The 288,358-nt window shown below is 38.9% G+C and overlaps 1 protein-coding gene across 2 annotated transcripts; it reads left to right on the top strand.

Moving 5' to 3' along the window:
- PLA2G4A (phospholipase A2 group IVA) lies at positions 78,864 to 242,638 on the top strand. Of its 2 annotated transcripts, XM_005690990.2 has the most exons (18): positions 78,864 to 78,971; positions 106,927 to 107,029; positions 122,087 to 122,168; positions 149,493 to 149,641; positions 150,417 to 150,530; positions 162,609 to 162,646; positions 164,969 to 165,110; positions 181,908 to 182,044; positions 190,686 to 190,908; positions 191,818 to 191,932; positions 199,658 to 199,795; positions 199,884 to 199,976; positions 204,271 to 204,342; positions 209,088 to 209,330; positions 216,616 to 216,800; positions 229,790 to 229,985; positions 231,869 to 232,026; positions 242,034 to 242,638. In XM_005690990.2, the coding sequence occupies exons 2-18, from the start codon at positions 106,997 to 106,999 to the stop codon at positions 242,163 to 242,165; spliced, it is 2,250 nt and encodes a 749-aa protein (XP_005691047.1). In that variant the 5' UTR covers positions 78,864 to 78,971; positions 106,927 to 106,996; the 3' UTR covers positions 242,166 to 242,638. The 2 variants fall into 2 exon arrangements, with proteins under 2 accessions (XP_005691047.1, XP_017916221.1); XM_018060732.1 differs by lacking the exons at positions 78,864 to 78,971; positions 106,927 to 107,029 and adding an exon at positions 121,859 to 121,958 and having other exon boundaries at positions 242,034 to 242,165.

The following is a 288,358-nucleotide window of genomic DNA, read 5'->3' on the forward strand; positions in this document are numbered from 1 at the left end:
GTGGTCAGTAATTTAAATGGACATATTGCTATTATTAGCTAGGAAATTTATCTGAATCCTCTTCTGCCCTCTGCAGCACTTGATACTATGAATAACATCCCTCCTTCTTGATTTTGGCCCTTAAAGTGGTAAAGGGCAATGTATCTGGATTCAGGCCCATCAGAAATGGCAGGACAAACAGTTGCTGATAAAATACCTCAACTGGATGGAGGACTGCAGTGCCATCGGTCCTGGTGCATCCAAGCCATCCCTCTCACTCTCCAGCTGATCTCATGTTCCTGAAGGATAGAACATGGAAAAGAGAAAAGAGACCCTGGCAGAGGGAAAGGAATCGAGAAACTGTCCGTGTGTGATTTATGAGATTATTTTCTCTTCTATTTATTTATGGGTTTCCCTGGTGGCTCAGATGGTAAAGAATCCACCTGCAATGTAGGAGACCTGGTTTCAGTCCCTGGGTTGGGAAGACCCTCTGGAGAAGGGAATAGCTATCCACTCTGGTGTTTTTGCCTGGAGAATTCCATGGACAGCAAAGCCTGGTGGGCTACAGTCCATGGGGTCACAAAGAGTGGGACATGACTGAGCAATTAACACTTTCACTTTTCACTTTGTATTTTATTTGTTAGACTAGCCTGAGCCAAGGGTACACTCAGTTGCCGGCAGTAGAATGGCCAGGGCCACGACAGATGCTTCTACGGCCCCCATCGCAAAATCATGGAATCTATGTAAAAGTATACTACCTATGACCAAAGACATTGGATTAATCTTCTTTAGTAAATTTACTGCCACTGCAAAAGACCGCCTTCTGTCCAAGAATCTCATATGATTTATTCAAGCCTGTGTCATTTTTGACACCTCACTTAAATATTTCTTGTAAATTGAAGGGCTTGACTTTACATTTGAAGCTGACAATGATTGCAACCTATTTCTCCCAGTACTTTCACATACTCCTTTTTTTTTTCAATTGGAGAAAAATTGCTTTAAGATGTGCTTATTTCTGCTGTACAACAACATGAATCAGTCATTATTATATATATATAAATATATATATATATATATAGACTCCCTCTTGAGCCTCCCTTCCCTTCCCTCATCCTACCACTATTCTTTCTAACTTTTCCTTAAAGTGTTAGTTGCTCACTCATATCTGACTCTTTGCACCCCCATGAACTATAGCCCAGCAGGCTCCTCTGTCCATGGAATTCTCCAGGCAAGAATACTGGAGTGGGCAGCCATTCCCTTCTCCAAGGGATCTTCCTGACCCTGAGGTTGAGCCTGGGTCTCCTGCATTGCCGGTGGATTTTTATCATCTGAGCTATCTGAGGGGAGCCTAACTTTTCCTTAATCATCCTTTATTTTTCTACTCATTAAATATTAGTGTTTTTCTCAAAGTTCCTATTATTTTCATCTTCTCTTTTTCTTTCTTTGTATCATCAATCCAGGTAAACTCATTGTTTTTATTCTGATTTTATGGATCCATCCCAGATCTGTCTTTAAAACTTCAGACCCAGATAGCTCATTAAATATTAAACATATCCACTGTATGTCCAATGGAGCCCTCAAGTAAACATAACCAAATAGATATCCTGTATTTTTGTCTCTGATAACACAGCAGTCTGAGTTAGTAGGAAACCCTTTTAATTAAAAAAAAAAAGTATGGTATAGAATATAAAAACTACATCATCATACTGTATACACGACTGCTCAAAACAAATAAAAAGAAAATCCAAGAAATGAAAAGAGCATTCACCGTCAGTAATAACAGGCTCACGCCTTTTCCACTATGTCCTTAGAAGATCTTGAATCTGAACATTTGCTTAATGTCTAACTAGCTGTGATTTTAATGTCTATGAAGAAAGCAGAGGATTCCTGGCAGTCCAGCAGTTAGAACTCTGTGCTTCCACTGCAAGGGGCCTGGGATTGATCCCTGGTCTGGGCACTAAGATCCTGCATGCCCAATGGTATAGCCAAAAGAAAAAAGAAACGAAGAAAGAAAGAATGAAGGCAGATAAAGCCTTGAACCTGCATGAGGCAAGCAAACAGTTGAAAATGAGATGTCTGCCTAAAAGCAGGACACTGGAAAGAGTACCGCCTCGATGAGCAAGGGGACAGAGCAGAAAAACACAGACGCACGTGGGCATTGTGAACCTGCCACGTGGAGCACAGATGGTGCAACAGTATCTCAGCTGAGCAGTAGTAAAAACTGGTTCCAGAGCAGCAAAATAAGGAAAATATTGCAACATTTCAAAAACTAGGGGTACCTTGGATTCCATAGAAAACAATTCCTACTAAAGACAATTTCACTATAAAAGTAACAAATCACAAACTGGTGACTCAGGGATTCAAGATTCATCTATCTGGAAATACCACCATCGTAAGAGTCTTTTCTTTTGACTGGATGGACAAAAACGAGAGTGGAGAAAGTATTTGTTGTGGTTGTTTAGTTGCTAAGTCACGTCCAACTCTTTTGCAACCCCAGGGACTACAGCCTGCCAGGCTCCTCTTCTCATGAGAATTTCCCAGGCAAGAAAAATGGCGGGAGTTGCCATTTCCTTCTCCAGGGGATCTTCCCAACACAGAGATCAAACCCACAACTCCTGCATTGGCATGCGGATTTTTTACCTCTGATCCTTTTTTAAATTACCTTGGACTAGACTGACACGTAACTTTTACTTATATTCCACAGTGAGAATTCATCATACTACACCACCTCGATACTTGTACCAATGTTTAGCAGTGTGCCCAGAAGAACATAATGGTTTTGTAAACATATAGCAATTATCTCAGCAGTGGCCACAGGAATGGAAAAGGTCAGTTTTCATTCCAATTCCAAAGAAAGGCAAGGCCAAAGAATGCTCAAACTACCACACAATTGCATTCATCTCACACGCTAGTAAAGTAATGCTCAAAATTCTCCAAGCCAGGCTTCAGCAATACGTGAACTGTGAACTCCCTGATGTTCAAGCTGGTTTTAGAAAAGGAAGAGGAACCAGAGATCAAATTGCCAACGTCCAATGGATCATCGAAAAAGCAAGAGAGTTCCAGAAAAACATCTATTTCTGCTTTATTAACTATGCCAAAGCCTTTGACTGTGTGGATCACAATAAACTGTGGAAAATTCTGAGAAAGATGGGAATACCAGACCACCTGACCTGCCTCTTGAGAAACCTATATGCAGGTCAGGAAGCAACAGTTAGAACTGGACATGGACGACAGACTGGTTCCAAATAGGAAAAAAAGTATGTCAAGGCTGCATATTGTCACCTTGCTTATTTAACTTATATGCAGAGTACATCATGAGAAACACTGGGCTGGAAGAAGCACAAGCTGGAATCAAGATTGCCAGGAGAAATCTCAATAACCTCAGATATGCAGATGACACCACCCTTATGGCAGAAAGTGAAGAGGAACTAAAAAGCCTCTTGATCAAAGTGAAAGAGGAAAGTGAAAAAATTGGCTTAAAGCTCAACATTCGGAAAATGAAGATCATGGCATCCGGTCCCATCACCTCATGGGAAATAGATGGGGAAACAGTGGAAACTGTTAGACTTTATTTTTCTGGGCTCCAAAATCACTGCAGATGGTGATTGCAGCCATGAAATTAAAAGACGTTTACTCCTTGGAAGGAAAGTTATGACCAACCTAGATAGTATATTGGAAAGCAGAGACAATACTTTGCCAACAAAGGTCCGTCTAGTCAAGGCTATGGTTTTTCCAGTGGTCATGTATGGATGTGAGAGTTGGACTGTGAAGAAAGCTGAGGGCCAAAGAATTGATGGTTTTGAACTGTGGTGTTGGAGAAGACTCTTGAGAGTTCCTTGGACTGCAAGGAGACCCAACCAGTTCATCCTAAAGGAGACCAGTCCTCGGTGTTCATTGGAAAGACTGATGCTGAGGCTGAAACTCCAATACTTTGCCCACCTCATGTGAAGAGTTGACTCATTGGAAAAGACCCTGATGCTGGGAGAGACTGGGGGCAGGAGAAGGGGACGACCCAGGATGAGATGGCTGGATGGCATCACTGACTCGATGGACATGAGTTTGGGTGAACTCCGGGAGTTGGTGATGGACAGGGAGGCCTGGCGTGCTGTGGATCATGGGGTCGCAAAGAGTTGAACACGACTGAGTCACTGAACTGAACTGTACTGAACTAAGCAATTATCTTTGCCACATTGTCCAATCAAATAGATCAGCAAGAGTTATTGTCTGCCTTGGATATCAGTAACTGATCCATTTTCTTTTCCTTCTCAGTGTTTTCAAGCTTGTTTAGGCTGTCATCCTCTTTCACTTGGAATACTGCAATAACCTCCTGACTTGTTCTATGACCTGTTTTTCCCTATCACTGTTAGAATACTGTGGCTGTAAATAATACTAGCTTTAGGTAACTTTGGAAAAATTGGGAACTTATTATACAGGGCTCTTTGTTTAATCTTATAGACTCTGAAGGAATAATAAAGCTAGGTCTAGGAAAGTTCTGGGAAAAGAAATTGAAAGGGCGTCAGGATTGCAACCAATAGTCAGGTATTTCCTGTCAGCCTTTATTTTATTTGGCCTCTCTTTAAGAGAAAATTTTCTCCCAATTCACAGTGGGGTTTCCTATCTTTCTGGGGGGCTACACCACAAGGTATGTGGGATCACTATTTATTTCCTGACCAGGGATCAAACCTGTACCCTCTGTTGGAAACACAGACCCTTAACCACTGGAATAGCAGGAAAGTCTGTCTTAACATTGCAGAAACATATTCAGTGTCTTTGCCATCCTCCCTTATGGCTTAGCTGGTAAAGAATCTGCCTGCAATGCTGGAGACCTGGGTTCCATCCCTGGGTTGGGAAGATCCCCTGGAGAAGGGAAAGGCTCCCCATTCCAGTATTCTGGCCTGGAGAAGACTGTGTAGTCCATGGGGTCACAAAGAGTGGGACACAGCTGAGCAACTTTCACTCTCATTTTTCCTTCCATATGCTACCATTCATAGACAGCTTTGGAGTGAAGGTATTTTTTTTACGTCTGTCTTCTGTCTGCTAGGGCTAGGACCAATCAAAGTCATCTACTTCTTTTTATCGCCCATAGATCTGACCCTGGTGTTTTATACAATCCAGGCAGAGTGATTGTTCAACAAATATTCAACAAATCAGTGAATGACCAACAACATTATTTTATTTTATTCTACTCAACATATTGTTAGCCACCTGTAATCTAAGAATTCTTCTTCTGATTCAGTCAAAGTTTTCATCCCTCAAGAAAAATTTGTCATGATGACTAAGCCTCAAAAGAAGGACAATTGCGCCTTTATTTTCTTGATTTTATGCTTCAGGACTTGTCTTATCTGGCTGTGGCATCATAAATTGTCTCCGTCTTGTCCTGTGTTCAACTTCACAGACAGGTTCTGTGTTTTGTCCTTCTTGTAGATCTCTGCTAACTTGGAGCTTACTAAATACTTTTGCTCCACATGCGCATATTAATTATTCTGATTTTCAAATTTTTCTTGTTAAAAAAAAGGTAAAATATGAATAAAATTCAGCTTATAGATGATTGTATGGTGTCTTAGGAACTATTTTATTTGCATCAATAACATGCATTTGTTCTCTGTTTGTTTTGGTTTTACAAAACAGCCCCATAAATAACTAAGGATGGAACTTTTTCCCCAAAGCATTTTCTCATTAGTATTATCTCAAAGCCCAAATCTGATTTTGTTGCCAAATCCCACATGATTTTGTTATCAGATCCCCCAGGAGATGATTGTCTCACGTAGAATTCAGTGAGACAGTTCTCTTGGAAGCAAAAACAAACATCGTCAAGAGACAAATGGTCTGCAGGCAGATCCCTGGTCATTGAAAAGTGGCAACTGCTGTGCAGCTGAGGCCATTTTAAAGGACACCCTGGGAAAAAGAAAGTGTCACGGCGTCTAAGGGCGAGGATTTGAGCTGAACTTTTCAGTGCCCTTGCTGATAAAGGGGAACCCTGACCGTCATTGTCTCATGAAAACCTTTTCATTAATGAGTCAATTCGGGAGTATTCAGAATTCAATATGAGTATATGAGTCTCTCTCAGGAGATTCTGGTCAACCTGTGGTTCAGTTGGACAGTTTCTCGTGTGTGAACTAAGTGATTTTGAAGAATCAAAGGATAATACAATACTTCTTTTATATCGAATTTTAGCTCATTTCTTGTATGAAACTAGGGATAATATCTGAAATACACTTCTAAAAGGGTCTTCAGTTACCAAATGCAAATTTTGGCAGACAATTTAGTGGAAGAAAGCAAATGGTCCCTCCACTAGGGGCTGAACCCAAACCCTCACAGTGGAGGTGCAAAGTCCTGATCAATGGACTGCCAGGGAATTCCCAGAAGGAATCTAAACCTTGACTGTTGTAATAAGCTTTTAAGAAACATAAAAAACAACAACAAAAGAAAAATGGATTGTAAATAAATCATATGCCAGTTTTTATAAAAAGGAAAAAAATGGAGCATGGTTTACAGGCAACATCAGCTGGTGGTAACAATTCTGAGGCTAAAACCAGACTGGTTAATCTATTTATAAAAATGGCTATAATAATAGTACCTACTTCAGAGTTTCACAGTTTGTTAAGAGGATTAAATTAGGTAATGGATGAACAGTATTTGGTAACGTGTTTAAGTTCACAGTAAACACTTACGCCCACTGGAAAGGCTGAATGGGTATTGGTATAGAGCCCAACTCTGGACCCATAACACTAGAGTTCAAATCCCAGCTCTACCTTTTACTGTCTATGCCACCTTCTGCAACTTCCTTAAATTCTCTGTGCTTGAGTTTTCTCATCTATTAGGGATCACAATAGTATCTACCTCATAGAAGTGTTGTATAGAATAAATGAATTAATGCCTGTAAAATGCTCGGTAAAGTTATTATAACTGAAAATTGCTTCTTGTTTGGGGAGATGCTCAAGATATTTTCCAGGGTTGAGTACTCATTACAGGTAAGCCTGACCAGTTTTATTGCTGTTTTCTTTGCAGTTGGCAAGTTGCTATGTGTGTATTTAAATAAACTCCAATGTTTTCAAATAAATTTATCATTTTTATTGTTGACATTTATTAAACTCCAATTAAAGTTATTATTGACCTTACTCTAAGCAAAAAGAAGCTACAGAAAGGAAGCATCAATGACTAAACTAGCATTCCATATAGAGCTACTCACCTACCTACTCAGTAGGAGTGGCTTTTGTTACTAGAAACCAACATTTTCCTATTCTTGAAACTAATATTTTGGTCTGGGGTATCAGACAGGTGCAGGTTGCTGCAACCCAGATTCACTCAAACCACTCCGGACCTGGTGTTTCTGTCCTTTTATCACCTTTTATCAGTGTGCTGGGTAGGTGGACAGATGTTTGTTGCCCTGGGGGATTAAATATAAATAGATAGATGGACAGATTTTCAGCTCTGCTATTTTATTTTAATTTTTGCATATGCCGGTTCTTCTCTGCGGCGTGCAGTCTTTCTCTAGTTGCGGTGAGTGGGGCCTACTCCCTTGCTGTGGTGCGCGAGTTTCTCATTGCAGTGGCTGCTCTTGCTGTAGAGCACCAGCTCTAGGTGAACAAGGCTTCAGTAGTTGCAGCTCAGGGGGTCTAGAGCCAGGCTCAGTAGTTGTGGCACATGGACTTACCAGCCACGCAGCCTGTGCAATCTTCCTGGACCAAGGATAGAACCTGTGTCTCCTGTATCGCCATGCAGATTCTTATCCACTGTACCACCAGAGTCCTTCAGCTCTGTTACTGAACAAAGCTACTTATGCCAGTTAAATGCATGTCCTCCTTTCCCAAATAGTTTTCCAATCGAAAATATAAATGCAAAATTTTGATTTGAATCTATGTTACACATTTATCGAAATATTGTAGTACAGGTCCATTTACAAACAAGTGCTGCTTTGGGGGAAGTAATCCTTCCAGAGATTCAGGTTAATGTAAATTAAGTTTGCAGTTACATAAATCATTTTTGAGATAAGGTCTTTCCTTCTATTGCTCTTCCTCTCTTTCCCCCTTTCTTTTTCCCTGTTTCCTTCCTTCAATCTCCACTCAAGTCACAATAACCTCTTTCCTCTTCCTGGAGCACACTAGACATGCCCACTTAGTTATCTATTTGGTTAACTCCCTCACAACTAAGACCCAGCACATCCAAAGAAATAAATAAAATAAATAAATGTTTTTCAAAATGTATTCTTTTCTTTTCTCTCTTTGCATAATCAAAAATAAGGCAGAGACTAGGCAATAAAATTCCCTTTAATGAAAAAGGAGTCCTTGCTAACAAATGCAGTTCCTGACTTGGAAAGATAGTGGGAAGTTGGTTGTTTCTTGCTGCTTATGTAAGACTTAAAACTCAGCATTCAAAAAACTGAGATCGTGGCATCTGGTCTCATCACTTCATGGCAAGTAGATGGGGAAAAACTGGAAGCAGTGATAGATTTTATTTTCTAGGGCTCCAAAAGCACTGTGGAATGTGACTACAGCCATGAAATTAAAAGACACTGTTTCTTAGAAGGAAAGCTATGACAAAGCTAGACAGCATATTAAAAGGCAGAGACATCACTTTGCTGACAAAGGTCTGTATGGTTAAAGATATGGTTTTTCCAGTTGTCATGTATGGATGTGAGGGTTGGACCATAAAAAAGGCTAACACTGAAAAATGGATACTTTTGAACTGTGGTGCTGGATAAAAGCCTCTTGAGAGTCCTTGGAGTGCAAGGAGATCAAACCAGTCAATCCCAAAGGAAATCAATCTTGAATATTCATTGGAAGGACTGAAGCTGAAACTGAAGTTCCAATACTGTGGCCACCTGATGTGAAGAGTCAACTCACTGCAAAAGACCCCAATGCTGGGAATAAGTGAAGGCAGGAGGAAGAGTTGGACATGACTTAGCAACTGAACAACAACAACAATAGGCTGATTGCAGCCAGACTCTGAGCTGAAGGACTGTATCTTTTCCTACCTTGCTCTCTGGGCTCCGTAGGCAAGCCATTTATCCTGAGGGATCTTAAGAACCACATAAAATAATGAAAACCAGTCAGGACTTTCAGCACAGAGCAAGTACCGTGAGATCTTGCACTCTGAAGCTTGAAAGGAATCTTAGAGTAATTTAGTGAAAGTCTCCATTTTTCTGATAAGGAAACTGAGATCCAGAGAAGGTAATGAGTTGCCCTCGGCCACATGGAAAGTATGTGGGCTGACATGAGCCTAGAGGCCAGTTTTCTTCTCTGGAAGTTAGTCTTCTCCTCGTTTGCCATTTTCGTTTACTCATCTTTTGTAAGGATCTATTGGCTGGTTCCATAATTGTGGAAGACTGAGCTCTGAGATCAGCAATCATCCTTGTATCTATTGGAAATTCAGATCTTTAGCCAGGCTGGCAGAGTGGAAACTATGGATTCTAGGGTGAAATTCTAGTGCTTCTGCTTGCTAGCCGTGTGAGTTAGGGTAAATAACTTTCTCTCTTTAGGTGCAGTTTCATCATATGTAAAATATAAGCATCAGAGTTATCGTTTCCATCAATCCTGAATATTCAGTGTGATTTGGTTCCTTCCCTTGCTTTGTTCAGAGAAGGCAATGGCACCCCACTCCAGTACTCTTGCCTGGAAAATCCCGTGGACAGAGGAACCTGGTGGGCTGCAGTCCATGGGGTCGCTGAGAGTTGGACACGACTCAGTGACTTCACTTTCACTTTTCACTCTCATGCATTGGAGAAGGAAATGGCAACCCACTCCAGCGTTCTTGCTTGGAGAATCCCAGGGATGGGGGAGCCTGGTGGGCTGCTGTCTATGGGGTCGCACAGAGTCGGACACAACTGAACCAACTTAGCAGCAGCAGCAGCAGCAGCAGCAGCGACTTAGCAGCAGCAGCAGCGACTTAGCAGCAGCAGCAGCAGCAGCGACTTAGCAGCAGCAGCAGCGACTTAGCAGCAGCAGCAGCAGCAGCGACTTAGCGGCAGCAGCTGCTTGCTTTGTTTCCCTCCATGAAGTTCCATGTCTTTTGTCACAATTTCTTGAAACAAAACAAGTTAATGTTATGAATATGCTACTTTAAATGGCTGCCCTTGGGTGTAAATCTAAGGGGAACTATACTTATAAATAATCATTTAATAATTTATGCACATTTTCCTTTTAGACAAGGCAAAAAGAAAACATCCTTGCTCTATTTTTCGTTTGAGTCTGTAGTATTGGTGACCCCAAGTCTAGTTATAAAAGGCAACTGGAATGGTTTAATGATTCAGGTATAAATGCAAGACATTGTCTGCTGCTGCTGCTGCTAAGTCGCTTCAGTCGTGTCTGACTCTGTGCGACCCCAGAGACAGCAGCCCACCAGGCTCCCCCGTCCCTGGGGTTCTCCAGGCAAGAACACTGGAGTGGGTTGCCATTTCCTTCTCCAATGCATGAAAGTGAAAAGTGAAAGTGAAGTCGCTTAGTCATGTCCGACTCTTAGCGACCCCATGGACTGCAGCCCACCAGGCTCCTCAGTCCACGGGATTTTCCAGGCAAGAGTACTGGAGTGGGGTGCCATTGCCTTCTCCAAGACGTAGTCTAGATTTTTCTAATTCCTTTAATAGGCTGCTATGTGTTAGGAATTTGTGTTATTTTTTTCAGAAAAAAATGCCAACATTAAGCAAGTTGAAACTTCAGGCATACCTTTTTTTTTATTACACTTCACTTTATTGCATTTTAAAAAAAAATAAATCAAAGGTTTCTAGCAACCCAGAGTTCAGGATGTCTATCAGTACCATTTTTCCCACAGCATTTATTCATTTCATGTCATGTCTCTGTCATATTATGGTAATTTTCAAACTATTTCAAACTTTTAAATTATTGCTATATTTGTTATGGTGATTTATGGTTAGTGATATTTAATGTTAATGTCATCAAAGGGATATCACATACTACACCCAATTAGTATTGGGTGCTCTACCCAATTAACTATTCTCCCATCTCTCTCCCTCTCCTCAGGCCTCCCTAGTCTCTGAGACACAACAATATTGAAATTAGGCCCGTTAATAACCCTATGATAGCGTCTAAGTGTTTAAGTGAAGGCAGAAGTCGTATGTCTTCCACTTTAAATCAAAAGCTTTCTAGCTTAGTGAAGAAGCTGTGTCAAAAGCCTAGCTGGCTGAAAGCTAGGCCTCTTGGGCCAAACAGGCAGCCAGGTTTTAAATGCAAAGGAAAAGTTCTTTAAAGGAGATTGAATATGCTGCTCTAGTGAACTCTTGGATGATAAGAAAATGAAATCATCTTATTGCTGCTATGGAGAAAGTTTCAGCGGTCTGGATGGAAGATCAAACCAGTCACAACATTCCCTTAGGACAAAGCGTAATTCCAAGCAAGGCCTTAAATCTCTTCAATTCTGCAAAGACAGAGAGAGGTGGGAAAGCTGCAGAAGGAAGGTTTGAAGGTGGCAGAGACTGGTTTATGAGGTTTCAAGGAAGAAGCCAATTTCATGACATAAAAGTATGAGGTGAAGCAGCAAGTCCTATTGCAGAAGCTGCAACAAATTATCCAGAAGATCTGACAAAGATCCTTATTGAAGAGGGTACACTGAACAGATTTTTCCATGTAGATAGAACAGCTTTACTTGGAAGAACATGTTGTCTAGGACTTTCATAGCTAAAGAGGAGAAGTCAGTGCTTGGCTTCAAAAAGTTTCGAAAAATAGGCTGACTCTTGGTTGGGGTGAATCCACTCGGTGACTTGAAGTTAAAGTCAGTCCTCATTTACCATTCTGAAAACCCTAGGGCCCTTAAGAATTATGCTAAATCTACTCTCCTATGCTCTATAAATCTAACAACAAAGCCTGGATGACAGCATACATGTTTACAACATGACTTACTATTTTAAGCCCACTGTTGAGACCTACTACTCAGAAAAAAAGAGGTTCTTATCAAAATACTTCTCATTGACAAGGCACCTGATTACCCAAGAACTCTGACAGAGATGTACAATGAGATTAACGTTGTTTTCATGTCTGCTGACACAAAGTCCATTCTGTAACCCAAGACCAAAGAGTTATTTCAATATTCAGGTCTTTTGATTAAAGAAATACACTTTATTAGGCTATCGCTGCCATAGATGGTGATTTCTCTGATGGATCTGGGCAAGTTCAGGGGAAAACCTTCTGGAAAGGATTCACCACTTTAGATGCCACGAAGATCATTTGTGATTCATGGGAAAAGGTCACAATATCAACACTGACAGACGTTTATAAGAAGCTGATTCCAACCCTCTTGGATTGGGCTCAAGATTTGAAAGGTTTAAGTTTTCAGCGGAGGAAGTAACTGTAAATGCGGTAGAAATGACAGGAGATCTGGTGGGCTGCAGTCCATGGGGTCACTAAGAGTTGGACACAACTGAGCGACTTCACTTTCACTTTTCACTTTCATGCGTTGGAGAAGGAAATGGCAACCCACTCCAGTGTTCTTGCCTGGAGAATCCCAGGGACGGGGGAGCCTGGTGGGCTGCTGTCTCTGGGGTCGCACAGAGTCAGACACGACTGAAGTGACTTAGCAGCAGCAGCAGACTTAGAAGTACAGCCTGAGGATGTGACTGAATTGCTGCAATCTCATGATAAAATTTGAATGGATGAGAAGCTCTTCCTTATGGATGAGCAAAGAAAGCAGTTTCTTGAGGTAGAATTTACTCCTGGCAAAGGTGCTATGAAGATTTTTGAAATGATAACAAAAGATTTAGAACATTACATACACTTAAAGCAGAAGCAGTAGTTTGAGAGGCTTGACTCCTATTTTGAAAGAAGTTCTACTGTGGGTAAAATGATCTCAAACAGCATTGCGTGCTAAAGAGGTATTGCTCATGAAAGAGTCAATCAATGTGGTAAACTTCATTGTTGTCTAATTTTAAGAAACTGTAACAGCCACCCCAACCTTTAGCAAACACCACTCTGATCAGTCAGCAGCTGCCAACATTAAAGCAACACCTTCCACTAGGCAAAAGATTATGACTTGCTAAAAGCTCAGACGATGGTTAGTTTTTTTTTTAATAAAATATATTTTAATTAGGTATGTACATTGTATTTTAGATGTAATGCTATTGCATACTTAATAGACTACAATGCAGTTAAACATAAACTTTTACGTGCACGGGAACACTGAAGAGTTCACGTGATTTGCTTCATTGCAGTAACCATTTTAGTGCTCTGACACTGAACCCACAATATCCCCAAGGGATGCCTGAAGGTCTTGCATGCCTCTTTGATTGTAAACATTGGGTACTGATTTATTGTTTCTTGATTTGAAAGGAATGTACAGAATGCAATCCTTACCTGTTTCCACTCAGTTTCTGTTTCTTAAAAGATACTGTCACTTATGTCTTAAGGCTTTCCTCTGTCTGGCTCCATCAGCTGGCCTTTATGTTTTCATCTTCTTTCTTCCCCTTTGCCAAGGAACAGGTTAACTGTTCTTTTAATCTAAGCAAAAATAAAATTAAGCCTTCTTTTTTCTTTCACACACCATTCATCCTTTTCATGTCCTTCCCTTGTTTTTCCTACTCTGAAGTCCATTAATACTCTAACCTCAGCCTCAAACCCTCCACTAAACTCTGCTTGTCAGGTATTAAAGACATTGCTATTGGCAATGAGTCTCTCCAGTCCAGTTACAGGTTGGTTTCTCCTTGTTCGTTTGACACTCTTCCCTTTCTCTTAATTCTTTTTTTAGAAAGTTTTTCTTTACAACAAAACCCCAAATCTCATTTTAGAAAATATAAAGAAGCAAAAAGAAACAAAGATCACTAACATTCCATTACCTAGGACAAACTACCCAAAGCAGTTCACTATGAGCAAACACACGCAGACACACACACCCCACCTCGTACATTCTCCTCCTCCACCCGTGAGAATATGCTATTTATTATATTTGGTATTGTTTTTTTCATTAAGGTATTGCAAACTTTGTTCCATGTCAAAAGACCTAATTATAATGTTATCAAAGGCTTAGAAGTTATTTTAAACTTTTGTTTATTTGTTTAGTTTTGGCTGTGCTGAGTCTTCATTGCTGCTCGAAGGCTTTCTCTAGCTGCGGCAATCAATCAGGTGCTCGGGCTTTTAGTGAACTTTTTGTAAATACTTTATGTAGTTGCGGTATGTGGGCTCGGTTATTACAGCTCTGGGCTATGGAGCACAGGCTCAGTAGTTGTGACGCACACACAGGCTTAGTTGCCCTGTGGTATGTGGGATCTTCCAGATTCGTGATTGAACCCATGTCTCCTGCATTGGCAGGTGGATTCTTTATCACTGAACCATCAGGGAGGCCTCTAGAAGTTACTTTAAAATGAACCAAATAAATCTAATGAGTAGTTTCTTACACATTTTTTAGCTGATTGCATACAATTATATGCAAACGGCAACACAATAAAACAAATATAGCTATATTATTACATCAGATAAAATTCTATGATAAAATAATACTAGAGATTAAAGTTCATTTTATGATTAGAATTAATTTCTTGATTTAATCCATCAGAAAAATGTATTGATATTTAATTTTCATGCTAAGCAAACCGTAACCTCAACAACAGAAAAAGCAAAGTCAAAACTACAAAGAGACAGAAAAATCCACAACCACAGTAAGACATTTTAACACATTTCTCACAGTATTTTGTAAAACAAACAAGCACATACAAAAAATCAGTATGGAGATAAAAGATTTGAATAATAAAAGTTAAAAATTACCTACTGAACAAATATGGAACACTGCACACAAGTGCAGAATAATGTATGTTTTGTCAGTACACATAAAGTACAAAAAGTTCACTATATTCTAGGTCATAGAAGAATCTCAAAATTTCAAATACTAAAATATATCCTCTGACCTCATATTAAGTTATTGATATAGTTAATAATAACTATTTTGTAATCCCCACATGTTTGGAAATTAACTTATAAATCAAGCATGAGTCAAAGGCAACTGCAAAATAATCACAGTAAGCCTGCTGCTGCAGCTGTTCAATGTCGCTTCAGTCGTGTCCGACTCTGTGCAACCCCATAGACAGCAGCCCACCAGGCTCCCCCATCCCTGGGATTCTCCAGGCAAGAGTACTGGAGTGGGTTGCCATTTCCTTCTCCAATGCATGAGAGTGAAAAGTGAAAGTGAAGTCGCTCAGTCGTGTCCGACTCTCAGCGACCCCATGGACTGCAGCCCACCAGCCTCCTCCTTTATCACTAGACTTCCCAGGTGGCGCTAGCGGTAATGCAGGGGCCCAAGAGATACGGGTTCCATCCCTGGGTCAGGAAGATCCCCTGGAGGAGATCACGGTAACAAGCTCCAGTATTCTTTCCTGGACAGAGGAACCTGGTGGGCTACAGTCCGTAGGGTCGGGTGGCAAAGAGTTGGAGAATTGAAGAAACTTGGCATGCGCAAACACTCATCATCAAGTGTGAGTGAGTGCTAGTCACTCAGTCGTGTCTGACTCTTTGCGACCCTGTGGACTGTAGTCCTCCAGGTTCCTCTGTACGTGGAATTCTCCAGGCAAGGATACGGTTACAATTTTTCTTTTCTCTTGTGATAAAGACTTTTAAGATTTATTCTCCTAGCAACTTTCAAATATGCTGAACAGTATTATTAACTCTGGTCACCATCCCCCTCACCATAAAAATGGGAAGAGGAGGAGGAGGAGGGGGGGCGGAAGAAGGGGTAGGGGAGGAGAAAAGCGGACTGACAAGATGATTTGATTTCCTAGAGTTTCCCAGGCTGGCTCTCCTATTGGACTTCTCAGCTCTATAACTCAGTAAATCCCCTTTTAAAATGAATCCAGTATTTCTTTTGTTTTCATTTTCATTCATTTCTGTGCATATTTTGATTTCTTGTAAAGTAATTAGCCTCCAATTAAAATAAATAAATTTTAATTAAAAAAATAAAAAAATAAAATGAAGCCAGTTGAGCCAGGTTTCTGTCACTTGCAAACAAAAAGAGCCTTGACCCACTCAAGTGTTTAAGGCACAAAGCAGGAAGTGAATAAGAACTCTCTGCTTTCCAGCCTCATGTCTTATGTCTCTCTTCTGTTTCCTGCATTGGCAGGTGGATTCCCACCACTAGAGCCACATGGGAAGCTGTATTATTTTTAAAGTGATTATTGCAAAAATAAACAAAGCTTGATATACATAGATATGGCAGTGTACAAAAGATCCAGTGTCTCAAAGCAACAAAAAGAGCATAGATTCTCTCTTGTCTTTCCAGTCTGATAGAGGGAGGGAAAATGATTCCACACCCATGACATTTATTTTAGAATCGCATGATAACTTAATCTTTTTGAAGAACTTATGAAAAAAATTCCTATTAATACCTTTTACCCATAGTTTTATTGAGTGCTTGTCTTTATTATTAAATGAATTCTTTATATATTCAGTATTAAAGATAATCTTTTATATTGCATGTTGTAAATATTTTAATTGTCATTGATACTTTTGATGTATAATGTTAACTCGTTTGTGTGGATTTCTGCAGTGTTGTGACAACGCAGCATTTTAGAAGTAGGTTAAAAATATTAAGCAAATATGCCAAAGTTTAGATTGAGATTGGGTATGAAAAGACAGAATTATGTAATAGATAAAGTGCTCTGCCAGTTGAGTGCTTTAGGCATTCCATCAATGATTCTAAATAGGGAGATACTGCATGTGTAAGAGCATTGAATTTAGAGTCAGAACTGAGTCTCAGGTCTGCAATATGCTTGCTGTGTAACTTAGCTTGGTCAGTGCCTCTGCCCACTGCCTTGAAAACTGCTACTTACATACAGTTTAGGGGCTTCCCTGGGGCTCCAGTGGTTAAGACTTTGCCTTCCATCCTTGGTGGGGAATCTAACATCCCACATGCCTCCTGGCCTAAAACAGACAAAAAAATCAGAAGCAATATTGTTACAAATTGAATAAAAGACTTTAGAAACAGTCCACTTTTTAAAAAAAAACCTTAAAAAAATATAACTAAAGTCTCTAGTTTATGTGGTCTTTTACCTCTTTAGAAAATAATCTCACCTGAGATTCAATCTGCAGAAAACTTAGAAATGTCAATATTACCAGTTGCAATGCAATCTTAATTTCTCACCTGTGTAAACAATAACTGTCTGGAGCATTCCTTTCACTAGACGGCAAATTTTTCCTGTATAACTTATCTTTCCCTCAGTATCTACACAACTTACTTTTCAAGAAGAAGATAGCTAAAGCTAAAACAATAGCTATTACACCAGCAGAAGTAAGGCATTTCAAAAATTATGGTCTTAATTTATTAATATCTGTCTGCATGTACGTGTGTTCTGGTGCACACACACATGTGCATTGTTACTTTTATTTTTTAGATAAAATTAACTTTGTTTCTTTCTTTACTTTTGGCAACTAGACAGGAACTTGAAGCCTGGGCCCTCAAATTAAAAGGCTGGTGCACTACCTGCTGGAGCTAGCCAGGCTATCCTACTCATTTTAGATGTGTGGAAGGATTTAGAATTTCACCTAAATGCGAAACACAGACACACACACACATCTGTCAAATAATAGAGGTTTAAAGAGTTTAAAGAGTCTTTTTAAAAAATGTATACATGCAAGACGTGTTTTCTCTTACAACTCAAAGACCTAACTGCCATAAACCAGAGCTAGAGCTAGAGTTCTTAGGTGTAAAGTTTGAGGGTTTTTTGTGAAGTACTAACTAAAAACAGGAAAGGAAAAAAATACAGAGAAAATAAGAAAAAATATTACTAATATTACACGAACTCTTTCAGATAATAAAAGATAATAGGGCAGTATTTCCTAGCTAATTTTGTGAACTCTGTGTAATTCTGATACCAAAAGTATTGAAGACATTACAAGAAAAGAAAAATTATTAACATTTCTTATAAATATACAAACAATTCTTAACAGAGTATAAGCAAATCAAATATAGTGACAGAGAAAATGCAAAATACATTGCTGGTTTAACATAAAATTTCAAAAATGTTATTTTAAATATTAATTAAGAAGAAAAGTTATATAATACAACAGATGAAGAAAAAACATTTGTCAAATTTCAGCTCTAAATTATGATAAAAACTCTCTGCAAAATAAGAATAGATAAAATTCTCAGAAAGGCATATATAAAAATTTCTAACATCATTCTTACTGATTAGATACTGGATGCTCTTCCTCAAACACAGGGAAAAGGCATGGGTAGCCACATTTTTTTAAAAATAAGGTAGTTTTAGGCTTACAGAAAAATTGAGGAAGATACAGAGACACATATACCCCTGGTGCTGACTTATGCACAGCCTCCCCTATTATCAATACCTCCCTCCAGAAAGGTATATCTGTTACAATCCACAGACCTACAATGACACATGATATCATCCAAAGCCCATGCTGTACATCAGAGTTCACTCTTGGTGTTGTACATTCTATAGATTTTGATAAAAGTATAATCACATGTATCCGTCACTGTAGCACTGTACAGAATAGTTTCATTGCTAAATATCCTCTGTACTCTGCCTATGCATCCTTCCTCCTTTCTTAAACGCCTGGCAACAACTGGTCCTTTTAATGTTTTGATAGTCTTCCTCTTTCCAGAATGTAATATAGTCTGAAGCATATACTATGTAGCCCTTTCAGATTGTCTTCTTTCGTTTACCAATATGCATTTTAGATTCCTCTATGTATTTTCATAGCTTGAGCATATTTCTTATTTGCACTGAATAATATTCAATTGCACAACAATATTCAACTGTGATTCAATGTATCACAGTTTATTTATACACTCATCTACTGAAGGACAGGGCATCTTGGTTTCTTCCAAGTTTTGGCAATTATGAATTAAACTACTATAAACATTCTTGTGCAGGTTTTCATGTGGACATAATTCTCAGCTCATTTTGGTGAATGCCTCGGAGTGCAATTACTGGATCATATTAGTTTTGTAAGAAACTGCCAAACTGTCTTCCAAAGTGACTGTACCACTTTGTATTCCCTCCCACCAGCAGTGAATGTGAGTTCCCATGGTTGCACATCCTCAGCAGCATTTGGATTGTCAGTATTTTGGGTTCTAGTAGGTATAATAGGTTATAATAACTATAATATATATAGGCATATTATAGGCATATAATATACCTATAGGTCTAATTGTTATAATTTGCAATTCCCTAACGCCATTCGATGTTAAGTTCATGTGCTTATTTTTCATCCATATATCTTCTTTGGTGAGGTGTCAGTTGAGGTTTTCTGTTTATTGTTAAGTGAGGTTTTCTTTTCTTTATTGTTGAGTTTCATGATTTCTTTGTATATTTTGAGTAATAGTCCTTTATCACATACATCTTTTTCAAAATTTTCTCCCAGTCTGTAATCTGCCTTCTTAGTCTCTTGCAGGATGTCCACTGTTACGACTTTTATTTAAAGTTGTAATAGAGGTCCTATCTAGTACAAGAAAAAGAGATAAAAGACATACAGATACAAAAGGAAACAATAAAGCTGTCTCTCTGGGTGACATGATTGAACTTGTAGAAATTCCTATGTAATCTATACAAAGTCTACTAGAACTTATAGGTAAATTTAGCAATATTTTAGTATCAAAGCCAATTTGCAAAACTAAATTCTATTTTTATGTTTCTAACACTGAAGAGTAAAATTTAAGATAGCATTCATAATAACTCAAAATTATAAATACTTAGGAATAATGAATTGTAAGACTCAACATGATTAAACGTACCTCTGAGCCACCAGGGAAGGTGATTAAATGTATAGTTATCCTCAAATTGTTCTATCGATTTTTTTTTTGCTGTATCAATTTATTTTTTAATATAAATTTATTTATTTTAATTGGAGGCTAATTCCTTTATTATATTGTGTTGGTTTTGCCACACATCAGCATGAGTTTTTTTTTGACAAGCACACACTGCGTTATTTCTCTGTGGTTGCACCGGGTCTTTGTTGCTGCAGTGGGGTTTCTCCAGCGGTGAGAAGGGGTTGCTCTCTAGCTGCAGTGCACGGGCCTCTCATTGCGGTGGCTCCTTTGGTTGTGGTGCATGGGCTCTAGAGCACAGGCTCCGAGGTTGTGGCACACAGGCTCAGCTGCTCTGTGGCATGTAGAGTCTTCCAGACCAGGAATCGAACCCGTGTCCCCTGCATTGGCAGGCAGATTCTTATGCACTGTACCACTGGGAAAATCTGGTCTATTGATCTTTGTAATCACATTCTTAGCAGACTTTTTTAAAGTAGCAGTTGAGAAGATAATCGTAAAAATTTGTATAAGTAATTCAAAGAACCTAACAGAAGCAAAAAGTATTTTTAAAATAAATGGTGCTAAAACCAGTGGGTATCCATGTGGGGGGAAAAACAAGAACTTGACCTTTACCTCAAGCCATACGCAAACATTAATTTGAAATGAATGATAGTCCTAAATGCAAAAGCCAAAACTATGACACTCCAAGAAGAAAAAAGGGGAGTATATTTGCAAGTTTGTATTGAGTAAGTATTTTCAGAAATGACACAGAAATAAAGCTAAATTTAAAAGAAATAATGATAAATTGAATGTTAACATTCAAAATTTCTGTTCAGCAGGAGACATCACTAAGGAGACATCATTCATTCATCAAGAAAATGAATATACACACCATAGACTTCCCTGGTGGTTCAGAGGTTAAAGCGTCTGCCTCCAGTGCGGGAGATCTGGGTTCGATCCCTGGGTCGGGAAGATCCCCTGGAGAAGGAAATGGCAACCCACTCCAGTATTCTTGCCTGGAGAATCCCATGGACGGAGAAGCCTAGTAGGTTACAGTTCACGGGGTCGCAAAGAGTCGGACACGACTGAGTGACTTCACCTTAGGCAAGGAGAAAAATACTTGCAACACATATATTTGAGAAAAGGACTGGTATTCAGAATATAGAAAGTTAGCTACATTTCAATAATACAAAAATAACCAGCTCAGTATAAAAATGACTAGCAGACTTGCAGATACTTCACAAAGAAGGTATACAAATGATTAATAGGCACATGAAAATATGTTCAGCATCTTTAATCATTAGAAAAATGCCAATTAAAACTATCATGTGAAATAATTACATGTAGCCACTAGAAAGGCTGGGCTTCCCTGGTGGTTCAGACAGTAAAGAATGTGCCTGCAATGCGGTAGACCCAGGTTCGATCCCTGGGTCGGGAAGATCCCCTGGAGAAGGGAATGGCCACCCATTCCAGTATTCTTGCCTGGAGAATTCCATGCACAGAGGAGCCTGGTGGGCTACAGTCCATGGGGTCGCAAAGAGTCAGACTAACACTCACTCACTCAGTCACTAGAAAAGCTAAAATGAAAAGACATAATCAAATGTTGATGAATGTATAAAGCAAATAATAGAATATTGTTGGTGGAAGTGTAAAAGGAGGTATCTATTTTGGAAACCTGGTAGTTTTTGAAACACTTAAACATACTTCTGCCCTATAATCCAGCAAGTCCAGTTTTATTCAAGAGAAAGAATAATATGTCTAAGAAAACTTGTACAACAATATTCACAGTAGTTTTGTTTCTAATAGGTCAAACCAGGAAACAGACTAGATTTCCATTAATGGAAGAATGGATAGACAAATATACAATGGGACACCACTCAGCTATACAAAGGAATAAATTACAGATGCACACAGCAGTATTATACAGAAGGAAAGAATCCTGACATAAAGAAATATATATTTGCATAAACTGGTAGTACAAAAATATTTTTTGATGGTGATGAAAAATCTGACCAAAGCTATTCCTGCCAAGAAGCAATTGACTAGAAAGAGTCATAAGCAGAATTTTCCAGACCCATAAAAATGTTCTATATTTTGATAGGGTGTAAATTACATGAGCTTATCCATTTGTCAAAACTGTATCTTTGAAGTCTATCTACTTCGCTACAGTAAAATAAATCTCAATAAAAAAGGTTTAACAGCACAAACCGAATACTAGTGGCAAACTAACGTTCACAATACAAGATAAGTTTTTCTGTAGATATTCTACTAGGCAGGAAAGCTGTCATAAAGAACTTTCCTTGAACTTCCCTAGGTGGCTCAGTGGTAAAGAATCCGCCTGCCTATGCAGGAGATGCCAGTTCAATCCCTGGTTTGGGAATATCCCCTGGAGGAGGAAATGGCAGCCCACTCCAGTATTCTTGCCTGGAGAATCCCATGGACAGAAGAGCCTGGCAGGCTACAGCCCATGGGTTCGAAAAGAGTTGGATACGACTGAGCACCCTGCAAAAATGCTTGACTTTCCCCATTCCAAACTTTTCAGGATTTGTTTTCCTCTCTTCTTGTCCAGTATGAGACCTATGCAGAACAGAGTACAGCTGACATCCCCACTGGAGGTCAAGATATAGTCAACTTTAGTGAGTCAGTGGAAATGTGAGGATTACATCATTTGTTCATATTGTTTTCTGATTCTACTAGTCTATCATTACAGGCTAACTTCAACTCTGACTCAGCACACTTCTATTATATTACAAAGTATAGTTTCCCAATATGAGCCAGGGATTGTTCACTGACTCTGCTAAGACACATTTCTTCCTGGTCCATAGATTCCTATTCTTTCATGATCACAGTGGTCTTTTGACATGACATTTCTTTTGCTGGAAACTTTAAGGTCACAAAACATATAATTTGTGATGCAGGTTTTTGTTATTAATAGAACAACTTGTTCTTGTTACTTTGATCCAGCGGTATGCAAGGAGAAATGAACGGCAAGCTTTTCATTTCCTGGATTACAATAAAAATTTGACTTTAGTACACTTTCACATTTTTTTATTACATTTTTCATGTTATTATTTACTCATTGTGTGAGATTGATGGAACAGTGCTAACAAGTAGCCAATAGCACCATAAAAACTGTGCCCTAGGTTAGTGGTATATATGAACTCTGGCTTGGACAGTTTAAAAGGTTTTTTTTTTTTCCATTTTGCACAGATTTAGTCTATAGAGAGAAGATTAGGAATTTGATTGCTGTAATTTCTGAGCATATGCATTGATAAAAGAGACCACATTTCCTACTGGATAAGTTTGACTATGGTACCAAAATACTTATTATTACAGCAGTTTCCAGGAGGCATTTCTTGTCTTTAGCGCGCGACTTAATATTGTTTAGGTTTTCAGTATGTGAGCAAACATTTGGAGACCTGAATTGTTTTGGTTACACAGTTAACAGCCAGATAAATGAAGTGAGTTTTAAAGACTACTTATTCAACTTCCTGTGGGAATGAAATGTTTGAGAGGTTCTTGTCTCCTAGCAATTCTTGTATGTATGAGTCTTTGAAGAGAGAGAGAGAAAAAAAAAAAAATCACTGAATAAACTCAGGTGTAGCTGACCTGCTGTGATGACCTCTATTAGAGATCTAGCTGGGGAAATTAGATTTGCCCGAAGCTTAACCTCCTGGGAATTATATGCTTGAAAGTTCTGGAACATATTTTCCATTCGACACTAAACACTATGGTTATTATTTTTTTTAAAAAATATTTATGTGTCTGGGCAGCCAAAGCCTGATGAAACTGACTCCCAAGGTGTCAACAGATAAGGTTGGGTGAAAGACGAGTAATATATTATTAGATTTCCACTAGCTAATATGTTGTATTTATTTTTATAACAGTTTTTAGATATAATTCATATACCATAAAATTCATTCCTTTAGTGCACACGCATGGTGGTTTTTCATACATTCTGAGAGATGTGCAACAATTACTAGCACCTAACTTTCAAACATTTTAAGCATCCCCCAAAGAAACCCCATTACCCATTAAGCAGTCACTCTCCATGTTCCTCTTCCCCTCCAGCCTCTAGAACTACTAATCTAATTTTCGTCTCTATGTATTTGTCTATTCTGGACATTTCATCTAAATGGAATCATATAGTATTTGGTCCTTTGTAATTGATTTCTTTCACTTAATATATTTCTAAGACACATCCATGTCGTAGCATGTATCACTTCATTCACGTTCACTGTTGAATAATATTTCATTGTATACCACATTCTGTTTATCCATTTATCAGGTTGATGGGCATTTGGGCTGTTTCCATGTTCTGACTGTAACGAATAAAACTAAATATGTATGAATTTTATGAATGAATACGTATGGATATTCATGTACAAGTCTTTTGTGAACATCTTAAAAAACTTTCTCTTGGTAGATAGCTATGAGTGAAATTGCTAGGTAATATGAGAACTCCGTGTTTAACATTTTCAGAAACTATCACATTGTTCTAAAAAGGGACTGCTTCATTTTACATTTCAGCCAGCATTATATGACAGTTCTGATTTCTCCACACCCTTGTCAACACATGCTGTCATATTCAGAATCGGAAAGAAGCCATAAGTTTGAACGAGGACTGTGAGGAAGAAAATAGCAGTTAAGAAGGCTAGAGCTGCGGTGATCTGGACTTTGGTCATTCAGAACTTCCTAGAACATGTCAAGGAGTCTTCTCTTTATTCGAAAAGAAATGTATTACTTTTGAAGAGTTTGCCAGAGTGAGATAATGTGATGAGATTTATATTTTAATGAGCCCCTACAGATGGCTGGATCAACGGGAAGAGACATCTTACTACTCCCCATCTCCATCTTGCCACCTCCCCGCAGATGAGGGGATCAATGGTAAGAAACAGAAACAATATGGAAAACCAGATTAGGTGGCTACTTTGGGAGACCTTGCTTGAGTTACAGGTGGTGACAATGGAAAGCAAGAGAGGTGTACACGGATTTAAGGGATATTTTTGAAGTTATATCAGCAGACCTGATGATGGAGGATCAATGGTGACGATTGTCAAGGATGACAATCGAATGCATATGTCATTCACTGAGAAAGCCATCACTAATCAGGTATGAGACAACAGTTGTGGTTTAAAGTGTTGTCACACTGAGTTTGAGGTACCTTTGAGAGATCTAAGAGATGTCAAGTAAAGCAGGATGCATAGGTCCAACTATGTATCTAAAATTGAATTTTAGATAGCTTGAAAGGTAACCTGGGGGAAAGAATTTTAGTCTATAAAATGTTATAAAGAGAAGAAAAAACACCCTGCTTATTACAAAGAGTATCTTATAAAAATTAAGTACAAGACTATAGTCATTTACAAAGTTATAACAAATTTTCTAGGCTTTCATGTGAGGATGTAAGAATAAAAGAAGACTATTACAAATTAATACCTAACTCCTTCAGAGAGCTTGGTCAAACTTTTAGACCAAGTTTGGCTCACTTTCTTTTTTTTTTAACTTTTAAATTTGTATTGGAGTATAGCTGATTAACTATATTGTGATAGCTTCAGGTGGGCAACAAAGGGACTCAGCCTCATGTATACGTGTATCTATTCTCCCCCAAACTCCCCTCTATCCAGGTTTTGGCTTCATCACTTTAATCACCCCTGTAGACAATTCTGGCAACTTCTCTTCCCAACCTGCTAATCTTTTCCTTGTCTGATGGTCAAGGATTTTTGTGATGCATTCCAGAGCTGTGGGTATTTATGAGTTTGTGCTTGGGTCATGTGTGTTTCTGTTTGTGTTTTTCACACTTTTTCCTTCTATTATAAACTGGGGTTTAGAGTAGCAAAAGTTTTTATTTACTAAAGAAATTATGTAATCATAAATAAGCAAAAGACCCCTGAGCAAAAAAAATTAGAATTTCTTGAAGTAAAACAGGTAAACAGATAATCCAACAGGTTGTGTATCTCAAGAATCTTTATAGTCGTATTACTATTGTACTTAGACTCTCTGCTCACTCACTGAACTCAGTTAGCTTTCTGGTTTCCAAAACATCAGTAAACCCTTACTTACCTTATTCTTTGTTAGGTCCTAAATTCCTTGGGAGGAACAATCCCTTTCAAAAGATTCCTTATCAGCTCAGAGCCTCTGTGGGAGTTTGAATAGGAAGTCATAACTCATTTTAAATTATGTCACTTGGATTTATGAATGGAACTCTTGACAGGGTTCAAGAATAGGAAATTTCACAGGAAGCCAGCATTTTAATTCAGCCACGAGATGCGAATAGAGTGTTCTGTTAAACTTCAATATTTGCTAATATTGCTGCACACAATAACTCAATTTCTATACTTTAAAAATAAAACAGCTAAAAGGAAGTTGCTGTGGAAATGAAGTAACAAGTAAGTTCGTCTGAATCATTCAGATAGGGTGAGAAAATCTAGAACTATATGTCAGATCTTCATTCTTGATCTAAAGCTCTTTCCATAATGCCAGACAGTTTCAAGAATTAGTAAGACTGTGGTATAAAGACTAGGGGCTGTGTATAAATGTGTTAGATACATCCCTACACGGTGCATCAGAAGCTACCATTTTGTATTTTTGCCACTGCTTCTACCAGTCCCCAAGCCCTTTCACCCAAACTACGTTTGAAATGTCATTCTATTTCATTTCTTTATACTCAAGTTTGTATTTTTTAAAGGAACCTTCCTACACTGTTGATAAGAATGTCAGCTGAAACAGCCACTATGGAGAACAGTGTGGAGGTTCCTTAAAAAACTAAAAATCGAACTATGATGTGATCATAGTTCACCTGATTCCACTCCTGGGCATATATCCAGAAAATAATTATTATTTAAAAAGATATATGCACCCCAATGTTCACTGCAGCGCTATTTACAATAGCCAAGACATGGAAGCAACCTAAATGTCCATCAACAGATGAATGGATAAAAAAAAATATGATATATTTGTATGATGTAGTATTACACAGCCATGAAAAGAATGAAATAATGCAATTTACAACAACATGGATGGATCTAGAGATTATTATACTAAGTGAAGGAAACCAGACAGAGAAAGACAAATACCATACAATGTCACTCCTAGGTGGAATCATATATGTGTATATGTGTGTATATACATATATGCACACAAATGAACTTATTTACAAAAGAGAAATAGACCCACAGATGGTTACCAAAAGGAAATGATAGTGGGGAGGAATAAATTAGGAGGTTAGAAGTGACATATATACAACATTACCACATATAAAATAGATAACCAGCAAGAACTTACTGTATCACACAGGGAGCTATACTCAGTATTCTGTAATAACCTATAATGGAAAATAATCTGGAAAAAAATGAGCATATATCTATATCTATATATATATATTGTGGAGGGGACTGCAATGGGTCTTCGTTTGTGCTCTAATTGATGTGTATGGGCTTCGTTGCCCTGGTGGATGTGGGATCTTAGTTCCCCAATCAGGGCTCAAACCCACAGTCCCTGCATTGCAAAGCAGATTCTTAACCACTGGTCAACAGGGAAGTCCCCAAAAGTATATATTTCTTGATGCAAATACTTTCAGGAATGGTAATCATGGCTTGGTAGTCAAAAATCCACCTGCAGTGCAGGAGATACAGGAGACACGGGTACAGTCTCTGGGTTGGGAAGTTCCCTGAAGGAGAAAATGGCCTGAAAAATCCCATGGAAAGAGGAGCCTGGCGGCTACAATCCAAAGTCTCAAAGAGTCAGACACGACTGAGCGACTGAGCTCACGCAATCCTTCAAATACTTTTATGTGACTCTATGCGCGCCAGAGAACTGATGCGTGTGAACTGTGGGGCTGGAGAAGGCTCCTGAGAGTCCCTTGGACTGCAAGGAGATCCAACCAGTCCATTCTGAAGGAGATCAGCCCTGGGATTTCTTTGGAAGGAATGATGCTGAAGCTGAAACTCCAGTACTTTGGCCACCTCATGCGAAGACTTGACTCATTGGAAAAGACTCTGATGCTGGGAGGGATTGGGGGCAGGAGGAGAAGGGGATGACAGAAGTTGAGATGGCTGGATGGCATCACTGACTCGATGGACGTGAGTCTGAGTGAACTCCGGGAGTTGGTGATGGACAGGGAGGCCTGGCATGCTGCGATTCATGGGGTCGCAAAGAGTCAGGCACGACTGAGCGACTGAACTGAACCTGAACCTGAATAAATGAGATAATATCCTCATGGAGTTGTTTGGCCACTAGACGGTAAAAGAAAAAAGTGTCTACTGGGGTGGTGAGGAAGCCAGATCAGAGAAAGAGGCACCATGAATGAGGAAAAGTGTAGAGGGGATCAGGCGACTGGAGACAGGCTTCCTAGTAATCTTGCCTGAAACCAAGGCTTTTCTTTTCTTATACAGCACATTCCTCACAAATCTTTTAATCTTTTATGGATTTCCATATTCCAGGACCTCCAGTTAAGAGCTGTCTCACAGACAACTCAATTCATAAAAAAAAATACAGATAAGCTCTATGCAAATATCTCTCACTATGATCTCATATATCATGTCAGATGAAACATCCTTCCATTTAAGAAATATAGGACATTTTTAGCAGATATTATGAGAGGAAATCACAGAGAACCAGAGGTCTTACCCTTTGTTTCTGTTCCCATAACAGATTTGGTAATGATGGAAATGTCTTTTAAGCAAATGAGATTTTATACATTCAGACTAATTCTCCAAGCCAGGCTTCAACAGCACGTGAACCGTGAACTTCCAGGCATTCAAGGTGGATTTAGAAAAGGCAGAGGAATCAGAGATGAAATTGCCAACATTCGTTGGATCATCGAAAAAACAAGAGAGTTCCAGAAAAATATCTACTTCTGCTTTATTGACTATGCCAAAGCCTTGGACCATGTTGACCACAACAAACTATGGAAAATTCTTCAAGAGATGGGAATACCAGACCACCTGACTTGCCTCTTGAGAAATTTGCATGCAGGTCAGGAAGCAACAGTTAGAACTGGACATGGAACAACAGACTGGTTCCAAATTGGGAAAGGAGTACATCAAGGCTGTATATTGTCACCCTGCTTGTTTAACTTATATGCAGAGTACATCATGAGAACTGCTGGGCTGGATGAAGCACAAGCTGGAAACAAGATTGCCAGGAGAAATATCAATAACCTCAGATATGCAGATGATACCACTCTTATGGCAGAAAGCAAAGGAGAACTAAAGGGCCTCTTGATGAAAGTGAAAGAGGAGAGTGAAAAAGTTGTCTTAAAACTCTATATTCAGAAAACTAAGATCATGGCATCTGGTCCCATCACTTCATGGCAAATAGACAACAGTGAGAGACTATTTTGGGGGCTCCAAAATCACTACAGATGGTGACTGCAGCCATGAAATTAAAAGACACTTGCTCCTTGGAAGAAAAGTCATGACCAACCTAGACAGCATATTAAAAAGTAGAGACATTACTTTGCCAACAAAGGTCCATCTAGTCAAAGCTATGGTTTTTCCAGTAGTCACGTATGGACGTGAGAGTTGGATTATGAAGAAATCTGGGCACTGAAGAATTGATGCTTTTGAACTGTGGTGTTGGAGAAGACTCTTGAGAGTTCCTTGGACTGCAAGGAGATCCAACCAGTCCATCCTAAAGGAAATCAGTCCTGAATATTCATTGGAAGGACTGATACTAAAGCTGAAACTCCAATACTTTGGCCACCTGATATGAAGAACTGACTCATTTAAAAAGACCCTGATGCTGGGAAAGATTGAAGGCAAGAGGAGAAGGGGATGACAGAGGATAAGATGGTTACATGACATCACTGACTCAAGGGACATGAGTTTGAGTAAACTTCGGAAGTTGGTGATGGACAGGGAGGCCTGGCATGCTGCCGTCCACAGGGTCACAAAAAGTCAGGCATGACTGAGCGACTGAACTGTGCTGAACTGATCTGATGATTTAACTCTGCATCACTGACATGTGAAACATGTTCAACTATTTGAAGGATGAAATTAAAGAGAAAGCGGAGTAGGTAAAAAATATTCATCTCTCTAAAAAGAAATAATACAAATTAACTTACAAAACAGAAACAGACTCACAGACTTAGAGAAGGAACTTATGGCTGCCAGGGGGAAGGATGGAGGGAAGGGATAGTCAGGGAGTTTGGGGTGGACATGTACACACTGCAATATTTAAAATGGATAACCAACTAGGCCCTATGGTATAGCACATGTAATTCTACTCAGCGTTATGTGGCAGTCTGGATGGGAGGGGAGTTTGGGAGAGAATGGATACATGCATATGTACGGCTGAGTCCCTTTGCTGTTCACCTAGAACTATCACAACATTGTTAATTTGCTATATCTCAACACAAAATAAAAAGAAAAAAATTTATTCATCTGGAGTCACTGATGGCATTATTGTTAAGTAATTTTTTATTTGTTTATTTTTAAAATTTTTTTGGAGTACAGTTGATTTACAATGTTGTGTTAATTTCATGGTACAGCAAAGTGAATCAGTTATGCACATAGTATATCATCTCTTTTTCAGATTTGTTTCCCATATAGGCCATTACAGAGTACTGAGTAGAGTTCCCTGTGCTAAATGGTAAGTTCTAATTAGTTATCTATTTCATATATAGCAGTGTGTATGTGTCAGTCGCAATCTCCCAATTTATCCCTCTCCTCTTCTCCCCACGGTAACCACAAGTTTACTGTTAAATAATTTGAAAATAATCCCAAATGATCAGTAATTACTGAGCTGGAATATTCAGGAGTTGCCTAGTGTCTTTTCACATCTCAAAGTTGACCATAGCCATTGAGTAAATAATACATTAATAATACATTTTTACTTACTCATAGTATTATAAGGTCAATAATAGTATACTTTATAGTATTATGAAGTTTCTGCCTTATTTTTTAAAAAGATTCCTGTTGATTGTTTCTGAATTGTCTTATTGCTCTTTTCCTTCCTCCTCTTCCCTTTCTTCTCCTTCCAATTTACTCCCTCTCCATTTCTCCTCCTCTTTTATCTTGAACTGATTTACTCTTACAATCACACTATGTCAAGTTATTTGTCTATTCATAGATACTTGTTTATTTTTTCCCCTTCTTGTGTGTAGAAAATATTCTATGTGAAAGATAGTAAAATAAGAAAACATCTTTTATTTTTATTACAGCTTTATAAAAAATCATGAATATTCTTATTTCATGAGTCTTCATGTTACAATGCAAGCAAGGGTATTATTGTCTAATGAGTTTGTAATACTTTAGCACAATCCATAGATATATATTCTACAAATAGTACGTGATAGATCAAGACAATTTTAATTGCAATGTTATATAATTATTGCATGATATTCAAAGCATAGAAATGTAGATCATAATGCTGGACTTTGGTCAAAGTGAAAGTGAAAGTGAAGTCGCTCAGTCATGTCCGACTCTTTGCGACCCGTGGACTGTAGCCCACCAAGCTCCTCCGTCCATGGGATTCTCCAGGCAAGAATACTGGAGTGGGTTGCCATTTCCTTCTCCAGGGGATCTTCCCAACCCAGGGATCGAACCCAGGTCTCCCACATTGCAGGCAGATGCTTTAACCTCTGCACCACCAGGGAAGCCCAACACACTTGCAAATATTGTTGCATATCAAAGAGTGACAAAGACTAGTTCATTCCAGTCAATTTAACTTGTCACCAGGTTATTGTTTTAAGGACAATTAGACTGAAGGAAATGTGTAGAGATTTATCATGCATATAAGATGTTATTGCTCTGTTCAATTTTATTCATATTCTCCAGCTCTTCTCCACATTATCTTTAGGACTGTAGATATCCATATCCCCAGATTCACACCAAAGACTCCAAGCTGGCCAGTGTAACTAAAGATGCTATCACGTTTACTGAGTTCAATTAAAAAATATTTTAAGACAATATCTTTCATGCTGTTTTTGTGCTTGCCAGGTAAGATTTTATCTGCTTGATGACATTCAATTTGTACAATTTGAACTGATTATATTTTTGGGAAATCTCTAGACACAGATATAATGTGATAAAATTCCAAGAATTCTCAACTTCCTCTACATTTCAAATCCCTTTTCTCCTTAACCTTGGTTTATAGCAGACATCATTTCAAGAATATTAGAAACTCTTGAGTCTGTACTCCTAAGAGTCCTATTACGTTGAGTATTATCTTTTAGAGACTTAGAAGGATATTTGATTCTTGAATAGTTACCTAATACTCCAGACCTTGAAGATTATCAACTCAATGTTATTTAATTAGTCTTTTCAAGTATATTAGTTTTGTAAAATGTAGGCGATTTTACTAAACTATACAAAATTACAAATATTTAAATATTACAGTGTATAATAAGCCTTTCAGCCTCCTCTGTCCATGGAATTCTCCAGGCAAGAATACTGGAGTGGGTGGCAACTCCATTCTCCAGGGAATCTTCCTGACTCAGGGATTGAACCCTGGTCTCCTGCATTGCAGGTAAATTTTTTTACTGTCTGAGCCACCAGGGAAGGCCACATAAATATAAGCATATATATTATGTATGTATTTTACATATGTATATAATAAATATATACATAATAAATGTATACATATTTCCAGTTTTATTGAGATATCCTCAAAGATGATGCTGTTAAAGTGCTGAACTCAATACGCCAGCAAATTTGGAAAACTCAGCAGTGGCCACAGGACTAGAAAAGGTCAGTTTTCATTCCAATCCCAAAGAAAGGCAATGCCAAAGAAAGTTCAAAGTACTGCACAATGGCACTTTTCTCACATGCTAGCAAAGTAATGCTCAAAATTCTCCCAAGCTAGGTTTCAATACTGTGTAAATCGAGAACTTCCAGATGTTCAAGCTGGATTTAGAAAAGGCAGAGGAACCAGAGATCAAATCGTCAATATTCGTTGGATCATAGAAAAAGCAAGAGAATTCCAGAAAAACATCTATTTCTGCTTCATTGACTACACTAAAGCCTTTGACTGTGTGGATCACAACAAACTGTGGAAAATTGTTCAAGAGATAGAATACCAGACCACCTGACCCACCTCCTGAGAAATCTGTATGCAGGTCAAGAAACAAGAGTGAGAACTCTACATGGCACAACAGTCTGATTCCAAGTAGTGAAAGGAGTACGTCAAAGCTATATATTGTCACCCTACTTATTTAATTTATATGCAGAGTACTTCATGCAAAATGCCAGGCTGGATGAAACACAAGCTGGAATCAGGAATGCAGGGAGAAACATCAATAACCTCAGATATGCAGATGACACCATCTTTATGGCAGAAAGCAAACAAGAAACTAAAGAACCTCTTGATGAAAGTGAAAGAGGAGAGTGAAAAAGTTGGCTTAAAACTCAGCATTTAGAAAACTAAGATCATGGCATCTGGTCCCATCACTTCATGCCAAATAGATGGGGAAACAATGGAAACACTGAGAGACTTTATTTTTGGGGGCTTCAAAATCACTACAGATGCTGACTGCAGCCATGAAATTAAAAGATGCTTGCTCCTTGGAAAAAAATCTATGACCAACCTAGAGAGCATATTAAAAAGCTGAGACATTACTTTGCCAACAAAGGTACGTCTAGTCAAAGCTATGGTTTTTCCAGTAGTCATGTACAGATGTGAGAGCTGGACTATAAAGAATGCTGAGTGCCAAAGAATTGATGCTTTTGAACTGTGGTGTTGAAGACTCTTGAGGGTCCCTTGGACTGCAAGGAGATCCAACCAGTCCATCCTAAAGGAAATCAGTCCTGAATATTCATTGGAAGGACTGATGCTGAAACTGAAACTCCAATATTTTGGCCACTTGATGCGCAGCACTGACTCATTTGAAAAGACCCTGATGCTGGGAAAGATTGAAGGCAGGAGGAGAAGGGGACGACAGAGGATGAGATGGTTGGATGGCATCACTGACTCAATGGATGTGAGTTTGAGTAGGATCCGGGTGTTGATCGTGGACAGGGAAGCCTGGCGTGATGCAGTCTATGGGGTCACAAAGATTAGGACACGACTGAGCCACTGAAGTGAACTACACTGAACTGAAATCACTGCAGGTGGTGACTGCAGCCATGAAATTAAAAGATGCTTGCTTCTTGGAAGTCAAGCAATGACAAACCTAGACAGCTTATTAAAAAGCAGAGACATTACTTTGCTAATAAAGATCCAGATAGTCAAAGCTGTGTTTTTTCCCAGTACTTCTGTATGGATATGAGAGTTGGACCATAAAGAAAGCTGAGCGTTGAAGAATTGCTGCTTTTGAACTGTGTTGTTGGAGAAGATTCCTGGGAATCCCTTGGACTGCAAGGAGATCAAACCAGTCAATCCTAAAGGGAATCACTTCTGAATAGTCATTAGAAGGACTGATTCTGGAGCTAAATCTCCAATACTTTGGTGACCTGATGCGAAGAACTGACTCACTTGAAAAGACTCTGATGCTGGGTAAGATTGAAGGCAGGAGGAGAAGGGGATGGCAAAGGATGAAGGGGATGGCAAAGGATGAAATGGTTGGATGGCATCACCCACTCGATGGACATGAGTTTGAGTAAGCTCTGGGAGTTGGTGATGGATAGGGAAACCTGGTGTACTGCAGTCCCTGGGGTCACAGAGAGTCAAACACGACTGAGTGACTGAACTAATAGTTTTAAGCTGTACAACATGGTAATTTGGTTACATACATCATGAAATGATTACCACAATAGGTTTAGGGAGCACTCATCATCTCACATAGAAACAACATCAAAGAAATTAGAAAACAAAGTTCCCTATGATGAAAATTTTTAGGATTTATTATGTTTTAATATAAAATAAATGTACCATGCAACATTAAAATTATTTATTAAAAATTGTTCTTTGATTGCCTTCTGGAGTCTAAACAAGCCCACACAGTTGAACAGTGGAATAAAATAAAAAGGAATATAAATAAATGAGAAGAAATTATGAAACATGGCTGGTACATCAAAAGAAGAAGAATTAAATTTAATTAGTTAAAAACATATTGGAACTTTCCTGATGGTCTAGTGGTTCAGTTCAGTTCAGTTCAGTCACTCAGTCATGTCCGACTCTTTGCTACCCCATGAATCACAGCACGCCAGGCCTCCCTGTCCATCACCAACTCCCAGAGTTCACTCAAACTCAGGTCCATCAAGTTGGTGATGCCATCCAGCCATCTAATCCTCTGTCATCCCCTTTTCCTCCTGCTCCCAATCCCTCCCAGCATCAGAATCTTTTCCAATGAGTCAACTCTTCGCATGAGGTGGCCAAAGTACTGCAGTTTTAGCTTTAGCATCATTCCTTCCAATGAACACCCAGGGCTGATCTCCTTCAGAATGGACTGGTTGGATCTCCTTGCAGTCCAAGGGACTCTCAAGAGTCTTCTCCAACACCACAGTTCAAAAGCATCAATTCTTCAGCGCTCAGCTTTCTTCACAGTCCAACTCTCACATCCATACATGACCACAGGAAAAACCATAGCTTTGACTAGACGGACTTTTGTTGGCAAAGTAATGTCTCTGCTTTTGATTATGCTATCTAGGTTGGTCATAACTTTTCTTCCAAGGAGTAAGCATCTTTTAATTTCATGGCTGCAATCACCATCTGCAGTGATTTTGAGTCTAGTGGTTAAGATTCCAAATTTCCCCTGTACCTGGCATGGTTTTGATCCCTGGTCAGAGAACTGAGTTATCCCTCATGCCTCATGGCATGGTTTTAAAAAAAAAAAGAAAGAAAGAACAAAAATCAGTGATCACTGACTAATTAGGTTGGAGTCACCACATAGTCCATCAGTTTGTTTTCTTCACTTTATTACACTATTAATATAACAACAAAACTTAAATGGAGAGGAAGTTATTATAAGTTATTATAAAACATAGAAACACATACACAAGAAATGCCCCAATAAAGTGCCTACCTGACCTAGATTGAAAAATGCTGGAAGATACTGATGATGTAGTCTCTTTATATTCCTCACTTGCCCTGCAGACCAAAAGAATATTTCACCTGGGATATATCCTAAATCTCCTTTTTGATGGCATATTTGAGGAATGTCAGGAGAGACTCTCTTATCTTTATTGAACTCAAAGAGAATACATTTTGTGTTTTTTTTCAAGATATCAAAATATTAAGAACTCTAAGAAAAAGGTATCAGGCAAAAATAGTTTTTACCATTGTTTCTGGTATATTTTATTCAAGATAAAATTAAGAACAATTGTCAAACATCACTCCTACTTCTTCTTTAGCTCTCTGACTATGAGGTTGCTTTCCTTATTGGAAAGATTTTTTGTTTTTCTTCCAACCAGTTATAAATTTTCTTTCTCATTTGGGATTCTGAGAGGCAGGCCTCTTCTTTTCTCCCATAGAAATATTAGATCAACCAGTGACATCTTGCTGCTCTCCTCTTCTTCCATGTGAAAGAAGAAACTTGTATAGAAAATGGCCAAGACCATTGCTATAGATGCACTCGATGGAATTTTCTTAGGGTCTTCTGGAATATCTCCCAATGCAGAGATGTGGAGACCAGGCATTCCTGAGTAGCAATGTTGTGAAATAACTTGTTCACGTCCAGCCACTGCTCACATTGCCTTGATCTGTCCTCCATGAGGGAAGTTTTATTCATTCATCCATTCATTTATTATTTATTTTTAATTTTCACTGAAGCATAGTTGATTTACAATGTTGGGTTAGTTTCTGTTGTATAGCAAAGTGAATTTGTTATGTATATACATATATCTACTCTTTAAAATTTTTTATATTTTTATTTTACTCTTTTTCAAATTCTTTTCCCATTTGGGTTGTTACACAATATTGAGCAGAGTTCTTTATGCTCTACAGTAGATCCTTGTTGGTTATCCATTTTAAATATAGCAGTATGTACGTGACAACCCCAAACTTCCTTCCCCCATCCCTTCCCCCAATAACCATAAGTTTGTTCTCTAAATCTGTGTATCCACTCTTTTTTTATTGTTTTCCCATGTAGATCATTACAGAGTATTGAGAGTTCCCTGTGCTATACAGTAGATACTTAGTCAGTGTCTGTTTTATGTATTATTATAGTGTGAATATGTCAGTCTTAATTGAAGTTTTGAAAATAACATTTCTGTCCCTTTGTACTAACCCTTTGGGACAAGATGCTCTTCTGAGTGTCTGACATACATCAGTTGGGCACCTGCAACATTTTTTCAGTCATGGGATCATACTGTTAAAGGCAGGTATCTCGTGTGGCTATGTCTTTATTCCTACTGTTACCACCTGGTCCAGCCCCTTATTTCTCAGATGGAATACTTTAACATTCTATAAATGAAAAAGTATGAGTACTCAAGGACACACAGATCAGGGAGTGTTTTGAAATGAGAGCAGATTTTGGATTCCTTCAGCCTAAAGTCCTTAGGGCAGAAGAAATAGCGGGGTTGAATGGAGAAGAGGGAGGCACTGGCATAGATGAAACTTAAAAAATAAAACTATCTATTCGGCTGCGCCAGATCAAAATCTTTAGTCGTGGCATTGGAACTCGTAGTTGCAGCATGTGGGATCTAGTCCTCTGACCAGGGATCAAATCTTGGCCCCTTGCAGTGGGAGCTCAGAGTCTTAGCTACTGGAAAACGAGGGAAGTCCCAGCCCAGGTGAAACTTGTGTGTAGTCATTAACATCTTTCATTCTAATTCCTTTGCATTCTACTTTTTATTGCCTACAATGACTTTTCAAAGAAGGGGCCATCTGTGGATTACATTGGTTACTCGTAAAAGTGAAGAGATTGATGAGAATGAGTACGTGTTCTTCTTTACTTATCGTCAGGTTTACTCCTCTTTCCTTAATGAGAGATGAGATTAAACTGTGTGGTCCTAGTGGGTATCTGAAAGAATAAATACTGCTTAAGTTGAAGGGGATAATAATGAATAGGAGTTTGGAGAGCCTTGAAAACAAACATCTAAGCTTCTCACTTGAAAATTTTGTTCATTGCTGTTTGTTGTTAACTTTTGGAGGTAAAAGTAATTTTGTCTGGCTCTTCTGAGACAGTATCGTTGAAACCATGGTGTGAACTACGAGTATCCGAACTCACTGATGTGAGTATCATAAAATGTGCTGGAAATGAATAAGCCACATTTTTTCCAAAATAGTCTATAAATTAAAGTATTTACGAAAGTGCTCTAGAGACCCCATTCAGAACAAGGGAGCCGCCTGCACAATTATTCTGAGTGAGGTTTTCCTACTCAGTATGTTGTCAGAGGCCTGGGTCCTCGTAACAGGATTTTGCAATTTGGTAATTCCCTTGGGAAAAAGGAAATAATAATGTTGTTACTCTTTAACCATGGGCAAGTTTTGAAATGATTGAATAGAGCATTCAGAAACATAATCAACTATGCTGTTTCAAGGCTGGACACGGTTATTACGCAGTCATTTTCTGAAGGGCATACAAGGTTATTCACATCATTGCCTCTTGATTACCTACTCTCCCTAGCCCCTGGTTGTTGTATTTTAACCAATATCCACATTGGACACAAATAAGAGTGGAAATTTTTAGTGCGATATCAGTGCTTTGAAATAACTAGTTTCCAGCAACGTGAACATAAATCAGCCAGGATGTGAACTGTCTTTCAAACATATAATGAATCAATTTGTCATTATAATATCACCAGGCTTAAAACAATTTTGTGCCACGCTTATAGATTCCTTTTCTTTGGAAATATTCACCTTTGTTCTGTAGAGAAGCAAATTTGCCACCCCAAAATACCTTTTCAGTATGGATAACTTTTGACCTGAAAATAATCAAGGCCAAAAAACAGAAAGAAACTTTGATCTCCCCCCTAACTGCTTAGAAGAATTTAGAAAGATGGCCTATGCCTCAAATAGAGGTACCACCAGACATATTTGCAAAGAGTTGGGTTAAATGGGCTTCCCTGTGGGCTCAGTGGTAAAGAATCTGCCTGCCAATGCAGGAGATGCAGGTTCCATCCCTGGGTCGGGAAAATCTCCTGCAGAAAGAAATAGCAACTCACTCCAGTATTCTTGCCAGGGAAATCCCATGGACAGAGGAGCATGGTGGGCTAGAGTCTATGGGGTTGCAAAAGAGTTGGATGTGACTTAGTGAACAAGCACCACCACCACCAACACGGACTAAATACGGTGGGGGGAACTTTAGGCAGGGCCTGGAGATCAGAGGCCACTCTGTGTCTCATTGTCTCCCATGGCTCAGCAAGCATTTGTTTACCAAACATTTGTTTGTCCACCTCCATGTAAATTACCTTCCTCCTACTTGAGGTTCCAAACCACTACTCTCAACCTCCTCTTTTGTATTTAGCTGAAGGTAGTATTTAAGTGACTTGCTTAGCCGTTTTAGTAACTTGCTCAGTCTTGGGGTATCTTTCCCATAAATACATCTTATTAAACTTCTGTTAGTTAATCTGTCTCATGTCTTTAAAAAAATAATTTTATAGATTGATTTTATTTTTGGCTGTGCTGGGTCTTCATTGCTTTGTGCAGGCTTTTTCTGCTTGCGGTGTAAGGGTTTCTCATTGTGGTGACTTCTCTTGTTGCAGAGCATGGGCCAAGTTGCTCCAAGGCATGTGGGATATGTCCTGGGTCAGGGATCAAACCCGTGTTCCCTGCATTGGTAGGCAGATTCTTACCCACTGTACCACCAGGGAAGTCCCTATTGCATGTCATTTTAATTTTTAGACCTGTCAAAAGAACCTAGAAAGAGAAGAATTTCTCCCTTCCTGATTATTTAAAAGTTCATGAATTATACCTATCCACCCCTGGATCCAGATTGCCTGGCCCACTTGAGGAAGAAAATAACCAAGTCGACGAAAACCGCTTCCGCAAAGTACATCATGAGAGGGTCAGAGCTGTGTTTATCTATTAACACAAAAGACATTAAGTAATTAACTTACTTTCTACATTCTCTTAAACACATGAGTTGCTAAAGTTGATTGAGTTGCAGTCATCTGGGGGAATCAGTAGTTAGTGAGGACAATTGTCCAGATTCTAGCTGTGACAACAGAGAAAGCAGCCCAATGTCCTGGTTTCCATTGATGCACAAAGTGAATAGGAAGCTGCTGCTGCTGCTGCTGCTAAGTTGCTTCAGTCGTGTCTGACTCTGTGCGACCCCATAGACGGCAGCCCACCAGGCTCCCCCGTCCCTGAGATTCTCCAGGCAAGAACGCTGGAGTGGGCCGCCATTTCCTTCTCCAATGCATGAAAGGGAAAAGTGAAAGTGAAGTCGCTCAGTCATGTCCGACTCTTAGGACCCCATGGACTGCAGCCTACCAGGCTCCTCCGTCCATGGGATTTTCCAGGCAAGAGTACTGGAGTGGGGTGCCATTGCCTTCTCCCGTGAATAGGAAGAGAGCAGGCTTTTCCCTTACTAGCTCCTTCAGATAGCTTTTCCCCCATGAATTTTTTTAAGACTTAAAAGAATTTCAGGGTTGGGAAGAAAGCTGAGTGCTGAAGAATTGATGCTTTTGAACTGTGATGCTGGAGAATACTCTTGAGAGTCCCTTGGACTACAAGGAGACCCAACCAGTCCATTCTAAAGGAGATTGGTCCTGGGTGTTCTTTGGAAGGAATGATGCTGAAGCTGAAACTCCAGTACTTTGGCCACCTCATGAGAAGAGTTGACTCATTGGAAAAGACTCTGATGCTGGGAGGGATTGGGGGCAGGAGGGAAAGGGGAGGACAGAGGACGAGATGGCTGGATAGCATCACCGTCTCGATGGACATGAGTCTGAGTGAACTCCAGGAGTTGGTGATGGACAGGGAGGCCCGGAGTGTTGCACTGTGGATAACTGAATCACTTTGCTGTACAGCAGAAATGAATACCACACTATACATCAACTATACTTTAATAATATTTTAAAAATAAATTTTAAAATAAAGTTGAAAAAAATTGTAAGCTGTTTTATATTTGGCTGTAAATTAGCATTTAAAATTTCTTTTTTTTTAAACAATTAAAGATGGCAAAATCTCCTAAATCCATCTGTTCCCTACTCACTCCTTACCAGACATGATACCCTTGCCCTGACTGTGAATCTTTACCAGCTTCCCATATGATATGTTGTGCCAAGATGCAACTCTATAGCATGAATTGTGTCTCTTAATACTTGACTTAAATTTTATTGAGGAAAACTTTGCTTATTTGTCCAACAACCACTATTCTAAAGTTCTTCTATAGTTACAGTCTATAATGCTCCATATCACTTGAGGAATTCTATAGTTTTTCCTGGGCTGACTCTGATTTTTTTCTGCTTTTCAAAAAATTTATTTTAAAGAATGAGAAATTTGCTTTAATTCTGTTTCAAAATGAGTTGACTTTTGTGACAGTGATTAAAAAATAAGGACATGTTTGTAAAATATAAGCTGAGAATTTTAAATAATTTTGTTGCAATATTGTGATTTATAAGAAATATTTATATTTGGTTATATATGTGTGTGAGTGCTGTGTACTCAGTCACTTCAGTCATGTCTGACTCTGTGATCCCATGGACTGTAGCTCGCCAGGGTCCTCTGTCCATGGGATTCTCCAGGCAAGAATATTGGAATAGATTGCCATTCCCTTCTCCAGGGGCTCTTCCTGACACAGGGATCAAACTCTGGTCACATATATATATATACACATATATTTGGTTAAATATATTTCTCATATATATTTTGTTTTCATCTATAGTTTCTGACTCATAGTTCTCAAAACCTTTGAAATTTCCTGAAAAATAAGAGTATCTTTGGGAGTATCTTTGTTATAATAATTGCTGTCTTATGCTCAGTTTCTGAAAATGCTTCTTTGATGCAAAGGTGAAATGGGTGAAATGGGTGTCTTGCTATTCGCAACAGGCTCTAAAGAAGCATTTTAAATTTGTGGGGTTTTTTTAACAATTAAAATTAAAAAAATCTCTGAAAGCCATCTCTTCCTCACTCATTCCTTATCCAGTCATAACAAGTTCTTATAAGAACACTTCCATGTACCACTGTGTCAGGCCCCATGCTCCGCAAGGACAATGCCTCCTTGTGAGGCACCCCCTCCCCACCTCCTTACCACTCTATGTTTCCCTTTGTCTGGCTAGCTCATATCCTTTGTAATTAATCAGTGATTGAGTGAGTGAATGGACTTTCTTGAATCCTGTGAGCCATTCTAACAAGCTAATGAAACCCAAGGATGGGGTCATAGGAACCTTTGATTTATTACCAATTGGTCAGAAGCCCAGGTAACTAGTTGGACCTGAAACTGACATCTGAAGTGGAGTGGGGTACGGTGGAACTGAGCTCTTTTCCAGTGGAATCTGACTCAATCTCCAGTTAGATAGGGCCAGAAATGGATTGAGTTCTTGGACACCTTGCTGGCATCTGAGAATTGCTCACTAGTTTGGGAGAGCCCCCCACACCCCACCCTGCCCACACACAGGAACTGAGTCCAGGAACAAAATTTATTTATGCAGCAATATAATTTTTAATTTATTTTATTTTAAATTTATTTATGCTGCAATATAATTTTTAATGCAGCAATATAATATATTAATTTTCTACAGAAGTCTAGAAAGATAGTTCTGAAAACCATAAGGAAACAGGAGATCAATGCTGCTGCTTGCTGCTGCTGCTAAGTCGCTTCAGTCGTGTCCGATTCTGTGCGACCCCATAGATGGCAGCCCACCAGGCTTCTCTGTCCCTGAGATTCTCCAGGCAAGAACACTGGAGTGGGTTGGCATGTCCTTCTCCTATGTATGCACGCATGCTAAGTCGCTTCAGTCGTGTTCGACTCAGTGCGACCCTATAGACCACAAAGCTTTCCAATGAAATTCATCCAGGACAGCTGTGACTCTTCTCATTTTATTCCCTTCTAAAATGACAACCCACTCCAGTATTCTTGCCTAGAGAATCCCTTGGACAGAGGCAAGAATCCCGTGGCAAGAATACTGGAGTGGGTTGTCATTTTAGAAGGGAATAAAATGAGAAGAGTCACAGCTGTCCTGGATGAATTTCATTGGAACGCTTTGTTCATTCAAAGATCTCTTCTCCAACTGCAGGAGCTTACAGGACAACAAGAAGGCTGGTGAAGTGACACCCCCTGCTGACCTGTGAGAGAATGCTATGTCATTTCCCTACGTTTCGTCTGACAGGCCTTTTTCCTGAATATGATGATGATGGAGGACACATTATGTTCCATCCTCCCAGGTTAGAATGAAACTCAGTAATTGCAGGAAAGTTTAGAGGTTGCTTTGGGATTTTTGATCCTTTATTCTGATATTTAGAGTCTATGACACCAAAACTGTCCTATAATTTGACTCGTTATAGCCAGGAATGTGCTGTCTTGGAATTCTACTGTACTGACAGCTCTCAGTTCAGTTCAGTTCAGTTCAGTTGCTCAGTCGCGTCCGACTCTTTGCGACCCCATGAATCACAGCACGCCAGGCCTCCCTGTCCATCACCAACTCCGGAGTTCACTCAAACTCACGTCCATTGACAGTGATGCCATTCAGCCATCTCATCCTCTGTTGTCCCCTTCTCCTCCTGCCCCCAATCCCTCCCAGCATCAGAGTCTTTTCCAATGAGTCAACTCTTCGCATGAGGTGGCCAAAGTACTAGAGTTTCAGCTTTAGCATCATTCCTTCCAAAGAACATTCAGGGCTGATCTCCTTTAGGATGGACTGGTTGGATCTCCTTGCAGTCCAAGGGACTCTCAAGAGTCTTCTCCAACACCACAGTTCAAAAGCATCAATTCTTCGGCGCTCAGCTTTCTTCACAGTCCAACTTTCACATCCATACATGACCATTGGAAAAACCATAGCCTTGACTAGATGGACCTTTGTTGGCAAGTAATGTCTCTGCTTTTGAATATGCTATCTAGGTTGGTCTTAACTTTTCTTCCAAGGAGTAAGCATCTTTTAATCTCATGGCTGCAATCACCATCTGCAGTGATTCTGAAGCCCAAAACATAAAGGCAGCCACTGTTTCCACTGTTTCCCCATCTATTTCCCATGAAGTGATGGGACCAGATGCCATGATCTTAGTTTTCTGAATGTTGAGCTTTAAGCCAACTTTTTCACTCTCCTCTTTCACTTTCATCAAGAGGCTTTTTTGCTCCTCTTCACTTTCTGCCATAAAGGTGGTGTCATCTGCATATCTGAGGTTATTGATATTTCTCCCGGCAATCTTGATTCCAGTTTGTGCTTCTTTCATCCCAGCGTTTCTCATGATGTACTCTGCATATAAGTTAAATAAGCAGGGTGACAATATACAGCCTTGACATACTCCTTTTCCTATTTGGAACCAGTCTGTTGGTCCATGTCCAATTCTAACTGTTGCTTCCTGACCTGCATATAGATTTCTCAAGAGGCAGGTCAGGTGGTCTGGTATTCCCATCTCTCTCAGAATTTTCCACAGTTGATTGTGATCTACACAGTCAAAGGCTTTGGCGTAGTTAATTAAAGCAGAAATAGATGTTTTTCTGGAACTCTCTTGCTTTTTCCATGATCCAGCGGATATTGGCAATTTGATCTCTGGCTCCTCTGCCTTTGCTAAAACCAGCTTGAACATCAGGAGATTCACGGTTCATGTATTGCTGAAGCCTGGCTTGGAGAATTTTGAGCATGACTTTACTAGCATGTGAGATGAATGCAATTGTGTAGTAGTTTGAGCATTCTTTGGCATTGCCTTTCTTTGGAATTGGAATGAAAACTGACCTTTTCCAGTCCTGTGGCCACTACTGAGTTTTCCAAATTTGCTGGCATATTGAATGCAGCACTTTCACAGTATCATCTTTCAGGATTTGAAATAGCTCAACTGGAATTCCATCACCTCCACTAGCTTTGTTCATAGTGATGCTTTCTAAGGCCCACTTGACTTCACATTACAGGATGTCTGGTTCTAGGTGAGTGATCATACCATCGTGATTATCTTGGTCATGAAGATCTTTTTTTAACAGTTCTTCTGTGTATTCTTGCCACCTCTTCTTAATATCTTCTGTCTCTGTTAGGTCCAGACCATTTCTGTCCTTTATCGAGCCCATCTTTGCATGCAATATTCCCTTGGTATCTCTAATTTTCTTAAAGAGATCTCTAGTCTTTCCCATTCTGTTGTTTTCCTCTATTTCTTTGCATTGATCGCTGAGGAAGGCTTTCTTATCTCTCCTTGCTATTTTTCGGAACTCTGCATTCAGGTGCTTATATCTTTCCTTTCCTCCTTTGCTTTTTGCTTCTCTTTTTTTCACAGCTATTTGTAAGGCCTCCCCAGACAGCCATTTTGCTTTTTTACATTTCTTTTCCATGGGGATGGTCTTGATCCCTGTCTCCTGTACAATGTCACGAACCTCATTTCATAGTTCATCAGGCATTCCGTCTATCAGATCTAGGCCCTTAAATCTATTTCTCACTTCCACTGTATAATCATAAGGGATTTGATTTAGGTCATACCTGAATGGTCTAGTGGTTTTCCCTACTTTCTTCAATTTCAGTCTGAATTTGGCAATATGGAGCTCATGATCTGAGCCACAGTCAGCTCCTGGTCTTGTTTTTGTTGACTGTATAGAGTTTCTCCATCTTTGGCTGCAAAGAATATAATCAATCTGATTTCGGTGTTGACCATCTGGTGATGTCCATGTGTAGAGTCTTCTCTTGTGTTGTTGGAAGAGGGTGTTTGCTATGACCAGTGCGTTCTCTTGGCAGAACTCTATTAGCCTTTGCCCTGCTTCATTCTGCATTCCAAGGCCAAATTTGCCTGTTACTCCAGGTGTTTCTTGACTTCCTACTTTTGCATTCCAGTCCCGTATAATGAAAAAGACATCTTTTTTGGGTGTTGGTTCTAAAAGGTCTTGTAGGTCTTCATAGAACCATTCAACTTCAGCTTCTTCAGTATTCTGGGTTGGGGCATAGGCTTGGATTACCGTGATATCCAATGGTTTGCCTTGGAAATGAACAGAGATCATTCTGTCATTTTTGAGATTGCATCCAAGTACTGCATTGCAGATTTTTTGTTGACCATGATGGCTACTCCATTTCTTCTGAGGGATTCCTGCCCACAGTAGTAGATATAATGGTCATCTGAGTTAAATTCACCCATTCCAGTCCATTTTAGTTCGCTGATTCCTAGAATGTGGACGTTCACTCTTGCCAACTCCTGTTTGACCATTTCCAATTTGCCTTGATTCATGGACCTAACATTCCTGGTTCCTATGCAATATTGCTCTTTACAGCATCGGACCTTGCTTCTATCACCAGTCAAATCCACAACTGGATATTGTTTTTGTTTGGCTCCATCCCTTCATTCTTGTGGAGTTATTTCTCCACTGATCTCCAGTAGCATACTGGGCACCTACTTACCTGGGGAGTTCCTCTTTCAGTATCCTATCACTTTGCCTTTTCATACTGTTCATGGGGTTCTCAAGGCAAGAATACTGAAGTGGTTTGCCATTCCCTTATCCAGTGGACCACATTCTGTCAGATCACTCCACCATGACCTGCCCGTCTTGGGTGGCCCCAGATGGCATGGCTTAGTTTCATTGAGTTAGACAAGGCGGCTGTGGTCTGTGTGTTCAGATTGACTAGTTTTCTGTGAGTATGGTTTCAGTGTGTCTGCCCTCTGATGCCCTCTTGCAACACCTACTGTCTTACTTGGGTTTCTCTTACCTTGGGCGTGGGGTATCTCTTCACGGCTGCTCCAGCAAAGTGCAGCTGCTGCTCCTTACCTTGGACGAGGGGTATCTCCTCACAGCCGCCCCTGCTGACCTTGAATGTGGAGTAGCTCCTCTAGGCCCTCCTGCGCCTGCGCAGCCACCGCTCCTTGGAAGTAGGGTTGCTCCTCTCGGCCGCCTCCTAAATCATTTAGGCCAGTATTATTAGATCAGTTTTACAGAACAAGAAACTAACTTTTAGCAAACAAGATAGATAAAATGGTATAGTGTCAAGTCTAGAGAAACGAGTTTTCCATTTGTTGTTTTTTCTTTATTACTTAGACTATCTAGATTAGTGTGGTTGTTATTCACTGATGTCTCCATAAGACCTAAAAATCTTCTATTTTCCAATGGCTAAATGCCTTTTTTCCAAATGCTGTCTTACTAGCCACTTCCAAAGGAGAATGTCTGCTGAACAATCCTTCTTAATAACTCTTGCCTTAGAATTTGAGCAGGCTTTGGGTTTTCTTTTAATGGTTTTACATACTTTAAAATTCTTCCTTTAATACTCCAGCACCCCAAAAGTTAGTGATTTGTATTATGCACCACAAAATAGCACACCTTGGACTAGAGTCTAATTCTGAGCTTAAATAAATTTCTTAAGGATAGGAACTGGGTCTTCCTAAAATTGCTGTAACACCAAGTAGGCATAATTCTCTTTAAAATCCTCTGTTAATTGTTTTGCCAATGGGAGAAATTGGTGCTAAGAACTGGGGAAATTTCATTCTACTTACAGTCCCACAAAAATGTTGATTTATTACAGTTTACCAGTGTGTATCATTTAAAAGTATATACTTTAGATCTGAAGTTACTGAGAGCAATATGACAAAGCTATAGTAATCAAAATAGCATGGTACTGGCACAGAAACAGACATACAGATTAATGGAACAGAATGGAGAGGCAGAAATAAACCCACACAGACCAAGCCAGTTAATCCCCAACAAAGGAAGCAAGAATATAAAGTGGAGAAAAGAAAACCTCTTCAGCAATCAGTGTTGAGAAAATTGTACAGCAAAATGCAAAAGAATCAAATAAGATCGCTTTCTTATTCCATGCATAAAAATAAACTCAAACTGGACCTAAATGTAAGATCGAAAACCATAAAGCTCCTGGAAGAAAACATTGGCAGCACATTATTTGGTGCTGATCTTAGCAATAGTTTTTTGGATATATATTCTCAGGCAAGGGAGATAAAAGCGAAAATTTTAAAAAAACTAAAAAGCTTTCATACAGTGAAGGAAACTATCAACAAAACAAAAAGGCTACTTATTGCATGAGAGATTTTTGCAAATGATATATGCAATAAGGGGTTCATATCCAAAATATACAGGAAACTCATATAATTCAACATCAAAATAACAAATAACCTGATTAAATAATGGGTAAAAGGAATGAATAGACATTTTTCCAAAGAAGACACACAGATGGCCAACAGGTACATGAAAAGATGGTCAGCATCACTAATCATCAAGGAAATGCAAATCAAAACCACAATGAGATATCACCTTACACCTGTCATAATGATTATTATCAAAAAGATAACAAATCACAAGTATTGACAAAGATGTGGAGCAAAGAAAACTCTTGTACGCTGTTGGTGGGAATATTGGTGCAGCCACTATGGAAAACAGTAGGAAAGTTCCTAAAAAAATTAGTTTTCTGTAGTCCCATTTGTTTATTTTTGCTTTTGTTTCCCTTGCCTGGGGAGATATATCCAAAAAAGTATTGCTAAGACTAATGCCAGAGAATCAGTCCAGCCAGTTGATTCCTGGATATTTATACAAAGGGGAAAAAGTTCATTCTAAATGATACATGCCCCGCTAGGTTCACTGCAGCTTTATTTACAGTAGCCAAGATATGGAAAGTAACTAAGTGGCCATCAATAGACAGATGGATGAAGAAGATGCAGATTGTATAGTTTCAGCCAGGAAAAAAAAGAGTCTTGCCATTTGTGAAAACATGATAGGTAGATCTAGAAGGTATTATCCTAAGTGAAATAAGTTTAACAGAGAAAGACAGATACCGCATGATCTCACACGTGGAATCTAAAAAACAAGATAAATGAAAAAACATAATTAAACAGAAACAGAATCATAGGTACCAAGACCAAGCCAGTGGTTGCCAGATGGAAGAGGGTGGGGAGACGAGAGAAATAGGTAAGGGAGATTAAGAGGTACAAACTTCCAGTTACAAAATGAATGATGAGACAGCAAAAGAGACACAGATGTATAGAACGGACTTTTGGACTCTGAGGGAGAGGGAGAGGGTGGGATGATTTAGAAGAATGGCATTGAAACATGTATACTATCATGTAAGAAACGAAGTGCCAGTCTATGTTCGATACAGGATACAGGATGCTTGGGGCTGGTGCATGGGGATGATCCAGAGAGATGATATGGGGTGGGAGGTGGGAGGGGGATTCAGGATTGGGAGCTCGTATACACCCGTGGTGGATTCATGTCAATGTATGGCAAAACCAATACAGTATTGTAAAGTAAAATAAAGTTAAAAAAAAAAAAAAAACCAACAATGTACATTATGGGAAATATAGCCAATACTTATACAATATCTTTGTATAGTGACAGATGCTAACTAGACTTAACATGGTGACCATTTTGAAATGTACAGAAATATTGAATCACTATGTTACATACTAGGATCAAATATAGTGTTGTAGGTCAATCGTAAGGCAAAAACAAACAAAACTCATAGATAAATAGATCAGATATATGCCTGTTGATGCAGCAGATACAGAAGACATGGGCTTAATCCCTGGGTCAGGAAGAACCCTTGGAGGAGGAAATGGAAACCCACTCTAGTATTCTTGTCTGGGAAATCCTGTGGACAGAGGAGCCTGGTGGGCTGCAGTCCATGGGGTTGCAAAGAGTTGGACACAACTAAAGATGGGCACACATAGTTACCAAAGGTTGGGGGTAGGAGGTGGGAGAATTGGGTGAAAGTGGTCAAAATGTATAAACTTCCAGTTATAAGATAAACAAGTACTATGGGTGTAATGTACAACATGATAAATATTATTAACAGTACTGTATGTTATATGACATTTAAGGGAGCAAATCCTAAGAATTCTCATCACAAGGGGAAAAAAAATCTGTATTCTTTCTATTTCCTAAATTTTGAATCCACATGAGATGATGAATATTCTCTACGCTTTTCGTGATAATCATTTTAGGATATATGTGAGTCAAAACACTATGCCATACACTTCAAACTTACACAGTGCTATATGTCCATTTTCTCAAGGAAACTGTATGGGAAAAAGAGTTACTGAGAGCATTTCCTGGATGTGTTTTGTTAAAAAGTATTATATCCTTCCACTTTGACACATTTAAAATTCTCATTGAAGTAAAAATGACGTCACATCCAGATTTAAAATAACTCAGTGCTTAGAATAGGTCCTGGCAAATAGGAAAAGTCTATAAACATCAGCTATTATCAGATGTTCTAAAGCAACAGTATTTAGGGGTCGCCCAAATCCCATTAAGAAGTCTATAAGGAGAAACATTTTCATAACAACGCTAGGGTAGTAATTGCCCATTATTCATTTAACCGTTGTGTTTAGTCACTAAGTTGGGCCTGACTCTTGCAGTCCCCTGGACTGAAACCTGCCAGGCTCCTCTGTCCATGGGATTTCTCGGGCAAGAAGCCTGAAGTGGGTTGCCATTTCCTTCTCCAGGGGATCTTCCTGACCCAGGGATCTAACCAGCATCTAGTGCATGGCTGGTGGATTCTCTACTGCTGAGCCACCAAGGAAGCCCTGTTTAACCATTTTTAGAAGTCACTGTACTCTTCACTGCTAGTACTGCTGCTGCTGAGTCGCTTCAGTCGTGTCCGACTCTGTGCGACCCCATAGACGGCAGCCCACCAGGCTCCCTCGTCCCTGGGGTTCTCCAGGCAAGAACACTGGAGTGGGTTGCCATTTCCTTCTCCAATGTGTGAAAGTGAAAAGTGAAAGTGAAGTTGCTCAGTCATGTCCGGCTCTTCGTGACCCCAGTGGACTGCAGCCTACCAGGCTCCTCCGTCCATGGAATTTTCCAGGCAAGACTGTTGGAGTGGGTTGCCATTTCCTTCTCCAACGCATGAAAGTGAAAAGTGAAAGTGAAGTCGCTCAGTCATGTCTGACTCTTAGGACCCCATGGACTGCAGCCTACCAGGCTCCTCTGTCCAAGGGATTTTCCAGGCAAGAGTACTGGAGTGGGGCGCCGCTGCTAGTACTAGTACTCATTATAGTCACGGGATCCTTGACTACCATACAATCTCAGTAAAAAAAAAAAAAAGCCAGCATTACTTAAAAATGCCCTTTAAGAAGTAGTAAAATATAGTAATTTTGTTATTAATAAACCTCAACTTTTGAGTATATTCCTTTTTAATATTCTGTGTGATACAAACAGAATACATAAAACCATTCTATTTCCTGAATATGACGGTGTCTCAAGGAAAAAGCTTGCATACAGTTGTCTGAGCTTTGAGCTAAAATAGTCACATTTTTAAGGAACTACCATTTTTAATTGAAAGGCCCACTGGTTGACAGATTATGGTTATTTCGGCTTTAATTTTTGGCATTCGCTCTCTCAAAAATGAATGAAGTGAGGCTGTCACTTCAAGGAAAACAGTTCACAGTGTTTGTTGACAATAACATTTGAAGTTTCATATGAAAATCAGAATTTTGGAAAGCTTATATCCAGCACTGTGAGCTTAACAGTTTCCAAATACCTAAACACTTTTTGATGAGATAGGTAGTAATATTAACAAATGTGACCTTTCGTTTTCTATAATGAAGTGTGCCAGTGTTTTAAAGAGTGTGTGACTCAATCAACCAATATTTCCCAAAGACAAACACATTCGCCACAAAATCATGCATGAGTAAAAAAATCTATTCAAGCGTAAGACAAGCCAATGAATTTGAACATAAAAAAAAGTACAAAAAGTTTATTGATACTTGGTTTCAGAGTCCACATTTCAACTCACATTTAAGAATATTATAGCGTGGTGTGGAAGCAAAGGTAATTGTTTAATTTCATTTATTTATGTGTTTTTGGCTGTGCTGGGTCTTTGCTGCTGCACATGACATTTCTCTAGTTATGCTGAGCAGGGCTATTCTCTAGTCGCAGTGCGCGGGCTTGGGCTTCTCATTGTGGTGGATTCTCGCAAGAGCATGTGCCCTCGAGAGTGGGTTCAGTAGTTGTAGCAGAAGGGCTTAGATGCTCCATGGCCTGTGGAATCTTTCCAGAGCAGGGATCGACCCCATATCCCCTGCATTGGCAAGTGGATTCTTAATCACTGCACCACAAGTAAAAAGTGAAAGCGAAGTCGCTCAGTCGTGTCCGACCCTCAGCGACCCCATGGACTGCAGCCTTCCAGGCTCCTCCGTCCATGGGATTCTCCAGGCAGGAGTACTGGAGTGGGGTGCCATTGCCTTCCCCGATCTTAATCTTACTGCCACCTTATTCTTCAGTTTCACCTTAGAGACAGTTGACTACATCCTGAATTAATCCTTTCAGCACAGAATTTTTCAATAGTCTCAAATGTGTGAGGGATTTACAAAAGTGATTAGTAGTAATAGTAGCCAGAATCATAATGCCCATCACTAAACCATGGCTGTTCTAATAAAAGCCATATATATAAAATACTTCCTTGTCAAGAACACATATCTGTGATTTTATTTTATTTGTAACACCCTGTAGGATAGGCTGTTTTTAGCACATAAGCAAAGTACTAGGTTTATACTGTTCTGTAACCTAAACCGGGTCTTCTTCTTGCCAACCCGGCCCAGAGAGAGAGATTTGCTTCAGGAAAAGGAAACAAACAGCAACTAACATTCATGTGATTACTAACAAAACTAGAAGAAAGGTCTCTTCACAATGATGCGCACAAGATATGCACAAGGAAAAGTGACGTTCAGTGTCATTTAAGCTAATCTCTATTCAAACCTCAGAGATAAAACCATTTGAGCAGTAATTTAGGACTGAATTAACTTGTTTTTTCCCTCCCTATCTTTGAAGCTTTAAGTATTTCTGCAAGAAGCAAGGTCCTCTTCTGTTCAGAAGCTGATGGTGTGTAGTAACCCCTGCACAGCTCAGCTTATCCCAGGCTGATAATCAACAAACAGCCAAATACATACCACATCTGACATATAACCTTTTTTCCCAAGACTGTCCCCGAATACTCCATGATAATCAAGTGTTCGTATCACTGAATTCTGTGCTACAAAGCCTTCCAGTAGCAAAAACTGAACTCTGCAGAGGCCGTATACCAGTCGAGGGAAAAAAAAAATTAGAAAAGAACCGTGGCAGATATTCATATCAGATAAAAGCTTTGCAAAGAATCCTTCAGATAACAAGTTTAGCAGTTAGACTGAGAAAGATTTCATTTTTTTAAGCCAGTAACAATTCAACCTGGATGTAATCAACTAAAATGTGATCAGCCTTGATAGAGGGAGAAGCCTGTGTTTAGAAAGGCAGTGCTGCTCCCAAAGTCAACGCTAATGTTAGCTGATACAGACCTGGGCTTCCCTGGTAGCTCAGTTGGTAAAGAATCCGCCTGCAATGCAGGAGACCCCGGTTCAATTTCTGAGTTGGGAAGATCCCTTGGAGAAGGGGTAGGCTACCCACTCCAGTATTTTTGGGTTTCTCTGGTGACTCAGCTGGTAAAGAATTTGCATGTAATGAGGGGCACCTGGGTTCAATCCTTGGCTTGGGAAGATCCCCTGGAGAAAGTAACTGCTACCCACTCCAGTATTCTGGCCTGGAGAATACCATGGACTGTATAGTCCATGAGGCTGCAAAGACCTGGGTTTCAGTGCACTTCCTTCTGGCTCCCTGGGGTAGGAACTTCTTATTAACTGACACAGAACCAAAAGCATGAGCACCAGTTGCTCCTCTAAGGCTGCATCTTTTGGAATCTTCAGGAGGCTGATCTCATGTGGGCCAAGTCAGCAGTTCCCAGACGAAGCCCCCTGACTCTGACTCTTCCAAAGTCTTCAGCTCCTCAAGGCTTAACATTTTGCCCAAAAACCTTAACTTAGCCAGCTTATAATTTGTTAGTTCAATTATACTGTTTTCAAGCTATAGTAAATGTCCATATTCCAACACGCACTGCCAAACAGGCATAATACGCTTTCAGCATTCTAAGGTTTAAATTTTTCATTAAAATATTGGTGATAATATCTACACACTGTGGCTTACTGGAACGAAATAGAGTCATGTCTACACCTGTAAAGCAGAAAAAGAAACGTCTGTGTCGGCATACATTTTAGATAAGCACATATTAGTTAAACTGGAAGATGCAAAGGAAAGAGATTTATTCTCAAGGTGGGCAAGGGGATTCAGCCGTCCTACAATTATAATCCAAAAGAGTTAAGAGAAAAACTGAACAGAGAGCAGATTTGTACAAAGGCAACCAGCTGAAGGCTGATCAGTGGAACCACTTTCTTCCTCACTTTCACTGGAGAATCACCAGTCTTCCAGTCTCATCAGGACTGGGCTGAAAAGTAATAAAAAACGAGGGCAGTTAGAGGAGTGAAAGAGCAATTGAGGAAGGAACAACCTAAAGACAAAACAGTGTGGATTCTGAATCTGGTGCGAGGAGCAAGGATGTGAGATTAGGCTTGCTGCTAGGGCACTGTCATGATCCTGTCCAGGAAAAAATTACAGCTGCGGTTGCTGGGTTTAAGTCGTGTACAACTCTTTTGCAATCCTGTGGACTGTAGCCCGCCAGGCTCCTCTGCCCATGCGATTTCCCAGGCAAGAATACTGGAGTAGATTGCCATTTCCTTCTCCAGGGATCTTCCCGACCCAGGGGTTGAATCCATGCCTCCTGATTCTTAACCACTGAGCCACCAGGGAACCCCACAGCTGTGGAAGGTGGACTTAAATTCTGACTCACAGAGGCTAGGAGTAGGGAAATCAGTAGGGAGTTTCTGCTAGTAAAACATGGTTTGGAGAGGACGTTGAGGTGTCCCGAAAATATAGTAGAGAAATAATCAGCCCTGTTTTATCCCATATTGTTTCTGTCCAAGGGTGAAAGCTAAGGAAGAGAAAAAGAAGACTCCAAATTTCAGGGACTTGGAGACCAGGATGACCAAAGGTAATTGTTAAAGAGCTATTAAAATATTTCTCTTTTCCCAGTGGCATATCTGAGTGAAGCTGGATTTTCTTTGTACACTCTAACTGAAGCAATATATTGCAATGGACAGACCAGGGACAGTATATAGACATCCTCTCTTCAGCGAGACAGTACAAAAATTTGCAAAAATGTCCAATAATGCTACTCTTCCCACTAATTTTTTTTTTTTGCTGGAGAATCTTATTTGTCCCTAAAATATATTTATGTTCTTATTAATGAAGCTATTATTCTTATTTTTAGATGAATATATAGATAATTGTCTTAAATGTTTCTGTTTTAGTGGCAAAGGCTTTGGTTTCCTCATATGTAAAATAGGCAGGGTAATATCATCCATTTCACAGGATTATTGTAGGATCAAATAAGAGAATGTTCCCTAACAATGGTAAATCTCCATAAGAATGTTATTGCTATTGTTATTATTATTCTCATACCTATTATTGTCATTACTTTTTTAATGCATATATGTATTTTTATAGCCCCAATTAGATTACAAGCTTTTGGAAGGAAAATATTGAGTCATTCTTTACTTCAATGTTCCTCCTTGGTTACTGGTATGTAATAAAGGTTTGAATAAGGCGTATTGAATGCATGAATAAATTTTTACAGAAAGGGAATTAAGAGGGCTGTGGCAATCCCCAAATACATTTTTGTTTTGTTAAGAGAGAAAATATAGGGTGGCAGCCTAGCAAAGTGACGTTTACGCTGCTTTCACTGAGAGATTGCCTCATAGTAATGAAAATAGTCTTACTACTGAAATCTTTTGAGCCACAAGAATTTTTAAAAGATTCCAAGATAAATAATTTATAGCTCCTCAAGGGAGACTGAGGTCAAAATTCTGCAGGAAAAGAATGAACCCCAAAAGAAGAGACTTGAGTATGAATCAATATGAAAAATAGAAGTATAACAGAAAATGGTGGTTCTGGATTACTTGCTAAGTCATCTTTGACTCTTGCGATCCCATGGACTATAGCCTGCTAGTCTCTGCTGTCATGGGATCTCCAGGCAAGAATACTGGAGTCCTGGAGCCAGGAATCAAACCCAAGTCTCCTGCATTGCAGGCAGATTCTTTACCGAGTGAACTATAAGAGAAGCCCATGATACAAAATAAGTTTAGCTAAATTCCGGGCCAGTAGTTCACCTCTTACACAAAATAATGGAAAAGAAATGAAAGTCATCTATATCAGTGGTGCCCAGCCCTCTAGGCACCAGGGATTGGTTTCACAGAAGACAATTTTTCTACCGACTGGAGAAGGAGGGCAGTGCTCTTGGGATGATTTTCATGTGGAGCATGCATCCTAGATCCCTCACAGGCGCAGTTCACAGCAGGTTCAAGCTCCTGTGAGTAGTCTCTTCTGCACTGGCTGCTGGATTCTTTCCCACTAGTGCCACCTGGGAAGCCTGCTCTATATAGTTAAGCTCTTAATAGTCAATCAACTGAATGATTGGCAGGTTATATGAAGAAAAGCTATGACCAACCTAGACAGCATATTAAAAAGCAGAGACATTACTTTGCCAACAAAGGTCTGTCTAGTCAAAGCTATGGTTTTTCCGGTAGTCATGTATGGATGTGAGAGTTGGACCATAAAGAAAGCTGAGAGCTGAAGAACTGATGCTTTTGAAATAAGCTGTTGGAGAAGACTCCTGAGAGTCCCTTGGACTGCAAGGAGAGCACACAGTTCATCCTGGAGGAAATCATCCCTGAATATTCATTGGAAGGACTGTTGCTGAAGCTGAAGCTCCAATACTTTGGCCATCTGATGCAATGAACCAACTCATTAGAAAAGACCCTGATGCTGGGAAAGACTGAAGGTAGAAGGAGAAGGGGACGGCAGAGGATGAAATGGTTGGATGGCATGAGTTTGAGCAAGCCCTGGGAGATGGTGAAGGATAGGGAAGCCTGGCATGCTACAGTCCATGGGGTTGCGAAGAGTCGGACACAACTGAGCAGCTGAACAACAGCAACAACAATGAAGGATTATGGTTCTATAAGGAAACCGATGTTAGATGAATAAACTTTCAGTGCTTTCAGAATTACAAGAAATTCTCTTAAATTTCTAATAAGAAAATACCATCTTGAGTTAATATAACTAAAATTAAATTCTGATCCAATGAGAATATTCAAGGTTAATATCAGGCTTATAAGAAAAAGAGTACAGCATCATACATGTGTATGTAAGTGGGAATAGAGAAGGGCAAATGGACCTCATAAACACAGGGATCAAATGAGTATGATCCAATCAGAGGATGCACCCAAGAGGATAATATCTTGCCTGTCTCCTTCTCATTTCCTTTTTCCAAACTTTATAGCTGGGCTTTTTTGACACCTACGGGCACTGCTTGGCTCTGCTTCAGACTCTGGAACCAAATCAAGGAAAACATAATAAGCACTAAAATAATAGTTTGTTAGCTCAGCCTCCAGCAAAAAATGTTGCTAATCTGTCTCTAACTTTGAGACCTACCTAGTTCTCATCTTCTGCCTCTTACTATGATTGAAGTGACCCCTCCTTTTTTTCTCTATAGCTAAGCCCTGGCTGAGTTGGGGTCTTATACAGTAACATGTTACTCTTCACCACTTATCTGTCACAAACATATCACTGATTCTTCTAAATCTGGGGTCTTTTTGCCTTCTACACAATATGGGAAAATAAATTACAGAATGGTAAACAAGATACATTGAAAAAGCACCTAAAATATTACAAATTTGCTTTTCTGCCTATTGAGGAAAGAATGGAGTTTCTGTAATAACAAGTAAGAGAAAGCTAAGAACAGTGGGCCTTTGATGTTTTGGTGCTAAAGCAATGAGACCCACAAGCACAGCCATCTGGGTCAATTCCACTGAGCAAGCACAGTCCAACTCTGTGACAATTCCATGGACGCCAAAGCAGTGGATCCAGCACTCCGGTGTCACAGCCTAAGCTGTTGGTGGAGTGAAAGAGCCAAGCTGTGCTCCACAACAACCTTTGGAAACATGATTAATTTATTTTGGTCTTCAGTGACATTGAAAATAAATTCATATTCTAAAGCTAAGATAGTGACTTGCGTTAAGGGACAAGGATAAACATTAGTAAGTTTGGCTGAATGATGACGACTAAATGTTGTTGGCTAAAGTAGAGGGGTCAACTTGCTGATTTAATAAAGTATGAGTTAAGGATTGAGATGGGTAAAATAATGGATGATCTTCATTATCCATTATGTGGATCTAGGGACTTGTATGGCAACCAGTGGGGTAGATCGTAAGAGAAAACCAGAAGTTAACTGAAAGCAAAGGAATCTTACCGGCCTTGAGAATCTGGAGAGCAGGAATTTATGGTCAGCTGATAGAGATACTCATTCATCCATTCATTAATCTTATATTTACTGATAATTTACTATGTTCCAAAAAATGGTCTGGGCAGTAAGGGTAGGAGGAGAAGGGGACTACAGAGGATGAGATGGCTGGATGGCATCACCAACTCAATGGACATGGGTTTGGGTAGACTCTGGCAGCTGGTGATGGACAGGGAGGCCTGGTGTGCTGTGGTTCATGGGGTCGCAAAGAGTCAGATGTGACTGAGCGACTGAACTGAACTGAACTGAACTGTGGATGCAGCAGGGAGTAAAACAGACGTGGCTTTAAACCTCATGGAACCTACATCTTAGTGGAAAGAGTCAGAAACACATAGTAAACACATGGGAAAAAAATACCAGATAACAATTGCTATGCAGAAATTAAAGTGAATACTATGAAAGAGACTGAGTTTGAGGTTTTCTTAAATCTGGAAATGGGGAAGGGAGGTGAGTACGGGAGGGCCCTTTGAAGATGTGATATTTAAGCAAAGACCTGATGTCAAGAAGGAGCCACACACATACACTGAGGGATGTGTGGCTGAAATGAACTCAGTCTGGTGGAAAAATTTCAGCAGACAGACTAATTCCAAAACCCTGGGAGGCCAACGTGGCCAAGAAGGAACAGACAAGAAACAAATGGCTAGGCAAGCACGGTAAAGGACCCTGTGAGGAAGGATCTCAGGAACTTAAACCACGATTCTGAATTATACAGAAGCAGAGAAGCAGTTCAGAGAGAACGTGTCCAGAGCTGGGTACGGGGGTAGGTGTGGGATTCAGTCACAGACAAACGGCAAAGTATTCAGTACAGTTTGCTGGAAGTAAGGAGGCAGAAGTTAACTTGGATCTGAGGCAGTGCTTTCTGGTGGAGATCTTTATAATAGTAATAACCACACTGACAACCACATTGTCACAGTAATTGACCCATATACCTCTGACAGCCTTTTGTTCTCTCTTTGCCTTCATAACATTAACTCATTTTTGCCTATTGATTGAAATCAGGTGTCCCATTCTCTTGACCCAAATTTCAAAGTCTTAAGCATGTATTTATTTATTCATTTGGCTGCATCGTGTCTTAGTCATGGCACACAGGATCTTTTGTTGCGATGCGTGGGCACTAATTGTGTCTCATGGGCTTCAGAGCACACAGGCTCAGTAGTACTGGCATTTGGGCTTAGTTGCTCTGGGTATGTGTGATACGAGTGATCTTAGTTCCCTGACCTGAGGGATCAAGCCTGAGTCCCTGAATTGCAAGGTGAATTCTTAACCACTGCACCACCAGGAAAGACCCTCAACTTTCACATTTTAGCTGAGTTTAAGATTCTACCCTCAGGGATCCACCAATGCACAGTGAACTACTATCCTCACACAGGCGCATTGCTTTATATTTATATTTTTACATTTTGATACTACGTGAGTTTTTCCAGAGTGAGGGATTACATTTTATTCTTTATATTACAAATAACTGACATAATGTCTGACACAAGGAAGTGTTCAATATATTTGGTTAAATACATGAATTTAAAAATGAGTAGATGACGGCTTATTTAAATCCTTTGTGAAATCAGGCAGGGCAGATATATAAGACAGTAGCTATTAAAAGCGGAGAAGGCAATGGCACCACACTCCAGTACTCTTGCCTGGAAAATCACATGGACGGAGGAGCCTGGTAGGCTGCAATCCATGGGGTCGCTAAGAGTCAGACATGACTGAGCGACTTCACTTTTACTTTTTACTTTCATGCGCTGGAGAAGGAAATGGCAACCCACTCCAGTATTCTTGCCTGGAGAATCCCAGGGATGGGGGAGCCTGGTGCGCTGCCGTCTATGGGGTCGCACAGAGCTGGACACGACTGAAGCAATTTAGCAGCAGCAGCAGCAGCTATTAAAAGTGTGAGTGTGTTAAATACATGCCACGTGCTATACCTGCGTTGTTGTTCACATGCGACTCTTTGCGACCCCATGAGCTGCAGGTTTCCCCGTCCTTCACTATCTCCTAAAGTTTGCTAGAACTAATGTCCATTGATTCAGTGATGCCATCCAAAAATCTCATACTTTCATAATATCTGTTAATTCTCACAGCAAGTCAGTGTGGTGGAGAGTGAAATCATTTACAAACTGCAGCTCAGAGCGAATGAAAAGCAGCAGCAAGGTCATACACCTGATGATGGGCAAGGCTGGGAAATGATGTCTGGGTTCTTTCCACTGCTGTGCTTATCTTATCCAGTTAGCCCAAGATCCCAGCAAGGATGGTGTTGAACTCACGGACAAGTGTGCAAGAAGGGGAATTTTCTGTCCAGGTGCAGATGGCTCCTGATTGCTATGAATGTTTTCATTTTACTAGGCAGTGGAGAACTATTTAAGATTTTAAGTGATACAATAACATGTAATATGCTATGATGGAAATGATCTTTTAGATAATCATTTTCATTGCTCTGGCTACTTTGTACAGGCTGACTCAACAGAGAGATCAGTTAGTGCTTATCACAGATCTTCCACATGAGGAATTATGGAGAATTAGAACTGAAGCTGTAGAACAAGAAAAGAAAAGAATAATATAGGAGATATTGAGTAGGGAAAAAAAATGACAGAATCTCATTAAATGTAGGATAACATGGAGAGAGTTCTTACAAATTTAACTCTAGGAATATGAGCCTATGGCTCTTAAGAGCACTAGGGAATTTGGAATAGAATCCAATTTAAGGAATGTGCTAAGGGCTGCTTAAAATTCATTACATTTTTAAGGTATCCTAAGGGTTCACTCGGGCTTCCCCAGCGGCTCAGTGGTAAAGAATTTGCCTGCAATGCAGGAGATGCAGGTTTGATCCCTGAGTCAGGAAGATCTCCTGGAGAAGGAAATGGCAACCAGCTCCAATATTCTTGCCTGGAAAATCCCATGGACAGAAGAGCCTGGGTGGGGGTGGGGAGGCTATAGTCCACAGGGTCACACAAGTGCTGGATATGACTTAGTGACTAAACAACAAAATGATCCCTTTAAATATCACGGACTGGGTGAATGTAAATTAGAGCAATTCATATCTCAGTTCCTCATATTTGAATTGACGAGAATTTTCTTAGGTGGTTTTGAAGGTCATTGTCCCCTAAATTTGTAAGTTTCTTGTGAATTGAGGCAGTTTCCTTCTTTTACATTCCCCTCCCCTTCCTTCCCTCTTTTTATTTCAAAATGATGGTCCTGAAAGTGACCATTATCTGAATGAACAAATATGTTTAAAAATAAGTATATAATCCGAAATCTTTCCCAGGTTCTACACACAATAGTGAATTTTTTTAGTTTTCAAGGCCTGAAAATGTTTGCGATTGCTTCTTCTCTTCAGTAAGCATTGTTTCACACAACTGCCTACCATTTTTTCTTTTTTAAAATTTAAACAACATTTAAAATTTTAAAATTTATTAATATTTAAATTTAAATGACAACTTAATCCATAGTTATGAGATGGTCTTCTATTGTGGTTTCCTTTTCCTCCACAGTAATTATTTGACAAAATGCTTTTTCTGTTTACTTTCAACCATTTCACCATATCACACCCTCAGAAATGACAAAGAAGCCCTACTGCCGTCAATCATCCAGTTGAGGTATGTTGCAGAGTCTTAAGACTTCACTCTAGAACCTTAATATGAGAAATAGAAGCATACTAGCTTGTGTTATTACTGGTCCTGTATTCATTGCAGCTTATCTTTAAAAAATTAAACCAGAATCTGGGAAGCATAATACAGAATTTGGTAACACAAAGAAGAAATGTTACAGGAAACATGTTACTATCATATATTAAATGCAGAGCAAATGAAGATCATGACATCTGGTCCTATCACTTCATGGGAAATAGATGGGGAAACAGTGGAAACAGTGGCTGCATTTATTTTGGGGGGTTCCAGAATCACTGCAGATGGTGATGGCAGCCATGAAATTAAAAGACGCTTACTCCTTGGAAGGAAAGTTATGGCCAACCTAGATAGCATATTGAAAAGCAGAGACATTACTTTGCCAACAAAGGTCCATCTAGTCAAGGCTATGGTTTTTCCTGTGGTCATGTATGGATATGAGAGTTGGACTGTGAAGAAAGCTGAGTGCCAAAGAATTGATGCTTTTGAACTGTGGTGTTGGAGAAGACTCTTGAGAGTCCCTTGGACTGCAAGGAGATCCAACCAGTCCATCCTAAAGGAGATCAGCCCTGGGGTTTCTTTGGAAGGAATGATGCTAAAGCTGAAACTGCAGTACTTTGGCCACCTCATGTGAAGAGTTGACTCATTGGAAAAGACTCTGATACTGGGAGGGATTGGGGGCAGGAGGAGAAGGGGACGACTGAGGATGAGATGGCTGGATGGCATCACGGACTTGATGGACGTGAGTCTGAGTGAACTCCAGGAGTTGGTGATGGACAGGGAGGCCTGGTATGCTGCGATTCATGGGGTCGCAAAGAGTCAGACATGACTGAGCGACTGAACTGAACTGAACTGAGTAAAACCTTGGAAAGTGGGATACTGATTTATCACATTGTCTCTTGAATGAATTAAGATCAGTTATTGAAACTAATAGAATAGAAAATAATCTGACAAAAGAGCTTAGAAAGCTAAGCAGAGAGAATTCATTTATTGAAAATATTTATAGTTATTTAATAAATTATTGAGTTAACTTAATAAATAAGTTAATATCAACTTATTTAGGTATCAGGCTTTACATTGGTTCTATCAGTCAGTTCAGTCACTTAGTTGTGTCCAACTCTTAGCAACCCCATGGACTGTAGCACGCCAGGCCTCCCTGTCCATCACCAACTCCCGGAGTATACCCAAACTCATGTCCATTGAGTCGGTGATGCCATCCAACCATCTCATCCTCTGTTGCCTTCTCCTCCTGCCTTCAATCTTTCCCAGCATCAGGATCTTTTCAAATGAGTCAATTCTTCACATCAGGTGGCCAAAGTATTGGAGTTTCAGCTTCAGCAACAGTCTTTCCAATGAATATTCAGGACTGATTTCCTTTAGGATGGACTGGTTGGATATCCTTGCAGTCCAAGGACTCTCAAGAGTCTTCTCTAACACCACAGTTCAAAAGCATCTATTCTTTGGTGCTCAGCTTTCTTTATAGTCCAACTCTCACATCCATACATGACTACTAGAAAAACCATATCCTTGACTAGACAGACATTTGTTGGCAAAGTAATGTCTCTGCTTTTTAATATTGCTGTCTAGGTTGGTCATAACTTTTCTTCCAAGGATCCAAGTATCTTTTAATTTCATGGCTGCAGTCACCATCCACAGTGATTTTGGATTCCCCCAAAATAAAGTATGACACTGTTTCCACTGTTTCCCCATCTATTTGCTGTGAGGTGATGGGACCAGATGCCATGATCTTAGTTTTCTGAATGTTGAGCTTTAAGACAATTTTTTACTCTATTCTTTCAGTTTCATCAAGAGGCTCTTTAGTTCTTCTTCACTTTCTGCAATAATGGTGGTGTCATCTGCAAAGCTGAGGTTATTGATATTTCTTCTGGCAATCTTGATTACAGCTTGTGCTTCATCCACCGAGCGCTTCTCATGATGTACTCTGCATATAAGTTAAATAAACAGGGTGACAATATACAGCCTTAACGTACTCCTTTCCCTATTTGGAACCATTCTAACTGTTGCTTCCTGACCTGCATACAGATTTCTCAAGAGGCAGGTCAGGTGGTCTGGTATACCCATCTCTTGAAGAATTTTCCAGTTTGTTGTGATCCACACAGTCAAAGACTTTGTCATAGTCAAGAAAGCAAAAGTAGATGTTTTCCTGAAACTCTTGCTTTTTGATGATCTAACAGATGATGTCAATTTGATCTCTGATTCCTCTGCCTTTTCTAAATCCAGCTTGAATATCTGGAAGTTCACGGTTCACATACCGTTGAAGCCTGGCTTGGAGAATTTTGAGCATTACTTTACTAGTGTGTGAGATGAGTGCAATTGTGTGGTAGTTTGAGCATTGTTTGGCATTGCCTTTCTTTGTGATTGGAATGAAAGTTGACCTTTTCATTGGTTTTACAGCAGAGCACAAAATAGACAGTTCCTTTGCTCCGCAAGAGTATAGTCCAGAGCATGAAACTATAGGGAATGTAGGCATTGCGCAATAACGTGAAGTTTTAAGATGGAGACACCCTGGGGAAATAGAAGGAAAAGGGGAGAAGCCTGGTTTGTCTGGGCAGAAGAAGGGAAGTGTTGACCTGGTTAAATCTTTTTGGAAAAAGTAATGTTTAAATTGAACATTGAAGTTAACTAGATGCCAGCATGGCAGAGATGATGAAAAAGACATGGAATATATGGGATGATAATTAGACAGTCAAGAGTATGAGATATTCTTTGAACTGAAAGAAGTCTACATAGCCATGGGACAAACAAACAAAAGAACCTACAAATAGAACTACCGTTATGACTCAGAAATCCCATTACTGGGCATATACCCTGAGAAAACCGCAATTCAGAAAGGCACATGCACCCCAGTGTCCACAGTAGCACTACTTACGATACTCAGGACATAGGAGCAATCTAAGTGCCCGTTGACAGATGCATGGATAAAGAAGAGGTGGTACATATATACAATGGAATACTACTCAGCCATAAAAAGGAATGAACTTGACTGATTTGTAGAGACAGGGTGAAGGCAGAAAGAGGAGAATAAATATCATATATTCATGCAAATATGAGAAACAGATGATGATTATTGGGTCAAGATATTCTGAGATGGTGTCAAAGAGAATGGGTAGCATCTCAAAGGAAGTGGGGAGCCATTGAAGGAAAGTGACAAAAGGTTTTGTACCACAGTGATCATGATCTTATTGGATCCTATTGGAGAAAGCTTTGGAAGGAAAATGAATGCAAGTGGGGAACATATGTGTGTATATCTATATGTGCCTCTGGGAAAATATGTCTACCAGATAATAAGGTAGATTGTATTAACTGCAGAAAAAGCTAAAAGAAGTTTGGTATGATGATTTATCACATGTATGCAGCCTGGGAAGTCTTCTTTCTTGATGACAACACTCATTGTGAGATTGTAAATGTTTGTACTGCTGGAAGCATTTTAAGAAAGCAAGATTTTCTAGTCTTTCTGGAAAGGGTTCAAAATGTTGGTTCTCAGACCTTTGGATATCAGGGATCAAAAATTACTTCCTTCTCCCCTCCAAAAAACGAAACAAAGCAATAGCTCCAATAAAAATTTGGATTGCTATTTTTAATGCTAAAAGTTAAAAAAATTTATTTTATTAATCATTTTTATATTGAATTATTTTTTGCCACACCCCACAGCATGCAAGATTTCAGTTCCCTAACCAGGGACTGAACGCACACCCCATGCAGTGCAAGCGTGGAGTCCTAGACACTGGATGGCCAGGAAAGTCCTTGACACCAAAATTCAAAGAGCATATAATGCCACAGTAGATGGTAAGGCTTTTCATTCCTGTGAAAGGACAGTTAATAACATTTTTGTGTATATGATTTTTCTAGTTATATAGTTCACAAAGCTATAACATTATGTCTTATTCACAGTGGCCCCAAAACTGAATTTGTGTATGCCTCAGCCCTGGGATTTCTTTGGAAGGAATGATGCTAAAGCTGAAACACCAGTACTTTGGCCACCTCATGTGAAGAGTTGACTCATCGGAAAAGACTCTGATACTGGGAGGGATTGGGGGCAGGAGGAGAAGGGGGACCACAGAGGATGAGATGGCTGGATGGCATCACTGACTCGATGGACGTGAGTCTGAGTGAACTCCAGGAGTTGGTGATGGACAGGGAGGCCTGGCGTGCTGCGATTCATGGGGTTGCAAAGAATCGGACACGACTGAGCGACTGAACTGAACTGAACAGCTCTACCTACCAGAGAGACAGGATAAAAACCAGTGTTGCCTTTAATTGTGAATCAAACATACCCTAAGTCACTTAAGGGTTTGACATATACCTTAGGTCCACAGCTGTGTCTTTGGCTTGGGGTTTCCCTGGTGGCTCAGTGATAGAAAAATCTGCCTGCCAATGCAGGGAATGCAGGTCCGGAAGATCCCCTGCAGAAGGAAAAGAAAACGCACTCCAGTATTCTTGTCTGGGAAATCCCACGGACAGAGGGGCCTGGTGGGCTACGGGGTCCCAGACCATGGGGTTGCGAAGAATCAAATATGATTGAGCCACTAACAACATCAACCAGGGGATTAACCTCTCTTACCCAGAAAGCAACATTAGTTGCTTATTCATTGGAAGAGAGCAGATGTTTCTGAGTTTTCCTTTGTTTGATAGCTACTAGATTTGTAAATATTCCCCTGGAAGACACAACACAATTCTGATGAGTCATCATGCTTTCATTCAAGGGTGCTGAAAAGTAACCCCAGAATAGGAACAGAAACTTAAAACCTCTTAAGACTTCCGTGACTTGTGGCATTTTTCTAAGGAAGAGACACCTAAAATAGCTGCATATATATTAATTTATATTGAAAATGTTTAGAAAATAAAGATCCAGTGAGTGAGCATCTCTAAAAATGTTTATCGACATTATATTTTCACTTTCCTTTTATTCTTAACTAAAATAGATCATCTGGGGGAAAAGAGCTTTGGAAACATAAACGTGTAATTTTCGTCTATATATAAAGCAGGCTTAAGAAGGTCTGTGTGTTTAGTCTTCACCTGGAGAGGAACATGCAAGCATGCCTCTACTAGCCCACCAAGAAGAGTATTTCCAGAAATTTGAACTTCCTGCTTCCTTCATCATTTCTTACATATTTTAGAGCAGAATAAATGCTACTATTATTAGCTAAAATCTTGCCTATGTACAGTGTTGGTCAAACTTGTTTTAAGTTATCCACTTTAAAAGAAAGAAAAAAAAAAGCAATTAAAAAAGCCATGGGCTTTGAAATCAGGAAGACTTGAATCTGGATCTCTGCTCTAACACTTACTAACTTAACCTTGGGCAATTTAGGTAAACTGTGCCTTAGTCTTTCATTTATATGGGAATATTATTAATTATTAATTAATGTGGATAATACCTTGTCACAGTGCAGCTGAACATGAATGAAAGAGCATCAATATGTTTTCTGGACCCTCAATAAATGACTTCCCTGGTGGCTCAGACGGTAAAGCCTCTGTCTACAATGCGGGGGATCCAGGTTCGAGCTCTGGGTTGGGAAGATCCCCTGGAGAAGGAAATGGCAATCCACTCCAGTACTATTGCCTGGAAAATCCCATGGACAGAGGAGCCTGGCAGGCTGCAGTCTATGGGGTCGCAAAGAGTCGGACACGACTGAGAGACTTCACTTCACTTCATCCTCTTCTCAGGTTCATTCTTCAGTTCTAGTGTACAGCGCTTCCTTTCCACTTAGATCCCTTTGAATACATAGGATGGTGGACATCCATCTACCTGATCTAGAGTGTTCTCCACAAGCAAACATGCAAATGTTAAATTTCCCATTGCTTCTCAAATCAAAGCTTGTCTCTTTGATTAATTCTTTATTTCAGCTGAGTTTTAGTTACAAAAAATTTATCAAAGCATTGTTTATAACAGTGAAAAGTTGGAAACAGCATATCCTAAAATACTTATCCTTTAAAAAAAATTCTAGTGTACCATATATTGTAATTCTACACAACTGTTAAAAATTGGCATGTTAAATATTTCCAACACGCTATGAATAGGGAGAAATAGAAATAAAACAATGTATACAGTGTAATGTTATGGAAAATCACATGCGTATGCATAGAATAAAAAACCAGAATGATAATACAACAAATGTTACCCATTGTTAACTCTGGGTGTTAGGGTGTATGATTTCTATTTTTTTTCTTCTGTATAACTAGGCTATGACTTCTATAAGCCAGGATGTAAGAAATACCATGTTTCTTCTATTTTTCTAGTCAAAGTTAAGCTATTCCCAGTTGCCATCTGGCTAGGACATTTAATTCCAAATACTGTTGAAACTTATTTCCTCTTAAAATTCTCCAAGTTTGTGCAAATGTCCTGTGGATACTGTAAAGTTCCAAACTTTTATATAGAATCTTCAGCTTTTGGCATATTCTCGTCATTCATGATAAGCCCAGCATGCCTTCAAATCTAAGAATTGTTCTCATGCCTCTGCGCCAAGCTTGAGTCCTGTGAACTCCTGCAGATATAGTCCAACGTTTACCCCGTCATCGTGCATTTTGTAATCCCAGATCTCTTCATGCGTCCTCAAATTGTTTTTCTCAGTTCTGTTTTTGGTGGTGCCACATGGCATCTGACATCTTAGTTCCCAGACCAGGGATTGAACCCATGCCCCCTGCAATGGAAGCCCTGGGAGGGTGGAGTCTTAATTACTGGGCCGCCAGGGAAGTCCTGTTTTTCTCTTGTTCACATGGTAAAAGTGGTTCCCACTAAGAATAAACTGGCTTTTTTGTTTAAGAATTAATTCATGATGTGTGTAAATTTAAAGATGAAATCTAAAAGTACGTGATCAAATGCATGCTATTTATGTATCACTGTGTATTGCTTATGTACTACCATGTAACAATATCTATTACTATGTGTAAGGCGCTAAAGTCCTTAATTCTAAATGGAGTCTCTGAACCAGCAATCCTATACAAATTATCTTCTATCATGTGGCCAGTTAGCCATTCTGCAGAAGTCTTGTTACCTGCTCTTTATCTGAGGCATGGGGTTACCAATTCTCTGTAAATACACTAATCACCTGGATCCCTTCTACCTCGTCTTCATGTTTGTTCCCTTTCAAAATTCCCTACAAGAATTTGTGCTTTTCAGACATAATTGGGAAAAGACATGGAGGAAAGCAGGGAGTCCACAGTAGTAATTCCCATGCTTTATGGTGGTTGCTTTTACTTCTTAAAAGAGTCTTTATTAAGGGGACACAAAAGCATGACTTGGAATAAAAAGAAAAAAAAATACCCACAATCATGAGGGATAAACAAAAAAGGATGGCACATACATTTTTCTAAATGTTCAACAGTGGAATTGTTACCTTTCTAATGTGAATTAAAAAAAAAAAGTTATCAGGAAACCAAGCAAGCATCTGTAGACAAAAACTCAGAAACGTCCCCATTTCCTATTTATTTGGGAGCTTTTTCTTTGACTTCTAAGGCTCAATTAATTTATCTGGGAATTTGTTTTGTTCAGTCTCTAAGTTGTGTCTGACTCTTTTGTGACCCCATGGACTGCAGCATGCCAGGCTGCTCTATCCTCCACCGTCTCCCAGAGTTTGCTCAACTTCATATCCACTGAGTCAGTGATGGGCTATTTAATCAAATGTGAACAAGCAATGGGAAATGGCTATAGATATGTAATTTGAGGTCAAAGTTTTGGTTAAACTTTGATGTTCAATTTTGGGTAAATCTTCTGCTTTACAAGGTTGGGGTAATGCTGCAAAGACCTCCCTTAATCTCAGAGTTTACACTCCATCAGAAGACCTCAGGACACTGGGGTGTTAAAGAAGAGTTTCTTCTTTAAGCAATCATGTCTGCCCCTCTGAGGACTTAAAAGCAGAGGATACATTTTATAATCCTAAATCTCCTTTTCCTCTAAATTGTTTTTCACAGCTTTCAGATGGCAAAACTGATCCCAACTAAGAATAAACTGACTTAACTTGTTCAGACATAAATATATGAAGTAAGAGGCAATTTGGAGATTATATCTTCAGTCGCTCAGTTGTGTCTGACTCATTGCTTAATTCTTAATAAAACACTATTAAATACATACCACGTATAAGTCATTAAGTCTCTAGATTGTGTGTCTGAATCATGCACCTGATACAGATTATCTTCTCATATCAAATAGCCTGGTTTATTCCTGTAGCTGAGTTTTGTCAAATTGCTTCAACCTAGTCTTTCCCATTTTGATAATTCTCCTCCCTTGGGAGTTGACCATTCCTTTTTGACACAGTAATAATTCTGGGTTTCCCTTCCCCACATTACAGTCTCCATTCTTCAATCTCTGCCAGGTTAGTAATGTCATTCCCTCACTAGGCCAAGAAACCAACACCCATCTTGGACAATCAACTACCAAATTCAAAACAAAATAGTGTAACTAACTACTTCCATCATTTTTTCTTTTTTTTGGATTTGCCACATGCATTTATTCTCTTTGCAAAAAATATTTTTTGTTGTTGAAGTATAGTTGATCGACAGCTTCTTGGCTAGTTTCAAGGGTACAGGAAAGTGATTCGGTTATACATGTATATATACTCTTTTTCATATTCTTTTCCCTTATAGATTATTGCAAAATATTAAGTATAGTTCCCTGTGCTATATAGTAGGTGCTTGTTGGTTACCTATTTATATGTGGTAGTATGTACATGTTAATCCCAAACTCCTAAATTATCCCCCTTCTTCCACTTCGGTGATACCAGGGAAGGTTTCTTTCTTACTTTTTTTTTTTTTTAATTAATTCATTTTTGACTGTGCTAGGTCTTCATTACTTTCATGAGGGCTTTCTCTAGTTGTGGCAAGCAGTGGGGTTGGGGGGAGGCTATTCTTCCTTATGGTGCATGGGCTTCTTACTGAGGTGGCTTCTCTTTTGCCGAGCACAGGCTCTAGGGCGCTTGGGCTCAGTGGTCATGGATCGCAGGCCCTCAAGTTAGGGCTTCGTTACTCCTCAGCATGTGGAATTTTCCTGGACCAAGGATCAAAACTTGGTCCCCTGCGTTCCCTGCACTGGAAAGTGGATTCTTATCCACTGCACCAGCTGAGAAGTCCAGGAAGTTTCCTCTTCATCACAGGAAATTGTCTAAATTCCTCCATCTGTTTTTCATGAATTTTTAAAGTCTGACCCTCAGTATACATTTCTGAACTGCTCTCTTCACAAGCTCTCCTCCTTTCTTAGAATTGCCTTTATACTTCCTCTCAATTGTTAATTCCTCCCTTTGCCTTCGCTGCTTAAATTGATCACAGCTACCCACCAAAATCCAATCCTAGTTTCATGGCCCAGTTTGGATTTCCGATTTGACTTGGTGCTTTCTGGTCTTTTCCTTACTGTCGTATTTCCTGTTCAAGACACTCGTAATTGCTTTTGGTCATATATGTCTTTCATGGTTCGTGTGATGATAACAGGTTTCTATGCTTGTACTTGTTGGTTCTGCCTGAAACTTTCCTCTCACATGGTTTCATGGTTGGTTGGCATATCCTCATCTTTTAAGTCAAAATGTATCCTCAGAACAGCCTTTTCTGGACATGTTTTTATTTTTTTTGGTCATTATCATGTTTATCTTGCTCCTTGTCTCCTGCCTGCGCTAGGATGTAACCTCCATGAAAATATGGACATTGCTCGCTCTCTCCAGTGCCTAACCATATGCTAGGCACAGGGTAAGTAGGAAAGACTTCTGGGGACTGGCTGTATGGAGCCCTTGGTAAAGTTGGGTTATGTTGCCAGGAATTCTCAGGCCCAATCTTGGCATAGAGGTAGGGTAAACGAGTCTTATTTTCAAGGGATTAAGTGACTTGGCCACTTCAGTAGTAATTCTGCGCTTACTGAGTTTAATTTTTGCTTCCCCAAGTATATTACAAAATTTGTAAAGGATTTCCTCGCACGGACATTTAAAAACTGTTGTGAATGAGGGACCAAATGAATGAATCATATTAATTGGGTAAACTGATGTTGTTTACTAAACACACATTAAATCCAAAGAGAATGATGTATGAGAGTTGGTGGAACATTCCAAAATAATGACGATATATAACGTAAGTCATGGGTTTATTACAAATAGCAGAATGGCTGTTAAGGAAAGTAAATAGAACCATCTAGAGAGCCAAATGAAAAGGAGAACATTTTTCTAGAACTATTAATTATAGCAAAATAGTTGTACCTTCTTTCTTCTTATTTTAGTGATAAAGGAAAACATTATCTGATATTTCAATGCTTTCTTTAAATTTAGCAGTTTGTAAGTGACAATGGACATACAACTGTTTAGGATATTAGCCTAAAATTTTATTTTTAATTCAATTACTGGACCACTGCTATTTTCAGGAAAGCAAAAATACTTCAGTAGGGTATTAATTAGGGAATTAAATTTAAATTAAGTTTAAATTTGTTGAATCAGCACTGTTTTCTTTAATAGTCCTGTCTATATGTAGAAAACAGTTGGATCATTTTGTTAATTTGGAATGAGTTAGATTAGCAGAAATTTTTTTTATAACTTCTGGATTTTTGTTACTGTGGTTATAAATGATCAAATTTTACTCTATCTGAAAAAATAAACTTGGGACTAACTGGACTTTAAGGCTAAATTATAAATGTAATGAAATTAAAATTTGTTATGTGACTATTTTTGTTATTTGGGCGAAGATCAAGAGTTGTGTTTGTTGTATTTCCAATCAGAGAAGGACTATATATATATATATATATATCCATTCTTTATATCTATGTAAAGAATGAATGAAAACATATTTTTCCAAAGAGAAAATGTTGGTCTTGACAATATATTTAAAAAGTCAAATAGCAAAAGTGCTTTTGAGATGCTTAGTCACTGGTTTTATAAACATAAATATAGAAATGCTATTACCATTCTCTAATGGAAACCCTCTACTGACATCATCAGAGCTCAGTTAATTGAGGAACTCTGGACATTTGCTTAGCAGTAATTCTTCCTAATCAAGATTACCTTCAAAGCAAAAGACACGGATTCAACCTCTTGCATGACTGCCAGTACATTTAAATTCCAAAGGCACAAGAATTTTTAAATCCCTATAAAGTGTCTGCAAGTCAGTTTCTGAGCTGTGTGACTGGGTTTGTGCCCATTCTGACAGAAAGGCTGAAATTAGACATAAGTTTACTTTACCAAATTTAGTGGGATCTTGAAGAGAAGAAAATAGCTTGTACATTATTGCCACAAGAAAGTCAAATGAATTAGGATGACTTGGTTTCGTCAAAAGTTCCTGAACATGTTCTACTGTGTATTAAGTCATATTAATCCCTGAAAATATGACTCCATTTGTACAACATAAATTTGTAAGTCAGGGGTTTCGCTGACTTGGAATAGGCTGAAAACATGGTCAAACAATACTTGCTATAAGAGATGGCATGATACACTGAAATAATTGTCAAACAGACTTGGATTGAAATCCTGGCTTCACTACTGATTAAATAATGCCTAATTTAATACAGTGGTTAATGATACTGCAAGTGTAGTGATGAAACAAAGTACGTGGCCCAGCACCAGCTCTAGATAAGGAGCAACAATGATATGACTGCTGCTTTATCTGGTGGTGTTGTCATTCAGTTGTTAAGTCGTGCCCGACTCTGCAACCACATGGACTGTAACATGTCAAGCTTCCCTGTCCTCCCCCAGCTCCCAGAGTTTGCTCAAACTCATATCTATTGTGTTGGTAATGCAATACTATTATCTGGTATAGTCCTCTGAATATATTTTAAAAAACCATTGAGGAGAAAAAGTTTCATAAAGTAGTAATAATCTCCCTAATGTGTTCAATTAAAAAAATAGTAATTGAGAGGAAAAATCACTTCCATTTTTTAGGTCAAAATATTGATGCAAACATGGGTACAGTAAATGTACATTGAAAATATAGATGATAACCTCTAGTAGGTATTTAGCTATTAAAATAGAGTTCTTATTGTTCATAAATATACTCTCCCTAGATCTGTGCTTTCATCATGACATTTAATTTTTATGTATTTTTTAAAATATTGATTTATTTTGGCTGCACCATGCAAAGTCTCGGTTCCCTGACCAGGGACTGAACCCAGACCACGGTGGTGAAAGCTCAGGATTCTAACCGCTAGGCCACCAGAGAACTCCCATGATATCTAATTTTTAAATTAATTGTAAATATATTTTAAGTAGGGTTCATTTCATCCTTGTCTCTGATTATCTTCATATTTCCAGGAGTTTTATTAGTGTGTGTATATGTGTATGTGTGTGTGTGTGGTGGGTGGGGGGAGGGACATAGGGTTTCCCTGGTGGATCAGCAGTAAAGAATCTGCCTGCCAATATAGGAGACACAGGTTTGATCTCTGGACCAGGAAGATCCCCTGGAGAAGAAAATGGCAACCTATTCCAGTACTCTTGCCTGGAAAGTCCCATGGGCAGAGGAGCCTGGCCAGTTACAGTCTGTGGGGTCACAAAGAATCAGACATGGCTTAGCAACTAAACAACAACGTAGGGGCATTAAAAAAATTAGCATTTTCTTCTTTCATAATGATGAAAATGGCAGTGACAAGTAGGGTGCTAATTGGGTGTTAGGTTTAAGATGTCTTTGAACCTAATACCATCAATAACAAATTCAACAAACATCCTTTGAGCTCCTAATATGTTATAGACTTTGTGTGGAAAAAGGGTTTACTAAAATAAAGGTCTGTTCCTTACCATCATGGAGCCTAAAATATTTTTTCTTAGACAGCCAAGTGTGATACAAATTTATCAGTGCTTTAGTAAGTGTTCATATTGAAAGAATAATTCTGCTGGAAAGGGGAGTGGGTAGAGAAACTTTCAGACAAGGTATAATTGAGGTAAGCCTGGCAGAATAAGTAGGATTATTTTAGCAGAGAAAGTTGTGCTAGGAGATTAGTTTCTGTGGCAGTCTGAATGAAAGATGAGAGTTAATTAGCTGGATGCCAAAAAAATTCACAAGTGAGACTTACTTTCATTTTCTTTGATTGGGGTGTCTTATTAACTTGACTTCGTTAATATATAAAGAGAGGAATGACTCATTAATTATATTCACAGGCAGATAAACAGTGACAATGCCAATTTATTGATTTACTATCACTATTGTTGCATTATGGAGTAGGACACCGAAGTGAAGCAGTATACGAGAGGGACATATTATTATGAATAAATTGGTTCACTGGTGACGATTTAGAACCTTCTCTGTTCTATCTGCAATCTGTATTTAGAGTCCTCTATTCAGGTCTCTCTAAAAGCATCCCGTGTTGGCTAATAATTTTCACTGGATGTATGGATTAAACTATCAAATAGTACCTTATTCCTCAAGTCCAAGGTCATGGGAGACTGATCGTTTTCATGTGCTTAGAATATAGGAAAGGTGAAGTAGAAGTCGTGAAAAAGAGAATAGAAAGCGACTGCACGTAAAGGAAGAAAAATCAGTCATGAAAACATCAGTCTTCTTTTTTGCTTTTAAGCCATGGATTTTGACAAGTAACTACTTTTTTGTAGTTAATTCAGCAAGTTCTTAGGCTGTTCTTTTTGCTTACTTATCTAGTGAATAAATTACCTTATTATCTTCTGTCTAAATTTTTCAAAAATTTCATTACTAATGGTAAAGGATCTGAAACTTAATGACTAGTAATAATGCATAAGGTGGGATTGGACTTAAAGAGGCTGCTACATACAATATTGCTCAGTTTCAGATGGGCCCACCTATATTCCTCCTAACAAATCTTGATGGGCAGGCCCAGTACATAGGATGAATAACAGTCTTCACACCTAATTCATCCTATATATCGAGACAGGCTATGAAAGCAGGGACTGTATTACCTAAGGTGGAGATTCTTGGAACTAGTAGGCTAACGCTGGAAATATTTTTGGAGGAACTAGGACTAAGTGAGGATAGCCAATCTGAATAGGCATCATTCATCAAGAAGTCTATGTAAACAATGAGATCATAGGTAGGGAGCCAAACTGAATAGAATGTGGGCAATGGGAGGTGACCTGACATCCATTCCAGAGAGGAAGAGACATACCTGCAGTAGATTGTTCACTATAAGGATGGAGTTAAGTCCAGTCTGATTTAGTAAGGGTGGAAAGAGGCAAACATCTGCCCATACATTAAAAAAAATTAATTTATGTGTTTTAATTGGAGGCTAATTACTTTATAATATTGTAGTGGTTTTTGCCCTTTGACATGAATCAGCCATGGGTGTACATGTGTTCTCCATCCTGAAACCCCCTCCCATGTCCCTCCCCATCCCATCCCTCAGGGTCATTTCAGTGCACCAGCCCTGAGCACCCTGTCTCATGCATTGAACCTGGACTGGTGATCTATTTCACATATGGTAATATACATGTTTCAGTGCTATTCTCTCAAATCATCCCACCCTCGCCTTCTTCCACAGAGTCCAAAAGTCTGTTCTTTACATCTGTGTCTCCTTTGCTGTCTCACATATAGGGTCATCATTACCATCTTTCTAAATTCCATATATATGCGTTAATATACTGTATTGGTGTTTTTCTTTCTGACTTACTTCACTCTGTATAATAGGCTCTGGTTTCATCTACCTCATTAGAACTGATTCAAATGCATTCTTTTTAATAGCTGAGTAATACTCCATTGTGTATATGTGCCACAGCTTTCTTATCCATTCATCTGCCACTGGACATCTAGGTTGCTTCCATGTCCTGGCTATTGTAAACAGTGTTGCAATGAACAGTGGGGTACACGTGTCTCTTTCAATTCTGGTTCCTTGGTGTGTATGCCCAGCAGTGGGATTGCTGGGTCATATGGCAGTTCTATTTCCAGTTTTCTAAGGAATCTCCACACTGTTCTCCATAGTGACTGTACTAGTTTGCATTCCCACCAACAATGTAAGAGGGTTCCCTTTTCTCCACACCCTCTCCAGCATTTATTGTTTGTAGACTTTTTGATGGCAGCCATTCTGACTGGTGTGAAATGGTACCTCATTGTGGTTTTGATTTGCATTTCTCTGAGAATGAGTGATGTTGAGCATCTTTTCATGTGTTTGTTAGCCATCTGTATGTCTTCTTTGGAGAAATGTCTGTTTAGTTCTTTGATTTTTTGATTGGGTCATTTATTTTTCTGGAATTGAGCTGCATGAGCTGCTTGTTTATTTTTGAGATTAATTCTTTGTCAGCTGCTTCACTTGCCACACATTTTGTTTGCTGTTTTGCCATACTGTGTAGCATGTGGAAGCTCCCCAAGAAGGGATCAAAACCACGCCCTCTGCAGTGGAAGCACAGCATTTCAACCACTGGACCACCAAGGAAGCCCTCCCCATATGTTTTAACCCTAATCATAACATACCCTGAAATTCTCTTTAAAAGCATTTAATCAAAACTTTTTTTGATTAAATGGTTTTAAAGATGTATGGATGTGAGAATTGGACCATAAAGAAGGCTGAGTGCCAAAGAATTGATGCTTTTGAACTGTGGTTGTTGGAGAAGATTCTTGAGAGTCCCTTGGACTGCAAGGAGATCAAAACAGTCCATCCTAAAGGAAACCAGTCCTGAATATTCATTGGAAGGACTGATGCTGAAGCTGAAGCTCTAAAATTTCGGCCACTTGATGCGAAGACCTGGCTCATTAGAAAAGACCCTGATGCTGGGAAAGATTGAAGGCAGGACGAGAAGGGGAAGACAGAAGACAGGATGGTTGGATGGCATCACCACCTCAGTGGACATGAGTTTGAGTGAACTCCGGGAGATGGTAAAGGACAGGGAGGCCTGGCGCACTGGAGTCCATGGGTCGCAAAGAGCCGGCCACGACTGAGCGACTGAACGACAGAATCAAAACTTTTATCTCTAACAGGTTACACACTGTTGGCTATCCCCTCCAAATACTGAGGTACAATTTTTTATTATCAAACTGATCTGAGCAAGTTGAAGCTGTTTTTCAAAGGAGTCTTTCTTCACAAGAGTCTTAGGATGTATGCCATGAAAAACATAGTCATTTTTTTTTTTAACCTTGGGAAAAAGGTAGAAAAAGAAAAAATAGTAGTGTGCTTTCTGTTCCTCTACTTAGCATACTTAACCTTCAGAAATTCAGAATCTTCTTCGGAAAGAAAAAGATCTTCACTTTCTGAGACACCACAGACCTTTTTTTTTAGGAAGGATAGATTGATGATATAGCGGTTTGAATTTATGGGAGAAAATCAAGACAAAAAGAAGTTGGATCTTGGGCTACAGAAAGCAAATAATTTTCCAGAATATTTAATGATGGCATCTACAGAAGTTATATTCTTTGAAAATGTTTTAAAAGAGTGTGCTGAATATGAAAGATAAAACCTAGAGCTTGTTATACTGAGTGAAGTAAGTTAGAGAGAAAAACAAAATTCATATACTAACGCATATATGGAATCTAGAGAAATGATACTGATGAACCTATCTGCGGGGAAGCAGTAGAGACGCAGACATAGAGAACAAGCTTATGGACACAGTGGGGAAGGACAAAGTGCAATGAACTGAGAGAATAGCACTGAAACGTATATACTACCATACGTAAAATAGATAGCTAATGGCAAATTGCTGTATAACAGAGGGATCGCAACGTGGTATTCTGTGACAGCCTCCAGGGGTGGGATGCAATAGCTGGTGGGAGCAAGTTTCAAGAGGGAGGGGACATATGTATACTTATGGCTGATTCACACTATTGTATGGCAGAAACCAACACAACACTGTAAAGCAATTATCCTCCAATTAAAAATAAATTTTAAAAAGACCAAATTAGAAGATCCTGTGTTTGAAAAGCAAGATATACTAAATGAATAGGTCAGTCTTTAAAGAGACTAACTGATTCTTATGGAATTTGGATAAATTTAATCTATATACCTTCTTTGTTACAGTGACATCAGGTATTTGAATTTACTTTGCATATTTTTGATTTAACCTGATTTGATTTTTTTCCCCCTAAATCTCAACATATGTAGTACATTCTTTGGTATGTCTTTAATCTTAAAGTTACAAACACATGGTTATAAACTGGCCTTTGGTGTTTGGGGAGGAAATATTTAAATTGATTTCATTTTTAAAGTGGTCTAATAGTTCATCTCCAAAATGTGTAGCCTATACTTTAGGTTCGTTATAAACTTTGCTTTTGTAAAGAGGAAAAAAAATGCTCTGGGTTATTCATCTTTTCAGTTGAGTTCTTGTTGAGAAAAAAAAAGGAGGAAGCAGTAGCTACTTAAGGACAAGAAGTATTTTCAAACACACATGCATACACAGCATCCATGAAATTTAGAACTGGTTAACTTACATTTCACTTGTGCATGTTGGCTGACTTCAGCCTCCTAGTTCTAAACAGTAAACGTTTACATTTAAGATGTTAACTCCTCCAAGAACAGCGCTTTCCCTGCCTTCCTTTTTAATTCCACCTTAACGCATCTGCAAAGACGAAAGGAAACCAGCCCACATTTTAGCCCCTCCTACCAAGGATAAGACTTGAACTTCTCTGTGGTCCCGGGCTAAGAAAGGATCCCGACTGAAAACTAGAGGCGTAAAGGAGCCCGAAGGATCTCACTGTAACTCTGGGAACTGTAAGCAATCTATTTACTCTCCCCGCACCCCCATCCCCGCTCGCTCCAGGTCTCTCTCCCACTCTCGATAGCTTTTAGTTTCTACCTTGCTTGGAAGGAAGAAGGGACGGAGGGAAGGCTAGGAGGCATCGCTCTCTCGAAAGTCTGCATGCCTTCTGTATTTTGCAATAAGACACAGATCGGGGGACCTTAATTTGCTTCTAACAAATGCCAGTTTGCTTTCCGGGGGCTAGAGGCACTGTGGAGTCCGAGATAAGGCGTTTCCTTCTTTTACAGCCCGGAAAGAAAGCTAACGTTTAGAACCGCAGCGAGGTGACTCTAGCTAGAACTCCACGTGAGGTTGTGGCCAATGCCCATACTCGAGCAACCTGCTGTTTGACAGCCCTGAGGATCTTTAGCGAAGGAATTTATCCACTCATTTAAGGTTTAATTGAAAAACGGTCATTTCGGTTACTTATGCAAAGCATACCTGGGTATTTAATGTGCAGCAGTGTTACGTGAAAAGATGGACAACATTGAAAAACTAATTGTACAATGACTGGCCTTCTGATTCGTCCTTCTAAGTTACTGGACATGCCAAGAGGGCAGAGCTTGAAACTAGATGTGGAAAAGATTTGCTCAAATAAGAAAGTTAAGTTTTGAGTGGGAAACTATTTTAGTAATTTCGTATTGAAAGCATTCGTTAAAAAAAAAAAAAAGCCACTTGGATTTGAAATGATAGTGGTTTAATTTATTTATGTCTCCTATATTGTACTCATTTTAGTCTTAGAAATGACCTCAAAACGTAAAACAAGAAATGGTCTTCAGGTTGGTTGATGACGTAAGCACTTATTCATCTAAGGGAGATGGAGCATACAGGAGGCAGACCATTTGGATGTATGTCAATTTCAACCTATGATATTTGCATGTATAACCTTTTGGATTCAAGGGGAATTTCTGTTTTGTTTTATTTCTGTTTGCTGCACAAATTTGAAATTGTGGCCTAAGAGAGGTTTGCAGGGAAGAATAATGAAACAAATCTTGCTTAAGAGTTTTAAAATTATATTCCAGATATCTCTAAACCTTGCCGATCAAGTTGAATATTGGGATTAAACAACAGATATTTGGTTCTTTCATTGTGCAAAGAAAGAGTTAAATTTTCATTTAAGCAATAATTGTGAAATGCACAGAGAAGTGTTTAATCTGCATTTGCTCAAAACTGCTTCACAAACTTCCTGTAGGGGAAGCACATTTCATGGGACAAGAAACTAAGAAATGTATTTAATAATTTTCCTTTTCTCAATTAAACATGAATGAAAAATATCTCAAAAGTGACTTGCAATGTTAATTTTTTCTTTTTTTTACATTTTACATTTATCAGCTTCTTGCTAACAGTACCTGATAAAGCTCATCCCACAGAGGTAATTTGCCTGTGTTTTTAACCTATCAGTATCATTCCTAGTGTCTGCTTAGAAAGCAAAGTCATAAAAACCAAATTGTTTGCATATTAAAAAAATATGTTCCAGGAATAAAAAAGAGGAAGACAGAATTAGCTGTGGTTCCTTTTCCTCTCTTGTGCCTTTTATTTACCATTAGTTTTTTTCTTCCTCTTGCTTGTAGAGTTAAGCTTTAGTCATTCTCAACTTCTTTTTTATTTTCACAGACCCTTTTACAAACCTTATGAAAGCTGTAGACCCCTTCCCTGAATAATGACATACGCTCCTCAAAAATGCACAAATTTTTAAACACCTTTAGGAATTTCAGATTCTCCAAATGATTCATGTCATGTGAAAACATAGTATTTCTTAGAATTTTGGAGTTTTCTGACAGTATAAAATAATTAGCAAATTATTTCCCTTATAAGTAAAGAACTACCTTATAGTGAATATTGCATTTATTCAGTTAGTGTTTCAGAACTCTAAATAATTTTGTATAATGGAAAAACTACTTGCCTGGAAATCAAATGACCTACATTCTAGACTCCACCCCAATAGTAATTAGCTGTACAATCTTAAGCTTGCCATTTTTCTGTAACATCTGATATTTCTTATTGCCAAATGCAATCAGTAAAACGTAATAGGGAAGTAAGATACATGTTATTCTTTTTATTAGATTGTAGGATGTCTATATTTGCTACTTTTGCTCCAAAATTCTTAATGACATTTCCCAGCATAAGTATGTTTTATCATATTCTTATTTATTACAAAGATAATTCACGCTTATTGGTTAAATCTTGTCAAATATAGAAATTACAAAGAAGAAAAGGAAAACTGTACATATAGTCCCCCTAAGGGGTAACTACTTTTAAAATGTCATTTATTCAATCAGAAATATTTATTGAGTAACTAGCATGCATCAGCATAGAGACAAGGAATTCAAGTATATACATCTCTTTATATTTTTAGACATTTTTCTATAATACATTTATCCATATGTGGATTTCACAAAATTGTGATTGCACTTGTTGATAAACTGAGGCATATTAAAAAATATTCGAGTTTATTTGAGGAAAAAGTGATTGCAATGAGGCAGTGCCCAACCAGAAGTGGTTAGAGGTGCTTCACTGACATTATATGGGGGGAGAGATTTTATAGAGGAAAAGCAGAAGCAGAGTAAGGAATTTATTGATTGGCTACAGCGTAAAGCTTAGTTGGCTGTTTCTGAATGATTGTCCTTAGTTTTCGATTTTGTAGCTTTGAGGCATTTACTGGCTTAAATTTTGGTTTGCTGATGCAGGTTGTGGTGGCATTAGGGTCACCTTAGTCTAATGACCTCCATGTTTAATTAATTTAATACACTGTTCTTGCTGTTTTGTAACATGCTTCTCCTCAATCATGAAATTTTCTCACAAGACATTTTTATAGTCTTTAGTTTTTCTTTGATATTCATTCAGATAGTAAACAAATATTAGTGAGCCCTCCTATGGGTCAGGCACTATGCAAGTGATGGCAGTCTAGCCATGAGCCAGAGAGTATGCTTCTAAGATCTAATTTTTTGTCGGTGGAAATTCTGTATTAGCTGATTATAAATTGCTAGATCTTTACATGGATGAAAATTTTCTGCTGTTATTAATAGTGTTTCACTTAGGACCTCTTAAAACAAATGTTTGTTTGTTACATTTGGATAGATTTTTACAACTTTATTTATTTATTTATTTTCGGTTGCGCTGGGTCTTCATTGCTGTGCGCCAGCTTTCTCTGGTTGCAGCGAGCAGGGGCTACTCTTTGTTGCAGGGTTTGGGCTTCTCATTGGCATGGCTGCTCTTGTGGAGCACAGGCTCTGCAGCACGAGGGCTCAGCAGTTGCTGCACTGGGGCTTCAGCAGTCATGGCGCACCGGCTTAGTTGCTCTGTGGCATGTGGAATCTCCTGGACAGGGATCAAACCAGTCTCCCCTGCGTTGGTAGGTGGATTCTTATCTCCTGTGCCACCAGGGAAGTCCTGGATAGATTCTTAAAATGTATTTTTCAAGTTCTATTAAAAGTTCTCCTAAGTACAGGTGAGATTGTTAAGTCAAATGCTTAATCAAAATGTTCTTTTGTCAACTGTAAAAGGTTAATAATAATATTTATTGAGTATCTAGAGGATTTAAAAAATATTCAGCAAAATATTGTGGAGTGCTAGTTATTATTTTTGCCATTTTTCTGTTGATAAATATTGTATCCATGTATAAATAGAATAAGAGTATAATTTCCCTAAGCCAACATGATGTTAATATTCAAACAGAACAAATAACAGCAAATCAAAAAGCTGAGACAATTGTTATATGAAAATGGTATCTTGTTTAAATTTGCATTTCTTTCAGAAATAAGGTTGAATAGTTTTCATGGCAGCCCCTTCTGTCTTTGTGTTTATGAATTGCCTCTTTTAATGTGATTTTTCAATCTTTTTTTCAGTTTTAATTTCTAACGTGGTAAATATCAGCGGATATAACTTATATAATCAAAGACCCTTGCAGGTCCTCAATAATTCTGAAGAGTGTTAGGGGGTCTTAACATTAAAGGCCAAATTTTGAAATAGAAATAGAAATTCTGTAGACATTGCTTTTTTCGAGTTTAGAGGATTTGTTCATATTGTTTCCTGATAACGTTTCTTAAAAAGTGGGTGAGATGCATAGAAAAATGAAAGCAAGTTTTTTTATTCTCATAGACTGTCATTTTCTACAAAATCAGGGAAGTAGAAGAGGTTTCCGAGAAGAGGGCCTTTTTCGGGAGGGAGATTCTTGTAGAATCTCCCACAGCTTTAGGAACATCCAGACTTGCTTAATACAGAGAAGATGGAGACAGGACTAAGGGTTACAGATAATTCTTGCTAAAGGCTTTGTAAGAAAAATGGTATCCATGTTTGTCAAGAACTAACTTAGAGACAATGAATTTAAGCTTTAGCTATTCTTCTTCTGCTCCTTGGCCACTAGGGCAGTGACAGTTGGGAGAACCAAAGAGTTGGTTCTGGAGTTCTTTCCAAAGAAACCAGTGCAACAGAGCTGATTTTGTGGCTGTCTTTTGATGCCGCCATACACCTGAGAAAAAGAGAGGCACCCAAATTTTGCTACCCTTGCCAGTGTGTGATTCTCACTTTTTTTTTGGATTCTCTTTGATTCCTGGTCCACCCTTAGAACATTCTTTGAAAATATAATTTATTTCTCCATCATACAAATATAAAATAAGCTTAAATAATTCAGTGCCCTCCATAAGCCGATTTATGAAGCTGCACCCCCAGTTTGATTGCCTATTGAATGAGTTGAAATAGCTTTAGTGAAACGCAGCAATCGTCTGTAAGTGATCCCTGTCAGAGTTTAATAACCACTGAGTCAAAGATGAGGGACTGGGACCACGTTGCACTCATTTCCCTTGCTTTCCCTTTTTATAGGGAGGAGAGTGCACTTGTAAATCAACTGCGCCCTTTTCCTTAATATTCCTCAGTTGCTTGACTTCTGAAGTCTGCAGGGAAGTTTATGCATTTTAGGTAATAGTCTGTTTTGAGTTAGAAAACAAATATCCATAATATGTGTGATTTCAGTCTTCCATAATATGAAAAACTCATTTTTGTAGCACTGAGCTTTGTTTTTCATTTTATTTAATTTACAGTCTGTTTTCTGATTACCTAGTTTGAAACAAAATATCAGAGGGACAATAATACCTTTTGTTTAACTAGCATTTTGTGGTTTATAAAGAGACTGCTTAAGAACTTTGTTCACATAATAACCATGTAAGTTAGCAGAGCAGATATTCACATTTTACACATGTGAAAGAGGTGTGGTTGGACAGTTAAATACCATAAGTCCCTTATATACAAACCTTCAAGTTGTAAACTTTCAAAGATGTGAACATATGTCGCAGCCTCTGTATACCAGCGTTATACCATACTACTGTACATTTCAAAGTACTATACTGTAAGATTTAAAATGTTTTCTCTATTTTTTGTGTTGGCTTTTTATGTGACAAATATTATTAATATAAAACCATTACAGTACAGTACTATATAGTCGCTTGTGTTAATTGGGTACCTAGGCTAACTTTGTTGGGACTTATGAATACGCTCTTGGAATAGAACGGGTTCATATGTTGGGGACTTGCTCTCGCTTATTTAGTATCCAAGTCTTATGATTTTCATTTTGATGTATTTTGTGTGCTTCAGTTGACTCATTGATTGGTTTATATTTCCAGTTTTGATGCATGTTATTTAAGACTGTCCACCTCTTCCTGTTTGTGTTAACATCACAAAAATTATAGGGGAAGAACTAGAAGGTACACATCCCAACAGTTCCCCTCCTAACTATTCTGTTCTTATAATGGGATTACTGATTGACATATAGAGGAAGTTGCATAAACATTTAAGAATGATTGAAGAAGTAGTATATGATTTATTTATTTGTTGAATTAGCTCCTTTTTAATGAAAAAAATTTTTTTCTTTTTTTTCCCATTTAATTAATTAATTTGTTTTTGCCTGAGGCACCGCAGGGCGTGTGGAATCTTATTTTCCTTACTAGGTATTGGACTTGCACGTCTGGAAGCACAGAATCTTAACCACTGGGCTGCCAGGGAAGTCTCAAGAAGTATTCTATAGTTTAGAATTTCTTACTTTGTAACTATTCAGCATTGTATAGAGATATATGCTACTTTAAGAAAACAAGGTATATGAAGTTTAATCCAAAAATACAAAATAGACATATTATGAGTTGTACAAAAAACAATAATGCTACTGAAGATTTTACTTTTATTTGGTAATAGAGCATTCTGTTAGGATATCCTGAGTATAACCTGCAGAGCCTATGGTTCCTTTGGCCTCATTCATATTGGTGGTTAGCTTAAAGCATTTATATCGAAATAGTTACTCTGACTTTGGATTTATCATTTGTATGAAGAAAACCTCATCATTATTTTACCTTTCTAAGCAACTCAGTAGCTTACCTAAACTAGATATTGTTTTTTTTCTGGAGTAAAATCAACTTTAGTTATAGAATGGCTTATTACACACACATATGTAAAACTCCATCATAAATAACACACAGTAGGTCATGTTTGACTGCTAGATGAAACTGTGCCCCTTGACACATTAGGTCAGCAGGTAGCTTCTGAATTTCGGTCAGTAAACAGACACACTTCCTATTTGCCCCATACTTTTATGTCCACAGCTTCGACAAGATGAGTGCCGTACCTCAGCAGTAAATTGAGATGTTAGACCCTTTATGTATTCTTGCGAGATTCTTGCATCTGTAATTGTAGAAGAGATAATGTCTGCCTGGGATTGTTTAAGGGGAGATAACTGGTGTCTGTAAGTTTTCTTCAGCCTCTTCTTGGCATGCTGGATATTAATTTCCCAAGCAGGAATCGAACTGATGCCTCCAGCAGTGGAAGCGTGGAGTCTTAACCACTGGAATGCCAGAATTGTCCCCAGGCTCTCATTTTTTATTTCTTGAAACAAAAAGGTAGTCCATTTTGTGATCTTTTTATATGTAGTTGATGCAATATTATGTGAATAGTAAGAAAAGTGCATGTGTGTACACGTTTTCAGTTGCGTCCAACTCTGCAACCCCATGGACTGTAACCTTCCAGGCTCCTCTGTCCATGGAATTTTCCAGGCAAGAATACTGGAGGGAGTTGCCATTTCCTTCTCCAGGGGTTCTTCCCAACCGAGGGATCAAACTCATGTCTCTTGTGTCTCCTGCGTTGGTGGGCAGATTCTTTACCACTAGCACCATCTGTCCAGTAAGGAAAGTAATTTAGAGCAATTAAGTAAGAATTTCTAGAACAGCATCCTGGGAGAAAGTATCTAAAGATGCATATGGCTTTGAGGACATACTAGATTCCTGCATTTGTAATTAAGATTTCTTAGTATCCATCAGTCCCTGTTATTATCTACCTCAAACAGGTATCAACTTCCTTTCCATGCAACTGTCATGAAGAAGTGGCAGATGAGTTTAAAGCTGGTTGAGGTTGTATGAACTTAGATCTCAAAGAGACGATGCTAGGGCATTTCTGTAGTTCATGGAACTAGTTTTCAAAATCATTGCTTTCAGTGTGCAATGGGAATTCATGTTCAAATATGACTTCAGAATATCATTATATTATTGATAAGTGTGCCCTTAACATATTTTAGGATGATTTCTCACAGCAAAAATTCTCATTTATAAAGATTGTTTAATTAAAAATTTAGTTGCAAAATATTAAGATGTGTGGTATTTACTTTTTGAGGCAGTGGCAAGCAGGGGTTTATATTTAAAATATATAAATGTTCACAATGTTTATATGAGATTTTTTTCTTATTTTTACCACTAATGACCCCTCGGTTGTCAGTGAAAAGCAATAAAAGTACCAGTTTTTTGAGACTCATTCAGTGTTTGCAGAAAATTTTACTGTCTGCTTAAATTTATTGTCACAATGAAAAGAGCGCTCTTGTAGAAATTATAATTTTCTGTGAAGAAAAGAATTTCTAGATACTATTCATGAATATGACTTGATCCCCGGGTTGGGAAAATCTCCTGGAGGAGGGCATGACAACCCACTCCAGTATTCTTCCCTGGAGAATTCCAGGGAAGAGCTGGAGCCTGGTGGGCTACAGCCCATGGGGTGGCAAAGAGTCAGACAGGACTGAAGTGACTTAGCACACACACGCATTCATTAATATATGCAACATGCCTAAGAAAAGAGTAGGAAACATATACCTTTTAAAAATTCTTCAAAGAAGAAGAGGTATTAGAGAAAGCATATTAGATAGTCTGTACTCACTTTTGCACTTAAGAATTTTACCTGCTGGGTCAAGGAAATAAAAAGGCAGATGCTAGTATTATCCAGGAATGTTTGATCTCTGGGCTATGCACATGTTTTCCTTCACGAATTCAGTATGTTTTAATTAATACTAACTACATGCTAGGCACAGTGCTATGTTTACAACATACCTGAATAAAGAGTTAATTCCTTCTTGGAGGAGAGAGATAATAATTAAGCAAATAATAAACAAATAATAAGAGGAGCAAATGGACTTTATTACTACAGGCTAACCTGGGGAGGTGAAGGAAAGGTTTCCTGGGGAGGTAAAATTTAAACTGGGATGTGAAGGTTGAGAAGCCAGGCATGAAAGGGGAAGGGATTGAGGGTGGTGAAGCTCAGATGGGAGCTTGAGACAGAGAACAGCATTTGCAAATAAGCCTGCAAAGGAACAACCAAGCAATCTGATGGAAAACCAGTAGTTAGGATAATGTCGTGGAACCAAAAAAGCAAAGTGGTTCCAGAGAAACAGGAAAGTTGACAACCACGTTTGAAAACTTGGAAGTCATTAGTGGCGTTAATAAGAGCAGTTCCAGTGGAGCGGTGGGGATTCGATAACATGGCGGAGGGGATGGGAGGTGAGGACTCTGAGGACATGAATAGATACACTGGGAGCAAATGGCCCTTTCAAGAAATGTGTCCAGGAAACACAACATAAAAATGGAGACATACTCTTGGCAGAACCTTGAGGAGTTCAGTTCAGTTCAGTTCAGTCTCTCAGTCGTGTCCGACTCTTTGCGACCTCATGAATCGCAGCACGCCAGGCCTCCCTGTCCATCACCAACTCCCGGAGTTCACTCAAACCCATGTCCATCGAGTTGGTGATGCCATCCAGCCATCTCATCCTCTGTCGTCCCCTTCTCCTTCTGCCCCCAATCCCTCCCAGCATCAGGGTCTTTTCCAATGAGTCAACTCTTCACATGAGGTGGCCAAAGTGCTGGAGTTTCAGCTTTAGCATCATTCCTTCCAAAGAAACCCCTGGGCTGATCTCCTTCAGAATGGACTGGTTGGATCTCCTTGCAGTCCAAGGGACTCTCAAGAGTCTTCTCCAACACCACAGTTCAAAAGCATCAATTCTTCAGCGCTCAGCCTTCTTCACAGTCCAACTCTCACATCCATACATGACCACTGGAAAAGCCATAGCCTTGACTAAATGGACCTTTGTTGGCAAAGTAATGTCTCTGCTTTTGAATATGCTCTCTAGGTTGGTCATAACTTTCCTTCCAAGGAGTAAGCGTCTTTTAATGCTGGGCATCTTTGGTACTGATGTGTGAGTGTAGAAGTGGGAGTTTGTCTTTTGAGAGACCCCAGACATGTTCACTGATGGAAGAAGGGGGTGGAAAAACACCCCAGGAGAAGGCAGTCTTCAACACCGGAAAACAGGTTGGAAGGGATTTTTTTTTCAGCTTTATTTGGTAATTTACTGATATTTTAATAGTAACCATAATTGTTTTTCTAGTCGTTAAAGCAAGTGGTGTATTCCTACTATTTTTTAAAAAATGGAAACATGAAGGGAAAAGAAATGTGAAGTCAGCGGGAGACTAACACAGTTTGCCAATCAGATAATCTAGTAGAAAGTAAAGTTTGATAACTTAGAAAAGAAAGACATGGCCATTAGAGGGAAGTACCTGAGGAAGATAGAGGGATTTTGTGTCTAGAAGCCACCCATGGGTCGCAACAGGAGGGGGAACTCTGCTTCCTTCATGACAGGGAGAAGGAGAACCCGAGTGCCTGGGCAGAGGAGTTGGCAGAGTCGCTGGTGGGAAGATGGGGAACTTCTGTCCGCTGCCTTCTGTGTTTTCAGAGAAGGGAAATGAGGTCACAGCCAAGAGTGAGGGTGGGGTCAGGTGAGAGACTTGAAGGGGAGAAGAAAGTCTTCCTAGTGTTGGCATACAAGGGCACCAGAACAATTTAGCAAGATGCTGTGTAGTCGTGAGAGCCTCTCTGAGATTTGAGAAAGTGAACCTAAGATTAAAAACCAGTTTGCCAGGTTAGGTGGTTTTTCTCCAGCTATGTTTAAATGCTAGGAGCAAACCTCGGGAAGCCAGAATGGCTTCAGTTTTTCTGGATAGCTTTGTTTTGTTTGGTTTCAGCGGGAGTGAAAGAAATCTAGAAAGAGTGAAATCTTTAAAGAGTGAAAGAAAATCTAGAAATCCTTAAAATAAACCACCAAATACACAAAGCAAACAAAACAAAACACCTAAAATAAAAATACATAGAAATTCATGAGCATGTAGAATACACATCCTTTTTTCTAGGGTAATTATTAACTAGTAGGGAGTAGTCACAAATTAGCTTGATTTCCAGCATCTGATTGGCAAGGATTGAGTCTTTGTTCTTTTACACTCTTGGCCTCTGGGCTTAGCCAACTGGTAGGCCTGGTTCTATACTTCAGTGGCCCTCAGTGCCTTTACCTATTTCCAGGAGCCATTCTGCTGGGCTCCTTTTCCTTCCTAGTTGATAGATTGTTAAGTTCTAAAAGTTTTAACTGTTGCCATGCCTACCTTTCTTGGATGTCTAGCTGGGTTCTAGTGTATAGTTTATATCTTACTCCTCAACTCCTGCTAGCTCCTAAGGCCACCTCAGTGCTCCCTAGAAGACAGTGGTTATAGACTTGGAACCATTACAACTGTGCAATGTAAAGAGAGCTGAAACATTGAGTGATTGTAATCCACCACTGCAAAGAAGGGTCTTCTCATGTACACACTGCCATATTTAGAATGGATAACCAACAAGGATCCGCTGGACAGTACAGGGAGCTCTGGTGAATGTTATGAAGCAGGATGGGATGGGAGTTGGAGGGAGAATGGATACAGGTATATATATGGCTGAGTCCCTCCGCTGTTCACCGTGAACTATCACAACGTTGTTCATCAGCTATACCCCACGATGAAATAAAAAGTTTTATAAAGGTTATTTAAAAAAAGAAATACTGACTCTTGTATTTCCTCAAAGTTAAAAAAAATCTTGTTTTAATAAATTTTTGATTCAATAGCCATTTTTCATAAATATTTTTATTGAAGTGCTCTGGTTTTATACTGTTGATGGCCAGGTGCTTCCATGAACGGAAGCAGTGAATCTGTGTGTGTCAGGCTGGGCAGGGAGGTATGGAGAGGAAGCTCTTTGTGATCAGATGAACTTGAGTGTGCTTCTGGCTTGGATGTTTCTCAGATGCACGGCCTGCCACTCGGGAGATGCCTCTTTGTCCTCCTTTCCTCCCTGTTTCAACGACACATGTCTAACATGTGTTGGAAAGTCATCCTGGACTTTATTCCTGGTGCTGCCCAAATTTCCTTAGGCTGTGGTTTAGTGATCAAACTTCTTCCTGTCCAAAACGAAGAGAAGAGTATAACTTTGCTTTTGGTAATTTTGCATTTTCACAAACCCATTCAGGCATACTATTTCATGGGTGGAAGCTCAACTGAAACATTCTTACAGGTTTTATTAATGTTCTTGTCTCTGTTCTCTGCTGTTGATCAGAGGTTGAGGAAATGTAAATTTCATAATTTGGAGCAAATGAGTATTTCTAGTTCATTTTAACCTGTGCTTATGATGTGTGTGTGTGTGTTAGTTGCTCAGTCACGTCTGACTCTTTGTGATCCCATGGACAGCAGCCCTCCAGTCTCCTCTGTCCATGTGCTTTTTCAAGCAAGAATATTGGAGGGGGTTGCCATTTCTTTCTCCATGTGCTTATTATATGTAACCCCTAAATATTCAGGTTGGGTTTACATGTTTATTACAGTGCTAGCAGAGGGAACAAAAGCCATTTTGTTTTCTATTGTTTCACCCCTTACAGTTCTGTAAGTTCTGTCTTCAAAAATTTTACATTGAACTTTAGAATTATCTGGGTGTATTCCACAGAGGTAGCGAGAGAAAATGCAAGCCTTCAAAGCATACATAAATACCATTTAAGAGGTCTACTACACTGCATAGATTCCATGTATTTCAATATAATTGGTTTCCTTTGTAAACCAGTGTTTTCATTTTAAGAATTTTTCAGTGTCAGACCATATCATGGGGTCTGCAGGCTTCACCAGACTGCCAAATAGATCCAAGACACAAAACATCTTAAGGGCTCCTGAGAATTCCTCCTCATATGCACACTTCCTATGAACAGAGTTCTTAATCCTGCAAACGACTAAATTTCTGGATTATTTCAAAAGCGAATTATCATTCACAGTGTCTAGAAGCCCCTTCTAAAACTTCTTACAACCTGAAAACAGAATGGTGAACTTGAACCCATATTAAATGTTACACAATCCAGGATTTGTAGAACGCTCATGTCATGCTTCGTGGTTTAGCTTCCCAGTAACCCATGAGATGGGTGGGTATACGGAGCCTCTGATCTTCCACAGCTCCTGCTATTTTTTCTTTCATTTTTTTCCACTTCAGGATCATAGTCAGCATCCCACTTTTAATTATGAGATCAACCTCAGTGGCTGCTTTAAATAGTTACAGTGTGAGTTGAAAAGTAAAACTTCTCCAGAATGTTATAACTCATCCAGTAATAAAATGGCTTTCATGAAACACTGAAGCCATCATGACGGTTTTCCTGGGGGGTTTCCCTGGACTGTTTTCTTTAGAAAAAGATATGTCTTTCCCTGCTGTGGCAATCTTGAGTACGTCATAAAAAGAGGCAGCAATTAAAGAGGGAGTGGAGCCCTCAACAAAACACAGATACACTCTAGGGGGACATTATTTGCAAACCGTCTCGTCTGGAGAGAGAAAATTGTAGAAATAAATGCACTTTTCAAAACCCATTCCTTTTCCTGGCATTTTGTGCCATGTTGTTAGGTATAGTTAAGAAGCGTTAATACTGATTCCTCTCCATGATCGGTTTCTTTTAAGTAAAAGGTGGAACATTTTCTGAAAATGAGCGTAATATAGTTTGTTCAGTGTCAGTGAGGCATTAATCCATAGTGGTCTGTGTGGGGAAGAACATTTTTAAAAACTTTTTTTTTCATATTTTATTTTTGGAATATAACTGCTTTACAATATGATACTAGTTTCTGTTGTACATCAAAGTGAATCAGCTGTATGTACACAGGTGTTTCTTCCCTCTTAAGCTTCCTTCTCACCCTCCACCTCCCCTCATCCCACAAGTTAAGATCATTACAGAGCACCGAGTTGAGCTCTCTGTGCTACACAGCAGGTTCCCATCAGCTGTCTGTTTTACCCGCATTAGTGTATATATATGTCAGTGCTACCCTCAGTTCATCCCATCCTCCCCTCCCCTCTCTGTGTCCACACATCCGCTGTCTACTGATCTCTAGGGTTTGCAAATATGTCCCCCTAGAGTGTATCTGTGTTTTGTTGAGGGCTCCACTGCCTCTTTAATTGCTGCCTCCTTTTATGATGTACTCAAGATTGCCACAGCAGGGAAAGCCATCTGAGTCTCTATTCCTCGCCTGAAAATAGATTGATCTGTACAATTTTTCTAGATCCCATATACATATATATTAATATATGATGTTTTTCTCTTTCTGACTTACTTCACTCTGTATGATAGACTCTAGGTCCATTGTGAGAAGAGGAATTTTTAAAAAACCATCCATGTAGGATTTGTAAGTCAGCGTCTAATAACTATGATTCAAATCTAAAAAAGTATAAAAGGTGAAAATGGCTCTTTTCCAGCTTTATTTAACCAATCACGGAGAGAAACTCAGTTATTTCTTTCCTTCAGATACATATCTTAAGCCTGCTTCACACCACCAAAAAATAGCTTAGCAACTTAAAATAGTGGTCAAACTAAGTTGTATACAAATGCTCTTCTAATTTTGGCTCTATTATCTTTTTAGCCTGAGTGTTTCAGGGGAGTGGAGGGAAAGGAGAGGAAGGGATGCTGAAAGGGTGTAAAGAAAGGGCCCCAGCTTGAGAGTGCAAGATGAGTTCAGCTGTTTCCGAAACTGGGTGAACTCTAGGTTTGTTTATATCTTTAGACCTCAGCTTACAAATGTGCACAAAGTCTGTCTAGGTGGTGATTATGACTGCTTCTTTTTTGTGATCTTAAAATAGAGCCTGAATGGCTCTTTATTTTTTGCCACCAAAGTGGTGAAACAATGGAAAAATAACAGCAGACTGTGAGGACACATTATTGCTTTTTTGTAATGCAGCATGTGAAACTGGGCTAGCCAGTTTTCTGGTCCTTAAAATAGTTTTGTACTTCCCAATCATGAAGGGGTAAAATAAACTACATTATGCATTGTGTCTCACTTAAGTACACTGTGTGTGTGTGTGTGTGTGTGTGTGCACGCGTGCGCGTGCGCACATATGCACATGTGCACGTATGCGGTGTGCTTTCAAAATAACCAGATAAGGGAGGCTGGTATACCTAAACAGTGCTGTGCTCTCTCTTCTTTATCTCCTCCCGGCCCTAGTTGAGGTGCCCATTTTATGACTTCTGGACCTCTCTGCTGGTTACTCCTCCCTTCTCAAATGCCACCCTTTTCCGTTAACAGTTGTATGCTTACTTGTTTATCTGTTGCATTTATATTACTGAACTGTGATGTGGACTAATTTGTGCCCCTCCCTATTCATATGTTAAAGTCCTAACCACCCCCACCCAGGCCCTGAGAATGTGACTGTTTTTGGAGATTAGGTCTTTAAAGAGACAACGGAGTTAAACGAGGCCCTCAGGATGGGCCCTCATCAAACTGACTGGTGTTATTATGAGAAGGGTCTTCCCTGGTGGCTGAGACAGTAAAGAATCTGCATGCAATGCAAGAGAGCTGGATTTGATCCCTGCATCAGGAAGATCCCCTAGAGAAGGGTATGGCAGCCCACTCCGGTATTCTTGCCTGGAGAATTCCATGGACAGAGAAGCCTGGTGGACTATGGTTCATGGGGTTGCAAAGATTTGGACACTCAAAGAAACACCAGGGGAACGTGGGTGCAGAGGAAAGAACATGTGTGGATTCAGGGAGAAGATGGTATCTTCAAACCAAGAAGAAAGGCATCAGAAGAAGCCAAACCTGGGACCTCCCTGGTGGTCCAGTGGCTAAGAATTCACCTTCCATGCAGGGGTCATGGGTTCAATCCGTGGTTAGCGAGCTAAGACCCCCACATGCTGTGGGGCAAGTAAATCTGTGTACTGCAAGTTTTGATCCCTTGCAGTCTAGAGCCCCTGCGCCCACAAGAGAAGCCAGAGCTACAACTAGAAACTCTCACGTACTGCAACTAAGACACAGGAAAGCCATAAAGCCCCACACCTGCTGGGCATTTTGATCTCAGTCTTCTGGCCTCTAAAACTATCAGAACATAAATTTCTGTTGTTTAAGCCATGTAGGTTGTGGTGTTTTATCCCAGTAGCCCTAGCAAGTGAATACAAAGCATCACTTCCACTGTGTCCGCTTTCTCTGCCTGGGCTGTGGTTTCTTCTGTAGAATGGCAGAATGAGGTGGAAAGAGAATTTGGTACGAGTTAGAGGGTCAGGATTCTAGGACCAGCTCAACATTTGAAGCCGGACGAGCTGGGAAACATTTCTTAGTCTTTCTGGAAGTCAGTATTCTCTTGTAGAGTAAATGAGGGCCCATCTGCCTCAGTTTGAGTTGTCAGTGATTTTTAAACTGATTTTAAATACTCACCCTTTATTTCTAAAACGGCAATAGCAATTCCTCTCTTATTATGAAGGCAAAACAGGATGATATATAAAAATCACTTAGCACAGCATCACTGGCATCTAGCAAATGTTTAATGTGAACTTTGAAGATTAAGTATTTAAATTAGTAATTGCTGAGATATTTTCCAGCTTGTCATTCCAGGTTCTATAATTAGGTTCTACTTCTCCTTAACTGTTACTCAACGCCGAACCTCATCTGTGGTTTAATCAGTTTTCCCCTATACTCGGTACAAATCCCCAAGTTTGTTCATTTATCCTTTAATAAATATTAGTTGAGTGATCACTTGAGGTCCAACAAGAATACAGGGAGAAGGAGACAGAGTTTCCCTCTTGTTGCTCAATACCCTCTAAATCATGGCAGTAGCGTACATAATCCTGTGGTAAGAGGTATCTAGGAGAAATACAGGGTCCTAACCACGTAGATAAAAGAGCCGGTTTACTTCAGAGAGTGAGTTTATGCAGAATCCTGAAGGACAGGCAGAGACTCTGCTGTGCTGAAGGCATGTGGGGGAGGGAGTCCTTGGTAGTCCAGTGGTTAAAACTCTGTGCTTACACTGCCAAGGGCCCCAGGTTTGAGTCCTTGATCCAGGAACTAAGATCTCACAGACCATGCATAGCAAGGCCAAGAAGGTATGTGGGAGGGGTAGGAAGGTTTTGGGCGGCATTTTGGGGTGACTGGGTAGCACTGATAAGAGCCTGAGATGGGAAGGGCATCTCCACTGTGGCTGTAGCTTGCTATTCATGACCTTTTCCCACAGCACATGTTTTCATCCTCCCCTTTCTAGACATTTGGGCCCTTTCCTGGTTTCAAATATCAGCTCAGTTTTTTGCCTTCTCCAGCAAGCCTTGTCTGTTTTAAACCACAGAAATCTTTCTCTGTTCTGAAACTCTAGGAGATTTTCCGTATAAACTTGTCTGAATAAATAATGAACTCTCAATAATGAAAATTTGAGAGACAAAGAAGCAGAGTCAGTGGTCTAGGAATAAAAATAAAGAGTGGAAAAAGTCAATTCAAAAGGAATATTGTGGACGAACATCAGTGAGGGAGCAGGTATCTCACTGCAGGGCCCAACCGGCACAAACCATACTCTTGGTTTCCTGGCTTGAGAAATAGACCCAGTTCATTAATCTGTGCCTTTGTATCTGGTGGCATGCTTTTCCATTTCCTTGGAAATGGGAGAGTTATTTTAACAGATTTTGTGCATGTGTGTGTGTGTGTGTATTTATGTAATTTTGGGCTGCACGGTGTCTTTGTTGCTGCACAGGCTTTCTCTTGTGAAGGGGTGCAGGGGATACTCTTTGCTTGTGGTGCGGGGGCTTCTTGCAGTGGCTTCTCTCGTTGAAGAGCACAGGCTCTAGGCGTATGGACTTCAGTAGTTGTGGTGCATGGGCTTCGTTGTTCCAGCGCATGTGGGATCTCCCTGGACCAGGAATTGAACCTGTGTTCCCTGCATTAGCAGGCAGACCGTTATCCAACGTACCATCAGGGAAGTCCTTGTATTAAAATTAGGGTTCAGCCTAAGAGACAGGCTTCCCAGGTGGCTCAGTGGTAAGGAATCTGCCTGGCAGTGCAAGCAATATGGGAGACACAGGTTTGATCCCTGGATTGGGAAGATCACTGGAGAGGGAAATGGTAACCCTCTCCAGTATTCTTGTCTGGAAAATCCCACGGACAGAGAAGTCTGGTGGGCTACACTCCATAGGGTTGCAAAGAACTGGACATGACTTAGTGACTTAGCACACTCACACAGCCTGAGAGACAGTTCTAATTTAAAGCAGCTCATTTACTTAATTCTTACTGTTTCTTCATTCTTCTGTGCGTGTTGGTGATGTCTAACTCTTTTCTTAGCCTAGGTTTTAGGAAAGCAACAGCAAAGTAATTTAAGGATTTAAAACTTTACTGATGTCTTAGTAACTGTGTGTGTGTGTGTGTATTTATATTTATGGATGATGATGGAAACAGTGATGAACTATCCTTAGTCCTTTTAGGACATGTTTCTATATCCAGAATAATGGAGAAAGCTTTGAATTTGGAAGCAGATAAATCAGAGTTATATATATATATATATATATATATATACACACACACACATATATGTATGCATATGCTGCTGCTGCTGCTAAGTCGCTTTAGTTGTGTTCAACTCTTTGTGACCTCACAGATGGCAGCCCACCAGGTTCCCCCGTCCCTCGGATTCTCCAGGCAAGAACGCTGGAGTGGGTTGCCATTGCCTTCTCCAATGAAAGTGGAAAGTGAAAAGTTAAAGTGAAGTCGCAGACACATACATACAATTTTATAGATCAGAAATAGCAGTACTTTTTAATCTCAATTAAAACTCATTTTTGAGTATGACAAATACACAGTCTTTATAGAAAAGATGTTCTTCAAACTTGCCTATTTGAGTTTCTTAGAAATCTTCATAGAGCCAAACCAGTCTCAGGAATTTGGGAGAAAGCATGTTTCATAACTAATAATAACAAATGATACGTTTGTATACTTATGACCTGCTAGGTACTGTGCATAATTGTTGACATACATATCTTCAATTCATCCTCCCATTGCCTCTGTGAGGTGTGGGAACCATTTCTCCCATGTACAGATAAAGAAACTACTATAATTGTGTGGAGGCTCCACAAACTGCACCCATATAGGACAGTAAACTTAGTCAGTATTGTGTGTGTTCTGAAGGCTCTATCCGCTGTCTGCTCCCCACCTCTGTCCCTCTCATTAGGTCTCTTTAGTCCCTAAGACACAACAATCTTGAAATTATACCAGTTAATAGGCCCTACTGTGGTCTTTCAGTGCTCACATGAAAGGAAAAGTCACATGTCTCTCACTTTTAAATAAAACACTAGAAATAAGGTTAAGCTTAGTGAAGAAGGCATGTTGAAAGTTGAGATGGGCCGGAAGCTAGGCCTCTTGTGCCGGAGTTAGCTTAAGTTGTGAAATGCGCAGGAAAAGTTCTTGAGGAAATTAAAAATGCTACTCTAGTGAGCACATGAATGATAAGAAAGCAAAACAGTCAGCAGCCTTCCTGCTGATATGGAGAAAGTTTCAGTGGTCTGTATGAAAGATCCAGTTAACTACAAAATTTAATTCAGCCAAAGCCTAATGGTGAGCAGGGCTCTAACTCTCTTCTGTTTTATGAGGATTTAGAGAGGTGAGGATACTGCAGAAGAAACGTTTGAATCTAACAGAGCTTGGTTCTTGAGGTTTCAGTAAAGAAGACACGTGCGAGGTGAGGCAGCAAGTACTCATGTAGAAGCTACAGTGAATTATCCAAAGGCTCTAGCTAAGGTAATCACTGAAGGTGGCTAAACAATGGATTTTCAATGGAGATGAAACGACCTTCTATTGGAAGAAGATGCTATTTAGGACTTCAATAGCTAGAGAGGGGAAGTCATTGACTGGCTTTAAAGTTTCAAAGGACAGGCTGATTTCACAGTTGCATCTTGTGATTTTAAGTTGAAGCCAGTGCTCATTTACCATTCCAAAAATCCTAGAGCCCTTAAGAATCTACTCTGCTGTGATCTATAAATGGAACAACAAAGCTTGGATGAAAGCGTATCTGTTTACAACATGATTTATTGAATATTTTAAGCCTACGATTGAGACCTACTTCTCGAAACAAAGGCCTTTCAAAATACTACTACTGTTCATTGACAATGCAGTTATTACCCAAGAGCTCAGACAGAGATGCAATTAATGTTGTTTTCATGCCTCTTGACACAGCATCCATTTATTTGACTCAAGTCTTGTTCTTTAAGAAGTAAATTTTATATGGCAATTGCTGCCTCTGATTGGTCTGGGCAAAGTCAACTGAAAACCTTATAAAGGATTCTCAATTCTGGATGCCATGAAGAACATTTGTGATTCATGGAAAGAGGTCACAATATCAACATTCACAGAAGTTTATAGGAAGTTGATTCCAACCCTCAAGGATGACTTTGAGGGGTTCAAGATTTTGGTGGAGTAAATAACTGTGGTGGAAATGCTGAGAGAACTGGAACTAGAAGGGAGCCTGAAGATGTGACTGAATTGCTACAGTCTGATTGATGAAACTTGAAAGGATGAGGAGGTGCTTCTTATGGATGAGCAAAGTATTTTCTTAAGGTTGTATCTACTCCAGGTGAGGATGCTGTGAAGACTGTTGAAATGACAGTGAAACAATTAAGATATTACATAAACTTAGTTGGTAAAGCAATAGCAAGGTTTGAGAGGATTGACTCCAATTTTGAAAGAATTTTGCTCTGGGTAAAATGCTCTCAAATAACATTGCATGCTACAGAGAAATTGTGCTTGTGAGGAAGAATTAATTGATGCGGCAACCTCCATTGTTGTCTCATTCTAAGTAATTGCTACACACACACAAAAGAAATTGCCATAGTCAGCCCAGCCTTCAGAAACCACCATCCTGGTCAGTCAGCAGCCATCAACATTGAGGTGGGACTCTCCACCAGCAAAAGATTATGACTCGCAAAGGCAAACTATTCAATATTACAGTGATCAAAGTATGTGCCCCCCACTAGTGCTGAATAAGCTGAAGTTGAATGATTCTATGATGACCTACAAGACCTTCTAGAGCTAACACCAGAAAAAAATGTCCTTCTACCTCAGTTGGTAAAGAATCCACCTGCAATGCAGGAGACCCTGGTCTGATTCCTGGTTCAGGAGTATCCACTGGAGAAGGGATAGGCTACTCACTCCAGTATTCTTGGACTTCCCTTGTGGCTTAGCTGGGAAAGAATCCACCTGCAGTGTGGGAGACCTGGGTTCGATCCCTGGATTGGGAAGATCCCCTGGAGTAGGGAAAGACTACACACTCCAGTATTTTGGCCTGGAGAATTCCATGAACTGTATAGTCCACAGGGTCACAAAGAGTTGGACACGACTGAGTGACTTTTGGAATGCAAAAGTAGGAAGTCAAGAGATACCTGGAGTAACAGGCAAGTTTGGCCTTGGAGTACAAAATGAATCAGGGCAAAGGCTAACAGAGTTCTGCCAAGAGAATGCACTGGCCATAGCAAACACCCTCTTCCAACAATACAAGAGACAGCTCTACACACGGACATCACCAGCTGGCCAATACCAAAATCACATTTATTATATTCTTTTCAGACAAAGATGGAGAAGCTCTATACCATCAGCAAAAACAAGACCAGGAGCTGACTGTGGCTCAGATTATGAACTACTTATTGCCAAATTCAGACTTAAACTGAGGAAAGTAGGGAAAACCACTAGACCATTCAAGTATGATCTAAATCATATCCCTTATCAAAATTCTCCAAGCCAGGCTTCAGCAATACGTGAACCGTGAACTCCCTGATGTTCAAGCTGGTTTTAGAAAAGGCAGAGGAACCAGAGATCAAATTGCTAACATCCGCTGAATCATGGAAAAAGCAAGAGAGTTCCAGAAAAACATCTATTTCTGCTTTATTGACTATGCCAAAGCCTTTGACTGTGTGGATCACAATCAACTGTGGAAAATTCTGAAAGAGGTGGGGATACCAGACCACCTGACCTGCCTCTTGAGAAATCTGTATGCAGGTCAGGAAGCAACAGATAGAACTGGACATGGAACAACAGACTGGTTCCAAATAGGAAAAGGAGTATGTCAAGGCTGTATATTGTCACCCTGCTTATTTAACTTATATGCAGAGTACATCATGAGAAATGCTGGACTGGAAGAAACACAAGCTGGAATCAAGATTGCCAGGAGAAATATCAATAACCTCAGATATGCAGATGACATCACCTTTATGGCAGAAAGTGAAGAGAAGCTAAAAAGCCTCTTGATGAAAGTGAAAGTGGAGAGTGAAAAAGTTGGCTTAAAGCTTAACATTCAGAAAACGAAGATCATGGCATCCAGTCCAAGCACTTCGTGCGAAATAGATGGAGAAACAGTGGAAACAGTGTCAGACTTTATTTTTTTGGGCTCCAAAATCACTGCAGATGGTGACTGCAGCCATGAATTTAAAAGACGCTTACTCCTTGGAAGAAAAGTTATGACCAACCTAAATAGTATATTCAAAAGCAGAGACATTACTTTGCCGACCAAGGACTGTCTAGTCAAGGCTATGGTTCTTCCTGTGGTCATGTTTGGATATGAGAGTTGGACTGTGAAGAAGGCTGAGCGCCGAAGAATTGATGCTTTTGAAGTGTGGTGTTGGAGAAGACTCTTGAGAGTCCCTTGGACTGCAAGGAGATCCAACCAGTCCATTCTGAAGGAGATCAACCCTGGGATTTCTTTGGAAGGAATGATGCTGAAGCTGAAACTCCAGTACTTTGGCCACCTCATGCAAAGAGTTGACTCATTGGAAAAGACTCTGATGCTGGAAGGGATTGGGGGCAGGAGGAGAAGGGGATGACCGAGGATAAGATGGCTGGATGGCATCACTGACTCGATGGACGTGAGTCTGAGTGAACTCCGGGAGTTGGTGATGAACAGGGAGGCCTGGCATGCTGCGATTCATGGGGTCGCAAAGAGTCGGACACGACTGAGCGACTGAACTGAACTGATGATTATACAGTGGAAGTGACATATAGATTCAAGGGATTATATCTGATAGAGTGCCTGAAGAACTATGGACAAAGTTTCGTGACATTGTACAGGATGCAGGGATCAAGACCATCCCCAAGAAAAAGTAATGCAAAAAGGCAAAATGGTTGTCTAAGGAGGCCTTACAAACAGCTGAGAAAAGGAGAGAAGCTAAAGACAAAGGAGAAAAGGAAAGATATATCCATCTGAATGCAGAGTTTCAGAATAGCCAGGAGAGATAAAGCCTTCCTCAGTGATCAATGTAAAGAAATAGAGGAAAACAACAGAATGGGAAAGACTGGAGATCTCTTAAAGAAAATTACAGATACCAAAGGAACATTTCGTGCAAAGATGGGAACAATAAAGGACAGAAATGTTATAGACCTAACAGAAGCAGAAGAAAATAAGAAGAGGTGACCAGAATACACAGAAGAAGTATACAAAAAAACCTTGATGACAAAGATAGCCATGATGGTGTGATCACTCACCTAGAGCCAGACATCCTGGAATGCAGAGTCAAGTGGGCCTTAGGAAGCATCACTACGAACAAAGCTAGTGGAGGTGATGGAATTCCAGCTGAGCTATTTCAAATCCTCAGTGATGATGTTGTAAAAGTGCCACATTCAATTTGCCAGCAAATTGGGAAAACTCAGCAATGGCCACAGGGCTGGGAAAGGTCAGTTTTTATTCCAATCCCGAAGAAAGGCAACGCCAAAGAATGCTCACCCTACTGCACATTGCACTCGTCTCACACGCTAGCAAAATAATTCTCAAAATTCTCCAAGCCAGGAATCAATAGTACATGAAGAGAGAACTTCCAGATGTTCAAGCTGATTTTAGAAAAGCTAGAGGAACCAAAGATCAAATTGCCAACATCCACTGGATCATAGAAAATGCAAGAGAATTCCAGAAAAAAATCTTCTTCTGCTTCACTGACTATGCTAAAGCTTTTGAGTGTGTGGATCACAACAAACTGTGGAAAATTCTTCAAGAGATGGAAATACCAGGCCACTTTACCTGCCTCCTGAGAGACTTGTATGCAGGTCAAGAAGCAACTGTTAGAACCAGACACAGAACAGCAGACTGGTTCCAAATTGGGAAAGGAGTATGTCAAGGCTGTATATTGTCACCCTGTTTATTTAACTTACATGCAGAGTACCTCATGTGAAATGCTGGGCTGGTTATCCAGCACTAGTTGGAATCAAGATTGCCAGGAGAAATATCAATAAACTCAAATATGCAGATGATAAGACCCTAATGGCAGAAATAGAACAGAAACTGAAGAGCCTGTTGATGAAGGGGAAACAGGAAAGTAAGAAAGCTGGCTTAAAACTCAACATTCAAAAAACTAAGATCTTGGCATCTGGTCCCATCACTTCATGGCAAACAGATGGGGAAACAATGGAAACAGTGAGACTTTATTTTTTGGGCTCTAAAATCACTGCAGATGGTGACTGAAGCCATGAAATTAAAAGATGTTAGTTCCTTGAAAGAAAAGCTATGACCAACCTAGACAGCATATTAAAAAGCAGATACATTACTTTGCCAACAAAAGTCCATCTAGTCAAAGCTATGGTTTTTCCAGTAGTCATGTATGGATGTGAGAGCTGGACCATAAAGAAGGCTGAGTGCCAAAGAATTGATGCTTTTGAACTGTGGTGTTGGAGAAGACTCTTGAGAGTCCCTTGGACTGCAAGGAGATCAAACCGGTCAATCCTAAAGGAAATCAGTCCTGAATATTCACTGGAAGGACTGATACTGAAGGTGAACCTCCAATACTTTGGCCCCCTAATGCAAAGATCTGGCTTGTTAGAAAATACCCTGATGCTGGGACTGATTGAAGGCAGGAGGAGAAGGGGATGACACAGGATGAGATGGTTGGATGTCATCATCTACTCGGTAGACATGAATTTGAGCAATTTCCGGAGTTGGTGAAGGACAGGGAAGCCTTGTGTGCTGCAGTCCATGGTGTCGCAAAGAGTCTGACATGACTGAGCAACTGAACTGAATTGAAAGGCTGAGATGGTAGTTAGCAATAAAGTATTTTAAATTAAGGTTTGTATATTGTTCTTTGGACACAATGCTACTGCACATGTAATAGACTCCATTACAGTTTAAATATAACTTTACTATGCACTCGGAAACCAAAGCATTTTTTGTGCTTAGTTTTATTGAAATACTGCCTTTTTTGCAGTGGTCTGGAACCAAACCTGCAATATCTCTGAAGTATGTCCATGATTGGGCTTCCCTGGTGCTAAGACAGTAAAGAATCCACCTGCAATGCAGGAGACATGGGTTTGATCCCTGGGTCAGGAAGTTCTCCTGGAGAAGTAAATAGCTACTCACTCCAATATTCTTGCCTGAAGGATTCCATGGACAGGGGAGCCTGGAGGGCTACAGTCCGTGGGGTCCCAAAGAGTCGGACACGACCGAGTGACTAACACCTTCAGTTCACCTTCACATGTCCATGATAACCCCTTGTTTCCCTGTTTCCCATAATTCTAGGCAGGGAAAAGTGTTAGTCAGTCCTGTGTCTGACTCTTTGCGATCCCATGAACTGTGGCTGACCGTACTTGTCTGTCCATGGAATTCTCCAGGCAATAATACTGGAGTGGGTTGCCATTTCCTTCTCCAGGGGATCTTCCCCACCCAGGGATTGAACCTGGGTCTCCTGCATGGTGCAGATTCTTTTAACCACCAGAGAAGCAGAGAATGACAAAACCTTCTAGTCTGTGGGTATTTTTTTTTTTTTTTTTACCTTTCCAAGAGAAGTCCATCTCTCCTGCCAACATGACTAACAGGGTTTTGGACAGACCACACACTATGAAGCATTCGCTGAAAGCCAACAGTTACATCGCACAGGCAAGTGTGTGTTGAAAAGTGTATCTGCATTTCCCCCTCATTAGTGTTCAGGAAGTATCTAATTACAGGGGAGGAGGGGAACGTAAAGAATAAAAGAAACTATGAGCTTCATATTTGTTGCTTCAGACTTAAAAGACTGTACACTCACCAAGATTGGTTATTCAGCATAATTAGTAAAAACAACCCTCCCCTCCACCCCGCTCCCCCATCCCACTCCAAACTGCTGTTTTATAAGCATTCATGATAGTGGTTATGCAAACTAGTTGCAATAATGTTTCCAGGCTATGCTAGTTGCAAGGGGTGCGGTGGGGGAGGGAAGGGGGGTGGCATTTTCTCAGTGTTTAATGTGGCTGGGTGGACAGAAATGTCATAATTTCACAGAAACTGAAGATATCTATTGCTACTATTAACAGTGTAGGGAGGTAAAATGATGAATGGGTGCCTATTTGTAACTGGAACAGAAAATGTCATCACTGTCTGGCAATAATAACCAATGTTTTTTTTTTTCGGAAGAAAGTGAACCTTACCCAACAGTTTTCCCATATGACTGATGTTGCTTCTCTAAGTTTGGAATGAAAATTGTATGTATAAATTGCACCTATTCACATATAGTGGACTTTTAAGACATATTTTTTATTTTGAAATAATCTAAGTTAAGAAACAGCAAAAATTGCCATTTCCATATATTCATTACCCAGATTTCCCCAATATAATATCTTGTATTGTTCAGTTGCTAAGTCGTATCCGACTCTTTATGACCCCGTAGACTGTAGCACACCTGGCTTCTCTGTCCTTCACTGTCTCCCACAGTTTGCTCAAACTCATGTCCATTGAGTCAGTGATGCCATCCAACCATCTCATTCTCTGTCCTCTGTGGTCCCCTTCTCCTCCTGCTTTCAATCTTTCCCAGCATCAGGGTCTTTTCTAATGAGTCAGCTCTTCACATCAGGTGGCCAAAGTATTGAAGCTTCAGCTTCAGCATCGATCCTTCCAATGAATATTCAGGGTTTATTTTCTTTAGGATTGACTGGTTTGATCTCCTTGCTGATCAGTAGACTCTAAAGAGTCTTCTCCAGCACCATAGTTTGAAAGCATCAATTCTTCGGCACTGTCTTCTTTATGGTTGAACTCTACATCTGTACACGACTACTGGAAAAACCATAGACCTGGGCAGTTAGCTATTGTATGCATGTTGCCTACTTTTGGCTTTAATATGGAGAGAGCCTCTATCTAGGTCCTGATGCAGGATACAATATTGACAGAAGTGGTAAAGAGTTAGGTGGTAAGCACAGGGGTTATGAATGGAGTTGCTAGAAATGGAAAGAGGAAATAAAGTTACTGAAACCAAACTTTGGGCACCAGCAACAAATTTCCTCTAAACATTTGGAGTACTAACCTCACTCCTTCTCAGATTTCACTGGTTCTGATTTTTTTTCTTTTAAAATTAGAGATGGATATTTAACATCCTTTTACATTAAGAATTGTTAGGAATGACAAAGAGGGACATCAAAAGAGAGTACCCAGTACTATTCTGTGAATTTCCTTCATACATAAACCTGAAATTATGTCATATTTATCCATCCATCCACCCATCTATCCAACAAATATTTATCCTCAACCTACTATATTTTAGGCGCAGCACCAGGCAATAAAGATGGATAACTCTATGAACAAGATAAATATGGTCACTGACTTTATGCGTCTTTAGTTCTCTCAGGGAAGGCAGACATTGTATAAGTGGAATGAAAGACTTGAAAAAGAAGTACAAGGTACAAGTGAAACCAGGAACAGGCAAACCAAACATACTCTGAACATCATGAAAGTCTTCTCAGAGGAGGTGACATTTACGCTGAGTCTTGGAGAGTGGCTGAGCTATATCTAGGTGAATCGTTGTTGCTCCATAGCCTTGCATGATCTGCTCCTCCCCATATTTCCAAACTCATCATGAGCCACTTTTGCTCACCATTCACCAGCCAGTGTTTTCTCTCAGTTCCTCAAACGGCCTGCCTGGAACTCTAAATTCTAAATTCACTCCTCCTCACCCTCTATAGTTGCTCCTCTGCTGAGATCAAGTTCCCAGTTATTCCCTAGTTTCACTTGCTTGTTCCCATCATTTTGTACAGCACTATTTCTAATCACTTAAACTTTCATTTAATTGCTTTCAAATTAAGCTGGAACTTCAGAATGAACAAATCATGTATTTTAAATAATCAGCATTAAAAGTTGAAATTTAACATGAATATGTTTTTAAAACTCTTAACACATAGCTAAAATGAAAAACATTCCTTTTTTAAAATTGTGAATGTGTGTAGTACTGATCCAATTAAGAAAACAAACAGTAGCCGGTGGCATTTTGATTATAAATAGTACAAAAATAATTTTAATTTTCCATAATTGCAATAAATTTCTCATGAAGTACTTGGGAAATGCAAAAAAAAAATCCTGGAGTTTCCTAATAATTACTCACAGAATAAATTTGAACAAATATGGAAAGTAAGCAGTAATAGCAGAATATGTTTATCCTTTTCTAAGTGATGTGTGTATAGCCACACGTATAAACAATTAGGGAGCTCAATCTGCACAAGTCCCCTTGGGTAGAATCTTACTTCCTAAGAGTCATATCCATCATCATTTAAATCTTGTAAATGCATCCAAGAAAAGGCTTAACAATAAGGACTGTTTATTTTGTAGGTTTTAAAGAAGCTAGAGTGCCAAAGAAGACTTTTGAAGTGTGAAGAGATTTCTCGTAATTGAAACCAACATGTCATTTATAGATCCTTATCAACACATTATAGTAAGTCATTTACTGCTTATATATTCTTCTGGGAGGGGGTCAGACATACTTTTGCGCATGAGTATCGCTGATGTTTCTTGTTAAGTGTCAGTTACAAATTGGCACTTGCCATGGGCACTTGCCATCTACCTACCTCTACAAGTATTAAATCATGTGCTTCTGCTGAGACCTTCAACCACCCCCTGAAAGGAGTTCAGGGTAGAGAGTATAAATGAACCAGGTAATGGCACCCCACTCTAGTACTCTTGCCTGGGAAATCCCATGGGTGGAGGAGCCTGGTGGGCTGCAGTCCATGGGGTCACGAAGAGTCGGACACGACTGAGCGACTTCCATTTCACTTTTCACTTTCATGCATTGGAGAAGGAAATGGCAACCCACTCCAGTGTTCTTGCCTGGAGAATCCCAGGGACGGGGGAGCCTGGTGGGCTACCGTCTATGGGGTCGCACAGAGTCGGACATGACTGAAGTGACTTAGCAGCAGAGAGTCTAAATGTGCTGGAGGTGGGGCGGTGGGGGGGGGAACTGGCAGAATAGGTCTTTAGATAGATATTTTCAGGAGCCCATTTTATGAGCCTGATTCTTATATCTTCCATGTCTAGAAAAGCATTAAAATCCTTCATGGTGGCAACTGCTCCTTGTGACTAACAACACCTTCACAAGACTAGTAGAAACCTTCTGGAAAATACGTGCTTGATTGCATGTATTCACCCTTCACCAAAATCACATATACACTGACCTCTCTGGAGCAGATTCTTAGAGCTATCTGAGGTTCTGTCTCCTGGGTTGCAATCCTCATTTTGCCCCAAATAAAACTTAACTTGCAGCTTTCTTTTAAGTGGACAAAAATATAAAAATCTATGAAAAATCTTACATTTTTAAATGAAAATTATGTGAACTTACTGTGGTTCAAATAAGGCAGAATCTGTAATAAAACTAACTCATCTCTTCTTTTTATCACTGTAAGTTTCCAGAAAAGAGGGATGCGAAGGGGAAAATGCCAAAATATCTGAAATAGTATTGAATGTTTATGAAACAATAAAAAGTGTAGTTCAGTTCAGTTCAGTTCAGTCACTCAGTCGTGTCCGACTCTTTGCAACCCCATGAACCGCAGCACACTAGGCCTCCCTGTCCATCACCAACTCCCGGAGTCCACCCAAACCCATATCCATTGAGCTGGTGATGCCATCCAACCATCTCATCCTCTGTCATCCCCTTCTCCTCCTGCCCTCAATCCTTCTGAGCATCAGGTCTTCTCCAATGAGTCAGCTCTTCACATCAGGTGGCCAAAGTACTGGAATTTCAGCTTTAGCATCAGTCCATCCAGTGAACACCCAGGACTGATCTCTTTTAGGATGGACTGGTTGGATCTCCTTGCAGTCCAACGGACTCTCAAGAGTCTTCTCCAACACCACAGTTCAAAAGCATCAATTCTTCGGTGCTCAGCTTTCTTTATAGTCCAACTCTCACATCCATACATGACCACTGGAAAAACCATAGCCTTGACTAGACAGACATTTGTTGGCAAAGTAATGTCCCTGCTTTTCAATATGCTGTCTAGGTTGGCCATAACTGTTTTTCCAAGGAGTAAGCGTCTTTTAATTTCATGGCTGCCGTCACCATCTGCAGTGATTTTGGAGCCCAAAAATAAAGTCTGACAGTGTGTAGTTCTCGCTTATCAATTGTCAACCTGCACTCTTCATATGAAATAACAGAGGGAGAAAATAATTATTGGATTAAGGACTATACTTTGGTGTGCATTTTCAAGGTAATTAATTTTGTAAACTATCCTTTAGTTAGATATATTGTGTGTGCTCAATTTCTTAGTCATGTCTGACTCTTTGTGACCTTATGTACTGTAGCCCACCAGGCTCCTCTGTCCATGGGATTTTCCAGGCAAGAGTAATGAAGTGAGTTGCCATTTCCTATTCCAGGAGATCTTCCCAACCCAGGGATTGAGCCTACACCTCCTGTATCTCCTACATTGGCAGGCAGATTTTTTACCCCCAGCACCACCTGGGAAGCCCAAGATATATTTAAACAAACTCTTTTCTGCTTGGGTAATTTTTAGTAAAATGTTGAGTATTTCAGATTTTAGTGTGGAACTTTCCAAATTCCATTAGAAGTGTACTCTCTCTTCTGATTATAGAAGTAGAGGAGAAAAAGTTTCTTTGCTAAGTTTAACACTTGAGATCCAGTTAGATTTATATGGACTAGAAATAGTTTTTATGGATATTAAGGAATAATACAAAGCCTCATTTCTATTTAAATTGAACCATTCTTTTCTTACCCAAAGCCTCACAAGCTGCCATCCTCTCTCTCCTGCTTGGATAGCAAGGATTAATGTACTGTAACTTTTTGTAGTTCTTTCTTCCATTCACAACTTGAAACATTGAAAACTATATTCAGCTTTTCTACTTCATAAAGGTCTCATCACCAAGGACCTCTTTGCTGCTGAATTAAACAGATTCTTCAGGTACCCCTCACCCCATCTCTGCTGGTCATTCTCTCTTCTTAAAACTCCTGAAAAAGTTTTTTTTTTTTTGCAAGCTTGTTTTAATGTTTGATTTTTTTTTTAAGAACTGAAACATAAGATATATAAAGTGCATAAATTTTAATTGTTCAGCTTGATGGATTTTTGCACATGTATTTCACCCATGAAACCATCATCCAGATAAAGGTGTGCATTAAAAGTACCCTGAAAGAGTTGCTCATGTCCCTTCCAGTCTATAAGCTCCACAAAACTAACCAGCTATTTGTCTTTTCTTACCAAAGATCAGGTTTCCTGTTCTTGACCTTCATTAGATGCCTGCATTCCATTCTTTGTCTGTGAGATTCATTCATGCTGTTGTGAGTAGCAGAATTCCACACTTTTACATTGCCGTGTAGTATCTCATTGTTTGAATACTGTGCTCATGCGTGCCAAGTCTGACGCTTTCATATCTGACTCTTTGCCACCTTGTGAATGGTAACTCACTAGGCTCATCAGTCCATGGGGATTCTCCAGGCAAAAATACTGGAGTGGGTTGCCATGCCCTCCTCCAGGGGATCTTCCTGACCCAGGGATCGAACTTACATCTCTTAAGTCTCCTGCCTTGGCAGGTGGGTTCTTTAACACTAGTGCCACCTGGAAGCCCTGAAAACAGCAAAGTTATCTAGTCCACTGATAACCCTCATGCCCTCACTAAATGGCAGTGGTACCTTTGCTAATCAGGCAGTGTATGATTTGGCTTCTTTTCAGTTCTATTGGTCTTTGTTTGCCCCAATACCAATCCACTTTAATGTCTATGGCTTTGAAATAGTAGTGTAAATCCTCCAACTTTTTCTTCTTTGAGATTTCTTGTCTTTTTTTAGAGTTCTGCATTTCCATATAAGTTTTGAAATCACTTTGTCAACTCACACACACACACACATACATATGCTTGGATTTTTATTAGAACTTAAATTATTTTGCAAGTAATTTAGGGGAGAGATGACGTGATAATAATATTGAATCTTCCAATCCATTTCCAATGCATGAAGCGTTAGTCTCTCAGTCATGTCAAACTCTGTGTGACATTATGGACTGTAGCCCACCAGACTCCTCTGTCTGTAGGATTTTCCAGGCAAGAATATTGGAGTGGGTTGCCATTCTCTTTTCTAGGGGGTCTTCCAGATCCAGGGATCGAACCTGGGTCTCCTGCATTGCAGGCAGATTCTTTACCGTCTGAGCCACTAGGGGAGTCTTCAATGCATGAAACTAACGTTAAACTAATGTTCAACTAGAAACGAAAATACTAATGTTGCATTTATATGGAAATTATTTTTTCAGATGCAGTGAACTTACTAAATTTCTTTATTAATTCTATTAGTTTGTAGGTTCTTTTAGATTTTTAACTTGCACATTCCTGCTATTGGTGAATAACTCATTTTATTTCTTCCTTTTCAATTTTTAATGTTCATTTATTTTTCCACTTTACTGATTGTAGACCATCTATATTAGGTATAGCTTAGAAGTTTGAAAATATTTTATTTTCATAATTGTTCATTTAAAAGAATTTTATAAATTTTATTATGATTTTTTTGACATATAGGTTAAACATTTATTTCTTAATTTTCAAACATTTGGTAATTTTTTTGTTTCTCTTTGTCATTAATTTCTAATCTCATTCCTTTCTGTTCAGAGAATATACTCTATAATTTTTGCTGTTTCAGATTTTACATGAGATGCCCCTGCACATTGTCTGTTCTGGTAAAGGTTCCATATACAACAATGTGTTTCATATTCAACTTTTGCTTTATGAATTTTTAAGATATATTATTAATGCATATAAGTTTTGAATTGTATATCTCTCTGTTTAATTGATATTTTATCATTATAATAGGTCTTTTTTACCTTATTATTAGAGGCTGAATTTTTACTTTGTCTTTTATTAAAATAATCCCTCTTAGTTTCTTTGATAAGTGCATCCTTTCACTTTCAGTTTATATTTTCCTTATATTTAATGTGTGGTTCTTATAAAAAGCATATAACCAAGGTTCAATTTGAGATAATCTTTGTTTTTTGAAACAATATCCTACATTCCTTCTAGCATTATGGTTTTTTATAGATGAATTTAAACAATGAAGGTAGGTTCTTTTTAACTGGTTTTCCATAATGATGACATTTCTATATTTTTTGTGGAAATTAGTTTTTTTCCTCACTCTACCATCTCAAGATATATGGATAGTTTCTTTAACTCAGAGAATACAATCAAAGTGACATAAACGCTTTGGCACTTGAATCTGAGAAGAAAGATAAGGTTAAAGTGTATAACCCTGAGCTTGAGACGAAGACCAATGTTAATTCTAAATCTTAACATTCGGACTTTGAATTCACTCTGACTCCAAATCTATTTTAATATATATTTTTTTCTGAGCACTTATCATCATTTATTTTATTTTTTAATTTTTATTTTTTTGGTTGCAGCTGGTAGAATCTTAGTTCCCAGACCAGGAATTGAACCTAGGCCCTTGGGAATGAGAGTGTTGGGTTCTAACCGCTGAGCTGCCAGGGAATTTCCTTTATCATAATTTATTGAATGCCCATTGTGTTCTAGTCCTGGTCGGTAGGGACTGGGAATCAAAATAATCCCTGAATTGAGCTTATAGTGCATATTGGTGCTCAGTCACTTAATTGTGTACAGATTGAGTTTATATCTGGCAGACAAACAATCTATAATAATCGTAACGACTCTGATAGGAGACAATGAAGATTACTCTGGAGATATACAACGTGAATAACTAATAACTGGAATCCTTCTGGAATTCTCTGAGAAAGTGACATGTAAGTACAGATCTGGAGGTTAGGAAAAGAGCGAGAAAATGACTGGATTGGAAAGGGCATGTGTGACCTAAGTAGTCTGGAGGTAAGAAAGTACATGCCATTAGGAAATGAAAGAAGTTAGGTATGGTTGGATGTTTTGAAAAACATTATTACAAATGACCTTCGCTTTTCTACCTCATTTGACCAGGACTTGCTATTAACGCCTGTGCAGTCCCACAGGTCTCATGGCAGTTGACCATATTAACTGGCCATTTAGTTTCTCTCTCTTTTTTTTTTCAACAAGGGATAACATATTTAAAATCAAACTGTATCTGGATAGTTTAAGGCTCATTTCTGTCATCTTTCCTTGCAGATTTTGTTAACTATAGCCAAATATGTAGATCATAATAATTCTCTCTCTCTCTCTCTCTCTCACTTAGTCATGTCGAACTTTGTGATTCTGTGGACTGTAGCCCACCAGGCTCCTCTGTCCATGGAATTCTCCAGGCAAGCCTACTGGAGTGGGTTGCCATTCCCTTTCCAGGAGATCTTCCTGACCTAGGGATCGAACCCAGGTCTCCCATATTGCAGGTGTATTTTTTGCTCTTGGAGCTACTAGGGAAGCCCAATAATTACCTATATGGCACCTTAATGTGATGAAATGTGCCAAAGCCACATATTAGTATCACATTTTTCTTGACCTCCCCCAGCATCAGAATTGGATGCCCCATCAACATTCCAGTGTATAGCCCTTTTCTTTTTAAAAAACATTTTATTGTATATTGAAATATAGCCAGTTAACAATATTATGATAGTTTCAGGTGGACAGTAAAGGGACTCAGCCATACATATACATGCATCCATTTTCCCCTCAAACTCCCCTCCCATCCAGGCTGCCTCATAACATTGAGCAGAGTTCCCTGTGATTGTATAGTCCTTTCAAAACAGAGGATCCTAAGAGCTTTCTGGTATTATTCATGCTTGTTTTTGTTACGTGTTTTTAAAAACAAACAAACAACTATGTACGTTTGTGTCTGTGTGTAAATTGCTTTTGTGACAAAATTTCCTGCCTTAGTTTTCACAGAAAGATACTTTTCACAATATACAGGTAAGTGCACTCAACACAGAACAATGTCATTAAAAAGGTAAGATGTGGAAAGCCAAGCCAACTTACTTGTAGTGAAGGGTGCCAGATGGGCCAACGCAGTTTCAGCTGCCTCAGGGCAGTGAAGATTGGACTCATCTTCACCATACCTGTGATGCAGGGACATGTTGGAGAATCCTGTGGGCTGATACAGCAAGTTCTCATTTTCAGTGGTGCCAGCTTTTAAGAATGGAGGAGAAAGTGGAGTAACACATCTATGACAGAATGCAATGTCCACAGGTCTAGAGTTGTTCTGAGGTTCTGTCCAACCTGAAGGCTCTTTATGTCTCCACAGTCTATTGAAGTTGTGCTGGATCAGGAAGATATCAGTGTTGCAAAGATAGATCAAATATAAAATATTTATTAAAAAATTTCTATCTTTTTACTCTGAAGGGATGAGTCACTTCCCTGGAGTGAAAAAAATCCAGAGCTCTTCCCACCACCTATTAGCAATGGAGGGCCAGGGCCCCACATCCACAGAAAACTGAGGTTGTGTCCACACTGAGGTCAACCACCTGGGTATGCGAGCATGACTGCCTGCTAAAATACAGGGACCTTTGAAAAAGGTCATTGTAGGATGCCTGGAAATGTTACCAAAAAAGTACAAAGCTATTATTCTAGATTATTATGGTAACATGGGGGGTGGGGGAAACCACCGAGTAGGTCATCAAAGAGCTAGTGTTTTAGAGCCAATTTCAGACTTCAGTTACGTGCTCTTGAGCACTTAAACTTTTAGCTGCTTCACATGTAGTGTGAATAGTACCTGTATGTCTGTTCCACAGGGCTTTGTAAATAATGAATTGTACATAAGTGTTCTTTAGAAACTTAATGAGGTGAGATATTTCCAGAGAGCAGCAGGAGGTGAGATACTGCTGCTGGGAAATCAGAAATATAAAGGTGACAAAACTATTACAGAAATACAAGTACAGTGCACAGAGGGATAATGAGGTTTATGGCAATAGCATATTTTTAGTGAGCACTAGCCAATTCTAGCAAAGTGAGAAAGAGGACGGTTAATGATAAGCTTCTGCTGTTTTTCTGATACCAGCCATTCCCTGCCGCAAGCCTTTCATTTGAGGCAAAAATATGTGCATTTAAAGTAATGTCCCTATTTCTGCTTCTTCACCACAGAGCACAGGCTGGGAATCCCTAGAAAGTCACCAGGCTTACTTCTTAGTTCTTGAATTTTGATTTGGTTCTTTTTCAAAACTTCTGAGCCTTTTAAAAAAAAAAATATATATATATATATATATATATATATATATATAGTTTAATATAATCATACTGAAGTTTGACTTCAATTTCCTTAAACATGGTAAGTGTAGTTTCACTGTTTCATGGAGAGGACTATTTCTGTGTCTGTTGATTAACTGTGCTGGTTTGTAGTCTTGGTGTGATACCTCCTCGTGTTCCTAATTACCTTTGATTTTGCTGAACATCATTATAATGAAAAATCATCTCTAGAAATAATTCTTCAGAATTTCATTGGTTTCCATCAGGCTCCTCAGGAAACTAGCCGTCTGGGATAAAGGTAATCCCAGTTTCAGGCTACTTGTTCTCTGGGTTTCCTGAAGGACACTAAATCTGGCTGACAGTATGGGGAAGGGGGCATTGTACAAAGTTATTCCTGTGGCGCAGTCTGTGAGTTTTAGGCTTGAAACAAAGGAGTTGTTTACTAGGTTCTTTATCCCTAGATAAAGGGCTTCCCTGCTGGCTCAGATGGTAAAGCGTCTGCCTGCAATGCTGGAGACCCAGGTTCGATCCCTGGGTCAGGAAGATCCTCTGGAAAAGGAAATGGCAACCCACTCTAGTACTCTTGCCTGGAAAATTCCATGGATGGAGGAGCCTGGTGGGCTACAGTCCACGGGGTCGCAAAGAGCTGGACACGACTGAGCGACTTCCCTTCACTTATCACTTATCCCTAGAAGGCTCCTGATCCCTCAGCTTCTCAGCCTCCTCCTCTTTGGATCAGCAAATGTCCTGTGGTCAAACTGTGCTCATCCCTGTGTTTCTCTGCACTTCTTGATCTCTCTCATGGGAATTAAGGATTCCTATCTTGTTAGTTCTTTGTTACTGTAATACAGTCAGGATCTCTGATTAGAAACAGAACCAAAAGGAGATAGATAGTGTCTTAATTTGTTTGGGCTGCTTCCCTGGTGACTCTGATGATAAAGAATCAGCCTGCAATGCGGGAGACCTGGGTTCGGTCCTAGTGTTAAGAAGATCTCTTGGAGAAGGAAATGGCAACCCACTCCAGTATTCCACTTTAGTCTTCCACTCCAACCCACTCTAGTATTCTAATATTCTTACCTGGAGACTCCCCATGGAGTCTCTTCTCTTCCCGACAGAGAAGCCTGGCAGGCTACAGTCCATGGGATCGCAAAGAGTTGGACACAACTGAGCGACTAATAACAGGCACTGCGCAATGCTACAGCCTGGTTGGCTTATAAACAATAGAAACGTATTGCTCACATTTATGGAATCTGAGACGTCCAAGATTGAGACATGAGCATAGTTGTATTTGATGAGGGCCTGGTTTGTAGCTGCAGTGTCCACTTTGTGGACGGGGCAAAGCATCTCTCTCAGTTCTTTCATAAAGGCACTTATCCATTCATGTTTTTTATTTTTTTTTCCTTCCCAAATGTCCCATCTTCTAATACCATCATCTTTGAGGGTTTAAATGTCAACATGTATTTTTGGGGGACACAAACAGTCAGACTATAACAGATTGATCTAGCCATGGAGATATATTGTGAAGAATTGCCTTATGAGGTTATGGAGACCGAAAATTTCCATATCTACCATCAGCAAACGGGAGATCCAGGACAGACAGCAGTGTAATTCAGTTCAAGACAGGAGATAAAATGAAATGTCTCAGCTCAAGCAGTGAGAGAAAAAAAAAAAGGCAAATTCTTCCTTTTATTCTTTTCAGGCTCTCAACAGATTGGATGATGCCAACCCACTGGAGATGGCAATTTCCTTTCCCAACTCCAGTGATTCAAGTACTCATCTTATCCGCAGACACCCTCAGAGACACACACAGAAACGATGTTTAATCTGGGCACTTTGTGGCCAAGTTGACAAATGAAATTAAACATCACAGTTACTTTTAGGAAAATGCTTACTTACCTCGTAAAACCTCATTCAGTTTTTATTTATTTTCTGTGGGAAGTGGTAACTCAGATTATTTAGTCTCCCACCATCACAAGTGGAATTTAACGTTTTCCTTTTACTCTAAATCCGTGTGCTTCTAGATAATTCCAAGGTAATCATATCGTCTTAAAAGATTTCCACAGATGGTAAAATTATCCCCCAAACTTGACATTCAATATTGCCGTGTGTGAAATTCTAATGTTGGAATCTGGGTTTGTAACAGGGGATCCTTGAGAAATCCCGTGTAGTTGGTAATATTATAGTTGCCATTTTACAGATGAGGAAACTGTGGCTGCAAGGGGTTCCTGGACCTAGTTCCAAGATGTGTGTGAAGGCTTCTCCACATCAACAAACAATTCTTGGACACTAGCAGAGTGACCAAGAATTCAACTCAATTCTATGATTATAAAATGCATAATTATATAATTATAAAATTGTTATGACAATATATGTATATTTGATTATCTGCATAACCAAATATATATATATATATATTTCTTATAAATCATAGCACTGCAGGGGTAGAAAATGAAGATGGAAAGGGCAAAACACTATATTGTAAATACCTTTCTGACTTTTGCCTGTGTCTTTTAGATATTAATCACTTTACAATTAATGCTTAAGGGAAAGAACAAGTAAGACAAAGAGGTTTTTAACAAGTCCCTTAAAATAAGGGTATATTGTCCAAAATAGTATCTGTAAATATATTCATATTTTCAAGTCTGTTGGGTCTGCTAGACTTAAAGTTCACCTCTGAAAATCATCAGTGCAAAGACATCTTAGATTTGAATGGACATGACATATCACCTAGGTCAATAATTCTAAACCAAATTAGTATCTGACACCCAAGGACTTTAAGGACTTATGGGGAGAGCTTTTCAAGGGCACATGCTGCTTCCTGTGCTCTAGTGAGCCCCCCCAGGAGGGCAAAGGTATGTCTACACTTCACAGGCCTTGACTTTGCCGTAATTACTCCTAGAGAGTGTAGATTTTTTTCAGGATTATTGTTACCTGAAAACTGGGTGAATGTTGAACCAAAAGACACAATCACGCGAAAGATCAAGAGAAGGAAGGATTTACTATTTGCGGCAAGTAAGGAGAATACCAGGCTTCTTTCCCAAAATAGTGTTTCCCAAACTGCAAAATTGGGGAAGTTTTAAACTAAGGGTACATGCATCTTGATGAAGGGGCTTGAGCCTTTAGTTTGGCATAATGGCAGCAAAGATTGACAGAGTCCAAGCTTTTGTTGACTTAAGTCACAAAGGCTAGAAACAATGCTGCTGTTTCTGCTGCTAAGTCGCTTCAGTCGTGTCCGACTCTGTGCACAAGTCATATTTCTGATTATAATTTTCCTTAATGATGTCTGCTAAAGTTAAATTTTGTTGCCAACTTTGGTGTTTTGGACATTAGGGTAATTTGTACATACAGCCAATCCATGACTAGTAGTTCTTAAAGCAAGTTTAGATAAAACTGTTGATTTTAAATAAACTGATTGCTCTTTTCTTTAAAAAATGTGGGAGAATAGTGTACAAGGTCTGTGTCTCTTAAATGTATTAGAATGAAATCACACTAGAATGTGACATTGAAAATAAGTATTTTTTCTAAATAAGCATCTTGACTCTTGGATGACATCAATGCAGCGATTCTTTTCAAAATTGCTGAGATCTGTTTGAAGTTGCCTGTGGCTGATTGTGGTGATCACAATCTCTGTGTTCAGTATTGAGATTCTGTAGTCCTGATCATCCTAACAGTCTTTAATTTTAATTTCAGTTGAAATTAGGCAATGGCAGTTGAACAGGAAAAAAAAAAATGTGTGTGTGCAGAATCTACATTCTCTTCCATCAGGTTTCTTTCATGATTGTTCTTTGTTTCTTCTTTGTGACTGTAGAACTTTCAAAGATTAGGATAATCATCAAATTGATTTTGTATAAATTGATTAGTTCTTTTTTCCCAATCATTTTAGTTACAGATGTCAATATAATTCTCCAGGATGAATTTAATGCAGTAGCAGTTTTCATGATGACTTGGGAATTGTAGTTGTGGAAAAAAAAAAGGAGGGCGGGTGGGTCATGATTTTCACTATGAAAAAGATTTTGGATAACAAAAGACACTCAGAGTAAGGTAATCCAAGACCTGAAGGCAAGGCTTAATCTTGGTGACTGAGTCAGGGCATTGAGCTTATATTTGACATCTCACTTGAAATATGGCCTCTCTTTTGTCAGCTACCAAGTAGCACAGTGCTGAGTCATTAGGTTCCCCACCGCACCGCAGGGAACACTGGTTTTGTATTCAATAACATTATTTCCTCTGTCATTATTCCTGAGGCATAACCAAAAGTCTCTTATCCAAGTTAGAAGCTAGCCTAGTCCATACTAGTCTGAAATTATATGTGATACTGGCCCCAGGAAACATGGCTCTTTACAGCACTTAAAAAAAGCATAATTTTGACACTCTTGTTTTGAAGGTGACTTACTGGTCATCTGAAGATTCGTGATGCCTCCAAAATTAACTTATAAAAACCAAGAAAGTGGTTGCTCCCTATCTTCTGTGAGCAGTGTGCAAGTTCATATATACAAGTTCTGATCGTAGTTAGTAAGATAGAATTGAGGCTAATGGAAATAAAAACAGATTAAAATGGAGAGTTGAATGATAGAGAAAATTACCCAGTTACTAGAGACACTTTAGATTAACTTCAGATATAATAGACTAGATTGTAACTATCTGTAAAACTTTAATAAATGGAAGTAACCCTTTTTTACTATCAGGAATCAGTGTTGGTATTATTATTCTCTGTAAGTAAAGGAATATAGAAAGAATAAAGACACTGGGGACAGGAAGACTGGTTTCTAATTCAATTTTAGCTTTTATTGTCTGTGAGATACTGGGAATTACTTAATATTTCAGAATCTCACTTACTCGTCCATAAATATATATAGTAGCATCTATTTTATAGGATTATTGGGAAACAGAATTTGCATTTATTAGAATATTTGACATATGGTTCATTCTCAATGAATCCTTATAATAACAATATCATCTCTTTGCACACGTTATTAATAAACATTTGACATGAGTACATATGTAGCAATTTCAAAAATTGTGTTAAATAATAGGTGAGTATTGATAATCATTTTTATCTTACAGGAAAGGTTTTAGACATTTGAAAAATCTTGTAGTATTAAAAGTTCTAGGATATGCAGTCTAAGCACAGAGTCCTCACCCATGGACCACCAGGGATTTCCTTTGATTATCTTTCTCTCTCTCTCTCTCTCTTTTGTTTTTTGGTGGGAAGAGTGTGTGTGATTTTTGGTAGTAGTATAAGACAATATGCCTATTTTTAGGCATTCATTTTTTAAGAGTGATAATTTCATTTATGTGGAATAACTTTGGCTCTTCAGAGCTCTTCTGAATATGGAAGGTATTTCTCTTTGACAATAATCCTGAATAAGAATTATCTTGAAAGATTTTATATGCTTCTGTCTTTTTAAACAAGATATGCTTATTCATGACTTCATCTCATCTGCCTCCTTGCTTTCAGACTCACTTCGCAGTATTGTCAGTTTCTTAGCTTCTTTTAATTAGTTATGGGCTTTTCAACCAGTTTAGCAAGTCTATTAAAATTATGAAACATAGGAGTAACTTGGGTTTCCCAGGTGGGTCAGTGGTAAAGAATCCACCTGCCAATGCAGGAGACACGGGTTCAATCCCTGGGTCGGGAATGGCAACCCACTCCAGTATTCTTGTCTGGGAAATCCCATGGACAAAGAAGCCTGGTGAGCTACAGTCCATGGGGTCACAAAGAGTTGGCTATGACTGAGCATGCATGCACACACACACATGCGTGTGCGCACACACACAGTTCAGTTCAGTTCCGTCACTCAGTTGTGTCCGACTCTTTGCGACCCCATGAAATGCAGTACGCTAGGCCTCCCTGTCCATCACCAACTCCTGGAGTTCACTCAGACTCATGTCCATTGAGTCAGTGATGCCATCCAGCCATCTCATCCTCTGTCATCCCCTTCTCCTGCCCTCAATCCCTCCCAGCATCAAAGTCTTTTCCAATGAGTCAACTCTTCCTATGAGGTGGCCAAAGTACTGGAGTTTCAGCTTTAGCATCATTCCTTCCAAAGAACACCCAGGACCGATCTCCTTCAGAATGGACTGGTTGGATCGCCTTGCAGTCCAAGGGACTCTCAAGAGTCTTCTCCAACACCACAGTTCAAAAGCATCAATTCTTTGGCCCTCAGCCTTCTTCACAGTCCAACTCTCACACCCGTACATGACCACAGGAAAAACCATAGCCTTGACTAGATGACCCTTAGTCGGCAAAGTATTGTCTCTGCTTTTGAATATGCTACCTAGGTTGGTCATAACTTTTCTTCCAAGGAGTAAACGTCTTTTAATTTCATGGCTGCAGTCACCATCTGCAGTAATTTTGGAGTTCCAAAAAATAAAGGCAGCCACTGTTTCCACTGTTTCCCCATCTATTTCCCATGAAGTGATGGGACCAGATGCCATGATCTTTGTTTTCTGAATGTTGAGCTTTAAGCCAACCTTTTCACTCTCCACTTTCACTTTTATCAAGAGGCTTTTTAGTTCCTCTTCAATTTCTTCCATAAGGGTGGTGTCATCTGCATATCTGAGGTTATTGATATTTCTCCTAGTAGTAACTTATAAATGTGAGTCTCTCCTGAAACAAAAATGCTTGAACTTTAGATAAAGTTAGATAAAGTTAGATAAACTTTAGATAAATCTTTTCAGTTGCTCAGAGAATTTTGTGAATTCCTGCTTTCCCATTCTGCTTTGGTGAGTAGAGTTATTTGAGAACTAATTTTCAGTTAGGTATTTAATAAAGTGTTTAATTAAGTCTTCTACCTCTTAATATTTCCTATGTGCATACAAGCTATTAGGCTAATAAAAACTTTTGACATTGTCATGTATGGTTTTAACGATATGTTAAAATTTAGTTTGCTGGTTATTGTTTTACATCCAAAGAATTCTGAAAACTGCTCTGGAAATGTTATACCAGAAAAAAGAGTTTTATTGAACAGTAACAATAAAAACAAGCAAATTTAGATAATGCAAACATCTTCCTCTGCACTTCACCTTTCTAAGGCAGGTCTTATCACCCAGTACAAAGCCTGATTGTACACCGAGAGAAAGCCTGCAGTCCTTATTTACATTTTTCCTCAGGGCTTGATAAACCCTGTAAAGTAGGGACTGCAAAGCTGTTCTAGCAGTCAAGCTGTAGGGACATTTCAAGCATGATCTAAACATCTCAGTTGTGCTACAGAGAGGAGAGGATCAAAAAAGGAAGAACCTCAAGATCAGAGAATCAAAGAATGTTTCTGGTATGCATGTTGCTTCCTTTCAACTGGAATATTTTTGATTTGTATCAAGGAAGCATTGAGAACAATCTGCTCGAATCCTATATTTCAGGAATATTGTTTGAAATTCATTATTGTTTATTTTCTTCCAGGTAGAGCACCATTATTCCCACAAGTTCACAGTAGTGGTGCTACGTGCCACAAAAGTGACAAAGGGAACCTTTGGCGACATGCGTAAGTTCTCTTATTTGCTCTTCTGTTGAAAATACGTAAATATGATTCACTCTTCAGTGGCTTGAGTTCCTTGACAAGCCAGGGGCTGTCCCTTCTTCAGATGTGATTATCTTTGTCTACAGCTTTGAATGGTAACATTTCGAATGGTTCTCTGATGCTCTTTTATCTGTTGGAGTAGTGTTCCATGTTGACTTTACATCAGTTGCGAGTTCAGTTCAGTTCAGTTCAGTCACTTAGTCATGTCTGACTCTTTGCGACCCCATGAACTGCATCACTAATTCCCTGTCCATCACCAACTCCTGGAGTCCACCCAAACCCATGTCCATTGAGTCGGTGATGCCATCCAACCATCTCATCCTCTGTTGTCCCCTTCTCCTCCTGCCCTCAATCTTTCCCAGCATCAGGGTCTTTTCCAATGAGTCAGCTCTTCACATCAGGTAGCCAAAGTTGTGAGTACTTGGAGTCAGATAAAATGACTGTCCTATGACATACAGAGTTTCAGATTTCAAAGACATTTGTATTCTCCTTTGGAAACAGGACTGAGTCGAGAATTTAAGTTACCTGTGTCTGTGAGATATTGTGCCTATAGGATTTTTTTTACAATGCAGTTTATCTAATTCTTATTCCTTTAAGTTGTGTTTTTTATGTGTGAAAATAGCTATAGAAACTGGTATGGGACAGTTTGAAATGATGTGAACAAAAGCCTGAGGATAATTTTGAATTAACTTGTTGGCAGTATCCTTCTCTATGTTTTAAAATGCAGTTTTCCTGGTTAATCTTACCATTCAAATGACTGGGAGTCATGGATGTGGGAATACAAAGAAAAATGAATAAGTACTGTGATGCTGAATTGGGTAAAGTTAGTTGTAGATTATTGCTAAAATATGGAAATGGCAATCTACCTCTCCGAATGGGTTCTGAGGAAAGATGGAGATTGCCATTAATCAGTCTGGGAAACAGGGAAGTCTTTCCTGCTGAAATGGCATTTGAACTGGTACTCGAAGGAGGAGGATCTAGTGTTGAGAGCAGGGAGAGTCTCAGGCAGAGAAAATAGCATATTCAAGGGTGAGAGAAGGGCAGAGTACCTGTGAGGTCGTGAGCTGCTGGACGCACAGCAAAGGTGAAGGTGAATGAGATTAATTCAACAAGGCTGCAATTTTATCAGAAATGCAGTGGGAAGAACTTGATGGCATTTGAGTCACGAATCACATGATTCGCCCTTTATTTTAAAAAATATTTGTTCTGCTTATGGTTGCTGAGGGAGGGGGGAAGGATGGTGGGAAAAGATAGTTAAGGAATTTGGGAGGGACATGGGCACACTGCTATATTTAAAATGGATAACAAACAAGGTCCTGCTGCATAACACAGGGAACTCTGCTCAATGTTATGTGGCAGCCGGGATGGGAGAGGGGTTTGAGGGAGAATCGATACATGTATAAGTGTGGCTACCTGAAAGTATCACAACACTGTTGGTCGGCTATACTCCAACATGAAATAAAAAGTTAAAAAAAAATGATCTTGCCATAGTATGTTAAATATATTTGAGGTGACTGTAGGATATGCTTTTTATATTTAAAGATAGGAGTGACTTGAGCTTGTTGAAATCATAATGAAAATGGGCCACGAGAGAGAGAGAGAAAAGTTAAATACTAAGGAATGAAGAATTTGAGCTCAAGCCTTCAGTGATTGTAGAAGAGTGTCCAGGAAGTTAGTAAAAGTTGGAAATAAGGGAATGACCAGGAGGTGGGATCCGATGAGCAATGCTTCTCAGGAGACATGATGGAACAAGGACAATGTCTTTACATTGTCCCTAATCTGATCAGGGATTTATTTTCTAAATTTTATCTCATACACTGATACACTTCAATTAATCATGCCTCTGCCAATGTTTTTGTTGTTATTCTTCTTTTGCTTTTTATACTACTTTGAATTTTCATCAACTCAATGAGAGTTCACTAGAAGAAAGGTATCTGTGAAAAAGAAGCCAAATCAGATGCCATATTTAAAATCTGGTAACCCTGTGACCTTGAGAAAAGCACATGCCTTACAACTCTAGATGTACTGTTAGTTAGAAAAGCCATTTATAATTCGACTAAAGGCTCTGTCAGTGACTCATCAGCCATACAAGTTACTGACCTAATTTGACTTTAAAAATTTTAGTTATCTCTTATACAAAGTAGTGTGGGCTTCCCAGGTGGCTCAGTGGTAAAGAGTTCACCTGCCAAAGAAGGAGACGCAAGAGATGTGGGTTTAATCCCTGGGTCGTAGTTCCGTAGGAACCACTTACTTTGGAGTAGGAGCTGGCAACCCACTCCCATATTCTTGCCTGGAAAATGCCATGGACAGAGGATCCTGGACAGCTACAGTCCTTGGGTTTGCAAGAGTCAGACGCAACTGAGCACAGACATATAAAGTAGCAGCATCCTTTTCTGTTATATCAGTTGCAGAACTCTGTCCTAGAGAGACAAGGATCTTTATTATGCTTGAGGTGAGGTCACCAGCAGTTTAAATTTTACTTTGAATCTCTTCAACTGGTATGGATCTGATTTCTTAGCAGTCAGTACTTTCTCCATAATCCTCAGGCACTTTGGCAGTGCTTATTTATTGTAGTTCTGGAGAAGGAAATGGCAACCCACTCCAGTATTCTTGCCTGGAGAATCCCATGGACAGAGGAGCCTGGCAGACTATGGCCTATGGGGTTGCAAGAGTTGGACCGACTAAGCACACACACACACATTTATTGTAATTAGGACTGGAAAGAGAGTAATGTCACAAATGTCGTTTTAAACCTACTTGAGTTGATATTGCTAACATTATTCAAAAATAAACATGAGACATTAATTCATCTCACAAAATAGCCAACAGGTATGTTTTGGATCCCCATAGTGTATACAGCACGGGTTGCATTCCTGAATTCCAGAAAGCTTGTTATTGATTTATTTACTTATTGATTTGCTGGCCATGCCAGGTGCCTTGTGGGATCTTAGTTCCCTGACCAGGGGTTGAGCCCAGGCCCACAGCAGTGAAAGCATCGAGTCCTAACCTCTGGACCACCAGGGAATTACCCAAAGCTTCTTTTTTAAAGTGAAGGACCCATCAAAAGAATAGTCACCTGACATTAATCACTACTGGAAAAAGGATTGTGTTGTGAGATTCTCTCAACATTTTTAAACAGCATTTGTCATTTGACTTTATCTTGCTTGAGTTATCATCTTTTTTTGAGGGGGAGGAATTGTTGCCACCCCTTGATGTCACCTGGATGAGTTTACAGAAAGAGAGTCTTAGAGAAATAAATTCAATAATAAGGTTGGTAAGATCAAGTAGAGGGACAATACACAGTGCCAAACTATTTTCAAGAAATTGTAGGTGATTATTGTGAGAAAAGGCATGGGCCAGCCTGAGCTGTCACTTAAGAGTTTTGATGGCGTTGCTTGGTGAGCTTGATCCATACAAATTACCTAGTAAACAGTTTGGCATGTTTGTACATAGAAGTTCTTTAAAGATAGCTGAAGATAGAACTATAAAAAATGTCCTAAGATCTGCAAAGGATGACAGGAAACTATGCCCACTTCTGTTGTTGATAGTGTCTACATTTATTTAAAAAGGCAAATTTCCATATAGTTTTGCATGTTGGTAGAGAAGCATGACGGAGAAGGCAATTGCACCCCACTCCAGTACTCTTGCCTGGAAAATCCCACGGACGGAGGAACCTGGTGGGCTGCAGTCCATGGGGTCGCTGAGAGTTAGACACAATTCAGTGACTTCACTTTCACTTTTCACTTTCATGCACTGGAGAAGGAAATGGCAACCCACTCCAGTGTTCTTGCCTGGAGAATCCCAGGGACAGCGGAGCCTGGTGGGCTGCCGTCTATGGGGTCCAGAGTTGGACACGACTGAAGCGGCTTAGCAGCCGAGAAGCATGGCCGATTGCTACTGGGTTTTCCAGTTTTTCCTGTGCATGTGACAGCTGCACAAATAGCTGACACCTGACAAAATACCTGTATCTGACTTTTAAAAAAATCTAATACTAAGATTGTATCTATTTTCCATTTTGTCCCTTGTAAAGCCCTCCTATTCTAACTAGCTTCATTTCAGAATACCATCCCGTGTTGCTAAAACATCATCATAGCATCAGGAACACCCCCACAGTCTCTCTTGAGGGAGTAAGAGCTGACATTTGAATCATAACATCTCGCTCATTTCCTTTTTTTAATTTTTTTTTTTAACCTCAGAGCACTGGGCCAGCCCCTTCCCAGACATCACTGTTAATCTCGGTTTGTTCAAATGTATCATTAATACCCAGGGCTTCAAGGCCAGCCTTTCCCTGTCTTCTTACGCTCACGCCGTATGAAGAAGTAGTTTGAAGTTCAGATACGCACCTGACTCACCATGTGTTGCTCAGTTGCTAAGTCGTGTTCGACTCTTTGTGACCATATGGACTGCAGCACGCCAGACTCCTCTGTGCTCCACTATCTCCTGGAATTTGCTCAAATTCATGTCCATTGAGCCAGTGACTCACCATAGACTTATTTTTTGAAAAGTAGTTTGCGTTAATTTGACCTGACCAGGAGCCAGTCAGTTGTGCCAGTGCCAAGCGTTGATTGGATTAGTTAACATTATATTAAATATTATGTTAAACTCTGTATTTTGCATTGCTCCTTTCCTCTTCTAACAGAAGGTATGTATTTGTAGAATGAGCACAGCAACAGTACAATTTCAGTTGGTTATTTAGTTTCCTTTGTGCATATATGAAACAAAGCACACAGCCCTGGCCGCAAATCTCATTTTATAACCAAATAAGACAGCTGGCACAAAGGCTGTAGCTCCTTCAGTGAATTTCTGTTCCTTTAAAGAAGTTGAGGAAAACAGATCATGTATGATAACAGGTGATAATGGAGGCTTGTCTCAGAATTCAGAACTAGGTCGATGAAACCATTGACTAAGATGAAATCCCTAAGGATGATATCAGATAATAAATATCATAGTGTTCTTGAAACAATAAAATGCCTTATCAATGCTCAGTGTTTTTAATATCCTAATTATGCACATGTACTGAGAACTCTTGTCTCCTTGGATGCTGAACTCTTTACAAAATTAGCACCATAAACACTAGGGCTTCTAAGGACAGTTATAGAAATGCAGATAGATCTTCTTTCAGCATTCGGGAGACAACAAAGCTTGATACCAACATTTAAACTCTATGAAGAGAATAAAGATATTTGGGTGAATTGTGAACTCATTGTATTTAAACCAATTTTTACAAATTCTTCCTGGTTAATATTTTAAGGAACCTTTTCAAGGTTTTTTTTTTTTTTAAGTATCCCACACTTTAATTTTTCATAATGTCTTTGTCTATGGGTAAAGTGTATTTTATTTCAGATAAACTCAACAAGATCTGCATAAAATTCTTCATTTTTAAATAGCAGATCTGAGGCTGACCTAATCTCTCCAGATAGTGCTTCTCAAACTTTAATGTGGCTATGAATCAGCACAGGATATTGTCCAAAATGCAGATTCTAATTCAGAAGGTCTGGGGAGTAGATTCTAGCACACAAATGATGCAGACATTGCCCATCTATAGACTGCATTTGAGGGGTCAAGGTCTAGGCAATTTCTTTTATGTTTGCTTATTCTGAGTCTGGGGCTTCTCAGGTGGTTCAGTGGGTAAAGAATATACTTGCAGCGCAGGAGATGTAGGAGACGGGGGTTTGATCCCTGAATCAGGAAGATCCCCTGAAGAGGGGCATGGCAAACCATTCCAATATTCTTGCCTGGAGAATCCCCACAGTCCATGGGGGTGCAAAGAATCAAACACAACTGAGTGACTAACACACACACATCCCGAGTCCACAGTGCTTAAAAGCTCAGAGAAAAGAAAAAAACATCGAAACTTTAATATTCTAAAATGGGCAAAGATTCTAATGTTTTGGGGTTTCTGCTGATTTGCCTTTTCTTAAATGAAATAACCATGAACACTTTAATAACATTTTGTTTTTAAAATTCCTATAAAGGATTAATTACATGGCTCAATATATTATCCTTGAGAAAAATGATAGAAATAAACACAAACATCTTAAAGGTCCACCACAACTATATTATGAAATTCTGAAATTTATAATATAATTGCATGATCATTCTAGGTTAAAGCAATGAAGAGAGTAAGGCATTTATTTTTACCATTTCAAAGGTCAGTTCAGTTCAGTTCAGTCGCTGAGTCGTGTCTGACTCTATGCGACCCCATGAACTGCAGTATGCCAGGCCTCCCTGTCTATCACCAACTCCCGGAGTCCACCCAAACCCGTGTCCATTGTGTCAGGAATGCCATCCAATCATCTCATCCTCTGTTGTCCCCTTCTCCTCCTGCCCTCAATCTTTCTAAGCATCAGGGTCTTTTCAAATGAGTCAGCTCTCTGCATTAGGTGGCCAAAGTACTAGAGTTTCAGCTTCAACATCAGTCCTTCCAATGAACACCCAGGACTGATCTCCTTTAGAATGGACTGGTAGGATCTCCTTGCAGTCCAAGGGACTCTCAAGAGTCTTCTCCAACACCACACTTCAAAAGCATCAATTCTTCGGCGCTCAGCTTTCTTCACAGTCCAACTCTCACATCCATACATGACTACTGGAAAAGCCATAGCCTTGACTAGACAAACTTTTGTTGGCAAAGTAACGTCTCTGCTTTTTAATATGTTGTCTAGGTTGGTTATAACTTTCCTTCCAAGGAGCAAGTGTCTTTTAATTTCATGACTGCAATCACCACCTGCAGTGATTTTGGAGCCAAAAAAAATAAAGTCAGACACTGTTTCCACTGTTTCCCTCTCTATTTGCCAAGAAGTGATGGGACCAGATGCCATGATCTTCATTTTCTGAATGTTGAGCTTTAAGCCAACTTTTTCACTCTCTTCTTTCACTTTCATCAAGAGGCTCTTTAGTTCTTCTTCACTTTCTGCCATAAGGGTGGTGTCATCTGCATATCTGAGGTTATAGCTGTTTCTCCTGGCAATCTTGATTCCAGCCTGTGCTTCCACCAGCCCAGTGTTTCTCATGATGTACTCTGCATATAAGTTAAATAAGCAGGGTGACAATACATAGCCTTGACGTACTCCTTTTCCTATTTGGAACCAGTCTGTTGTTCCATGTCCAGTTCTAACTGTTGCTTCCTGACCTGCATACAGGTTTCTCAAGAGGCAGGTCAGGTGGTCTGGTATTCCCATCTCTCTCAGAATTTTCCACAGTTTATTGTGATCCACACAGTCAAAGGCTTTGGCATAGTCAATAAAGCAGAAATAAAGGTCAGAGTATACACTTTAAGTGAAATGACCAAATGTATGGAAGGTACTGTATACCTGTAGTGCACTCTTTCTCTCATGTACATCAATATAGTCTCCCTGTCATATACACAAATATACTTTTCCTCTCATATACACAAATATATTCTCTATAAATATTTTAATATGTTTTAATGCTCCCTCAACTTAGTAATCTGTGATTTTATTTAGGACATTTCTAAGAACCCAGGCAGGGTAAATTTAGGTACTCTGCTTTTCATTGCTGTAACATTGTGAAATACTATTTCTCTCTCTGCAAAGAGCTTTGATTGAGATGTGTACTCGAAGGGTGTTGACTGTAAGAAGTTTGGATAAAAGCTTATCATTACTGAGAACTTGGCTGTTCTTCACAGAAGAGGTTTCAATTGTCATCTTTCACTTATTGTCAAAGAATATATAAAAACACGGTGATTCAAAAGGAATGGAAGACTTTTAAAGTATTCTGGACCACCTGACTTCTTGTGGGGATTCAGGAAGAGTGCTGGGTTTGTACCCCTTGGTCATCTTGCGGAGAGAGGAAGCACACACACTTGGGGCTTTAATCCTACTTTCTGGGTTGGCGTGGAGTTGAGGATCAGCAACAGTACTGATGCAGGGCTTGTGACCTGGGGCATGCAAGTGGAGCATCTTTAGATGGTTTGAACTAAAGGCAGACGTGTGTTTATACTTATTCATATGTAAAATAGGCATCAAGTACAGATGCTTGCTCCTTGGAAGAAAAGTTATGAGCAATCTAGATAGTATATTCAAAAGCAGAGACATTACTTTGCCGACTAAGGTCCGTCTAGTCAAGGCTATGGTTTTTCCAGTAGTCACGTATGGATGTGAGAGTTGGACTGTGAAGAAGGCTGAGCGCCGAAGAACTGATGCTTTTGAACTGTGGTGTTGGAGAAGACTCTTGAGAGTCCCTTGGACTGCAAGGAGATCCAACCAGTCCATTCTGAAGGAGATCAGCCCTGGGATTTCTTTGGAAGGAGTGATGCTGAAGCTGAAACTCCAGTACTTTGGCTATCTCATGCGAAGAGTTGACTCATTGGAAAAGACTTTGATGCTGGGAGGGATTGAGGGCAGGAGGAGAAGGGGACGACAGAGGATGAGATGGTTGAATGGCATCACTGACTCGATGGACAGGAGTCTGAGTGAACTCCGGAAGTTGGTGGTGGACAGGGAGGCCTGGCGTGCTGTGATTCATGGGGTCGCAAAGAGTCGGACACGACTGAGCGACTGAACTGACTGACTGACCTGACTAATTGTTTGCAAGTGTTCAATTCTTTTTGAATCATTCTGTGCTGCTTTTTATGTTTTTCAGTCCTATGGAGTAATTACTCTGAGAGTTCACACATCTCTGTGTAGTGAAATGACTATTCTCCAAGCTAATGAAGTCCATAAAATTTCATCTTTTATGATTTTTCTAAATCACATTAACTTTGGCTCTTACAGATTAGGTGGGGGATTAAGGGTGATTCTCCCTTCCTCAGGGTCCTTCAGGTATTTTAGTCACTTAGTGCCTAGTTTCTCAGTCGTGTCCGACTCTTTGTGACCCCATGGACTGTAGCTCACCAGGGTTCCTCTACTCATGGGATTCTCCAGGCAAGAATCCTGGAGTGGGTAGTAATGCCCTTCTCCAGGGAATCTTCTCGATTCAGAGTTCCGATCCGGTCTCTTGCATTGTAGGTGGATTCTTTACCCTCTGAGTCACCAGGGAAGCCCTCGGGCACTTGGAGTTGCCTGTAAATTAGGAGTGGGGCCTGCCATAGGCCTTGGTGGCTGCTGTCGTTGGTATCAAACCTTCAGCTAAATGTTGTTTGCATAGATCCGCACTTTCCCCTAGGACAGGCGCTAGGACGTCTCAGAGTAGTCTTCCTGGTGATCACATGCCACACCAGAGAGAGACTCCACTCCTGTGCTCAGAGCTACAGTGCTTACAGACCAGACTCTGTGACCATCCCATAGTCATCAGGCTGTGCACAGAACAGCAGAAGCATGACTTTTCAACTCTTGTAGAAACTGCGGAAAATCAAAACTCTTTTGAGCTTTAGGACATGTAGCCCTCTTGTCTCTCCAAAGCAGCGGTCTGAATTCTGTCACCTCTAGACCATCCAGAGGATTAAACTTCTTCAAAGGATATGACTCCCAACACAAAGTGTTAATAATTCCCTGGGAAAGGCAGTCAGAACTCATCCTTCCTATTTGTAAATGTTGGGCCGAGAGGCATGGTGTTGGGTCTGTATGTAAAGAAACATCACCTATTCAATCTTTTGAGAATCTTCATTAGAAGCAAGGGCAATGTAGAAATTACTATGAAAATACATTATCCTCTCCTATAGCCAATTTTTTTTTTTTTGCCACACCATAGGGTATCTTATGTGAGGTGAAGTCGCTCAGTCGTGTCCGACTCTTTGCGACCCCGTGGACTGTAACCTACTAGGCTTCTCCATCCATGGGATTCTCCAGGCAAGAATACTGGAGTGGATTGCCATTTCCTTCTCCAGGGGATCTTCCCGACCCAGGGATCGAACCCAGGTCTCCCGCATTGGAGGCAGACGCTTTAACCTCTGAGCCACCAGGGAAGCCCATAGGGGATCTTAGTTCATGACTATAAGGGATCTTGGTTCCCAAACCAGGGTTTGACCTCAGACCTCCGATAGTGGAAGAATGGATTCTTAACCACTGGACCATCAGGAAAGTCCCTTCCTCTAGCTGTCCTTGAGTTCCACAGTGATCAGAATCGCCAGGGAGGAGGCAGGATGTATTTATGAAAGAAAATGGTCTTCAGGGGCAAAACGCTACTCAGCAGTCTTGTGTCTTCAGGCAAGTTTCCTGTCTTTTTTTTTTTTCCTCATCTTAGAGATGTTGAGAGAATTCAGTGAGCTGGTACATGTGATGCATTTACATGCCTCATGCATAGTAATTACTCAATGAATATTATATATTATTGTTAAAATGATTTTGGATATGAATGTAAGAAGACATTAATTTCTTATATATAATCTTTATATAAATCAAAGAATTTTCTATTTAGGTAGATTGTTCACTTGACATAATTTTCAGTTTTTCATCTTGGAAACAGGAAATTTCCATTCTGAATTTCTGTGTTGAGCAGATGATTGGATCCTTGGCACACACCCGCCCACCCCGCCCCCACCAACACTCTGGTCTTTTTTTTCAAATTAATTTATTTTTTGATCGAAGGATAATTGCTTTACAGAATTTTTTCTGCCTTTTGTTTCTTTTTCAGCTCAAGAGAAATGGTGGAATGGTGCTTTCACTGTCTTATTGATACTCTTGGGCACAGTTCACTCGTTTGCTGCCTTGACAGCTGTCCAGGCCTCTGTTTAGCACTTATCACACGCAGAAATTCCCTGGTGGTCCAGTGGTTAGGACTCTGTGCTTCCACTGCAGGGGACCAGGGTTCAATCCCTGGTCTGGGAACTAAGATTTACAAGTCACATGGCATGGCCCCCCAATGAAACAAAAACAATCCCTTCCCACAAAATACTTGTCACATGTACTTGTAAGGCAGGGGCCTATTTCTTACTTTTTAGAAAATAAGCGCTTGAGTCTGGAAGATCTCAGAGAATTTTGGGTGAATGAATAAAATGCATAAATATATATAACTATACCTTTCTTCTTGGATATTGTTTCCTTTTTTGCCTCACTAGAGAGAGAATTAAAAAAACAATTTCATATTGCATTTTTGTAGATTATAAACACCTCTGCTATTTTTATCCATAGCTATCCAAAATTTTCATAGGTTTCAAACTTGTAACACCTTGGATTGATTTATAACATAATTAATCTTTTCTTGGATTAATTATGGAATTGCAAATACTTCTTTTTATAAATGGCACTGCTGTTGTCATCTCTTCTGAATCAAACTTTTCCCTAACATCAGTGGTGATTGAACATGAATTTTGGTTTACTAAATATTTTTGTAATATTTTTGAGTATCCACCCTTGACTCTAAAAATTCTGAAATATTTCCCAGTGAGCTTTTTATGGAAAATAATTTCAAGATGAGCAAAGTATTCTGGAACACACACATCTGTCTCTTATCTCTTATCTAGTATTTTCTATGTGGTAGGAAAATAGAAATGTATTAGAGAGGCTTTGTTGTTTAGAACTTAATTAGAATGTCATGCAATTTATTAAGTTTTGTGAGTATGGTTAGTCTTTTTCCTCTCTAAATTTCAACGGAGTTTTTTGTTTGTTTACAGGTATATATTTGGGTGTTTTAGGTATATGTAGTGAATGACACTATTTTATGATATTTTGTTAACATCAATGGATCCTTGGTGAATTTCACCACATTTATTCAATAAGATAAATAGAGCTATATTCCAGTGGTATATTTGGCAGCCATGCTTCTGTGAGATAATTTATTAGCAGATTCCTGTCCAGGTGAAGAGTACATTACCAGTAGTAGTAGGGACACTGCCCATGTGTTCTCTTTTTATTTTTTTAAGACCTATCAGTAGTGGATCCTGCTCACCTGGTCTTCCGGGGAATTCCCTCATTTAGTTCTTTATTGTATATATATCTTATACTTGAGCGTCTTCATCTTAAAAAAACTTTTTATGTTTTTCATACATGTTATTTAACATCTCAGTGTTCTACAAAGTATCTTTAATTTTCTAAAGTTAAAGGAAAAAAACCCTAATTTTTAAAACCGTTTTTACACCTGAGTAATAATAACCTTCTTGTTATGTGCTAAGTAGACACTCTTTGTCCAAAATCATATACCACTTCTATTAATATATTGAACTGCTGTGATTAGTATGTAGTGGAATTAAATTAGAAAACAGGTTAAATGTTTCTTGAATTTCCAAAGAAAAGCATACTGTTAAAGTTTTCATTTCAAAGAGAGTGGCTCTGCTGGTCTAAAATTTATGGGAAGACACATCATATATATTATTTTGGTATATTTTATATTTTAACTTTTTTCTTAAGAAGAAAGTTGTATGATGCAGAGATTGAAATGACTAGTTAAAGTTCACTGAGATCTGGTATGAGGGGTTTTGTAGATTTTGCTACTTTTTGGAAGCACTTTTACCTTCTCACTCCTCATTTGATGTATCAGTATGTTTTTCATAAAATGTTTTAGATGAAATCCTAGACAAAAATTTTAAGTTGGTGTTCAAAGCATAATATAAACTTCCAGATGCAAAATGAAATAACAGTTCTGAAATTTCATCTTTGGAAAAGAAATGTTACACATAACCCAGTGCTTATCCCAGCATTATTAATGTCATCAATGCATGCTGAATCAATTATGTGCACACACACACACATATATTATTTTTTCAGATTCTTTTCCCTTATAGTTTATTACAAAGTGTTCCCTGTGCTATATAGGAGGTCCTTGTTGGTTATTTATTTTATATATGTTAATGGTAGTGAGTTTATGTTAACCTTAAACTAATTTATCCTTCCTCCCTCCTAGACTTTTTTTTAATGAGGATTAAATGAGATTGTGAAATGCTTAGAAAAGTGCTTGATGCATAATGTACACAATGTGTTTGTTAAATGAATGAACAAAAATGCTAAGCAGAGTTCTTAAGATTTTATATTTCATATACCCATTTCTGTAGCACTGTGAGATATGTGATGTTGTTAATTTTACCAATGTAGGGGTTTGTTTAAAGACATTAAATGAATAGCCCCAAATCACACAGCTGTTCTGTTTTGGGGCGAGAGCTCAAGCCTGTCTCATGCTGATGTCTGTTCGTGCAGCAGCTTTGCCTTTGAGCTATTTATAACCTAGTTGGGAAGATGAAACGAGCGTAAATAGCTCAGAGATTGTGTGTTTAGATTACACAGTATTACTAATTTTGAAAAGTGTTGACAGTAAGCTTCTGAGAAGACTTTACAGCTTGAATAGAGGTATAGATGGGTTTTATAACTTAAGTACAGTTTTAATGTCTGGAATGGATATGGATGTGGGATATTTCAATTTGGAAAAAATATAAGAAAATATTTTAAAAATGGGATTGACATAGCCCATTGAATTACACTGCTTAGGGAATTTGGCTAATTTCTAATGATTTATCCCAAGAATAAATATCAGATAGCAAGGATAATGCCCTCTAGAGCAGTGGTTCTAAACTGGTGATTAGTTTTGGCCCCAGCCACATGGGGAAAAGTCTGGAGATACTTTTATCTTGATTTATTTTTTATTTTATTTTTTAATTTATTTGGCCACCCTGTGAGGCATGTAGGATACTAGTTCCCTGACCAGGGATCAAACCTGCACCCCTTGCATTGGAAGCATGAAGTCTTAACCATCAGACCATCAGGGAAGTCCCTGGAGACGTTTTTACTTGTCACAACTGGGAGATCCTGCTGGCTTCTAGTGGTTAGAGGTCACAGACAGTGCCCCAGAGCAAAGGATTATCTATCCTCAAATGTCAATAATGTCAAAATTAAGAACTCCTGTGCCGTCTATGAGTAACATATAATATATTGATAAATCCACATAGCTAAAATTAATGATATAAATATATTAATATGATTTATAATTCTACAGAAGAATTTCTAGAGATTTACTCTCTTCAACCTAAAGGGATTCCAAGAAACATCCCTAGTTTATGAATCTTTAAAACATTCCAAGCAGAAATACTGATAACAGAAATATTTTTGTTTTCTTCCAAAAAGGCATCATAGAGATTTAATTAAGAGGGCAATGCAGGTAACAACAAAACTTGCTGTTCTGTTTTAGATCTATGTTTAGCTTTCTTTGGGTCATTTTCCATGTATCTTTGTTCTTTCATCAACACCAGCATTCTTTACAATAAGTTGCTTTTGCTATATGCCAGGTGGTAACTTGCTTCCTTACTCTAGTAAGTCAGTTAGTACAAAATGTACCAAGTCAATTGTGAGTAGATATTATTGGGCTTTCCTTCTGACATCCATTTGGCTGATGGTACATTCTGATAGTTTCATGTTCATTTCAAAAGGAAACATGTGAGGCTGAGAAGACACCATGCAAGATCAGAGGCTGTGAGAAAAAAGGAAAATGAAAAAAAGGAGGTGTTCAAACTGGAGACTCTGCCTGATAAAGGGATCCCTAAACAGTGTTAATAAAATGGCTTCATAATTTCAAATGAAGAAAAAGCATTCTATAATTATTTGAGTTCCAGACAATGCTGCCTTAATTATAAGGGTTTTGCACATCTTTCCCCAATTTATATAGAATCACTATCAAAGATCTGTTTTACTAAACCACATCAAATTCTTCACTAACTATTCCAGCTTCTGCATTTCCAGCAATTTACAGGGGTTACCCTTCAGCACCTATAGCCATAACAATTCTAATTTTGAGCCCATTCTGGAGGGAGTAGGGGCTGCTACTCATAAACCCTTAGCACTTTGCCCCATTTTTTGAGTTATTAAGGAAGGCACTCTGGGATTTGAAGATATGCTTATTTATTCATTTATATTTGTGTTTACTACTTGGAAATAAAAGTTAAATTCAAATGCACTTGGAAAAAAATAACTGACATTGATATTTGTGTATTAAAATACAAAAAAATGGGGTAGGACAAAGTACTAGGAAGTATGAAACATACTAACAAAGAGTAGAAAGAAGTTAGAGAGGAGAGATGGTTGTGCCTATAATAAAGGTCACCACTTCTACAGTACTGCTGAGAGCTAGTTAAAGATTATGTGGAATTATTTTAATTTTATGAAGATGAGGCCACTAGGAGACATGATTGGCAGTGCCCAGTGTAACCCGAGAGGAAAATAGAAGTTGACTTATGAACTAGATAAGGGAAGCATAGAGAGAACATCTCATTCCATGCATCTTTTAAGTGACCCTTATCTTGGATAGTCTTAGGACAAGGATAAAGACGTGAATAAGATTTAGCTATGAATGACTAGTGTTTAGTTATCAGCTAAACTGTCCAATGAAAACACAATGATATGCTTAAGTAAAAGAGAAGCAATGTTCTCTTAGATAGAACAGATGCTTCTGCCATCAATGTGGCTGTGCAGCATGTTTGAAATATGTGGATTCCAGATTTGCTCCATGGCCTGAATGTTCTAGTGCCTGTTGGAGGAGGGTCACTGACCAGAAAGAAACCTGAGGTCCAGTTTGGGAGGCCTTGTAGGCCTGTTATCACAATGATTAGGCTTGCACTGAAGGTCAAAAGTGTTTCACAAAGACAAGTATGGCAGCATTATGGAGAGTGGCTTGAATGTGGGAAGATAAGCAACAAACAAAATTATGTGACTAGTCCAGGTGACTTAGTTGAACTGGGTAGGTGACTTTTCGAGAGGAACTGAGGAGCCAGCATATTGAACGTTAAATAGGTAAAAGCTGGAAACAGGAGCTATGGGGAAAAGAGAATGACTCTCATGTTTCTGCCTCAAACAGCTAGAAATGATGGTACTATTCAATAAAATAAGAAATTCGGGAAAAATAACACATTTTTATTTCAGTTTTTTTGGTTTTGTTTTGCTTTGTTTTTTCTTTCCTTTTGCATTTAGAGAAAAAAATTCAAAATGGACTACTTAGCAATAGATGATATATGGGTGTATAATGAAGAATCTTGTTTTTGTCATTTCCTTAAGGCTACAAGGAGGAATGTATGATGACTGCCATTTAAACCTGAAGATGATTGGCTTTAGAGGATCTGAGAATAGTTATCCTATAGGATTGATATGTGCCGTGTGACTTGAAGGGTGCACACTGAGTATTCTTAAGACTGTATAGGCCTTCCCTGGTGGTCCAGTGGTGAGAACTCTGTCTACCCACTGCAGGGGACATGGGTTTGCTTCCTGGTCAGGGAACTAAGACCCCACATGCTGTGTGATAGGACCACAAAAAAACCCCGAAACTGTATAAGTAGCTGTGATAATTCCTTTTCAAATGTTTTTGACTACATTAGCAGTAAATTTTTTAGAGTTCACTTTCTTCTAAAACATTCTAATGGAGATTTGTAAGACCAATGAAGAGAAAGTCCATAGTTTAGTGGTAAGCTGGGGATAAAAGATTTCAGATACAATGAGGAAACAGAGATGTAGTTAGGGAATCAGGAAAAAAAAATGCTTTGAACACAAAAGAAGATAATTGTGTAAAGGGCATTGCATATATGCCAAATCAAATGAAAATTGAGAAGAAAAACGTACTGAATTTGACATTGAAGTTATGATAGGGGCATGGTGACAGTCAGGAGTTAATGAGAGGAGGTTGATATAGAGAAATGTTTGTTTAAAAGTACACACTTCCAGTTATAAGAAGAATAAGTTCTGGGGCTGTAATGTACAGCATGCTGAGTGTAGCTAATAACATTGTACTTTGTTTCTGGGACTTCCCTGGTAGTCCAGTGGCTAAGACTCTGCACCCCCAGTGCTGGGGACCTGAGTTCCTTCCCTGGTCAGGGAACTAGATCCCACGTGCCACAACTAAGACCTGGCACAGTCAAATAAATAAATAAATCTAAAATTTAAAAAAAAAAACTTGTATTATGTTCCTAAAATTAGCTAGGAAAGTAGATCTTAAACGTTCTTACCATAAAAAAGAAAAGGCAATTATGTTAGGAAATGGAGGTGTTAACTAGCTCAACTGTGGTAATCATTTGGCAGTAGGTATGTGTAGCAAATAATCATATTGTATGCCTCAAACTTACACAGTGTCATTTGTCAATTACATCTCAATAAAATTGTGAAATAAGAGAGAATAGACTGATTATGGTAATAAAATAAGGCAGAGCATAATAGGTTAGGAGTTTATGGGTAATGGGACTTAGAAGCAGTACATATAAACTATATTATTTTTCCAAAAACTTTGATGGAAGAGAGGAAAGATCTTGAGGAATTGGCAGAATCAATTAAAGTTGTATTTGTTTTTTAGAATAATCAATGTTTGTTTATATTTATAGGTTGAAAGGAAGTAGCCATGCCCACACAAATATATACAAATTACATTTGGGGTTGGGGATAAATAAATGAGAAATCTCTGAAAGGAGGTGGAATAGTCTGAAATTGAGAAAAGAGTACATGGAAACTTATTCTTCTAAGGCATCAGGGAAGAATTTAAGTATGAATAAATACAATTTCATATTATAAATATATTTTTTAAATTGTGAGGGATGGGGAAGAGAAACTAGAAGAGAACATTTAATCCTCTCCTTCTTGTTTTCCTAGTGAAGTGTGAACCTGAGTTGTTTTCTTAGATGATAAATAGTGAGTAGGGTAGGTGACTCGAGAAAAGCAGTGAATGTTTGAACAACCACGTGGAGGATGGAAATAAAAAAGAATAGGGATTAGTTATATGTTTGTTCAAGTTAATAGTTAAATGATCATTGGACTATGCTGAAGCAACTAACAGTGGAGCATTCCTTTCTCCTAAGAGCAATTTAGAAAATACAGATTAAATTAATTTTTAAAATGTCTGAAAGGTTGAAAAGCCACTGAGTCAACTAGGATTTGAGGGACTAAGATCTCAGTGGGAAGAGAAGTCATTGAATTAGGTCCAGTATTCTGCTAGCCACTTCCTGCTCAATCCACTGTGCAATCTCAGTGGGTATAGGGGTGATGGGGATGTGAGATGTGGCCAGGTAGTGAAGAATCCACTAGAACTTTGGCAGTCTCAAAGGACTTGGGGATATAAAAGCTGGATTTCAGAACCAAGTCAGTGAGAATTTGAGGGGCAAGATCCCTGAGAGAAGAGAAGCATAGAGAAGCCCGGAAGTCAGCACCTGAACCATGTGTAGGAGCCAAATTTGTAATTTATGCAAGACAGCAGGCTAAGAGGCCAACACAAACTATGAGAAAAGAAAAGCAGTGTTGTTGGCAGTGTCATAGTGCCAAGAGGACAAGACAAATGGGTACTAGAGCTGCCAGATAAAAGGGGCCAAGGAAACGCCCCAGGCTCTCAGTTGAGAGTGGATAAGAAGTAGACTGAACTTTAAAAATTCTGGGTTGTAGGCTATACACATCCCCAAATGTTCAAGATAATGCCTTCCTAATGATTGCCAACAAAGGTCCATCTAGTCAAGGCTATGGTTTTTCCAGTGGTCATGTACGGATATGAAAGTTGGACTGTGAAGAAAGCTGAGCACCAAAGAATTGATGCTTTTGAAGTGTGGTGCTGGAGAAGACTCTTGAGAGTCCCTTGGACTGCAAGGAGATCCAACCAGTCCACCCTAAAGGAGATCAGTCCTCGGTGTTCTTTGGAACGACTGATGCTAAAGCTGAAACTCCAATACTTTGGCCACCTCATGTGAAGAGCTGACTCATTGGAAAGGACTCTGATGCTGGGAGGGATTGGGGGCAGGAGGAGAAGGGGACAACAGAGGACGAGATGGCTAGATGGCATCACCGACTCGATGGGCATGAGTTTGGGTGAACTCCAGGAATTGGTGATGGACAGGGAGGCCTGGCGTGCTGTGATTCATGGGGTCGCAAAGAGTCGGACACGACTGAGTGACTGAACTGAACTGAACTGAACTCAAGGAATTTGAAGAGAGAGAATTAGTAAACTGAATAGGCTAGTAGAAAGTATCCAGATTAAAATACAGAGAACAAAATGTGAAATAAAATATAGATTAAAGTATAATTAATATCTGGGGTATGATTTAAAAATCTCTGGGGAAGAGAAACAGAATGGGGCAGAAATAATATTTGAAGATATAATGGCTTAGAATTTTCTGTAACTGATAAAAATGCTGTTATGAACTCAAGGGTAAATACAAAAAAATCAGATATTATGCATATTGCATTAAAACTGTTGAAAACTAAAGGCAAAGAAAAAACATCCTAAAAGCTTATCCAGAGGGGGAAAGACATATTCAGAATAGCAAGAGCTGACTCACTGGAAAAGACCCTGATGCTGGAAAAGACTGACAGCAGGAGAAAGGGGCGACAGAGGATAAGATGGTTAGATGGTATCACGACTCAACAGACATGAGTTTGAACAAATTCTGGGAGATGGTGAAGGACAAGGAAGCCTGGTGTGCTGCAGTCCATGGGGTCGCAAACAGTCACACACTATTGAGCAACTGAACAAGAGAAAAGCAAAAAACTGAAAGTAAATTCCTCAACAGACCAGATTGAAGCCATGAGGTAACAGAATGACATTTTTTAAGTGCTGAAATAAAATAAGAATAATAATTTACAGTATAACCACTTACTATAAATGCAGTCATAATTATCATAATAATTTATTATAAAACCATTATTTATTATAAACTGTAATAATACTAATTGGAGTTGCTACAAGCTTAAATGAATACAGTAGACAGTCTGTAAGTCCATGAACACTTATACAACCACTTGATTAATGAAATGTTTATATTGTAGTATTAAATGGTTAAAGACAGCATTTCTAATAAATAATGCCAAGTTTATTGGACAAGATTTTGAGTATGCCTTTTACTCAAGAACATATCCAACAGACCAATAGAAACACATAAAGAATTATTCAACCTCAGATGGTCATGCAAGATGTGTGAATTTAATCTATAATGAGATATTGTTACATATCCACCAGATGTTTAAAATTACAAAACTGACAATATTAAATATTGAGAATGATTTCTGCCATGTGAGTATTAACATCCGGATGTGCAAAGGCCTAATAATTCCACATCCAAGTAATTGCATTCTTAGGAATTTCACATCAGAAACATAAAAATGTGTGCACCAAATGTCACATCCAAGAATGTTCATAGCAGCACCATTAGTAATAGCCCAAAGTAGAAACAGTCCAATGTCCACTAACGGTGGAATGGATAAACATTTTAGGAAATACTCAAACAGTAAAACAGTTTACATTAATAATGAATGAATGTGTTATTCTACACATGTCAATATGGATGAGTCTCACAAACTTAATGGTGAGCAGAGTAAGCCAGACTGATACATACAGGAGTACATACTGTTCTTGATTCTATTTATATAAGGGTAAAAATAAAAGTAAAAATATTCTCTAGTGACAATGTAATGGTCACCCTCCTGGAGGAGATGGGGAAGGCTTTTGGAGTGCTGATATTGTTCTGTATCTCGATCTGAGTGGTGGTATCATGGATGAATTCATTTTATGAAAATTCACCAAACTGTATGATTAAAATCATCTGTTAATAATTTTTCTGCATCTATCTTGTCCTTCAATAAAATATTACATTAAGAAAGGGACTAAACTGTTACTGAAATTCATATGTTTATAGTGGAGCTAACCATCACTTTCCCAGGGTTTATATTAGTAAGTGAGCTGGCACAGTGCAGGGAGTGTTGAAGAAGCCTGAGCCCCGACTTGATGCATTCAAACTGTGGTGTTGGAGAAGACTCTTGAGAGTCCCTTGGACAGCAAGGAGATCAAACCAGTCAATCCTAGGGGAAATCAACCCTGGATATCCATTGAAAAGATATGCTGAAGCTCCAATACTCTGGCCACCTGATGTGAAGAGCTGACTCTTTGGAAAAGATCCTGGTGTTGGGAAAGATTGAGGGCAGGAGGAGAGGGGGTCGGCAGAGGATGAGAAGGTTAGATAGCATCACTGACTCAACGGACATTAATTTGAACAACCTCTGGGAGGTAGTGAAGTACAGAGGAGCCTGGTGTGGTGCAGCCATGGGGTTGCAAAGAGCCAGACGTGACTTAGCAATTGAACAACAAAAAGTGTGGAAATAGTGAAAAGGTTGGCATCATAAAACATTTATGTTTTTAAACCTTTAAGTTTAAAAGCTCTAAGTTCTCCATCTAATTATTATTCCTAAATCATAAATGTTTAAAGGAGTGACCCCATTGCAGAATAGTATTCAGAGGCATTTTTTCAACAAATTATTATTTAATTTTTGGTCTTACTATGGCATTCATGCTTTGGTGGCAACTGAAGCAGAACACTTGAATATTAGTCCATCACCTTAAATAGACTGCCAGCTCACACACCCTCATGTACTGTATTCTTGGATTTGTTTCCATTTGGTCACTTGAAAATGTATTTAATGGCTAGAGAGAAACAGACATGAATTAATTTATTGTGCTTAATATAGTCTATAGGCAGAATAACTCCATGATGAAGTCTGGTGAGTGTGTTGACTTCTCAATGCCAAAATGTTTCAACTTTTTTGTGGGTGTTATTAAACCATTGTTCTTTATTTGATTGTCACGTGTGTGCTATCTGCGTAGTAGTGTTCAACTCTTTGCAACCCCATAGACTATAGCCCACCAGGCTCCTCTGTCCATGGGATTCTCCAGGCAAGAATACTGGAGTGGGTGGCCATTTCCTTCTCCAGGGTATCTTCCTGACCCAGGAGCCAAACCCGGGTCTCCAGCATTGCAGGTAGATTCTTTACCATCTGAGCCACCAGGGAAGCTGGTGATACATGATTGTCATGAGGTACTTTAAACCCCACTTTTCAAACTTGTGTGCCTAAGTATCATCTGATAAAGTTGTTAAGATGCAGATTTCCAGGTCCATGATGAAGACTCTGAAAATGTAAAGTGTCTGCATTTTAACACTCCAGGCGATTCTGTGAAGATACTTTAGTGGACTGTTTTGGGAAATACTACTTTAAGCTCATTGTCAGTGGATTGCAGCTATTCAGAATGGGATTTTTAATATATTTGGCTGCCTTGGGTCTTACTTAGATGTAGCACTTGGCCCTTTTGTTGCATCATGCAGGATCTTTCTTTGTGGTGAACAGACTCTCAAATGTGACATGTAGGCTCTGTAATTGCAGCTCACGGGCTTAGTTGCTCAGAGGCATGTAGGATCTTAGTTCCTTGGCCAGATATCCAACCGGAGTCCTCTGCACTGAGAAGTGAATTCTTAACCACTGGACCACCAGGGAAGTCCCCAGAATGGGATATTTTACTGTAGATTTGGGGAGGGGGGGCGCTTTTCCTTTGGTTTTTTGTTTGTTTGATTTGCTGCATATATCACATGAATTGTAACATTATGGGGCATCTTTATTTGAAGCAAAGGGTTTAAGGTGCTACTGAGCAAAGTGGATATGAGAAAGCAAATGGAGCATATTTACAATCAGACTTGGAGTTTGGAAGCTGCCACCAGCTCCTGTGATGAATCATATAATATATGACTCAGACAAAGCTGAAATGACAGATGGCCTTGTTATGACTTTCGGCGGGCACTCCTTCAACTACTGAAGTTTATGAGAAGTTTTACAACCCGGGAATTCTGAAGTTATTTCTGATGCATGTAGTTTCATGTCATCTTTATGGGAGCAAAAAAAGATCTACATCTCACATCCCCAACATTTTTGTTAGTCACGATTCAAACAAAAGGATACGATGTAAGAAAGTCTGTGCCCACACATTGCCTCTTTACCACCCGTTTCATTGGAGCCAATCAAGGTGAAGCTGAATCAGTGACTCAACAACACCCTGTTAATCCGATCGGCATTAATTCACAAAGGCATGAAATAAAGTTTTTTTCATGTGTTTGACTTTTTCTCCCCTTAATGCATTTCTAGGAATTACTCTAAAGTATGCGCTAAGTTTTGCTGTCAAAAATGGACTGATGTCCCCTTTCAAAGCTTCCTGCCAATGACGATTATAGATTATGTTGTTTTTTTTTTTAAGTGAGCTGAGATATGTAGTTCTCTTAATCCAATTTTAAAATAGCTTCTTAAAACTTCCTTTCATCCTGTGTTGTCCACCACTGTTACAGCTGTTTCTTAACTTGCAAAGATAAGCAGTGATGCAGATTGCAGTATCATGGTTTGCAGCTGTCAGTGGTTTTCCACTGTCTAGCAACCTTTGATGTCTCCTCTTATTAATGAAGCACAACTAGAAAAACCACCAGTCTTGACAAAAGCTTTTAGAGTATTGACTGTATTAAGAAGTAAAAATAAGAATCTAAAATAACAGCTTTGCACCAGATTTCAATTTTTTCTTTTTCAAAAAATGTCTGTTGGACTTCCCCGGTTGTCTAGTGGTTAAAACTGGACTGCCAATGCAAGGGGCATGGGTCACTTCCTGACTGGGGACTAAATTCCTCATGCCAAGTGGCATGGCCAAAAGATTAAAAAAAAATCTGTTGATGTTCTGACATAGAAACACAGGGCTGGCATCATGTTGTATGGTCTTTTCTTGATTATTTTGCAAGAGTTAGAATCTGGAAAAGCATATGACCCAATGAGAGTCCAAAATGAGAAGACGGTAATATCACTGGTTGATTCATGCCACTTCAATTTGCTGCTTCCTGCCTCTATCTAGTTCCTCACAAAGAACTTCACTTTCTACTTTCTCTTTCTTGTTTGACTGGAGAAAACCTGTCCCTCCTCTTTTTCAAAGATTCAAATAAAGATCAAACCTCATAAGGCCATTTCTCCACCTATGATTTAACATTATGTATGTGTAACAACCTGGGTGACTGAGTTGCTAGTCACTAGTTTAGCGTATCTGCTTGTCTTCCTTGCCTCTAAAATTAGGCTATTAGCATTTGACTCACTTCCACGTTTCAGATCTGCACTTTCGTGTTTGGCTCCCTCAAACTGCTTCTTGATGGGCAGTCCCTGGCATTTAGGAGGCACCCAAATATTTGTTGAATGAGTGAATGATATTTACCATGTTTACTTCCCCTTCCTGGCATACTTTTTGTTTTCCAAGATTAGCTTTTGCTTGGTTTTTTGTTTTCCAATATTTTCTTGTTGTTGTTAAGTCTCTAAGTGGGTCTGATCTTTATGACCCCAGGAACTGTAGCCCGCCAGACTCCTCTGTCCTTGAGATTTCCCAGGCAAGAATACTGGCGTGGGTTGCCATTTCCTTCTTCATTTCCGATATTTCAGGGAGGTGGGGAAAGAGCATTAGTCCCATAAAAAACTAAACTTATGGGATGAGGAAGGGCTACGTTTTTATACATTTAATGTGAAGTGCCATTGCATATTCTCCTTAAGAGTATGTATTTACTTCTACTCAGAAAAAGGAAAGGTATTTTTCTTTATAATCTTCCACCTCATGCTATTCTAATAATTTTATTTCATTATTTTTGGCTGCTCTGGGTCTTCTTTGCTGCATGTGGCCTTTCTCTAGTTGTGGCCAGTAGGGACTACCGTCTAATTGCAGTGCATGGAATTCTCATTGCAGATGCTTCTCTTCTTGTGGGGCACAGGCTCTAGGATCAGGGGCTTCAGTAGTCGTGGCTCTTGGACTCACTGGTTGTGACACCTGGGCTCTAGCACACAGGCTCAGTAGTTGTGGTTCCTGGGCTTATTTGCCCCACGGCATGTGGAATCTTCACAGACCAGTGATCAAACCTGTATTCCCTGCATTGGTAGGTGGATTTTCAACCACTGGACCACTAGGGAAGTCCTCTACTTGCTATTCTAAATATGTAGTTTTATTTGCGGTTTGCAGCCCTGAGCACTGGTGACATGGCAGAAACACGGTTAAGGAAAAGGAACAGTCATCTCTTGGTCGAGGAGTGAGTTGAATCCCCCTGTAGCGTGTCCTTCTCTTCTTTGGTCCATTTTCTCTTCCATCCTTCCTGCCTAGTCTTCTGTTTTCTAATTTGTCTACCATTGACCTGTCGAGAGAGAAAAGCATCAAGTTGGAAATTGCTATGTATAAATGTTCTAAACCAATACATTGTGTACCTTACTCAATGTTACACATCAATTATATCTCAATATGAAGACATATATAAATTCAATGAAAATAACTAGCTATTTCCTTCTGTCTAAAAGAAAGATATCAAAAGTGTGAACAGACATGACCTCCTCAGATCAACTGAATAACTGTTTAAAAATGCAGATCCCCAATCTCTCTATAGATCTGATTATGGGTCTTATGGAATGAGGGTCAAAGTTTTGTGTATTTAATCAAAACCCTAGGCATTTATTTTATACTCTCTGTTTTAAGACTCAGCTGCCCTTGACCAATGATACATAAACTTCAAGTGGAAAAATTAACTAAATGACAATCCCAAATGATTATTCTTTTGTAGATCTTCTAATTTAACAGTAAAGAAAAAAAAAGCCCACTTAAAAAGTATGATAACCACAGAGAACTATGATGGGCATCAATTACATTATTTGACCGTAACTATTGTAAAAGGACAAAGTATATTTTAAAAAATTATTCATAAAATTATTCTTTGAAAGCCAGTCATTTAAGAACTATTGTTTTGGCTTTTGCTTTGTTTTCAATGTTTGCATCTTTTTCTTTGTGAACTTTTGCACCTCTCTCTCTCTTTCCACCCTTACCCTCTCTCCGTTTCCACTTTCCCTCTCTTCCCTTCTTCCTGTCTCCCTTCTTCTTCCCCAAAACTCCTTTCCAGCCCCTCTTGCCTTGGCAAGCCACCCATTATGATCACATCTTTAGCACTCAGGAGCATGATGTCATTGAGAGAATGACCATTGCAGTCGCATCTTGCTCTGATACTTATTAGGTGTATGATATTAACATTTCTCATTTCTTGTTGCCTCAACACTAAAAGTACTTTATAGTGCTGTTTTGTGAGATTAGAATGAGACTCCCGCGTGTGAAGTGCTCAGCAGAAATCCTGTCAGTCATCACTCAATGGCTGATTTTCATGGTTATGAGTTATAATGGCCACACAGGAAAGGATGTGTTAAAGAGAAAAGTTGAGTCCTTCAGTTCAGTTCAGTTCAGTCACTCAGTCGTGTCTGACTCTTTGCGACCCCATGAATCGCAGCACACCAGGCCTCCCTGTCCATCACCATCTCCCGCAGTTCACTCAGACTCACATCCATTGAGTCCGTGATGCCATCTCATCCTCGGTCGTCCCCTTCTCCTCCTGCCCCCAATCCCTCCCAGCATCAGAGTCTTTTCCAATGAGTCAACTCTTCGCATGAGGTGGCCAAAGTACTGGAGCTTCAGCTTTAGCATCATTCCTTCCAAAGAAATCCCAGGGTTGATCTCCTTCAGAATGGACTGGTTGGATCTCCTTGCAGTGCAAGGGACTCTCAAGAGTCTTCTCCAACACCACAGTTCAAAAGCATCAATTCTTTGGCACTCAGCCTTCTTCACAGTCCAACTCTCACATCCATACATGACCACAGGAAAAACCATAGCCTTGACTAGGCAGACCTTAGTCGGCAAAGTAATGTCTCTGCTTTTGAATATGCTATCTAGGTTGGTCATAACTTTTCTTCGGGACCTTAAATATTGTAATAGTTGTTAGATTCTGAAGATACAAAGAGGAGTTCCTAACCTCACGTTGTTCACAGTCTTGTAAGAAAAGTGCAGTAGTGTAAGATGAGGATTCAGAGGAGCCACTCAAGAGACAGTTATCAATATTTCCACACACAGGGTCCGTTTCCTTGCTATGAAATATATATATAGAGAGGGAGGAAATTTAAACAGTTCATTGCAGTCATTTCTCTCAGTTTAAAATGGTAACCATATCATGTCCTGACTCAGTGGGTCTTTACATGCAACTGAAAAAGCTGTCACTTCCTTGATATACTCACTTCCATCCGATTGAGTACCATAATAAATACAGAAATATGTATTGACTACTATTGCAAATGCCTCCCCTTAGAGTTTTTCAGTGTACAACCTGTACAACCATCCAAGGCAGCCTTGTAACCTTAAACAGTATTTATGTCACATTGGTTTTCATTATTTGGTTTGGCAAATAACATAGTTGGGTAATTTTTCTAATACAAACAATCATGATGATCCTGAGCTCATAATCTTGTCATCATTGTAGTCCTAGGATAGAGGTTATGTTGTGGTTAGCTAGATGAGATTGTTATCATTGTCTGTAGTTGGACTGAAATGTTGATTGCAGTGACCATGCCCTCTAGGCAGAGAGAGGAATTCTGAATAGGTCACCTAATAAATGATTCCCTCTCAACGGCCTGTTAGGAAGTACAAGAGCATAATATGTAGAAAGCATATAACCTACAATGTTCTTCCATTATATATCATTTGGTCTCAGACATTTCAAATATGTAATTGTAGATGCATTGAAAATAACCTGATAACACATGTCAATAAAAACAAATCAGAATTTAATCACATTTTTGCTTCCTTCTCACTTGTGTTTAATGTCTACAGTTGACACTCCAGACCCCTATGTGGAACTTTTCATCTCTTCAACCCCTGACAGCAGGAAGAGAACAAGACACTTCAATAATGACATAAACCCTGTGTGGAATGAGACCTTTGAATTTATTTTGGATCCTAATCAGGAAAATGTTTTAGAGGTAAGTGAGTCATCAGGGGATAGTGGGTCAATGGGGGTCAAGTGAGTCACTGAGGGGGGTGGTTATCTTCAAGTTGAGCTTGAACGCATCAAATTTTCCCTCTCACTGCCTTCATTCTTCTCAGTTAGGTGGCTGGAGTACAGCTGTGCAGTATATGGTAGATGAGCTTCTAGCTGCCACACATCAAGCTATGTGAGTGTCCAAATGCAGAAGTTATGAGGGGCTAGAGTCTTTAATCCTCACCATGTACTTTGCTACAGTCCATGGGGTCATAAGAGTCAGACATGATTTAGTGACTAAACCATGCCAATCAATTGCACTTTGGAGAAAATATTCTTTCTGTTTTAAAAAAGGGAGGATCCAAGTACAAAGGATAAAGTATTGCCGATTAGGACGTCAAAATAAGTTAATTTTCTTAAATTTGAAATAGTTAGCTTTAAAATAAGTTCACATAAATCTTTTCCAACAGTTACATGAGTTTTCTACATTAACTTCTTTCTCATATTCCAAGATAACATTTCCTCTGAGAGGGGAGAAATTTCATTTTTCAAAATGTGATAATAAATAGGTCAATCACAAGAGTGAAAAAATGAATGATTATGTTAGAAACTCAAAAAAGACAAAGTATTACTAGTAGAATATTTAGAATTTCAAATGACTATTAAATATTACATCAAGTTTTTCATTTTTTTTAAAGTGTGGTGGAGATTTTAGATATAATTTCCAAAGATCCCAGAAAAATTTGATATCTGTGCTCTATTTTTTCTCTCTACAGATCACGTTAATGGATGCCAACTATGTTATGGATGAAACTCTTGGGACGACAACGTTTCCCATATCTTCTATGAAAGTTGGAGAGAAGAAACAGGTTCCTTTTATTTTCAATCAAGTAAGCAACACAACAGAATTATTTTTCAACCTTGTGTCGGATAAAATCTAGTTAATCTGGAAAGTTGGAGTTTAATGTTTGGAAATCCTTCCCTTCCTTCCTTCCTTTTTTCCTTAGGTGTGCTGCATTTCTCAGATTTCAATAGTTTTTTTAAGAATAATAAAACTTTAGAAAAATTATTTACACTGAGCAAACATTAGAGTCTTTTTACAGGAAACTAGTATTTTACAATGAGAAATGTAAGCAACTGGTAGACCAGGATTCAGAAAGCTTGTCAATGCATTAATATATTCTTGTTGGGTGCAGCTCGGTGTTTTTGTCCCTTCAAATGATTTCCCAAATCTCTCTCCTCTCACCTAAATGTACATATCCCTTAATCTTACCTCCTTTCCTAACAGTTACCATCCTGAATTATCTCTTTCTTCATGAACCTCCATGATAATTACATGTTGTTCATTGGGACTGAATCTTTTAACCTCTGCAAACTAAAATCCTGTAGGCCAGAAATTTAGAATAGTGGTCATGCATGCCTAAGAAATGACTTAAGCCCTGAGGACTACCTGACCAGTTCATGTAATCAGAGGAATCCTGGTGCCTTATGCACACTGCAGTCACGCACTCCCCACTTATCCCTTTAGCTGCTACAGGAAGCATGTCTTCTATATATTTTCTGTCCAGTGCCAAGAGATATACTGGCCACATTTTAAAGTTATTTCATTCATTCTTCTTTCAAATGTTTACTGGAGTCTACCCATCATTGTGTTGTGCTCAAGGCTTCTAAAGAAGAATAAGATATAGGAAGTTTTTCCCTCAATTATCTTCATCTGGGGCGGAGGTGAGGTAGAGGTTGGGAAAGCAAATGGATATAGAGAGATAGATGTGATGAAAAGAAACCACCACATAGCAAGATTAAGTATCAATGAGGCATATACAGGGTGCAATGGGAAGACAGAATAAAGAAAGATTGTGTTATGAGAGGAGGCCAGGTGTGGATCCGTATCAGTAGGTGATTTTGAGCAGGTCAAACAGTGAACATAGCTGTTAACACTTTGTCATTTGAAGCCGGGTTGTTTGGTGTTTAAATCCTACCTTTGTTTCTTACCATTTGTTTCATCCTGGCAAAATCACTTAGCTTCTCTGAATCTGGATTTACTCACCTGTGAAGTGGAGATCCCTTGAGGTGGAAATGGCAACCCATTCCAGTATTCTTGCCTGGAAAATTCGATGCTCAGAGGAGCATGGTGGGCTACAGTCCATGGGGTCTCAAAGAGTTGGACATGACTGAATGACTGAGCATGCAAAGTGGAGATAATATCTCATAGGAAAATCACTATGACTAAATGAGTTAATTCTATTTATATATATCTATATAATTTATATGTAATGCATATTACATTTAAATATATTCTGATATAATTATTCAGTTCAGTTCAGTTCAGTCGCTCAGTCGTGTCCGACTCTTTGCAACCACATGAATCACAGCACGCCAGGCCTCCCTGTCCATCACCAATTCCTGGAGTTCACTCAAACTCATGTCCATTGAATCGATGATGCCATCCAGCCATCTCATCCTCTGTCGTCCTCTTCTCCTCCTGCCTCCAATCCCTCCCAGCATCAGTGTCTTTTCCAATGAGTCAACTCTTCACACGAGGTGGCCAAAGTACTGGAGTTTCAGCTTCATCATCAGTCCTTCCAGTGAACACCCAGGACTGATCTCCTTTAGGATGGACTGGTTGGATCTTGTTGCAGTCCAAGGGAGTCTCAAGAGTCTTCTCCAACACCACAGTTCAAAAGCATCAGTTCTTTGGTGCTCAGCTTTCTTCACCATCCAACTCTCATATCCATACATGACTAATGGAAAAACCGTAGCCTTAAGTAGACGGACCTTTGTTGGCAAAGTAATGTCTCTGCTTTTAAATATGCTATCCAGGTTCGTCATAACTTTCCTTCCAAAGAGTAACCATCTTTTAATTGGCTGCAATCACCATCTACAGTGATTTTGGATCCCCCCAAAATAAAGTCTGACTCTGTTTCCACTGTTTCCCCATCTACTTGCCATGAAGTGATGAGACCAGATGCCATGATCTTCGTTTTCTGAATGTTGAGCTTTAAGCCAACTTTTTCACTCTCCTCCTTCACTTTCATCAAGAGGCTTTTTAGTTCCTCTTCACTTTCTGCCATAAGGATGGTGTCGTCGGCATATCTGAGGTTATTGATATTTCTCCTGGCAATCTTGATTCCAGCTTGCGTTTCTTCCAGCCCAGCGTTTCTCATGATGTACTCTGCATATAAGTTATATAAGCAGGGTGACAATATACAGCCTTGACGTATTCCTTTTCCTCTTTGGAACCAGTCTGTTGTTTCATGTCCAGTTCTAACTGTTGCTTCCTGACCTGCATGCGGGTTTCTTAAGAGACAGGTCAGATGGTCTGGAATTCCATCTCTTTCAGAATTTCCCACAGTTTATTGTGATCCACACAATCAAAGGCTTTGGCATAGTCAATAAAGCAGAAATAGATATTTTTTTGGAACTCTCTTGCTTTTTCATGATCCAGCAGATGTTGGCAATTTGATCTCTGGTTCCTCTGCCTTTTCTAAAACCTGCTTGAACATCTGGAAGTTCATGGTTCATGTACTGCTGAAGCCTGGCTTGGAGAATTTTGAGAATTACTTATATTTATATAATTTTTTATGAAATATGATTATATATTAGTTTACACATTAAGTATATAACATTACATATAAAATGTGCTCAGTCGTGTCCAACTCTTTGAGGCCCCATGGACTGTAGCCCACCAGGCTCCTTTGCCCATGGAATTTTACTGGCAAGAATACTGGAGTGGGGTGCCATTTCTTACTCCAGGGGATCTGCCCAACCCAGGTACTGAACCCATGTTTCTTGTATCTCCTGCATTGTCAGGCAGATTATTTACCACTAGAGCCACCTGGGAAGCACACATATAAAATATATAACAATAATTGATTATAGAAATATATATACTACTCAGATAGATTCCCTGGGGCTTAGAGGGTAAAGTGTCCACCTGTAATGCAGGAGACCCGGGTTCAGTCTCTGAGTCTGGAAGATCCCCTGGAGAAGGAAATGGCACCCCACTCCAGTACTCTTGCCTGGAAAATCCCCTGGATGGAAGAGCCTGGGAGGCTGCAGTCCGTGGGGTCACGAAGGGTCAGACATGACTGAGCGACTTCACTTTCCTTCACATAGATTATCCATCCGTACATGTAATACTTAGTGCCTCATACATGCGTGCGTGCCTATTAAGCAGTATATAAATGTTTGTAAAGAGCTGAATTTCAGTAGGCAGAGAAGCAGTTATGAGCGTTCTAGTTTCTAGTAGAAACTGCCAAGGCATGGAGTCTTAAAAAAAGAAAGCAAGCTGAGGCATGACAAGCTACACAGCTTGGCAAGTACATGCTGGTAGGCAGTGGGCAGAGAGTTAGAGGTGGTTAAAGGCTAACATTACCTAGGCACGTTACTAAGGTCGGTTCTCAGCAGACCCTTGTTGAGGGCTTTGTAAGCCCGATGGGCCTTTCCGAAATGGAACGTTTTTTCCTGCTCTTCAGTCTGTGACTCAAAGATTGATTTTAAGAGAGGAAACTGTAGGAAAACATGCATTACCTCTCCTGTCATTTCCTACGCTCAGTTGTGTGGCTGCGGGCTCTGAAAAAGACTTTCTGCATTCCTGAATTTTGAGTAGCTTATATAATTATTTTCTTTAACGTGCTTGAAAAAACAGTTGGCCAAGCAAGTTTTTTTTCATTACACCATTACTGAGTCCTTTGTAGTTTCAATCTGAATGAGAGTTCTCTTTTGTAAATTAATTAATTTATTTCTTAAAATGTATTTCTTTATTTTTGGCAGCTCTGGGTCTTCGTTGCTGCCAGCTAGCTTTTCTGTAGTTGCAGCGAGCAGGGGCTAGTCTCTAATTCTGATGTGCAGGCTTCTCATTGTCGGGGCTTCTCTTGTTGCTGAGCACGGGCTCCAGGAGCGTGGGCTCTCTAGCATGGCCTCAGGAGTTGTGGCACGTAGGCTTGGTTGCTCTGAGGCATATGGAATCTTCCCAGTCCAGGGCTGGAACCTGCACCTGCTGCATTGGAAGCAACGAGTCTCAACCACTGGACCACCAGGGAAAGTCCCTCCATTAACTTATTTGTTTTTAATTCATGAATTTCTATGCACTAGAAAGAATGTCTTGTTTATCATTTGACTATTTTTACCCAGAAGTTTTCAGTGCTTCCCATTTACAGATACGGAGAATGATAATGTAATAATTAAAATCTAGTGATAATGTAATAATGATATCTAATGAAAATGATAATGTAATAACTAAAAAAATCTTTTTAATGCATCTTTAAAGTATTTACCTAGCCATAGCTTATTTTTTAATATGAGAATCTGAGTCTTTACAGTGTACCTAAAACTTTATTTAATATCAGGAAAAGCTATCAAAAGTTTCATTTTCAAGGAACTAACAGTCTGTACGGAGAAGGAGTACGCATTCATGATAGGCTGATAAGTAATAGAATAAGTAGTCTCATGACGCATCTATTCATTGATTGACTTATTCAACACTGAATGTGTTCCAGGGAATATTCCAGGTGATGGGCAGACAGCAAAGGACATGGTGGATGATGGTTCCCAGGGAGCTTGCATGTTGATGGGGAAAGTAAATAGGCACCAAGAAGCAAAAGGATAATGAACATAACATCAGCCAGTGATAAATGCTATGGGGAAAATAAAATAGAGGGGTGTGATAGAGAACAGTTGGTGGGCAATGGAGTTTATATGGCCAAAAAAGGCCTTTCAAAGGTATTGTTGTTTTCTTCAAATTTTCTTATCAAAATTTTCAAGCATATGCAATGTTGAAATATTTTTACATTGGATACCCATATAAATGCTACCTAGATTCTACAATTAACATTTTATTCTATTTGCTTTTCACATATCTTTCTATCTGTCCATCCATCAAACCATCTTGATACATACTTATGTATGTATGTGTATATATATATATTTTGTGGCTATAATAAGGCTTGTGAGATCTTAGTTCCCTGACTGGGGATCAAATCCAGCCTCTTACAGTGAAGCTATGGTGTCCTAACCACTGAGCATCCAGGAAAGTCTCCATCTTGATACATTTGAAAACAAACTGCAGGTCAAGAGGGATGGGACATCCTTCAATTAAAAAATAAATAAATTTCTAATTAAAAAATAAAACAGACTACAGACAACAGCCTGTTTCCTCCCTAAGCACACTTCAGCACATCAGCAACTAGAGTTCAGGATTTATGAATTATAATTGCAAGTACCAGATAAATCATGTAGACAATATAGACAGTGAGAATTATTCATCCATTTATACATTTTGCAAATAACAATGGAGCACCTACTGTGTGAACAGTCTTTAGGCACTACCTATTCAGCAATACACAAACAAACAGGAGTCCTTCCCCTCCTGGAACTCATATTCTATTGGAGTGGCCAAAAAGTTTGTTTAGGTTAGTCCCATAACAGTGTACAGAAAACCCAAATGAACTTTTTGCCTAACCCAATACCTAGTAAGATAAATAAGTAAAGGATACTTATGTTGGATAGAGAGCTAAATAAAGCAAGGAAGGAGGAGAGGGGAGTAGGCATATGTCTGTGAAGAGGGTTGCAAAGGCAGTTTCAAAACTGTGACTAAGAACAGCATCTGTGATGCTATCTGAAGGCAGAAGGCGCTCGGTGTGGGAAGATCTTGAAGCAGAAGTTTGCCTGACTTGTTGAGAACAGCGAGAGGGAGAGCATGGCTGGAGCACAGAGTCGCAGGGAGGGTGGCCGGCCGGAAACGAGGACGGGCCTGTGGCCACAGTGGACCCTTGTGGGTCAATGGTGGGGGCTTGCTCTTCAGGGAAGGATGCGGTTGGGTCACTGAAAGGTCAGAAGGCCATTCTGGTGGAGAGAAGAGCCCTGGGCCTTTGCTCACAGTTCCAGGACTAGAAAGGACAAGCATGTTCAGGAAGTGGCGTCTAGACGAGTGCCGGTGGAGGTCAGGGGGCGGGGTGGGCAGAGCGTTCATGTGTGAAGGAAGAATAGGTACGTGGAGATCAAACCTTAGCAGGGCTCAAATTCAAGATGAAATTCGAGTATTATCTTACTGATATCAGTGAGTCATGGAAGGTTTATGACCAAGTCATGGGGGAGTTTAGAGCAAACAGGATTTGGCTTTTTCCTCAGAAGTATTACTAAGTCAAAAGTTGGTAGGTAAAGATACAGAATGTTTGATATTGAGAACAAGAAGGTTCATCAGCTTTAACAGAGTAGCTCTGTTGAAAGTGGCAGGTATAGATGTGAGGAATACAGGGTGACGTGAGCAAACAATAAACGTGGCATTAGCTTTAATGTGTCAGGAAATGGAGAATGGAATGGGTCAGTGACAGTGAGAATCAACTGAAGTTGGAAAGCAGGAAGTTTTCCAGCTTTTCCTGAGGCTATGATTTATCATTCAATTCAATTTTAGAATGCTCTCTCTCTCTCTTTTTTTTTATTTGAGGAGAAAACCAATTTGAGCCCACAGTTTTGTTTCCCAGCTACCACTCATAAAATCTGGGTTAGGCTGTGCTTGTTGGAATCATAAGTTTGGAGACAGTCAGAGTTGTCTTGCGAGTGAGACTGGTGAGACGTGCAGCTTTTCAGACCCTAGGCTCAGAGTCAGACAGCCGTCTGGGTTGGAATCATGATTTGGCTACTTATTCACTGTGTGTTGTTGGATGAAATTTTTTTTTCTTTTAGCCATGCATTTCTATTTGTGAAGCAGAGTTGTATGTAGTACCTACCTCTAAAGGTTGTGGTTATGGGTAAATGAGTTAATAGATGGAAAGTTTTAGAGCAGTGCCTGGCTCACTAAGCACCAAATAAATATTAAATATTCTCTTTATAATTATACTGGCTGGATTGAAGTATTTGTCAAGAGCTTCATGAACCTGACTTAACTATTACACTTGCTGATTTTACTTACTGACCGAAATGAACTTCTTTATATACAGGTAGAGACTGTACATTTAGTGATCATTGTTTTAACCTAGTTCAGAATCAAAAATGCTCTAGTCACCCATTACTGAATATATCAAGTGTGACATTTGTTGCAGTATCCAATTTTTAAGTGGAAAGATAGGTTTCTTCTGAGTTTAATATGTTTTGTGTAAGCAAAATCACCCACTTCAAGAAAATCATGAACATGCCAAGGTTTCGAAGTTAGATGGGTAAAAATTACACTTTTTTAATTCTCTAGATGAATCTTTATCTTGGCCAATACTCTGAGGAAGGTAGTCTTGGATTTCCCGCTGTATGGTGTTTCAATTGGACATATTGATTTAGAAGTTAGTGTTATTGTTTTAAAATAGCCATATCTCATGGTTTCTGTGATATCTTAACTTTGACTGAATGTTTCCTTTGGTTATTGTGCATTCCTGATTGTGACTTGAAAATGAATGAGAGAGTCCTATAGAAAAGATAGTGACAAAATTAAGAAAAGGTAGTTTTGATGGTGAGTTAGTGTCAGAATGATTGCATTGGAAAACTATGTATTGATATGTGAAGGCAAAGACTATGATTTAGCACAGTGAGTGAGACAGAGCAGACTTTGGAGGGAAAGCAAGAGAAATATATTATTTTGTGGGAATTTGGAAGATCTTCAGCTAAGATGTGAATGCCATTGTATTAACACAGGGCAGAGTTCAGACAAAGGTCAAACAATTCCTGACTTTATGAGAGAACGCATTTGTATTTTGGCGTCCTAGCAATGAAAACTTGCATGAATCTATTTTGATACTTCTGCAATTTATAACTTTTAAACGTCAGGGCATCTGAGAGTGCTCTTGCATCCTGGGGGTCCTCTTCTGGGCCCAAACTCCATCAAGTAACACTTTCAGTTACTTATCTGACCTGACAGGCATCAGATACTTTCATTTTTGAAGGAATGGATAAATGAATGTGGGAAATACAGGAAACCTGGAAAGTGCTCAGATGAGCATAATGAAAGTAAATGAAGTTTAAAAAAGAGAAAAACTTAAGAGCATGAGACATTCCCATTCGAAAAAGAGGTAGTATTTTGGTTTCATAGTAGTGCTATAAGAAGTCTGATTTATTATATGATAGCTGATGATTACACAGTTCTTTCTGAATTTCCAATCTCCATGTTTTTAAAAAAAAGGGACTTTATGGAAAAAGAGACTGTTGTCAAATGTAAACAGGAAAACTGTGATAAAGTGAAACATGGCTACAGAAATAATAGTGTATTTTTTTGTCTTTCAAATCTTTTAAGACTGCCTGGGATATTTTGGGGGGTACAACTGCCCTGAATTCTTGGGTGATAGATTATATGATTCCTGGTAGTGAATGCAAATTTAATTTTATTAAGAAGCTATATTTGTTAGCAAGACTTACTGTGGTGATCCTACTGCAATATATACAGACACCAAATCATTGTTATGTACCTGAAACTAATATAATGGTATATGGAATTACATCTCAATTAAAAAAATGTTAGTTTGCAGTGATATCAAATAGTCATATGTATTTAAAAAGATGATTTTAGCAGCATATCATTCAATTTTAAACATGCAAAATTTATTTAGATGTGACTTGTATTGGTGATATTATAATTTCCCCTCTATACCTGGATTGCCTACTTTTCTACATCCACATCCGATTCCTTTTTCATAGGATGAAGTTACAGTTTATGTAGACATGGTTCTTTGTAAAAATGACCCTTATTTGTTGATATAATTTTTTTGTTATCTTGCATAGGTCAGGTAAATGCAGATAAAGTAGAAAATATCATGTAATTCTCCTGAAAGATGTAACGATTATTGAGTCAACATGGTGATAAGCTGCTCTTTGTTTCTAACAAGGTGGGGAATGGGTAGATTGACTTAGGAGGGATCAGAATTCAAAATCAGTTTTATTGAAAGTAAAGTTTGTAAATACTGGAGTGTTATAATAAGTGATGGCATGGCATATTTGAAGAGCTCTTTACTAATACGATAGATTTTCAAGTTACAACTTATTTGACTGTGTGCATCTTTTGGAAATAATTCTAAAGGACTTTCTTAATCCTGGGCACTGTGCTTATTTTATTCACTTTATTATTTCAAAATAACCCTGGAAAGTTTGCAGGAGAATTAGTGGGTTAGATACTTTAAAAGTTATTTTTAAGTCTGAAATGGCTTTAGAAAAATAGTTTCTCGCCTATAGTTCCCCTCCCCTGCTTGCCCCAACTGAATATCTTCTATTATAAGCATCTAAAACTGTTTTACACTGTGAAATTCACAGAAGAGATTGTTGTTTATCCCTAGAGCATGCAGTGGGTATAGCCTGCTTTTTATATTAGTAATTCCTAGAAGAGGTGGACTTCTCATTGTCCTGGCTAAGTGTATTTTGGGGTTGAGGAGCCCAGGGAGATTTGACCACCTTTCCTTTTAATAGCCTTGATAATGCAAGCAACCAGGAAGAGGGTGATGCGGAACTGCTTCATGCGATGTGTGGGAAGGAGTTTTCAATAGTTGTTTAATGCCTCACAGGAAGTACATATTTTTGTGGCTGTTTTATCTGTAATGATATGTTCCAGGTGAAAGATGCAGAGAGATTGTGAATGTCCATCTTCATAGCATGTCTGAACACAGAGCATCAAGTAGGAGAATTTAAAATTTCCTCCAGGTTGTGGGTGGTCCTCTGGGGCAACAGATGGAAGTAAGGACCCGAATCCACGTGACAAGAACCATGGCAGCACCTTCTATAATACTCCAAATTCCAGAAAAATCATGTCTTCTCTTCTCTCCGCCTGCCTTCATTAAAAGAGTCTTATCAGCCTGTCTAGGATCACGAGTGTCTTAGCCAAGAAATGTTGCATTTGGATGTAGAAGGGACATTCTCATGGAGAAAACAAATATAACCCTAAACATAGCAGTTAATTTTCCTTTTATTATTGTTGGGACAAGTAGGCATTAGATATATTCAGGCATCAGATGTTTTTAAATGTAAAATACTTAGAGAGCTACCAGTTGAGAAGCCAGCTTTTTCCCACTTTCTGTCATGAGGTGGCATATTGAAATGGGAAGCCCATTCCAACTTAGAATTTTTCCATGAGTTAGAAAACTCCATATTGTAATCTTGTTCTTTTAATTTCCATTCTTTCTTGGGGCTTTTGCCTTTTGTAGATAAAAACAGTAAATCTAGTCTCATTTTAATACCAGTTTTCATTTTTTTTTTTTTTAACAAGCGGACCGTGTTTTACCCACTTGTTTTTCTTACTGAATATCCAAAAAAGTAACCTCACTCAGTGTAAAATGTTTTCCAAGCCCCTCTTTGGAAACGACTCCATTTGAAATGTGGAAATGGAACTGTGCTGAACTGTGGTCTGAGCGGTGCTTTCCTTGATAGAATGCTCAGCAATTACGCAAATTGTTTAGAAGCCAATCACCTTTTTGACTTAAAACTGAACTATAATTTATCTAGGCATGAATAATTCCATTTGTACTGGGATTCTTGATTATTTTATCAACTTCAAAGTAATACTGAATATTCATAGAATTCCTTATGAGAACTGCTGTGTGGGTGGGACCAGCCTATGATTTTTTCCTCTAGTAGCAGTGAAATATTTCTTGACAGGAAATGATGCCTTATATGCTCCTCTTCCACGCACACATGCACAGTAATTCAACAGACACTTATTGATTGTGTATTGTATGCCAAACACTGCAATGAACTTGTAATAGAGACCTACTTAAGACAGAGCTTACAGTCTAGTGGGAGAGGCAAATTTTTATACAGATAATTTCCATGCCTTTTTCTTACTCATAAAATTCGGTACTGAGAATTATCCATGAGATTATTTTAACATTTGGAAAGCTCCATCTAGTTTGTTTTATTCCATCTCCTGAAACCAAAAAAAGAAAAAGTCAATAATCTGCAGCATTTTATGCTGGCTCAAAAAATATCCTCTTCCCATGTTAAGAGGCATATCCTAGTTCTGTTCTATTTGAAGGTATTCACCACATTCATTCAAACTATTTTCTTAAAATAACTGATGTAATAAAAATAATAGCACCATCTTACAATTGTGCAGCAAACTTTGAAACATGTTCTCATTTGGTTCTTGTAACAATCTAAAGTTACATAGTTTATCACTAATGGCTGGCATAATATTGAGAAGGTCTTTCTATACAATATATTTATAGTCTCTGGAAAGACATTTTTAATACCCCTTTTCTCTGTGGATGTTAATCATTCTTTTCTTCATTAAACCAAAATTGGCCTGTTGGAAGGATAGAGTTCTCCCATAAGTTTGGTTGGTTCACACAGTATTGAAAAAATAAAAACTTGAGCCCCACATCACATTTCAGACGTTTCTTACACTGACCACAGTTGGCTGGCCCCTAGGTCTTGCTGTCCACTTTGGACAGGCATTCTGTTTCTGGTTTATTACAGCGATTTGTCACAAATGCACAAATGTGACTTTTCATCCAGGTTTTCTTTAACTTTGGCCCCTGATTTTGAGGCCTGGGGATAGCCCCTAAATAATGGTACACATCTCTGTAGTTTTAAATCTTAGGAAATTTTCATGATTTTTGAAAAATGATTTTTAAATGCACTGCTTTTTTTTATGAAAGAGGATAACAACTCTATCAAGGCAATTCTTATGCTTGTTCAAATCACATATAAGACTTCTCTGGTGGTCCAGTGGTAAAGACCCTGCCTTTCCACTGTAGGGACGAGGGTTCATGCCCTACAGTGGGATCCCTGTTCAGGGAACTGTGATCCCACATACCCCATGGCACAACCAAAAAGTAAGAGAAAACAATGATTATAAAGTAGGCCTATCTCATGAAAAAAACAGCAAAAATTATTTATTGAAACATACCTGTAATTTAGGATCTTAATAGAGCTATGGTACTTTTATTTTTACTATAGTTTTAGGTTAAAAGTCATCTGTCACTTAAAAATTATTTTGACTTTGTTTGCATTATAAATAACACACATCCATTTTATGACCTAACTAACTAATTTATCTGTTCTAGGTCACTGAAATGATTCTGGAAATGTCTCTTGAAGTTTGGTAAGTGCATTTATTTCATTGGATAGAAAATATTGTGAGTGATCCACAGATTTTAATTGTTAAAAATTGTGCTTTTAATATATGAAGTAATTCTGACAGCTTTGAGTATCAAAAATGCACACTAAATGTACTTTGCTTTTCTTTAGCTCTCTCCTAATAGCTACAGCATTAAAAAAAAAAAAAACCCAAAACTAATATTCTTTGCTTAAGTTTCCAGTAATTTAGTGGTTAAATCATAATTGTCAGAAGAAGAGCCTTTAGAAAGGGCCCTCCATCAAGTTAAATATATATTCCCATAGAAATAAATACAGCTATTGAAGCTGATTTTTCATGGTTGATTCAGATGGATATTTAAAACCATGAAAGTGAACATACACAGAAAACTGTAAGAGGAAACACTGAAAATTGAGACTGCCTTTGTTCATAAAGATCAGCCGGAAAACAAATGATGAAGTTCCACGATATGTGTTGTGCTTTCAAAGTGGCCTCCAATAATGAATGTTGGAAATCCAATTTATTCATTTTCAAATGGTGAGCCTTAGGGGAGTCAGGCCTGCCTTGAGAATAAGTTCATCTCTGATCTAAGACTGAGGTCAATAGATGCTGCTTTCTTCAAGCTCTCTGCATCTCTTTGAAGTGGGTTTTTACCAAAGTTACTAATACATACTTTGTTTACATGGACACCACAAAATTAGTGTAACATTTTATATCGTATAATTTGCTAAATGAATGAGTATGGATACATTGACATTGGGTTTACATATTTTTCTTATTTTGATCCCTGGATAATGTTGATTCAACTTAGAAAACTATTACATAAGTTACTGCTGCCCTTCAGTAAATAATCAGGATGTATCAAAGGACAGCTTTTTTACTTCTGTTATTTTTCATTATATCTATTCTCGCTTGTAAGTGATATATTTTGGCATGAGATTAGAAATATTTTTGTTACTTGACTATGAAAGTAATGCTATTCATTTTAATGGGAAATGGTCTCCATTGGTGTAATTAATACACTATTAGCTTTAGCAAAGCAGAATTATCAAAAATAATGTAGGAAAAAAACCGCAGCTAAATAGTATACATAGGTCTAGAAGCAATTTACTATAGTGGATCGATGGTCGTTGAGTCTCCGGGAGATGGTGATGGACAGGGAGGCCTGGCGTGCTGCGATTCATGGGGTCGCAAAGAGTCAGACACGACTGAGCGACTGAACTGAACTGAACTGAACTGAACTGAAAGTTTAATTAAACTCTAGTTTTACGTGTTAATTTGTCTTGATTCTAAAATGAAATGCTCTTTAAAGAAAAATTCAATTTTTATGGAATGTCTTCAATTAAATAAAAAATAAAATCAGGAAAGAAATGAATTAGAGAGCTTAAAGATGGTACAGAAGATATGAACCATACCTCTGTTACTATATTTGCCAAAGTATTCAAAATGTTTTGAATTTTCTTTTACAGATTTTCATACTGATATCTTCTAAACATCTATGTTCATTGCTTTATTTGTAGATCTTTAAAAAATCATGCTTCTTGTGCTTAATGTAAAATAATGATCAGTATAGTATGTTACAAGGAACATGAGTTGTAGAATGAGAAGTCCTGGATTTAAGTATCTGCTTGCTAATTTTGCTAATGGCTGAAATATTTCTAATCACTTTTTTACTTATTTGTAAAATAAAAGTACTTTATAAGTATATCTGTTGTGACAATTTAATGAGATGTTCTTTCTAAAGAGCATGTCTTACCAGAAACTTTTCCACATGTTTGTGGTAATACCGCTTATAGTAGTTTAAAAAATGGACATAACACCAATACTTATGGATACATAAATTGTGTAATAATCACATAATGAAAATGCCTCAGAGTAGTAAAGATATTTGAATTAATTCTAATTATAAACACAAATGAATCCTCAAAAAAAGTTCAATGGAGAAAGTGATTTGCTGAATACATCTGGTTGATAGCATTTACACAAAATATTAAAAACCTATAAAATGACTCTATATTATTTAGACCTAAATGTACAATGTAAAATTATAAATAAGTACATCAGAAAAAGAAAGAGCAAGTTTAAAGTAGTGGTTACCTGTGAGGAACAGAAGAAGAGATAAAACTGAGGAGTGTCCCTTGGATGTTTCTGTGATAAGATACAGTGGCATCGTTTTATAATTTCATTTCAGATCCCCTCCTAGGAAACGGCTTGAGGGAAGAAGTGAGAACGTATCAGTGTAGTTACAAGGGCTTGTGGGAACTGGATGATGTATAACAAGGCTATAGACTTGAGGTCATTAGTTCATTATCTCTGTTTTATATGCAGTTCATCCCCTGATCTCCGATTTAGTATGGCTCTGTGTGACCAGGAAAAAGCTTTCAGACAACAGAGAAAGGAAAACATAAAGGAAAACATGAAGAAACTGCTGGGCCCGAAGAATAGTGAAGGCTTGCATTCTACACGTGATGTGAGTTGGAAATTTTTCAAAATGGTTTTGCAATTTAATAACAACTTTTTTGTGCTTTCTCTCAAATTGCTCTCAAATGTGAAGATATTGAGACTGAGTATTATTTCTCTATCTTTCTACGGTAAGGTGAGTGTTTCATAAATGGAAACTCTTTGAGGAAGATCATCACAAGGTCTGCCCATATTTGTTAGTATTTATCAGATGTAATTTTTAAAAGAGGCATAGGCATACTGATGCACAAACAAGATGTTCATTTCATTTGTAGGAAAAGTTTAACCTGTAAACGGGTCTTGAATTCATTTTAATACAAACTAAGATTAAATAATTGTCGAAATTATCATTACTGAGCCAGAACAAAATGTTATAAATCTTAATGACAACAACAAACAAATTTTTTTTCTTAAAAGACATGAATAGAGGAGATAAAAGGAAGTGTTTCAAATTATTACTATTTCATATCAGGTAGTGAAAAGATATCCAAAGTTGACCAGGTAGTTAAAACAATGATCTCCACATTGTGAATATTTTTCATGATTCTAATTATAAAGAGATGTTAAAATTTAAAAAGTTTGTCAATGAATATTGAAAGTACAATCCTTCAATTGTACTTTAACTCATTTTTCTTCCCTTAAATTCCAGCAAAGTCAATGGCATTTATTTTATTCAGTAACATATTATATAATCCAGTTTTTGTCTGTTTATCTACTTACCCCTTCTCTGATTTATGTATGTATGTATGTATCTACCTGCCTACCTACCTATCTACCCATCCATCCGTCCATCTACCCATCCATCCATCTATTGGTCTATTCTTCTTTCTGAAATCTACAAAATAAATTTCTGCCATGGTTAATAATTCTGTATTATATATTTGAAAGTTGCTAAGGGTAGATATTAAAAGTTTTTATCACAAGAAAAAAATTTATAACTATGTATAGGGATGAATATTAGCTAGACTTATTATGGTGATAATTTCACAATATATACAAATAACAAATCATTATGTTGTACACCTAAAGCAGTTATAAGATATGTCAATCATACCTCAATGAAACAACATTTTAAAAAATGCTGTAGAAATGCTCATCAAATGATAATAATGGAATTTCTTCTTAATGGCATATCAGCAATACTTTTTACTTATTGCTTTGAGCTTTTCTGTTAATTGAATATTTTAGATGAATATAATTTACTTTTAGAAAGATATTAAATGCATGAAAGTGAAAGTTGCTCAGTTGTGTCTGACTCTTTGAGACCCCATGGACTGTATAGTCCGTGGAATTCTCCATGCCAGAATACTGGAGTGGGTAGCCTTTCCCTTCTCCAGCGGATCTTCCCAATCTAGGGATCCAACCCAGGTCTCCTGCATTGCAGGTGGATTCTTTACCTGCTGAACAACAAGGGAAGCCCAAGAATACTGGAGTGAGTAGCTTTTTCCTTCTCCAGGGGACCTTGCTGACCCAGGTATCGAACTGGGGTCTCCTGCATTGCAGGCAGATTCTTTACCAACTGAGCTATTAGGAAAGCCCCTATTAAATGCATAAATCAATATATATCTATAAGCATGCATATTTATCCCCATGCATGTACTCACAGATCAGATATTCAAGATTATTGTAAATTAAGGAACAAATGCAATTGGAAATGAGAGAGAAATTCTGAATAAGGGGATCAGATGTGTACCTGTTCCATATGTGATGACAGAGTATCTACCTGTGTTTCTAGGTGAGTATCGAGGTCAAAAGCCAGTCTGCTGATGCTGAAATGGCTTTGCTATGATAGGAGCAAACTGTAAGATAAGATGCTGCTGATTGGCAGTTTTTGTTAAAAGGAAGCTTGGAGGAGGAGCCAAACCTCCATGGATGTTTCTGTTTAAGAAAAAGTGAGAGACTTCTCTTCAGTCCTTCATCTTGTGGTTGACTATTGTCTCAGTTAGCGTGACTTCCCTGGTGGCTTAGACGGTAAAGCATCCACCTACAATGTGGGAGACCTGGGTTCGATCCCTGGGTTGGGCAGATCCCCTCGAGAAGGAAATGGCAACCCACTTCAGCATTCTTGCCTGGGAAATCCCACAGATGGAGGAGCCTAGTAGGCTACAGTCCAAGGGGTTGCAAAGAGTCAGACACAACTGAGTGACTTCACTTTTTATTGCCTCAGTTAATAAGTCCTTGAAGACACATCCTTGAGTACATATTACTCAGGAGTTTCTGGTTTCCTGGGATGTCTTTATGATCTTGTTTTCTACCTTTTTTCAGCAGTTCTACACCTTCTTTTTGTCCCCAGCCTTGTCCGACACTGTTATATTCTTGGAGCAGAGAAATGGTATTTCAAGTTATTTTTCTTTTCTGCCATTTGTCATTCATTGAGACATTGTGCTAGGAACTGAAGGTGAACAAAGCTGAAATGGTTAATACCAGTCACTTTCCTTGGTGAGGTTTAAAGCCTCGCTGGAGAGAAAGACATTTATGCAGAAAAAAAGTGATGGAAATGGGTATCTTTGTTAATTCATGGCTCTCAGCTTCATTTGGGAGACCCTTTCTGGCTGTCTCAGTGCTTCCTCACCTTGCTGCTTTCCATTTATTTGCAAATGGAATGAGAATGTTTCTTATTCCCAGCTGCTTATCCACCCTCTGGCTCCCTCACAATGGATAGACTTGCCTGCTAATCTGGGAAATTAAAAGTCATGAGATGATAAATCTTTCATTTCTTGCCAGAGGATTGACATATTCCACAGCCCAGGCTTAGCCTTTGCCACTTCCCTCTGAGTTCAGTAGAAGAAACCACACCTTTTCTTTCCAATTCAGTCACCTCACACCACAGATAGGGATTGCAAACCCTGATTAGGAATCCCAACATGGCACCTTTCCAGTCCTCGCAGGACCACTCCCCACCTCTATTGTTGGCCTTGACCTCTGCGTGAACTTTTCCTATAAAAACATAACCATGCTCTAAACTCTGATACATTTAGAAAAAAAAAAAAAACAGAACCATAAAAATCCCCCTGGAACGGACATTCCCTTCTCTTTTCTGCTCTGCTTCTCTCCTTATCTTCACAAAATTTCCCAGTTTCCTACACAACCTCATTCTACTTCCTTGCTTCCCTCAGGCATCTGCCCTCATGACTCTACTGCAGCTGTGCCACTGTCCCCAGTACCAAGGAACATGTGCAAAAGGACCTTCTGGCCCTGCCTTAAACCTGATTCGATAGCTGCAAATGACTCATGTTTTCTGCTATTTGAAACACTCACTCTCCTTCACTTACTGTCTTCTCTCTCTTTTAAAAATTAGTTTTTGTCGGAGCATAGACGCTTTACAATGTCGTGTTAGTGTCTGCTGTACAGCAGAATGAGTCAGCCATACATGCACATCTATTCCCTCCCTTTTGGGCTTCCTTCCCGTTCAGGTCACCACAGCGCGTTAAGCAGAGTTCCCTCTGCGATCTGGGCTTCCCTGCTGGCTCAGATGGTAAAGAGTCTGCCTGCCATGCAGGAGACCCTGGTTCCGCTCAGTAGGTTCTCATTCAGTTCAGTTCAGTTCAGTTGCTCAGTCGTGTCCGAGTTACCTATTTTATACATAGTATCAATAGGGCCTATGTGTCAATGCCAATCTCCCAGGTGTTCTCACCCTTTCTCCCCTTGGCATCACTATATCTAGTGTCTTCTCTTTATTTTCATCATGCCTATTTGGTTCCCTTTACCAGATCTTCTTTCTCTGCACATTATTTGTGAGTTCTTCAAGACTCAGTCCCAAGCCCCTTTTCTCTTCATTCTGCACTTTTCTCTCTTCCATGTTTCACCCAACACCTTTGGGCTGAGATGGTGTTGGTTCTCAGTGACTTAGAACCTCCCTTGTGATCTTCAGCCCTAAATATCAGTACCTCCTTTTGCTGATTCATTCACTTGTATTCCTCACACCTCACACTCAGCATATTTGAATCCAAACATCAAATCCTCTCCTCCTTATAGTTCTACTGATGCTTGTCCTCCTTCTTTCCATTTTTTGTTCACACTGAAGTCTGAATGATCTTTCCAAAACACAAATCTGATTTGATCAAACTCAAGCCTCAAATCCTTCCCCTGCTCTTAGGACTGGCCTCAAAGCATCTTTCCAGCTTCACATGTTGCTGTGCCTGCTGTTGCTTCAGTCTTGTCCAACTCCTTGCATCCCTGTGGACTGTAGCTCACAGGGCTCCTCTGTCCATGGGATTATCCCAGGCAAGAATCCTGGAGTGGGTTGCTGTGCCTTCCTCCAGGGGATCTTCCCAATCCAGGGATCTAACCTGTGTCTCTTATGTCTCCTGCATTGGCAGGCGGGTTCTTTACCACTAGCACCACTTGGGAAGTAAAGTATACAGCAAAGTGCGGACTTCCCTGCTGATCTAGGTGGTTAAGACACCCACGTGCTGCTAGTTCATCCCAAATCCCCTCCACCCCCTCCACTGAGTAACCTCTTGGCTCCAGAGCTCGCAGAACCCTTTCCCAGTTTGCATTCTCGTGTGCTCATTGGTGCTTCTGTCTGCCTTTGCCTCCCCCATCCCCCTCCCCCCACCCCACCCCCTCTTCAGGGAACTTACAGCCCCTCATTCTTGAATCAGATCACATGTTACTCAAGCAGTCTTTGTCATTCGCTCCATCCTTCTGTCTCTCCCCCTGGGTCCAAGTTAGGTCTCAGTCATGTTCTTTTACAGCACAGATACGTACATTATCTTCTCTGGATCTCCCGCAATCAACTTTTAAAATACCTGTACAAATTTTCATTTAATGTCTGGTTTTTTTTCCATTAGAATATAATTTTCACGAGGAGCAGAGCAGTGTCTGTGTTTTTCGCCTTTATATTCCCAGCAGCAGCTCAGCTCCTAGCTTGCAGTAGACCCTCAGTAAATGTGGTGTTGTAATGAAAACAGGAAGGAATGGGGCAGGGCACAACCTTTAAAGAATGACATAGCCATAAGGTACGACAAAAAAAGAACCAACTAGGTTCAAGGTGGTCACACATTCGATTTCCAGTGGACCCTGAGCCTTATTATATGCTCATTGTAATAGTTAACTAAATGATACACCAACCAGCGCCACGACAGTTGTGAGGCTAACCATCAGAGGCCAAAAAGTGAACCATGGCATCATTCCTGGAAATCTCTGCCCCTTCTCCCAAATAATTGAAATATTCCTCCCACTGATTAGCCTGATTAGTCAGCCCATTAAAACTAACCACACTCTTTTTCAGTGCTCTCTAGCTTTTTGAGATGGTTCATACTCGGTGGAGTGTATTTTTCTCTAAATAAATCCACTTCCGAACTATCACTTTGTGTCTCACTGATTTCTTTCACAGTGAGACATCAAGAACCTCAAATTCATCAGGAACAGTAAGTGTCAGGGCACAAATGTAGGCAGTGGTTTGGCATTTCAGCCAAGGGATGGGTTCACTAAAGAGAGAGAGCAGGGACTCATAACTGAGGAATATTTGATCAGGTTATTGGGAGGAGGGGGTTTCTCAGGTGGTGCTAGAGGTAAAGAACCCGCCTTCTGAGGCAGGAGCTTCAGGAGATGCAGGTTCAATCCCTGGGGTGGGAAGATCCCCTGGAGAAGGGAATGGCAACCCACTCCAGTATTCTTGCCTGGAGAATCCCATGGACAGAGGTACAGTCCAACTCTACAAAGAGTCAGACGCGACTGAGTGACTAACACAGACTGGGGAGCAGACAGGTTTGGATGAAAAGATCGCAGTTTGAAGGGTTGAATTGAAAGTCTATGGGGCATGTTGCCACAAAAGTCCAGTGGCCTTTGGTCATGGGTTTTCCTTTTCAAAAGGAAAGTTGCTGCCTCATCTCCTAGGCACTCCTGTTGTGAAAAAGAGTCTTTCTGGGAAAATGAAATTTGGCCTACTATTCATACATATTGACTTTTCTGCAGCAGATGGAGAATGAGGTCATTATGCTTTTCTCTGGGCTAGTCTTCAAAAATATTAAACTCGTGTTTTTGGTAGTCATTCCTAGAATTAGAACTTTTGATGTTTTAGTTGAGATTTTTTTCTCTTGGCAGAAATCATCCACTTAGATGTATTCAGCACCACCCATTCCCATAACACAAGCATCATCTTCCTATTTTGTGCTTCTCCTGGGCCAAGGGCCTCTTAAGCTCCCATTTCCCTTGCTCCCTGCCAAGATCTTCACCTTCGATTCAGTACTGGCTAGGTGGCCTCCTGAAGGTTAAAGGAGCAGACTGCTATAGCAGTTTGTCTAAGACAGAACAGTCCTACTCAACATTGATGCGGAGATGTTGCCTGTCTTGTTCCCAGTTTTCAACAAATATTTTGCAGCATCCAGTTTAGGATACCAATGTTGACTTAAAATGTAGAATGAATTTTGGCCGAAGGAATTTGGGTCCCTTGCTTCTTCTCTGTGTTTCACTTGTAAAATAGAGACAATGTCTCTTATTCAACTAAAAGGATGAGTGTAAAGGCTTGTAAACCAGCCCAAACAATGTGTAAGGCACATCTTGGTTACTTAATACTATAGTAGCACTTAATACAATAGTAGCTATTAAACCAATATGTGGGTATTGCTGTTACCTAACACCCCAGGGCAATGTCAAATTCAATAAAACCTGAGCTTTCCTACTTGGATAATGCTGTGTTTAGTCATGCAGTCGTGTCTGACTCTTTGCGAGTCCATGGACTGTAGCCCGCCAGGCTCGTCTGTCCGTGGAGATTCTCCAGGAAAGAATACTGGAGTGTGTTGCCATGCCCTCCTCCAGGGGATCTTCCCAACCCAGGGATCGAACCTGCATTGCAGGCGGATTCTTTAACATCTGAGCCACTTGAATAAGTCAAATAGTTAACGTTTCGAGTAACCCAAGAGTTTCTTCTCCTCAGCACTAAGACTTAAAAAAAATTATTCTTGATAATAAGAAGTTCTAAAATGTATTGATTTTAGTCATTTGGATGAAAAGTTTCTAAAAAGCATCACTCTTTGCCCAGACTGAAGTGGTTTAAATGCTCTCGTGTCTGCAGCCACTGTGATCAGCTGCCATTTCTCCAAGCTCTATGTATTCCCTAAAAGTAATTTCTCCAAATCATCCCTTTCTCTTTCAACTTTGTTTTCATGGAATTAAAATCTGATAAGTGAGCTTGTTGTTGGAACAGTGTCTCTGATGAATATAATTCCTCCATAAATAAAAAGGGCTGAGGTCTTTCCTGTGAGTAAGATCTGTGACACTTTGTGTGTGGGAATTTTTGTCGTATTTGGATTATTTAAAGGCCAGTTCTTTTAAATGTTCTTGTTCCAAAATAGCTTTTAATCAGATGAAGCTTCCAGATTAGAGTCTCTTATTTGAAGAGAAATGCTGCTTAACAGTTTTCATGTCCCCACATAACTGACTATACAGAGAGCAAGAACTGGTTAGGGGACTCAGATTTGAAATTAAAATAGCAGGGAAATGAGAGAAGGAAATTTGTTCCAACTTTCATGGAAGAATAAAGATGGAAATGTTCCTTCTTAAGGCAGAATATAAGGAATACACAGACAGATAGCTTTGTATGGAAATAAGAGTATAAGTAGTCCTTCAGTAATATATTCTGTTATCTAGACTACTATTACATACTTAAGTTTGTCAGATAAATTAAGTGAAAAACTAGAGAAAGAAAAGACTGTCTAGTGACAGAGGGGGAGAAAAAGCCAAATAGTTTCAAAGAAGGAGGTAATAAAAATCAACCTTGGGTTTTCAGTAAGAATTTTTATTTCTTTGTTTATTCGATTTCCTGCATTAAGAATATTCTTCCTCTCATTTCCACCTTCATTATGACAATAGCACTTTCCTGTGTCAATTCCTATTCCTTTTAGTTGTAAACATGGTTGGACAATCAGTTGGAGCTCCCCTCAGCTAGTTTTGAATGGGGTCCAAAACAAGAGAAGGCTCTACAATAGGACTCAGTTAAGTTGTGAGCTGCTCTGCCCCAGGGGCCAGATCTGTTTGTCTGTGTGGCAGATAGGAGTGCTCTTTGCCGGCTGGGGTAGGTACTTGCAGATGGATTGCAGCACAGGCACCTTGGGTACAAGACCTTGCCATCCTCTTTGATTAACTACTATCCTTCGGAAAAGTAGCTTTTGGCCTGCTTACTTGGCCTTAGTAGAGATTGCATGCTCAACTATAGGTCACCAAGTTATCATGTGACCTCAGCTGACTGTCATGTTATCTGACCCACCAAGCCATAAAGTTGGGTGTGCACGGATGCACTCCATCATACTATAGAAAGAAGTTTTATACATGAAATCAGGCTGACCAGGCCCTGAAGATACACATAAATTCCATTAAGTGGTGGCCCAATTGCCCATGTGTCCCACTTTTGTTACCCTAACCTCTCTTTTCCATCCTGCATCCAGAGCCTCATAAGGGAGTCAGTTGTTTCTTGTCACAGGTGACTTTGCAAATGTTTCGGTACCACCTGAAAGAGGACAGCTGCAGGACCCCAGTCCCTTTCTGAGATACCCTTGAAGGAAAGTGGTGAAGGGAAATCTTCCCAGAGGGCAGAGTTATAAGAGGGCACCTACTCTTTCATTTTGCTTGGGTGGGGAAGTGGCCAGACATGAAATTATATACTGGTACATGGCCTGTGGCCAATTCTTGGGCTGCTTGGTTAGGGACTTTAAAAGAACACAATTAGAAAACTGATGACAAAAAGGGAAAAGATTGTACAGGAGGTGTATGAATTGATCTTTCTGAATGGATGGAAAATAGCTGTATCCTAGGTCTATGCCCACCAAAGAGTGGCCTTAGCAGAGAAGGATTTTATTAATGAAGTATGTAAGATGAACTGTTCTGTGGATACCAGTCAGTTTCTTTCACAAGTCATCTCTGTCATCACCCAATAAGATCATGAAAAAAGTGGCCATCATGGCAGGGATGGAAGTTAGGTTTGGATTCAGCAGTGTGGACTTCCATCTGCCAAGGCTGAACTGGCTACAGCAGCCGCTAAGTACTCAGTTGGCCAGCAGCAGAGACCAACCCTGAGTCCCCAGCATGGCATCATTCCTATGGGTCGTCAGTGGTAGATTGATTACACCAGACTGCTGCCATCATGGAAAGAGCAATGTTCTGTGTTTACCTGAATAAACACTTACTCTGGATTCAAATTTGCCTTCCCTGTACTCAAGAATTTTGCCAAAACTACCATCTGTAGACATACAAAATGCCTTATTTACTGTCGTAATATTCCATACAGCATTGCTTCTGATCAAGGAAATCGCTTCTCAGCAAATGAAGCATGGCAATGAACCATGTCCCGGAATTTACCTGCTTTGCCATCTTTTCCACCATCATGAAATAGCTGCTTTGATGGAATGCTAGAATACCTTTTGAAGACTCAGTTACAGTGCCAGCTCAGTGGCAGTACCTTGCAGACCTGGAATATGGTTTTCTGGGAGGTTTAAATCCTCTGAATCAGCATCCAGAATTGGTGCTATTTATCCCCAGGATTCATGACTCCAAGAGTGGAAGTGGTTCCACTCACTATTACCCCCGGTGACCCACTAGCAAAATATTTGTTTCCTGTCTGCATTCTGCATGACCTTATACTCTTCTGACTTAGAGGTCTTAATTCTGAGAAAGGAATGCTTCCACCGAAAGTGCAACAATGATTCCACTGAAGTATAATTTAAGACTGCTCCCTGACCTTTTTGGCCTCCTCTTTATTCAGCAGGTAAAGAAGGGAGCTACTATCCTGGTGGGGGTGATTACTGACTGTTAAAGGATTGAACTCCGGGAGTTAGTGATGGACAGGGAGGCCTGGCGTGCTGCGATTCATGGGGTCGCAAAGAGTCGGACACGACTGAGCGACTGAACTGAACTGAACTGATGATGTGGTAAGGAAGAGTATATCTGAGATACAAGAGATCCTCTGTGGTGTCTGTCTGTTAGTATTACCATGCCCTGAGTTACATCAGTGGAAAACTCTAAGAACCCAGTCCAGGAAGGACTGCTAATGACCCAGAACTTTCAGAAATGAAGATTAGATCACCCACTAGCTGAGGTGCTGGTTGAAGGCAAAGAAAATAGAGAATGGATAGTGAGGCAATGGCGCCCCACTCCAGTACTCTTGCCTGGAAAATCCCATGGGCGGAGGAGCCTGGTAGGCTGCAGTCCATGGAATCGCTAAGAGTTGTACACGACTGAGCGACTTCACTTTCACTTTTCACTTTCATGCATTGGAGAGGGAAATGGCAACCCACTCCAGTGTTCTTGCCTGGAGAATCCCAGGAATCGGGGAGCCTGGTGGGCTGCCGTCTATGAGGTCACAGAGTCCAACATGACTGGGGCGACTTAGCAGCAGGAGGTAGTTATAAATACCAGCTATTACCAGATGACTGAAATGAGATTGTATTTGACATGAATATTTCTTCCTTAATTTATTATGAATGTGTGTGTGTGTGCATGCACACACAGAATTATAAAAACAGATTCCTATTTAAGTTATGAGGCATCAAGGAGAAGAGTAAGCATATTTAAGGACTTTGCATTCTTTTCTGGGGAAAGGATTAGTGCATTTCCATTTGCACACAGGATATCTATATCATGTGCAGTTCAGTTCAGTTCAGTCGCTCAGTTGTGTCCGACTCTTTGCGACCCCATGAATCACAGCACTCCAGGCCTCCCTGTTCATCACCATCTCCCGGAGTTCACTCAGACTCACGTCCATCGAGTACGTGATGCCATCCAGCCATCTCATCCTCGGTTGTCCCCTTCTCCTCCTGCCCCCAATCCCTTCCAGCATCAGAGTCTTTTCCAATGAGTCAACTTTTTGCATGAGGTGGCCAAAGTACTGGAGCTTCAGCTTTAGCATCATTCCTTCCAAAGAAATCCCAGGGTTGATCTCCTTCAGAATGGACTGGTTGGATCTCCTTGCAGTGCAAGGGACCTTCAAGAGTCTTCTCCAATACCACAGTTCAAAAGCATCAATTCTTTGGCGCTCAGCCTTCTTCACAGTCCAACTCTGACATCCATACATGACCACAGGAAAAAACCATAGCCTTGACTAGCCGGACCTTAGTTGGCAAAGTAATGTCTCTGCTTTTGAATATGCTATCTAGGTTGGTCATAACTTTTCTTCCAAGGAGTAAGCGTCTTTTAATTTCCAGGCAATAGTCCTGGAATGGATTGCCATTTCCTTCTCCAGGGGATCTTCCCAACCCAGGGATCGAACTCGGGTCTCCCGCATTGTAGACAGAGGCTTTACCATCTGAGCCACCAGGGAAGTCCTGTATCATGTTAGGTAGGCGTATGACCTTGTTGTCTTTATTTGGAGATTAAGTATGGTTAAAGGGATGCATATAGCTGCTGAGTTGAGAAGGGGTGGACTTGTGATAGTCAATTTTCATCAGTGTGGAGGATTTTTTTTATTTGATTAGTATTTATTTATTTATTTGGCTGCCCAGGTATTACTTGTAGCACATGGGATCTTTAGTTGCTGTATAAGAATTCTTGGTCTCAGCATGTGGGAACTAGTTTCCTGATCAGGGATCAAACCTGAGCCCCCTGCACTGGGAGCATGAAGTCTTAGCCACTGGACCACCAGGGAAGTCCCTTGATTGATCTTCAAATCAGTGAAATTTGAATAATCAAGTTGTCATCTATAATGTGGGTGGGCCCCATCTAATCAGTTGAAGGCCTACATAGAACAAAAGGATCAACCTTACCAAGCAAGAGGATTCTCCAACAGACCCAGGCTTCACCTGAGTCATCCGCTCTCTTGGTTCCTTACCTATTGGCGTTTGGACTGCAACGGCAAACCTGGACTTGTCATTCTTCATAATTGTGTGAGTCACTTTCATACTTAGATAGATTACCTTCCTACCTACCTACCTACCTGCCTACTGGTTCCATTTCTTTGGAGAACTCTGACTAATACAGGAACCAAGAAGGCAAAAGTCTTATATAATTGTTGGAACTTAAAATCTATTAAAACATAAAAAAAATCTTTGAGCATCTTCACATTTTATTTTGCAAAGGAGGAAATTAATAATATCCGCAAGCCCATGCATGAGAATAATGTAATCAAAACACAGGGTTTTGGTAAATAAAATTCATTTCCTGTAATCGTATGACAGAAGTATGAGAAATATTCATTGATATCATTTATACACAAATATTGGTGCAATTAAGTCTAAATATAACCTAAAATCTCACAGCAACTTTTATTTTTTTAGACTTAGAGCCAGGACTAACATCTGCACCTTATAAGTCCCCCATTATTCTTTGGAAGTTATTTCAGAATGACTACCCCTATTAAAACATCCAAAGTTTGTCTTTATTTGTTACATAAAATTGTGCTGGTGTCTGAAGTGATGCATAAATCTGAAATGTAACTTAGGGAATTCCCTGGTGGACTATGTGCTTTCACTGCTGAGGGTGCAGGTTCAATCCCTGGTCAGAAAGATCCCAGCAGCAATGAGCCATGGCAAAAAAAAAAAAAAAAAGAAAAAGGAATTTAGCTAAATACCAAATGGTTCCTCTCAACAAGGGTTACTCTAATGGGGAAAAGGAAAGAGCATGAATTATGTGCCCGTGACTCCGCATCTCACATTCTGATTATCAGCAATATGGATGCAGATACGGTATAATGTGTGCACTTAAATACCTCCTCAATTGAGACATGAAAATAATAATCTCCTTTTGAGGAGGTTTCCTAGGTGGTGCAGTTGGTAAAGAATCCGGCTGCCAGTGTAGGAGTTACAAGAGACACAAGTTTGATATCTGAATTAGGGAGGTCTCCTGGAGTAGGAAATGGCAACCCGCTCCAGTATTCTTGCCTGGAGAATTTCATGGACAGAGGAGCCTGGTGGGCTACAGTCCATGGGTTGTAAAGAGTTGGACGCAACTGAGCACACACACGCACAGAAGATTAAATGAAATAAATTTTCTTCGTAAGTCTAAATTTCCTATTTATAGTTAATAAAAATTTTAATTTTATATTTTAAAAATGCATATTCTGTATGACTTATAGAATCCAGAATGTTACCAGTAGCAAAAATTTTATTAATCCTACCCCCAAATTTTTTCAAAAAGGATTTCCTTTGCTAAGGAAGTTCAAAGAGGATTTCCTTTGCTAAGGTCCCCGTAGGTATGGGGGATCTTTCCGGTGGAGCACAGTGAATTTAAAACTTAAGAATCTGACAAACCCAGCTTTAAATCCACAGGACACCACTTTCTGGCTTTATGACCGTGGAAAAGTGATGTTTCTTGTGTTTCAATGCCTTTATCTTTAAAATGGCAATAAGATATATCTCATAGAATTGCAAAAATTAAATGATACACAAAACATAGTAATTCATGTGCCATAAATAAGGTTGTAAATTGTAATCTGTACAGTTCAATTATTTCATTATTTAATTTTTATATACAAATAATATGGCATTTTCTTTCAAACGATAGCAATCCAAATTTTTGACCTGAAAACCTCTTTGCCGCTAAGTGACTTCAGACGTGTCCAACTCTGTGCGATCCCATAGCCGGCAGCCCACCAGGCTCCCCCGTCCCTGGGATTCTCCAGGCAAGATCACTGGAGTGGGTTGAAAACCTCTTTAGGGTTACTGTAAAGCAATGATGAAAACTGAGTTACATGAGTCCCAGTTTAATAAGTGGCTATTTTCAGAAAATTCCTAACATGAGATTGTCATCCATAATTATGTGCTGGGCTCCCGGCATGTGAAGAACGACATCTGGAGAATTGTTTTCTTAGGATTAAAGAGGTCTTACATTCAATTTTCCAACTTCTCTTATGAAATTTCTCTTTGAACAGTATTGTAGATTTTGTATTATATGTTGAAATGAAACAGTGTTACCCATTACTTTTACTCTGAACTACCTTATTTGTATTGGGCTTAACGTTATTTTTAATAACACAGTGTTGCAGGTAACCAAATCAACAGAATTAAAAGCCCCCACATAATTCTGAATGTAAATAGTCTTCCTCCTTCTACAGTATCAACCCTGACATTTTTTCCCCTTTAAAGTCTTGCCTAATCTTTTTTTCCTAGCTCCCTAGTATAGTCCTACTACTAAGGCTGATCTTTTCATCTCAGAATCACATACCTTTTCTTATTTGTGGCTATTTGGGGTCGCTAAGGGTTAGACATGACTGAGCGACTTCCCTTTTACTTTTCACTTTTCCTGCATTGGAGAAGGAAATGGCAACCCACTCCAGTGTTCTTGCCTGGAGAATCCCAGGGACGGGGGAACCTGGTGGGCTCCCGTCTATGGGGTCACACAGAGTCGGACACGACTGAAGTGACTTAGCAGCAGCAGCAGTAGTGAAGTCGCTCAGTCGTGTCCAAGTCTTTGCAACCCCATAGACTGTAGCCCACCAGGCTCCTCCATCCATGGGATTTTCCAGGCAAGAGTACTGGAGTGGGTTGCCATTTCCTTCTCCAGGGGATCTTCCTGACCCAGGGATTGAACCCAGGTCTCTCGCATTGCAGGTAGATGCTTTACCGTCTGAGCCACCAGGGAAGTAATCTAGTGTTTGGCACATAGTAACAGTAAATGGTTTATTATTATCATTATTATTATAGTACCTATAAACTCAGCCCTTCATTCAAGGCCCAACTCAAATCCCTTCTCCTAATTTCTAACCTGGCATCCTTACAACTACTCTTGCTGCTGCTGCTGCTTAGTCACTTCAGTCGTGTCCAACTCTGTGCGACCCCATAGACGGAAGCCCACCAGGCTCCCCCCTCCCTGGGATTCTCCAGGCAAGAACACTGGAGTGGGTTGCCATTTCCTTCTCCAATTCATAAAAGTGAAAAGTGAAAGTGAAATTGCTCAGCAGTGCTGAACTCTTAGCGACCCTATGGACTACAGCGTACCAGGCTCCTCCATCCATGGGATTTTCCAGGCAAGAGTACCGGAGTAGGGTGCCACTACTCTTCATACTGTATTATACTCCATTCACCCACTTTAGTTTCCTATCTTAGGTTTCATCCCTCTCCATATAAGTTTTTCAGAACTTATATATTTTACTTTATTTACAATTTAAAAACTATGTTTCAGAGCATTCCATTCATCTAAGTATACACAAGTTCAAACCCATTTCAATTGCTTCATTGCGCTGTGTTTTCATGAATGAGGGCTTCAGTTGGCTTGAAATTTGATAGCCACCAAGTACTACAGAAGAGCTCTGGATTAAGAAGTCAGTTCTGGTTGTCCTGCCATTCACTGTTCTACCTCCAGTAAGACCTAACCCCTGTAGACTTCCCTTTCTATATGTAAGAACTCTATAGCCTTTTTGGTCCTTTTAGTTCTCAAAAAATGATGTCACGAATGTCTATATTTATCCCACTGGTGAGTGAATACCCAAGTGTTAGGATTTAAGTGCTTGAAACTCAATGCAGGTTATTCTGTGTTTTTAAAGTCAAACTGTTGCTCTATCTAATATCATCTAGTCTCTGGAAAATTTCATTTTACACTCATGAGAAAATGAGAATGAAAGAAGGAAAGGAAGATCTTCTTGTTATTGTGAAAAGACTTTTGACTTTGTGGGCCCCCTGAAAGCTATGCACACGTGAGATAAGGTATGCTACCAGGGCCAAGGGTATGACTCTTGACTCAGCTGTGCTAATTATTGATTGCATGGCTCTACATAAGTTTTCCAAATAAACACGCTTGTATCTCAGTCATGCTACAGACAGTCTCTGCCTCTCTGTTTCGCTGCAAGTACTCTTCATTGGCCTGTGCTGCTCCCATTCCCCAGAACAGCCTTCTCCCTTGTCTTTATCCCTCCCTATGGGATAATTTTGCATCTCTAACATCAAGCTCAGGTTTCTTGGTCTGGGAAGCTTTCTCCACCACTCTGATCCTTCTGATTGGAACTGACCACACCTTCTGGACCTGATGTGCTGCTAACCTGTAGCACTTGACTTTAAGGCGTGCTGCCATGCCGAGCGTATGACTCTTCACTCAACTCTGCTACTTATTGGTTGCATGACTCTGCACAAGTTTTCAAGGCCTGGGTTTCCTCACTTGTAAAATAGAAATCTCATAGAGATTTCGTGAGGATTAAATAAGGCAATGTCTATAAAATATTGAGAACAATCCCAACCAGATAATAAGAGCTCAATGAATGTTATCTATTCCTTTCGTTGTTGTCATGATTACTATTACATTTCTGCCTCAGTTAAATTAGCTATATTCCCCAGATCCACTGTGGGGATGCCTGAAACGCAAAGGCCACTTAATCGGATTGATGAATGACTTAAAGATGGAAGAGATAAATTTTATATGTCATTAAGATGATTGCGTTCTTTTTGATAGCTTAAATGATAACATATTTTTTGAAGTGAGTCAGCATAAAGGATCGCTAAGAATTCTGGATCAAGAAGGCAAGGTGCTTACTCAACTACAGATTACCAGCTAATAGATCTTATATAGTAATAGCATCCTTTCAGAACTTCCATCTGAAAAATGACCAAATACTGTTTTTGTTCATTTACAGCAATTTTGAAAGGATCACTTAAAACAAAAAGTACACCCAAAAGCAAGCCCCAGACTGCAAAGAGTCAAGCAAATATAAAGGACTGCTGTTGCTATTATTATTGTTTTCAAATAGGGTTAGTTGGCCATTTTAATAATGTCTGCTTTCTAATAGACATTAATTCTTGATTTTCTTAAACATTCTATTTAAGAGATAATATCAAAATATGAATGAACTTATAATCCCTTATTACCAAATGTGGGACATATCAAAATGGAGATGAGCATGACATATTTTATGACTTTATTTGATAAATAATCCTGTGTTTCATCATTCCAGGTGCCTGTGGTGGCCATACTGGGCTCAGGTGGGGGATTTCGAGCCATGGTAGGATTCTCCGGTGTGATGAAGGCGCTGTATGACTCAGGGATTTTAGACTGTGCTACCTACATTGCCGGTCTTTCTGGATCTACATGGTTAGTATACATTTTACATCTTGGTTTTATCATCCTAAATGCTTAGCATTTATCTACCTGAAACCAGAAAAGAGTATTTTAAAAGTTGACAGTAACTTCAAATTCCTGAAATATTCCAGCTTGATGCAGAAATTTGTTTCTTAAAAATATTTTTAAGGCAAATTCATACCTACTGATGCCTCTCATCATCAGTTTGCTCCCTTTAAAGCCATTTGTGACTTAAAATGTAATAGTTGAACCTAAAACAAAAAATAGATCAATTGAAATAATTCTACAGAAATATCTCATAAGTGGAATAACGTACTCCACCCATAATTAATTTAATCTTCCTATAATTTACTGATTTGTAATCTTGCAGTGATCATGTCTAAGTCTACATGATTCACTGGGTATTCATTTTCTTTAGGGCAAATAGAGTGAAATGCAAGATACTTTAGTAAACAGAAGAAGGAAGACAACTTTTGAATGAATAAATGCAATAAATTTCAGTGATTTATATCTGACTAATAATGAAATTAATCCTTCAAATATATCTAAGTTTAACTAAATTTGGATGGAGTTAAGGCATAATATTTGTAAATATTTGTATACTGTAGGTCTGCCTTTTCAAAAATATATTTGTAAAACATTTTCAAAGATGATTCTATGTACCTTTTGGTGTGCTTACCTCACACAAGCACACTGAAAATCAAGTGTCTTGCTTAGCTGTCTCAAATAAAAGTATCACCTATTACAGAATGGTTTACAAGGCCTTTTAGTCATTCAGCCTGTGGTAAAACTTATCTTTTATAATATTGTATTGTATATAATTATATAACATAAGTATTATATAAGTATATATTATATAACTGTATTATATATTATATATATTTATAATATATTATATAAGTATATATTATATAATTACAACATATATATAATAATATATATTATATATGTCTGTATTTTAAAATTTCTATATCTTCTCATTCCATGAGTTGGCTATGAGCTTCTTCGTTTTTCAAGCAAAGAAAATATGACTCAGAAGTCAATTGATTTGTCCAAATCATAGCAGAGCCAACATAGAAACTCAGGGTTTCCATCCCCTATTTCTGGATTCTTTCAACTCAATCGTAACCTTCTCTTGTACATCTGTCTATTCTACCTAGAGAGTCACATTTAAAAAATCTATAGTTTCTTAAATATTTTGAACCAAATTCTTTAGCTGAAAAACAGGAACCTAAAACCATGATTGCCATCTATTTTTTCTGTCCCCTCAACATGATTTACCTCTTTTGAAAGAAGGGTGTAGCCCATCATTATTCCTTCCCTTGAAGGAAGGAGCAGGCACCTGCCTGTTTAATGAGTAATATGAATATGATGGAAAAACTTGGACCCTTAGATTAACTTCACCTACTCAGGCATTTTATTATTACTCTTCAGATAATTTTCTTTATCTAATCATTATTCTTTTTGGATCCTTTTGGTCCAGCACTGACTAATACATTGCAAGAAACTTGTCTTAAACTCATCTAATAGAGGAAGACCAGACCTTCAGTGGTATTTGCAGGGTGTAATGGTGTATATTTGGGCTTAATTAGAGCTGTAGTCATTGCTTTGGTTATACATTTAGGGACACATCTAAAATCCTGTCAGGGTTCTGAAAAAAGAATAATCAAGGGAATTTTAAATATTATAGCCCAATCATTTAAATATTGTAGGTCACTGTTTCAGAGAAGGCAATGGCACCCCACTCCAGCACTCTTGCCTGGAAAATCCCATGGACTGAGGAGCCTGGTGGGCTGCAGTCCATGGGGTCGCGAAGAGTCAGACACAACTGAGCGACTTCATTTTCACTTTTCACTTTCATGCACTGGGGAAGGCAATGGCAACCCACTCCAGTGTTCTTGCCTGGAGAATCCCAGGAACGGGGGAGCCTGATGGGCTGCCGTCTATGGGGTCGCACAGAGTCGGACACGACTGAAGTGACTTAGCAGCAGCAGCAGGTCACTGTTTTATACATACAGCATTTCTGCTCTATCCATTAGTGTCTGATTTCCTCAGATTAGCCCTCTTTTATTTATTCTATTTCCTTAAAGGCCATGTTCTCCTAAGGGCTTCCCAGATGGCTCAACAGGTAAAGAATCTATCTTCAGTGGAGGAGACACAGGAGATGTGGGTTCAGTCCCTAGGTTGGGAAGATTCCCCAGAGAAGGGCATGGCAACCCACTCCAGTATTCTTGCCTGGAGAATCCCATGGCCAGAGGAGCCTGGTGGGCTACAGTCCACAGGGTCACAAAGAGTCAGACATGAATAAAGTAACTGAGCATGCACAGGCGTGCACTCCTAAAACTCTTACAATCCTTTTTCACCTGGAGACCACGTAATGTCCAAATATAATGGTGTCTTTTAAAGTTATTTTCCTGACTTCTGCAGGGAGTCTGGGAAGATGAGGCTGGGAGTTGAGACATTTCACACATTGAATTGTCCCCCTTTCAGATCCCACCTATCTTGTCCCCCCCATCCTCTCTGATTGCTCTCTCTTCATTGTTGTCTTTTCTGCTTCTACTACTTTTCCCCTTAAAATGAGCTTTTCTCCAGGACCTCCCTTTTGTTCTATTATATTTTCACATCTTCCCTTAGTAATTTCACCACCTTCTACCACTTCAGTTATTATCATCAGCCATTCCATTTGTAGATCTCCAAAACATCCAGAAAGTTAGTGGGCCAAAAGAAGAAGAAGAAGAGGAAAACAAACAATAACAGACAGAGCAAAGGAGCCAAGGATGGGGAATGCTTCACAAGTAGTGTATATTTTCATAGAGCAAAAATCTGTGAGACGCTTCCCTTAGAACTGGGTTTAGAGTTTTCATGGTTTTAGCAAAAATTGAAGTAGATAAGGTACATGAAGGGCACCTTTGATCACGAAATTACCAATAAGAAATGAGTAGAATATGAAAGGAAAAAAGGTGGGCATGTGAACCTTAGTAGGAGCCGTTTACTGTTTCAAGAAGGGGAATATAGGACCCAGGAAATGTTTTTGCTTCGTTTTCAGAATATAAGGGACTAGAGTGTTTATGCGGAAGTCTGAGACAAAGGAAATAGTGTAGAAAGATAAAGAAACAGATGGATCATGGGTAGAAAGATTTGGGCAGAGACAGGATAGGGACAAGATAAAAGGCTGTCAACCGTGGAGAAGACATACTTCTTGAGACAAAAGAAAAAGTGCTCAGGATGACTCATATTAACAATTTTCTTTTGAAAAGTATAGGCGAGAAGGTAGTTCGAATGAAGGGATTCAGAAAGACTTGGAAAAACAAATTGCACTCTTGTGTAAGTTTTTATATTCTGCTGATACATGACAATTCCCTGGCACAAGTTAGGTAATAGAGGAATATCTGGAGAAGGCTGGGACCTCCCATAATGTTTTCTGTGAGAGAACTTTATGTAAGACATATGTAATGTTTTCTAAAGAGAACTTTATGTAAGACCAAAGCTTCTTTGTAATTGCTGCTACCTTTGTAGTAATTATTTCTGAAATGACTTTTGGATGATGGCTGTTATTCATTAAATAGGCCTGAGTGAACTAGGGACAGTAAGCCTGTGTTCCTTACTCAGTGAACACAGAGCTCTCCCTCAGCACAGCTGTTCATCTGGAGTATCAAAGGGCTGTTGATTTTTTTCTCCTTTTTTAAATCAATAAATTAATTTTTACTGGAGCAGAGTTGCTTTACAATGTTGTGTTAGTTTTGCTGTACAGAGAAGTGAATCACCTATTCGGATACATAGATCCCCTCTTTGTATTTTTGGATTTCTTTCCTATTTAGGTCAGCCCTGAGTATTGACTAGAGTTCCCTGTGTTACACAGCAGGTTCTCATTGGTCATCTATTTTACACATGCTTTCAATAATGTATGTATGTCAATCCCAATCTCCCGATTTATCCCAACCTTTCTTTCCCTCCCTTGGTGTCTCTATGTTTACTCTCTACGTCTGTAGCTTTATTTCTGGTCTACAAATAAGATCTTCAATACCATTTCTTTAGATTCCATGTATATGCATTAATATACGATACTTGTTTTTCTCTTTTTGACTTCACTCTGTGTGACAGTCCCCAGATGGTCCATTGATGTCTCTGCAAATGACCCAATTTCATTCCTTTTTATAGTTTGAATAATATTCCGTTGTATATGTATGCTTTATTTTCTTCACTTATTCCTCTGTTGATGAACATTTAGGCTGCTTCCATGTCCTGGCTATTGTGAATACTGCTTCAGTGAGCCATGTCTTTTGGAATTATGATTTTCTCTGGGCATATGCCCAGTAGTGGAATTGCTAGACTATTGGATATTGACTGCTGTATTTGTATGTCATTATCATTGAAAGGAAAAATGAGAACAGTTCTGTATCTATAGACCATAAGACCTGATTTGAAGCTATAAAATGGAATTCAAGAATGAAAACTCTCAGTTTGACAGTCTGAAGAATTTGTGGGACATTGGAAAATAAGCCAATTTTAATAGAAGTTGGCCCATAAGAAATGGTAGACTAAAAGATAAAGATTATGTTAGAAAAATATGTTGTTTGAGGTGGGGAATATGCTTATTTTATATCCCTATGAACCTCTCCCACTTGTCACATACTTAATGACTAAATGAAGATTTGCATAAGTAATTGCATTTTGGGGAAAAATTAAGAATTTCTTTAGGGTTTCAGGATATTTGCTTCACAGTGTTGAGGGTCTTGTCAAGACATGTGCAGCATTAGTTGCGTATGAGAATTACTTCTGGAACTTTTTTAAGCACAGAAATTGTAGATCTTTATCCTTGAAGATTTTGATTAGGAAGGTCCTGAGGCACCCGGCACTAATATTTTAAAACATTGACTCTGATTGGACATCAGGAATTGAGCTGAGAATTCCTTGCTCTCTGGAATAATTTTAAGTTTGTTTATTTATTTAATTTGTATTTAGCCTAAAAGGCATTCATATGGAGAGAATGAGGTGTCCTATCATATAAATATGTTGAAAAACATAAAAGTGAATACAAAAGTTTTAAAAAAATTTATTTTAGGAAAATTGACCATTGCCTTCTAATCCATTTTTAGCCATCACCAAAGCAAAAATTCAAGTCATAGATGTCACCGCAATGATGTCATCAAAGGTCTATCCAATTCACGCTTGTTAATTCTAAGGGAAATGGGCTTATAAATACTGAACAAGCAGAGAACATTAGCTCCAGTGCAAATGGTTGAGGTGTTGTAGGTCTTTCTGTTTCTCTAAGGGACTTGTATACTTGAGCCAATCTTCTCATGAGAGAGGAAGAAAGAAAGGGGAAAGAGACTTCCTATGTGAATGAGATAACTTCAAACTTTAAATAGCAGAAAATGGACTGCAGCCATTCTACAAGGAGCAAAAACAGAGAATCGAGCTGACATCCATATACATTTGACCTCTTATAAAGACTTACCTCTGAAATTGTGGCACAAAGTCCTAGATTTTGAGCAATTCCTTAACTAAGAGGAAGGATTTTCATTCTAGATCCAGTGGCTAACACTGGGAGGAAGGAACAAGAAAAGAGGAGGCTCCAGGTTTTTCTGGAGGAAATTTATGAGGTCAAGGTTCTTGTTAAAATCACACATTAATTCACTGAAAGACCAACTAAATATAGAGAAGTCCTAAGTAATGTAAATGAGATTACATCTTTCTGCTGAACTGTTAAAAACTTCTAATAGCAGAATTATCATATTGTTTCCTTTTCACCTACATTTAAAAAAACTATTCTGTGACTGAGTTGATTTCTCTGACATCATGTAGATTCTTTTCCTTTTCCTTGTTTTTAAATCCTGCTTCATTAAGGAAATGATTTAATGTAGTTTTACAAGTAAAGTAAAACTGGATTTCATATAATAAAGATAGAAGTGGGAAAAAAGTATCAATATATGTGTTTTGTATGTATATATGTATAGAACTATAAATTAAATTAAAAATTCATGCTATAACCTGTAGCTTTGGGAGGCATGAGACATAGGCTTGGGTTTAAGTTTTCTAGAATTCAAGGCTAAATCCAAACAATGCATAGTTACATAATATACATTTTTTTTATAAGTTAAGGGCAAGCCAGTGGTCCATGGATGTAGAACTTATTCTTGATAATAAGTGAGACCAATAAAGAATTTTTCTTAATGTTATCATAAAGGATGAAACACATTCTGAATAGTTCCAGAACTGATCACTTAGAGACTCAAAGAGAATTTTTGTTTTTCCATTTTTATTGTATCTTTAAATGTAAACCAATATCTTTACACCAATATGTACATTTATTGAAAAGTATGGTGAGGTCCAGAATTTGATCCTTGTTTATATAGATGAATCATGCAGCAGAACTTGGAGCAGCTATAGAAGTGAATGGACTCTCCATCTTTCTAGCAACTTCAGCTTTCTCTTTAGTAGATATGTGTTGATTATACCAGGCTTGAGTTCAGAGTTTGCCTGTTTGACTTAATCTTTGTTGCTGTGTTCAGTCTCTAAGTTGTGTCTGACTCTTTGTGACCCCATGGACTGCAGCATGCCAGGCTCCCATGCCCTTCACTATCTCCTAGATTTTGCTCGGATTCATGTCCATTGAGTCAGTGATACTATTGCATGTTATGAGAAATGTTAAGAATCCTTAACATTAATGTTAACAAATGTTTGTGTAATAAATCTCTTTTAAGAATTTTAAATTTTTTTGCAGAGCATATGTTCCATTTTCAGTCTATAATCACTCTCCATTTGTTAAGTTATGGTTAATCTCAGTTTGTCTCTAAATAACTCTGAATCCATCAAAAAATTCCAATTCAGTGTGTAGTGGGAATCATTTGGTCTCTAAGACTTGAAATCATTTTAAAGATTTTTTTAAGAAATAAAACCTATCAGGGAAGAGGACAAATTTAAATTTGAGTTCTTCTGTTCCTAATTGGGGAACTGTGAAAATATTATAAATTCATCAATCCTCTGCTTATCTTTAAAATAGAAGAATTGAAAGCTATCGCAAGTCTTCAAGACAATACCTTGTGATCAATTAGCCTGCTCAGGCCTAGAACATACCAGAGTTAGTTTTCTCTCCTGTATGAAGGGAAAATAAATCATTGTGGTGGCAATTTGACTTGAATATAAGGAAACAGGAGATTTAAATATATTCACTATGTTCTCTTTGGTTGGATGAAGTGGTGGAATATTTCATTATTTTGTGCTCCCAGTTCAACAGTTCAAAACAAGCATGCTTGTCATATACTAGGTATTGGCTAATCATTGAGATAAAAACAGATATAAATAAGTAAAGCTTTCCCTGATGGTAATCACAACTAATTAAGGGAGACAGTTAAGAAAACTAATAATTAATATTTAGTATGAGAGCTACAGTAGTAAAGATACTGGTTTCCAGGAAGACTGTAACTTCATTTATCATCTCAGTATCAAATACTAAGCTACATGTTGATTTCCAGCATCACCTTAAGTGGCCAAATGGCTGGTGCCAGAATCTTCATAAGAAGACATTTACCTGATAGCACTATTCTCTCTAGGATTTCACCAGTAGATTTATATGCTCAGAAATTCTGAGACATACAGTTGGCAAGACTTGGGATTTTTGTCTCGTTGGCCAATGGACAATTAAAACAAAAACCACATGTATCCGGAGAATTAGGCATTCACAATAGTCTGGAGAGCACATTCTCTACCTATAGATAATCACCATGGAAAGTGAAATGATCAGATTGCTTGGCTAGTATTATAGACAGGAAAAAAAAAAGTTAAGTGTTAATCGCTTAGTCGTGACCAACTCTTTGGGAAGCCATAGACTATAGCCCACCAGGCTCCTCTGTCCATGGAATTCTCCAGACAAGAATACTGGAGTGGGTTGCCATTTCCTTCTCCAGGGGATCTTCCTGACCCAGGGATCAAAGCCAGGTTTCCTGCATTACAGGCGGGTTCTTTACTGTCTGAGCCACCAGGGAAGCCCATTATATCCAGAAAAGTCCCATTTATTCACATGGTTCTCAATGTGTTGTGTCATCAATGTCTGATGGTAAGATAGGGATGCCCATTCCTGGAGAAGAGAGAGTGGAGAGTGAGCCCAGTAGGCATTCTTTCCTCTGGACTATGCGAGGGAAGTCCAGTGTTTCCTCTGAGACCTCCCCTTTACGTCTATTGTAGACCAGCTATTTTCTGATTGATGCATTCTTTTCTTAAATGAGTTAATATCTCCAATCAGATGGAGAAGGCAATGGCAACCCACTTCACTACTCTTGCCTGAAAACTCCCATGGACAGAGGAGCCTGGTAGGCTGCAGTCCATGGGGTCGCTAAGAGTTGGACATGACTGAGTGGCTTCACTTTCACTTTTCACTTTCATGCATTGGAGAAGGAAATGGCAACCCACTCCAGTGTTCTTGCCTGGAGAATCCCAGGGAAGGGGGAGCCTGGTGGGCTGCCATCTATGGGGTCACACAGAGTCGGACACGACTGAAGCGACTTAAGAGCAGCAGCAGCTTCAATCAGATCAGTTAATCAACTACTTCCATTATTCTTTCTTTTTCTGATAGCAGAGACGCCTGCTTTCTTTGGAGACTACTTACTATGTGATGCCCTTTATCCTGACTGATTATCTTTTATTGTCTTTACAGGTATATGTCGACCTTATATTCTCACCCTGATTTTCCAGAGAAAGGGCCAGAGGAGATTAACGAAGAGCTAATGAAAAATGTCAGCCACAACCCTCTTTTACTTCTCACACCACAGAAAATTAAAAGATATGTTGAGTCTTTATGGAGGAAAAAAAGTTCTGGACAACCTGTCACCTTTACTGATATCTTCGGGATGTTGATAGGAGAAACACTAATTCACAATGTAAGCTCTGTCTCGGTCTACAATACTTTTAATGCAAGAAGACCATGTATATCATGTTTTTAAATAAAACAAAATGTGGTGCATGTTTGTAAAAGTCAGTTGACTGCCATTATCCTATCAACATGCACTGAGTGCATACTCCCTGCCAGATATAACTCTTCTACATTTCATGCTACAATTGTGCCTACTAATTGATTCTAGCTGTGTGTGTCAATTATATGTTGTTGTTGTTGTTGGGTGTGCTGCTTGGCTTATGGGATCTTAGTTCCCCGACCAGGGACAGAACCCACACTCTCAGCAGTTTGAGTGAGGAGTCCTAGCCCCTGGACTTCCCGGGAACTCCCCATGTGTCAATTTTGATGTATAGGGAAATCCTTTTGTATTTTTTTTCTTTAGAAAGCTATACATTTTAACCCTCAACTGCTCATTCTGCCCAAGTAGCAATATTTTTAGATAAAGAGGTGAATACAAGTAATATTTAAGTGGCAGAGGAAGAATGGAGGTTGCCTGGAGAAAGCCAGAACAAAAGGAATGAATCACATGGAAGAAACACATTTGACATATGACCAGAGAGTGATATTTTATCTGAAGATAAAGTAGGCGTATGGAGCCCGTGCCAGAGAATCTGGGGGTTAAATTCCTTCTGGGCGCCATCGCTGCCAAGTCTTTTTCCATTTCAAATGTCAACATAGTCCCGAGAGTTATGGCTGTTTTTTAGAAGGAAGATAATTACTTCCAGTGAGCTTTTATTTTTTTTCAGGATCAGAGATTTCTAGATAATAATAAGGCTAATTTTTATCATAAAAGTTTTAAGGGTCTTGATTGGAAGCACTATTTTACATAGATTTTTTTTTTCTTATCTGTAAGAAAGTTTATATACGTAAAACCTTTTCTTTCTTCTGCGGACAGAGAATGAACACTACCCTGAGTAGTTTGAAGGAAAAGGTCAATACTGGACAGTGTCCTTTGCCTCTTTTCACCTGTCTCCATGTCAAACCCGATGTCTCAGAGCTGATGTTTGCAGGTATGGAATTTCATCTTGCGAAACATTTCCTGGAAACTTGGAACTGGGGTTCTTAATGATTTTCTTTAGAGGAAGATCATAAGCTATTTTAGTTGCTTATTTTAATATATTTTCTGTAACATAAAAACATTTGAAAATCTAAGAATATTTTACACTAGATAATTTTCTGGTTGTAGAGATATCCTATGAAACTAGTTACTAATATCTTCATTCAAATCAGTGGGAAAGGAGATATAAAAAAGTAAATCATGAATGTAGTCAATATTCAATCTTAATTATCCATTTGTCAAGGATTTTTAACAAAGTAGCTTGCCTGTTTTAGGCAATGCATATCTTTTTGCTTGCTGCATGTCTGTTCATTAAATTGGGTTACATGACATTTATCATTTAAAACTCTATTCTAATTTTTATAATTTAGCACCTTAAAAGTATCAGTCTATATTTGTGACAAATGGTGAATAAAATGTCTCATTCTGTTAAGTCTCAGATATAAACATTTATTTCTTCTGTAGCTCTGCTTCTTGGTGGGTGCTCTCAAAATACATGACTCTCTACTTCTTTCTGGGGGCCAGTGACAGTCCTAGTTTGCAGTGTGGCAGCATCTATGACTGTGGCTGGTAGGGTTCATTATATTTTTAGGAAAAGCACCTCAGTGACATTAGTCACCTCATGAGCTTTCATTGTAAATGGCATGAAATTAATTCTAGATTTACATCTAGAATTCGTTTGTATTTTTTCCAAGTCTCACTTTTTCTTCAACTGACTACCCTTAAGCAAGATTTGGAATAGTTTATAAAAGCAGTACACCTGGAAATCATTCATTCAACAAGTGTTTTATCAATTATCTTGACTAAAATGTTTCTCATGCATATGGTTCAGAAAGCACTCATCATATTTATTATCTTATTCAATATTAACTATAACCTAGGGAGGAAGGGAAATATATTTGCATTGCTTCAAAGAAGAAAAAACAAAATTTCAGAAAGATTCAATGATTGCCACATACAAAGTAAGTAGAAGAGCTAAGAATTGGTCTTGAATTATTTTGTTCCTTTTATGAAAATATTGATTTCTCTGATTGCTGATGATGTAGAATGCAGTGCTCCGGGCATGAAGTATGAATTCGCTTCCCCTCCACAGTACGTTACCCTTTTCCTGTAAGACCTAGTAATCTTTTTGAGAAATTTACAGCAGTTATTAAAGAAGTTAAGGCAAAAAAGAAGAGCACAATGGTACTATGCACTGTTTCCTTGGCCAAATTATGATATCTTTTAGCCTGTTTCCTCATCTGTTAAAGTGAAGATGAGATTCTCATAGTTTTTGCTAAATAAATGAGATAAAGTATGTAAAGAACTGAATTGTAAGCCCAAATGAAGTTTCAGTAAATCTTAACAATTTGGAATCTTCTGTGAAAACTGTATGAAAAAAGTCAGAGGTCTGGATTTTAAAGATGAATGGAATCTGTATATGAAAGCAAATTTAGTTGTCAGATGGAGATTAAGACATTCAGTTTTATTCTAGGATATCCTAGGATTCTAGGATAATCACGGCATACTCAGCAATAATAAGGAACCACATTTTGTGAAAGAGATCATTGTTGTTGTCAGTTGTTCAGTCATGTCCACCTCTTTGCAACCCCATGGACTGCAGCACACCAGTCTTCCCTGTCCTTCACTGTCTCCCGGAACTTGCTCAAACGCATGCCCATTGAGTCAGTGATGCCATCCAACCATCTCATCCTCTTTTGTCCCCTTCTCCTCCTGCCTTCAATCTTTCCCAGTATCAGGGTCTTTTCCAGTGAGTTGGCATTTCATATTAGGTAGCCAAAGTATTGGAGCTTCAGCTTCAGCGTCAGTCCTTCCAATGAATATTCAGGGTTGATTTCCATTAGGATTGACTGGTTGGATCTCCTTGCAGTCCAAGGGACTCTCAAGAGTCTTCTCCAACACCACAGTTCAAAAGCATCAGTTCTTCAGCACTCAGCCTTATGTATGGTTCAACTCTCACATCCGTATGTGACCACTGGAAAAACCATAGCTTTGACTAGATGGACCTTTGTTGGCAAAGTAATGTCTCTGCTTTTTAATATGCTGTCTAGGTTTGTCATAGTTTTTCTTCCAAGGAGCAAGGTTCTTTTAATTTCATGGCTGCAGTCACCATCTGCAGTGATTTTGGAGCCTGAGAAAATAAAGTCTGTCACTGTTTCCATTGTTTTGCCATCTATTTACCACGAAGTGAGGGGGCCAGATGCCATGATCTTAGTTTTTTGAATATTGAGTTTAAGCCAGTGTTTTTACTTCAGTTCCTCTTTGCTCTCTGCCATTAGGGTGATGTCATCTGCATTTTGAGTTTGTTGATATTTCTCCTGGCAATCTTGATTCCAGCTTGTGCTTCATCCAGCCCATCATTTTGCATGATGTACTCTGCATAGAAGTTAAATAAGCAGGGTGACAATATATAGCCTTGATGTACCCCTTTCCCAATTTGGAACCAATCTGTTGTTCTCTGTCTGGTTCTCACTGTTGCTTCTTGACCTGCATACAAGTTTCTCAGGAGGCAGATAAGGTGGTCTGGTATCTTTAAGAATTTTCCATGGTTTTTATGATCCACACAATCCAAAGCTTTAGTGTAGTCAATGAAGCAGAAGTTGATGTTTTTCTATAATTCTCTTGGTTTTTTTTTTTTTTTTTTTTTTTTTTATGATTCAATGGATGTTGGCAATTTGACCTCCGGTTCCTTTGCCATTTCTAAATCCAGCTTGTGCATCTAGAACTTCTCTTGATTCACGTTCTATCGTATATGGAAAGAAAAGGCCGTGACAAATTGGTGTTGTTGTTGTTTTGCTTGTTTGTTTCCCTTTAGCTGGTGTCTTGTAAAGTCCTGGAATGCTTGGAAATTGGTTGGTAAATATACACCTTAAGTGGGTCTACTACTCTCTCTGATTCTTATTTTCATTATTAAAAAAGATATTAATAAATCAGTTTATCTTACAGAGCTATTAAGACAATTGAATGAGATATGGATAATACTGAATGTGAAAAAGACACATTAAAATATAATAATTTTTTATTACTGTTATGATTTTTAGGGCATTTTCACAGTTGACTCTTTTTATTCTATACTTCCAGTCAGTGGCTGTTCTCAAGAGAAAATCTCGGTAAAATAATTAAAGATTGAATAATATTTTAGCGAGTGAATAGTTTTGATTTATTTAGAGCAGGAAAAGGCTGCTTGATGTTCAATTAGTAGTCTTTCAACATGAACGTGCCTGATTTGGGCCAGCTGCCTAACCGAGATATCGTTACCGAGACAAGAGAAGCCCCATTAACCTTCATTGTTAAGCTCCTATGATAAGGAGGTTCAAGCGGTTTCTTCCAACAGAGTTGGACAAAACCATGAAGCATTAGTTATGTGGATCTTGTACGCAGATAAGACATTCAAAGGGGCATGTTATGAATGTTCAAAGAGCTTGAGTTGTGGAAGAAAAAAATGAGAGACATGTCTATACTTTATGCCTTTAAAATTTGCTTGGATTAAAATGGGTCAGCTATTCAGGAAAAAAGTTAAAATATTATTCAAATTATATTATGAAAAGTCAAAGATCCCAGTTATCTTAGCTTACAGAAGTTTTATCAACTTTATTTCAATAATACTAGAGAATGTTTTTCTTCCCTCTTAGAAAAGTTTTAAACACGTTCACCTTTTGAAGACTTTAAACAAATAAACGTTAGTTGTTTAAATGGTTACATATTTTTGACTCCTCTACTTCACTACATTTCTGATAGGATTTCAACCTTTAATTTGCATTGTCAGTGAATTGCAATTACTGAGCACAATTTACAGCTTCACATCATGTTAAGTCTTTTAACAGACATTACAGAAGAAAACCATAGTACTCTTCCTCAAGAAGATTCCATTCCTATTGGCAAGAAAAATACACATAGAACACTGTTGTCTGTTAGAGTATATAGACTTGACATAATGTGTAAGATAGTAGAGATTTAGTGTAGTTGTAAGAAAGAATTCATAAAGGTGGTAGAACTCAGGTTCAAGTTGAACTTGGAAAGATCTACCAATTGGGGGTGAAACATCATCTTTGTGTAAAACAGTATAAGCAAATGCTCAGAAGGGAAGCCAAAGGTGTGTTTCAGGGAGCAGTAAAAAGACACTAGATTTGGTTAATGTATGAACTGGTGAAGAGTAGATGGTATATTTGGAAAAACCATTAGTGTCAAGCTATATTTGGAAAAACCATTAGTGTCAAGCTATAGAAAGATGTGACTTCCAGATAGAAATGTTTCTATTCAATTATGATAAGGGGAAACATTTAATGATTTTTGGTAGGAAGCTGTTTAAGTTGTGTTTTTGAAAAAAAGTATTTTAATAGTTCATATGGGTAGATTGGCACAGAAACAAACTAAAAGCAGTGGTATTACTATATTTTTGTAAATAAGGGCTTAGAACTAGGGAGATACTGATAAGGAAAGAGAGGAGAAGATGGATGTGAAAAACTTAAATATTACCAGTGAAATGTGTGATGGATGGATGGATTTGATGTGAGTGGGTACAAGAGTGATTTCGGTTAAGAGTTTTTTTCTGGGCTGTGATAGCATGGTTTATAGAAACAGATGAGCTAGAGCAGGAAGAAAGGTGATGAATTCCTTTCCAGGCAAGTGTAGTGTGATGTGATGGCACCATACCCAAGTGTAAATGTGCAACAGGGAGTTGGAGATGAATAGATGGAGGTTCATGAGAGAAATTCAAGTTTGAAATGTACTAGTTCAGCAGCAGAGAAATAGTAGTCAAAATACCATGGTGACTTCTTCAGTAAGGACCAGAGAGCAAATCTGCCTCTCAAAAATGTGTGCACAAAACCACAGCATTAAACAAGAAGAGACTGCTGGAGAAGTAGGAACCAGGAAATCTTTGTTTTAGTACGGCGGATAAGGGTGTGAAACTCACAGATAAGAAATTACTTGTGGTGATATAGAAAGTTTCCTAATGGTCTCTGATTCATGGTTAGTCATGTCTCACTAACTCCATGTAAATCATTGTAAAACATACCACTTTGTCATGAAGGGTATATGTGCCATTTGGCTTTGATCTGAAATGAACTGCATTGTGTTCTCATCACAATTGTGGTTTATAACTTGTTTCACAAAAGTAGAACATTCTATATTATTGAGTAAATAATAAAAACATACATATCCATGATTTTTTCCCCACAACTTTGAGGGCAGGTGTTTTAAAATTCAGAATATTTTAGATTTTGAAGTTATAAAATATACTTACACTATATTATATGTGCTTATACTATATATTACATAACGCCCCACTGGGGTCTTATAATCAAATAGTGATTTCTCCAGTGGGATGTATTGATATTCATATTGAGTGGGATATGTAAAGATTAAGCCTCATGTGAAGATTAAGATTAAGACTGGTTTTCTACTAAATGAATTCAGCGCAAATTTTAGCATCGAATGAATAGAAAAGGAATTGCAAAATCCATGTGAATTTTGGAGTTATTTGGATTTCAGATTGTTGGAAAAGTGGTTAAAGATGCAAAAATTTTAGAAAAGGGAAAACTGGGATGAGAAAGGAGGACAGAGGGTTTGGGGTTAGGCAGGGATGCATGGTAGTTGGCTTCCATAGAAAATGGTCAACAAAGACTTTGAACTAAAGGGTAAGAAGGAGCAAGCCTTATGATTACAGAAGGAAATAGGGAACATAAGGGCTGCAAGGTGGGAATGAGCTTGGTCTCTTGGAGGAAATTAAGAAGGTATGTGACTGAAGTGGAATAAGCAAGACAACATGTGCTAGGAGACTGTTTAGGACATGGGTCAGTCAGGGAGCATGAGCCAGACCATCATGAACACTTCTCGACCATGTTTTTATTTCAGTAAATAAGAAGCCATTGGAAAGTTTTCAACTGGCATTAGTATGCTGTGATTTGTATCTTTAAAAATTCATTCTGGCAACAGGGTATCTAAAAGATAGTAGGGGAATAGAGAAAATGTTTTCAGAGGCTATTGTGAAGATCCAGGAGAGAGTATAGCAGCTTATGCCAGTATGGTCTTGGTGACCAAATGGATCACTAGCCAGTTTCTAATCACATCTGATGATAGAGCCTGCAGAACTTGATTTTTTTCTCTTTGAGATATAAGAGAAAAAGGACCATCAAGAATAAGCCTAGGGATTTCTCTGGCAGTCCAGTAGTTAAGTGATTGCCTTCCAATGCAGGCGGTGTGTTTGCTATCTTGTCAGGGAGCTGAGATCACACATACCTTGTAGCCAAAAAAGCAACATTTAGCAATCTTGTGATAAATTCAATAAAGACTTTAAACTTGTTCCACATCAAAAAAGAAATCTAAACTCTACAAAAGAGTTATTCTAAAGTGTGGTAAGGATAGTATGGATGGTGGTATGAATATATGAAAAGAAGTACCATTTACGAAGAAGGGGAAGATTGAGAAACTGACAAGGAAGTGGGATTCCGAGCTAGGAATTCTGTTTGGATAGATTAAGATTCAGATGGTTTTTAGACATAGTTATAACCACAGGAATATATGAAATATAATAGTGGCTACTATTTACTGAGTGATTAAAATGTACTATGTCCTCTTCTAAGTTCTTTAAGTTTCTTAACTCATTGGTTCCTCCTCAAAATCTTGCAAACTATCTACTGATTTTATTAGCATTTTACAGATTAAGAGACTAAGACACAGAGAATACATGTAATCTATCCAAAGCTGCATAGTTAGTAAACAACACAACAGAATCTGAGCTCAAGTTTCTGGCTGCAAAGCCTCTGCTCTGAGAAAATAAACTCCATTGGCCCTATCCCTATGCATTTCTGAATATATACAATATAAAAGCTTTGCACTGTAATTTTGTGAGTTAGAATAATGGTTAATAAGAAAAATTAAGGAAAGATGAACAGGCAAATGTTAGACACCACTTTCTTCCATTTTTATAGTCTGCTTCCATTATCAGAAAGAGTTTAATTTCTTTTGTCTCCTCCATGGATTTCAAACATCTGAGTCGGCAGTTGTAAAGCTGTGTCTAATTAAGATGGACTTTATGAAAGATGTCTGAGTTTTTAAATGCCAAAGGGTATTCAGTTTGTGCAAAGTAAGGAATCCTTTTGTGTTCTCATTCGTCTATGAGCTTCATCCCCAATATCTACATAACGTCATACGCATGGTTGTTCCTTGTTGTTCAGTTGCTAAGACGTGTCTGACTTTTTGCAGCCCCATGGATTGCAGCATGCCAGATTTCCCCATCATTCACTATTTCCTGGAGTTTGTTCAGACTCATGTCCATTATGTCAATGATGCCATCCAATCATCTCATCCTCTGTCACCCCGATCTCCTCCCGTGATGACTCAGACAGTAAAGAATCTGCCTGCAATGTAGGAGACCCAGGCTCAATCCTTGGGTGAGGAAGATCCCCTGGAGAAGGGAATGGCTCCCTACTCCAGTATTCCTGCCTGGAGAATTTCATGGACAGAGGAACCTGGCAGGCTACAGTCCATGGGGTCGCAAAGTCAGACACAATTGAGTGACTAACACTTTCACTTTCATATACATGATAGATATTTGTTAATGTTTAAAAATATTTTAAATGAATGAGAATAATTATTGCCAGTGTTGGAGTAATCGGTGTGTATATCTCTGCAGTATTTTTCTACTAATGGATTGCATTTTTAAAAATCATTTCAGATTGGGTTGAATTTAGTCCTTTTGAGATTGGCATGGCTAAATATGGTACTTTTATGGCGCCTGACTTATTTGGAAGCAAATTTTTTATGGGAACAGTTGTAAAGAAATACGAAGAAAACCCCTTGCATTTCTTAATGGGTAAGTGATCCAAATCTACCATGAGTTTGTTTGACTGTTTTAAATCTTGGTACATTCTAAATCATATTCTGTTTTTGCTCTCCTTTAGGTGTCTGGGGTAGTGCCTTTTCTATATTGTTCAACAGAGTCTTGGGAGTTTCTGGATCACAAAGTAAAGGTTCCACAATGGAAGAAGAACTAGGTATTGTAAAAACATGCTTTCATTGGTCATAATTATGCTATATTGATAAACTTCATTAACACATACATACAAAGTTAAATCTTCATAAAATTGTAATTATTCTAATGCTATCAATATTTTAGATGAATCAACATAATTATTTGCTAAAAATACATGCTTTTACCTCTTAACTATCGTTTTGACATTGAGGTTGTAGAGTTCATAGAAACTGCTGATTCCTGAGAATCCTTTTGTTTTTTTGCCCCTTAATTTTTTTAATTGAAGGATATTTGTTTTACAGAATTTCGTGGTTTTCTGTCATACATCAACAAGAATCAGCCATAGGTACACCCATGTCCCCTCCCTCCCGAACCTCTCTTCCATTTCCCTCCCCATCCCACCCTGCTAGATCGTCACAGAGCCCTTGTTTGAGTTCCCTGAGTCATATGGCAAATTCCCATTGGCTATCTGTTTTACATATGGTAACGTAAGTTTCCATGTTACTCTCTCCATAAATCTCACCCTCTCCCTCCTCCCCTTCCCTTCCCCATGTCCTTAGATCTGTTTTCTATGTCTGTTTCTCCATTGCTGCCCTGAAAAGAAATTCATCAGTAACATCTTTCTAGTTTCCATATATTTATAGGATCTATGTATATGATATTTATATTTCTCTTTCTGATTTACTTCACTCTGTATAATAGGCTCTAGGTTTGTCTACCTCATTAGAACTGACTCAAATGCATTCCTTTTTATGGCTGAGTAGTATTCCGGTGTATATATCTACAGTGGAATCAATTTTATGAGAGCATCTTTATTCCTTTTAGTTATTATACATCAAAACATACTATTCGTATTAGAGAATACAAGTGGTCCCTGACTTACTATGGTTCAACTGACAAGTTTTTAACTGTACGATAGTGCAAAAGTCATATCACTCAGTAGAAACCATACTTCAAATTTTGAGTTTTGACCTTTTTCAGGCTAGTGATAAGCAGTACGATACTCCCTCCCAATAGCAAGCTGCCACTCCCAGTCATGTCAGCCACGCAATCACAATGGTAAACAACCCATATACTTAAAACCATTATGCACCCTATCAAGCATTCTGTTTTTCACTTCCAGTATAGCATTCTATAAATTACGTGAGTTCTTCGACATTTAATATAAAGTGGACTTTGTGGTAGATGATTTTGCCCAACTGTAGGCTAAATGTAAGTTTCTGAGCATGTTTAAGGTAAGCTAGACTAAGTTGTGGTGTTCAGTAGATCAGATGTATTAAATGCATGCCTGATGCATCTGACAAAATTTTCAGCTTAGGGTAGGCTTATTGGGATGTAACTCCATCATAAGTCGAGGGAGATCTATTCTCCTTTTATGAATAAGGGCAGCTTTTGGATGATTAGATTCATCAACAGTTGAACACAATATGATACTTAAATTCAAGCTTGATAGTTTATTACCTCTTCAATACTACCTCATTAGAATTCTGTTAGCTTACCAGTCTCCTCTGTCCATGAGATTTGCCAGGCAAGAGTACTGGAGTAGGTTGCCATTGCCTTCTCCTCTTATTGCTAATTCATACCAAAAACATGAAAAAAATATTTCAAATCACAGCTAATAAACTACTGCTAATAATTTTCTTCAAATCCAACTCATGAGCCCATAATAAATTAAAAGTAACTTTTATACAACTTGTAAAAAGTAGAAAAACTCAATTGAGGACCAGTAGTTTTCATTTGTTATAATATTAATGCCATAGAAACATGTTATCTTTAATGAATAAATTTGATTTACACAAAACATACATTCAGGATCTCTCAAGTGCCGTGCCGTCTGTATCGTAGTCAGCACTGAATTTTTGTTATGACTATTTTAACTGGAAGTAGGAAGGGTCAGGGGAATGCTGAATTTGAATTTGGGGCCAGCCCAGCACGGTCTGGGAAGGATCCTGGAGATTATCAACAAAGTACCTCCCTACCTCCTTTTCTGTGCCTCCGAAGTATCCCACATCTATTTCAGAGTTAACAGAACAACAGAAATGACTTTTTCAACAATCTCTTTGAAAAATACTTGCATGTTAACAACTTACTGTAGGGGTTTTTTCTGATAAACTGTCCTTAGTTATTGCAGACAATGACAGCTGATTTAATTAAGCTCTATATGCAAACAAAAATACAATTATAACTTTAATTGATGTACCCCAACTTGACTTTTAAAAAGCGTGAAGTCACTTTTCCTGCAAGAGTTGATTTTCGATATGTGATATATATATATTAAGTGCAGCAACTTTCTATAGTCCTTAATATTTTGGGTGTAATTCTTAATAACTAATGTGAAACTGATCTTATGATTTCCCTAGAGTCAAAGACTTTAGAATAAAAATAAAAACAACCAAAGAGGCACTTTGTCCTTTAACTTGCTCCTGTCTTGTGAGCATCACCCAGGGAACAAGCAGCCAAGTTTGGAACTTTGGAGCATTCTCTGACCTTAACCACAGGGCTACATGCTCCTAAGGGTAACTGCAAGGCAAAGTATTTAATGCTGAAATGCTCTGACGTGACTTATTTTAATGAACATTGTATCCCAGATGAATATCCTGTTCTCACCTTTAATTTTGTGGGTATAATAAACTCTTCTCTAAGTTATGTGAAGTTTTCAGGCAAGAAAAAAAAAGGAGACAAAAAGAACAGAATTACCGCCTTTTGTGAGGCTTGCTTCTCTTGCTCTTCTCTCTTGAATAATCCAGATAAACCCACGGTTTGTTGCTTTTTCCTCCTAAGATAAGAAGAGAATAGGACTGAAACAACACATCTGAGGGTGGGTGAGACAATAGCTGAAGGCTGATGAAAAGCAGAATGTTTATATTCAACATTCTTGAGAATACTCTTTGTTGTTAGATGTCCCCTTTGAGACCAGTGGTTGGCAGCTTCTTTACTTTCACTGTGTGTCAGACTTAAGGGGAATATTGTGTCCTGAGAACCCCCGGCTGGCAGGATGCATGTTACCTCAGATTAGGGAAGGGTTTCCAGGAATGAGACTGGAGAGGTGAGTGACTGAGGGGAATCTCAGGACTCCTGGTGACCCTTTCATCCATTGGCCAGCTAAACTCTGCCTCTTAAAGGGATGCTCAGAGGTGGTTTTAGTTTCATTTTTCTCTTTCAAAGATTTTAAGGTCAATTGGAGTGTAATATGAACAAACCATGGAGAAGGCAATGGCACCCCACTCCAGTACTCTTGCCTGGAAATTCCCATGGACGGAGGAGCCTGGTGGGCTGCAGTCCATGGGGTCGCAAAGAGTCGGACACGACTGAGCGCCTTCCCTTTCACTGTCCTGCATTAGAGAAGGAAATGGCAACCCACTCCAGTGTTCTTGCCTGGAGAATCCCAGGGATGGGGGAGCCTGGTGGGCTGCCGTCTATGGGGTCACACAGAGTCGGACACGACTGAAGTGACTTAGCAACAGCAGCATGAGCAAACCAAATATCATACCTATATTTTTCTGAGTTTAAAAGCCCAAATGGTTCTATCACTGAGAACTATAAATTTGAAGTCAGTCAAAAAAATAAAAATTCTATTGACTAATAGAAGGGAAAAAAAGTCACTCTACAGAAAAGGATTTCATGTAAATGTCCCTTCAAAGTTTAATTTTTCTATAAATGATGATTATAAAATGGTCTGTGTGTTCCATAATTTGAGTACTTTTTTACTTGAAAAAAGAGAGCTAGGTATAATGATAAATTTCACTCTTATCTTTAAGGCTTTATGGTTTCTATTTTAGTTTTTATAACTGTTCTCTTAATACATTTTGAGGAAGCACAAATCGAAACCAAAACACACATTTCAATAGATAATATTCATTATTATTAAAAAAAAGTCCCCTCATATTAGTAACTTCATTCATCTTAGTAAAACTGTTGTAGCCCATTGTAGATTTTGGCTTTACCCTATATTGACTTTCATAAACGTCATTTCAGCATATTTAATTAAAGAAAAATGTATCTTTTGGGTAATAAGAGTTCTATAATCAAGCTGTTCTTCCTGTAAGAATTAATGTAAACAAGAATTCTCCCCTTTAAGTCACATATGAATAAATTCTAAACTAATTTTTCGTGCTCTGGGAAATTTTGTTTTCCAATGAGAAATTTGAAAAATGCTAGTAAATCTAATACATTTAAATTTACTAAACTGATCTAGATTTACACTGATAAATCTAGTAGCGCTCGCTGGGGTTTTACTGAGAGTACTTCCTTACAGTAAATTTCACTGTGAGTCTTGACACCTGAGATTCTTTCATTGTTTTGTTTTCTTTCCACAGAAAATATTACAGCAAAGCATATTGTGAGTAATGATAGCTCAGACAGTGATGACGAATCACAAGAACCCAAAGGTAAGAGAGCTGGAAACTCCTCTGGCAGAACTGCATTAGGAAAGACTGTGAATGTTTTGTCTGATTTTCTCACTCAAGATACGAATGGTAGTCTCTGCTTAAGGCACGGAGTGATAGAATTATAGCTTTCAATTCAGAGAGAGAATCAATGCCAAATATGCAATAAAGTATGCAACATATAAGTATGCCTTGTTCCATTTATTTTATATTCCTCAAAAATTTAATCAGTTGAACAGAGAACAAACTGAGATGGTATAACAGAAATACCAAATTCTGTGTTAAATCTGATTAGAGCACTAGGTTTCTAAGCATAGAAATGGTGATGTCAGAACATTTTTATGTAGCTTTAATAATTAAAGTTTCATCCTTTAAAATCTTATTATTAAGTAACATTTGAAAAATTAAGTTCTCACTCCATTCCTGAGCTTTATCCCATTGCCAAAATTGTCTCTCTGAAAGGGGATCAGTGATGGAGTAGATTGAGAACTTTTTCTTTCATGTATCACTTTGTTGTATAAACGAGTTCTTTTACACCTTGACAAGGCAGTTTTCACCTTGTGTGGATCACAGTAGTCCGTGTGGAGTCAGGGGAGAGCTCTGGAAAAGATCTGGCATATTTGTTGCAATTATTATGTGGTAAAATGGAATGATTTTACATTTGGACAGAGCCATTTGGGCAAATGTTCCCAATAGCTCAGAAACCAAAAAAAAAAAAAAAAAAAAAAGGAGAATATTTTACAACAACTAGATGATCATGTCCTGTTATAGTTTAAATAAAATCATCTGGATTTTAAAAGAGATTAAATACTTTTTTGTCCAAAACTTAATTATTTCATCAGTTAAGGTAAGGCTATTAGAAGAGGCTGTTTTATCTTTGCTGAATCAACACTGAAATTAAAGTTCTCTTTTCATAGCCAGGCTGTTATTTTTCAGTTGTTCAGGTCTTTTTGCTTCTATTTTGAATTTCCTTTTAATGAAGGGGGATAGAAAAAATGATGGACAGCATATGCGTACCACTCATAGAATTAATTTTGTATTGATGTTGGGACCATCAAGTAGATTAATAATCGTTTATTGATTATTAAGTAAATTGCCAAAATCATCAGTACGTTTGATCACCTCTACCGGTACTGGCAGATTATCTTAAAGCTGAGAAGCTCAAGGACCCTCTGTATATGGCTGCTTTGGTTTCAATACCAGCCAACATTGGAGAATGGTATTTAGGGTGTTTTTGAGGATTTCTTATTAGCTCTTAATATTCTGTTTTCTTTTTAAATAACCTTTATTTATTAGAGTAGTTTTAGACTCACAGCAAAATTGAGCAAAAAGTGGAGAGAATTCCCATATATTCCCTGTATCCACACACATTGCCTCCACCACTTTCAACATCCTGTACTAGAGAGGTACATTTATTACAGTCAATGAACCTATACTGGCATGTCATTATCACCCAAAGTCTAAGCTTTAGGGTTCACTCTTGATATTGTGTGTTCTACAGGTTTTCACAAATGTATAATGACATATATCTAACATTATAGTGTCATAAGAGGAATTTCACTACCTTTAAAATTCTCTGTGCTCTAAATATCCCTCTGTTTCCCACTCCCCACCCCCTTGGCAACCCCATCTTTTTACTGTCTCCATCAGTTTGCATTTCTGGAATGTCATCTAGTTGGAATCATTCAATGGATGAACTTTTCAGATTGGCTCCCTTTGCTTAGTAATATGCATTTGAGTTACCTCCATGTCTTTTCATGGCTTCATTTCTCTTTAGCATTGAATAGTATTTCATTGTCTGGATATTATTACACAGTTTATCCATTTACCTACTGAAGAACATCTTGGTGGCTTTCAAATTTGGGCAGTTATAAATGGCTCTGTTATAAAACTCCATGTTCAGATTTTTATGTGCATATAAGTTTTCAACTCCTTTGGGTAGAAATGAAGGAGAATGATTACAGTATCATGTGATACAAGTATAATTAAGTTTTGTAAGAAACTTCCAAAGAGGTTGTACCACTTTGCTTTTCCACCATCAGTGTTTGAGTATCCTGTTGTTTCAAATTCTAACCAGCATTTGGTGTTGTCTGTTTTGGATTTTGACATTTCTAATAGGTGTGTAGTGTCATCTTGGTTTTATTTGCATCTCCCTGATGACGTGTGATGAAACATCTTTCCATAAATGTGCTTGTCATCTATATGTCTTTTTTTTTTCAAGATTTTTTTTAATGTGGTCCTGTTTTAAAATCTTTATTGAATTTGTTACAATATTGCTTTGTTTCCTGTTTGGTTTTCTGACCTGGAGGTATGTGGTATCTTAGTTACCCGCCCAGGGATTGAACCTGCGCTCCCTGCATTGGAGGGTGAAGTCCTGACCGTTGAATTGCAAGGGAAGTCCCCTTTTTCGGCACGGTGTGTGTTAAGGTCTTTTGCCCATTTTTAAATCAGGATGTTTGTTTTCTTATTGTTGAGTTTTAAAAAGTTCTTTGTACATTTTGGGTAATACCCCATTATCAGATGAGTCTTTTGCAAATATTTTCTCCCGGTCTGTAGCTTGTCTTCTTCTCTTGAGGCTTCTTTGTATTTAGTCAAGTGATTTTGAACGTGATTTTAAGACATTTTCAGGTTCAGTTTTTTCAAATCTCTACTGGCATCATTTTGCCTCCTCTTACAGAATTGCTGTAATCATAAAACTAGCAAATGCATACTCTTTGCGGCCCCATGGACTGTAGCCTACTACGCTCCTCCATCCATGGGATTTTCCAGGCAAGAGTATTGGAGTGGGTTGCTATTTCCTTCTCCAGAGGATCTTCCTGACCCAGGGATCGAACCCAGGGTTCCCGCACTGTAGGCAGATGCTTTACCGTCTGAGCCACCAGGGAAGTCAAATGCATACAAAGGGCTTTACACTGTGAAAGGATAATAAATAGGAATTTACTATTAGTATTAAAGCTAATAAGCAAGATGTATCATTTGTGTTATCTTGTTGCCATTTCCAAATATGTCATATGGAAGGTAGACCCATTGCTGGCATAGAAGTGAGATAAATTTGATAACAACAATAGTGATGATGGAAAAGGAAAAGAAGAGGAAGCACCAAATCTTTGGGAAATAATTGAGCATCTTATTCATATCCTGTGTAACTGAAGATATAAATCATTTATTTTAAAGCTTGATTTCTTCTAGTGAAAGATTTTCTTTGTCATATTTGGCATTAGAAAAGCGTGGGAGTAGAAAAGAGTGTATATTTGTTTTTTCATGACCATGCAGTCATCTGGATTGGTGATGGAGAGAAAGAGCCCTTCACTTACTGAGCTCAGTTAAGCTAATCTTTTGAAGATATTATGGTTTTATGTATGTTTAGTTAGCATTTATTGAAAATTATGAAGTTTGAATATGGATTCTCTTTTTCCTCTCTCAATACACACATACACACATATAGATTTATATATGCATGTATATTTATAGTCAAAGTTCCCAGAAATCTGAACAGAAGTGTTCTAGGTAAGGGATTATCCTCTACCATACAGCGTTCTTAGATTTGACTATGAATGAAGAATATTGATGATGACGATTACGATGCTGCTGCTACTACAGCTACTTCTACTAACCAACTAGTGTTTACTGAGAATTTAACGTAGGCCAGGCACTTTTCCAAGAAATTTGCATGAATGCATTAACTTAGTTTATCCTCATAACAACCCAATGAGGTTTACTGATGAGGAAATGAATACTGAAAATAGTAAACAGTGGAGACAGGATTGGAATCTGGGCAGTCTGATTCTGGAACCAGTGCTCTAAATAATGACACAATATGGCTTCCCAGTAGTAGTGACGAGTGCATCGATTTTAAGGAAAATGTCGTTGACAACTGCTTCTTTTGGAAGACTGTCAAATTTTAAAACCATTTTAAAACGTAAATTTAAATTACAGACTTTTAAACCCCAAACTTTATAAGCAAGAATGCAATGACCTTTCAGAGGGTGTTTATAGAGAAGCAAATATATGTTGAGTCTTTCCATTGTCTGCTCTCAGTTTGCATGATTTCTGGATGTTTCTCTAACATGACAGGGAAGGAAACTTGGGAAAGGAGGGGGATTAGCTACTATGAATATTCCCTCTTATGCATAGCCATAGCCAAGAAAAGAGAAGAAAAGAATTGGGGAAAGGGGAAAAAATGGAAAAATAGAAGTTTCTCTAAAAATCAAAGAATAAGCCAAGTAACACTGTCAAGAATATAGCCTTTAGACTGACTATAGGTAAAGGGTAGAAAGAAAAGTGAAGTCCGACTCCTTGTGACCCCATGGATTGCAGCCTACCAGGCTTCTCCATCCATGGGATTTTCCAGGCAAGAGTACTGCAGTGGGTTGCCGTTTCCTTCTCCAGAGGATCTTCCCGATCCAGGGGTCAAACCTGGGTCTCCCACATTTTAGGCAGATGCTTTCACTGTCTGAGCCACCAGGGAAGTTGGTAAAGGTAAAAACAATTTAAGAACAAAAAATGGTTAACTGAAATATTGACTTTATTAATTTACATGAATAAACATTTGTTGAATAAAAAACTGGAGGGGTTTCCTTGGCAGTTCTGTGGTTAAGACTCTGTGCTTCCACTGCCAGGGGGCATGGGTTTGATCCCTCGTTGGGGAACTGAGAACCTGCATTCCCCTAATGTTAACACTTTATAGACCAAAGATCTTTTTTCATTTTTATGGATTTTGGACAATGTATAATGATCTTTTTCTGTAGGCACTGAAAATGAAGAAGCAGAAAGGGAATATCAAAATGATAATCAAGCAAGTTGGGTCCAACGTATGCTCATGGCCTTGGTGGGTGACTCAGCTTTGTTCAATACCAGAGAAGGACGTGCCGGGAAGGTGCACAACTTCATGCTGGGCTTGAATCTCAATACATCCTATCCAATGTCTCCTCTGAGAGACTTTACCATGCAAGAGTCCCTGGATGAAGATGAACTGGATGCCGCTGTCGCAGGTAGGTACACAAAGTGTAACCCACGAAAGCTAATTCAAGAGATTGTTCTTCCTTCTCTGCAGAGGAGCATTTTAATTATTGTTACTAGTAACTCATTTATAATCCAGTTTTAAAACATGCATTTAATGCGGGGGAGGGAATTCTCTGGTGGCTCAGATGGCAAGGAGTTTGCCTGCAATATGGGAGACCCGGGTTTGATCCCTGGATCCAGATGAGCCACTGGAGAAGGAAATGGCAACCCACTCCAGTATTCTTGCCTGGAGAATTCCATGGATGAAGGAGCCTGGCAAGCTACAGTCCATGGGGTTGCAAAGAGTCAGACACGACAGAATGACTTCGCTTTCTTTTCTTTTTAATGGGGAAGGACCACGATTTATTGGTTTTTTGGAAGAAAAAATACGCTGGACAGGAAACAGCATCGTCGTGTCAACATAAACAATTTTCATTGAAATATTGAGAGGGACTTTGCTTCTCTGTGTTGGTCAAGGCTCACTCACTGGAAACAGGAAACCCTCTTGCTTGTTTAAGTGAAAGGGGTTTAAAGAAGGGAATTGAGTGCTTACAAAACTGTTCTGAGGCGTGGAGGAGCAAGCTCCAGGCTAAGCATCTAGGAATGATTCCAAAACACTTCAAAATCACCCCCACAAACGCCCCCACAACAGTGCTTGGCAGTAGAAATAGCACAAATGCAGTCTCTGTCTCATTTCCTCCTTCAAATCTCATGTGGGTGTTTCTCCTTGGCAAAGGAAGTAAGTCTCAGCAGACCCAGAGCTGGGAGGGAATCTTATGTATGAAGTCCTCCCCGAACCCTGCCCCCTGCTCCTAGGAGTGCAGAGCAGTAATGCCTGCCCCTAGGGGTGAGAGTCAGCTGTGTTTACCTATTTGAGGCATCCCTCTGCCTATAGAATTTTTTTTTAATTTATTTTTAATTGGAAGACAATTGCTTTACAATATTGTGTTAGTTCCTGCCAAACTGTCAACATGCATCAGCCATAGGTATACATATGTCCCCTCCCTCTTGAACCTCCCTCCCACCCCTCACCACATCTCACCCCTCTAGCTTGTCAGGGAGCACCAGGTTTGAGTTCCCGGCTTCATGCATCAAATTCCCACTGGCTATCCATTTTACGTACGGTAATACATGTTTCAATGTTAACTCTTTCCATTCATCCCTCTCTTTCCTTCATCCCCAGTGTCTACAAGCCTGTTCTCTCTGCGTCTCCTCTTGCCTTGCAAGTAGGTTCATCAGTACTATCTTTCTGGACCCCGTAGAGTTCCTATTATACAGAGTGAAGTAAAGGCAGAGAAAAAGAAATACCGTATATTAACAGGCTATTGAATTTGTCCCCCCAGTTCTCTGAAAGATTAGGTAACTTTCTTAAGGCCCCTTAAGAATCCCACAAAGAACCCACTCACTTTCAGGATTGTCAGTTAGCCAAACTAAAGAATACTTCCAATTCTTCATTTCCATGGGTGTTCCAAATTAAAAGTTAAATTTGCCTTGGTGACTAATCACTACATAATCATCTTTCTTATAATGCTTCTGTCATTGTAAACTTTTTCTACTTCATCATGCCATGTTGTTTCCCTTAATTGCCCAAACGTCATTTTGCAATCATTTCTGCCTAAGAACATTGACAGGAGGCTATGAAAATGTAAATGGAAAAATTTCCAAAAATCTTCCTGCTACTCTTTGTTGAAGGATTCTACCTATATTTGTCAAAATTAGGACATGGCTTTAGATCTTTTTGTTTAGGTAATGCAGTTTGTTTGTTGCTTGAGTTTAAGGGAAATTGCAGAAGCAAAATTTACCCCTGTTTTTAAACAAGAGAAGTGGAAACTCACTATATTTTGCATTATGTTTGTGGCATCAAAGTCTAGGATATGAGATATATCTGATTATAAACCTGCCATGCAAACCCTTTCATATGAACTATAATAAAAGTCTACGAATATTTGTGATAAAGTCAGTATCTTTTAAAAAATTCATCCAAAATAAAAACCCTTGACTGTACAATCAGTGATGGTATTTGTGTGTGTGTTACTTATGATTTTACTTACTGCTATTGCAATACCAGTTAAATGCATCTTCTTTAGAAACTTAGGCTTTATAGATGAGTGATGATGGGTTTAAAAAAAAAAAAAAAAAAAACAGCCTCACGGAGCATTTAGAACCAGAAAGAATCATTAGTATTTTACTCCATAGAAAAGGAAGATCAAAGGAGTCAGCATCATGTTTGCCTAGAATTGCTCAACTGAACTGGAATTGGGACACTTGAATAGGCCTCTTGACATTGCTCAGAAGCCTTTCCCTTCTGCTCACTCCCTTCCGCATAGCCTTTGGTTTTATTAGTCATTGTCTTGCTGATGTAAAAATGGAAGTTTCCTTGTGTGTACTTATTACATTTGTTTTATGTTACTACTTTGATCTTTCTGTGGTTTACACAGCACGGGCTCCGCACTCAACATTTTAACAACTTCCTGGTGATTTCACAGTAGATTTGGAAATGTTAGGGTTGCTAGGTAAAGCACAGTGCTCAGTTAAATTTGAATTTCAATTCATATATATATAGATATATATCTATATATATATATAGAGAGAGAGAAAATAAGTACGCTCCTTTGTAACATTTGGGACATTCTCATATAAAAATCATTTGCTATTTATCTGAAATTCAAATCTAACTGGACATCCTACATTTTTATTAGATAAATTTGGTACCCTTAGGAAGTGTGCCTCTTTCATTATGCTTACCTTATTTCAGAGTGGTCTTCATTTTCCTCTTTCCTCTTTTCATCCTAAAATATGATATTACATATGTTAATATTGCAATTAAAATATGATATTAAACAGACTAAATATTTCTATTGTTGGGGAATTTTTATTTGTTCTAACCTAGAATTATTAAAGTATTAGTAGCTCAGTTGTGTCGACTCTGCAACTTCATGGACTATAGCCCACTGTAGTTCACGGAATTCTCCAGGCAAGAATACTGGAGTGGGTAACCATTCCCTTCTCTAGGATGTCTTCCCGACCTAGGGATCAAACCTGGGTCTCTTGCATGGCAGGCAGAATCTTTACTGTCTGAGTCACCAGGGAAGCCCAAAATTATTTTAAAGTAATGAAATTTGGAAGGAGCTTTAAATATTGTCAGTGAACATCTCATCGAATTATATTTGTTATTTTGCATTTTTCTGATTGGAAAAATGTATACAGAATGTTGACTAGTGAAAAATCTAGTCAGATGAGTGACAAGTTCATTCAAATTTATTGTTTCTAAACCAACATTATTAAAAATGACTACATTTTAGACTAAATGTACTAAATTGATTAGTGCTTTTTCAGATAAAACTTTTACCAGGATGGACTCCGCTTATCTCCTTCTGGTTATTTCCAAGTTTTAGAATGACTGTATGTTTGGAATGAAAAGTTTCAAGGTTTAGCATAAATAAATGGTAGTCAACTTGGTTCATAAAGTCTTCATTAAAAATTTTATTTATTATACAATTAAAATACCACAATTTAATTAAAACATTAAGGTTATTCCTCTTTTATCTTAAACATAGAGTTCTTTATGTTATCTATATATTATGTTGGAAAAATTTCACATTTGCTTTACTATTTTGTTTAAACAGATTAAAATTTGAGCATCTTAAAACAATCAACCTAAAATGAGAAAAAGATAGTGTGCTATTTTTGTGCTTATTACTTCACCTTGCAGTCCCTCTTTTGAAAACAAGAGAAATCAGATGATAAAATTCCCTTCATTTGTTTACTTCAAAATAGTTGTATACCTGTGGAAACTAATTTTGGATAAGCTGGTCATTAGTTACGTGACTTCTTTCCTGTTTACTTTGGTGTTTATGTTATTTTCTGCAACACACGCCATCTGGAATAAGAAATCAAGACATGACTTCATCTAGGGAAGAGTTCAAAACACAAACATCCAAATATTTGTGCATTATAAATGGAATCAGTTGATGTATTTGTAAAATGACCATCATAAAATTTCCACAGCAGAATCGCTTTAAGAAAATGGTTCATAATTATAAAGCAGAGCACGTTTCCATACCTATCAAGGAACCTGGGTCACTCATTCACAGGTTTGGAAACCATGTATGCTTTAATTTATGGGAGGATGTTTTTTCATAGGGGCACTTATCAAACTTCCTGTAACATTTTAATGGATGGTAATAAATAGGGATCAAGTTCAAATAAGTTTGGTAAAACTAACAACTCCACATCCCACTTCACAATGCAAAGGGATGCTCTAATGAGTTTGAGAGGTCCTACTTAAAGACTGGTTAAGTATAGTACTTTAAAAGCAGACTAGCTGTATCTGTGGAGAAGGAAATGGCAACCCACTCCAGTGTTCTTGCCTGGAGAATCCCAGGGATGGGGGAGCCTAGTGGGCTGCCATCTGTGGGGTCTCACAGAGTCAGACATGACTGAAGCGACTTAGCTGCAGCAGGGATTTGAATCCCAGTTGTGTCATTTATTAGCTGGACAGTCCTGTGCCATTACTAGCTTAACCTCAGTAAACAACAAGAGAAAAGTAGAGTGAAACTAAAAACCAGCACCCTGATCCTGATGAACCTGTAGGTTAGTGAGTATGCAATAGTCCTTACTGTTTACCCCAAAGGCTGACTTTAAAATAGAAAGTTGTTAACTGTCTTATAGAGTTATTGTCAGGATTAAGTAGCATCTCCTCTTAAAAGTGCTGTTAGTCCAAGGCATAGTAAGGAATATCGGGAACACACATGATAATTTGCTGTTACTTTAAGTTGTTGAATCTTGTATTTCTCAAACCTATTTAATCATGCAACTCTTAATTTTTACATAGAATATCTGGTAATATCTTGCAAAACTGTATTTTTTACAACACAGTTAAGAAATGTTGTTTCCTGTCAGTTTAGGTGGATAGTTGGAATCATGGTGGTTAGCTACATGCCAGAGCTGTGAGCTGGTCTACATAAAGACTTTTCTCTCAAATGTAATCTTGGATTTAAAAGAGGAAAAAGGAGACTATCAGTTTCATGATGAGAGGGAGCAAATCAAATAGAATGAGAGAGAAATAGTCTGTTACTAGTTAACCTTTTAGCTGAAATTTAAAGCATCAGTTTATGAAACCAAAAAAATTATCTGTGAATTATCATTGTAGTTTTTTAGGGAAAATCTCTGCATTTTAAACAAATATTCCCATTAATGCTTTTAATTTTTTATGCTTATTGTGAATATGCATATCAATGTGGTTTTCATGATTGATAGGTGCATGTGTAGATTACCTCTGTGCATTGCATTTATTGCGTTTTTAAATTACCCATTTCAAAATTCTTGAGATTTATGGCTATGCCACTCACTTTCTGAAGTGACAGTGTGACACTGTGTTTAGGGTTTAGACTTCGTGGACCAGGCTTTGAGTCTTCATTCTTACTATGTTAAACAGGACCTATTAGGGCCTCATATCCTTATCTTTAAAATGATATAAATGATATTTCCTTTGTCTTCTGGTAAATCTTATATATAAAATTACTAATATATGGGCTTCCCAGGTGGCTCCGTGGTAAAGAATCTGTCTGCAATGCAGGAGACACAGATTCAATCCCTGGCTCAGGAAGATCCCATGAAGAAGGAAATGGCAACCCACTCCAGTATTCTTGCCTGGGAAATCGCATGGACAGAGGAGCCTGGAGGGCTACAGTCCATGAAGTTGCAAAGAGTCAGACATAGCTAAGCGACAGAGCACTGCTACTATACAATATATTATATACACGCAAATAAAGCTGCTTTTAGGAGGAATAAAAATACCCAAATAAAAATTTCCCAGCTTCTTAGTGAAATATTTTAAAACTTACACAGACTCACAATTTTTTGCCTTATAAAATTGTTAAACAATAAAAATTTCAGAGGGATAGATGTTAAAGTTGGGTTTGATAACATATATGTAATATAACAAAGGGGCTTCCCAGGTGGCGCTAGTGGTAAAGAACCCGTCTGCCAGTGCATGAGATGCAGGCTTTGTTGCCCCGTGGCTTGTGGGATCTTAGTTCCCAGACCAGGGACTGAACCCATGTCCCCTGCATTGGAAGGCAGATTCTTAACTGCTGGACTAGCAGGAAAGTCCCTGAATCTGGTCTTAAAGTCTCCGTCTCAGAGAGGTCTCTGCTGACCATCTGCTTGAACGTCTTCTCTATCCTACAGTTGTTGTTGTTGTTCAGTCACTAAGTCGTATCCACGGTTTTGCAGCCCATGGCTGATAGCCCACCAGGCTCTGCTGTCCATGGGATTTCCTAGGCAAGAATACTGGAGTGCATAGCCATTTCCTTCTTCAGGGGATCTTCCCCGGATCAGGGATCAAACCCATGTCTCCTGCATTGGCAGGTGGATTCTTTACCATTGAGTCACCAGAGAAGCACCCCCCGCCCGCCCCCACATTCCTATTACCCTCTATTATTTTTTTCATTCATTTTATCAGTGCCTGAACCATCTTTTAATATATTTGTTTACTGACTTACCAGCAGTGTGCTCTATTGGAGCAGAGTTTGCATCATCTCTTGTTCAGCACTTAAGTAGTGCCTAAATAGTAGCAGACGATGTGTGTTGGCTCAATCGCCTGGACTTCCTTCACCTAGAGAGATGCTTGTGGGACCCTTCAGGCTCTGCCACTCCCTAGTTATGCCACTTTAGAGGTGCATTTTGTGTATTTCATTCTCCATTTATAGTATCCTCTATCTCACATGTCTGTTCTAAGTCTTTAAAAAGATAATGCCTGAGGAAGTGTTTTTAAACTTGTAAAGACCTATGTAATGTAAGTAATCCTAGGACAGGGCTCATGGTACACAGCTTAAACTTACTCCTAGGGCCTGAGCCTTGCTTGCATTTTCAATATTTTGTCCTACTTAATTCTCACAGCAGCGACTTCCCTGGCAGTCGAGTGGTTAAGACTCAGGATGTGTGGGTTTGATCCCTGGTCCAGGAGTTAAGATCCCACATGTCTCATGGCCAAAAACCCAAAACTTAAAACAGAAACAATATTGTAACAAATTCAATACAGATTTTAAAAATGGTCCACATTAAAAAAAAAAAAATCTTAAAGAAATTCCTCACAGCACTCTTACTGATAGAACCTTTTACTCTGATGTTACAGATGAAGAGTCTCCAAGGCCTGAGGGTCTAACTGTATAGAATTCTTCTCACATATATATATATAACAAATAGTTTTAAATTCTAAATAATGTTAAGTGATCATTTAACCCATTCTGATCGTTTCTTTCCTTTTTAAAGATCCTGATGAATTTGAGCAGATATATGAACCTTTGGATGTCAAAAGTAAAAAGATTCATGTGGTGGACAGTGGCCTCACATTTAACCTTCCATACCCTTTGATCCTGAGACCTCAGAGGGGAGTTGATCTCATCATCTCCTTTGACTTTTCTGCAAGACCAAGTGACTCCAGTCCTCCGTTCAAGGTAAGGAGAATTTATATAGCGTTCCATCACCTGCCACATTCTTGTGCATGGCTTGTAGCTATCTGTGTCTTCTGGATCCTGATTTCTTATCCCTTTAGCCTATCTTCTACTTTATTATGAGTAATATTTCTAAACCACAGATGTGATTCAATCACTTTTCCACTTAACAAAGCCTTTAATTGATTTCCCAAGCCTCATTCAAGTTCACAGTCCTGAGCAGGACAAGAACAATGCAATATGTCTGAAGTTCAGGAAGCAAATTAGCCTGAAATTTGAGAGTTAGCAGGTAAAAGATAAGTAAAGCCAAGTAAAGCCATGCATGGGCTTCCCTGGTAGCTCAGTTGGTAAACAATCTGCCTGCAATGCAGGAGACCCCAGTTCCATCCCTGGGTCGGGAAGATCCCTTGGAGAAGGGATAGGCTGCCTACTCCAGTATTCTTGGGCTTCCCTGGTGGCTCAGCTGATAAAGAATCTGCCTGTAATGTGGGAGACCTGGGTTCGATCCCTGGCTTAGGAAGATCCCCTAAGACATGACTGAACAACTTTTACTTGACTTTTCAAAGCCATGCATGGGGAATGTATACCATGAGGAGAGAAGAGGACATGAAATAGTATCTTGATGATTCAACAGCAGTATCTGGGGAAAAGGACAAAAATGAAGGAAGTATGCAGTATTATAAAACTAACTGAAGATATTTAACAACAAAATGTCTTTTGGTTAAGTGGATGAGAGCAGTTTCAATAGGACCGAAAGAGCAGATGTCATACTGCAGTGATTTGAAGGTTCAGTGGAAGTTAAGAACATGGAGACAATCCTATAAACCATTCCAGGAAGAAGGAAATGGACTATATCTGCAGGAGGATGTGGGGAATAGGAAAACTGCATGTATGTGGAGGGGTGGGTTGGAAATACTTGAGTGTGTTTAAATGTTTTGACGTCTAGGACTTGTGAATGAAGCAATGTTGTGGAAGATGGAGAGATGATGTATACAGCAGAATCACATCCCTGGGAGACTGTAGGGGTGGGGAGTGGAAGGGAGATACAAGAATACAGATGGAGAGGAGTCTAGATGCATCCATATTGGGGCAAGAGAGAAGGGGGATGTTGTGGTTGTGGATTGAAGGCACAGAGTTGTAGGTACAGAGATGGGAAGATGGGAAAGCACTCATGCGATGACTTCTAACTTTTAGAGGAATTCGGGAGTCAGCACTATCTTTTGAGTAGAGAGGAGGTCGAGCCAGGGGTACAAGGATAACAAGTCTGCCTGTCTGAAGACACAAGGAAAATTTCTAACTAGGGTCCTGTGGAAAGATTGCTGGGCAGCATCTAAGTGAGACATGAATGTTGTTTGTCCCCTTGACTTCAAACTTCCTTTCAATATAGCTCAAATATTACCTTTCTTGACCTCCACAAGTATAGTTTTAGTAGGAAAGGCTCAGTAAATTCTCCTAACACAGCAATTTTCATGTTGTCCTGTCTATATTTGTTTACTTCCACTCTCTATGAACTCTCTGTGAACTCGCTGGAGACTAGAACATTAACTTGTGTGTGTGTTTGTGTGTATGTATATTTGTGTTTTGCTTTAATCATTTGGTTCTAATTGCTATATAAGTGCTAGCCCAAATTATGGTATGTAGGATATGTTTTATGGGTGAATGAATGAAATATTATAATAGAGATGAAGTTACTATCTCCGTTTCATAGATTAAGAAACAGGTACTCACAGAGATCAAGTGAAACATTTCACCATCTCCCAACCAGGAAGAGTTAGTGATGACCCAGGTCCTTGGACATGTTTTCATTTCTGTTGTACTCTTAAGATGTTCTCAAGACCCAATGATGGTTATAATAACTCTTTAACATATATTAATCTCATATTTTAAAAGCGCTTTCATATTTCGCTTTTTTTGAGGCAGTTAGTAGTATTCAGAGAAGGAAACAAGGATTGATGAGATAAGAAATCTCATCACGCCAAGAAATTAAATAAGATAATGGGTGAAAGGTCTTCCCATTAAGCCATTAAGAATCTGCTTGCAATGCAGGAGACATGGGTTCACTCCCTGGGTTGGGAAGATCCCCCTGGAGTAGGAAATGGCAACCCACTCCAGTATTCTTGCCTGGAAAATCCCATGGACAGAGGAGCCTGGTGGGCCACAGTCCATGGCATTGCAAAAGAGTTGCACTGACTTAGCAACTAAACAACAACTGTGAGTGTTATAGGAGATCCATTGAAAAGTAGATTGGTGTGTTCTGGAGTAGACAAGCAGGGAAATAAGTGAAATTGGATGAAAATGGCCCAGAAATGGCAATGAGCACATCTGAGGAGTGATCTGATTAAAATGATAGATATTACACTCCCATTAGGAGGGCTTTAAAGAAGAATTTATGGCTGGCTGATAGCAAATGGAAAATCAGTGAAGGATTTCCAGCAGACAAATGACTTCATGAAACTGGAATTTTAGAATGATTAATCTGATAACGGAAAATTGTATGAATTGGCGGATGGAGAGCAAAAGGTTAAAATTAAGAGGGATTTACTGTAATGTAAGTGTAGGACAGTGAAGTATGCACCAGGGAGGGTGACTGTGAAAACCAAGAGCAGGATTTGATGATGGATGAGCAGCAATGGGGAGGTGAGTTTCAACGCATGACTCCACTGTGATAATTTAGGAGCTCATTCTGGAGGTGGAAGAACCTGATTATTCATTTCACCAATGGAAGTGTAAAATGTCAAAGTCATCATTTTATACATGAATCAGAGCTCCACCACCTTAATGAACTGATATTAGAAGGTTTTAGAATATTATGTTGTACCTCTGAAAAGAACCATTGTACTTTGTTGTAGTTTTTAAACATACTTTGATTCACTATTTCTAATTAAAAAGATTACTCATAAAAATACATCAAGTGCTTCTGCTATCCATAGACAATAGCTGCTGATATTTTGTTTCTATTTTTTTCTCTCTTCACTGCATTTGTGCATACATACATGCATATGTATGTATCAACACCAGGGTTATATGTTTTTGCAATCTGCTTCTTTCTTCTAAAAGTTACATTGTAAGCATTTCCCCATGCCATTCAATATTTTTAGAACATAATTTTAAGCACAGAATGATATCTCTGTATATGAAGAAGCAAGAATTTATTATCAGTGCTCTGTTTTCGACTTTTAGATTATTGCTATCTTGTCAATTCTTTCTTCTAATTGTCATCTTTGCACATGAATCTTTAACCACACATTTTATTATTCCCTTACTTGGATTCTTAGATATATATATGTTAAGATTTTTAATAAACATTTCCAGATCACTTTCCAAAAAAGCTGCACCAGTTTATATTACTGTATTAGGTTGTACAGGCAAATCCTTGTTTTACATGGCTTTACTGGCATGGAAAAATATTACAGCTGTTTATGCTCATAGATGTGCTTTAGAATGATTTTGTCAATTCCTTACACCTTACCCTCTCCCTCCTATGTGAATATATCCTTTAATGATTGGTTTGGTGTAGCATGAAGCCTGTCATTCTAGAATTAATGAGCTGTATTTTCAGAGACTTAATACAAAAGAAATTTCAATATATTATATATGATACATTTTCCTCCAAAAATGGACTTCAGAAAATACAGAGTGAGTGAAATGAACTTTTCAGTCTCACTTGGAATATTTAAAAAGATTTTTTAAACTTATGAGTATTGTTATATAGATTGTTATTATAATAATATGCATTTCAATATGGACTTAAAAGATTACTCAAATATAATTTTTAAGTTAATAAAAAATGTTCAGTTCAGTCACTCAGTTGTGTCCAACTCTTTGTGACCCCATGAATCGCAGCACGCCAGGCCTCCCTGTCCATCACCAACCCCCAGAGCTCACTAGACTCATGTCCATCAAGTCAGTGATGCCATCCAGCCATCTCATCCTCTGTTGTTCCCTTCTCCTCCTGCCCCCAATCCCTCCCAGCATCAGAGTCTTTTCAAATCAATCAATTCTTCTCATGAGGTGGCCAAAGTACTGGAGTTTCAGCTTTAGCATCATTCCCTCCAAAGAAATCCCAGGGCTGATCTCCCTCAGAATGGACTGGTTGGATCTCCTTGCAGTCCAAGGGACTCTCAAGAGTCTTCTCCAACACCACAGTTCAAAAGCATCAATTCTTCAGCACTCAGCCTTCTTCACAGTCCAACTCTCACATCCATACATGACCACTGGAAAAACCATAGCATTGACTAGACGGACCTTAGTCGGCAAAGGAATGTCTCTGCTTTTGAATATGTTACCCAGGTTGGTCATAACTTTTCTTCCAAGGAGTAAGCGTCTTTTAATTTCATGGCTGCAGTCACCATCTACAGTGATTTTGGAGCTCAAAAAAATAAAGTCTGACACTGTTTCTACTGTTTCCCCATCTATTTCCCATGAAGGGATGGGACCAGATGCCATGATCTTCATTTTCTGAATGTTGAGCTTTAAGCCAACTTTTTCACTCTCCACTTTCACTTTCATCAAGAAGCTTTTTAGTTCCTCTTCACTTTCTGCCATAAGGGTGGTGTCATCTGCATATCTGAGGTTATTGATATTTCTCCCGTCAATCTTGATTCCAGCTTGTGCTTCTTCCAGCCCAGTGTTTCTCATGATGTACCTAGCATATAAGTATAAAAATATTGTACTATTAATACTGAAGTGGAATACTTATTATAGGTATGATATGTACTAAGTTGCTTCAGTCATATCTGACTCTTTGTGACTCTATGAACTAGCTTTCCAGACTCCTCTGTTCATGGGAGTCTCCAGGCAAGAATGTTGGAGTCGGTTGCCATGCCCTCCTCCAGGGATCTTCCCAACCCGAGGACTGAACTCGGGTATTCTGTGTCTTCTGCACTGCAGGCAGATTCTTTACTCCTGAGCCATAAAAGTTGAGTTGTACATAAAAGTTTTTGATAGCAGAGAAGTTCCAATGCAATACCTGAATATATGCAATATGATTCTTTAAGGTGATTAAATAATGAATAATTTTCTATTTGGGTGGCTTGTCTAGTGGCTCGGTGGTAAAGAATCTGCCTGCCAATGAAGGAGATAGGAGTTCAGTCCCTGGGTCAGGAAGATCCCTTGAAGAAGGAAATGGCAACTTACTCCACTGTTCTTGCCTGGAATACCTGATGGACAAAGGAGCCTGGTGGGCTACAGTCCATGGGGCTGCAAAGAGTCAGACACAACTTAATGACTAAACAGCAATGGCAACAACAAGTGTCCTATTGCTTAGACTGAAATTAGATACCATTTGAAGTTAAGGAGTAGAGCATAAATCCTGAGCAAAAATTTAGAGCCAGTAACTATGTTTCTTAGGCATTTCATAAATATAGTTAAATCTCAGATTTTGTCAGGGAGATATAGAATGATGGATATCGTGTCTTTTGATAAAGGCAACACATTTCATATTATATCTACTTTATAACCAGCCTAGAAAGTTCATGACGTCAATGTCAGTGATAATGAAGGATTTTGTTTTTTGTAGATTAGTGGCTACACACTCTAATAATAGTCCAAATATACAGAACCTCATAACTCTAAATAGTGTTATTAATTGATTTAAGAAAAATAATTTTGGGTTTCAGTTTATCAAGTTCTTTTTGTTAATCATTTAATAACAGATATATGCCATACAAATTTAGTTTTCCTGTAGGGTTTACCCAAGATAAATTTTAATAAGGTTTGTTCTTCATATTGGTCATAAAGTAATCCAGTACCTTCATAGTCAAGTCATCAAAATAAATAGGTTGAATTTAAAGGAGGGGGAAAAAGCTTTGGATGTTTTGAGGAATAAGCAAGGAATACAGGGAAGTTTAGAGTTTATCATTCTAGATTTTTTTCTTTAGCTTATAAAGTTTTATGTAGAGTAATGGATTTGGATTGTTATTCCATAAATTATGTTACTTTATGCTGCCATATGTTGGGCATGAATCTAGCTGTATTTCAGTGCCCTTTTAAATGCTTAGTGTCTGGAAGTCAGAACAATGAGTTTATCCTCTCAAAAACAAAAGGAAAGAGAGAAAGAAGGAGAAAAGGAGAGAAGGAAGCAATGAGGGAAGGGGAAAAGGACAAGAGAATTAAAAGGAAATTTGAAAGTAGCTAGTCTTTACAAATGTATAGAAGTAATGTATCTAAATTAACTTTATCAAGGTCAAAATCTCATTTACCCACAAAAAAGGGCTTCCTTTATTCCAAAAGAATCCATCTGCAATGCAGGAGACCTGGATTTTTCAAACCCTGGGTTGGGAAGATCCACTGAAGAAGGGAACCCATTCCAGTATTCTTGCCTGGAAAATCCCATTGACAGAAGAGCCTTTCAGGCAACAGTCCATGAGTCAGACACAATTTAGCAATTAAACCACCACCACAAATAATGCAAAAAAGAATCTGTATTTTTCAATGCTAACCTGATTTATTTGTTGACATTATGGCATGCTCCTTGGTTTAGAACCTCAATGGCACCCCACTCCAGTACTCTCGCCTGGAGAATCCCATGGACGGAAGAGCCGGGTAGGCTGCAGTCTACGGGGTTGCTAAGAGTCAGACACGACTGAGCAACTTCACTTTTACTTTCACGCACTGGAGAAGGAAATGGCAACCCACTCCAGTGTTCTTGCCTGGAGAATCCCAGGGACGGGGGAGCCTGGTGGGCTGCCATCTCTGGGGTCGCCCAGAGTCGGACACAGCTGAAGTGATTTAGCAGCATACGGTGTACTTACATTGTTAAGTTGGGTCAAACCATCATGGCCAGACCAGTCCAGGTGCTACCTCTGTGGGCATCAGTCCAACATGGCTGAGGAAGGGAAGTGCATGTTATTGAGTGTAGCCTCAAAGGCTTACGGCTTAAGTTCATTTCTGGGGTTATAGAGTCGGACACGATTGAAGCAACTTAGCAGCAGCAGAGCAGCAAATTGCCACAAACAACAGAAATGTATTCTTCTCTCACAGTTCTGGAGACCAGAAGTCAAGATCAAGGTGTCCTCAGGGCCACACTCCCTCCAAAAGCTCTACAGGAGCATTCTTCTTTGTCTTTTCCAGTTTCCAGTAGTTCCAGGCTTTCCTTGGTTTGTGGCTACATAACTCCAATCTCAGCCTCCGTCTTCCTATGGCCTTCTCCTCTGTGTGTGTGCATTTTCATAAGAATATTCATCGTTGGATTTTATGGCCCACCCAGCTAATCCACAATTATCTCATCTTCAGACCCTTAACTTAACTATACTTGCAAAAACCTCTTCTCCTAATGAGGCTGCATTCACAGGTCCTGGGAGGTTAGAGCATAGACTTATCTTTTGGAGGGCCACCATTCAACCCACTACACCTGTTTGGTCATGGAGGATTAGAGGCCTTGTCAACTCAACTTTAATTTCTCCTTACATATTTTCGTGAATGTATAGTAACCTCTCAGTGAAGAAGAACTAAGGAGAAATGTAAAGTGCTCTGTACACTATCAGATATAGAAAATTATTTTTGTGCATATTGCATTGTAAAGCTCTTGGGACCTAACACTTTTTTTGGAAGTGAGAATGATCATAACCACAAAATAATGAATTCTAAATTGTTGTTTCTACCTATTGTATTTACATTAGTTTCTTCAAAAATTTCCTAGGATTCTGTAAATTTATTTACACAGTTATACTCCTCTATCCAATCTAAAAATAGATTTTAAATAATGAGGAGACACATGCCCTAGGTATATAGAGAAAAAAACTTCATTTCCTCTGGAGAAAAGCTAATATAATAATTTAAAATATATATCTACATGTGTAAATAAATACAATGGCATATATATGCCATTCATACTATAGTTTGTACATATTTTTATATTATTCAGATTGTTTTTCCTATCTTTCAAAGTGTTTTCAGTTCAGTTCAGTTCAGTCGCTGAGTCGTGTCCGACTCTTTGCGACCCCATGAATCACAGCACGCCAGGCCTCCCTGTCCATCACCAACTCCCGGAGTTCACTCAGACTCACGTCCACCGAGTCAGTGATGCCATCCAGCCATCTCAAAGTGTTTTAGTACTCTTAAATGAGTATAAGCATCCTACAAACTATAACTTTGAAGGATACTTTCAAATTTTTATCTTCACAGAAAATCATTTTAGTTAATACTATGTAAGTGAAGTGAAGTGAAGTCGCTCAATCGTGTCCGACTCTTTGCAACCCCATAGACTGAAGCCTGCCAGGCTCCTCTGTCCATGGGATTTTCCAGGCAGTAGTACTAGAGTGGATTGCCATTTCCTTCTCCAGGGACTCTTCCCAACCCAGGGCTCGAACCCGGATCTCCCGCATTGTAGACAGAGGCTTTACCGTCTGAGCCACCAGGGAAGTAATTTACCATGAATTAGTCTGTGAAAATCTGAGGTGTCAAGCAGTAACCCAAATGGATGGTTAGAACTCAGTTCTGCTGTAATTTGTGGAATAGCAATTATTTTTGCTCACTGCATTCTTTTAAAATATTCTTTTCAAACTCGTCTGTCCCACTCATAGTTGTGTCATTGTTTCTCAGCCTTTACAAACGAGACACGGGGGGGAGAGGAGACGGTTTTTCCATCCTGTAATCACTGCCTTTATAGTCATCAGGTTTTAATCCTTTCCACATCAGGCTCATATAAGGAAAGGGAAAGTTTCCATCACTTCCTGATTCCTGCATAAAATATCTATCTAAAAATAGCTTGGTCTTTTACCTCAGGCGATTCCCTTCTCTTTCTCCGTGCACTCACACGTCTCGGTCACACCCTTGAGTCACGTTTGTAAACACTGGAGAGCCCTTCCTTTCCCTTGTTCCCATGCAGTTCCACAGTGTGAACTTTTGGTTTTATTTTGATGTTGAATAATTGTTAATGAATAACTGTGAACAGTGCTAGACAAGAAATAACAGCCTGAATAGTTCAGCTGAACAGGAAGATAAAGGATTTAGAGATAATTCTCAAGTTTCAAACACACAATTGTCCCTGTGTACATATGGAATTTTAAGTGAAATATAATTACATTTAGCTTGACAGTTTATGGAACAAATGTTTTAATATAAATCTGTTTTCCCAGATTTTTATTCCTCAGTAAATGACATTGAGAGAGTCGATCAGCTTAATGTTCACACTCCAGAAGCATCAGGAACAGTGAATGCTCAATGAAAAGCTTTTTTTTCCCTAAACTTAAGGTGCTATTTTAAAGTAACTATTTTCTTCACTAGGTTAACACAACTTTGTAAAGCAGTTTTCATCCAATTAAAAAAATAATTTATCGGGGAAAACTCACATATAAATAAATGCTTTTCTTAAATATAAATTACTGAGTTTTTAAAAATACGTGATCTCGCTTAATCCTCACAGCAATGCTCAGGAAGATAATAGTATCAACTTTATTTTACAGCTCACTTATTTACAAATAAATTGGTGGGAAATAAGAAACAGCTGAAATGCAGATTAACTGGGATTGTGTGTGTGCTCAGTCACTAAGTCATGTCTGACTCTGTGATCTGATGGACTACAGCCCTCCAGGCTCCTCTGTCCATGGGATTTTCCAGGGAAGAATACTGGAGTGGGTTGCCATTTCCTTCTCCAGGGGATCATCCTGATCCAGGGATCGAACCCTTGTCTCCTGCAGCTCCCTCTTGGCAAGCAGATTCTTTACCACTGAGCCACCTGGGAAGCCCCAGAATGGGATTGGGAGTCTGCTACTTCAAAGACAGTACACAGCCTGGTCCATGTGTGTTGGTTGTTACTTATGACCCCTATGGTGCCATTAGAGGAGCATCACTGCATTTCTTTTTTCTTTTTGTACACAAAACCATTTCTTCCATGTGGAGCTATTGTGCTAAGCAGTTTGTCTCAGATCACCCAGCTTGCAAGTCAAGATAGGCTGGGCCTTTCAGGCTGCACAGCCCAGGTATGAAGCCATCCGTCATGTTCCCTATCTCTTTCATACTGCACTATCATGTCTGTTCTTTATCTTCCCCTGTAATTTATGATCCCTAGGTATTCAAGGACAGCTCCTCTCTTATGCCTGGAACATAGGTGCTTCATCATAATGTTGAGTGAATTAATATGCACTGTGAGGAAATAGTCCAGGTATGCTGCAAAATCTCACGGCAACTAAATACTTTACTCATAGCATTTGCCACAGTTTTAAACCTAGAGGGTTGTTTGATTACTGTCTCTCTATGTACATCCTGTAAGAATAAGTTTTATTCACCATTATGTCCCCACCTCCTAGCGTAGAGCTTAGACTGACGACTAATGATTATCACTGAAGGAATCAATGTGATGACAAAGTAGTTGAACAAACAAAAAAAAAACTTAAGATGGTAGTGATCATTTCTCCAAAACTTCTGCTCTTTAGGGATTTCCCTAATAGTGTTGCTCTCTCTCTTCCTTCTTCTTTTCTTTCTTCACTTTTCCCCCTTCCACATCTTTTCCTCTCTTTACTGACTTTTATTTGGCAAACGTGTATAAAAAGTGACGTGACAGGCATGCTACTAACTATTGCAACCATGCTAATTGCTTTCATTCTAATAGCAGTCTTATGAGATATGGATTATCTTGACCGTCTTTATTTTATATTTGAGGGTATTGAGTGTAGAGGCCTCAGGGAACATGCCCAAGGTCCCCAAGCGTGCACTTTAACTTGGGCAGTCTGGCCCCAGAGTCTGCACTTTCCCACTACCACAGTCTGTTTCTTACTTGTCCCCTGTGCCTTTCAGCTGCATTTCAGTAGAAATAAGCTCTATTCACTGCACCTCTCTGTATGGATTTATGTTCTCCAGTTTGAATTAATTATTTTTTGTGCTTACCCTCTGTGTTAGTCTTCCTTGACACGAAAATAAGCCTAAAACCTCAGTGAAGTGAAGTCGCTCAGTCATGTCCAACTCTTTGCGACCCCATGGACTGTAGCCTACTGGGCTCCTCCGCCCATGGGATTTTCCAGGCAAGAGTACTGGAGTGGGGTGCCATTTCCTTCTCCAGGGGAACTTCCCGACCCAGGGATCAAACCCAGGTCTCCTGCATTGTAGGCAGATGCTTTACCGTCTGAGCCAAGGCAAGCCCAAAACCTCAGTTCAGTTCAGTTCAGTCACTCACTCGTGTCTGACTCTTTGCGACCCCATGAATCGCAGCACGCCAGGCCTCACTGTCCATCAGCAACTCCTGGAGTTCACTCTGATTCATGTCCATCGAGTCAGTGATGCCATCCAGCCATCTCATCCTCTGTCGTCTCCTTCTCCTCCTGCCCTCAATCCCTCCCAGCATCAAAGTCTTTTCCAATGAGTCAACTCTTCGTATGAGGTGGCCAAAGTACTGGAGTTTCAGCTTTAGCATCATTCCTTCCAAAGAAATCCCAGGGCTGATCTGCTTCAGAATGGACTGGTTAGATCTCCTTGCAGTCCAAGGGACTCTCAAGAGTCTTCTCCAACACCACAGTTCAAAAGCATCAGTTCTTCGGCGCTCAGCCTTCTTCACAGTCCAACTCTCACATCCATACATGACCACTGGAAAAACCATAACCTTGACTAGCCGGACCTTAGTCGGCAAAGTAATGTCTCTGCTTTTGAATATGCTGTCTAGGTTGGTCATCACTTTTCTTCCAAGGAATAGGCGTCTTTTAATTTCATGGCTGCAGTCACCATCTGCAGTGATTTTGGAGCCCCCAAAATAAAGTCTGACCCTGTTTCCACTCTTTCCCCATCTACTTCCCATGAAGTGATGGGACCAGATGCCATGATCTTCATTTTCTGAATGAAAATGAAAATGAAAAGCCAACTTTTTCGCTCTCCTCTTTCACTTTCATCAAGAGGCTTTTTAGCTCCTCTTCACTTTCTGCCCTAAGGGTGGTGTCATCTGCATGTCTGAGGTTATTGATATTTCTCCCAGCAATCTTGATTCCAGCTTGTGCTTCTTCCAGCCCAGCATTTCTCATGATGTACTCTGCATATAAGTTAAATAAGCAAGGTGACAATATGCAGCCTTGACGTACTCCTTTTCCTATTTGGAACCAGTCTGTTGGTCCATGTCTAGTTCTAACTGTTGCTTCCTGACCTGCATACAGATTTCTCAAGAGGCAGGTTAGGTGGTCTGGTATTCCCATCTCTTTCAGAATTTTCCACAGTTTATTGTGATCCACACAGTCAAAGGCTTTGGCATAGTCAATAAAGCAGAAATAGATGTTTTTCTGGAACTCTCTTGCTTTTTCCATGATCCAGCGGATGTTGGCAGTTTGATCTCTGGTTCCTCTGCCTTTTCTAAAACCTCAGTAGTCAACAGCAAACATGTACTTCTTGGTCATGTTACATGTCAACAAAATAGCTTCTTTTCATTAAGAGAAGCAAGAAAAGAAGCTAATTCAGAGCAGCTCAACTGTTTTTGCATTCATAAGATGTATTCATTTTTAATCAGTTTTGTGGAGAAAATGCAGGTAAAAATTCAGTAACAGAGTGCTCCTCGTTCTGCCTCAACGGATTTTTTTAACTTTGAAGGGTTAAAAAACATTCATATAACTTCTAAATGCCCAGAACCCATTGTTGTTGTTATTGTTGTTTAGTCGCTCAGTTGTGTCCAACTCTTGCGATTCATGGGATTTTCCAGGCAGGAATGCTGGAGTGAGTTGCCATTTCTCACTCCGGCTATCTTCCCTGAGCCTCCTGCCTTGCAGGCAGTCTTTACCACTGAGCCACCAGGAAAACCTACCCAGAATCTCTAGCAATTGCATCAGTGTAATTTCAGTCAGTTCAGTTCATTAATAATTTTTCCAATGCCTCCTATGGAACTAGCCTTATATAAAGAAGTAAAAAATGATCGTGAGTTTGTTCATGGAGTAATTTTGTATTTCTTGAGATTGATAAGTTTCTTAAGAACAAGATCGTTACTCATCGTCAGCAAGGAACATACTAACACGTGGTAGATAGCTAATGAATAGTGAATGGTGAGCAGACCAGCTGAACAAATGACCTTTCCCTCTCTTCCATAGGAACTTCTACTTGCAGAAAAGTGGGCTAAGATGAACAAGCTCCCCTTTCCAAAGATTGATCCTTACGTGTTCGATCGAGAAGGACTAAAGGAATGCTACGTTTTTAAACCCAAGAATCCTGATGTTGAGAAAGATTGCCCAACTATCATTCACTTTGTTCTGGCCAACATCAACTTCAGAAAGTACAAGGCTCCAGGTACATCAGGAGTTATGGTCTGTAAGGCAGAAAGCTGATAAAGCATAAGAATGACATTAAGGTGCTTCATGCTGGCACTGCCATATCAGCTGTTACAACATTGAACACTTCCTTTACCTTGATAAATGGCTACCATCCTGAGACTCCAAGCACTTCCCCCCTTTCTCACCCTAGAGTCTCCTGAGTTCCTCACAATCCAGAAACTGAAGGGTAATTAACTAGCTTGATAAAACCTCTGGGGCTTTATTCTGCAATCTCAGGTTATATTTGTTCTGATGGATTGGAACAAATGTCCTTGTCATAGGCATTGTTAAATATTTTGATTGCTGCCTTTGTAAGGGAGGCCTTGTTTCAGAAAAAATTGTGCAAAAAATTGTGGGAATGTTAACTGACCATAAAAATTCATGAAATCTAGCAGTACAATATGGATAGTAATTTCAGGTCCACCATGTTACATTCCTTTAGAAAAAGAGAATCAAGTTCAAGGCACCAGCATTTTGTTTTGCCACATCCAAAGGAGTCTATGGACTCTGCTATATCCTGGAAGATACTGATTAACAAAAGGAGAGCTAGAGATTGACCGGCAAGATACTAAATGTCTCAACGTTATATTATTCTCAGACCAGAAAATGTAGCTGTTAAAGAAAAGATGAAAAAATAGCCATCGAAGATTTGAGACTATGGGGAGGAAAGTGATCTTCTTCTACACAGTGGACGAAGTCAGAGAAAAGGTCAATAGAGGTGGAGGTTCTCCTGAGTCATGCTTCAACACAAAAGAAGGAAGGATTAGCTGGAATTTTTAGCTATTGAACAGTGAAATACCTAAAGCATAAGAAATGTTGAATTTTCTATCACTGTTAATTCTCAAAAACAGGCTGTGGAGGGGATTCTTGTGACATGAAGACAATTAATTAATGTCTGGGTTTGGGTTCTACCAGAAGTAAATTCCAAGCAAAGGGTTCAAGTGCAAAGAGTTTGTTTGGGTGAAGTAGGAAACTTTAGTAAAAGAGCTGAGAACTGATAAAAGGAAGAAAGGCAGACAGCAAAAGATGTGTTAGTAAGCCTGCTACCACAGGAGAACCTGATCCTAGGAGATGAAATGGAATCTAGTCAGATCATGCTTTCCACTTACACAGCAAGTGGCAAGGGAACCAAGGAATTTATATACCAATACCATAGAGTCTTTGGTTGACTGCTTCCTGGGACAGAGTATTATTGACTGGAACTTCCAGCCTGCTGCTAATAAGCAAAGCAGCCTTGAGCAGTTACAGGGAAGAGTAGAAAGCCTTCGGGGCTGCCCAGGTGGCTCAGTGGTAAAGAGTCCACCTGCCAAGCAGGAGACACAGGTTTAATCCCTGAGTTGGGAAGATCCCCTGGAGAAGGAAATGGCAATCCACTCCAGTACTATTGCCTGGAAAATCCCATGGACAGAGGAGCCTGGTAGGCTACAATCTATGGGGTCGCAAAGAGTTGGACACGACTGAGCGACTTCACTTTCACTTTCTTTCCTGGAGAAGGAAATGGTAACCCACTCCAGTATGCTTGCCTGGGAAATCCCATGGACAGAGGAGACTGGTGGGCCGCAGTCTGTGGGGTTGCAAAAGAGTCAGACACGACTTAGTCAGACTAAACAGTAGCAGCAGAAAGCCCTTAGCACAGAGATACAGGTGCTGGCAACTGGAAGGTGCCCAGTCAGAGTACACGGAAATGGTCAAGTCCAGGGTATGTGAGCAGAGGCCTCATAGTGTGCACTGAGGATTATATGACTCCTGAAGGGTCTCCCAAGGTTGTGTTTATGGCTATTTGAATGTTTTATGCCCTGGACTTTAGAGCTATTTTGTGGTTTTCGAAATAACATAATTTGAAACTCTTCCTATATTTAGGTGTTCCAAGAGAAACTAATGAAGAGAAAGAAATAGCTGATTTTGATATTTTTGATGACCCTGAATCACCGTTTTCAACCTTCAACTTTCAATACCCAAATCAAGCATTTAAAAGGCTGCATGATCTCATGTACTTCAATACCCTGAACAACATTGATGTAAGTATCTCCTATGATCACTGACAATGTCCAATATTTCCATATCAATGAACATAGCAATACCTCATTTTAATTCATAAAAAATAACTTTTATGAATGATACCACCCCCAAATTTACCATTTTCATTTTTTTAAATTCTACTAATCTCCAGAAGAAGCCCATAAAATTCACAAATAAGGAACCCAGTGCCTCCAAATTGGCAGAGCCCACATTTTATGCTATTGTGTGAAGGATTAGTTAATCCTCAGCTTCTTTCCCAAAGTATCTAGTAGGTTTATCATATGATAAAGTAAACTATAAGTTGGAAGAAAAGTCATACAATGGAAATATGAGTAGAGAAGTGAGTGCTACCAGAAGTGCAATTAATCTGCAAAAATAGCATGAATTTTAATGAACAGACTCATGCCTTTAAATGTCTTTTTATTTTTGTGGATCTTGGAACTGTCTCCAGAAGTAGCAGTTTCTCCAAGTTTAGCCCTGGAGATATCAAGTGTGCCTTGCTTCACAAACATTAAAACAAGCCATTCTCTTCAGTGTTATTCCTAGCACTAGTATATCTGCTGCTAAGATTCTGTATCTGTGTAAAATTCTTTAGCTGCTAACTCACCATTTAGACCGCTGTTGTGTAATTGGATTCATGTTGGCTTGTGGTTCCACATCATAGTGTCTGACAAATGATGATCAGTGGTAAAAGCCCAAGTTCATGAGTCTACTTGGATTTCGTACATTAGAAAAAAAGCATAAAAGGAAAAGAAAGAAAAATTAAATGGAGAGGAAAAGGCATCACACCCGATTTGCCAGTCCTTTTGGAGATTGTATGAATGGAGTAAAAGAATGGACCACGTGTGAATGAGTCTTCTGTGCATATGAGATTTTATTCGATTTTTGTGATCTAATAGAATTCTGGCACGTCTAGTTTGTTTGTTTGTTTAGTTTGGTCTGAAACTAGTAATGATCAATTGTGTGCAGTTGTGACAGTTTCACCATAATATATTTATTAATCAATATCTTTAATTTTTTTAAACATATGAAAACTTCCCAATAACCTTCAGCTTCTGCAACTCCAAAGTGTTTCTTGTCAGTGTTCATTTGTGAACAATATGTGATAGTTCAGGTAAAACATGGATAGCAACATTCATAGTACATATCATTTTCTAAATGGATTTATTTCTTTTCTTTTACCTTATTAGTCAGTGAAAATCTGAAATCTGCATGCTACATTGTTTCTGTGGTGATGGCGAAAATTTAAACACTAATAGAAGAAAATCAACATTTTAATCCATGATTTTAGGGAAAAAAACAGATATTCTCAGAATAGAGTTGTATTTTATAAAACCTCATGCTGTTAAAAACAAAAAAGCACTAAGGGTTACTAAAGCAATAATCCTCTGTTTCCAGTATGAAGCCAGTAAAAAAATAATTATATTGTCTTCTCATGGGGATGAAATGTATTAGACTTGATCAGTTGTCCTCAAATGGATTTAAAAAAATAGATTATAGAAATGTATAAATACCCATTGGACTTGGGAAAATTAAAGGATACATACACAAACATACAAGTATATCTGCATATCGACATATATGTATATATTAATGTTTATGTATATGACATATATATACATATAGGTGTATATAATTTACACAGCTTCATTTTTCTCATTGTTTTCAGTTCTGGTTTATATAAAATTCACTAAGCTATCTAGGGAATGATGTAGTTCTGACTATATATTTTACAAACATTCTTCATAGTATGAATAATTCATCTTTGTTTGACACATAGATGAAAAAGTTAATGCCTAAACAAAACCAGACTGAATCCCAAAATAACTGTCCTGACTTAGAGCTCATCAAACACAGATTTTTCACAAGCCATTCAATTAAACAGGTTTTAATTACTCCTAAGAACTTACTTGACACAGTAAGTAGAAGCAAGGTCATGGACTGTATATCATGTTTAGCTCTTAGATGGGCTATTTTTATGACTTTGAATAAGCTGCTTAAACTTTTTGAGCCTCAATTTCCTCATCTCTGAAACAAGTGTAATGGTACCTACCATGGTGGCAGTAGTGAATTTTCAGTCAGGTGTTCAGTTCAGTTCAGTCACTCAGTCGTGTCCAGCTCTTTGTGACCCTATGAACTGCAGCACGCCAAGCCTCCCTGTCCATCACCAACTCCCAGAGTCCACCCAAACCCATGTCCAGTGAGTTGGTGATGTCATCCAACCATCTCATCCTCTGTCGTCCCCTTCTCCTCCTGCCTTCATCCTTCCGAGCATCAGGGTCTTTTCAAAGGAGTCAGCTCTTCGCATCAGGTATTAGAGTTTCAGCTTCAGCATCAGTCCTTCCAATGAATATTCAGGACTGATTTCCTTTAGGATGGACTGGTTGGATTTCCTTGCAGTCCAAGGGACTCTCAAGAGTCTTCTCCAACACCACAGTTCAAAAGCATCAATTCTTCTGTGCTCTGCCTTCTTTATAGTCCACCTCTCACATCCATACATGACCACTGGAAAAACCATAGCCTTAACTAGACGGACCTTTGTTGACAAGTAATGTCTCTGCTTTTCAATACACTGTCTAGGTTGGTCATAACTTTTCTTCCAAGAAGCAAGTGTCTTTTAATTTCATGGCTGCAGTCACCATCTGCAGTGATTTTAGAGCCAAGAAAAATAAAGTCAGCCACTGGTTCCAGTGTTTCCCCATCTATTTGCCCTGAAGTGATGGGACCAGATGCCATGATCTTCGTTTTCTGAGTGTTGAGCTTTAGGCCAACTTTTCCACTCTCCTCTTTCACTTTCATCAAGAGGCTCTTTAGTTCTTCTTCATTTTCTGCCATAAGGGTGGTGTCATCTGCATATCTGAAGTTATTGATATTATTGATCTTAGCTCTCCAACCCAGGATCGAACCCATGCCCTTGGCCTTGGAAGGCAGTGTCTTAACCACTGGTCCACCAAGGAAGTCCCTCAGTCAGGTGATGGATGAACAAACAGTTCGCTATAAGCAGAAGCTGCTTAATAAATGGGAACTATACATCATGAGAAACACTGGGCTGGAGGAAGCACGAGCTGGAATCAAGATTGCCAGGAGAAATATCAATAAGCTCAGATATGCAGAGGACACCACCCTTATGGCAGAAAATGAAGAGGAACTAAAAAGCCTCTTGATGAAAGTGAAAGTGAAGAGAAAAAAGTTGGCTTAAAGCTCCACATTCATAAAACGAAGATCATGGCATCTGGTCCCATCACTTCATGGGAAATAGATGGGGAAACAGTAGAAACAGTGTCAGACTTTATTTTTGGGGGCTCCAAAATCACTGCAGATGGTGATTGCAGCCATGAAATTAAAAGACGCTTACTCCTTGGAAGAAAAATTATGACCAACCTAGATAGTATATTCAAAAGCAGAGACATTACTTTGCCAACAAAGGTCCATCTAGTCAAGGCTATGGTTTTTCCAGTGGTCATGTATGGATGTGAGAGTTGGACTGTGAAGAAGGCTGAGTGCCAAAGAATTGATGCTTTTGAACTGTGGTGTTGGAGAAGACTCTTGAGAGTCCCTTGGACTGCAAGGAGATCCAACCAGTCCATTCTGAAGGAGATCAGCCCTGGGATTTCTTTGGAAGGAATGATACTAAAGCTGAAGCTCCAGTACTTTGGCCACCTCATGCGAAGAGTTGATTCATTTGAAAAGACTCTGAAGCTGGGAGGGATTGGGGGCAGGAGGAGAAGGGGACAACAGAGGATGAGATGGCTGGATGGCATCACTGACTCGATGGGCATGAGTTTGGGTGAACTCCAGGAGTTGGTGGTGGACAGGGAGCCCTGGCGTGCTGTGATTCATGGGATCGCAAAGAGTTGGACACGACTGAGCAACTGAACTGTCTGAACTGATACCTATGTATGTCTATATCCTGCACCATGATGGATATATGTCAAGACCTTTGCAAATGGTGAGAAGTAAGAATAGAAATAAATGAGTACAGGTAATAGCAGTCTAGGCAGTAAATGCATGTATTTTTGAGGGAATGAATTTAGGCTTCCCTCTTAAATTATATAACTGCTGAGATTTTTCGTGGGTGTGTATATGTGTGTATGTGCCTCACACCCAGGTACGACTTCTAGTTTTCACGGACATCTATCTCTCCTTTTAGAATCAAAGCTTCTTGATAAGTGATGAGAAATAAAGATCAGCCGAACTCTGAGGTGGGCTGTTAGGTCATTAGGCTCAGTCATGAGCTAAGTCACTCGCTCCCACACCATTTGACGAGAGCCAGTGACTAATGCACACAGCAGCAACACAGCACATGCTTCCTTGCCATAGACTGTCAGAGTTGCTCACCAGTTGTGGACACTGTGTATACAGACTCTTCTCATGCACAGACATCTGAGTGCCCGTCCCACAGAGGCAGTTTTCAACTTTTTGGCCACGACCACTATGACTTCAGGGGAATTTTCATCTTCAATTCGCATTCCGACTTAAACGTTGACTCTGAAAAGACCAACCTGTCTCTGACAGCTATTTGCTTCTGTTGCTTCATCTTCCAGAGATCTCAGGGGGCCAGCCTCACTGAAGCTAAATTCCTGTTCAGCTCAAGTGGCTTCTGTTTCTTTTCACTTTGTGACAGCAGGCTGGGCTTCTCATTAGCGTCAGGTTTCTGCACTTACTCAGTCCTCCCAAATTCTTTTTCGCTGAACATTGCTCAAGTGCTTTTACAGTGGCAGCATATCAATTTTGGGGGTCTTTTTTTTTTAAGGAAACCTAACATATAGTGACTTACACTGGTAAACAAGTGGTATGTGGAAAATGCAGAGGCTTTGGAGTCAGGCCAAATTTGGTGCTCAAATTTTTGCTCTGTGGCCTTGGGCATGTTGGTTAACTTTTCCAAATTTTACTTTCCTCATTTGTAAATGGAAATAGTGATATATATTTTACAAGATCGGGATGACGGTTAAGGAAAAGAATATAATTTAAGAGCTTAGCATGCATGAGACACTCAATAAACTGAAATGGGTAATATGATAAGGTTGTTAATTTTTATCCGTGTTCATATTTATCTTCTGCTTTTAATTATAAATGTAAACTATTTAAAAGCAATGGCTTGCTTTTTTCACCCTGTATCCTCCAGAGATACTGATCACAGTGGCCAGTACCAAAGTAAATATGTGATAAAATGTCCACAATTCGTTTAGAAAATGTCATCGACTTACTGGCTGAAACTGTTGAAGAGTTTAAGGATAAGAGTTGCAGGATAAGGGGGTAGCAAGTGTCAGGATATAGGACTCTGGAGGCAGATGCCTGACTGTGGAGTAACTCCATGACATGCATGCTGACCAGGTAATGTGGTTACACGCTCTACCCATAAACTGCCACCTTGATCTGGAGGTAACACACCTTCTGAGGTTTCTTTTCCAAGACCTTGATGATTCAGTTATCCCAGGAAAATTACTGTTACACAGTTTCACTCATTCAGTGTATTAATTTAGCAGGCATACTATAAAAACAGTGACAGTTTATTCAATATACACCAATGCTGCGTAATCATGAGCTTTTAAAATTCTTTCTCCAGTGATCCTATAAAATATTAACTATTAGGTGTTAACTAAAATGAAGAAAGGGCTTCCCTGGTGACTCAGCTGGTAAAGAATCCACCTGCAATGCAGGAGACCTGGGTTCAATCCCTGGGTTAGGAAGATCCCCTTGGAGAAGGGAAAGGCTACCCACTCCAGTATTCTTGCCTGGAGAATTCCATGGACTGTATAGTCCATGGGGTCACAAAGAGTTGGACACAACTGAGTGACTTTCATTTTTCACTCAAAATGAGGAAAAACATATATCCATAAGTATTTGTATCTACTTCTTTATTTGTTGATATTTCATCATCATGTTAAGAGTATTTAGGTACAAGTTAAAGTTTTTATCTTCTACAAAATAATTTAGAAGTTTATTATATATCATAGCCTTTTAAAAGTGTGATATCTCTAGGCATTTATTTGTTTTTAAATTGAAGTATAGCTGATTTCCCTGGAGAAAGGAATGGCTACGCACTCTAGTATTCTTGCTGGAGAATTCCATGGACAGAGGAGCCTGGTGGGCTACAGTCCAAGAGACCGAACAGAGTCAGACACAACTGAAACGATTTAGCAAGCATGCACGCATAGCTGATTTACAATGTTAAAGTTCAAGTTAGTTTCAAGTATATAGCACTCTGATTCATTCTTTCTCTCTCTCTCTCTCTATATATATCCCTTTTCATGTTCTTTTTACTTTTAGGTTACTACAAAATATTGAGTGTAGTGTCCTGTGCAGTATACTAGGTCCTTGTTGGTTATCATGGCCTTGAATATTAGGCCCAAATTCATTTACTTTTAATGCTACTTATAATCTTTTTTACATCTTATTTATTTATTAATTCAACACGTATTTATTGAGTATCTACTGTGCCGGGCACTGTTTTAGGAACTAAGGATAAATAATGCGCAACATGAAAAGAACAAGGAAAAGTTTTGAGTGCTTGATATAAACCAGATACATCCTTTTCAAATATTGAGCACTCAGAGCTGGCCTATGAGGTAGGTACTTTTTTTTCCTATGTGAGGCAACTGAGTCGTGGATTATTGTGTCTGACTTCCGGAAGACACACAGTTTTGTTGAGGGGCTGAGATGGGGCCATAGGTTGGTTTGTTTTCTCCCTCATTCTTTCCTCACTTTTGAACCATCTGTCTCGCAGGCAGCCTTATTTCCTGGTTACTCCATACACAGCCTCCTTCCCAGCCAGCCTGCTTCCCAGGTATTTCCTGTACATGCCCTCAGCCTCTTTATGAAACTATCCTTTTCCTGACAAGACCCGGTCTTTCCACTCCATGTATCAAATCCTGCTTGTCCTTCACCTCAGCTCAAGTCTCATTGTCCCCAGGCATTGAACTTTATCCTGTTTAATTTGACCTCCAGTGAGCACCTTCTGGACAGTCATTAATCTTACAAATATTTATTTTTCCCTTCCATGTTCTAAGTGCTGGAATCAAAAATGAGAAGGCTAATAAGACCTTTGCTTTCATAACACCAGTTTCGATTCAGAAGGCAGGCATTAACCAGCAAATCCACAGTAATTTAGGCCAGACTATCCTCTTGCCTTTTGTTATATTTAGAAGTCTTATTTCTATTGCAGAATACACTGTAACTTTCTTCTAAGGCTGATTTTAAATTTTCTGTTCTGAGAATTCAGTGCTTACTTGTGGAATGCTTCCCATCTCATGCTTCCAAGTTTGTTCCTTTTGGGGAGTGATGACATTTTGCATGTTTTCTTACTTTTTGCCTTTATTGCCAAATATTTAAAGTATCTGGCAGATTGGGAGAGCATTAAATGGTACCAGAAAGATGACCCATGTCTTATTTGGGAATAGGTGATGGGGATGGAGGAGGTTGATTATGAGGATCTGTGCTAGAATGACACTGATGGGAAAGCTTTGGAGTTCAATGACTTTCAGAGGGGAATGAAAAAAAAATAGATATGAATACTATTTACAGCAGGGGCTTTCCTGGTGACTCAGGCGGTAAAGAATCTGCCTGCAACGCAGGAGACCCGGGTTCGATCCCTGGGTCGGGAAGATCTCCTAGAGAAGGAAATGGCAACCCACTCCAGTATTCTTGCCTGGAGAATTCCATGGGCAGAGGAGCCTGGTGAGCTACAGTCCATGGGATTGCAAAGAGTTGAACATGACCGAGTGACTATCCTACTATTTATAATTACTTAGTCTAATAAGAAAATAGAAAGGCTCAAATATAACTTAATGTTTCTGTGAACATGTCTAATTGTACCACGTATCCTGCCAAAAGGTTTGAATTTAGCCACTGATGTAGTATTAAGCTCAGCCATTCCTGTTGATACATCACAACCAATGAGTATTTTCTGCAATAGTCTGAAAAGCTGGTTAATGGTTTCATAGTGTTAATGTGCCACCTAGTGGTTCAGATAGCACATTCTAATTGCATATGATTTTGGTTTTTCAGGACTTCCCTGGTGGCTCAGACGGTAAAGCGTCTGTCTATAATGTGAGAGACCCGGGTTTGATCCCTGGGTTGGGAAGATTCCCTGGAGAAGGAAATGGCAACCCACTCCAGTACTCTTGCCTTGAAAATCCCATGGACGGAGGAGCTTGGTGCAGGCTACTATCCATGGGGTCGCAAAGAGTCGAGCACGACTGAGTGACTTCACTTTCTTTCTTTCTAGGTTTTTCAGAGTTATAAATGTGGATATCCATTTTCCTTGATAATCATGACCCTTTATTAAAAGTATCTGCCAGATTCCAACTATGATAAACCCACGAATTTGTGATATTCATATTGTTGTTTTTGCTCAAACATTGATATGTTTTTTTTGTATTCATGAATTCACTGTGAAGGGGTTGACTGCAGTCATTATCAGTGTGATGTCTCCAGTGATCTTTTATATATTTTAAAGGTTTTTAGTTATTTGGGAAGTAAACAGTTGATTTTTAATTTTACTTGGGTTCTCTGCAATGAGAGTTGCTGTGTCTCATGTTGCTTTGGTGCTCTTTTCAGAAGGAGAGACTAACTCAAAACTTGCTGACATGATTTCTAGAATGACAGTGAGATTAATTAAAAGGAGACATAGTAAGGCACATTTGATAGTGTAATGGATTTGCTGACTTTTATCATTAAAAAAATCTGCTATTGGCTATATATGGTGGGTTTATTTCTAGTAAATATTACAGCCTCCCATCTAAGGTAAAGCTCCTAAATTTTCTCATGTATGGTTAGTGAAAATACCAATAATAAATAGATGCTAGTTGTGAAATGTTTCCTATGTGCTAGGCATTAATAAATGATCTCCAGTTTCCACAGAAGCTCAGATTAATGTTATTATTTCCATTTTAAAGAAGAAGAAATGGCTGGGGGATATAAGTTAATTCCCCTTGATATCCACAGCCAAGAAATCCCTGTGCCTGGAGGCCCTCTAGCATGGTCTCCATCATAGACCTGAAGCCCCCTCTTCTACTTCTGTAGAATTATATTTCCCTCACTCATGGGAAAGATGAGGTCAATGGATATCTGCTTTACTTAAAAGACTCAGTAACATTCGAACTCATCTTTTTCAGTAGACAATTATATATAGATTGTAAAATTACAATTAAATTGTAATTTTTAATTATAATTATAAAATTATAATTAAATTGGAAAATTATAAAATAAAGCTAAAATTCAATTAAAATCATATATATAATTGTCTTCTGGGAAAAACACATAGAAAATTAAAAATCACAAAGCAAATAAATGTGTCACATTCCCATGATAAATCCCTCTTCCTAGAATATGACAGTTTGTTTAAAGTTACCATTAGCGAACAGAGGGCCCTGCCCCAGTGGGTCTCACATAAGTCACAGAAGCTTAATGTAGGTTAGCATCACCCAAGTCACACATTTCTCTTCTCCAGGCTTGCCCATGGAGATTGGATGAGGAAATGGGAAAACCCTACTGTGTACACATCTCCAAGGCCAAGTGGGCCACACCAGCTCTGGGTGGGAGGAGCTCTGATGTTGTAAACTTCTCAGACTTGCCTCATTTATAGATATATAGATAGGTGATTGGAGAAGGCAATGGCACCCCACTCCAGTACTCTTGCCTGGAAAATCCCATGGACGGAGGAGCCTGGTAAGCTGCAGTCCTTGGGGTTGCTAGGAGTCGAGCATGACTGAGTGACTTCAGTTTCACTTTTCACTTTCATGCACTGGAGAAAGAAATGGCAGCCCACTCCAGTGTTCTTGCCTGGAGAATCCCAGGAATGGGGGAGCCTGGTGGGCTGCTGCCTATGGGGTCGCACAGAGTCGGACACGACTGAAGCGACTTAGCAGCAGCAGCAGATAGATGATAAGTGATAGATGGATGATGTATAGAGACAGATAGATAGAGATACGTATGTCTTGCCCAAACAACTGTTTCACTGAGTTCTGAGTAACACTAATTACACATCTTTTGCCTCTATTTTCAGGTAATAAAGAATGCTATAGTTGAAAGCATCGAATATAGAAGGCAGAATCCGTCTCGTTGCTCTGTTTCCCTCAGTAGTGTTGAGGCAAGAAGATTCTTCAACAAGGAGTTTCTAAGCAAACCCACAGCATAATTTGTGTACTGGAAAGGGCAGCAATTTCTGATGCGGAGGCCGTTTGAAATTCCGTGACAACTGGATTTAAAAGCCCAGGACAGGTATTAGCACTGATCTTAAGAGACTGGTTGATACTCAAAGTTGCAGTTACTTAGCTGCATGAGAACAATACCTGTAAAACTTTGCTAGATTGACAGATGATGTCAGTTTTGTAAAAAATATAGCTTAGCTACATTTTCTATTGGTATGAATTCCCTGATGCAAATGTAGGGACATATACTGTATTTTTTAGACACTCCTCACCAACTAGCTCTGTGTCCTCTTTTTTTAAAAGGTGGTTCCTTTTTTAGAATATTTAACAGTTCAATCTTTAAAAGACTTTGTACTGTGTGTGAGTGTAATTCACTGACTGGATTTATTCCTGCCATGAGACAACACTATTTTTTATTTATATATGCATATATGAAATAAATACATCTGTATACAAATGAGCAAGAGGTAACTGAGTTTTTTTTTGTTGTTGTTATCTTTAATGAACTATTGTGCTGTGGCCATGACAGATGCTCAGAGTCATGGTTTTCAGACACAAAAATTGTTAACCCTACACTCAAATGTGAAACAACATTTTAAATCATGGTGATTTTTCTTAGAAGAGAAAGTATGTGTTTTTTGAGCAAATGGTTTATATTTATTCAGAATATAGGAAAAAAAATGTTACCCCTTCTAGTTTACTTTGCTGATACTATCCTATTTGTATGACAGAGAGCAGTTACCTCAGAGAAAAATCCCAAAGAGTGACAAGTGCTGTATCTGTAAGACTTGTCTTAGGGACAGTCTGTATTTCATGACTGTGGCTTGTTACTACTGAACCACTAAGGTTCAGAGTTAGTATCCCAAATAGAAGGGCTTCCTTTTCTCGCACTGAGTCTACCATTCTTTAATCTCTCTGTTCATGTGTCTTTTTCCCTCTCACCTTTCATTCACATTTCTACTACCTGTGAGGAAAGACAAGGTGACAAGTTCATTCATTGGTTGATCCATGCACATGGCAAATGAGTGCCCTCTACAGGCCATCAGGCGTGTTGCAGGGTCTGGGGACACAGCATTGGGCAACAATGACGAAAATGCCTACCTTCAAGGACCGTGGGCCTCCCTGGTGGCTCAGGTGGCAAAGAATCTGGCTGCAATGCAGGAGACCCAGCTTCAATCACTTTCACACTTTTAAGGACCTTACTTTCTAATGGAGAAGACCAACAATAATCTGTACCAATAAGCTCCTAGAATGTTAGCCCTGGGGAAGATCACAATGAGATGGTTGTTGCTGCTGTTTAGTCGCTAAGTTGCGTCCAGCTCTTTTGCAGCCTCATTGACTGTAGCCCGCCAGCCTCCTCTGTCCATGGGATTTCCCAGATAAGAATACTGGAGCTGAGTGGGCAGGACCTGTGGATATTTAAGGGAAGAACATAGCCAGCAGAGGGGATAGCAGATACATATGCTCTCAGGCAGAGCGCCAAGCATGTTCCAGGAATAAGAAAAAGACCAATGTGCCTAGAACAGAGTGGGAAATGTAAAAAATTAATTTTCACTTAATTTTTTTCAAGATGCGACAATAATGTTTATATTCCATTTGTCTTTCAAAATACACCCTGGGAAGTAACAAGACCAGAAATCTTCCCTTGTAGCTCAGTCAGTAAAGAAGCTGCCTGCAATGCAGGAGACGTGAATTCAATTCCTGGGTCTGGAAGATTCCCTGGAGAAGGAAATGGCTAACTTACTCCAGTATTCTTGCCTGGAGAATCCCATGGACAGAGGAGCCTGGCGGGCTACAGTCCATGGGGTCACAAGAGTTGGACACAACTTAGCTACCAAACCGCCACCAGAGAGCTTAAGAGGCTTGTCCAAGGTTACTAATGTCTGAGCTGGTGTCCTATGCCCTTGACTTCATGGCCTCTATATCATAACTGATGGTGCTTCCAAGAAATTTATTAGATGGAAACTTTAAAGACTAGTGAATTATAAAACTAGAATGATCTAGGTTCCTTGCTTTCTCTTCGTTCACAGGCTTTCATTTTCTTAAATGCCATTACAGAGGCTCCTAACTAGTTCAGTGTTAACAATTTGTTCATTTATAAATTTGCTAGAGTTATGATTTTATAAAAACACACAAATTAAATCTATAAATGTGTTTTTTTTTTTATCCTATCTCTGACTCAATGAATGACTGATAAATGAGATGTCCTCTGTCTTCCTGCAAACTGTTCACATGCACCATAATTTTGGCTTAGTTCTTTGCTTTTTGACATAAGCATTTGCTTGTTGTTCATGTTCTTGACTGGGATCCTACTTTACTTCACCCAGTACAGGCTGACAAATTTCAGGTAACTTTCTTTGTTGTTAAGTAATAAAAACACTAAGATAAATTTAGTGTGTGTGCATGTGTGTGTGTGTGTGTGTGTGTGTGTGTGTGTATACCTAGACACATATTTCATTTCTCTGAAAGCGATAATTTTAGACACAAGTGCTTCATTCTGATATTGAAAACCTTCATAAAAAATTTTGGCAATGGTCCCTCTTTCTTTTCTTTTCCTCCTCCTCTCCTTTTAATCCTTAAACTATTTCATCCTAAAGCCATCAAGTGGGGCAGAGACAGGTAGGCAGAGATGGTGATGGTCATAGAGCCACCGTGAATCAAAGTAAGACATCAGAATAAGCACAGTGTCAGAAGACATCCAGATAGAGAAAGAGCACTGCTGGTGTGAATGGGTTACACGCCTGGAGATTAATTAAATGTGCTCAGTGTAATGGAAGCCAGGTTTCTCATCTCAGAGGAAGAATGAAATTCTCAACAAATATGAACATGAAAACCAGAATGTGTTCAGTAGTGTTAGGTTGAAATGGAAAGTATCAGCATTCTTATCTATATCTACTTATTGCTGACAGATCTCCTGCAGGCTCCTTGGGATCATCTGCAGGAAAAGTCTCTGAGTAACACTGACTTCTCATGGTTCACTGATGGTTTTTTTTTTTTAACTCAATTTTATTTTTTTAAATATAAATTTATTTCTTTTAATTGGAGGTTAATTGGGAGCCTGGTGGGCTGCCGTCTATGGGGTCGCACAGAGTCGGACACGACTGAAGTGACTTAGCAGCAGCAGCAGGAGGTTAATTACTTTACAGTATTGTATTGGTTTTGCCATACATCAACATGAATCCGCCACAGGTATACACGTGTTCCCCAACCTGAACCCCCCTCCCTCCTCCCTCACCCTGTTTGCGAGACAGCAAAAGAGACACAGATGTATAGAACAGTCTTTTGGACTCTGTGATGGTTTTATTTAAAGGGTTACAATGGTAAAAATTGTGCTGGATATGCTATTGCAATCCTGTTGATATTGTTGAGGCAACGTACTTACCTATGACCATGTTGACCCAACAGGATGAATTATATAGTCTTACATGAGTTTGTACTTTAACCAAGGGCAAAATTGTCAATATTTTCACTGACAGTGGACATATTTTGAAATAGTTCATGATTTTGGAATGTCGTGGAAGTAACATGTCTTCCTTCCTTCTAGCAGAAATAAAGTTTAAAATGGCCTTTGTGGCCAGGAATTATTGAATATGATACTGTTACCTGCCATTTTAGCTCTTAGTAAGGTTCTGGGGCATTCTACACTTGACTTTCTGGAAGCTAGAGGAAACCACCTTGCTAACGTTTCTACAGGATTGCTGCCTTTCAAGGAACCATCAGTGGCCAGATCTCTGTCATGGTCTGAAGGGCTATGTCCTCAAATGATAACTTTAGAAAAATTAGCTAGAAAAGCCCAGTTGTTGGTCTCAGAAAAGGAAAAATGAGATTGTAAATTCAAAAAATACTGGTTTGAAAGAAGAGAAAGAAAGAAATATTGGTTTAGATCAAATAATAACCTACCCCTACTAGAGGCGCTAAAACCCACCCCTCCCCCACTGTGAATGCATTAAAACCTTGATGTGTTGAGAAAATGAGAGGACTTCTGAATCGGTGCTGGGGCGGCAGCGTGGGGGAACATTAACAAGGCCAAAAGCATGCCTGCCTCACTTGTTCTGCCTGTCTGAAACACAACCCAAGGAAGCCTGATCATCTGCTTCCTGACATTTCAAATTTGCCCATTTCAAATGGACCATCCAAACTCATACAACTTCCTCATTCAATGGGCAGAATTTGTGTTAGTCATGGTCTGTGTGTTTTCGTGGGCTTCTCGGGTGGCTCAGTCAGGAAGAATCCATCTGCCAATGCAGGAGACCCAGGTTCAATCCTTGGGTTGGGAAGATCCTCTGGAGGAGGAAATGGCAACCCACTCCAGTATTCTTGCCTGGAGAATCCCATGGACAGAGGAGCCTGGTGGGCTACAGTCCATGGGGTCACAAAAGACAGGACTCAGCAACTAAACAACAACAACTATAATGATCAGAAATATTTAAAGGCTACTAATTTTTAAAACAGTAATCACACCACTTATTTTGTCTGGTGATTCTATACCTGGGAAAGCACATTTTAGGGATTGGCATAGTATATTTTTGCTGATGGAATAATGCATGGTAAACAAAATAAATTCATTTTGAAGGACACATATGAAATGAAGACCCCTGTCATTAAGGAATTTATGATACTTTGGTTGAGTGAAAAAAGAAACAAATATGAAATACCTTTAGGATTTCTGAATTATGTGCTAGTTATCATGTACGTTTTGGGGAGGGCAAGGAATTATGGACTTCAGCATTTACAGGTGGGTTCATGAAGCCATGAGAAGTTAGGAGAAATTTCTAAGTCTGAGTCACTGCATGAACTGAGGTGCAGAGATGAATCTGACCTTGGCCCATTTGTCAGCTATGAGGTAACTCACTCCTGGCTTAGGGAGTGTGTGTTGATCAGCAGGTGGGTGGAGTGGAGACCACACAACTAGATGTAACTTACTGCCAAAGTCTGAAATTTCATATTTGCTGTTATGTCCAGAGGTGCTTATTACATTATTAAATACACACATGCAGGCATATATACATATTAGAAGAGAGCTATACATGGACCAGGCTTCCCAGGTGGCACTAGTGGTAGCCGCCTGCTAATGCAAGAAGCATAAGAGATGTGAGTTTGATCCCTGGGTGGGAAAGATCCCCTGGAGGAGGGCATGGCAACCCACTCTAGTATTCTTGCCTGGAGACTCCCATGGACAGAGGAGCGTGGCAGGTTAGAGTCCATGGAGTCAGAGTTGGACATGATTGAAGTGACTTAGCACACATACATGTATACACGGACCAATCATAAAAATGCCATGAGCTAAGGATTAAGATGAAAACAATTCTGTGATCTTGAAGTCCTTTATGGAAACAACAACAACAACAACAAAAACAGGAATAAAAGCAAAAACACACCAAAGCTTCCATGAGCCTTACTTTATATACCCATTAATAAATGAGAAAACGGAGTATAGCTCCTGTGGTAGAAAGTAATCCTCCTCAAACTGGTAATTTGCTCCCATTCATTTCCCTGATGAATTGCAAGCAGATGTGATGTAAGTTATTGCTGAATCAAGATGAGAAGTACTACTTTCCTGTGTGAAATTCCTGAGATCTAGGAGTCATTACACTGGCATTAAGTAGCCTATGCCGACTAATACGTTACATTATGAAAACCTTCACATCTTCCAAATTCCAGACTTACAAAATTGATATGATTCATATCACATAAAGGATTCATAGCTTTACCAAGAGAGTTAATGATGAAACAAGTCTGTAATGCATCGAGAAAATGAAACATTCAAACTGAATTGTCCTGATATGAGTCAGTTTTTGCATGACGCCCTTGAGGTAAATTTCTTACTCTGTTATGTTTTTGTTTGCTCACCTATAGAAGGGGGAATAAGATTAAATACTTTTACATCCTCATAAGATGACTATAAGTATCAAATCATAAAGGGTGTATAAAACTTTAAGTAATCTCCAAAATGTACAAGCAACACATGCAGCTCAATTCCAGAAAAAAGAACAACCCAATCCAAAAGTGGGCAAAAGACCTAAACAGACATTTCTCCAAAGAAGACATACAGATGTGTAATAAACACGTGAAAAGATGCTCAACATCACTCATTATTAGAGAAATGCAAATCAAAACCACAAAGAGATACTATCTCACACTGGTCACATCAAAAACTACAAGCAATAAATGCTGGAGGGGGTGTGGAGAAAAGGGAACCTTCTTACATTGTTGATAGGGATGCAAACCGGTACAGCCACTATGGAAAACAGTGTGGAGATTTCTTTAAAAACTGGGAATAGAACTGCCTTATGACCCAGCAATCCCACTGCTGAGCATACACCCCGAAGAAACCAGAATTGAAAGAGGCACGTGTATCCCAACGTTCATTGCAACAGTATTTACAATAGCTGTCCTATTTACAATAGGACATGGAAGCAACCTAGATGTCCATCAGCAGATGAATAGATAAGGAAGTTGTGGTACATTTACACAATGGAATATTACTCAGCTATAAAAAGGAACACATTTGAGTCTGTTCTAATGAGGTGGATGAACCTAGAGCCTATTATACAGAGTGAAGTAAGTCAGAAAGAGAAGGACAAATACTGCACATTAACGCATATATATGGAATTTAGAAAAATCGTTCCGACGGTCCTACGTTCCTGGCAGCAAGGGAGACACAGATATAAAGATTTGGACTCATTGGAGAAGGCGAGAATGGATGATTTGAAAGAACAGCACTGAAACGTGTACATTACCGTATGTAAATAGATGACCAGTGCAATTTCGATGAATGAAGCAGAGCACCCGAAGCCAGTGCTCTGGGACAACCCAGAGGGATGGGGCGGGGAGGGCAGTGGGAGGGGGCTTCAGGATGGAGGGGACACGTGTACCCGTTGCGGATTCATGCTGATGTATAGCAAAAACCATCACAATATTGTAAAGCAATTATCCTCCAATTAAAATGAATTAATTAAGAATTGCCAACAACAAAACTTTAACAAATACAAGGTCTTTCTTGGATGACTTATTTTTTCTTTACAGAAGCTATTTCCTCAAGAATCAAGAGACCAGGTGCAAGACTTAATTGTTAGCACCCCCCACAACTGAAAATAAATAAAAAGGTCATTAAATATTAATGAATAACAAGATATTTAATCAGTATATAAAACTCATGAGAAACACTGAGAAATATATTTGCGTGTAAGTGAATCAATTCATAGCAAACAGATGGGGAAACAGCGGAAACCATGACAGACTTTATTCTGCTGCTGCTGCTAAGTCACGTCAGTCGTGTCCGCCTCTGTGCGACCCCTGGGATTCTCCAGGCAAGAACACTGGAGTGGGTTGCCATTTCCTTCTCCAATGCATGAAAGTGAAAAGTGAAAGGGAAGTCACTCAGTCGTGTCCGACTCTTAGCGACCCCATGGACCGCAGCCTACCAGGCTCCTCCGCCCATGGGATTTTCCAGGCAAGAGTACTGGAGTGGGGTGCCATTGCCTTCTCCAGACTTTATTTTGGGGGGCTCCAAAATCACTGCAGATGGTGACTGAAGCCTTGAAATTAAAAGCTGCTTACTCCTTGGAAGAAAAGCCATGACCAACCTAGACAGCTTAAAAAGCAGAGACATTACTTTGCCAACAAAGGTCCATCTAGTCAAAGCTACGGTTTTTCCAGTAGTCATGAATGGATGTGAGAGTTTGATTTCTAAAGAAAACTGAGAGCCGCAGAATTGATGCTTTTGAACTGTGGTGTTGGGGAAGGCTCTTGAGAGTCCCTTGGACTGCAAGGAGAGCAAACTAGTCTATCCTAAAGGAGATCAGTCCTGAATATTCATTGGAAGGACTGATGCTGAAGCTGAAACTGCAATACTTGGGCCACCTGATGTAAAGAACTGACTCATTGGAAAAGACCCTGATGCTGGGAAAGATTGAAGGCAGAAGGAGAAGGGGACGACAGAGGTAAGATGATTGGATGGCATCACCGACTCAATGGACATGAGTTTGAGCAAGCTCTGGGAGTTGGTGATGGGCAGGGAGGCCCTGCGTCCTGCAGTCCATGGGGTCTCAAAGAGTCCGACACGACTCAGCGACTGAACTGACTGAAATTCTCAGTTTGACCACTAGATGGAAGCATTCTTCCAAAAATTGTTCTACATTAGTAACGTCTTCATCGGAGAAGGCAATGGCACCCTACTCCAGTACTCTTGCCTGGAAAATCCCATGGACAGAGGAACCTGGTGGGCTGCCGTCTGTGGGGTCGCACAGAGTCGGATACGACTAAAGCGACTTAGCAGCAGCAGCAGCAGCAGTACGTCTTCATACTATAAAGGGAGAAGGCAATGGTAACCCACTTCAGTACTCTTGCCTGGAAAATCCCATGGATGGAGGAGCCTGGTAGGCTGCAGTCCATGGGGTCGCTAAGCGTCGGACACAACTGAGCGACTTCACTTTCACGCATTGGAGAAGGAAATGGCAACCCACTCCAGTGTTCTCGCCTGGAGAACCCCAGGGACGACGGAGCCTGGTGGGCTGCCGTCTACGGGGTCACAGAGTCGGACACGACTGAAGCGACTTAGCAGCATACTATAAAGAATCCGCCTGCAACGCAGAAGACCAGGGTTGGATCTTTGGATAGGGAAGGTCCCCTGGAGGAGGGCCTGGCAACCCAGTCCAGTATTCCCTGGAGGGTCCCATGGACAGAGGAGCCTGGTGGGCTACAGTCCGTGGGGTTGCAAAGAGTCTGACGCAGTTGAGTGACTAACACTGGCACGTCAATAGGTCTGTTAATGCAAATATAGTTACATTTCTCTAATGAGAAATAGAACTCCAGAGCATATCCTGCACTTAGAAAACATGTATAATATTATGTAATTGGATTATAATAGTGTAACACATATTTTAAAAAATGATTCTACCATCTTTTTGTAAATTTTGTTTGCTTTTGTAAATAATTTAAAGATACCCAGGAGTAAAATGGAGTAATGAGAAAGACATAATGAAAACCTATAAGTGGATGATCTACCCAACTCAGAGAATCACCTTCCCATTTTTAACACATTCTCAACCATGCCTTTATACATATTGTCCCTGGGCTTGGAATTTCTGCAAAATCCTAGCTTTTCCAGGTGCTAATTGCTCTCAGCTTTTTTCCTGACCTTCATCCTAAGGGCAAAAAAGACCCGTTTCTTTCTACGTGTCTTCCCCTCACCTGCACTCTGCGTGCTTATCTGCACTGTAGCACTCCCCTATAAATGACTGTCCTTTAGACGACTCAGTGACTACACAACAACAGAGCTGTAAAGGCCCAGAATTTCTTACATTGTTTTGTGAATGTGGAAATGTTCTTTAAAGCTGTTAATTTTATAACAACGTTGTAATATAAAAGGATGTATGTAACCTTATTTCAGAACTTGCTTGAACTCATTGTATGACTAATAACTAATGATATGAATAAAAGCAGATAACCTGGAGTTAGGGAATTTGAACAGATCTGAACCACATATGGGAAATATACCCCTGACTCCTTGGCAACACTTTCAAGAAACTTTTATGAAATTACTGCTGCCACCCGCTGCTCAAGGAGATGGTCTTCTAGCCAATTTCAAAGAGCAAACGTCTAAATTTATTACCATGTTAGGTCCTGTGAGAAGTGAGTTAGCTTAATCTCCTTTGCGTACAGTGTTTGGATTTTTTGAAGGTTTATCTAATATCAGAATTACTGTCACATTATCTTCAAAGCTCACCTTCTGTAACTCCAGATCTGTTTTACTACATGTAATACATATGTTGTACTTAGTGGAGACTCTTTACTAAGCCAATAACATTGCATCCCTAAATGATAAGATATCAGTAAGAATTGGATGATTATGCATTTTTTCAGACTGGCATAAAACTCCTAATTTTGAATGAGTAATTTAAAATGGACATTTTAGCTTAGGTTACAGTTATCAGTTTATTGCATATTGAAAAACAATGATTAAACTTCACGACATTATCAAAGTGTTCTTATGTTGTGGTGGCAGAAAGAAAATAATAAAACAGCGAACATGTATAGTACTTCACAGTTTGTAAAAAGGTATTTAATATACTATTTCATTTGATTGATAGGAGAGAGTCTCTAAAGACAAGCAAGGGGAGTAGGATTAATTTATTTACAAAAAAAGAACTAGAAACTCATGGATTTAAGTGACCTGCTTACCACTATACAACTAATCAGACAGAGATTAGCTTGCAGTCCTGGTCTCCTGACCTCTGACCCCACATGTTCTCATAACCATCCAAATGTACTGACTGCAACCCAGAAACCCCAGTCTGATTTCTGTCACTTAAGTGCTATATAAACATTAGTACCTAAATAGTTTGAATTTTATTCTCCTTGGTTGAAAAAAAAATGAATATTACTACCTATCTCTTGTTTGACAAGATTACTGTAAAGTCACTCCAACCTGGTTTAAGTCCTGTTTGCGGTATTAATGTGATTTCTGAAAAATATGTGGTTATTGATCCTTTTGGCCTGGGAAGCCAAGATCATTAGTTATTGCAGTGGTGGCGGGGTGAGGAGGAGGGTATCTTTTAGGTTATACAGGCGTTTGCTTACATCATAGATTATTGAAACCATAGAACTTGAAATCAGATAAAAGTAAAACTTAGTACTGCTCATCCATTTATCAGTAGTGTGACTTTTGGCCTTTAATTAATAATAACAAACCATCATATGTGTCTATTTTAAGAGAATCTTTAAGCTAAACAATTGATAGATTAAATTTTTTTATTTTAATGTGCAGTTATGGAAGAAATTTTAATGCCAATAAAATAATCCTATTTTCGGAGAAGGCAATGGCACCCCACTCCAGTACTCTTGCCTGGAAAATCCCATGGACAGAGGAGCCTGGTAGGCTGTGGTCCATGGGGTCACTAAGAGTCAGGCACAACTGAGCGACTTCCCTTTCAGTTTTCACTTTCATGTGTTGGAGAAGGAAATGGCATCCCACTCCAGTGTTCTTGCCTGGAGAATCCCAGGGATGGGGGAGCCTGGTGGGCTGCCGTCTATGGAGTCACACAGAGTCAGACACGGCTGAATAACTTAGCAGCAGCAATCCTATTTTAGCTTCAAAACACTTTTTGGTCAAGCTTATATGAAGTTAGGTACTATAACCACACTGTGGCACTCTTTGCTTACTTATGACTTTTCAATTTACATTTTGTCAGTAAATTGTGCTGGTCAATGCAGTGCCATATTATTCCTGGGGAATTAATTGTCTTTTCTTACATATTCTTTAGTATTGTAATCATTTATCGCAAGGTTTCATAAAGATTAATACAGTAATCCCAGACCATTGAAAAGCAAAAAAATATATATATATTATCTTAACATTGTAGCATCAAATTCTCAAAACGCTATAGGTTCTTGGTTTTGATTGTGTAACGCAATTGTGCACCCACACAAAACAACTTAGTAATGAAAGAACAAACTCAGTGACATTCCAACAAACTACTTGCTTGACCATCTGAGCCACCAGGGAAGTCACTTCATTAACACTCCCCACAAAACCTTGCATATCAAACAGAAGACTGCCGGGCGGGGGTGGAGGGGGGTTGGGGGTGGGGGGGGGGCCAGCGTGAGGAACTCCGCCCAGGGCAAAGGTCATGAGGAAGGAGGCTTGGCATAGGCAAAGGCGTGATCAAGCCTCAGGAAACCCCCTGTTCCTGAGCATCTAACCCCAAAACCAGAGTCTGTTTTATGCTCTCACCTACACCTCTGACTTTACATGGGGCTCTCCCCCATAACCGTTTCTCTCAGAGAAGGAATAAACGTGCAGCTCCAAGGCAATAAAAATTCCTGGGCATGACAAGAGTGTTTCAGCTTACGGACTCCTCTGAAGTTTATCTAGCCCGCCTGTATAGGTTCGTCCGGCCACATGTGGTTGTTTACAGCTTCCCAACCTGAGAGGCACGAGATGTTTTAGACTTACTAAAGGCAAATTCTTTCGGGGAGTTGGAAATTATTAGTACAGTGGGTTGGTTAGGAATTATATTGGTGAAGGGTTTTTCATTTGTTGTGTCAATAATTGCTGCTAATTCCCTCCCCTGGGTGGGACAAGGATGTCTCAGGTCAAACCTCTCTGCTGACAGACTAGCTTGTGTGACAGGATTATCCATACTCCTGCCACTAGGCACATGATTGTTTACTACCTCTTAACCATAAAAAGCGCAGAGAGTTTTCGAGTATTTTGAGAGTCTTAATTAGCATAGGGCTTTTTCTTCTTGTTGAGTCAATGATTGCCGCCAGGCTTCCATATCCTTAGGCACCTGGGAGTATATTAATCAATGTATTTGTAATATAGGAAAGGAAATATAGTAGTTTTTAAGGTTAGCAATACTAGACTTCTTGAGTTAATGGATATTCTCTTTTGTAATAGATCACTGTGCTTTGTTATAAATCACTGTGTCCTTGCTATGTAAAAATGTAACTTTATCACTATCTTAAGACTAAATAGATCTTAAGGGGAACATTGGTGAAAGGATTTTCATTTGTTGGGCTGATGTTTGCTGCTAAATCTCCATATTCCCTGCCCTTATAATGAATATGACTAACATATAGGAGAAATAAATATTAACCTTTAAGCATATAGGAGAAATAAGTATTAACCTTTAAGATTAATCATGTTAACCTTGGGTTAAATAAATTCCTTTCTTGATTGTAACTCACTACACCCCCCCCCCCCCCATAAGAATGTACCTTTATTTGGAGGGTGGTGCCTGGTTTAAGAAAAAAACACCCTTGGAGGAAAAAAGTTTTTTGGTTATCAGAAAGAAAGGATCATAAAATGTCAGCAGGTCTCATGGCCAGATGATGTAAAATCCCTAAGATCTTTTTATGTGAAGCACCTGATTTTGATCAAGGTCAGGACTGCTGACCACCGTGTGACTCTGTATTCATCAATATATGTAACAAAAGGTATATAAGCAAACCCAAAAATAAAGAAATCGGATCAGTTTCCAGAAGGACTGATTCCCCCATGTCGTTTCTTTCTTGCTCCCTGTTTTTCTGGCTGAATTCCCATCTGGAGCATGGATGCTATTCCATGTAATCCAAGTTATTCAGCTTCTTTTTCTCCACTAATCTTCCTACTACACTATCCGTTTCTAATCTCTCTATATATCTGTAATTAAATATGTATTTTTCCAAGGAGGCTGATGCTGTCCCCACCTTCGAATTCCCTGGATCCACCGGGGCTGGACCCCGGCAGACTTAGTTCCCAGGTGACTTCTTTCCCAGAGGTGTGTTGCCATAATGTGCTATAACTTGAGATGACTTATCAGGCAGAGAAACAAGATGGTAGCCTTAGCTGAGAGAAGATAAACCCAAGCAACAAATATTAACTGAGGGTCTTATTATAGTTAAACCATTGGAATCCATTACATCCAGATGTGACCCACGTGTCCCCAACAATAAGATGTTCAAAATTTTTTCCCACCAGAGACTCTCCATGAATCATTTGGAAGAAGAATAGGCAGTGGTACTGGGAAAAATCATGAAAAATCTAGACAGGAAGACATACTGGCTTGCTAGAGGGTGAAGCAGCTAGAAGAATGACCTCCTTAGGAAATCTAACCAAGAGATACCCCGGTGGGGTAGAAAAGGTCAGTGTGTCCCAATTTGCTCTGTCAGGCACCCGAGAGATACTTCTCCAGTGGCTTCTATTGCATTAGGAACAATACCTGATGGCTAAAATCCACCGCATGACTGCGCTACTTTTTTAACCTCATTTCCTATGATTTTTTTTTTCTTCTCCTCCTGTAAATGTTCTCCTTCAGCCATGCAGTCTGGAAACTTACCAGGTCCTCTCTAATATCAGGACCTTTGCTCATCCTTTTCTTTGACTGGATTTTTTCTCACTCAGATACTTGCTTAGTCTTCCCCACCTGAGGACACCATCACAGTGTGCAAAGTAGCAACCGTGGGCTACTGCCTGCTCCTCTTCGATTATTTTTCTCCATAGGACTCATCACCATTTGACATAATGTGCTATATAGTGTGGACTTTCCAAGTGGCTCAGTGGTGAAGAACCTGCCTGCCAGTGAAGGAGAAGCTGGAGACGCGGGTTTGATCCTTGGATCAGGAAGATCCCTTGCAGGAGGAAATGGCAACCTACTCCAGTATTCATGCCAGGATAATCTCATAGACAAAGGCTTCTGGTGGGGCTACAGTCTATGGGGTCACAAAGAGTCGGACATGACTGAGCGTGCAAACAGACACAGACGATACAGTGTAGACAGTATGTATTTGGTTGATTTTCAGTACGTTCCAAGATGGCAGCTTGCCTTGTCCCCTTTCATAACCTCAGTGACCAGAATAGTAAATATTTATGGATGGAATTGTTGTGATTATTTTGCTAAAAGTGTGGACAGTTTTTTTCCTTCCCATTGTCATTGAAGGACCATGATGTATTAAAACGAATAAGTTTTGCACACAGACTGTATATGCTAGACACAGTAGCAGGTGTACAATAACAGTGATCAAGACAAAGTCCCTTCGAAGACTTTGGGCACATAAACAGTTAATTACATACAGAGTAATAAGATGATTCATTTCCAAGGTGCTCTAGGTGAACATAATATGAGCACCTAGCCCAGGTCTAAAAAGTCAGAATATATATCCAAGAGGAGATGGCATCAAAGAGGGGCGTGAAGGACAAGTAGAAGTTAGCCAAACAAAGAGAAGAGGGAAGAATATTACAAACGTGCAAAAGGCAAATTGTGCCAAATGGAAATCACAGGAAAAAATGTCTTAAAATTATCTTTTGTTTTTCCTACTAACCAAGGATCTTGAGTTGCAAATATCTTAACAGACTCCCACTATGCATTTGAGTGGAATGTCTCCTCAATTTCCTGTTGCTTAAAAAGAGTCACTTCCTGGCCTAGGAGGAGAGTCAAGTGTTGTGAACAACAGACCTGGATTTGGAATCTTGTTTACTTAACAGTTGAGTGTTTGAGCCAAGTGTTCTAAGCCTGAATTTCCAATTGTAAAACAAGAATGCCATTACCCACTGCATTAGGTGGCTGTGAGCATTCACTTGTTCAAGCCAAAGATCCCACTGGAGGCCAGAAACAAATTTAGAACCGAAGCTGCAGTTGCAAAGATGGGTAAGAACACTATCCTCTTGCAGTTATACCCAGTTTAAGTGTCTTTGCGGGCTAGGTGGAGAAGCAGACATTTAACAAATAAATTTAAACGGAAGCAAGTGACGTAGAAACACGAACATGAGGACAAGCTGAAATAGAGAAGTGGAGTGGGGGTTATTTTGGATCACGTGACCATGGATATTTTCTCAGAGGAAATATAATTTCACTGAAAACCTAAAGAGTAGGAAAAAGCAATTGCAGGAATTTGTGGGGGATGAAATTGTAAGCAGAATCAACAACCAGTATTAAGGCCTGGGGCTGAAATGACTTCAGGGTGTTTGAGGCAAAGAATGTAAAGTGTATATTGGATGGAGGCGATAGATGCCCCAGGCAGCTCAAACCTAGGATGAGATATCAGGTCAGGAGGGCAGGTGAGGATTAGATTAGGATCTTCCTACCAGCTTTATGGAGGCATAATTGACAATTAAAATTGTAATATATTTAAAGGGTAAAATGGCATGATTTGATATACATTGAGAAATGACTGCAAGCAAGTTAATTAACACATATTTCATTTCACATACTAACCCTTTAATTTTTTTTGTTTACTTGCTTTTTAAAACATCATATCTCTTCCCACTTTATTTTTTAAATGATTTTATTTATTTATGTATTTTTGGCTGTCCTGGGTCTTTGTTGCTGCACACAGGCTTTCTCTAGATGCGGCGAGCATGGGCTTCTCACTGTGATGATTTCTCTTTTTGCAGAGAAGGGATCTAGAGCACAGGGCTTTACTAGTTTTGGCTCCCAGGCTCTAGAGTACAGGTTCAGTAGTTGTTGTACAGGGGCTTAGTTGCCAGGGGACAAGTGGGATCTTCCCGGACCGGGGATCAAACTGTTGTCTCCTGCATTGGCAGGCAGATTCTTTACCGCTGAAGCCCTGTTTGCTTGTATTCAGTGAGAACACTTACAATCTATCCTGTTAGCAAATTTCAAGTATGCTATAATAGCCTCTAGTGACTATGCTGTATATTAGATACTCAGAATACTCATAAAAATGAATATTCTTAATTACAGTGTCAATTCCATCTAAATTTTTAGATGCCAGTAAGAGTTTATATTCCTTCTGCAAAAGATTCTAATTTGGTTTACTTACCAAAACATCAAGGGATTGCAGTTAGTCGTATTACCAGGAATTAAACAGTCATGTTTGTAGATTCAGTCAATGATAAACACATCACAATTTCAACATCACTGACAGTGACGCCAAGACACCAGTGATTAGAAGATGTCAATTTTGAAGATGTTAAAATTTGAAAAAAGTGCACTTTATGAATGATGAAATATAGAAAGTGAAAAGATAATCTAACTTTTGAAACTGAACATTTCTTGAAAGTGAGGCTCTCTCAGTCGTGTCTGAATCTTTGCAACCCCATGGACTATACAGACCCTGGAATTCTCCAGGCCAGAATACAGGAGTGGGTAGCCTTTCCCTTCTCCAGGGGATCTTCCCAACCCAGGGATCAAACCCAGGTCTCCCACATTGCAGGTGGATTCTTTACCAGCTGAGCCACAAGGGAAGCCCAAGAATAGTGGACTGGGTAGCTTATCCCTTCTCCAGAGGATCTTCCTGACCCAGGAATTGAACCCGGGTCTCCTGCATTGCAGGTGGATTCTTTAACAACTGAGCTATCAGGGATATAGGTATATAATTTACTTTTCTTAGAAAAATAAGTAGCTCCGAATTACAAAGCTACCAAGCGGCAGAAACTCAAACTCAAATCAGGGCTTCTGGCTCTTGAATCTTATATTTAAGTCTTTAAGCCATTTTTTGAGTTTATTTCTATATATGGTATGAGGGAAGGTTCTAATTTCTTTGATTTACATGAGACTATCCTGGTGTCCCAACACCATTTGTTGAAGAGACTGTCTTTTTTCTATGGTATATTCCTCCTTTGCTGAAGATTAATTGACCATAGGCCTATGGGTTTATTTCTGGGCTCTTTCTTCTGTTTTTCTCATCTATACGTTTGTTTTTTTCATGTCAGCTTTCTTTGGTTAGCACTTGTATATATTTTTATGTTAGAAATTTACTGAAAACTTTATCTTGATGTTTCAGGTGCATTTCTTTTAAATAGAGTATATCTTGAGTTTTTAAAAGTCTAGTTTCACAATTTTTTTTTTTTTTTCCTGGAGAAGCTAGTCTATTCAAACCGGTTATGTTTATTGAGGTCTTAGGTTTTATTTCTTCCATTTATTTAGCTCATTCTATTTGCTCCTTTCTGTGTTTTTAAAATTCTTTTTTCTCCAATTTTGTTCTTTCCACTAATTTGAGAGTTACACTTTTGTAATTTTATTGTTTTAATATTTGCTGATATAGTTAGCAAATTTCTAGAGTCAACTAATATTTTTCACCATCCTGTCAATCAATAAAAAGAACTTAAAATTCTGTATCCCAAATTATGCTTCTCTCAATTCATGACATTATTATCTAAAAATTTGTCCCACATATTAACCATTTTTATTATTGTTTTATATAGCCTACTTGTTCAATTTACTCAAGTTTAGCAGTTCTTTTTTTGGCTCATAATATGAGCGGAATATTTGACCTTTATTTGACCTTCTTTGATCATTCTTCTTCATTCCTTCATCCTTTGAAGATTCTTGGTGGAGCATCTTTGTAGCAATCTTGTTCAGTTTTTATTTACCAATTTTTGGAAAACCTCTTTATTTCAGGCTTGAGATTGCGAGACGCTTTCTTTGGATGCAAATTTTTACATTGAACATTATTTTATCTTAGCATTTCAGATATTCTATCTATCTACAATAGTAGATCTTAAAAATTTCAACAAATATAGAAGAAACATAAGCTCACAATGTGTAAATTCGCTAAACACATGAGAAACAAGTCACCATAAGTAAGATTAGCAGAAATTCCAACTGAAAAATCAGATAAAAGTATTAAAATTCTTAGACACAGGATATACTTGATATATTTAAAGAAAGAAAAAAGAGAATTTCAAGTATGGTGAAATTACAAGAGACTGTAAAAATTAACAAAGCAAATATCAAGAAAGTACTTTTATAAATAAATAATTGTTGGAAAAAATGAAAAAATTTGTTAAGCATGCTAAATTTAAGATTAGGCAAAACCAGGAGAAAATTAGTGAATTGAAGTATAATCTTAAGATATTACACAAAATCTAACATAGAAAGATAAAAATAAAACAAATCAAAGAGAGAGTGAGAGAAATAAAAAATAGAAGAAAAAGAGAATATTCTGAACAAAAGTAAAGAGTAAGTGGGTGAAAGCAACATGGGAAGAAAGAATGGCTGAGATTTTTCTCAGAATTTAAAAAAGAAAGGCATCACAATTTATATTCAAGAACCCAAATGAACTCAAGTAGAATAAGAAAAAAAAGTCTATATATAAATTTTCTGCAGTGAAATTGAGAACCATTGCTATATGAGAAACAAGCATATAAGAAGTATCAAAGAAACTGTAACGTAGAAAAGAAATTTTGAGGGCTGCCAAGTACATTTATGCAAGATGTATACTCTACACTTGTGCTTTGCAGCCATGAAATTAAAAGATGCTTACTCCTTGGAAGAAAAGTTATGACCAACCTAGATAGCATATTCCAAAGCAGAGACATTACTTTGCTGACTAAGTTCTGTCTAGTCAAGGCTATGGTTTTTCCTGTGGTCATGTATGGATGTGAGAGTTGGACTGTGAAGAAAGCTGAGTGCCGAAGAATTGATGCTTTTGAACTGTGCTGTTGGAGAAGACTCTTGAGAGTCCCTTGGACTGCAAGGAGATCCAATCAGTCCATTCTAAAGGAGATCAGCCCTGGGATTTCTTTGGAGGGAATGATGCTGAAGCTGAAACTCCAGTACTTTGGCCACCTCATGCGAAGAGCTGACTCATTGGAAAAGACTCTGATGCCGGGAGGGATTGGGGGCAGGAGGAGAAGGGGACGACAGAGGATGAGATGGCTGAATGGCATCACTGACTCGATGGACATGAGTCTGAGTGAACTCCGGGAGATGGTGATGGACAGGGAGGCCTGGCGTGCTGCGATTCATGGGGTCGCAGAGAGTCGGACACGACTGAGCGACTGAACTGAACTGAACTGATGAATTGTTTCCTTGGGAACTGAACAATGCTTATTCTGATCAGCCTTGTGCTGCATCCCAGTGTATTCAAAAAGTGGTGACTAACTTGACAGCCGACTTGTCACTGGCAACAATAAAAATTATAGCTGGCGAGCTATTTAATAGCAACCTGGGAGTATTGTCAACCTGAATCTACTCCAGGCTAAACTTTTGACTTGCAGTTTTTTTGGGCCACATTCATAAAATTTGTGTCACATGAATATCACCCAGTGGTTTATGACTTTTAAGGAAGACATTTTTCTTTTCAACTCCAGTCTACCCAGAGCCAAATCTGAGACTAGAAGTCACTTTCTTTGTGGCTGAAATTTACCTGGATCTTACATCGACAGTGGAATATCTTTGGGTATACCAGCTTCATGTAGCTGTCTGATTTTAATTTCTATCTAGTCATACCTCTATATTTTTGTGGTCATTGAGTTGCAAACTCTAGACTACCTGGGATTATCAGAAATCTTTAGTCAAGTAAGTGGTTTATTTTTTATCCTTATGAGACATCACTTCTTGTTTATTTTCACTAATTGTTCCCTTGTTGCCATAAACCACTACCTACTGGTCAGACACTTTCTTGTGAAGTTTTTAAAACTCTATAAACTTGCCTCTGTAACCAGACATTTCTGCCTGGTTGTCCTTAGTATATATATATATTTTATGGTATCTCTAATTATTTGTGACTCTTACTTGCTTCCCTGTATTCTCCCAATTGATGACAAAGCCTTCAAGCCTTTTTTCTTTTTTTTTTTTTTTTATATTCATTTCTATGTCTCTAGGACCTCAGACAGTGTCTGGCTCATAATAATTTGGTGAATGAGTGAATGGATAATGAATGAGTCCTGTTCTTTTCTCGTTCTATGCCTTTGCTCATACTGTCCCTGTGTTTGAGATATTTGTTTTCTTTGAATAGCTTCCGTGTTGATTATCTGCCTCAGATGCTACTTCTTGCTCACAGCCTTATTTGAAAGGAATCTGTTCTGTATTGCCATGGTAATGAATTACTTTCACATGGCCCTTGCCCCTTTATGCTTTGTTTTATAGTGACTGTTTCATCCATTTCTATGTTCCCCACAGTACCTGACATAATGCTATACTTCAGGAAGATGCTTAATAAATGCTGCTTGATTTAACAGAAAAAATTGTGTCTAGATAGCAGCTTATTTCAGGGTCAAATTTTAAACCACATTATCCTAAACTTTTGTTTAGTCTCTTGTTCCAGATATCTTTCTCCCATCCCCAAATGTTCTCATATTATTAAAAGCTCAAACTCTGGCATTAATATTATGAATAGTAATAGTTTGTGGTATTTGCTGAGTGCCTATCTTTGTCAGGCACTGTTCCAAGTGTCCCACATGTATTAAGTAGCGTAATCTTCCCTCCAAATGCAGTGGGCGATTTATCACTTTTAAAAATACAAATGCTCTAGAAAGCTTAAGGAACTGTGAGTATTCCAAAAATAATGGAGCAGAAAATCAGCTTTATATTTGGATTTGATGAATGACTTTAAGTAACAAACTCTTTGTATTTTGGTACCCAAATCTGTAGAATTAGAATATGCTATTTTAGCTTTATGGTACTTTTGCTCCCCCAAATAATATTTTTGTAACTTGCTTCTTTATCTGAGAAATGAGATTAACACTAACAATATTCTTCTGAAAATTAAGGTAATGCATTTGAGAGATGCTAAAATGGTGCTTGACACACAAAAGGTACCAAAATAATTCTTGTCAGGTTTGATATGATGCAATAATCTCTTCATTTCTGGAATCTAAATTCATCTTCCAATTTTTGTTGTCACCAAACACTGATATTTCTTAAAATGTGAAAGTTGTTAAGAAGGTTGTTCATTACCACCTTTCTCAGTGACAAGGTACTTCTCAACTTCTCTTTAAGGAGGAATTTTGAGCCGTTAAAATTATGTGAGTGGATTGCTTTATTTACTCTTTGCTAGAGGTCTAATGTTAGGGACACCAACTAAGCCAAAAAATTGAAGATAAGGAAGAATTTGGAAAGAAATTATAACAACATGGCCTAAATCTGTGCAATTACAGACCCCTCTGCCCTAAATAGAGTATTTGAGAAACTGTGAAAGTTGTTTTGATGTCCTGCTTAAATTCAACCATTAATAAGATGGAGAGCTTAAAGCAAAATCAGTTTACCAAACACTCAAAAGAATAATTTTTATCCTTTGGATACTGGGCAGTGTACCAAGTTTAATGGAGCCCTACAAAGAATTTAGTACCCATGTTTCTGTTCGCTTGACTATGTCCCCTGGGACCTCCCCCTCCTGCCAAAATGTTTATCAACATAGTTTTTAAAGAATACATTCAGTATTTTCTTAAAAGAATTTCCAGAACTAATTGCCAAGAAAAGAAATCTGTTTCCATTTCTTACACGTGTTTCTGCCTTTGGAATAAATGCTATCTATTCCTGTGGTTCCTTTTGATTCTAGTTTATGCCAAATGATTTTTGGTGTCTATTGCCTTTTCAGCCCATTGATTAAGGAAATACAAGCAGAATCAGCACTGACTCTAGGCTTATCTCATTAATGATATATTTTATGCCTTATTTTTTTTGTCCCAAACAGAGTCTAGATAAAATTATATCTGGTATAGGGGAGGCACTTAATAAGTATTTGTTAAATGAGTCAATAAAGGGTCATTTGTCAGTTGGAGATGTCATTCTCCCGCCATCTCCTTTCTCATACCCATTCAGATTCCTGACACTTGGTCTATTGTTCTGTCCTGCTCTTGACCTCAACTCACACATCTCTCATCAAGAGGTGATAAAATTCCCCTCTCTTGCTTCTCATCATGGACTCTACTAAAAATTCCACATCCTGTATGATGTAACTCCAGGACCTGTAAATATTAATTAATCAAATCCATTCTCCTTCATGATCTGCTATTGATTTTTTAGCTATCTGATCACTCCAAATGCACCTTTTCTGTTTAGCCCATTGATAATAACGAAGACCACCACAAGCTGGCAGTGGGGGTTGGGGGTGATGTTGTTGGTATATGGATATTTTTACATATGTTTTTATACTTCCTCTCAAATCTCACCTATTTCACTTTCAAATAAGACCACCTGCCTCACTAGTGTTTTATCATGAGGCTAGAGGTCTGGTACTAATATTAAGACTTTTTTGCCTGTTCAAACATGTATGATCATGAAATTGTTTATCACATGAAAGTCTCCTCTGAAGCCCTTTTCTAGTACCTGGAGGAGACAGCCAGTATGCTAACTATGATTGACTGTTTTTACCTCTGAATACAGCTCAAAATTGTGAATCATGATTGGGTTTTTTGCTGCTGTTGTTGTTTTTTAAACATGTATATAGTGTTCTTTATATACCAGTGAAAAGTAAAGTAAAAGTACTGGCCACTCAGTCATGTTTGACTATTTGCATCCCCATGGACTGTAGCCCACCAGGCTGCTCTGTCCATGAGATTTCCCAGGCAAGAATACTGGAATGGGTTGCTATTTTCTTCTCCAGGGCAACTTCTCAACCCAGGAATTGAACCAGGATCTCCTGCATTGCAGGCAGCTCTTTATCATTTGAGTCATCAGGGAAGCCCCATTACATACAAGTACCTGTTCTAAATATTAACATTTGAAATTTAAGACAATTCTATAAGATAGAAATCATTCCTGTGCTCATTTTACAGGTGTGGAAACAAACTTTTCTGAACCATAGAAAAAATAAGCAATGTGCTCAATGTTCCTTAGGTAGTAAGTGGTAGAGTTGGGCTGTGGACCCAAGGACCATTGCTCCAGCACCCACGTTCTAACACTGCTCTGTTGCTCTTGGGAGTGAAGATTCTACTGTCTTCAAGAGAATGACTGGAAATGTATTGTGTTTGATGGCTTAAATTCTTCTTTTTCCTCCCTCCACAAATCACTCTCTTGTGCTTCCCTGATGGCTCAGCTGGTAAAGAATCCACCTGCAATGCAGGTTTGATCCCTAGGTTGGGAAGATCCCCTGGAGAAGGGAAAGGTTACCCACTCCAGTATTCTGGCCTGGAGAATTCCATGGGGACTATACAGTCCATGGGGTCACAAATAGTCAGCCATGACTGAATGAAAGACTTTCACTTTTTATATAAGAACAAAAGTGATTCTGGACTATTTCAACAGAAAAGGAATTTGTTGAAAGGATGTTCAGTTCGGTTCAGTTCAGTTGCTCAGTCATGTCCCACTCTTTGTGACCCCATGGACTGTAGCACACCAGGCCTCCCTGTCCATCACCAACCCCTGGAGCTTGCTCAAACTCATGTCCATCAAGTCTGTGATGCCATCCAACCATCTCATCCATTGTTGTCCCCTTCTCCTGCCTTCAATCTTTCCCAGCATCAGGGTCTTTTCCGACGAGTCAGTTCTCTGCATCAGGTGGCCAAAGTATTGAAGCTTCAACTTCAGCATCAGCATAAGTCCTTCCAATGAACACCCAGGACTGATTTCCTTTAGGATTGACTGGTTTGATCTCTTTTCAGCCCAAGGGACACTCAAGAATCTTCTCCAACACCACAGTTCAAAAGCATCAATTCTTCGGCACTCAGCTTTCTTTATAGTCCAACTCTCACATCCATACATGACTACTGGAAAAACCATAGCTTTGACTAGACAGACCTTGTTGGCAAAGTAATGTATCTGCTTTCCAATATGCTGCCTAGGTTTGAAAGGATGTTTGGTAGATCAAATAATCATCAAGAATTCCAAAGAATTGAACTTGGTAATGTTTTGGAAGAAGAGAAGCTAAGGAGCCAAACCACACCCTTGAATCAGACCAGTGGAGATACTGTTGTTTCTACTGCTGCTACTGGACACAGTATGCCAAAGCTTTCATTGCTGGGCACCACTGCATCACAAGTGTCCTCGTTACCATGGAAACTTGATGCTGCCGCTGTGGCTTCCGCCAGGCTGGTGACTAAATGGAGTCCCCACTGTGCCTGCTTCTTCTGATTCAAGATCTGGTCAATCTAGTGCATCTAATTGATTAATCTTAGGTCACAGGACCATTCTGTGTCATATCCTCGCTCCATAGGAGACTGGGAAAGCAAGATCTTGTCTTCTAGGGTAGCAGAATTTGGAGGCTATCCTTATTGAGCATATTTTACTGAAAATTTATTTTCTGTTTACGTGAAATCTAAATTTAGTTGGGCATTCTGTGTTTTTATTTGTTAAATCTGACAACCTTATTGCCTTCTTAATTTCTATATTCAAGAGAAAACAAAGATTCAAAAGTGGACAATTTTCAAAACATAGGGTAAGTTCTCTATTGCAAAGAAACAAAAAGACTAATATTTATGATACTCCTTTCTAATATTTTTCCTTATAGTCACAGCACAATAATGCTGCAGTAGGGGAAAAAATACTCTCTGGCATCAAAACAGCGCTCAGACTGTAATCAGATTTTTTTTTTTACCAGTTTTTTCCCCAATTGTTGTATCACAACCAATTTAATTCTCTATAATTTGAGGTGATCATTTGGGCAGCATGCTTTTATTACTGACATAAGCTTCCTTTTTTGACAATAAATGGAACCCTCATTCTCAATCCCAAGGAAGTTTCATTGTTGCAACCTGGTCAAGCTGTATAAACATACAAACACATTATATTGCAAAATGCATTAGCAAGAAATCTACGTCATAAAATTTCACTATATATCATTTACTGCTCTGTACTTTAGGTCTCATCTTCATTTTCTGAAGGAAATGTCTATATTTATGAAGATAATATTCACTAAAAATATTTTGGAAGCTCTTCTATAGATAAAAGTGATTTTGAATGTAAAAAATATTAACAGCTTAGAACAAAACAATTTACCCCATAATTCTCTTTAAATAAAACTTTCTGACAAGTTCACCCCAGAGTCAAAAAGAATAAAGTAACTGACAAAATATTTTATTTTGTTTATAATTTTTATGAATTTTCACTTTATGTGTCACATCTGTTGAATTTTAAGTCCTTCGGAAGGAGAGTTGGAAGTAAGGAAATAGTCTAATAATTAAACAGAACTCCAACTAAAGCTATAATCATAAAGAGAAATTTTTATTATAATACTACCATAATTATTTAGACTTCCTATATTGATTTGCTATGAAAATACAGATTTTTACCAATATCAATGCATTCCATAAATACTGCTAGAAGAATTACCAATTTGATAAGTAATGAAAAGGGACTTTAGCAGGAGAAAAGTCTCTTTAAAAATTTATTTTAAAATAATAAAAACATATTAGAGAATTCACATATGCAATTATCTGCTTACAGACACTATTTAAATTTTTGTCTTTATCTATTCTCCAGAGCAAAACAGTAGATTAGATTTTGCAAACAGTGGTTGCATAACAGGAGGAAATGATAGATGGCTAAGTAGTGGAGGAGTGTCACCTAGAGCCAGACATTCTGGAATGAGAAGTCAAGTGGGCCTTAGGAAGCATCACTATGAACAAAGCTAGTGGAGGTGATGTAATTTCAATTGAGCTGTTTCAAATCCTAAAAGGTGATGTTGTGAAAGTGCTGCACTCAATATGCCAACAAATTTGGAAAACTCAGCAGTGGTCATGGGACTGGAAAAAGTCAGTTTTCATTCAAGTCCCAAAGAAAGGCAATGCCAAAGAATGCTCAAACTACCACACAATTGCACTCATCTTACCTGCTAGCAAAGTAATGTTCAAAATTCTCCAAGCCAGACTTCACCTATATGTGAATCATGAACTTCCAGATGTTCAAGCTGAATTTAGAAAAGGCAAAGGAACCAGAGATCAAATTACCAGTTTCCATTGGATCATCAAAAAAGCAAGAGAATACCAGAAAAACACCTACTTCTGCTTTATTGATTACACCAAAGCCTTTGACTGTGTAAATCACAACAAATTGCGGAAGATTCTTTAAGAGATGGGAATATCAGACTGTCTTATCTGTCTCCTGAGAAATCTGTAGGCAGGTCAAGAAGCAACAGAACCTGAGATGGAACAATAGACTGGTTCTAAACTGGGAAAGGAGTACATCAGGCTATATACTGTCACCTTGCTTATTTTACTTCTATGCAGTTTACATCATGCAAAATGCCAGGCTGGATGAAGCACAAGCTGGAATCAAGATTTCCAGAAGAAATATCAATAACCTCAGATATGCAGATGGTATCACCCTTGTGGCAGAAAGCGAAGAAGAACTAAACAGCCTCTTGATGAACATGAAAAAGGAGAGTGAAAAAGTTGGCTTAAAACTCAACCTTCAAAAAATGAAGATCATAGCATCTGGGCCTATAACTTCATGGCAAATATATGGGGAAACAATGGAAACCATGAGAGACTTTACTTTTTTGTGCTCCAAAATCACTGCAGATGGTGACTGCAGCCATGAAATTAAATGACACTTGCTCCTTGGAAGAAAAGCTATGACAAACCTAGATAGCATATTAAAAAGCAGAGACATTACTTTACCAACAAAGGTCCGTCTAGTCAAAGCTATGGTTTTTCCAGTGGTCATGTATGGATATGAGAGCTGGACTATAAAGAAAGCTGAGCACCAAAGAACTGATGCTTTTGAACTATGATGTTGGAGAAGACTCTTGAGAGTTGCTTGGACTCCAAGAAGATCAAACCAGTCAATCCTAAAGGAAATCAGTCCTGAATATTCATTGGAAGGACTGATGCTAAAGCTGAAACTCCAATACTTTGGCCACTTGATGAGAAGAACTGACACCTTGGAAAAGACCCTGATGCTGGGAAAGATTGAAGGCAGGAGAAGCGGATGACAGAGGATGAGATGGTTGGGTGGCATCACCAACTCGATGGACATGAGTTTGAGTAAGCTCCGGGAGTTGGTAGTATACAGGGAAGCCTGGTGTGCTACAGTCCAAGGGGTCACAAAGAGTCAGACATGACCGAGTGACTGAACTGAACTGAACTGAAATAGTGGGGTGGCATATAAGTATTCTAGTTCATTCAGTCTCTAGATTGTAGCAAAGATCCAGATAATGTTTTTGACAGTTAATAAGCATGAATTCTGATTCTCAGTTATACAAGTTTTATTATATTCCTCTGAATCTTACATATAACTTTATTTCCCACATACAAGTATTTCATTTTCCTTTATTATATTCACAGAAAAAACATCAAGCTAATGATATTTCAAGATCTTGAAAAAGAGCTCTTTGCATGATTTAAAATAGTTTTTTAAAAGCTGCTTTTTAAAATATCATTTAAAATATTTGATTATTTACAGTTTATTGTTTAGTTTTATACTAAATAAAATAAATATGTAATTATTAAAAACCAAGATAATAGAAAAGCTATATGTTAAACAATTACAATCTTCTGTTTGTCAATCTCAATAGATAACCACTGATAACAGTTTGATATGTAACCTTGTACAATTCTCTCTAAGGATACACAAATAGCACCGATAATAGTTAAATTTTAATCATTCATTTAAAAAGTGAGATTCTACTATAATTTGTAGTTTTTTTTAATTTGAAAATATTATTTCATAAATGTTTCCCATGTAAGTGCATACATATCCACCTTACTCTTTTCAGCAGCTACATCACACATTACAGTTTTTATATAATTTGACATTAAAATTTTCTAATTATGCAACTGAACATTTAAGCAACACAAAAATGTACTTATTATGCTGTAATTAATCTAACTATTCCATATTAATGGGCATTTAGATTGCTTTTTAGTGTCAGGTAATTCGTGGAAAACATCTTTGTCTGTATAGGTTGATACACTTGGGTAAGTAGGTCATTAATTTTAAAGTCTTGAGTAATTCTTGCTACTGTTCAAATACAGACAGACCATACCTTCGATGGGCTTCCCAGGTAGCATGCATAACCAGCTCCAGTATTCTTGCCTGGAGAATGGACAGAGGAGCCTGGCAGGCCATAGTTAATGGGGCCACAGAGATGGGCATGACTGAGCACAAAGGTGGTTATACCTTGGATATTTTATGCATAGACTTCCCTCAAATATTTTAATCATATTACAAATCTTGATAGTGTCTATGAATCAGGAGGACTTTTTGCGACCCCATAGACTATAGCTCTCCAGGCTCCTCCGTCCATGGGATTCTCCAGGCAAGAATACTGGAGTGGGTTGCCATTTCCTTCTCCAGGGGATCTTCCCGACCCAGGGATCGAACCCGGGTCTCCCGCATTGCAGGCAGACGCTTTAACCTCTGAGCCACCAGGAGGAGGTGAGGTGGACTGTATTTTTTTTCCCTCCTTTTTTTATACTAGGGCACAACAGGAGATGAGATTTGAAGTCAGTAATGAGGTGGAACATATATTATTCAGTCAGCAGTGTTTTGGCACTTAACACATGTATGTGTAAACACCTCCTCTTCCCTGCAGGAGACAGCACCACGGCTAACCAGGGAGACCGTTCATTTCCATTTTTTTAAAGAAATAGGATCCCTTTATCACGAAAATCAATTTACTCCTCTACCACTAGACATAAGAAAGCCTTTGAAAACTTCCACAGGCTCCTCAATCTTTTCTCAACTTTGCTTCCACTTCTCTGTCCTTGTCTTATCTTGCTTTTAAACCAGTGATGTTGTCAAAGAATACATAAACCAGCTATGAGCTGGGGTTTTCTTGGCCCAGGCTTAGGGCAGGATACACATTAAAACAATTTTTGTTGCCTTATCTCTTTGATTTGTAAAAGACCAATTTATAAACCACTCTAACCCTTTTGAAAATCTTTTCCATTCTTAGAATCTTTTTTCCCCATTCCTCATAGGCCTCAGACCTTGAAACTTCATTCTCCCTCCAAAACTCTCTTTGACATCTGCTTGTTTGGGATCTTGGATTTTTTTCCAGCTTGGGCTTCCCCGGTGGCTCAGATGGTAAAGAATCTGCCTGCAATGCAAGAGACGCAGGTATGATCCCTGGGTCAGGGAGATCCTCTGGAGAAGGAAATGGCTACCTATTCCAGTATTCTTGCCTAGAGAATTCCATGGACAGAAGAGTCTGGCTGGCTACAGTCCACAGATTGCAAAGAGTTGACCACAACTGAGGACTAACGTTTACACTTTCTTTCATTTTGCTTTCCATTTGCCACTGTTTGATTTTTCTAAACATAAATTTTCACTTTTTCTGCTGCAATTCCTTTCTCCACTTCTCCTACTCGCCTTACCTTTCTCAGATTATCCCGATCTGACAAATAGCACTGAGATCATTCTAAGAGTTTGATTCCTCTAGCTTCATAACAGATTTATGAGATGGGAATTATTATTATTCTCACTTTACCTATGCAAGTATGGAGATGTTAAGTAACTTGCACAAAGTTACACATCGAATGAGCAGCAAATCTGGAATTTAGATACAGGCAATCTGCTTTTAAAAATGTAATTTATTAGACTCTTTTCTGATCTTTTTTTTGTATGTAGAAGAAACATATACATTTTATTTAGGTCTGGCTCCATGTACCTTCTTTATTATGTATGGTCTATCGGTTCTTTCCAGTTGCGGGTAATGGAAAAATGCAATCCAAATCTCTTGAGAATAAAAATGGAAACTTAACGGTTCATGAACTTGGAAACTTATCCAGGAGTAGAGCTGGTTTCAGGTGCAGCCTGATTTCAGCCTCTAACACTTCCATCAGAGATTTGACTTTCTGTCTTTGCTACTCTATGCTGCCTTTGGCAGGTTGGTTTCACTCTCAAACTGTACATGACAGTCAGATGTCTGCAGGAGCTCAAGCTCAAGTTCAGTTCTAAAGAGACAGTCTCTTTTTTTGGTGGCTCTTGCCAAAATTCTCTTATTCACTGTATTTGGGCCAACTTCAGACACAGAGAGGTGGAAGTGTGAATTCCCAAAGGAAAATCAAGATTGTTGTCAAAAGGAGAAGAAAAGTGATAGTTCTTATTTTCACCAATACTTCAACTGCAACACTGAACCTCCTAACTGCCCCCTTTTTTATTTGCTAATAAAATAGAACTTTAGACAAAGGACGCACTGGCTTTTCTTCTTCTCTCCCAAAGTTCTGCCTGTTGTCTAGGAGACCTCAATTTTCACATAGACAACCATCCAACAGTACTTTTTATTTCCGGGATTTAAATGGACTTTTATCTATATTCACTGAATGCAAACTGTTTGAATAACATTTATTATGCTTAACTATTTGCATGCCATTTTCCTCCAGATTATGTGTTCTTTGAGGTTGGGTTGTATATCTTTATCCTATCATATTGGCTGCCATGTCTGTTAAATATGCACAAAATTAGTTAATACTCCTTTCAGCAACACCCTGGGTCTGGAGTGAAAAAGAGGATAGCTGGCAAACTTGTGGCAAGGCAAGGAAGGAAACCACTGAAAATAGAGTTGGATTATTCCACCAGTGGAATTCAGCACGACAAAGAGGGGAGTTGCAGGGTAATTGAGAAAACAGGGAGTTATCTAGAAATTAAAAGCTGTGGTGAGCTTGAAAAGGTGGGTTTAGTCAGAAAGAGTGAGACATGGAATGCAAGAAGTTGGGAGTTATTACTGGAGGTTTCATAGTTCAGTATTTCAAAAGTGAATCAAATTGATGCAATTCATGCTGAAAGAACTTAGAATTGAGGAAAGAAACCCAAATTGAGATGAGGATCATTAGGAGGCAGCAGAATTCAGTTGCCAAAAACTCAGCTTTTGAGATCAGACAGAGTTGGATGTATATTTCATTCTCTTACTTAGCTCCTGTAGAAATGAAAAAAAAAAAAAATTAACCTTTATCTGTTTTCTCATCTATAGATGGGACTAATATTTGTATTGGGCTATAAAATTAGATACAAATTATTACTATCATTATAGTAGAGTGGATTGGAGAGCTATGATACAGAGACCTTGAGCTGGTCAGATCTCTTTGGATGACGGAAGAAGCCAGTCTAGAGAGGAAAACAGTAAACTTGGTGCTAATATCCTTGCTAAACAGAAACAGCCTAGAAACGTGGGCAATTAAACTAAGCTGGTGTCAGCTAGAGGGATGAGGTTCAAAGATGGAGTTTCTGTGAAATGAGGATGGTCACCAGAGGCCTGGAAACTGCAGTGAGGAGCCAGGAGAAAGTGAATCTTCCCTGATGGCCTCCAGGCCAGGTAGAACGCTACCAGCAGAAATACAGCCAGTTTTTGGTGTAATCAAATGTCATGAACACTAAAGGAGGGAGGAGGGTTCAGATGAAGGTGAAAATGAAGCGAAATGAGAGCAGCAATGAGTGTGGGCCGCCAGATAAACTACCAGGGTGTTCACTGTGCATTTGGACACTGCAGTGCCTGGGCACAAGTGAGTAAAGAATTTCACATTAAGGGAATTGCAGAAAAAGCAATATCCTCAAAGGATCCAGATTCAGTTAAGGAAAGGAAATGGAGGGATCAATAGGTAAAAATCAAACATTCATTCCATTGCAAACTCATACATTCCAACCTTTAAAATATTGTCTAGTGACCATTTGCTATGTCTTTATTTCCCTTTTCTCCTGTTCATCCTGTGTCCTCTTTTACATTTATATAGCTCCAAGTGGATTTTTTTTTTTTGGAAGAAGCAGAAGGAACATTTTGGTATCTTTGGTGTTCTACTTCAGATCTCGAACCCACCCTAATCCAAACAAATGGACATTCTTTGCCACAGGCTAGATACGTTCCAGAAATCTAACCCTAATGTACTTGGAAAAATTGATACGCTAAATTATTGATGGACAGTTCTTCATATTATTCTAAATCAATTCATGACTTCCATCTATTACGTTGAATGAAAAGGTCTATCAGTCATTGTATCAGAGTAGAAAGAGATTAGCTTCAATTGCCTCGGAACAACCAGCAGCTACTCACAGGAAAGCAGAATCGGACACCTCGATCATTTCCTCTGCCCCTCTTGCATATTATCCGAGCAAAGAGTAACTAAAATAGCTCATTTTTTTTCCTTTATGGAAAGTCTAGGAAATCACAGGTATTGCATATTAAATAGACTTCTTTAAAAGAAGTCCTTTCTTTTCACGTTTGAATCTTCCTTTCTTCCTTCTCTAAAAAGGAAGGTTATCTTTAGAACAAAGGACTAGTCATTTTCTGAGAGCATTTTGAGTGATTAGAGTTCAGGAGTTAAACATTTGGTATGAAAAAATATCTGTGGGTATAGTCGCTGATAGTGATTGAGTGAGTGATAGTCGCTCAGTTGTGTCCTGATAGGGAAATGGTTAACAGAGCTTTGGGTTTACAGATTTATCAGAAATAACAATTCCTGTGGCTTCTGCTTGTCACTGCAAGAACAAACCACTCTGGATTTTATGGGTAGAATATGATTGCTTTTGATTCGGATGTGATCTGTGGTAAGATCCCACATGAATGTGCTGTGCTGTGCTTAGTCACTCAGTCATGTCTGACCCTTTGGGACCCCATGGACTGTAGCCCATCAGGCTCCTCTGTCCATGGGATTCTCCAGGTAAGAATACTGGAGTGGGTTGCCATGCCCTCCTCCAGGGCATCTTTCCAACCTAGGGATCAAATCTAGGTCTCCCTCATTGCAGGCGGGTTCTTTACCATCTAAGCCACCAGGGAACCCCTCCCACATGAATATCTAGTATTAATAGTTACCATTTTGAATACTACTATACGCTATACTATCCTGTTTTTATAGGTGAACAAATGGAAACTCAGAAAAGTTGAATAATTTATCCAAAGTAACACATTTCGTAAGTTGTAGATTCAGAATTCTAATCCTCACTTTTTCTCTTAGTTGTTGTGCTCTTGTTCAGTCTGTAAGTAGTGTCTGAATCTTTTGCAACTGGATGGACTGTAGCCCTCCAAGCTTCTCTGTCCGTGGAATTTCCCAAACAAGAATACTGGAGTGGCTTGCATTTCTTTCTCCAGGAAACTGTCCTGACCTGGGGATCAAATCCCCATCTCCTGCCTTGACAAGTAGATCCTTCATCCCTGAGGCACCTGGGAAGCTCTTTCCACCAGCACTATAGTGCTCACAGGGCTTCCCAGGTAGTTTAGTGGGTAAAGAGTCCACCTGCAATGCAGAAGGCATAGGAAATGCGGGTTCAATCCCTTGGCATGCCACTCCAGGATTCTTGCCTGCAGAACCCCACGGAAAGAGGAGCTTGGCGGGCTCTGGTCCATCGGGTGGCAAAGAGCTGGACATGACTGAATTGAGTGAGCACGCATGCACACGCACGTACTGCTCATAATTAAAACATGAGTGATTTATCCCAGAAAGAAAATTGCAAACATTATTATACTGAAAACAGTAACAGAAGACCAAACAAATTTTACAGGCATTTATTTAAATTAATGCTGATAGAGTGGAAAGATATCTGACCAGGTATTTACATTTAGATGATGATCTTTCCATTATTTTGAAATAGTTAAAGAAAAATGCACTATGACTTAATTTCCAAATAGTTTCTTTCCGAGCTTATGGTGAAAGGGAATGCTGCATTGGAAAATTCATAACATCAGTGAACAATTTGAATCAAATTAGACAGAATTTAGGAAGCAGAACAATTGGCTTCAAGACAAAATTTTTCCAACTATTTTCATATATCCTCAAAGAGTGGGACAGAATTACTGTGGGTTTACAGACCAGACATTTCCAGGCATGTTTTCTCATTCAGCCCTGTGGGTCTTAGGGGTCCATAATTTCCAGCCTGTTCTCTCTGCTCCTAGCCTCTCTGACCTGAGACATCAAAGTAGCTGTTTTAATGTGATATCTCAAGCCATTTCCCCAGCTTTGTCACTGTTATCACCATCTCTATCAACTGTGCCTTCCCCTTGTCACTCTGACCTTGAACTTAAGTTTTAGTATGGTATGTAGAATGAGTGTTTTACATAAATGCTTTTGGAAGATCACAATTCTAAGTTATTCTTTGAAAATTAAACTCTGATGACTATAAGCGCAGTTTCAATAACACTAATTACTGAGAAAGGGATCAATTTTAATACATTTAAGGATGCTCTTCTGCACCCCAAAGAGTTAAATGGTTAAACAAGTTCTTGTAAGACCTAGAGTTCATTGTCATAATCAAAGTTTACCTTAGAGCAGACCAAAATGAGTTCCAGCTCTCATGCGTCACTGTTTCTGTGAGCTTTCCTGAGCAAGATGAACTCTATCACCTTTAGGAATCTCTCTCTCTTTCAAGAACACCTCTATGTTTTCCTTTTTAACTTTTTATTTTGTATTTATTCTGTATTTATCTTGTATTGTTAATGGCTGTGAGGGATTCTGGCTGACAAGCCCATCTGAAGTCCTGATTAATAGTCAGCAATGACTACCTGTCATGTCAAGAGGGAAGCCTCTGAGATGAAACTAGTACCAGACACCATTTGACTGCAACTTCAAGAAACTCCATGGAACAAGAACTACTTCATGCCCAGTCAACTACCAGAGTTGGAAGAGATAAGAAATGATTGCTTCTGCTTTATGCTACTCTGTTCAGGGAGGTTATTATGCAAGATGTTAGAACTGGAGCCATCTAAATCAAAACCCTTAAAATAAAAGCAAATACCTTCATTGTACAAAAGATAGACATCACTGAAATTAAATTTTAATAATCTGCATCTTGTAAAAATAGTGAAGAGGTCAGAGTGCATAAGAAAAGTGATAGATACCCTTGTTCGATGTCTTCCCACTCAGCAGTCTTGCTTTTCAGTAAATAACTAGGAGTGATAAACTTTTCTAACATTGTGCCTCAGATAGGACAGCATTCTTGTTTGTTAGTGCTCGGATTCAGAGCAGGGCAGCCACATTTCCCAGGTTTCCTAGGATAGTCCCCATCTACATATGTGTGGTCCCAGGGTTGTTACTGATGACTCCCCCATCCTTTGCTTTGCTTTCAAAAGTGTCCTAAATTGGACAGTAGATTATATGGTCATGCTTATCTAACTGACCAAATACACAGTCAGGTAGGTCATTATTCTCGAAATTTTTCTCACCCACATTAAAATAACGGTTAATGTGTGAAATTGATTTATGTTAATTAACCTAGTGAGACCAGATCCATAGATCATGTCTGTGTAGAGAGTACAATGGCTAGGCTTCACCACATCATGATCAGTGAACCCAAGAACATTTGGGTTACATGGCTGTCCATCACAGTCATACTGAATTTATGAGGATTATCAATGTCATGCTCTGATGAAGCAGGATTTGATATGTGAGCAACAATCAAGGGAGTACCAAGGACAGCATGCAAGATTCATTTGTTCCAAAAATACCATAGAAAGCTCACAGCTTCCTTCTATGAGGCATTGCTACGTATTTTACAGCAAACAAGTAGGAGAAAATCTTGAAGTACTAAAGCTCGAAGCCATCATTTACTACCCAGATTGGATTCTTCCTTGCTAAAGAAAATGGAAATAAAAGTCCAAAGTCAAGGGAGCTTGCAGAATGCCAATATTAATCCTGTAGCTTTAGAAAATTTTATAAAATGGCAAAATGAAAAGAACCCTAAAAGGTTGTGCAGGAAAGAGGCCAGACAACTCTTTATTCTGCATCAACAGTATCCAGGGAAGAAAATTCCACTCTTTTTATCTTAGCAGCCTGTTCCAAAGTCTAAAATTTTTTACAATTAGCAAAGTTCTGTTTAGTCACAGGGATACAGTTTTTCAAAGTGCTTTTGTATAAATCGTCTCTGGCATTGGGTAGAAAAAACACACACACCTGACTGATTTTTTTTTTTTTTAACTGAAACTGCATAGCTAAAACCTGATAGTTCTAGCTAGTTTTAAATCTCTTTCATGACATTCAAGTCTCTCACATTCCTCCTGCTTTTTAACATTTAAATCATTTTAGCTGAATTTTCAAATCACATACTTTCTTCAGCTCTCTGGTTCCTTCTGGCAAAATGCTCAGAGGCCATGGTATCCATGCTTTTATCAAATGTTTTAATTCATTATTTTAATTTAATATAAGTTCCCATTATTATCGGTGTGTAAGTGCAATCTTGAGAGTCCCTTGGACTGCAAGAAGATCAAACCAGTCAATCCTAAAGGAAATCCATCCTGAATATTTATTGGAAGGACTGATAGTGAAGCTGAAACTCCAATACTTTGGCCACCTGATGAGAACTGACTCATTGGAAAAGACCCTGATGCTTGGAAAGATTGAAGGTGGGAGGAGAAGGGGATGACAGAAGATGAGATGATGGTTGGATGCCATCACCGACTCTAAGGACATGAGTTTGAGTAAACTCTGGGAGTTGGTGATGGTCAGGGAAGGCTGGCATGCTGCAGTCCATGGGGTCGCAAAGAGTGACTGAGTGACTGAACTGAATTGAAGTGCCGTCTGTTTGTGTCTTTAGTCTCCAAGTCGTGTCTGACTCTGTCATGATTCCATGGACTGTAGCCTGCCAGTCTCCTCTGTCCACTGGATCCTCCAGGCAAGAATCTTGGAGAAGGTTGCTATTTCCTTCTCTAGGGCATCTTCCTGAACCAGGGATCAAACCCACGTCTCCTGCAGGCAAATTCTTTACCACTGAACTACTGGGGAAGCCCAAGTGCAGTCTAGAGTATATTATGTCCCATATGAATATGCTTATTAATGGAATGTTATGATCATAGGGAATGATCAAATTCAAAACAATTGAAATGCTCTTAGCTTTTTGCTGTTTTCAAAGACCACTTCCTTCAGTTCAAATTTTAAATACCATTTTTATGGTTTTCAATGTAGTTTTAAACTGTCTTAAGCATTCACATTTCTGGAAGTCTTCTAAAACTAACAAATACCTTAAAATAATGTATGTAAAGTTGATATATACAACTAGATATAAACAGTTAAAAATGAGACACACGTGTATATTTAGCATACCCACAGAGAATATATTGGGGCTTCCCTGGTGGCTCAGTGGTAAAGAATTTGCCTGCAATGGAAGAGATGCAGGAGACATGGGTTTTATCCCTGGGTTGGGAAGCTCCCCTGAGGGCATGACTGGGGAGGCCACAGGCCATGAGGTCACAAAGAGTTGGACACAACTGAAGTGACCAAACCCTGAGCACATACAACATATTAAACTGGAGGAACCTGGATATTACAACAAAAGAAGTAGAATTTGACCTGTTCACTATATTTGTGTTTTCTGAAAAATGACAAAATATATGACATAGAAAAGTCTCTATTTATAAACATTGGTCCATATCTGCCAGGATTTTTAACTACAAAATACAGACTCAGAAGCATCTGCTTCAAACCTTATTCTTTTAGAAAGGCATTTTCTTATCCTCAGCGTTTTGCTCTATTTTTCAACGATATTGAGTAAGCTACACTTTTTCTAATGTAGTTCACAGGCCAACACTATATGAATTCACTTTTGGTTCCTTATTTATATTAGGAGATGATAATAAATAATAGAGCTAAGAAAGCGAAGAGCAGGAACTGTCAACAGCACAGTGTTGGTAGGGAAGAGTGATTTATTTCTCATTGTTAAACATCACTGTTGAAATCTGTCAAGCAGCTTGACGGTCAACTATAAAAGTGTCAATAAATATGAGACCCAGGCTTCTTGCTGGAGAACAACAGAGGAGAGTCAGGAAACACTCTTTTCCTTGGCGGAGATAATGAGGCACTCAGAGAGACATAATAGTTCCACCTGATTTTCTTCTTTGCAGCTCCAAGTTCAAGGATAGCACTCTGCTCACTGTGGGAATAATACAAGCTTTGTAATAACTTTAGCCTAGGACTGCGTAATAGGATTAAAATGGTATCAAGTTTGTTTAGTTGAACAGCATGTACCAAGCTTGCACTGTGAATAGAGATCCTTACACCATGTTAGAGGAATTTCCTTAAGAACAAAGTGGGGAAAATGCAGAAAGAGGAAAGGGAATCAACTAGGAGACAGTGGAGACCAGGGCAGGTCGTGAGGGAGGAAGGGAACTCAGAGCCAGAGGGTTCAGAAGAATTCTTGCTCATCTAGTGTAGCCACGTCCGCATCCCCTTCCCAGACCTCCCTCTCGTCCTGCTTTTTATTCCGCTTTTTTTTTCAATCTAAACTTCAGGGAAATCTCAACTTCCTGAATTTTTGCTCTTTCTTCTTAACCTTTATAGAATATTGAAATTGGAATCAGGCACATGATGATAATTTGAGGCTCTAAGTATGCAAAATTCATAATTTCTCATTTTTACCTGCGAACCATAAGACACACACATACCAAAGGTATAATTTAATATGGTTTTCCTGTAGAGTTTTATGTGGTTTTAGAGTAATAAATTTGGGGATCAAAAATTTTGGCTTTGTGTCCCAAATGTCGGGTTTTTAGAATTTATGATCACCACAAATCCATTCTTAAGTAAAGAGGATTTGCTATTATATTTTTATGACAATATGAGACTTTCTATATAAACACAAGTCAGACAAATATTTATAGGCTCTAGGCACTAATTAGTTGTTTAGAAAGTATACATAGTAGTGTAATTAGTTATATGAAACAATAGAAAATATGGTTGCCATAAATTAAACCTACTCCCACTGCTGGAAATTCACATGTGGATTGTGCTGAGGCACTTATGGTGGCCTCATCTTGATAGAAAAAAAGACAGAAGGGCAGGGCTTCCTGTAATATTATTAGCAGCTCTGGAGGTGCCCTATATCACAGGTTTCTAGATTCCATCAGGCTCCTCTCTGGTTCAATACAATTTTTAGCTTCTTTCTAAGAAGAGCAATTTCAATCTCATGAGTAGATGTTGAGTTTTAAAGATTGATGCAATTGATGTGTAAACATACTAACATTATAAGAGCTATAAGTATTTTGAGGTCAAATGTTAGAGTTGAAAAGTCTTTAGAGGTCATCTAGTCCTACTTGCAACAATACAGAGATCCCTTTCTTCCAGCTGTGGATCATAACTCATTTCACAGACCGTTTAGAGAATCTGATGAGAAATATGGACCCTTGACCCCAAACATGGGTACACGCAACCTAAAACTTTGCATTCAAACAATATGTTTGAATCCATACGGCCGTTTATTAAACAAATATTATTGTGTATCTACCGCGTATGTGTTGGGTATTCTCCTAGACATCGGGAAGACATCGGTGAATCCCTGCCTTCCTTGAACTAAAGCTTTCTTGTTTACATCACTGGATTTTCCCTGGTCTACATTGAATGTTTTGAACATTGGTGCTTAAATTGATACATTTCTGAAAAAGTCAGGAAAATAACTGACTGCTGAAACATGCTGTCCTTGCCAAGGTGTGAACTGTAAAAATAAGAGCTATGCCATTGTCTCGTGAGGGCTCCTCGCTGGATACAAGAGGCCATCTGCTCAGTCTAACATGCTTTGTCATGCTTTGTCACACTCACTAATCACGCTCTTGAGGTCAAGTGTGTTTTCACTGAATAACCCATCTGACAGGACTGATACAGTGATGTCTTACAGGGTTATTGTGAGGATTAATTGAGATGCTCTAGATAAAGCCTTTAGCACTACTAATTTGGTATGACCTTAACCTTCTAAGATTGCAGATAGTGAATGAATCGCTCATTCATGTCCAACTCTTTTTGACCCCATGGACTGTAGCCTACCAGGCTCCTCAGTCCATGGAATTTTCCAGGCAAGAGTACTGGAGTGGGTTGCCATTTCCTTCTCCAGGTGATCTTCCCGACCCCGGGATTGAACCTGGGTCTCCCGCAATGCAGGCAGACAATTTACTGCCTGAGCCATCAGGGAAGACTTCCCTGGTGGCTCAGATAGTAAAACGTCTGTCTACAATGCAGGAGACCCGGGTTCAATCCCGGGGTCGGGAATATCCGCTGGAGAAGGAAATGGCAATCCGCTTCAGTACTATTGCCTGGAAAACCCCATGGACAGAGGAGCCTGGTAGGCTATAGTCCATGGGGTTGCAATGAGTCGGACACGACTGAGCGACTTCACTTAACCTTCCAGGGTTGTGAAGTCACTTTAAATATGGACTAGCATTAATTAAATTAAGAAAAATGATTCAAGCCAATGGATAGAATGAAGAAACATAAAGAATGGTTTGATGTGTATGTGTGTTTGTATGTTTAAAATTCACTTTACCATCTTTGCCAGAAAATGAAATGCTGGTTTAGCAATGTATTTTCTCAACTTCTATATTTACCTGATTCCATCCTGTAGGACTTAATCACACTAGACTTTATTTACAGATTTTCACAATTCCAAGGTCCTCAATGAATGAAAAAATCCATGTTGAAATAAATTGATCAGACATGTCTTAATGATCAATTAATTCTCCAGGTGCAATTATATCTTGGCTTTGGCAATCAGAGGTGTTCTATAATTGATCACTCAAACATGTCCCATCTTGTTTACTTCAGATGCTCAAGTTCTCTAAATTTGAAGGGAAATTTTAGTGTTTTAAAAGCATTAATTTATTTGATTCTCTCAAGTTTTACAAATTGTCAATAATTGATGAAATGATCTGTCCTGTACCCCCATCTTTCTCTATTTTCCCATCCACTTCAGGGCTTTCCAATGCTCGGCTAATTTATAGAAACTCCATAATTTCAAGCACAATGTTCAGGTCTATAATACACTGCATTTAATGGCGGATTGCCTTAGTGATAACTTTTGTTCATCATTTAGCATGATATGGCCATGAAATTTGGTAGAGGGATACAATCTGAAATTGGTAATTATCTTACAGTTTCATACTATGTGAGCTTGGTCCTTATTCTGTTCATCTTTTCATTCATCTTCAGTTCGGTATCTTTATAATATTCTAATCTATACTGTTCTAGTTTTTTAAGATGCAATTATCTCAACTTCCATTTAGAATATAAATGACAAGTCAGAATCTATTAAAATGTTTAAATCACTACAGTCACCCTATGATTAGAAACACTTTTTTTTTCTCACTTCGTTCTTTATGTAGCACAGAGCCTGGCTCTTTAAATTTAATAATGTGATTGTCATGTATAAATTGCCTCATAGCTTCTGCCTTATACAGTATGGAACTACTTTCAACAACGGATAATCCACAGCAAACATGAAACATCTGACACGTGTTTCATGACTCCTCTAGTGTGAATGAGCTCAGACAACCTTCCCAAGAAGCCCAGGAGTCTGTGATACTGGATAGGAAGAAACCGAGGAGAAGGGTCAAGACAGTTCATCAGTCCTGGAAAGTAGATACAGAATCAGACAGGCAAAAGCTTCTCTGGTATGAACACATGCAAGTTTTGTGATCATATTATTAAATTTTGCATTAGCAGACTGCTTGAGATATAGTTGCCTGATCAGCATGTGTCAGATATATTGGCAGCCACCTGATTTCTTTGAAAATGCAACCCATAAAAATGTGAGATCTAAGCCCAAGGCGAACCTGACACAGAGGTCTTCTCAAGCCAAATGATGGCAAAGAATATTAAGACAGGATTTTTATGATTCAGAACAAGACTCCCCATCATAAAACTGCTTGGTAAGTAAGGCTAAATTGTTTCTTCTACTTTAAATGTAATATTTTCATATCTCTCAGTGTCTTATAGCATTGAGAACTGAATGCTTATTATGTGTGTGACCAAGACATATGAAATGGAATAAACTTGTGTGTTTGCTTGGGCATCGAGAAAGGACATTTTTGCATCATTGTCTTTTTACAAGAAGCTGCTGTTTGGTCATCTGTGTCTTTTCTCACTGAACGTGTGTTAGGTACATCTGTTGATGACAACTGTGGCTCCTGTCTAAGGCTGCTGAGACTACTGAAGAATTTTGCCTTTTGGTTGGCCTGAAAATTTTTCTCTAACAGAACAATTCTACCTCTCATGGCTGGCACCAAGTGCCCTGTCACCATGGTGCACACATGCTAAGTCACTTCAGTTGTGTCTGACTCTTCTGAAATCATATAGACTAGCTCTGCAGGTCCTCTGTCTATGGGATTCTCTAGGCAAGAATACTGGAGTGGGTTACCATGCCCTCCTCATTCTCTGTTTTATTTCCAGCTCCTAGAACTACGCCTGACTAGTAGGTGTTCAAAATATACGTATTGATTAAACGAATAAATGAGACTAATTATTCATGGACCCACACTTTAACCTGGAGCCTTTCACCATAGTGTCCCTTTTGGTTCATTCTCTTTTTTGAGGATAAATGTCTCTGGGAACAGAGGGTTGCTTAAGTAACAGAATTTAATGTGAGTTTCTCAATCTGTAGTCTTGATAGAAATTAAGTTGGGGTATTCCATTACTGGAGAAATGTGATATATAAAGGATATCTGCTTCAGATTTATTATCTAATCCAACATAATTGCTTGTTCTAGTCCATTCCATCAATAAGTGGATTAGACTGACTTTATGGATTAAATGACTTCTTGCCCAATTAGCATAATTAAGTAGGTGTCATGGTATGCTGTCTAGGACTGCAGAGATTTAAGCAAGAAGAAATTGGCTTAAAAGAAGTGGATGGATTTTATTAGTCATAGCAATAAATTTTCCTGATTATCACTGTGATTTAAAAAATACAAATCAAACAGGAACATTTGTTGTCTACTGAATCCTTAGTATGTGCTGACATAGTGCAAAGAGGCTTCTGTCTCACTCAGTACTCATGACAGTCAAGTGAAGGAGGTATTCCCCCCATTGAACAGATGAGGAAACAAGATCTTAAAGCATTGTATGAAAACTAACCTAGGGAAGAAGCTGAACTGGCAGAGACAGAATTCAAAATCTGATTCTCTCGATTTCAGATTCCATCTTGATCTGCTTATGCTGAGGCTATTGAAAAAGAACAAAATCACATCTACTTGAGGGAGCTCCATAAAATGATTAAATTGAATTGTCTTGAAAATAGAAAATAATATAACCTGTTCCAATTAAAAAAAATTCTTCCTTGGTGTTTGGTTCATACAGACTGCTACTGTGTGTTCAGTCATCCTCATAACCTGCCCCTTTTCACGCTGTGTTCAGTGCAATTTTGCTTGAGAGATTGTCAGCAGAGCAACTTTCTCAAGAACCATAAGACACTGTCAGTTGAAAAGATGACATTAATAGCAGAAGTGGAAAGGAGGGCAATTTGTCTTATGTTTCAATTTCAAGATAATAGACTAATCCCATCAATGGGAAAGTTTATCTTAAACTTCTCTCCTCATCCCACTCCTCTCCCCAAAATAGCATCTCTCACTCTAGACTTTCCAAAGTCTTCTCTAAAAAGTAGTCTTTTTGAAATTCTTGGACTTGGAGATACTGTTTTTTTTTTTTAAAGAGGTAGACTATAAACTTGTCAAGGGCTTTCATCCATGAACTTGTTCTGGAGACGGTCATTGATATTTTAAGTGCTTTTTGACACTGAAAAATAAATCAGGAGACAACTTTACGGAAAAATGCCTTCAGCAGAAAATGCAATTGGTGAGTGAGTTTGATCAGTTTGATTTTAACAGAAGGGAAAATCAAACAGGAATTTAAAAATACTCTTTGTTAGTCTTTTTTAAAAAAATTTTACTCAGCAAAACTGTGGAGACAGTAAAAAGATTAGTGGTTGCCAGGGGCTCGAGTGGAAGGAGGAATAAGTAAGTAGAGCCTATAGGATTTTTAAAGGAGTGAAAATACTATAATGATGGGTATATGGCATTCTCCATCTGTCAAAATCCTTAGGATATACACCACCAATAATGAACCCCAATGTAACCTTTGGACTCTGGGAAATAATGATGTGTCAGTGTAGGTTTATCAGTTGTAACAAATGCACCACTCTGATGGGGGATTTTCTTTTTCATTTTTTAAAATTGAAGTGCAGTTGATGTACAATATTACATAAATTACAGGTGTACAACATAGAGATTCATAATTTTTAAATGCTATATTCCACCTATAGCTACTACAAAATACTGCCTATATTCCCTGCATTGTGCAATACAGCTTTGTAGCTTATTTATTTTGTACATAATCGTTTGTACCTTTTAACTCCTGTCCCAATCTTGCACTCCCCTCTTCCCTCCCCATTGGTAGCCACTAGTTTGTTCTCTATTTCTGTGAGTCTGTTTCTTCTTTGTTATAGTCACTAGTTTGTGGTGGGGGATGTTGATGTCAAGGGAGGCTGTGCCTGTGTGGAGACAGAGAGTATATGAGAAATCTCTGTACCTTCCTCTCAATTTTGCTGTGAATCTTAAACTACTCTAAAAATACATTTTACAAAAATGTAGGTTTTTTTCGGTGACCTGAAGTTGAAGGAAGAGTCCAAAAGGGAGGGGATATATGTATATGTATAGCTGATTTTTTTCTTTTTTGCTATAGAAACTAACACAACATTGTAAAGCAACTATGCTCCAATAAAAATTAATTTAAAAATATATGTTTTCCTTCTGTTATTTAAGAAGATAAAGCAGCTTAGAGTGACCTGCAAAGTTTGCTGACGAAAAACTCCCTCTCTGGTACCGATGCATTCTGATGATCCCAGCCTGTCTATAAGGCTGGTTTCTGCCTGCAGAAGAGCTATAAAACCTTTGCTCTGTATCTCAGGTAAGACCAATATCTGATTAAAAAGATGAATGAGCTGGTAAGTAAGATATATATTTGTTGAAACTGAGAACTTATTCATAAACAGTACTAAAAATATCTCCACAACTTGACCCAGAAGCAAGATAACATCATTAAAAATGTCCTTGACAGGAATAAAAAAGTGATAAACAGGATTTTTAATAAAAAATAGTCACTGGTGTTAATAATTTATATTTAATCTTTTATCTGTATTTTGATATACTATCTCTGTATTTAGGAACTTTTATTAAACATATCCTGAAATTAAAACTTTTTTTGTATGAGACTGATGCGATGGACATGAACTTGGGCAAATTTCTGGAGATGATGATGGACAGAGAGGCCTGGCCTGCTGCAGCCCATGGGGTCTCAAAGAGTTGGACATAACTGGGCATCTGACAACAACAATAAAGTAGAAGCTATTTAGCAATCAAGGTCACCTGCCTTATCTATTTACTGACTCATAAATTATTGTTATAACTAGTCTTGTTGGTTTCCTATCACTATAGTAACAAATTGCCACAAACTCAAAGGTTTATTCGGAGTGTTCTTGCCTGGAGAATCCCAGGATGGGGGAGTCTGGTGGGTTGCCATCTATGGGGTCTCACAGAGTCAGACACAACTGAAGCAACTTAACAGCAGCAGCAGCAGCAGCAGCAGCAGCAAAGGTTTATTACATTCCAATCTGGAAGTCAGAAGTTCAAAATGGATCAGCAGGGCTGCGTTCCTCCTGGAGATTCTGAGGGAGAATCTGGTTGCTTTTCTTTTCTAGCTTTTGGATTGTCACTAAGTTGTGTCCAACTCTTACGACCCCATGGACTGTAGCCCTCCAGGCTCAGCCACCTGCAATCCTTGGCTTGTGGGCCCTTCCTCCATCTTCAAGGCCTGCAGTCAGTGTGGCATCATCCAAACTCTCTTTCTCTCCTTTCATTGTCACATCAGCGTTTGATTGACCCTGCTGCCTCCCTCTTATAAGGACCCTTGTGACGACATTGGATCTGCCCAGATATTCCAGGATACTTTCACAACTCAAGGTCTTTAACACATCGGTAAAGTCTCCATTTCAATGTGAGGTAACATATGTTCCAAGGATTAGGACTTGCACATTTTGGGGGGGTACCATTATTCTGTCTGCCACACTAAGCTGCTGGATATAGATAGCTCCTGACACCCATTCCAGCAGAGTCTAAACATGCCAAAATATTTTTAAGTTTTATTATATTACACAATTAATAATGAATACATAAAAGTATTCTCATTGTCATATATGCAAAAATATTATGCTAACACCAAGTCTTACTTCACCATCACATTTAATGTCCAGGCCCTTTCCTTCTAGTGACCATTATTATTTATTTGGCTGCGTCAGGTCTTCGTTGTCATGCAGGATCATTCGTGTGGGGCACAGACTCTCTAGCGGTGGCACCTGGGCTCTGGAGTGCGGGCTCAGCAGTTGCCACCCACAGGCTTAG

The sequence above is a fragment of the Capra hircus genome, chromosome 16 (genome assembly GCF_001704415.2).
Source record: "Capra hircus breed San Clemente chromosome 16, ASM170441v1, whole genome shotgun sequence".
Classification (NCBI taxonomy): Eukaryota; Metazoa; Chordata; class Mammalia; order Artiodactyla; family Bovidae; genus Capra; species Capra hircus.

Coding starts and splice junctions, on each gene's coding strand:
- PLA2G4A (XM_005690990.2), top strand. CDS start 106,997: ATGTCATTTATAGATCCTTATCAACACATTATA. Junction 149,642..150,416: donor ATCAGGAAAATGTTTTAGAG/GTAAGTGAGTCA, acceptor TTCTCTCTACAG/ATCACGTTAATGGATGCCAA. Junction 162,647..164,968: donor GAAATGTCTCTTGAAGTTTG/GTAAGTGCATTT, acceptor TTTTATATGCAG/TTCATCCCCTGATCTCCGAT.